This window comes from Gymnodraco acuticeps, unplaced genomic scaffold, assembly GCF_902827175.1.
Source record: "Gymnodraco acuticeps unplaced genomic scaffold, fGymAcu1.1, whole genome shotgun sequence".
Classification (NCBI taxonomy): domain Eukaryota; kingdom Metazoa; phylum Chordata; class Actinopteri; order Perciformes; family Bathydraconidae; genus Gymnodraco; species Gymnodraco acuticeps.
Window position 1 is genome coordinate 1,555,537 of NW_022989947.1, and position 285,262 is coordinate 1,840,798.

Here is a 285,262-nt window from a genome sequence, read left to right on the forward strand (position 1 = left end):
ATAAATAAAAATATTGACTGTACAACAGTCTGTAATACTTCTAATGCCCAGTTACAACACTTTATCACCTGCAGAAAGCCAGTGACAAGGCAGCTGTGGACCGCCTCTTCGAAGGCCTGGACGCAAACAAGGACAACAGTGTGGACTTCAAGGAGTTTATCCACATGGTCACCTGCCTCACTGTGATGTGCCACGGACACTTTGCCAAAAAATAAGGATCCAAGTGTCCTCTGAGGGCCAGCATAAAGACGTGCCTTCCTGTGAGAGAGATGACAATATGCTAAAATGCCATGAAGTCACAAAACATGATATTGTAATGCACAATGAAATAAAGGTTTTTCTTTGAAACACATGATCGTGCTCTTTGTGTTTTACTGCATGTGTGGGGGGGAATTATAATAGGTACTATATTGTATTGTTGCAGAGACAAGTCAGTGTAGACTGAGTAAGCTCATGGTATAGTGATACTTGCCCAAACACTTGAAGTGGTTAGGTTTTGTTGACACTAAGCTTTTCTGCCTTAAAATCTTAGCGCTGGATTAACTTCAGAAAAGGAACGAAATAATGGCAGGTTATGACAGGAAGGATGTCACTGATGCTGCTATTATCATAGAGGTAGAGCGCATTTACCAAAGCACTCTATTTAAAGCAAGACTTCCTTTTCGAGCAATACATAACAGTCTTCCTATGACTGATGAAGTGTTAATAATGTAACACAGTGAGTTGCCACAAGTTGTTTTCAATTAGAAATCAGCACCTCGGTTTCACATGACTGCCTGTCCCAGTTTAGATCAACTACCAATATCATTTGAAATAAAGTCAGTTTTAAAACCGTGTCACAGGACAACAAATCAGTGTGATGAAAATAAGAGAGAGGGGAGGGGAGTAGAAAACCTTAGGAACCATTGATAAGTAGATTTTTTTATTATTATTATTGTTTCAAAATCCTTTAGATAAAAGGGCTTAAATACTTCGATAGATAGATCTTCGCTTTGTAAGACTGCATTTGTGAATGGGGGGCTTACCTGTGTTTTTGTCCTGAATGCATTTATTTTATAAATAAAGTAACCCAGAACCCCAACAAGCCACCACAAGGGGAGAAGGAGTGGTTGAAGATATGATGTATGTATCATGACAGCACCTGCAAGACTAAGTCTCACTCTCCAATCTTCTTGAATTGATGCAAAACCACTTTGGTGAGAAAACATCCAAACAATGTTGTTTTGATTGTTTTGATTAACTGGTCTGGTCAGAGGTTTTCTAATAGTAAGTCATTTTGAATGCAACAACTTAAATGGAATGTTTGTGTTTTTATTTGTATGAAATACAGCTTCAAAATTACTAGGTGATCCATGCTTATTTATTTGTTTGCCGTAACGACAGCTGTGTTAAGATAGGGCCTCTGCTCTAAATTCTGTATGCCGTATGTCCAAAGCTAAGTCATAAAAAAACCTTTCTTCCAGAGTTCCTACTGTACTTCCTGGAGCCAGCCACCCTTGTAAAGGAAACAACGTGTTATGACTTAATGAACAATGTTGGTTGCCCTCTCTGGGTGTGTTCAGTAGTATGTTTGGATAGAGAAACTTCAGATTTGGTGATGACAGTAGGGCACATCTCTGTGTCCATGCTATTGTCATTTGTCAATTCTCCGGCCAAAACAGTCAATAAGCCTTCAGTGTCTGACATCACTCAAGTCTCTGCATCCTTGTTTTTTCCGGTTAATTCTCAGAAATCAATTTACACTTGAACCTCTGCAACCATCACCCCTATTGTTCAGAAATGTGGTCTTAGCCGACATCCCAATAAACGACCAATGCCACACTCTATGTTATAGTGTGCATCATAGAAAGTGAAAAGACCCATCATTTGCCTCTAGATGGAGTCATAGCAGCAGTTAAGAAACTTCAGTTAGTCATCAGAAGACATATAGGAAAAATATTAGTCCAACCTGACCTGAACCCATGCCATTATACCATGCAACCAACACTGAGTAATGAGGAAAAATGATATTTGCCGCTTTTTAACCCCTTATTCTTTATGTCCTTATAAACCAGCTAGCATGTCGGAAGTACGCTTGCAAGAAGAGGGACAATCACACCCTGAGTAAGGCTGTGCTGAAGGAGATACTTCAGAATGAACTTGGAGATCTGCTGGGGGTAAGTGACCTCTGACCTCTCTGTATCTCCGTTCTGCACAACCAACAGGATGCATGGCCTTCTTTTACATGTATGCTCTGTGGTGCATTTGGAGAGGATGATGAATGCTTTTAAGTTGTGCACATGCCCAGTGACAACACGTTTCACACCTGCAGAAAGCCAATGACAAGGCAGCTGTGGACAGCATTTCCAAGGAACTGGAACTGGACACAAACCAGGATAACAGTGTGGACTTCAGCGAGTTTACCAACATGCTCAGCTGCCTCATTGTGATGTGCCACAAGATTAGGGATCCAAGCACCACTTCGGAACCAGCATAAAGAGCTGCCTTCCTGTTAAAGAGACCATTGTTCTAAGAAGGAATAATATATTAGTTATGTATGCTAAAATCCCATCAAGTAACAAAAAATATTTTTTTTCTTGGATAATGTGAGCTTAGTCCGCTTATGATACTGGTGGTACTTGCCTAAAACATTGGTTAGGTTTAATTAAAAGCTTTATATGTACATTATTACATTTGTTTTGTCAAACACTCCAATATATTTATATAATGATTTTTATTATTTTTGCTAATTGAGGTTATCCATGCAAAACAGACAATCAGTATTATAAATCAAATATTTGTATATAAGGCCAGCAGTGCACCGTGGCTCAATGGTAGGCACTTGCACCTCACAGATCTGCATGTCTTCCTGTGATATCCCCAGTTCCCTAGATATGCACATTTGATGGACTGGGAGTTCTAAATTGCCTTTAGGTGTGATTATGAATGCAGTTGTCTGAATGTGTTAGCCCTGTGACAGGTTTCAGACCTGACCTGGTTACCCTCCCTCTCACCCTGGGCATGTCAGAATAGGCCACCTTGATGCAAGGATATACTGTAGAAATAAGTTGAGTGGATGAAAGCATCCAGCTAAATATGGAATTCTTCATGAATTAATGCTCAGTAAGTTATATTGTGAACATTAAATACTTATCTGCATCTTATCTTATCTGACTACATCAGTACATGTTTTGGTTAGTATTTTTCAAGTGCAAGTATACAAATAACATTCATCCCTGGTGGCATTGGTACTCTTCAAAACGATATTCCAGCATTGATTTAAAATATTTTATTTTAGTGTACATGTTTGTTCTTTCAGCTTCTTCAATCAACGTACATTTTTTTTACTCCAGTCCATTAATTAGGTTACATGTGACTCAGTATATTTAACACTAATATTATTTTAACGGCATGCATTCTGGCCATAATGAGTAGTCATGTGCCTTAAGGGTTTATAACCTGACGTTTTAATTCCAAACAAGACAGCAGCAGGTGACTTCACAGATTACTTCTCCCTCTCTGTTTTTTTTCTTTTTTAAACTGTGTCACAAGACAGCAACTCAGTTTGTGTGTGTGTGTGTGTGTGTGTGTGTGTGTGTGTGTGTGTGTGTGTGTGTGTGTGTGTGTGTGTGTGTGTGTGTGTGTGTGTGTGTGTGTGTGTGTGTGTGTGTGTGTGTGTGTGTTTGTTTGTGTGTGAGATAAGATACAATGATAAATAGCTGCTTTATAATAGCAGTTAAAGAAACAGATTGAATAGTAAAAGCATAGCGAAATGGATTTTCAAATAAATTATTGTTCAAATATTTAAATACAACTATTTTGATACAGTTATGTTGTTTTTTTAGTTGCTTACTTTGGCTTTTTCTTGTTAATTCACTGAGAGAGTTCAGTCGAATTTTTTCAAAAAATAAATAAAAGATTCTTCTGGATAGAATTTTTTACAGTTTAATAAAATCTGTAAATACATTTCTCATATTATCACTTAACAAATACTGAATGTATAATAGTGAAGTGATGAGTAACTAAGTATTTGAAAGATGAGACGGTCCAGACTTCCAGTGACGCTGGCAGCAGGTCACGTTGTGAGGCCGTGTCTCGTGACGCCACCGAGGGGCGGGTTATCAACAACAGAGTCGGTCTGTGAAGCTAACTGAGGGAGAGGGCTCGAGTGTTGTTTTGAATTTACGATAAGACACCGACTGGAAAGGGGGGCTAGGGCCTGTGGATAAGATGGCGGATGTAGGAGACGATGAAACTCAGTCGGTTCTCCCTGCGGCATCCCGTAACGGTCCGGCCGTCGGTTCGTCTGCGGGCACCGCGGGCCAGAGCGCAGCTACCATCACGGTAACGTCCGGTCCGCGGACCGTGAGGATCGTTAAGTCCGAGTCCGGCTACGGCTTCAACGTCCGCGGTCAAGTCAGCGAAGGAGGACAGCTCCGTAGCATCAACGGGGAACTGTACGCTCCTCTGCAGCATGTCAGCGCCGTCCTGCCCGGAGGTGCGGCAGACCGAGCCGGGATAGCGAAGGGTGACAGGATCCTGGAGGTGTAAGTCAGCCTCTCCTGTTCAATGTATCCAGGTAGTTAGCATGTAAAGCTAGCTACCCAGTTTAGCCCGTGATGGTCCAGTTTCAAACAGTTAACATTAGCTGTCTTCTGGTTAAAGAACACCCATCTGTAATGACAACAAAAGTAAATGTTTACCTCGCTAACTAGTTATTTGTCCACTTTAAGAGTGTACGCACATAACGTTTGGTGATGTAGCTGCACCAAGCTAACGCTAGTGAGTTAAACAGCGAACCTGCTTACATAAGTTGGACTACAGGCTGTGCATGTTGATTAGCTTTAGCTAGCTGGAGAGCCAGGTAGCTAACGTCTTGTTTAGCTTGCCCTTTGCGCAGTGACTGCTTAAGCGTTGTTATGGACGGAAATTAAATGAGTTTTGTTGACATTGTAATGTCATATGCATAATAGTAGAGGTGTGTATGATGTTGACCCGGTTGCAAGACAGTGGATGGCAGTGTTTTCCATCAAATGTAACATCATACTGTGTGTGCGATACTATCCCTATGTTGTTTATATGGCACAGTTTAAGGGGCTTCCTGTGTTTGCCCCTTATCTATATCGGTGTACTTGATTGTCACTTGTTTTGTCTGACACTTTCTGTCAGACCAGGAGGAGTCAGGGTCACATTTTGTTGTCAGCTTTTCTCTAGAGGAGTCTAGCCTATCATTTAAATAATGTACTACTGATACTTAAAGTTATTTACAATACAAATTAAGATAAAGGATGTCCCCCCAGAGCCTCCTGTATTTTCAATTTTGCAAGCAGGTAGATATCTTAATTTAATATTAAGAATGTCTCCATGATGAGTTAACCAAACTATCAACAATTGTCCCACTATGGTTGTAAAAACATTGGTCCTAAAAAGGGTTGATTTAAAAAAGAGCTTCAAAGGAACTTAATGTTTGTCTTAAACAATGACATTAGTACTTTTATATGTTTCGTAGAAGTCCTTGTTTATGGGTGACCGAGCGTAACTTAAAGATTCGAACAGTGCAAACATGGTAATGTCTTTAACATGTTTACACACTTGACCATATGTTGCTTACAAAAAGGGAGAAGAGAAACAGAAAACAAGGAACACTCTGCTTCTACTTGCTGAGGCATCACAAATGTTTCACTCAACCTGTTTTTACTCCATTTAACTGTGAAATCTCTCTTTGGTCACATGACAGGACTTGCACTTATCATGTGACTTATTAACCAGCTTGACTATTTTTCATAAACTCAGAAGAATCATATGTCAGCATTTTTACTTTATAGTTTTATGAACAAGGAAAAAGAACAATGCTGCTTTACAGGTGACCATCAGGGAAGTGGTCGTTTTTTGGACCCTAATGACTTTATACTTTACTATATAAAATATACATTTAAATTATTTCAAAATGATGCTTGTTTTTTAAAGTTTTAAACTTTTTATATATGTATATTGTCAGTGTTGCAGTTCTAATGGACTAAATATTCAGTCAAATCATATTCACTGTACTTTCACTAAGCCTAATTCAATTCCAATTCCTCTTTCTGGCAGACAGTGCCTTGCTTCGGTTTCATCTCACAAGAGGATGATGGGATCTGAGTGATGTTGAAAACAAAACATCTCTCCCTGTCTTCACCTTTTTGTCCCCTCCTACCACTGATGTTGCTGTCCAGTTGAACAACTCAAGAGGAATGCTGCTATGTCTCTATCTCTGGAGACATGGAATATATAGTGAAACGACCTATGCTAGCACTCTCGTTTGCACCCTCCTCTCCTGTGTTTGCCCGCTGTTCCTCATAGGAAGATTAGCAGAGACACCTGATGCCGGTGCCATCTGGCCTCTGTAAAGCCAACAGCACAGGTGTCTCACAGCACCACAGGAGAAGGAGACATTGGAGCTGACCCTGTTACCCAGCACTCCCAACATTGTGTTTATCAATGGAGTCAAAATGCCCTTTCACTGACATTACTACACACCAAAATAGGAAAATTAACAGGATGGAAAGTTGCAGCATTGGTCAGATATTATATTGAGGCACTGAGCTTATTAAGTGGATTAGTTATTTGCTGCAACATGACAAAACCAAAATAAACAGGACGACTCACAACTCAGTGTTCACACAATGACTTGAGCGGACGACTTTAGCCTTGTTATATTTATCTTATATTCAAATATTAAACGTTATGTCCCAAATGTTATGTGTGGTTGTGAAGCTGACCGTTGAGCGGCCCAGACCAAGCAAGGAGGTAGAGGCAGAACGTCCAAAAATATAACCCGACGTGGGCATTTATTAAAATCCTGGGCACAAAGTTCACAGCCTCAATCTTGTTGTTCTCCTTCCACCCATCCTGCAGCCACAAAGATCTCAAAAACACTACCAGCCTCCCAACAGACAGGGAAACAGAGCCTAAATACACACACTAATCAGCACAACAAGACACAGGTGAGGGGGGGAGGAGACAACACAGGACACCAGGTGCACACAATTACCCAGCCTGAAGCAGTCAGTCCACTGTGACGAAGGTAACTTCGTCACAGTGGTATAGAAAATGGTCTTGTATATCAATACTTTTCAAGGTAAGGTATCACATTTAGAGATTCCATTATGGTGAAAACACTAGCCCTAATTTAAAGTATTGGAATTTGAATCAGGAGGGAAAAAGTTCAATCTTTACAACATTACATTATGATTTCGACAAAAGATTCATTATAAATATTAAAAAGTTTCTACCCTACACACATTTCGCACCATAGCATGATGGTAAAGATCCAGTCAATCCTCATGCTGGTTAGTACTGAATTATTGATCGGTTGTGCTGTCATCTGCCATGTTACATACATTGATCATGTGAAACGATGGGGAAAGATGGTTTGCTAACTTTTCTAACTTCCTCTCTGTTTCTCCCTGTCTTCCTTCTCTTGCTCTCACTTCACCTCCAGTAATGGGGTGAGCGTGGAAGGTGCCACCCATAAGCAGGTGGTGGATCTGATCCGTGCGGGGGAGAAGGAGCTGGTCCTGGCCGTTCTGTCTGTCCCAGCTCAGGAGGCTGATGGACTGGAAGGAGGAGAGGAGGTCCAAATCAACTACGACTACAGTGACAAGCAGGCAGTGCCTATATCTGTTCCCACATACAAACATGTAGAGCAGCACTCGGAGAGATTTGTGGTGAGTTCTCATCGACAAATTACCGTACCCTTTTATTCTACCCTAAAAAACTGTTTTTTTCCTATGGTGCTATAGAAAACACTTGATGTTAGTGATTGTAAACATCTGTCTGTTCTGTCTTTTATAGGTGTACAACGTGTACATGTCAGGTAGACAGCTGTGTTCAAAGCGCTACCGGGAGTTTGCCATCCTGCATCAGAACCTAAAGAGGGAGTTTTCCAACTACAACTTCCCAAAGATTCCTGGTAAATGGCCCTTCTCCCTGTCTGAACAGCAGCTGGATGCACGCCGTAGAGGCCTGGAGGAATATCTCGAGCGAGGTAGGCTGATATAAAAGGTCACTATTGTATTAACCTGTTTTTGTGCTGATTTTTACAACATGGGCATTGACAAAACCTTTCATTTACCAATCCATTTGTTTTTCAATAATAATTAATTATCCCTCCGTTCTTTCAAGAACAGGCAAAATCCATAATTTGCATACAAAGATAATGAATACATAATTTAATATAACCTGTGGAAATCATGTAGGCGAAGAAAATAGGCCAAGCACAAGCTGCGATCAGTTTTCCGCCGACACAGAAAATACTGTACAGCTGAACACAGGATATAGACTAATTGACATTTAGCTTCCTTTGTTTATGTAATTGACTTAACCTTAGCCTTGTTCTCTCCCTCTGGCTCTCTATTTGACTCTAGTTTGCTCTGTGCGGGTGATCGGGGAGAGTGACATCATGCAGGAGTTTCTCTCTGAATCAGATGAGGTATGCGTCTCATCTATTCATTTGATATGAATGTGATAGTTTAAGTTGTTCTATTGAACTTTGAGTTCTCTTTTAAAACTTTCCTGGATGTTTATCTTTTGTTTTGTAAGCCAGTTCATATGCATAGCACTACATTAGCTTGATTATTACACTGTGCTTTTCAAAGAGGAGTCTTTAGTTTAGGCTATCTATCAGATTGTTTGGTTAAGGGTGTTCAATCTGATTTGCCAAGTCTGTTTTTGAGCCCACTCAGTGGAATTTCTTTGCGCAATTGAAACTAAGCTCTTCTTCTTTTAATGAAAAAATGTGGCATTTTGCCAAAAATAAGCATCAGCCGTTATGGCAATTAAGTTAAATTGCTTAAGAGTAGCTATCTGGCCATCATCTCTGCCAGCAGTTCAAAGTTTAAACCGTAGAGCCAAAATAATTACACGGTTAATGGCATTGCCTTTCTGGCGTTTTAAGGAATGACAGCATTTGAGACAAATGTGACTAGATATGGCCCTCGGAGAGCGTAGAGCTCCGCCAACGCCAATGGTGCATTCACATGCTCCTTGGTCATGTTCCAAAAAATGGGATAAACCATGGGAACTACAAAGTCAAATGTTTTGTATATTATTGCTCAAAGCATTTTAAACAACACGTTGATATCTGTTTTTGAGTTGTTCACAGGAATTGTTCCAATGAAGGAACTTTTTTTGCCATTATTCCAGGGTTGCATGAATGCAGCACAAATGTCCTATCTCTTAATGTTAACAAAAGTGAAAAATAATTTGTGTATCCACCCCATGCTTTGGATCCTCTCCAAAATGTAACGGGTTCTTCCTTCGCCCATGCAACACCCTTCCACCAAACCTTCTTCTGTAATCATAACACAGACAATCTGAGCTGTAAACACAACATCCTTGGTGGAATTCACGGCACACATACTTGTGGTTGCACACATGAGTTAATGCAACTCTTCAGCTGTTCTTATTATGTGTTGATTTGCCTTGCAGAACTACAATGGAGTGACGGATGTGGAGCTGCGGATAGCTCTGCCAGACAACACCACCATCTCTGTCAGAGTCCGCAAGAACAGCACCACAGACCAGGTGTACCAGGTGAGAAATACACGTCTGCTGCCATGATGCTCTCACACAATTACCCTTCATCTGAACTGGCCTTGCTCTCAGTTCTTAGCTAGAAGTGATCCAAAGTCAAATAATGTCTACTTGTATTGAAGATAATCCCTAGGTGTAGAATGTACATTTTCATAATACAATTTTTTTTAAAAATATATAAAAATAAAAAAAATAAAAAAACGTAGACACACTAAGAATTGAGCTTTCATAGTGCAATAGTATTTCTCAAACAATGTTTTTCTAACTTAACTGACTCTGTTCTTCCTGTAGGCGTTAGTGATGAAGGTTGGAATGGACAGCATTATGGCAAGCTACTTTGCCCTTTTTGAAGTCATCAACCACTCCTTTGGTAAGAACTGCTTGTATTTGATGTTTATGAGTGTTTTTCCAGAGATATTAATTGTTTTCTAGATAAAAACCTGTATCATCACAATGGTGAGTTTAGCTAAATGGGCCTAGCGTTGTGTAGAGTTTAAGACTGTACGTTTAGGCAAGACATTTTGTAAAGGATAAAATGACATTTTAACTAATGACTAATCAGACCCTTTTCCTTTTTTCTCATCTTCTCCTCTTTCTTCCCCTTCTTTATGTTATTTGTTGCAGTGCGGAAGCTGGCACCAAATGAGTTTCCCCACAAGCTTTATGTGCAGAATTACACGTCGGCAGTGCCGGGGACTTGCCTGGCGCTCCGAAAATGGTTGTTCAGCTTCCAGGAGGAGGAGTTGCTAAGAGACAACCCGCTGGCACTGCACTACTGCTTTCACCAGGTAATAACAATAATTCAATCCCAAATGCCATGAACTCAGCACAAAATTCAGTACCCGTTCTTTATTTCCTTCGCTTATATACGAGTTGAAACTGTTACAACTTGTTGGCGGTTTCAGCCGTTTTTTGGTCATGGAAAGTTACTGTGTTATTCCACCCTTTGTTTTTAACTACTTGACTACAGTGTAGTGTACTACGTCGGTTATCTGTTTAGTGAATTAATCCTACTGTTGAATTTCAAGAAACCAGATGCAATGATACTTTACATTGGGGCACAACTTTTCAAAAATGTGACATTTTGAAATTTGGACAAAAAAATGATAATCTTCTAATGCAAATTGTCAAAAAATAACCGCAGCAGTTTGCAGGCTGTCTGCTAACCATTAAAGGTCACTTCCTGAAGCATTTAAAGCATGTGAGGTGTAGCAGTCACCCATTACAGTGATTTCTACTAGTAGAGCAACAAGTCAGCAAAACATTGATTTGAACCTCAAAATGAGCTCTTAAAAGCCCCATTTTATTTCTCTTTAGGCAGCCCTATATTTGATAGATAATAATTGTCATGCAGTGACCTTGAATAATATACATTGTTATATCTCTTCCCTTCACCCCACCCTGTGTCTGTCTAGGCATTGGAAGATGTGAAGAAGGGATTCATAAAAACAGAGGACAAGTCCTACCAGCTGCAGAAACTGGCCGAGCAGCGCAAGATGGCCACGGTCAGTCCCACAGACCACTCTTTGTTCGGAGGGGGGGGATTGGGATGACTACACTTGTTGCCTGCTGACCAGAGCCACCACCATAACGTTACCACATAGAAATGGACTGGAAATCAGATCGCTTTCACACTTCAGGACTCAGCTCTATGTGGTGTAAAAAGAGATAAAGCCATTGAGTTAATACTGACATTTGGTGAATATTAACTAAGGCAGGGTTTCCCACACATAGACCTTAGTAACGTCCATCAAAGGATATTACGCGACCCATTTAGGTTTCATTTAGTTATTATCCGTCCGCGAGCACGACGCCATCTGCGATCGATGAACTAGTGGACAATGATCCCTCACCCTACCTCTCCTGTACCTGTTCGCTCTGCTATCGCGTGAAGGGTCGGCTTTATGCGCTCCGCAGGAACCCCACCGCGAGGCTCCGGCGAACAGTTCATGAGCGTGTTCCACTAGCATCCCCCCCCGTTCTCGGCTACCACCACAAGTATATTTCAGTTCTGTGGGAAACACTGTAAGGGGGGCTTTAATTGTCACCTAGCCGTATCTGACATATAATATTTGTCTGTTTACAAATAGAAAATTCATACTTATAGGTAAAGTCAGTTTTCAAAGCTGAACAGTTTGCCTTTTTGCATCCGACCATAGAATCTGTCCACTCACTGTTCCAGTATTGCATCATGTAACTCATTTCCCATTGACTGAAATACCTCTTTGCTCATATTATGTTCTCTCAACTTCCATCTAAAAATTGCTACTAACTCTGTTCACATCCCTGCTTTTTAACTGGGGTTTGACAGAAGAAGATGTACATCTAACCTTATTTAGATGGCCATAACCTGGTGGCGCGTTTCCACTGCAGCGGGTAGCTCGCTTTAAGCGTGCCGAGCCGTGCGGGCCCGTTTTTGGTTGCGCTTCCACTTGGCCTAGTTTTGGCCCGGGGCTACTTTTTCACCTTTTTTCTGGCCCGACTAAATGGTGGTTCTAGGGCCAGGAATAACCAGGCTGAGTCGGGCTGAGTATGCTAAACTAGAGAGAGAATCGCTGGCAAGGGGGCTACAACTACAACAAGATGAACATATTCTTTCACACACACATACGGGTATTGGGCCGAGGGCGACACCGTACTTCCGGTATCTGCCATTTTACACGAGGTGCAAGCAGGCCAAGGGTTTAGCCGTACACCTTCTAGGTGTTGCTAAGCTTCCTGTACTGAATATCATAGTCTATTGCCTTAATCAATATCTAGTCAACTCTAAAATACCACATATATGCAATGGCATGATAATATTATTGTGACAAGTGGGGTATTCACCTGGTGTTTCCAGAAGATAGACGTAGATGCTGCCAAAATCGACGAAGGCCACTTTCGAGGGCAGGCAGGCAGTCTATCGACAACCCACACAGCTCTAGTTTACGCTGGTAACGACCTAGAGCACACCCCTCAAGTCCAGTGATGTAATCCGAAGACATGCAGCGATTTCTTCGGTCGTTAATTCAGAAAAAAAACCTAGTGCGCTCTGCCTTGCTACGTTAGCTAGCTGTTTATATTTGCACTTCCAGGATATTTGCACCTCCAGGAAAATGGCGTATTTATATATATATATATATATGGCGCGCGTTGCATTGTGGGTAGCTCGTGTGTGAAAGAATTTGACCGTGATTTAATTGTAATACACGTTTCTAAATGATGCCGAAGTAACAACATACTGATACCGGTTAGTAAAAACCATGAATTAATGCTTTGACAAGTCTGCAGACAGACGGCAGGCGAAAAACCCTTTTAAAATGCGTGTTTTCTAAATGGAGCTTGGCTAAGCTAACGTTATATATGCTCCGACCGTCCACACTCACAACAACGGCCTATACAGACATAAATAAACCAGCGACTGTATTCGCCATGACACAGACAGTCTGTGGTTTGTACTTGTTTAACTTTTGTCTAGTTTCTGAACAGATATGAAGAGCTGTGAGCTCCGAGTGCTAAGAGCTAACGGCTGTGTTGTTTTTTGGGGCGCTCATTGAAGATGACGTCACGGCTCCGCCTACACTGCGTTACTATAGTAACTACCCCAGTTCCTAAACTCTAATGGAAGCGCAGTATTAAAGTGAGCCGGGCCTAATAAGGCCTAACCAAACCGAGCGAGGCCTGCAGTGGAAACGCGCCATTACAGTATTAGTGATGGATGTGTTTGCTCTTTAATTCTCTGATAGTACCTGAGTCTGTTGCGGACATGTGAGGGCTATAACGAGGTGGCGTTCCCTCACTGCTCCTGTGACTCCAGGAGGAAGGGACATGTCATCACAGCCATCAGCATCCATCACTTCAAGCTGCACGCCTGCACCGAGGACGGCACGCTGGAGGTGAGTGTTCGTCTTAAGGACTTGAGAACCTGAAAATGATTCTGATGTGCCCTCTTTACCCTTACAAATATCATGTGTATATCAATTACTGTCTCCCTGTTACAGTACATTATTGGGAAAAAAAATGTATTTGTAACATGCCACCGGCATTTTTAGCGAAACAAACAATGGAGACACATCTTGATGATGGGGGCCACGTTTAATAAAAGCTACACTTTTTCAAACAACCTTTTACAAACCATTTAGTACATTTCATAAAGACTTTTTCCTTTTTTGATGCTTCGTTCAATGCAAGGCATGCAATAAATACAACGTTTTCTTGCAGTTTAATGTTACATGCTGGAAGTAATTGATGTACAAATAGAAATATTTAAAAGGTCAAGTGTTAATTAAAAAAATCCTAGATATTGAATTGTGAATGAAACCAATTCAAGCCGAACATCTGTATGCCTGTCTATGCTCTGATCTTACCTGCTGTGAACTCTCTCCCTCAGAACCAGGTGATAGCTTTTGAATGGGCCGAGATGCAGCGCTGGGATACTGATGAGGAGGGGATGGCTTTCTGCTTTGAATACGCCAGAGGAGAGAAGAAACCTCGCTGGGTCAAGATCTTCACTCCATACGTGAGTGTGCACACATCGTCACTGCTATTAAACACGCTTTGAAGGTTTTTTTGTTATTGTTTGTTTATTCATTTTGTGAAAGTAACATGTTGTTATTCATAAAAGAGTCAAACTCCATGTAATAACTGCAGCGGTACAAAACAAACACTTGTCTCTGTTACTTTACAGGCTGATTGTGTTGTATTTAAAGCTTGCCTCTAATTCGGTTTGCTTCTTTCTCCTAGTTTAACTACATGCACGAATGCTTTGAGCGAGTCTTTTGTGAGCTGAAGTGGAGGAAACAGGTAAGGACCACTCCTTTCCTCTTTCATTGTGGGAAGTACAGGACTCCATGCCAAGTTTGAAGTTCTAAACTTAGCTTATTTCTACCTTTTTTTTTCTTCACAGATACAATAGATGTTTTCCTCAGGCTTCTGTTCAAAATTATTCATTTATTGTGTATGATTTCTTTGCCTTCAGGTTGAGGAAGAGGCATCCGACAAAGACAACAAAAACTGCAGCAACAATGGTGAGTATTATTTTTCCTCAATAGAAAAGTGAATACCTTTGTAAGAACTGCACCAACTGAAGGGTAAAAGGTTAGATGTTGTGAAGGGCAAATTATAAAGAAATATGTATTCCGATGTGCTGCTGAGTAGTGCTGTGAATGACAGCACACACCAAGCACCATGAAATATGCAACAATTCCTGACAAACATTTCAAAGAGCAAGGACAGGGAGAGCATTTTAAGTATTTGTCCTTCTTTTTTCTATATGTTAAAATATGTGAACATTAAACTAGCTTATAAGATACTGTAGTTCAGTGACATTGAATTACCCCTGGCCCTAAAAAGCTGCCCTCTGAAACGCTTGGGTTTTAGTATCACACTTGTGCTGCTCCTATTTTATTATAAGGAACAAAGGGTAACTACAAAGTGGAGAAAGGGCTGCTTTTTATAGACTATTCACCAAAGCTTCACAATGTACTTAACTAAAGAGAGAGTAGAGTCTTCTCCAGTGCAAGTAAATTACTAGCACACAGTGAAACAAGCATTCAGAACAGATGCATTAATACACATGTGACATGCTATCAGGGCCATCTCCTTGAGACCCAAGCATTAGAGGGAAGTTGAAACTATTTGTCGCGTGTCAGATGGCACAAGACCAGCAGAAATATGTGGACAGACGCAAGCAAGGCACGAGGAGGAATGACCTTTGGAGTTACAGGAACAAAGACAGATAACGATCAGCTGAGGACTGAGAAAACTTGAAGGATGAGGACAACTTGTGGAATGAAAATCCCTTATTTAAAGCACAGTTGAAGTTCAGGGAGCGTTCTTAGGGACAGTTGCAGAGACAGTGGCTGATGTATTTTCACAAGTCACATGGCATGCGCCCATCATTCAGCCTTGTTCCCTGAACCGTCTCTCTGTTCTAGAGTATCTGCCTCCTCTGGAGACGCAGCAGAAGGGATGGCGCCACCTAGGGGGAGAGATCGCAACTTCCTAAAAAATCATTTGTCATCACTCGAACTAGAACTGGTCCACTTGCATCTTCACAGCCACCCCAGAGAGCGCCCATCGAAAAACACAGAACTGAGTGACAGACTGAGGCGATCCATGCCCCGAAAAACAAACTGGAAGTGACCGACTTTGGGAAAATTGGAATAGCCACACATAACCGACCCCAGGGATACACACAGCAAGAAGAGCAATGAAGGAAAATAAACAAAAGCCAACTTCCATGTCATTTACTTGATCTACGTAGCGTGTCTGTTGATTTCCTCCATGCTTCTGCCCTGTGATGTTTGAGGACTCAAGCAAATTCTCGCCACCTGGTTGAGCTGTAACACATGCAAACGGTTTGGGACTGGGCAGGGTCCGCACAGCGCTGCGGCACCACTCACGCAGAGGCAGCACCTCAATGAATCGCCATTTCACAAAGGAGCTGACGTGTGATATGATTGTCCAAATCGATCGGCTCGGACCGATCCACCGAGACCCTCGGCTTCTGAACCAAGCTGAATATATGAATGATGAGATGCAGGAAAAGGGGGGTTTCACTTCTTTAGCAGGTAGTGATAAATAAATAAATAAATAAAGCAAATTAATGCTTTTCACCGATGATGGACATTAACACAAAAATAATGTTATCTCTGTAAGGTCAGAATATTCTTTGTCAGAAAACGTTGTCGACTAACTGAAATAGTATGTTGGGGGGGTTCATAATTATGTATATGTTTAACAATCTTAGTTTTGACAAAATATAGATTAATATAAAAGCTCTAATAATTGGTTTCTTGATCTAACATGAGGAAACACTAACTAAACAGCATACTGCTCTAACAAATCTCTTTTTCACATTTTGTTCTGGCCTAACGTACCCTACCCAGAGAAATACGTCTGTTGGCAGTCTGCCATTATTGTCAGTATGTGTATTTATCACCCTCGCAAGTGTTTTATTGTGGTGATTTTGCAGAGCTTGTAAGTTGAGGAAGAGTCCTTCTCTGTGCAGAGATGATCTCTTGGAAAACAAGGTTGGCGGGCCAAAATGTTTTTGAAATGGCACAGGTTCTGACCCACAGATTGTGAAAATGAAAACAGGACAGGAGAGTGTCGTCTCTTGAGCTGCAGTTTTCTGAACAGGCAGCAGAGAGCAGCAGTGTAAGACAGATTTAGTTCTAAGCTTTGAGCAGATATAGAAATCTTCTTAAAGAGTGATCCCTCGGGCACTGTAACTCACCCAAAGGTATCACTCCTCTGCAGCTTGTCCATTAACCACGTCAGGAGGACAGATGGTGTGTGTGCGAGTGTGTGTGTGTGTGTGTGTTGTACAGAGAGTAGATGGTGCATAAAGTTGTGCAACTGCAACCACAACCATTAGAAGACATAGCAATGCAAGCAGCTGTCTGCCTCCTACTGCACCTGCATTGGTACAGTATTAGTTGTGTGTAAATGCACATGACATGATTATATGACACACAACACAGATTGTTTTGCGTTTCAGAGCAGCATTTCACAAAAAATATAACCTTTTTTTTTTTCTTATCGCAGATGTTCAGTTTAACAAAAAAAACATGTCTCACTTTAAATGTGTATAAAGAAGGTTTACACGCTGAAAAACAAATCTGAATGGAAACTGTGTGCTGAAAATGTATTGATTTCACCTGAAAGCAATAGAGTTTGTTTATCCCCTTAATGCTTAGTAGTTTTTCTTGGCTCATTCAATACCGACTCATTCTTAAGATTCACTGTCTGGCAACAACCACAAACCTGAAGTGGAGACTGATGTTTATTTTTTATTCACACTGACATTTAGAGCATAAGTTCAAGTTTCACTGGGGTTAAAAATATTTATATTTTGTTGTCAGGTTTAGCTTAGCTTTCCGTTCAATAAACGTGTTAATTCACATCATCATTTTAGTCAGCTACCTTGGAGCATGCTGTGTGAGTGTGAGTGTGTGTGTGTGCGTATGTCCTCTATGTTTATCATTGACATTGCTGATAAGCTTTTAGGCTCTGATTGGACGTGTCTGACAAGCTGTCGGTGAAAGAGCCAGAAAATAAAGATGGTGTTTTGTATCTGTATGACAGCAGAGACGCCAGACAGATGGAGACAAATAGGAGGCGTCTCCTATTGTTTAGCTAACATTTACAGCCACTCACGCACACACGCGACTCCCTGCTACTCTGCGTTTATGTTTTGACAACATTTTGTAACAAGGAAAGATAGTTTGTTATTTATCATCTAGTTGTTGCCTCTGAGGACAGGCATCAGTTATACACAGCTTAAGGCAATATGTGTATGTTTTACAAGCACAGCACAGATAGCTGAATTGTAAAATAAATTGCAATGGATGGTCATTCTGACAGCCAGTAATAGCCAATTTAGAGATGGGTGACATAAGAATTGGAGTTATTCAACCATGAGGGGGATTATGTTTCCCTTTGAGAGACGTAGGAGGAGAGGCAGATAGAGCTGGTGTGACTGTGTTGGCTTTTCTGTCCTTCGGCTCGTTCTTGTGTCCAGGTTGGTCTCCCGTCATCACAGGAGGATGTGGTTGCCGTGGCAGCACCACGTTGGCTCAACACAGTGCAGCCTCTGTTCCTTTTATTCCTCTCAGCCAACTCAATCACTCCTTCCAATAATGTATTCAAAGCAGTGTTTTTTGTGTTTGATGTTTGTTCCCTGTCCCTGTGGCTCATGCTGCTGTGAATATGCTTTTAGAAAGCTGCTGTTCTTTTTTCTGTGTTTCGGTTTGTCTCGTCTGCGCCAGGTGCCATCTTCCGCTCAGTCACAGACAGGTGTGTGTACTGCCGTCGTCCGTTTCCGGTGGAATAAATGTCATTGTAACAGTGTTTAGGTGAGAGCAGAGAGACGACAGGAATGTTAAGAAGCACGTCTTTGTGTGGTTGGCCCGTGTTTGTGAGTCAGTGTAAGCTGTGCTGTGGGCTACCTGTGTTTGTGTTTGAGATGCTGGACAGCCTTGACTTGTAAGTGACTTATTATTCACAAAAAGATGATAGAATCCCCCGCAGGACATAGCAGATAACGAATGTTGGATGGTACAGCAAACATGGTGGAATCAGGCTGAAAAGTTTGTGTTCGTCAAAACCGCTCCTTTGTAAAATGCTGTCGCTACGGTAACACATCTGTTTCTAGAATCGTGTGCCAAATCAGCGCTGATTTCCATCACATCAGCGGCAGATATTTTGTATGCTCTTTTGAATTCTACAGCATTTCAGACACAGTCCAGTGTTTGAACCGGCATTTATGAGGCGGCCCAGTCGGTCGCTTTCCTTTGACACTGTTGCTTCAGTCGGAGCCGCTATGTTTAGTCTTCATCAGCGCTTTTGTGCAGGTTTGATGTTTATCGACCTCTGAATAACGCATCCGACTTGGAGGCCATTAGCTGCTGGCTCTTCCATTTCGGATCCTATCATGAAAGGTGGATGTAAGTGCAGTTTTAAAAAGTGTTAGCCTTTGTGTAACTAATTTGTGTCCATTGCTTTGAAACACAGGGGTTTTCCATCGCAAGTAGGCAGTGACATGAATTAAAAATCTAAGCCTTGTTTGTCTGTCTACAGCATAACCTGTAAATAGTTGTTTTAAGAAGAAAGAGAAAATCTCTTGGACAAAATGCACTTTTGTTTCTCCAACGCAAAACTTTTATTTATTTAAACAGAAATTAGAAAGATTGGGGAAATTATAGTGTACAACGCTGGAGCCACCGTTGATCATTAGTTGTGTGCGTGGGGAACAGCTGAGTGGAGGATTATCTAACTACACACGAAAGCTGTTTAAATCACAGGCAGCGTCTAAAAAAATCCTGATGCAGAACTAGCCTACAAAATGGACATTTTATATCTTAAAAAAAACACATGAAGGTTTACTAACCAATATAAGAAAAAGGAAAAACGGTTTGAAAATGTTGTGTAGAGTAATAAATTGTAACAATATTTTAAATAAAGTTATATATTGGGAAACAAAGCTGTCGGTCTGAACTTATTTACACTCTCAAGAACATAAAACCATGGACTCATTTTGTTTTATGTTGGCAGTAATCTGAATTAGCTCCAGGGGTTTTTAACAGCTGTTAAATGATGAAGCACTCAGGTTGTGGTTATCAATGTATGGACTCCTTTCCTTACTGTGGGACAACGCCAATGTCAAGACATGTATTCCGATAAAGACAAAGCGATAAAGCAACAGGATCGCTCATCTGGGACTAATTACTTCCTGAAAGAAAGACGCATCTAATATCTCTACATTTGAATTGGTCAAAAATGTAACAGCCATGCTGAACAAATTGCTTTTGATGAATGTCTCTTTTGCGAGCTGCCAAGCCAGGTGATGGCAGTCTCATTCAGTCTCGAGGTTCATTTTAACCGCCTCACATTTAAATGAGTAATTTGTTCATGTGTGGGAGGCATTTATGCAAATGTATTTTATGTTTTGTCGCTTGTGGTAAATGCTAAGTTCAAAGCTGAATTATAAGTCTATATGTGACAGAATGAGGTGTTTAAGCAACTTTTGTTTTTCTTAACGCTTCAAACAGCATTGTACAGCCTGCTGGGAGAGAGGTGACAAGGAACAGATGTAACGGTTTGCTGGCAGGAATAATGTCCCCTCATCCCCATTTCTGCAGCTTAAAGGGGTTTGAGATACATTTTAGAGAACGTCACTACTTTTTTGGAGCCGAACAAATGACAGAACAGACCACAGACTGTCTGATTAGAAGTTACTTCATTTATGAACAGCCATGCTTTGTGGCAGTGCTTCATAGCATACTATCCAGTCTTTAACAATGCAAATGTCCCGTCTGAAAATGCCCTCAGGTCTGCAGGAAAGGGAACATTGCTGTACAGTATAACGGGTCCCATGGTAGGGAGCACGGCATAAAAGGGCCACAGCACATTATTCTATCAGGGCAACGGGTACGCTGACATGTTCATGGTGACATGCTGTACAGATCTTCACATCGGTCACTGTGGGAAACTGAGGTGAGGCTTTCATTCAAAACAAAAATACAGAGACTCTTAATGCACCCAGTGGAACCAAGCCCATAAAAACCCGTGTGCATTCATTGGCACTGCCGAGGTGAAAGTACTCATCTCATTAAGGCTGTCTCACGTGGGCACTATATGCTGACTGCAGCCTGCCAGCCTCACCACCTGCCCTCACTTTCCATTTTTCTGATGCCAAAGTCGGAGGGAAGGTATATTTTGAACCATACTTCCATACTCATCTATCAGGTGTGACTATTGACATATTGTTAATCTGTTTTAGTACTATAAACTTATACTAAGTAGCCTTTTGCATGTAGCTAACAGGAGCAAATGTGCTGTGTTTTTTTTCTTAATATGGAATATATATGGCAGGGGTGTCCAAACTGCGGCCCGGGTGCCAAATGTGGCCCGCGGACCATTTTGAATCGGCCCTCAGCAAATTCAAAAGTATAATGAAATATGGCCCACAAATTAAACATCTGCTATTGTACTTCTTAAATATATATATTCAAATATATAACAGTATTCATGTGTTATTAAGCCCAATGTTCAAATGTTTGTAGCCTTTATTTATCCAGGTAAAAAATCCCATTGAGATCAACGATCTCTGTCAAGCCCTTGGGTATATTTGCAGTTTCCCCGCTTGAAAGGGATGGTACAGTCCATAGGAGGTTTTCACTGGGTTTCACTCGTACAATGACCACAACTTTGTTTCTTTTGAGTTCTTCTTTACTTTCGTTTTTGTCGTTGCAGTACAGCTTATGTAGTAAGGTTGTAAGGTAACAAATCTTAAATAAAAAATAATTACTGTAATGCACATCAAATAATAAATGCAAAAATACATGCTTTACATATACTTAACACTTGTGAATATTGTTTTTACTTTCTTAGTGTATTTTTATGAATTATGTTTTTAAACAGTTAACTTATGCAGTCTCATTAAAAATGCAAATATAATAGACTGAATTTTTAGCAGTATGCAAACCGTTTTTATCAATCTACATATCTCAATAAACAAAACACACTCGTTTTTAAATCAACAATCATGTTGCTTTAGCTTGAGGACATCAAACAAACAAATGACACTGAACTAGAACGCACGTTCTAACGTGCGCCATGAACGGCAAGTTGTATGACTCTTAACTAAACACACAGTTCGTCTCTCACCGGCCGCTTCTCCAGCTTGTTATGGCTGCACCAGTGCTGCTTCTTTGACGTTTCTTCTGCTGGTTCGTTGCTGCTGGACGCACGCTTTTTAGTTTGTCCCTTTCCAGCTTTGATTACTGCCCTTCTTTCAGGTGCGTTGCTTTTAAAGGTGCAGAGACGCTGATTAGCAATTAGGGAATGATTTCAGACAGCTGCCACTCTGTCAATCAGCCCGACTTTTTAACCCCTTGATCTCCTGTGAGGATTTTCCAAGTTGACTTCACAATCTCTTTTACAAGGGAGACCTGCCGCACATTGGTTACACATGTAACAGAAAAAAAAGGACACATACAACATAATGACAGGGGTACAATTGTACCTTATTCAAGACAGGTACCAGGAGTATCAAATATCATTTAATCAAGCTGTGCTTTAAAATTATGCAGGGGAACCAAAATGCTCATTTTCAAAGTGTTCCAAGCTAGAGGAGCTGCGCACATAAATGCTTTAGTGCCTAAAACAGTCCTAGCACTTGGTACATGTAATAAAAACACATCCTGGGATCTTTGGCAATAGCTACTTGCGACTCTCTGTGATATCAGTGAGCAGATGTAAGGTGGTAGTTTACCCAGCATGGCTTTGTATATGAACATGTACCAATGACTGAGTCTCCGAACAGTAAGTGATGGCAGACTTGCCTTGGCATACAGGGTACAGTGATGAGTAAGTGCTTTACAGTTTGTAACAAATCTCAGCGCACTGTGATAGGTGGTATCTAACTTGATCAGGTAATGGGCAGGTGCATTCATATAGATCAAATCACCGTATAGTCCAGCACAGGTAAAAAGGTCACAGAGCCTTTTCCTGGCCTCAAGTGAGAAACAGGACTTGTTTCTGAAAAAGAAACCTAGCTTCACCCTCAGCTTTCTAAGCAGATTAATGACCTGAGGTTTAAAATAGAGGCAATCATCAAGCCAGATGCCAAGGTATTTATAACAGGTAACCACTTCAAGTACTTTTCCTTGTGTAGTAACAATATCCAAAGTGGTCTCCGGTAAATACATTCGAGAACATTTTCTAACAAATCTTAGTTGTAAAAAAGCCCAATGACATTTCATTACAACCTTGAAATATACCCTTCATATTTCCTCTTATAAGCAATCTGAGCCTCCTGTTGTAAGGAATGAGCTGCCAACACAATAAATGAAACTACGTGACAAAAGTTTTCAAAACCGTTTCTAGTCTTCGACATTTCCAGACAAGTGGCTACTGAAATCAATCTTGCTGCTGTCTGTGCAATGTACTCGGCGCGATTTGGCGGTCTTTTTTTTTTGCTTACTTTAACATCATTTTTCATGGTGGGGCTAAGCCATTTCTTGGTATGGCTGTAGCTTACCCCAGCCATCGGGACGTTCGGGACGAATCCCCATGGGCCGGTACCGAAGTGGGCCGGTCGAATAAGTCACTAGCACCTCCCCCGTTGACAGTTTACTAGCGGTACCAAAGTGGGCCAGTTGGATAAGTCACTAGCACCCCCCCGTTGACAAACACCTCAAGGTTCTTGAATGGTCATCTTGGCTTGGCTCTGGTCACCCTGATGGACTGCTTGGACGCTTATTCAAGGATATACTGAGTACCATTATGTCAAGTCTTTCATTTATGTCTGAGAAAAGCTTTTATGTTTAAATATGTGTATCAGTCATACTAAATAGTAATTATTTTGAGTCCTGATTTTCTTCATGTGTGAATAAAATGTTTTGCTTGGTTCTGTTGCATCTTACTTTGCATTTCTTGTGAAAAATGTGTATTAGGTCAGCGTGAATGTTATAACTCATTCATAAATGGGAATGGGTTTTATACTTTACAATAAGGCTCCCTTTTCGCAGTTATAAATGTTAGTAACTCATTCATAGATGGTCATAAGAGATGCCAAGAAACATCAAGATGGAAGGGGGGAATCAACTCAGTGAGCAACAGATACCAAGGATGCTGGCTGATGAAGAAGACGAAGTAAGCTAAGTAGCCAATATAAGGCTTAGCAGTACAGATATATGTGAGCTCACTATTTGGCAAGCAACCGGTCACAGTTGCCCTGTTTATCTCATGTCTTATAAAAGCTTATTAATGATTTATAAAGTGTTCACAAGCTAATCAATAAGTGAATTACAAACTATTCGTATAAGAGTAGTCTTATTGTAAAGTGGTACCGATTTGTCTAACTTATGAGGCAATATACCTCTAGTGAGCAGCCCAGCCCTTCGTATATTTTTCTGTATGTGGCCCTCGGTGAAAAAAGTTTGGACACCTTTTGATATAGGGTAACAGTAAGCTTTTATTTTAGGATTTGCAGTTCAAAATATGTAAAACTTCTAGGTTAAAACCGATATACTAGAGTATTTATTTGTTATGCTTCTTTATACTAACATTCCTTCTCACAGCAAGACACTGCCCGAATAGGGGTTTTAATCTTGATGCTATTTCCACCTACTAATGGTACTGTTGTATTTACGCTTGAGGGGCATTTTTAAATAGTCTTCAAACCAACAATTACTTTAATTTTTGTATCAACCGATTAGATGTTTGGTCTATAAAATGGAATGGAATTGTGAAAAATGTCTATCCTTGTTTTCAATGCCCAATATTCCATCCCGTGTCTTGAATTGTCCACAATCAAAGGTATTACATTTTCTGACAGAGAACAGTAAACATACAGAAAATATTCACATGTAAAAACCTGGAATCCTGACTTTGTTTTTCTCAAAAATGTAGTCAAATCAATTAATTGAGTTGATATATTTAATACTTGACCACTGATTGATTCGTCTTTGCAGCTCTGTTTTGAATGTAAGACTTTTTGTTGTTATCAAATATATTAACGCTTTGGTGTTGCTACATTTAGTGGAAAAATACCTCTTCATTTTTGAACCTTCAAGATGTCTATAGTAAGTCAAAAGATAAACTTTAAAGAAGAACTATAGAAATAAATTTCATAAACCCAGCTGATTGAATCAATCCTTACCGGCATCATTTAATCTGTTTTAGTTAGTGAACAGTCTAAAGTGAGAGCAGAGAATCAAGACCTAAGAAACATCAACAGGCAATGGTTGAATATTGTTGCCGTGTAGCCCACTACACGGCAACAATATTCAACCATTGCCTGTGAAAAAAAAAAGGTGATCCCTTTTCTCATTAATTTAGTACTTCTACTGAATAGTCGACTTTTTGCCCCTGCCATATCCTTAGAGTGGCTGCTTATCTGGTTGTAGCACCTAAGGGAAAATCCACTAAATATGCATCTGTGTTGAGATTTAGTGAAAACTGTGTGTCTGCAGCATGACTCAAGACTCTCATAAACTGTCGGATTTATTTTTACTTGCTTGTTTATTTCTCATCCAAGCTGCTTTTTTCACCTCCTCAGGATAGGAATATCTGACATCTCAAATAGTGTTATATAACACACTTGTATAATTATGTCATGTATAATTAAAAGGCTTAACAGCTTCAAGTCTTGACTCCTAACGCCCTTTATGGAAGGCTGTCCTGGATTGTCCCTGTTTGTTTTTGTCCATTGAGTTGCACTGCATTGCAACATAAGGCAACTAAGGACGAGTGAGTTGTGGAAGATAAATATGTCCCACAAACTTTAGTTGTGTGTCATGAAATTGATATGACCATTTATGCATAATATTAGTTTCTGGAGTTGCATCAAATTACAGCACTTTTGCATCACCATAAAGCACAAAACATAAGCTTCTATCAGTTTTGAATTAACACGCTTTTGATATGATTTATTGTACCTCTATAATTGTGAGGGAAATAAACAGAATAAAAATAAAATAACAAGCCTCCTTATAAGACTCCGTGATTATTCCAGTCTGATTGCATTTTATCTGGAGTTTCCTCACATTAAAAGCATAACATAGCAGCTCAACCATGACTTTGCTCACTCTTTTTCCCTCATTTCAATTAGGCACCATTACAGGGGCTCACAATTTTGCACAGTATTTTACTCAGTTCTACTCACCCTGTGAAAACAATTGTTTTCTTATCCTTTATCATTCTTTTTTTCATCATCCTTTGAGTCAACCCAATTATAATGAATCAAAATAGAATATAACTTTAAAGAAATTAATGATCAGATGAGTTAGTTCATAATTCACTGTGCAAGCGATGTAGATAAAACTGTATTGATTTGTTATGAAAGAGAGTAAAGAACCACAGTAACTGAATATATGCCTTTGCCAATGCTTTCCGGTCCCTGAGTACACATCTGTTTTAAGGAACCTCATGAATGAATGTATGTGTTGTTATTCAGAGTTTAAAAGTAGTCGTTTTGTCGCCACTCGTACCATAGGGAGTCACAGCCACCATTGACATATTGTTTAAGAGGTCGGTGTTCCTGAGGTCGGACACCTCGTCTCCACTTAACTTCGCGACGGCCCGGCTGGTTATACAGCGGTCTGTAAAGTGAGTCAATGTGGCTTGGCAGGATTAATCAAGCCTAACGACACATCTGTAGGTAGGCTCGCTGGGAGGAGTGAGCATCCATCACCGTCTGGACCATCTCTCCCTCTCTCTCTCTCTGCTTCTCGTCAGCTGTATCGACCCACACTTTGGGCCCTTGGTAATTAAAAGGCATTGATCGGCCTCAGCCGCAAGATGTCGGGGAGCTTCCTTGCAGCAGAGTGCGTGGGGACCCTCGGACAGAACAGGTGTGCATGCACAGGGGTGGGTGCACCTGAATGTGTTGTTCAACATGCCTGCTGTTAAAGTGTTGTGCAAGTGTTTAATGCAGGTCATGATCAATGTGTTTGTATGCATGTGATTGCTTTGTTTTGGTCTGTGTCTATACGTATTGCAAGTTAATTTGTATACTTGGCAGTTATGGCATCTTTTTAGCTTTTATATCGCCACCCTGTGTACACAATAATAGATCTGTATGAGGCCCAAATGTGCCTCCAGTGAGATTCAGTTAAATTACCCATCTGGTATCATATCTGAGGGCTGGGAGAAAGCTTTAGGCCAGCCTGCTCTTATTACATTTGAATTGTGGGGAGAGAAAAAGAAAAACAACTAATTGATTCTATGCATACTCAGACCCCGAGGCTCATCTTTCCCATGGACACACATACAACACGCACAATCTTCACACACTCTTCTTTTATTCCATCTGAGTGAACACAGTAAATCTAAGGATTGCTAGCGCTGCACATTTTTCGACCTCGGAGAGAAAAAGAGTCAGCCCTTCGCCTTGGCGGGGCTAAAGAAGGGCAGCACACTATAAATACACCTCTGACTGTCTGGCTCACTGACTGAGTGACACACTGAGGACCACACACATTCCCCACACTTGATTGACATATGGTTGCATGAAAATATGTCTCTAATTTCTGTTTATTTCTGCAGTATATGTTTTCCCTTGGTGTGATATACTGCAGTGGCCTTTCATTTGATGCATGTGACTGAGTTACGCTTGTCTGAGCTCCCATCTCTGCTGCCTCTGTCCCTCATAAATCCGATGAATTACCTAGTATGCCCCCCTCTTTCCTCCATTAACCCTCCCTTCCTCTGCCTCCCCATCTCATCCCTCCCCCCTTCCTCTCTCCTTCCTGAACGAGTGATCAATTAAGGTCCTGTCCAGCTCTCACAGTGCGTCAGCACTTTCTCTCCCCCTGCTATCCCCTCTCTCTGTCATTTTTCTCTTCTTTTTGGGTGTTGGGCCAGCCACTGTCAAATCAGAGAGACGGGGAATAGACCAAAGGTGGTAGAAAAATGAGACAATCCTTTATTTTCAGGGTGATAAAATGTTCTGTACAGATGTGAGTGTTTAGTTGTCAGTATGTGCTGGAAGGACAACATCCTTCTACAAACCTCCCGGCAAGAAGTTTACTTTTTGACTGCTACGAAACCTTACGAGAGAGGAGACAGAAAATGACGAAAAAAAATATAAAGAATTGTACAACACTCTCTACCCTGTATGTAGCAGTTCAGAGTGAAATAATACATATGCAAATTCACTAGTGATAATAGTGTATCAGGAATGTAGGTAACTCATTAAGACTATTGGATTTATGTGTTAAAGCAAACCTAGAGAGATTTCTTAAAGAAGAATCTGCAGATATTGTACATTTAACTAATTGTCATAAAATCCCATGAAAATACCAAAACCTACGGCACAATTATTCTCTTAACAAGTGCTGACTGTGTGACCGAAGCATAATATAGCTTTTCCTAAGACCTCCATTGTTTTTATCACTTTAATGAGCCACATTGTTGTACTGGGTAAAATTATACTTTATTTCAATGAAAATGGCCACTGTAGTGAATTACCATCCTACACACACAAAAACTCGCTAAATCACCGATGTGTATTAATCCACTGCTGGAAATAGTCCAACAGTTTGACGACTATACTTGTGACATTTTTCTAAGTTTTTCTGCATTGTAAACATTTAAGGTTGAGGATCTGTCCCATGGCCGTGTAGGGAAGCTTTGAGAGGCTGAATTTATTGTAGGTTTAAGTTGTTTTATGGGATTTTTGGAATATATGAAAAATATACAGTAAGTTCGGTCTTCTCTTCAAAGGCTTGTTTTTTGAGGAAATGTAGTTATCGGGCAAAAAAAGAAAAAGCTTAGCTTACTTTGCTAATTTCAGGGCATGTGTTTCAAAACGTACACAAATGTAGAGAAACATAAATTATTGGTAAAACATTTGTTTTCAGTTATGTTATTTAAAGGGTTTTTAGGCTGGGGACCTTCATGTGCATGACACAATATACCACTATTGATACAGAACAAATACAGAAAAATCCTACAGTTGAAAATGTTTTCCTGACAATTCTATATTTATTTTCAGTGGCTGTGCACAATAGCTATCCACATGAAAACTAATATTAAAGAGAGAGCTACACTCTCTTAGAGTTAGTTGAACATTGATAGACTCAGCAATTACCTGTGCTGAATTGCACGGAGAAGAGTTGTTAAATGTACACTTTCAGCTGGATCTATTTCGCTTTAAGCTTCATTTTTGAATGACTCATCCTTCTCTTATAATATTGGGCTGTGTCCAAACTCACTCTCTTATTAACTCGTGCCACACATACTTCACTTCAGCTTAAGGTCAATATAGTTAAACAAGAATGATTTTGGACAAAGCTTCAGCGAGTACAAAGAATGGAGATATGAGGTTTGTCATTTGACTAATTGCTCTGTTCATTGTAATTTTGTAATACAACTTGTATTACTTTGGTCAGGTTGGACAGTCATCCTTGGACATCTTTAACATTCAACCTACTGTTTGTACATCCATGAATTATAGTCCACCTTCCATTCAGCAAACATTAATACTACTTGCAGACAACACAATTCCCCTCAAACCTAAACTAATTAAATACATATTTAGTTTGTTGGTATCCACATTTCTACAGATGCTCTGTAGCTGAAGGCCATTCTTTGAAATCAAACCTGTTAATCAACTTTACTGAAATTAATCGAAGTAAAATTCCCATCTGTTTCATTCTGGGTAGATATGAATCACTCATGAATCTGAAAATCATTGAAGGGTTCAGACAGAAATGTGATTGGATGTTGCTTCTCCGTACACATTTGAGGGTTTTTGCATGATCTTAACCCTTTCTTGGGCCTCTCGTGTTCTTTTAAAGACCTGACCGCCCATTGCAGTTATGAAACGTTTAATTTGAAATCCAATAAGATCCGTTCGGTTACTGCCTCATGAGTTCTTATTGGCTCAAGCCTCCACCGCGGTGCAGCTACTGGGCATTGCGCTGCTGATGACCGGTTAATTCAGTTTCCCGGTCGTGATAAGCACTGCACGCTGTGCCCGCTGCTGAGGGGCTTTTGATCTCTGCTGATTGTTGCAGATTGGCAATCGTCTCAAAGAGATAAGGCCTTGGAAATTTAAAGTAGTTTTCAAGCAGAGAGGGGACTTCATACTTTAAAAGCTTATTAGTCCTAAAGATTATCTCAAGGTCTTTCAATTTGACGGTCATTAAATGGATGTGATTGAATAGATAAGGTCCTCTTCTGTTCCTCTCTGCTTACTGATCTTCCATCAACTTTTGTATATCCAGGCATCACGCTGTTTACTCCGCCTAACTCTGCCACAAGAGATGAAGTCTAGTTACTCACTCTTTTCTAGTCTGTAAAAATATTTCTCGTCTCCCCCAGCCCTCTCCGCCTCACATCACTTTAAATGATGCAGTCCGTTCTCAAAAAGTGGTAGTGAAGAACTGTCTTCCCTCTTTAAGAAAACAGCCCAATGTCTGTCTTATTTATCCATCTCTATATATCTGCCTGTCGCTTTTCCCTCTTACTCTTTAAATCTCTCCAGTGCTTTAAGAGCTTTCTCGCTTGAGGTTGCATTGGACTGATCTTGTTCTTTATTTCTTTTTTTGACTCATTTGTTCCCCTTATTTTGTGGGAAAATACTTTGAATTAACAAAAAGAATGAATTTCACCTTGTCAAGAATCTGATAAAGCACTGCTCACCCTAAACATATACTCTGTATTCCCTTCCTTATCTGTTTTCTTCTTATATTTCAGTTACAAAACAGTATTGTATTGCAAAGAACACCATTTTTTTTATTTCTATTTTCGAGTTCCTTGCAATCACAAATCACAGAGCCTACAGTCCGCGGGAAATTGTATTTCCTTGGATCCGGGCCCACTCCATTCTTCAGCCTATATTTAATTTCCCTCATCCTTTCCTTCACGCTTCTCTTCATTTTTTTCCTTTTTGCTTTCATACAAAGTCTTTTGAAACAGCAGTCGCAAAGTTCGGAGCAGACATGAGGATAGAGATGGTGCAAATGATGTTGAAAATGCTGAACGCCACCAAACACAAACGATCAATCACAGCGCCTGCAAATTTCCACTGGTCTGCAACGCTCTCGGTTTCGTCCTGCTCCCGGAAATGGTCTGCCATGTAACGCACCTCCTCCAAGATGGCCTGTAACTGTGGGTCTCCTATACCTGCATTCAAGCAACCTCCGGTTCCACCTCCAAAGCCCCCCCCACTGGACACTGTGCTGGGGCAGCCTACAGTATCCATGTTGGGGGTAGGAGGTGGTGGGGAGCTGCAGAACTGAGACGGGAGGTGAGGGGGCGGGCTTCCTGCTACACGTGTAGGCCCTGCAGACATGTTATTTCTCTGGAGAGGCTCTGAGAGAATTGAAGGGTCCTCCATGCTCTGGTAGCCCATGTAAAGAAGGTTCCCGTTGTTGTTGGCACTGGTTTGGGCATGAAGGTGAGGATGCCCCGCGTGGAGGGGCCCTGTGTGCAGAGAAGACAGGTTCTGTGGGTGCAGCGGATGCAGGGTGGGGTCTTGTGGATTTGTGATGCTCCCAGTCTGCGAGCCCGAGGAACAGCGCCGTAAGTGGGGGGCACACGGGGGCCGTTCTGGGTCATCGTTCTCTCCTGGTCGCTTCATACGCAAGAACCATGCTACCCACTGCAGCAAGACCAGCTGCACCTGTAGAGAGAAGAAGAGAGAAACTAAAGCCTCTTTCACACGTGCACTGCAACCATGAAATTAGACATTACTCGTAGGGGCTTTATGTCGTAATGCAAATGTTTGGATGGAAAACACTCACCAAATCTCTAACTAGAGAGAGAATGAGATTTGGAAACGTCTGAACGTAAGGGCCAATGCTAAAATTGTCATAAAAATGAATTGAACAACAAAAGATGCAGTTGTCCAAATTATAAAACTGGCAATGTGCCCCCGGTGTAATCCGACTCAATGCATGCCTCCTACACGTTCTCCCTCGGTGCCAACCCTTGCCTGAAGCTAACTGAGTACACGTGTGACACGGACAATCCTCTGTTGTGTTCTACATGTGTGAAAAGGAAAACTACGGACAGTGATTTTCCTGGTGTCCACTGCATATGAGAAAACGGCTAAAAACATTTAAAGATGAGAGTGGTGGACAGCTAGTAGAAGAGTCAAAGAGCACAAAAGCATTAAAGAAGGTAAAAGAAAACATTAAAAAAGCTATGAGAGTAACTAAGCATTGAAAACCACCTACACGAGTTCAGATGGGTGAACAGCCTCATTTGTCTTGGATTGATGGTCGGTGCTGTTTCCCCCTTGCATCTTGTTTCATAATGCAGTAGTGCTTGTATAAGTAGAAGTATCAAATCCTCGCTAGGTCTCCCAGTTAAAGTGGGGCAACGAAGATTTTTAGCTTAAAATATATTTCCTGCAAGACGATACTTACAAAGACAGCATTCAATTTAAAGGGGGGAATTATTGAGATTCACTGTCAGATAGCAGTGCACTGCGCCTTCGATAATGTCTCAATAGACTGCAGCATACATTTAAAGCAAGATAAGCTTCTCGCGAGTTGGTACGAATGTAAAGCTTGTGTTCTACTTGTTTCCTCTTTTCTCCTCTTACAAATCCTGAAACAAAACTCCCTTCTAAACAGACTGCATGTCCCCTAAAAGGGCATATTGGCCCAACAGCGTCCAGATGGGTGGTTGGTATCTAATGGGAAGCTAATGTCCAGATGACTGCTCAATTACTTTCCACCTAGTGTGTTTACTGGCCAGGTAACAGTCCCTGTTGCCTCTGATGTTTTTGTCCGCAATTGCAATTATGAACTGTGCTGGTTCGATGCACTCATCTGAACCACATCAATTAGCTTGTTAATTGGCCGACAGAATGCCTGAAAAGGCCATCCATCAACCTAATGTCCTTCCATCTGTCGATATATGCGGCATCTGCACTCTCATGCAACAAAGCTTTTTGTAGATGTATTGACAAATGTAGACCTGTCAACTTTGATATGCCAATCAATATGCCTTCCTATATTTAATTTGATTAGTATTACAGAGAATGTATATTATTTTGGTAACCAGCCATTTGCTAATCATTTAAATGAAGCCTACCATGTTTTCACGTTTTCTCCACGATTGACATTTTTATGTGCGCATTAGAACAAAAACTTTTGTTAATAAAAAAAGGCTTCATGCATTTTTAATCATTAATCATAAGGAGTGAGAGAAAAATTCAAATAACATCCACCCACATACAGTATCTAAAGCACTTTGAAACACACTCCTGTTGAAGTCTGTTGTAAGGCATTTGATGATCACGCTCAGGCAGTCTGACACCGCGATGAGTCACAGCCCGAAGAAGTCGGGAAATTAGTGGAGAGCGGAAACTGGCAGAAGGGAACAGGTAGCACTGACGGATGGATGAAATGTTGCTGAAAATAGCAGCGCATGATACGAATTATGATGGGAAATTGAGATTAATAATATGAATATATCTTATCTGAAATGGGAGACCTCCGCGACCCGACCACGGATAAGCGGGAGAAGATGGATGGATGGATGGATGGAAATGGGAGACAACAATTTATAGTGCTTAACCAGCTGGAAAGCATGATGTATAAGTAATAATGCACTTGAGGTTATGATAAAGCTCACCCATTTTGGCATGTTTCCTCCATTTGGATCATGGTGATGATACTGCAGAACGACAACAGTGGCCATGACGGACATCCCAACGATGATCATTATACTGGCAAAGTACTGACCTGGGCAGAGTAGAAACAGAAATATGACGTAATTTTATAGTAGGTTCTGAATTTGCACACAGACCAGTGAAGGTCTCTTTGTTTCAGGCTATATTTAAAATACCCTTTCATGTTTAATTCACTCGCTTATTATAAGTCGCTTTGGATCAATGAAAATAAAATGAATTGTAACAATACAATAATAATCAATTCCCTATTTCATTCAAAAAGACACATCCTTTGTTTAATTCCTTCAGGCCAATTTGGGACCTGATACCGACACGACTTGCTAGAAGCCACATAGTGTTTGTAAAATCAACAAACAGATGCACTGCATCAGGTTAGTTAATGAAAAGATCTGTGCTGAAAGCAGCATCCTGATGATAATGACTTATTTTTTCCAAAGTTTTTAATGACCAGGATTTGTGTCTTTAGGCAATGACAGACACATCTGTGTCTGGCTGCAGCCAGTTCTCTTAATATAATACCCAGCATGCGTGCCTGCAATCAATTTAGACTATAACTTTTTTTAAGGCAAGCAGATGGCAAAATAAATTCTGTTGGCTTTTACTTTGTACCACTGTGTAGGACAGATTTTAAAGACCTCTGTGACAAACCCAGGATTTTAAGCTATTCTAGCAGGTGTAGCTCTATAAATGACAAGGTTGGTTTGTTCAGACTAACAACTATCTTATGGATTGCCAAGGAAATGATATACAGTCATTGGTGTTCCTCAGGGCCAAGAAGATAAATATCGATGACTTTAATGATCCCCTGATCTTTTTTGTCGTGCCTCCACAATGTTGACGTTTGTGGTTTTGAGTGTAATGTCAAGTCAAAGTCCCAATTCGTCCAGCATTTTTGTTTATATATATGGTTTACAGCACTAACTAATCCCCATAAGCCGTAGCTCTGTATTTTGTGCTGGATAATGCTTGATATCATGCTAGTACACAAACCACTAGTGTTCAACCAGGAGCTAGTTCCTACTGTACACCACAACAAATCACTACTGTAAAAAATGAACACTCAAGGCCAGATATTGATTGCCGCTGTCAGATGGAAACTTGCTGTATCTTAAAGGAGTAAAACATCTTGATTTCATATTGACGATCGCTCAAAGTAATTGTAGCCTTAGTGCAGGTTTTAATTTGGTTTCATAATTACAGTTAAACAACATGCTCATTAAAGACCATGAGAACCACTTGGGAACATATAGACACACATAAAACTGTCTTTTACGTACCTATGAGAGGAACAGAGTCCGATGTAGCTGGCATGATCTCTGCCACTAGCAACATGAAAACAGTAAGCGACAGCAGAACGGTGATACCTGCAGAAAGAAAGATAGATAGACATAAGAACCTTATGCTTTACCCACATTTTCATAAGCCATCAATGGTGGTACTTTCTTTTGAGACCTACATTTTGTGTGTGCGTAGTTTGTTGATTAATTATCATAATCCGGATGAGATCACATTCAATTTATTTAAATGACCAGCAATTGCTCATACTGTACATTATTTTTGACATGCTCTACCTCTACAGCAAAAAGCACTTCTGCACAGCAAATGTGTCCAAACTCCATCTGCGTGCACACAAACACACACAACTCACACACTCCTGCCCTTGAACTCATCTCCATCTCAATTTCTCCTCGCTATCTGTCTCATTTATCCGACCGACTACATTTAAGGAGTGCTTTGTTGGCATAAATGTCTCCATACAGAAGCATTCAATTAAACTCATGCTGAGAGATAAATATATAAATGTCCTTAAATGATAATATAATATAATGCCTAATTTCTCAGAAATGACACTTATTCTTTTTAAGAGCATGGTCCTCTCACCATAAAGACCCCAGCCACTTGGTCCCGTGTCTCCTCCATCATCCCGAGTGTCAGAGTATTTTCCAGTAAGGCAGTGTGTAAGCTCTCTTCCTCTAATCAATTCACTAGCCTTAATTACACCAATAGGTTAATTGGCCGTGTGTGTAAGGCTTGGCATTATTTTCTGCAGAGAAATGCTGCGTAATGCATCCTGTATTGAGGTTAAAGATAATGCTTTGACAATGCTGCCCGACGTCCTTCTGTGTTCCACACACCCAAGGTCTAAAATATATCCCCACAAAAATGGATCAGCTTGACATAAAAATAATCAAGACTTTTCTGTTGATCGCCTATACAATTAATCGTCTTCTACTTTCAATGCAAGACCATACAATCTGTAGTCTCTTTTTTCGTTGACTGATGATGTGAAAATCATCCATCTTGTGCTCCATGTTGAAACGGATATTCAAATGTATTTGCAGATGCTGTTCAATGGCGCCACCGCATCCTCTCTCTCTGCCAGCCTATTATATTGAGGATGGGTTGTCTCCCACCTTTACCTCCTCATCAATCGTCCCCCTCTCTTTTGTGCTGTCCTGTCTCATCCTTTTCAAATTCTTCCCCTGTCTGCGCTCCCTCTTCACTTCCTTCCCACTCCCATCTGTCTCTGTTCCTCCTCCTCGCATTTCTCATCTTTCTATTTCATCCTGTTATACCTCTACTCTCGCAGCTTCACCCTCTCTCACTTTGCCCCTTTCATCCCACCCCAAAGTCTTCTGCACCAATGCTTCATTGTTTTGCCTTTAGTCTAAGAACATTTTGAAAGCTAGGTTTTTTTGGCCATCTTGCTTTACTGTATATACTTGACCGTTCACACCTTGGAGCATAGGGAACCATATAGGAGATTTGATTCAAACTCTTCATGGTTGGATGTTGAATATTGGGAGTGTTGGTGCGTTTTTCAGCTGAGTAATCCATCAAAATTAAAAAACTCTTCGTTTCATTCACCTCCCCAAACGTGTGAAGGTGACTGAGGTTGTTTCACCTCCCTTGTATTCAATTGAAGAACTGCATTTCCCCTCAGGGATAATAAAGGTCATCTTAATCCTTATCCTAATTAGTCCTGTGATGTATGCACTGAATCACTCTAGATATGAAGATATAATGGACTCACATTGAAGGTCAAACTGGTCTGCACCTAGTTCGTTCCCAAAGTTATATATATATATATATATATATATATATAAGTGATATTCTGAACAATCTGTGCTGTTGTATTTGCTGTAAAGTGTCTCTACTGTAGGCTATTTTTATTATATGTACAGCACTTTGGCTCGAACAAAAATCGTTTATAAATGTGCTATATAAATAAAACTTGATTTGATTTGATTTGAAAGTTAAAACCCGAGGCGTAAAACAACAACTCCTCTTGTATCCAGCTTCTTGCTCTACTTTTGTCAACGTATTTCCTCCATCATGCACTTTTTATCCACTCACCCAGTGAGATCTTCTCCCCAGAGTCGGCTGGCAGCACAAAGATCAACAGGGTCATTGAAGACAGCAACACACAGGGGATGAGCAGGTTCAGGGCGTAGTACAGGGTCCTCCGACGTATTGTCACAACAAATGTCACATCGGGGTAAGGCTCCTTACAACAGTCATAGAAGGCCTCGCTTCTGGTGCCAGGAACCCCTGAAGAGCAGTCAAGGACAGAGAGGAATGGACCACTGCTCTGTGGCTGGATGTTTTATGAGGATGCAATGCAAATGTATCACCCTACTCACCAATTAAGTCCCACTCTCCATTGGGCATGTAGCCTGAGATGTCAGCATCGTTCATCTGGAGGTCCAGCAGCCAGCCGTCATACGTCCAGGAGCCAAACTTCAGCTCACACTTCTGGATGTCAAAAGGGAACCAGCGGACGTCCACGTTGCATGTGCTCATAAAGATTCCTTTAGAGGGTTAAAGCACTGCAATCAATTCACTAAATTACAGCAACATTTACCCCTGCCGTTTCCTGTACAGAGGTGACTATTATCCGGTGGACCACTTGTGTTTTGCTGAAATCCTGCACTGAATATCAAGGATTTTCATTCATTCTTTTCATATCCAGCCAGCACTAGGACTGAACTCAACCATGCTGCATTTTCATAAAGAACTGCTGAAGGATCTGCTGCATCACAACCAAGAGGATGCATGGATTCTTATTAACATTGGTCATGTCTACCAACAATACACTGAAGAAGTTAAAGCAATGACTAGATTAAAAACAACCTCTCATCAAAGAAATGTCTACCAAAAAAAGCAAGCAGTGTTTTCACCAGCAGTGTTTCAGATATTTAGCTCTGCAAACACACACTGTCACTGCCTGCACACACAGCTGTTAGCAAAGCTTCGGCGGAAGGAGAACACATCAACAGTGACACTGAGAAATGAGACTGTGCGCTTCCTAATCAGATTACCAATTCAATTATGCAAAATAAATGCCCCCAAATGCATATGTGTAGGCACACGCAAGCACAAAATCCTAAAGGTGCACTTGCTCGTTAGTTTCCACCCCCAAAGGAAGATCCTCGCAGTGGTCGCTGGCAAACGATGGCCCTTAAATGAATTACTGAAATAAAAGGATAAAGCCCGGTTCAAACATTCAGACGCAGGCAGAACCAAAATGCCAATGAAGCCTTACAGCGCTCAAAGACATTCGTTATGAGGCTGACATGCAAATCAGACTTCAGAGTGGAATCAAAGCAGACTTTGGAGAGCAGAGGTTAGCAGGTAGAGGGCTGGCTTCAAAGCAGAGGTTGCTATATATATTTATATACCCTCCAATCCAGCAACTGACACCAAGCTTTTGCCTTTGCTTCATGGGGATGATATCTGTGTGATTACTACCGTTATGAACTCTGAAGGCACTAAACCCATAATCACACTGATCAGGTCAAAGTTGTTCTGTGGGCTTGTGAGTTTTGTACCATGCCTCTCACAGATATCCAGTAACCTTGAAGCAATGCTCACACATGACTCATGAGACACCTGGGTTTTTCTGCAGCTTGGAATAATCTCCCTCAGCAAGGCTCCCAAAATAAATTTCTGTCATTCTGAAAATCGCTTCCCAAGAAGGCATTAAGGCCCCGGAAACAAGATTTTCCCTTTGCCAATGTCACACAATCAAGATATGAGCTAAAACCCTGTTATGCCCTATCTCCTGTTATACCATTACACCCAACCATAACACCGTTACCTCTGCAGCTGTGAGAGGTTTTTCTCTGCAAGTGATTGTGTGCAGTAGACACCTGAGATCCTCCGCCTTTGAATTATTCACTGTGTGTCAAGCTCCTGTTCCATGCCAGCCACCCACAGAGCTGTTGCCTTTATATTTCCTGATAACACCAGCCCACAAAATACCTCAGGACTTGCAACCAGGCTTGTGTGCGGGAGTTGAAATAGCTGGTTTGCTGCCTATTATTTTTCCATTTCCATCATGTAGTAAAGCCCTCTCCATATTCCACCAATGTAGACATGTCTTTTTATCCATTCCCTAATTGGCTGTGATCCAAATCGCAGCATTACGGAGCTGTATTTACATTCAGCAGCAGCCTGTTAATAAACATGGCCGCTGAATACAATAGATAGTGCGTATCTCTCTGAGATGTCCTCAGAACTTTTACATCAGAAGGCCATTTCAACCCCCTCTAAACCTTGGGATTCAATCTCAGCCCGTTGTAATCTGGTGTATAAAGAAAAAGACAGAGAAAAGACCTGTGGAAACCCAGGGGAGGTGCTTCTTTCACACTTGCACTGGTCTTGCGTTTGTGTGAAAACAGGAAAATGGAGGAAGCAAGCATATTCTATTTATAGGCGGTATTCACAACACTGGGAATGTGTAACCAGTGAGTAACCAGGGATGCTGTTTATACTTGTGAAATATTGATGTGAAATGTACAAACAGGGGAGACAAGCGAAAATTGCTGCTGCTGTATCGAAGGGAGACGAGGAAGGGATGAGGAATAGCGAGAGCAGGAATGAATAAATAAAGGGGAGGGACTCACCTGGAGGCAGATACTCTGCGTAGCCGCTGGAGTTCACCAGAACATTGGTCTTAAAGGTGGAGTCAAAGTCATCATCTGCACTGAGGAAGGGCAGGGGAGGAAGTGACACTACTTGTTGAAATACAATGTGTATGTGTGAGAGGTGTGTTTATGCGTGTTTTACCTGTTGTAGAGCAGGATGTCCGGTGTCCACACCTGGTCTGTGGTGAAGCGCAGGTTTTTCACTCCGGGATGTTCACTCTGGTTCCACTGGAGATAATGGTCGAACCAACTCTTAAACACAGACACACACACACAAATACAGTCTGTATCCCAGTGGACGACAGTACAGGCAAACCTCTCCATTGCATTTACCATTAGTTTAAATGTAACATAATTCATATCAATCATAGAAATACCTCAAATATTGGAAGCTAAACTTTCATATCCAAGTCGAGTCTCAAGTCATTTCTTTTCCGTCTTGTTATAAGTCATCAAAACAGTATTTTATTGTTTAAAAACCATGTAAACCTTTAATAGCTGCAAATTCATTCTCTTATTTCTCGGGGGTCCTTACCATCCGTAGCCACATGTTAGAGGTGAGCACTTGATTCTTCTCATCCTGCAAAACATTTTTAAAAAATGTGTTTTCTCAAAGATTATTTGCATTAATCATGAGGCAAATAGTAGTACACCTTTTAGCATCCTTATAAAGATTACAGAAAGGTTACCTGCATAAATAACTCTGTAATTCATTAATGACATTTTAATATTACAGTTTATGGCATATACTGCCTTACTTGGTTTCAAATTATGATTTTAATTCTCCCTTTTTGGGCTAATTATCGGTATTGAATAACACAACAAAACTAAAGGCTGCAAATGATTCTTGACCTTATGTCTAAGAAGCTTCATCATGCAGAGGAACATTTTATATTTTTAAATGATTGGATGATGTTCGTGAGGCTAGACACCTACCACATCCATGATCTGTATCATGCTGAGGGAGAAGATAACGGTGAGCGGGTGGGAGTCGTTGCCCACCGGCCGCTCCATCCGGTTGTAGTCCTTCAGGAGGTTCTTTAGCAGATTCCTCTGGTGAGGACCCTGCACCGACACTGCAGAGGACAAAAAGATCATTTAAATATGTGAAAACAAGCCGCACTCTACACCATAAAGATCCCCTGTAGGTGATGTTTAGGTCACCGATACGTAACAGTCTTATTAACAGAATTAGTGAGTATTTCCTGTGAAGTGAATTAATAAAAAATGACACCAATCTTCATGAAAACCTTATAAATGCATCGCTCAGGAAGCAAATCAGACTTTTGGGTGGGAGTACATTCAGGCAATCAGGGGCGGATCTACCGGGGTGGCATGGGGTGGCAACTGCCACCCTAAACAATAGCCTTGCCATCCCAGCTGCCACCCCAGTTGGCATCTTTGTTTTGAAAGAAAAGTTGTGGCTCATCGGACATTTATGAGAGAACATCTCTCATGTCCGAGTGCAAGTGAATGCAGCACAATACGCGAGTCTTGTAACCCCTCCCCCGGCCCTGGCGCGAGAGTGGAAATATGATTGGTGGCGAATTCACTTGAACGGGGGGACGGTGCAAAACGAGAAGTCTTTCGGACCCAAGCACTGAAGGAATGAGGTAGTTGCGGTCTACAATGACAGAGAAGAGAATGTCAAGTTTGGCTGTACTCAGCATTGAATCAAAACGCACTACAGCTGTTGATCTTAATACGTTTGTGAGGCGTTTTGCTGAACAAAATAGTAATCGCCGCATTCAGCTGTAATAGACATGCCAACTTGATGCTCTGCTCACGGATGACTCGATGAGAATAACAAACTGTTAAGATAATGACCTTGTATGCGTGTATATCTTTTTTTCTTTGTGGGGGTCTGCCCCCAAAAAACAGTTTTAAGTCCTGAAAAAGTAAAATAAGACGGTGTGTAAAACTACACTGCCCAGCCAACAGAAAGTAACCACTTTGATTTAACTAGGCCAGTAGGTAAGGGCTTTCCACTGGATAATAACTGCAGCGATGTATATGTTTTAGCTGAATACACGTTTTTTAACCCTAACTGATGCAGTTAGTCACTTCTTTAATGTTTGTTCTTTCTGATGTAAAGTCAAGGTTGTAACTGTATATCAATAATGATATAATTAGTTAATTAGTATAATAGTTAGTTTTTCAAATTTGAAGGAGGGTGAGCAAGCATCTTGATGAACATTCATCATTAACTCCTCCAAAAAATATAGTTTATTCAATAATAAATGAATATGTGAATCATAACAGTTCTTCACTATATCTGTAAAGCTTCTTTGAGCACCTGTAAAAACGCTAACAAATGAAATCTATTATTATTATTATTTATTAACAGTGATTGACAGCTGATAGGAATAATATGATTGTTAATAGTATCATATTCATTCAGACAAACATCAATGAGACAGTTAATTAATGTACTTATTGCAACAGTCTTCATAGATTTGGTACCCCTGCTGGTCTAAGAGTGATTTCATTTCATTTCAAACCTTTATTTATCCAGATAAATCCCATTGAGATCATTGAACTCTTTTACAAGGGAGACCTGCTCAAGTAGGTTCCACATGAAACATAAAAACATTAACAGAACAACAAAAGGACAAACTCATTCAGTTATTGTTCAATTAAAATTCATTAAATGATGTCTGCCACCTTATACTGTATATGTATATGTACGGCTTTACTGATGTGCCACAATAATATCACCTATGTCATTGAGTTAAAATATTATTATTGTGGCTTTCCAAGTTAACATTGATTGTAGGGGTGTAACGGTTCACAAACATTTCGGTTCGGTACGTACCTCGGTTTTTAGGTCACGGTTCGGTTCGGTTCGGTACGTTTTCGGTACAGCAGAAAAAATTATCACAAAACATAAACTATTTTTTGGGTTTTTTAAATTATTATTAAACTGTGAATAATGTATTCACTCAAATAAATACAAAATATAATAAAATAAACATTAAGGTGCAGCATTTCGATGAACTGAAATAATCTGTATTTGAACTGTACTGTACCTAAACAGCCAGCTTGACATTAGGACTTTCTTGTCATTGTATTTTCATGTTGTTCTAAAGAAAGATGAACTTGTCCACATTGCTTGCTGAAAGGGCAGATCTGCTGGCACTAACAATGTCTCCTGCTGTGGAGAACACCCTCTCTAGGCACAGAGGTAGCAGATACAGCCAGGTAGCGCTTTGCTACCATGGCAACATAAGGATATTTGGCGTTTGTAATAGCTTTGGCTCGGTCTGAACTATTTGCGAGTGGGTGGAGGCTTAAATGCCAGTGGGAGTTGGGTTTGCACTTCAGTCTTTTGGTACCGGGGATATTCACGTTCGGGTGATGCCTTTTCAAATGAGTGTGCAAGTTTGATGTATTGCCAGCCGCGTAACAAATTGTAGTTGAACAATGCCGACTAACAGCTTTGGTTCGGTCCACCTGTCTTTGTCCGTCATCCTTGTACGTAACTGCGAAACCAAAATGTTCCCAAACCGGAGACTTCAATGATGCTGGAGGATTTTCGAGCTCAACTTTATCTGCGTTCGCCATTTCGACAGTTCCTCAAATTACTGACTACATTTGAACGCATCCCTGTGACCAGCTCTCATAGTATGCCTCTCGTCCAATGAAATGACTTGGTCGCTCTATGATATATAACTGAGATTACTTCCAGAAAGTTTTTCATGTTCTCAATTTTTTACGTTTAACGCTATATTCGTTCAGTACACACGTGTACCGAACCGAAGGGCCCGTACCGAATAATTTCAGTACGGGTACGTGTACCGTTACACCCCTAATTGATTGATATGATTGCGATTTAAATCAGCATATACTTCTGCCAGGGGATGCCACCCCTCAAAATCTCCTGCCACTCCATGAATATTTGTCTAGATCCGCCCCTGCAGGCAATGAATTCAAATTGATGAAAACATGTTGCTGATCTAATCAGAAAATGTAGCCCTTAGGAGCTGAACCTCCTCATCTTTAAATAACCAACGAACAAGGCTACAAATAAAAGTCTTAGAGGAAAAAGAGAGAAAAAGCTTTAAAGGATGAAATTAGCAGAAATAAAAAACTGATCTACAACCATCTTCCTCCATTCGTCACACTTATCTCCACTTTTAAGTTTTTCTAATCAAATCTGGAGGAGAAGTCCAGCCTTTTCGTTAGATTGAATTATTTAGCAGTATTACAAAAATTATAATACAGAATAAAATCGGCAAACAGAAGAAATATTTGAGAAAGCGTGGAGAACAGTCAGCAAATAACAATCTAAGTAAAGTCGGAAACCTCATCAGCGCATGATTGGCACAAATAACTAGGCTAGTTTGAAATGATACAAATACCATGTGAACTAGAGATATTAATGGACTGATTGAATGAATGGAGGGTAAGCAGACTGTACTGTCAACCAAAAATGTGCAGACCAAATTCAAATGTATGTCGCATCACTAAAGCTTCTTCTATCTTTCCCATAGGTGAGCCATCATAACACATTTAGACTCCATCCAAACTCACATCTCATTTAATATCCTTGCTGAGATCAAGAGGTGTCTACCATTTATATTATGCTGAAGTGCAGGGAATCATATTGAAATTGTGTTCAAAACAGCTAGGACTTCTCCAGTCGGTGCAATAGTGGAGCAATTATAAAAATGGGGTCTCGGGTTGGAGGATTTCACTCAGTCCGTTTTTATGACCTCAATAAACAGCAAAGCAGATGCAGAACACACTGTATGTGGGACACTGTCCAACAGTGTAAGATGTCTTTTGTTCCAGGCTTGAATGCTTATTTATGGGAATTGTCAGGGTTTAAGGGTCTTTTGTGTCCCAGGGAAGCGTTGGCAGACATGTTCCCACACTAATGGTATTGAAAGATGGTGTCATCGAAGCAAAGTGATGGAAAAGCCCTGAAGCTTTCCTTAAATCTTAAAATTCAGTGTGCAGCAGTGCAGTCTGAAACGTGTGCCTTGTCTGTCCTCTTGTTGGACTTTCTGGTAGTAAATATTCTTCTTGAAAACACAGACAAACAGAATAGCTCTGCTGGTCCTTCTGCCTATAGGGAAAGTTCACCCTCTCAGCTCTGCCATCAGCTGACAGCTTTTATATTCTCTCCTGCTGCTCCGAGCCCCGTCAGCTTGGCTGCAACACGGCGTCTAACACAACAGTGGAGGCTAAATGGAAGAGTCGATCTATACATACAATTCCATTGATCTATGACCTGTTTTCCATATGGGGAAAACCCCTTGGTATACATGCAGATCTGGCCAGGAGAGGCATGTGGAATGGGAGGAGAAAAGCAATAAAAGGTTATGACTGCTCAGGTTCTTCTACACACTGTTTCTGTCACCAGCCTCTGTGCACAGCATCAATCTACCTGTCTAAACGTCTCAAACAGAAGGGTCCAACCCATAGGTCAACCCAGCACATATATCCAGAAAGAAACAACCAGTAATCCCAGAGATGTAAACAAGAAAGCAAACAGGTGAGCCAGATTCTCACTTTTCTTCTCCCGGAGTCTTTTTTTTTTTTACTTTGAATTCGTATTCATAGATCAGGCATCAACAGAATTGACACCATACATACATTCCCTCTAGAATCCCCCCTTTCGGACTAAAGTGCCGCGGCTGCAGTTGAGATTCCTGGAAACTGAACGAAAGACAGAGCGAGAGGCGATCGGGCTCACCGTGGATCAAAGCAAAGAATCCAGAGAGGAGCAGAGCCACCGAGTGCCACATCCCGGAGGTGAGGAGCAGGAGGAAAGAGGAGGATGAAGAGGAGACGCTCCGGATGCTGAAGGAGGAGGAGGAGGAGGAGGAGGAGGAGGAGGAGGGGAGGGAGGGAGGAGAGCTTTAGGAAGCTGCTGGAAATCCCCCGGTCTGCATCCAGTCAGCATCAGAGGGAAGGAGTGTGAGCGTGTGCTGGAAGAGCGGGGAGTTGAGAGAGGGGGGAGGAGGAAGAGGAGGAGGAGATGGTGGCTGTGGGCTCTCTCCCTGTCTCCCTGGGAGGTGGGACTAAAATGGAGCGCACAAGAGAACAATATGTCAGGGGTGGGGGGTTTAAAGGGGGTTGAATATATAGCAGGAGGTGGAGGAGGGAGATGCTTTTTTCTTATTGGTCTCTCACCATGAGTTGACCTTTTTCAAGACATTCGAACAGGATGATGCTTAAAACCATTTAAAACACTAATGGAGAATGAATTGATAAAGTGTGGTAAATAAGGGAACAGTGGAAAGTTGAGCACAAAAAACAGACACGCTTTACATTTTTGTTTTTGGGAAAGAATCACCTCTGGGTGTTGTGTCTCTATTCCTCTTTTGTCCATGTAAAGCAGACAATTGTACAAAGTGAACCAATGTGTTATACTCATTTTGTATACTTTCATTCCCTTTTCATATCTCCTAATGTGCCTTAGGGGTGGATGAAATATGGCAGCTTAGTTACACATTATAACCCACCCCAGTGGTTACGGTCACGCACTACTAGACTGGAACAGTGTGTGTCTGTAAGTTTGTATTTCAAAGTGTGTGTGTGTGTGTGTGTGTGTGTGTGTGTGTGTGTGAGCTGCCCCCATTCAGTGGGGGGTGAGTTTTGAATCATAAGGGAGATGGACTCCAGTTTAATTGCGAAAGTGCTGGGCTCTGCAGGAGGGCATCGGGAATGTGCATAAACTCTACTTCTCATTTGTCCTCACGAAATGCTGATGCAAGGGCAGAGGCAGCGAGAAACCAAAGACTGGGAGAGAGGGAGGAAGGCGGGGGCGGGGGCAAGAGAGGAGGAAGAAAGAGTTTGACTGTATAATAGATTACCCTATTACTTCTTCTGCCCTTCAGAATTACCCCTCTCCAAGGAAGCCTGTCACACATCCAGAGCGCTCCCGAGCCTCAGATTCATGCTCGGCCGCACACACAGGATGGAGAGTGGCCCTCTGAGGCGAAGAGAAGGATGGTTAAGTCACCGGTTGAAGCCACGAAGGCTGCATCAAGCGTGGAGTGAGGACGTACAATGTGTCACGAGAAGAGATCCTTATGCTGCTGCCTAAATGTGTGCAAAATGGACTTTGAGTTCATCTCATGAAAGCAAAGGAAAAAAATCCCCAATGCTGTATGCGCCAAGCACCACTGTGACACTGTGCCAAAACCAAAATTCATTAGGCTTCATAAAAAAACAGATTGGATGCACTAAGGTGTGGGTGACATCTGGTGGTTTGTTTCCCAACTGCATGCTGGATGGAGCTCAGCAACGCTGGCAGGAGGAGTTAGGTGATGGTGTTAATTAACGAGGAATAGACAGCGCTGAATAAAACGACAAGAAGATGCCAACGCTGTAAAGACACTAATCAGGACACAAAACTCATTATAATTACAGATGAATTAAAACACTGAGCAAGGTGTGGATTAAAGCCATTTCAATGAAGATAAAGAGGGAGAGAATGAGGATTGGGAACACAATGTGCGACCCCTCTCTGCATATTTGCTGTCCTTTTAATTTATTTTTGCTGATTGTGATTCTAATTGCACGGCAGTGGAGACAGCCATCTCTCTGACCCGGCATGAGCTCATCCCTCTCTGTGCTAAGTGCTGAATGCCGTCCCTGACAATGCAGCCATCAGGGCTGCTGTGCTGTGTGTTTTTAATTACTCTTCTGATTGGATTAGGCCCTCTCCTGCGCTGACACGTCCCCTCCACCTAATAGGGTGCTATCGACAGAACCTGCACATACATCCACTGGCCTGTGACATCTGATTTGTGTGGCCTTTTTGTCTTAAAGGGAGTTGAGTTGATGAAGTTCTCCTAATGGACAATTACGTTCTGCTTCTGCAAGTCCTGAAACCAAAAGGAGGCTGAAACGTTTACCTTAACCCCATGTTGAATTGCAAATCATGATCTATGTTCTTGGAGATACCAAAAAAACAACTCTACTGTGACGTTTGGTCCGAAATGTTGGTGATTTATGCTAGTAGAGACTAAGCCTCAAGACGTTAGCTCTCATAACAACATATGTCTAACAAATTATTATCCTTTTATTTCTATATAGTTTGTATGCTGATTCTACTTTCTCTCTTTGAGCATTTCAACGCATATCTAAATGATGAGAATAATATGATATGTGGAACAGGCTTGGCAGACAGATAAGAGCGTAGCACCGATTCTCTTACCTAACTCTTAGCAAATATGCCTATTTCCCAAAACGTCATACTATTCCTTCCACACTAATCGTCACTTTTGACCTTTAAAACATAAACATTATAACTGCTGTTTACATAATGGGACTTATCTTTTGACCAATGTGTCCGAACAGGTCAGACTGAAGCAATTAATATCCTGACCAGGAGATGAAACTGGCGCGCTCTAAAGATTCAGGGCATGAATCAGATGTGCCATTTACCAGCCAGAGCAATTAGTGGACTCAAAATATCTAATTTCACTTTCTTCGCAGCCAAAGGATGATTTGCAATTGGAGGGACTAATTGAAAACCTGCTGGCTACCGGCCACAGAAGCAAGAGGAATTGACATACTTAGCTACCAGCTACAGCGGCCAGGATTTACAAGCCCTTGGCTGGAGACTTTAATTAATGTGAAGGCTTGCAGATGTGCATATATCCTCTCAGCGTCTTGTTATTAAAAGGACTTAATTTAAGAATGTTCGTAGACTTTATCACCACAGCAGAGTGAGTGTGAATTCAGCAGACTAAACAGTCATATTTTAGGATCTAGTTCTCTGCAAGGATGTGAGATATGGTCTCTGTTTACCAAATGCTATCCGCAAGGGTTTGTCGTGTTGGCAGTCATGCACTGAGGCACCGACAGCTGGGAGCTCACTGCCTGCAGAATATCAAAACAACATTGAAAATGCAAGAAGCGATGAGCAGGTCCTCAAACATCCATGCACATTGGGGGTGCTGGTGGGACGACGGATGGCGCTGCAGTGTCAAATTACCCTCCAATTAAATGTATTGTATCAATGGGACAATCAAATGACCCGTTTTGATCGTCCATTCAAATGACTTGATAAAATGGGTCAATCAAATGTCTCTAACCTATGAACCAATAATACAATCACTGCATACATTTCTGTAGTACTTAGTTAAATACAAACAAACAAGACTGATAGATGAAATAGATGTATTACTTGATAAATAAGACCAAAGCTGTTTTCAATATTGCTGAAAATGGCCACAACAACATGGCAGGGTGTTCCAGGAAATATAAATATTTGATTACTTTTCATCATTAAGATTTGACAATATTTGAAGTTGATTGGACAAAATCTGTAGGAGAAAATTCTCGATATCTGACTTCCAGATGGTTTACGCCTCAAACTTTACGGCACTCCTCCGTATAACATACATAAACCCACCAGCTTTCATTACCAAGTTTAATTTCATTTGAAAGCAACTTTAGGCCCACAAAAATGTGATTCATTGGAGAGATAGGAAACAGAATAATAATCGTTCCTTCACATTTTAATACGATCCTCCAGACATTGTTTGTGCGAGGAATCTAAAAATCCAGACAGCAGCATCTGGCTAAAGCAGAAAGATTCTGTTTTACATCTGCAGGGAAGGCAGACTGTCTGCTTACAAACATGTTCTTGCTCTCCCACCTCTGCTGTCATATCCCCCCCACCACCCTCCTTCAGCCTCTATCCATCTTTAAATACATGTTGTCTTCAGATTAAATAATGCCTTGCTTCATCCTGCTACTATCCGGATGCACTCCTCCGCCCACCCCTTTGCTCCTTAGGTCTTACCGTTTAGAGGGAGCTCTATTATCTGCAGACCCATCTGTCACCAGGATTTATATAAATAAATGATGCTGAATGTCATTGTTATGACTTTAATACTCCAGCCTGCTCTGTACATATTGTTCGCTTAAGGGGTGACATATTTGATATTTCATAAGCTCATAAGTATCAGATCTATGTCAGACTTGATTAAACCGCAATAATAATCTGCTGATTTTTTTTTTTTTAAAGATTATATTTATTTGAAATAAAACACACACAAAAGTCTATAACAACCCCATGCAATCCTCCCACAATAACAATTGAGGCAATTATTGAAATAACAAATGAAAAGTGATTTAATGGCTTTTCTTTAAGACTGTGAGAGCAGATTTCTGACACCGACCCGGGGCACCCATTTATTTATAAGCTGATTTCCACACCCACACACATAGGGAGGAGGAAATCTGCCAATCCCGGCAAAAAGAAACGGACAGAGGACGTTTCTTTGCCTTTGCTCCATGCAACATCTGCAACTCAGAGTCTTTGCTGTCATTAAGCCCCACCAGCTTTAGGGTAGATTCCCTGATGGTGGACAAACGTACCAGCAAGGGAATAAATGCTTCACAATGTAATGGATATCCATGGGTATTTACCTACTATGTCGTCATATGCAGGACGAATTCGTAACCTCAGCTTGGATCTCTGGGAGGGGCTCCGTGATGCTGAAGCTGCTAATGGATTGCTGGAAAGTTCATGCATTCAGAGCTGGGACATTTGGAATACTGATATCTGATCCCGCCGGAGCGCCTTGGTGTTGAAGCTCGATTTGTTTTCATCCTTCAACTTTACATTTTGAACATCCGCCTTTAAAGGTGGTGTTTTTGAGTCCAACTGGATTTTACACGTAGGACTCAGACAGATGTGACCTACAGAACCGTAAGAAGATTTAACACTCAAATACTTTCCAGAAAAAACAGTTTCGCAGACTGGAAAACCTGACTAGAAAAGGTAGGAATAAAAAAAAGTATTATAACATTTTTTAGCAAACTCTCCAATACATTTTGTGTCTAGAACTCTATTGATCTGTGTTTTGAAACAAATATTTATAAATAATTCATTTACAAATACAAAATAATACAATTAAGAATATATATTATCATGAGCCATTAAGGTTTGGCATACTACGACAAAGCTGCTAATGAGTGAAACATGTGAGTAGCTGTAGTTTTCCTTCCACCTGCTGTTTAAAATGTTAAACCTCTCTACCTACTTTGTTCAAACTCTTCTTTGGTGAATCGTCACCTGTAGGCCCTCTCACCATGGAGCACTCCCCCTCTATGCACCTGTCAGCGGTGGATGGACAGGACATGGAGGACCAGCGGCCCCTCCTCCCCAACAGGGTGCTTCCCCCCCCTCAGGCCTGCTCTCCTCAGTGTGGGATACACCACACAGTCCAACCGTCAGCTGATCACACCGTGTGGCTGGACAGAACCCAGGCCATGGCCACCACTCCGTTGTACAACGGCCGTCTTTATGTGACCTCTTCACCTCGCGCCAACAAGAAGGGACAGAAAGGCAAAGAGAAGAAATGTCAGAAAAAGTCACCAGGAACTAAACAGACCCCAGCTCACAAGGAGTGTAATAATCAGTGCAAAGCCAACAACTCAGAAGCTCAGAGACTCCTGGAGAAAGTCACCTCTTTCTCCAACGTCCCATGTTCATTACCCCTTCAGAGCCCCCGCAGACCACACTTATGGTCTTATGTAGAGAGCAGAGGGCGTCGCTCCTCGGGCAGCGTTTCCTTGGAGATGCACGACCGCCAGACTCTCCCAGAGATCATCATCACCAGCAAAGATGACGACTTTGAGCTGCAAAATGAGACGTTCCAGCATGGCCAGGAGCCAACTGAGGGCAGAGGCCTGCTGCCAGGAGCAGAGGGTCCCGCTCCGGACCCCGAAACCAGTTTCCCAGACCAGCCCAAAGCACAAGGAGGAGAGCAAAGACGACTCGTACTGGAAGACCCACAACATCGGCTGGCGGCTGGTGCACCGGAGGGCTCTGTTCCTGAGGAGGCAGAGGCTGAACGACTGCGCGCTGGCAGTGGGGCTGTTCGGGATGTTGCTCATGGTGATGGAGACAGAGCTCTCCTGGAGCATCTACAGCAAGGTCAGGAAAACAGGAAATCCTCACTAAGACCCTGAGAAATCCTTTAATAAATACAAATGTAAAAGTCGAAAACAAATCAAAAATCACACTGCACAAGTGTAGTCAACATCTCTTCTGAAAACAGATCAGTTTAATCAATTTTTTTCTTAAAAAAAGAAAAAAAGAAAAACCTCCAGATTTTGTTTTGTTCTGTATCACAATTCTGAGTATGAGAATTGATCTCTTAACAACTGCAGGAAAATGCACACTGTGCCATAAAATCATGTTGTGGATAATCTAAATGTATGTTAGATTAAAAGGTTACAGAGGATCAGTGAGGCCATTTCATAGATTGAGTTTTGTAAAGACAGCTTGACAATGATGTTGTGTGTGTGTGTGTGTGTGTGTGTGTGTGTGTGTGTGTGTGTGTGTGTGTGTGTGTGTGTGTGTGTGTGTGTGTGTGGTGTGTGTGTGTGTGTGTGTGTGTGTGTGTGTGTGCGTGTGCGTGTGCGTGTGCGTGTGCGTGTGCGTGTGTGTGTGTGTGTGTGTGTCTTTCACAGAGCTCCATCTACTCGCTCGCACTTAAGTCCATCATCAGTTTGTCTACGATCATCCTGCTGGGCCTCATCATAGCGTATCACTGCTGTGAGATACAGGTAACTTGTTGATTCTTAATTTTGCATCAGGTTTTTTTTCTTCAAACTTTCTCACATTTAAAGGTGGGGTATGTCATTTTGGAGAAACCAGCTCGAGTGCGCTAGAATTTGAAAGTACACAACCGGAAAAAATCTGCCCCTTCCTTCAGACTTCCTTACAGAGCCCCTCCTCCAACACACACGAACGCGCACATGACCAATGAGGGCACGTGATAAGTCTGTGCACAGATGGAAGGCTGTCAGGCAGGTAGGCCATCCAGTTATTTTAGCCGGGCCGGCTCAGATGATTGGTCGTGCTTTTTACAGTACTACGGCTTCCACAGATGAATTAATTTATGTACTTTATTGTCAAAGCATTTAATATATTCATTGCTATCGGGATGTTAGGAGCATTCCATGGAATATAACAAAAAGTGTTTCTGAAATAAATGACATACCCCACCTTTAAATGATTATTTTAAAAACTCTGTGGCACAATGCTCCTACAGATTGTTCTTCTTAGATAGTCATTTCTCGCTGTACTAAAACCGGTCCAATTGAAAGGAACTAAAGTTTCCCAACCTTTAAGTCTGGTGGCCTTATAACATCTTTTAATAATCCACCTATGCCCTCAATCTCAGCAAACCAGGAAGTTATTTCTCATACTCACGCTGTTCCATCTGAATGACTTGAATGCTATATTTTACAAAGAGAAAGCAAAAATTACCATTATGAGTTAGAAACGTTTTGTAACTCAAAATGGTGAAGTTTTAAAAGAGCAGAATAACCTTAAGTGACATTAATCTAAATTGATTTTATTTCAACATGCAGTTCCCTCTTGAACTCTGTATTGATATAATTTCTACATATGCACTTCCTGTGACGAGTCCCCAGACTAAGATGTGTCAAATCAGTGAAGTTCCCATGTAATCGTTGTAGGGGCGAAAAAAAGGTCTTCCATAGAATATTGGTTTGTCACATACAGATGGAAAACCTAAGCCTGTTGCACTAAATGTGTGATAAAAAAACAAAACAACAGAATTATCATCACAAAAACAAATCTGCTTCCACTGTTTCTAATCCCCCAGCTGTTCACCTGTGACCCCACTATCTAGGTCACATGACCACGGTGAAGGCACACATCAAGATTGGCTACAGCCGTCTCTTTTGTCCAGTTTAATCTTGGTTCACTTTAATTGACTCTTCCCACCTCTCCGGTAGCTCTATGTTCACGACATTGGTGCAGAGGATTGGTGGATTGCCCTGACGACTGACCGTGTGGCTCTGGTAGCCCTGGAGCTGTCGGTGGTGGTCATTCATCCCTATCCAGTGGGGCTGATGGCATACTTCCAGCAGACCTTCCAGCACACCCCCGCCCGCCTGTCGCTGTCGGAGACGGAGCTGGAGATCATCCTGGCTCTGCCCATGTTCCTCAGGCTCTACCTGCTGGGCCGCGCCATGATGCTGCACAGCCGCCTCTTCACTGACACCGCATCCCGCAGCATTGGAGCGCTCAATAAGGTGAGAGGTCGCCCCGCAGGATCTGGATTCAGCTGAGTATTGTACTTTAAAGGTCACCTATTATGCAAAATCCACTTTTTCATGTATTTTATACATAAACATGTGTCCCCCTCTGTGTAAAGAGATTCTGAACGTTTCAGGAAAAAAGATTTGCTCACTTTTTGTCCTGATCCATTTCTATAAAAACCTGTCTGAAAATGAGCTGATCAGGTTTTGGTCACTTTATGATGTCATAACGTTTTTTTGGCTTGTGTAACCATTAGCCAATCACCAACCAAGGTAACACCCGCCCACCTTATCACCTGAATCTCCTCCTAGAGCACCATTATGTTCTTTTTAACCAAATCTCTCTCAGAGGGGCGTGGGGAGGGGCTCCTTATTTTCATCTAAAGTAAGAGACAGAGAATCAGCACTTTTGAAACAGGGCTGAAACAGAGGGGATTATGGGATGCTGCAATGATCTGTTTGGTATTTTGAGCCAAACACTTCAGAGACATGTTTTGTATATATCTGAGACTTATAATATATTGATGAAAAACAGTATAATAGGGGACCTTTAAAATCAACTTTCTCATGATTGTACAAACTGGTAAACTAAGGCATTTGATACATGGCATGTTAAAGTTTATATGTTGGACAGTGCTTACGGCTGTGCTTCCTCTTTGAACATCTCATCTGCTGCAAATCTGTTTATGTCTTATGTCCAGGTGGGCCGAGGGTTCTGTAGAGGTGTGCCAATTGAGGTGTGGCTATCACAGTTTCGCTCCCATGAATCCCAGTGGTTCCACATGCTGGTTTATGTCCCTCACTGGCTCTCCTTTGCTTGTCTGCTCTCTTTTCCACAGTTGGTTGTATGCACCCGGCTAATCCCTTCCCCTATAAATGCTATTTAAGAGTGATGAAAATGACCTCTGTCTCCTCACCGCAATGCCAAACCTACCATCCATGTATCAAGCCAGATTGAGAACAAGTGTTCTTATCCCTCATCTCCTCTGTATTATATAATCATAATCTGACAGGTGCTATCCTAAATAGTCTGGCTAAGTAGGCCCCTATTTTCAAAATCGTGACGCAAATGCATCCCGTCTGTGATCTTTAGATACACTTCAACACCCGGTTTGTGGGGAAAACACTGATGACAACCTACCCCGGGACGGTGCTGATGATATTCAGCGTGTCTCTGTGGATCGTGGCAGCGTGGGGCTTACATGTCTGTGAGAGGTGAGTGATGATATATGCTGAGTCTGTCTGTAGGTGCTGAAGGCCTTCATATTTCATTACCATCAAATATAAGCAGATATAGCACACACAGTATTACTTAAATGTTTGTACTGCAGCCAACAAATCAACGTTTCACTCTGCCGTATTTTATGTTTACTGGCTGGATGACACTGACAAGATCAAATGTCTCCTGATGTTGTTGTTTTTTTCATAATATAACGGTTTTTTCCAAAGATGTAAAACAAAGGGAAGAAAACTGACAATAATATAGGAAAAAACGTTGTAATGTGGTGGGCATTAGCACATGGCAACAATCAAGGAATTAATCAAATGTATATCCACTTAAAGGTCACCTATTATGCTAAATCCACTTTTGTATGTCTTTTATACATAAATATGTGTCACAGAATCAGCACTTTTGAAACAGAGCTGAAACCGAGGGGTTTATGGGATGCTACAATGCATGATCCGTTTGGTATTTCAAGCAAAACCCTTCAGAGACATGTATTGTTTATATCTGAGACCTATAATATATTGTTCGAAAAGAGCATAATAGGGGACCTTTAAGCTTTCTCAGAATTGTTCTATAATAGATCATTGTTAATACAACACAATGTTGTTGATGTTTAATCATCACAGCATCTTTTCACATGCAACAATTTTCATCATATGTTCCTTCTTACATTATCAGCGTAGGAAAACGTTTGAGCTTCTTTCCAACATAATCAACCAGAAATATCTCCAGGGGCCTCTACTACGAAGCTGGTTCAACCTAACCTGGATATGTTTGAGTTAGCCGGTTGGCCTAATCCAAAACATACGCGCTCTCGCTAAACTGTACTACGACGCTGGTTATCAAGTGGATCGCTCAAGCCAGCCATTTCCTATCTAGTTAGGTGCGCGTTCACATGAAAGGGGTGGTATCTGGAGCATTCGACCAATCACAAACATGGAGAAGCGTACTGACAGCGCAGCGTCATACATCCTGAATGAAAAGTCAACTATAATACTAGTCAAAAATGAAGAAGTTAAACTTTAAACATTCATGACTTAAACACTTTATCCAGGATAAAAGCCACATAGTCTGCACCTGCAAGGTGAATACAGCTGGCAAAAGAAAAAGCGTTTGAATGCGTACATTAACAGGTTTAAGACACGATCTGACTTTAATTACATTTGTCTCGAGTGTTTCGTCAACTTAATGTGTTGCTTAAAATAATACTTCTGCATACAGTAGGCCTATGTGACACTGTGAGTGTTGCACGGCCAGATACGGCTCAGCTGACTCAGATAAGAAAATATATGATAGGCCTACATTATGAAGTGATATGCCGCGGACTGTACTTAATGTTACTTTGATCCGGTTACTTATGTTGTGGCAGATATTTAAGTAAGCTTTCTTAACGCTAATGTTATAATAGTCAGATTGCTCTGAAGATGGGAGGTGATATTCTATTAATGTTCACGTTCACACAGTCGGTGATTTTTGCCGGCCGTCTTTCCTGCGACGGCAGCTTTTCTGCATTTCCTTTCTCCTGTAATACGACTTGATCGCTTTAAACTCCGCACACTGAGCTCTGATTGGTCAGCAGGCGGTGCTTTCACTGAGTTGAGCTCTTAGCCTGCAACCTAACCTGGTCCCGACCAGGTTAGCCGCACAGCATAAGTTACCATGGAGATCTAGCCTGCTAAAAAGAGAACCAGCTTCGTAGGACCGGAAAGCCGGAGTTTTCCCTGAATTTAGCCGCTAAGCGAAAATCCTGCTTCGTAGTACCCCCTGATGTTGACTGGATAATAAATATTGGTTTGTGTATCTGTTGTGGGTACAGGCAAACAATCCTCAGTGATGTAAAGGTGGAGCAGTCATTCATTATTCAGCTACAGCAGTCAGATAATCAGCATCAGAAAATGACTCAATTAAGCCATGGAAGATTTTATAACATTAATGATATAATATTCTTGTTATTCCTAAAGACATCACAACTACAGGGACCTGAGCAGCAACTACATGGAGGCTCTGTGGATGGTCTCCGTCACCTTCTTGTCCATCGGTTATGGAGACGTGGTGCCTCACACATACTGCGGTCGCAGCATCTGCCTCCTCACTGGGATCATGGTGAGCGGACAGTTTCTCCTATAATAAGTGAAAGGCAGATTCTGACACATCATTATATTAACTGTGTGATGCTCACAGGGAGCCGGCTGCACGGTGCTGGTGGTGGCTGTGGTCGCCAGGAAGCTGGAGCTGACCAGAGCGGAGAAACATGTCCACAACTTCATGATGGACTCCCACATCTCCAAGAGGGTAAACAGTGCAGCTTTGTTTTACTGTCATGTAATGAAATAATCCCACTAGTGAGTGAGATTCTGCAACACACATTTTTTGTTGTCTTGTAAAAGTTTAGTTTGCAGTTTTCTCTTCGCACACCAGATAGCACATTTAAACTTATTTTACAACATTCAGAACTTTGTGTGCACTGTTAACAATATTCTATTTATTTCCCTTTTATTGACATCCAAATATCCCTTGAGCAAGTAAAAAGCTGTGAGTGGTGTGAAATTAGTTTAATTTGCTTCAGTATGAATCAATACAAATTGTTTACAGCATGGAAATGATTACAAAACGCCTAAAACCATCGTGGAAAAATAGAATAATAATCTCTCCCAACAGGCAGGTTTATGTTTTACTTGTGAGGTGAACAGGGGCCTATACTACGAATCTAGTTCAACCTAACCTGGATATGTTTGAGTTAGCCGGTTGGCCTAATCCAAAACATACGCGCTCTCGCTAAACTGTACTACGACGCGGGTTATCAAGTGGATCGCTCAAGCCAGCCGTTTCCTATCTAGTTAGGTGCGCGTTCACATGAAAGGGGTGGTATTTGGAGCATTCGACCAATCAGAAACATGGAGAAGCGTACTGACAGCGCAGCGTCATACTTCCTGAATGAAAAGTGAACTTTAATACTAGTCAAAAATGAAGAAGTTAAACTTTAAACATCCATGACTTAAACACTTTATCCAGGATAAAAGCCACATAGTCTGCACCTGCAAGGTGATTACAGCTGGCAAAAGAAAAAGTGTTTGAATGCGTACATTAACAGGTTTATGATATCACTGCCCGTCCAAGACACGATCTGACTTTAATTACATTTGTCTCGAGTGTTTCGTCAGCTTAATGTGTTGCTTAAAATAATACTTCTGCATACAGTATGTGACACTGTGAGTGTTGCACGGCCAGATACGGCTCAGCTGACTCAGATAAGGAGATATGATACATTATGAAGTGATATGCCGCGGACTGTACTTAATGTTACTCTGATCCGGTTACTTAGGCCTATGTTGTGGCAGATATTTAAGTAAGCTTTCTTAACGCTAATGTTATAATAGTCAGATTGCTCTGAAGATGGGAGGTGATATTCTATTAATGTTCACGTTCACACAGTCGGTGATTTTTGCCAGCCGTCTTTCCTGCGACGGCAGCTTTTCTGTATTTCCTTTCTCCTGTAATATGACTTGATCGCTTTAAACTCCGCACACTGAGCTCTGATTGGTCAGCAGGCGGTGCTTTCACTGAGTTGAGCTCTTAGCCTGCAACCTAACCTGGTCCCGACCAGGTTAGCCGCTTAGCATAAGTTACCATGGAGATCTAGCCTGCTAAAAAGAGAACCAGCTTCGTAGGACCGGAAAGCCGGAGTTTTCCCTGAATTTAGCCGGCTAAGCGAAAATCCTGCTTCGTAGTATACCCCCCAGGTTTGAATGTGCATCTGATTTAAAGACGTTATGTTGGTGTTGTTTAGCATACAGTAAATAACAGCACTTTCAGGTCCTGTGCATTAACATAAAATAACTCCTGAGTGATTTTCTACATCCTTTCACAAGATAAAAATTGCCGCAGCAAATGTGCTGAGAGAGACTTGGCTCATCTACAAACACACTAAGCTGTCAAGAGAAAGAGACCAGTCCAGAGTCCGCGTGCACCAGAGGAAGCTGCTGCTGGCCATCCACCAGTAAGACTCTCTCCGTCTCTGAGACCTGCCTTTGCACTTTATCTCCCACTTGCTATATGTTTGGTAATAATTATAGAAACTTGTATATATTTGTATCAATACATTACATTGGTGCCTTTATTTTACTATGAAATGCCATTAGTTTTATTCTGATGAACAGAACGTATAAAAGTGCCATAAAAATGTCATAGATAGATTATGGTATAGTATTTTGTTTAACAAAGGTAATGCAAAAAAAGTCACACTTTATTATCCCACTGAGGATTATTAAACAAAGTCATAGTATGTCATAAATATTAGTCGTTAATGTAAAAATAATGAAAAGGTATTTAATAATAATTTCATAGAAAGCCATTGTATAATATTTTCAAAAAGTAAAAGCATATAGTTTGTGTGTAATATAAACATAAAATTACATTTCTTCAAAAGTTATACTTAAGTATGCCATAGATATTTCATAGAATAGTCATGGTCCTTAGAGAAAAGCTAAGGAAAGTATTTTTAAAAAGCCATTAAAAAACATAGTATACTATACCATAAAGTAACAGTCCATTAAAAAAGTAATATTCAAAAAGTGATTAATTGCATGTTTTTCTAATATCCGAGTTGACGATTATTCAGAAATCAATCTACTCATAAAGCTATTTCTAATGATATGATTAGCTGGATATGATGATAGTAAAAAACTCTTAAGATAAGATAATAAGATAATTCTATTATAAAATAAGTATTGTTTAACTGTCCTTATTGCACCTAAATCTGAATATGCGTGTGTCCAGGCTGCGGCGAGTGAAGGTAGAGAAGAGGATTCTTGCAGATCAGGGAAACACACTTGTGGATCTGAGCAAGGTGAGAGAGGCAAGTGAACGTATCGTCTTTCAAAGTAGCATCTATTATTCGCCTGACGCCTTTTCTTTCTCTTCTCGGACATCTACCCTGATGCAGATGCAAACAGTGATGTATGACATGCTGGAGGAGGTGCAGGGCTGCAGGGCGGAGCTGGACACACACATCCACAGCCTGGAGAAGAACGTGGAGGAGCTGAGGGAGGGCTTCAGGAGCCTGATGCCGCTCCTGTCCAGGACCCTGTCAACGCAGAACTCCTCCATCCGCCACCTGCTCAGGGAGAGGGAGGTGAAGGTGGAGACTGATACGGCTGAGGCGAGCGAAGAGAGCTAGAGGCTGGGGGAGGGGATGAGGAGGAAGAAAGAGGCTCCTGGAGGAGTTATTGGCCCACAGCTAACATGATCATGTTGGGACATTTTTCTTACATGGTGTCAAATGTGTGAATAACAAAGTTGAGTTTGTACAGAAGTATGTACAATTGTAGTTAAATAAGTAGCACCGTTTCTATAGCAGTAAAACCATTCGGTTGGACATTGACAATCACTCCAGATCAAGCTGCATTTTACCAAGTTGTCGGTTGTCAGAGGACGGTTTGCTCAGACCCTCGCAATGTATCAAAGGGCTTCACTTAGGGACCATAACAAATGTGTTTGAATGACAAAAAAACAACAACCTTCAACTAAAGGTAACCAGAAGGGGTAAATACTGATTAACTTCCTGATTTAGGAGCATTTCTGCACCACCCCTTTACCTCCTTGTTCATTTTTTAATATGCAAAAATATTAAATATATAATAAACGTGTCTATCGATTTTAATAGTTCTTCATTCCGATAGCTTCCATGCAATGTGACCCACAACTCCAAATCAATGCAACATTACTTGACAGAGTACACTCCTCACCACACAACACCCGAGTGCTTGGAAGTCATTTGAAAAAAAGAAAGAAAAAGAAAATGTAAAAAAAAAACCTGGAATAATGTGAATACAAAAAAAAGTGAAATTCTAAAAAAGGATGTGTCCTACTTGTCAGTGTAGTGATGCAACTGGGCATTGACCTGGTGCCACTGGCTCATGACATGGAGGCCATTGAAGAGAAACAACTATTTTCCATAAAGAAACTGCTGACTTTGCACAAACAATTCATAAACCATAGAAACCATTCATTTAGCCAAAACAATATTTTATTAAGAGAGACAGGGTTGGAGGGTGGAGTAACAGCAAAAACCTATCGTTCGACATGAACAGTGGAAAACCTCTGCTGTCCAGTCTGTCTCCAGGTCTGGTTCAGATCAGATCGTTGAGTGGTGCTGATATCAACCGGTCCATCCCCTCCTCTCCCCTTCAGCTCAGAGAGCAGCTAGTGCTGCTTCCTCCTGAATGAGCACCCTGCGAGAGGAGACAAAGAGGGTGAGACAAAAGAGAAGCTGTACAGTACAGGAATAACACAGTCATCGTTTTCACATCATGTGACTGATAAGGTTGTCCCCACTCCCCAGTGAGGAGCGATACTGGCTGATGCTACACCAGCTCAAAGAGGAAGCTTTGACAGCAGGACTGACAACAGTCTAGAGCTGAGGATGAATTCATCAAGTTAACCGCCAAACATTTTGAAACGTATCCGTTAGATTTATCTTTATACCTTGATGTAGACTGCAATTAGTGCATTGATGGAAACAAATATTCACAGCCATTTTGATAACCGAATAATTGTCAAGAATGCAGAAAAAAAAAAAGCTGTTTCCAGTTTCAAAGAGATTTCCAGCTTTTAATAATCTGATAATATTTTTGGCTTTTTAATTATTAAAACATTTGAGTCATCTTTGTTATATATTATAGACTTAAAGCTTAATTGAAAAATATCTGTTAGCCCAACACTGCAGTAGCTAAAAGGTCGCTATGTGTTCTCAGCCTTCGAAAGGAGGGAGCCAGTGGTCTAGCTCAGCCCTTCTGCAAACCGAGGTTGATCTGGCACTGGAATGAGATTGGAAGACCACGGTAAGGGAAGTCCAGTCACTTGGCAGTGCGTCAAAGAAGCTTCAAAATGTGTCCAATAAAAGCACAATTCATATCAATATCCCCTATTCAGGGCCTGAAGAGCCAGCCAAATGTCAACCTCAAAACTGTTAGAAATGTTGCCACTCATACAGCTGAGTTACAAGTTATAGCAATTTCCATCATGAGCAACAAGCTATAAACACTTGATTGCCCATCCTTCACAGTATCAGCATCTGAATCAAATAGTAAATAACTCCTGTCACATGATAACATCAATAAATGAATACTGCACAAGCTGGTGATTATACATTTTGAGTTCCTAGAGGACATATATAGTACTTCAGCAAACTAACAAATGTATGAGATATTGCTCTGCACAAAAATAAACATATTTACATCTCCTTAAAAACAAATGTTTTTTTAATTAACGTCCGAAAATGCAGGTAAATATTATATATAATATTATTGTGTAGGATGTTAATATTGCAAGTACTGACCCTCTGTGAGACGTGCTTTGCCTCCAGTGGGCTGACACAGGACTGTGGAGCAACCAACACACAGCACGACTGTCTGAGCATGGCTGAACACAGTCGTGATCTTGTAGCAACCTGGAAGAAAACAGACAGGTATTTTACTTCAAAACAAAGGCATGTTGACACATATTGACAATGCAGAAGCGGTGCTAGTCTGCTGAGGTGAATCTGCATGGAGAAAACTGTACCTGGACATTTCACATCCATGAAGTAAGAGTTGGGACTCTGTACAAGACGTTTCTTCTTGTGCGTCCTCTTCTCCTCCTCAGGGGATGGATGCAACAAGTCTTTTGCGAGCTAAATTGATAAGAAAGAGGGGAACATGAATGAAGGTTAATGGTTTGTCAATGTAAATTATTATTGTAGATAAAATAATTTCTCAGCTGAAAAGATAAACAATCTGCATTTAAATATACTCCTTTCCTGAAATAACACCTGATAACTTTAACATTAGCGGTGTTTTGTGCTGCTATACAGGCTAAGCTATGTAGGCTGCTCGGCTGGCCTACATTACTTGGATTACTATAGGCTACGTAATCACATAAATCGCGGGGTTTTCTCCATAAACGTAGGATCAATGTTACATTTATTAAGTCAACACTCTAACAACAAAGTGGGAGGATATTGCGGCTGTTAGTGTTAATCTGTCAGGGTTATACGCCCGCTCAGACCCTCCGTAGAACTGGCTCCATGTTTGCGATGTGTGCGCAGCCATCTTGTTTCACAATGCGCTCGCAATGCGCTCAAATGTGGATAAGTATTTGAGTAATTCTGGGACCAAAATACAACGAAACCCTCTGGAATCGACACTAGTCGAATCGCTAACTATTTACGTTAACATTGAGCCGTGTGGTTGCTCTCCAACACTCCATTAAATGGTATAAATGTCATTGTACACCGCCCTGTGGATACTCACTGGCATGTTGGCGAGGAAATAGCCGCTGCCGAAAAGGAGGCATTACCGGAAGCGACGGGTTGATATCGATGGTTCACTTTGAGCAGAAGCCGGATGTGACGAAGTTCTGAGCACGAAGCGGCCATATTGGTGAGGTCCAAACTCCAACCTGTTCATTATACATCCATGTGTTCACTCCGTTCTTATAATACATCCATGGTTCACTCCTATTCGTATACTACATTTAATGTAGATATGTATATATTTATCTATACAATGTAGTACATTGTATAGATAAAAATATATACTTTAGTTGATCGCATTGAAAATAATTATTTAACACTTTACATGAAACAATAATTACGAATATAACGAACATATCTGAAGGAGCAAATTTTATTTGTAAAAAAAAAAAAAAGTGGGTATAAGAAGTCACAGGTAAATAAGTACAATTTTAAAGTTATTGACTTTATTAGAGTATTTACATTTAAGCTACTGTATAATTGTTACTTCACTACATTCATAAGTTGTAACTGTGTATTTATACTGCTACTTTTACTTAAGTAAAACATCTGAGTACTTCATCCACCACTGGTGTTAAAGCACTTGTATTAAAACACACAATAAACATACAACTTGCAACAATGTATTTTTTCTTTGAGGGCCCCCCTGGTGGCAGCGGACAAACATTTTTGTAGGTATCAGATATTTAACTGAATAACCACACTAGGTTCTGGGGGTTTCAACACCTCTTTACAATATACAATATACCAACAAGCCTATATGTGTATCTAAAGTTCTGGTTCAATGTATTTATTTGTGCAGGTAATTTAACTATCCCTTCAGAGATTAACTCCAATGTAAAATATGGGGGATGGTATTAATACTGTAGTTCTATGAAAAATATATATCTCTTCTGTTCAAATGTAGGGCTCTCAGCAGCCTATAGTAAATGTTCTCTCTTCTTATTAGTATGAAATTGCCTGTGTTTTGCCGTTTATTTACTGTAGTTCAACCGTGAAACCCCGTAAAAACACAAAAAGCAAGTTTCATATGGAAAAGACAGTAACTTTGACACCAACACCCTTAAAACACCAGCCACATTTAAAATAAATTGGGGCAGTCTGGGGTAGATAAATCAGCAAGTGTTGTAACGCAGGCTGATAACTGTGAGATATAAAAGCAATACTTATTTAATTGAAGTACTTGATACTCTGCTGTTCTCAGTTTTTGTCCTTGGTGTACATTTGAGTGTGAGCAAAACAAAGCAGTAAAACTGGTCTGTAAACAGGGTGTTGATTAGAGTCCTGTGCAAAGCATCTGGATTTTAATGTTCCACAAGATTGCTACTGTTATTACATCCATTTGTTCACCTCACAGCAGAGGACACAGTGTTTTTATTGTTATTTAGCAAATAAAGAGTGTATATAAAGGTATGTTGGATGAGAATGCCCGCTGTTCCTCCTCTTCTGTCTGCTCAGAGCTGTGTTATGCTGTGAGTGTCATCAGTTCTTTTATCTTCACATAACACTCACAATCTGCTGGGAAGCGGTTTCTCTGAAAGACGGATCAGAAATCATTATACAAAATCGCTTCAAAAAACACTGTCTATTCCATAGAGCATGGTGGTGGTTGTGTATTAAATGCAAGTCATTGACACACCGAGAGAAAAAGCTAATATGTTGTCTATTGAAAGAATCAAGCAAACTATATTATGATTCTTCAATAGAAGGACTATAAAACAAGGCACTCGTTCGGGGACAAAAACAATTATGTATTTTTGTTAAATTACAACAATTGTGTTTTGAAAAAAACAGATCACAGAATTATCATTTACATTACAACACTGATTTCTAAGCATGTTAAACCAACTCAAAGTACACAAATGTAAGTACAGGAGTTATACATACATATCCTACCTCAAATGCCTTAACCGCTTAGATTCACACACACACACACACACACACACACACACACACACACACACACACACACACACACACACACACACACACACACACACACTATTGGCTTGAGACTCTCACCTGCAGACAGAGACGCAGCAGGCCTCCTCCCTCACCCTGCTTCTCTAAAGATTTCAGGAATAAAGGCAGCGATTTCTCTGTAATTCTGTTTCCTACAAAAAAAAACACACACACACACACACACACACACACACACACACACACACACACACACACACACACACACACACACACACACACACACACACACACACACACACACCGTGACATTTTATTAAAATCTCAATGTTACTTTTCATAATTAATTTTCCTCAGAGCCCCACAGAAGTAGCTGCCATTTAACGACTAGCAAGTACGATACCTTTGCTAACATTATTTCTTTAAAAATGTACAATAAAGAAGGCAAAATATTATATATAATAGGGGGATATTAAACGGTGATTTTTATTAGATCAAATGTTAATATCATGTTATTATTACAAAAATTATAAAATAGTCAAAATAATCCAGCGCCTCTTAAAAAAAAACGTCTGTTAATGGCTTGGTTTTAATTGTAAGGTTATTGTTGCTATTGTCTTTGTATGCTTCCATACAATACAAAGTTAAAATGCATTTTTTACAATTGTTTTGAGATGTATATATATATATATTGTATAATTATTTTGACACTGTACATGTTTTGATATTGTGTTTTGATATTGTGAATGCCTTCAAACAAAACTATAAAAGAGTTTTTGTGAAAGACACATTTGAAACTCCCCCTCTCCTGGTATCTTTGATGTACATGTTGCTCCACAGTGACTGACCTGCCAGGTTCAGGGAGGAGAGAGTGGTGTTTCCAGGCAGAATGATCTCCCCGTCCCTGTGCTGCACCGACTGATCCAGCAGGGGGTTCTCCACCTCCTCACACTCTACCTGCTGCTGCTGCTGGAGGAGAGAGACAGGAGTTAACAAGTGCATGACAACACAGTGTTAGCTTAACAGAAAATTACGCCAAACCTTATTCAGGGCAGTATTTGATTTATCCTGCAGGGAAAAAATAAAAACAATAGCACTGAATTTTCAAAACTACTGTTTGTGTGTATATCCTCATGGTTGCTTGTATGCAGATTCAGAAAGCATGTCTCTGGTACCTCCTGTGCAGCGAGTTGCTTCTCTTTGCCACTCTGCTTGGCACCTTTACTTTGAGACACCTTCGCATCAGAAGCTGGGAGAGATTTAAAGAGACAGCAGTGAAAAGATAAGCCGTCAGGAAAATAAAATACGTTTTTGATTATCTGAGACGGAGGCCGTTACATTTCTTGTGAGACGCCTTGTCCTCTTTTTTGGATGCTTCCTGCAAGTTAAAAGATCTCAAGATTACTAGTCACATTTTATGGATATTAGTTGCACCATATATTACTTTTTGCAGTCTGTTATACACAGTTTATTGGCGTGTTACCTTTTTTTTGCCTTTGCTCAGTGAACTGGCTACCAAGGGAAGTTGCTCTGCAGGCTGCTCACATGACTGCAAAAATAAACTTCAATGTATGTTTGTTTTGAATGAACTTGCACTTCTATGCTTGTGAGAACCTTTTAAAAACATTTGAAACAAGAACATGATGAGTAATGTTTGTCAGTCCTTACTTATCTTTACAGGACACTTTGATACTTAACATTTATTTTATGTGTTTGGCATTAATGTTAGACATTTCTTCACTTACAGTCTGAGTTCTCTCCAGAAGCATCTTTCTCCTATCCACAACTTCTTCATGAGTGAGAGGGAACTCGACCAGTATCTGAAAACAGGTGGTTAAGGAGTGCCAGTTAATGAAATTACATTATTCATTTGAAAACCACTGAATTAACGTGTTGTGTCCCAGGTTAAAATCCAACATGTAAATGGATACCTCTGCCAGATGAGCCGCTCCTGAGTCTCCAATCTGATTGTTGGACAGTGAGAGAACCAACAAAGCTCGATTGAACCGCAGGCCCTGAGAGACAAACAGGAAGACAACACCTCAGCCATCATGAAGGAACTGGTTAAATATGAAGTAATGTCTGGTTTATACCTGTGCGATATGTGTAGCGCCTGCATCTCCTATAGCATTGAAGGCCAGGTTGAGTGACACAAGGTTCTTGTTAGCAGATCTGGTTGTTGAGAGAGCCGACCCAATCAGACGAGCGCCCTCATCTCCTATCCGGTTATTTCTCAGGGACAAGTGGGTGAGGCTGGACCAAAGAAACACACAACGTGAGACCAGGCATGTTGGTGCTACTATGTGTGTTTGTAAATGCAGATATACGTTTTTGTATATATTGGCAATGTTCCGAACTACAATGTGAGGAATGCATCGATCCGATACTAATAGGCCTACATAGTATATATGGTATAATGCCGATATCTACCTTAATAGCGGGATCAATAGCGGGTTATAAAAGGGTCTGATAACATGTGTATCAGAATCAATATTATATAATTAGTCCCGCAGCAGGGAAATGTACAGTATACAATGTACAGTGAGCAAAGGTGGCATAGCAAGTAATCAGCACATTGATCGACCGCATAGCTGAAGGAGCTTCATTCAAAAGGTTTAGACTTTTAATGGAATTTCTGTTGATTTTAAATATATTTTTACCAGGTTGTTGGTGCATAATTTATCATTTTAATAATAAATAACAATTCACTTCATCCATATCCATCTTTATATTTCTATAAAGGCAATGTTTGAGCCAAGCCTGGTGTTGCCTTGAACATAAAAGAATCTTCCACACAGTGAGGCGATGAAATAATAATGAATGATGAAACACTAGGATTGCATCAATAGCCGGTATTTGGTATGGGATTCAGGATTGAAAGTATCAGATCAGTGCTTGTCTTATGTATCTGCTTGGTAACTCACACACTGTCTTCACAGAGGAGAAGGTGGTAGCTCTGTTCTGGAAGATGGTTTCCCTCCAGTGTCACATCCCTAATTTGAAACAGGAAGTGTCAGTAACCCTCAGTGTCTGACTGGTAATGTTAAACATACTTTGTTGTCATTTTCTCTGCAGCTCTACAACATTCCTCTCTACAGAAGTCCCACAGAGTGATTGACAGCAGAATCCGCTCACCTGAGGTTGGAGCACAGTGATATTGTGTTCACGAGAGAGATTACCATTGGATCTGTCAGCCCCGCCTGCCAAAAGCTGCCACACAGAGGACAAGATTACACAAACAAAAACAGTGACAGCTGTAACCCTGCTCCCTGTATTAAGAGTGCGCTCATTACTCACTGAAGGCTCTGCAGCTTGCTCAGGGAGAGGAGCATCTTCTGTAGCACTCTGGCAATACGCTCATCCACCTTCCACCCTGTGTGTATTACACACAGATTATATTGTGTGTTCTCCAAAATTAAGCAGTATATAATGGAACATAAATAAGTTATTATTATTATATTTGTACTGTATATCACTGATTTAGAGATTGTTTTTTAAAAGCTATGATACATAATAAAAAATAATAATATTGTAAAAATAAATAAATGAAGTTAAATGTGGTTGGAAGCTTAGGGGAAAGTTAAGAAAAAGGAAAGGACACAATATATTAATTAATTTAGATGCAAATCTAAGATTCAATCTCATTCTTACCAGAAACCTTCAGGTACTTGGCACGGAGGGGGTCTTCCTCCTCCAGCTCCACCTGGAGGCACGGCTTGGACCAGCACGGTTCAGCATTGGACTCCAACTGACTGTCCTCTGAAGAGAATATTTAATTTAATGTTGACATTTAACTAGTGAGCTGAAACTGAGATTATAAAAAAAGACAATACGTGTTCATTTTGACATCCCATAATGATCAGTGAAGTGCTTTTTCCAGTGTAACTACATTTTTAGATTATATATGGGTGGTATTTCTTGATTGCTAATTTAAGGGTCTGTTCAAAACTTAGATCATGTTCAAAGGACAGTCAACGAGAAACATTGACGGACTTTGAAACAATGGTCCCTTGGGCACAGACATGCAAGAGGTTATGGACATTGTTGTTTCTATTTTTCTCTTTGTTTTTTACTCTTAGTCTGAATTGTAGTCATTGCAGTCATTTTGAGTCTCATTGTTTTGTGTCTCTTGTGGTTGTGTTGTCCCTTGAATAGTCTGTTTGTTTCCCTATCCAGCAGTGTTATGTTCCTTTGTGGTCCTTTTAAGTATCAGTTTTAGTGACATACAGTATGTCGGGTGAAGGCAAGGGATCCAAAACATGTTGGGGCCCATGTGCCTGTGCCTGTTAGGCCTGTTCAGTAATACTGATTTGAATTAATACAGAGTAATATTTGTTGATTTAAATAACATCGATTCACATTTGTTAAAGACATTAGATGTACTGTAGTGATCAAACATTCCTGCAATTGAAAGGAAATATTAACACTTGATTTATGCAAGGTACAACCTAATAGTAGTATTAGTATGCATTTGCCAGGCGTTTAAATCAGGTTTACCTTTGTCCCCTCCTTCAGTGTCAGTAGGGGAGGATGGGGGCTTCGTGCTGACAGCTGGGATATCCTTCATGTCCAGAAGAGTACAAAGACAATGGAAGTCCACCTCCACATGGCCCGAGCACTGATATTCATCTATGGGTGAGAAGGTTTAAAGCACTGACCACGCAACTCTCAACCAGTTAATAAAACAGTCTGATACTTACCAAAGGTCTGAGTAGGCAGTTTTTCAATTGGAGTTGCACCTAAAAACAACAGAAAGTTCATAGTTTACATCGCTTTCTCATTTTTAATGAAGCACGTTGTTACCTCAGCAGATATAAAATGCTTGTGATTAAGAGTGTGCCTTATAATAAGATTCAGCAAACGTTTCATTATAGTAGCCTTTGCCTTTTGATACTGCAGGAGTCAATTCTGCTGCTCACACTTTTGTTAGTACATAAGAAACTTTCAATTCTGGACCTTAACATGCATTTTTTTATTTTATTGACCGTATTTTCAGTTTTAGTTCCTTTTCAGATCAGTTTTTCATATATTGCCTGTCCAGTTAAAACTGAAATGTTTCTTCTGAAAGTTTCTGTAAAAGCTGTTTAATCCCAAGATTTCAAAATGAAATCCCAAACTTTAGGTTAAATATAATAATAATAATACATTACATTTATAAAGCGCTTTTCCTGGTGCTCAAAGCGCTTAATAGGTAGCCTAATGAAATTACAAATGTATACACATTATAGTACTATAGGCTACTATGATTATATCATCATTAAAAACGTAGGCAGATTCATAATATTCAAGAGTTGCCTCATTGACAGAAGGAGCTGGAAACGTTGATGAAAGCTGTTCTAACCTGTAGTTTTCTCGTCCTCAGCATTGGCCTTGTCTGGTTTCTCTTTTTGTCTCTTTCTCGACATTGCTGTGTTTTATTGTCAGAATATAGTTACATCGTCAGATAACGTCGCTGTACTGCTATCAGCTAGCTAATGAACGCCTGGGCGTCATTGGTGTTACCACGGTAACCAACTCGACCTGTTGGATTTCTCGCGAGATTTAAAGCGAGGTATTAGAGCTTTTTCTAAGCGTTCGTATTTAGAACAAATTCATCACGGATGTCCTCTATTTATCTCTAACGTCGTCTTACAATGATAATATGACGAGAGTTTAATATACATTTAGGTACCATAACAGTGAGAGAGTCAACTGGTCCATCAGCCAAGAGACTAATCTAATCTGTATAAAATACTTTTGACTGCAGTCGAAATAATATATTATGATTAATACTTTTCTATTGTTTGTTTAATTTAGCAGAGCCCAGTCTTTTGGCAAGGCTTATTGTCTTTATCCTTTAAATAAGATACATTGCATGTCATTAATTCCATTAAAACCTCATTTAAGGATACAATTATAGTACATTTCTTCTCAATATCACATCAGTAATAAACAAAACACTGAAGATTATTAAATCTAGTTTTATATTTCCACATTAACACGTTTTTTCTTTCTCAACATACTACTGTTTTGAATGACTTATTTGATTTATTTTAATATAACATTTTTACTACTTTTAACATCTCAACTTTTGTAAATGACTTGTTTGAACAATGTTGAAAACAATAATTTAGTTTGAGTGATTCCTATAGTCATAATAAATAAGGAATATATGAGCAAAGACAACATAAAGTATGTTCACAATAATGTAGTGCTTTTTATTAAAAAAACAAACAAAAAAACAAATATAAAACAAAAGTAAAAACCAACAGCATTTTTCATGACTTAAGAATCATAATTACAAACTTTTAAACGAGTGGAAGAAGTTTTTTGACAAACTGTACACATCACAAAATGTCCGCCAGTCTGCCATTTACAATGCTTGCATCTTATTTTGTGATTATCTAAAAATAACTAAACAAATCACACAAAACGCACAAATACAAGAACAAGCATCATATATGACCGCTATCACAAAACGGAACCATTTCCTATTTGAAAGTAAAACAAAAAATAATAACATGATATCGGGCTGACAGCTTTACTTTTGTTTCCGTCACCGTTTTAAAAATATCATAACATTTTTATGTTGGTTTGTTTTTTTAGTGTTCAACACTTTGCAGCAAAATACAAGGAGTACGCTCTCCTTAAAAAGTAATATTATTAACAATATTCAGTGACAAAGGTGTCTTTGCTGATTCACTGTCCCGATGCCTTCTGTGTCCGATGACATTCTTCCCGCTCATGCAGTACATAGTTGAATTTCATTTATAGGCAACGAAAAGTCAGCTTCCTCTTTTTAGTCGTCAGGACAGTTACTGTGAGGTTTCTGGATATTAAAAAAAATCATTTTCCTCCAAGCTTAAGTGTCTTCATTATAGTAATACAAACGGAAGAAAAGTATAATATTATCATTAATATAATAATCATAATACATTTAGGGCTGTGTCCTGTACAGTACAATAATAAACAAAATCCGCTTTTCAAGATATTGCTTTTGGAGACACTCTTCAATGTAAAGTGTGTATATTTACAGAACTTGGCACTGTACAGCTTCCTGTCCCCCCCCCCCCCCTCTCTTCTGTCAGTTAACCGCACTGGGACATTGCAGGTTGTCCCTTTCTAGCAGAGGCATTAGGGGGGGAAAGAAATCTCATCAAATATCACAATTTCTTTTTTAAACATTCTCCATGGCAACAAGGAACATAGTCTATTAAAGACAAAAAAAGATCTTAAGTCCCTTCCCCTCCCAATATACATTATACACCGCCCCACCCGTCTTACAGAATATAAGAAAATATGACCATCACGATACATTTTATGTTAAGTATTGTTTTCCATAGTTTTCTTAAAACTGTTAATTGCCATCGAGCCCTTATTTTTTTTTCTTTTGTTTTTAAAAAGGTATATCTTCAAGAAATCTGGCAGATTACAGACACACAGTGAGTGTATACGCACGCACTCGCACACAAGGCAGTCGGAGAGCACGGCTGTGTAAGGCGTTACAGTTGAAGCCGGTGTCTCCCCGAAACGCCTGATTTAGTTAAGCTGGTGAATTATGTTACTTCAAAAAGAGTGAAGCTGACTGCCTCGCGAGAAAATTAAAGATTAAAATTAAAAACCTCAACAAGACACTTTGACCGACAAAAGCGCACACTCAATGCTCCCCCCCCTCCCTTTGCTCTAAAACACACCTCTCCTCTGTTCCTAAATGAGTTACTACAGTATAACAGGAAAAAGATAATAGACTTTTGAACGCGCTTGTTTTTCAGACTGCATCATCCAATGCTGTGATAGTGTTAGTCTGTTTTCATTATAGATACATTACACTGAGCTTCGCAAAATCCATGGTACCAAAAGTGCAGTTCACCACCCTCGTTCTCTTTCTCATGAGCAGCATCTGAGCACACTGCTCAATTTACATTTCTCCTATGCCATTCTGCCCCGCGGTGCTGATCTTCTCTCATCTGTAGAATTTGTCATTGCAGCTAGGTCCCACTAGGGGGAACAATTCTCCAGCATTCACATCCCCACTGACTCAAACCATCCATTCATCCCTATTCAGTACCACTTGTCTCATTTCTGATGCTTGATAGGGGCACTCATCTGTCTGTAATATGCAATGCATGTAAGTGCATGGGTTGTTTCTCCCATGTTTATATTTTTAAAAAACAGGTTTTGCATCATACTACTTAAATAAGCAAGAAGTCTGGGTCAGCTCTCTCTTCGTGCTCCTTTAGAACTCTTGAAAAGCTGAAGTTGCCACGGAGTCAGCAGCGCCTCCAAACCCCCCCCGGCCTCTCGGAGTTGAGAGGACAGTCTTGGAAGAGGTAGACTGGAGGACGCCCACAGGGATGCATTGTGGTCCTTAATGGTCGAACCAACAATGCTGCATTTCCCTTTCTCGCTGTCTCTCCATGTTCTGCCCCTCGCTCACAACAGTGAAAGGCAGAGTGCTTGACAGGCACGTAGCAATGTTATTTTCTGTACACGAAATCCCCGAATCCGAGCGTCCGTCGCCGCATCCGCCGCCCCGCGCCCTCCTCCAGGAGATAACTGATATCTATGGCTGTTGGAAGAACAAAAAGAGGGAGGGGATTAAGAGCTTGGAGAGAAATAGCTGACATAGGGTTTTAAAGCAATGCTAAGAGTAGGCAATTGGTGTCGATTCTATTACTGATGCATTAAGCTTCAAAGTGCAAAATAAAGTGGAAGACAGAAATGGCCTCCAAAAAGGTTTGTCACCCTCTAAATGAAACAACTTAAGTCTTTTGAAGTCTTGGTATGTTCTTTTGTTGTTGTTCTTACTATTAAATCACAAATTCAAAGTGAAACCTGTTATGTCCTTTGTCAAGCTTTATCAGAAAGAGCTTATTCAGCATTTTCCTGCAGTTGCTTTATGTGAGGCTGCTGCAGGATCAGAGTCCGATCAAACGGAGGGCTTTTTGAAATAGTTTTCAATAAATGTGACAGGCTTTCACTCGCTGCTTTTGCGTTGCTAAGTGCCTTGCGTTTTTCCACTCTGTGTGTTGGGTTTTTGCAAGAGCTCCCTGAATGAGTGTTACAAGTTAGCCTTTAATTAAACGCTTTCAGCAGATTGAAGCAAAGAAACACCAGACTGAAACACTGCATGGGAGCATGGGACTTGGACGAAGCAGCTGATCGGAAAACGGAGGTGGCCATCTGTTAGATGATAACTGAAAAGAGTTTAACAAAAATATGAACAACAGCTAAGTCCGTGCTGCTTCGTCCTCATCCCCCACTCCCGATCATGGACCGTTTATTTGAACATGAACCTTAAATAATCAGTTGACCTACCCCCCTCCTTTGATCCCGCTTCCTCACCATTCTTGCTGGGAGTTTTGTGCAGCAGGTCCAGCAGGATTTTATTGAGCCGATCCCTCTGGGCCTCCCTCCTGCCCAGCACCGGGTGGTGCAGCGGGGAGGAGGCAGAGGACGACGGCATTTCGATCATCTCCCCTATCCTCTCTGCAGAATTGTCCTCCAAATCCTTGCGCTCTTCAGACACCTGCCCTTCCTCTTCTTCCTCGTCGTCGTCGTCTTCATCATCTTCATCTTCGTCTTCGTCGCCCTCCCCCTGCCGTTCCGCTCCCCTGGGCTTGGCTGAAAGAGCTTCAGCGTCTTCTGGATTCAGGTCCGTGTCGTCCTCCTCCCCCCCTCTCCCCTCCTCAGCCTCGGGGGGGAAGTCTTCTCCCCGGTCGCAGGAAGAGCCGTCGTCCTCGCAGCCTCCGGGGCCTTTGGGTTGTTCGCTCTTCCACGCAGAGCGGCCCCCGGCCCTCTTGTAGTTGTCAGGAACGTAGTGAGGCTGCAAAAATGTCGGAATAAGAATTATTAATCATGGCTTGATTGAGATGACTGGTTTCAGATGGTTAGGTTAAAAACAGAGCGGTATTGGCCATTTTTATTTAAGTCTCTGTTACAATGACCTGAGAAACCTGAACAAACGAGAGCATGCTGTCCATGAAGGAAAAACTAACAAAACTAAACAGAACTTAGGAAATCCCCTGAAAAGCTTTACAGTGTAACTGAACTGCTGTTAGTATTGAAAGTTGCATGTAATGCTATAACCTCTTCTCAAGTCTGTTATTATTACAATTCAGAATTGGAATAATTAGCCACAAAAATGTACATTCCTACACTCAACAGTCCCCATATATTTTGATGTGATTATATGAAAACCTCTAGTCTCTCTCGTTTGTTTCTGGTTGGCTCCACCTCTGCCTGCCCTAAACACTGAGCAAGAGGAGGTGAGGAGGAAGAGGAAACTGTGCCTCGGGCTGTAATGTTATCTCCACTCTTAAAATATCTTTCAGTGTTTATAAATCAGTAACAAATCCCAGCAGCCCACCCTGCCCAGACCCCGCCACTCTCACCGAGAAGTCCCTCTTGGGCGCCAGTCGCTTGGGGAAGTGGTTGAAGGCATATGGCTTGGTGCAAACTGGGTAGCGGTTGCGATGGATTTTGTAGAACAGGTGAGCCGACTTGTCCAAGCGGTAATCACAGATGTACACGTCCTGCTCTTTCACGTTCTTCGGCCGTCCTGTAGGAAGGAACACACTTTGGATTAGCCAGGAACCGTTGTAGTTTACGTCAAACCACCATACTCAGGGACAGTTTCATTCCACAATAAGACTGCTAAACGCCTGAGCACTTTTAAGTGCCTCCATAACCCACATTATTTTAACCCACATTATTTTAAATACATTTTCATTGTATTTCACTGTACAATATTTAACCTTACATGATGTTTCTTTCAACTGCACAGTTTTATTCAAATGTATCGTACGCCGTTTCATTTGCACAATTTTTATCTTCATCTTTGTATTATTATTATGGTTATTTCGTTGTCTTATGTCCTTTATATAATACGTTGCATTGTTGGAGGAGCTCGGGACCTACGGTTTTCATTAATATAACTACACTGTAGCTACTGTGCACATGATTATAAAACCCTTGAATCTTGAATCTAGTTTGTCATTAGAAAATATTTGTACATTTGTCAGCGTTAAGCCTCAAGTCGCTCTGCAGCCGGACTCCTTCCTGTCCCACAGATTTGAAACAAAAAGGCATGGGGATTCAGCATTAAGCCACTGAGTCTCTGGAACAGTCCGCCTGAGGATCTGAGGGACCCCCCCCCTTTTCCTTTTTCTGAAGAAAACCTTTCAGCGGAGGGCAAAAGAGACTTTATTTTTGAATGCCTCTTCAAATGAAATTGAAGACCAGCTTTAAAATAACCAAAATTGAAGAAGAAAAAACACACAGTAAAACTTTAAAGACTATAAAGAACCTTTATAGCCTAACTTTTAACTAAGGTGCCTTGTTGATTTAATTTGTGTCCGTTTTTCATCATTGTCTTTTATAATATTTCTATGTTTGCTCTGTGAAGCACTTTTGACTGCATGATTGTATGAAAGGTGCTATATAAATAAAGTTAAGCTGAGCTGAGTGAGCCATAATGGGATTGTTGTTGAAGTCATGCTTCATATTCATACTCACACACTTTGCACCCGATACAGATAGGATATTGTTTACAGTTCACAGAGCTTTACTGGAGTAACAAGGAAACCTAAGCGGTAGTTGTTGAAAGAACTCCATTCATATGTGAGTTCACACACGTGTTTCCCCTCACCTTTGCAGTAAGTGTAGAGATCGAGGACACAGCAGGTCGCCACCACTGACTCCAGGGGGACGATCTCGTAGAGCGGCATGCGGAACAACTCGTTCTGGTAGAAGCGGCGTGATGGAGAATGATGCGTCTCGTGAGGTCGGAAGTAGTGGTGGCCAAAGGCAAACCTCTCACCCCTTAAGAGTGTGAGTAGAAACAGAAAATACAAATTAAAATGATGTAGTACAACTTGATCAGAACAATAATAATCCACCAGTATCTGACTGTTCTCACTGGAAGGTAACTACAATATATCACGATAGTCGTTGAATACTACAATCTGATTTACTTACTTTTCGTTCTTCCAGAGTTTCTCGATTCGGAATATGTCGAGTTTGTCTCGGTTCACGTGAGACAACAGACGGTAGGACTGTCTGACCGGCTGTCCCTCAGGTGTGCGTCTGCTGTCTCTCATCAGATACGCACAGTCACCTGCACACAAGACACTGACAGGTTACTTGTCTGCAAAGGTAAAAGTGACTCCTTGGTACAAAGGTCAGCTGATAGGCTGAGTATAACATCTCAGTGCAATAACACTATTACCAAATGTGAGGGTTTGAACGGCAAAGAAATGACCTAGAAATCATCAGATTTACTTCAAACTTGTGAAGCAATTCATGGCCACTTTAAACAAAAACCGTTGAAATAATAAAATGATTTAGAATTGCCTTGACTAAATTACTGGACTGCCATTGGTTTCAAACTATTCAAATGATCTACAGGTTTCTTGAATGGGCCAAGAAATGCATCAGTGTGCGAGAAAAGGAAGAAAACCCTGCGGGCTAGAAAACATTTACATTAACATCGCAGGGTTTAAAATATGAAATGCATTAAACACGTTTGTTAGACCTGAAGTATACACACAAGGCATTTGGGTGAGTAACACTCAATGTAAACATCACGTAGGTTGTTTACAAGAAAACTTCACAGGGCACCTGAAACAGGATGCATTGCAGACATTTGTGGAGCGGCTGCTGCAACACTACACTACAACTATAAACAATTAAAAGGCCTGACAAGTGGTGCATGTGCGCCACAGAGATCAGCCATAACAAGAGGCCGATGTTTCCTTCTATTCATATTCTTCATGGGAGTAGTGTGTACACTAAAATGGGTCATTAAGCACTTTTCTTTTTAAACTAGCAATACAGAGAAAATGACCTAATGCCTGCCAAATTTGCTGTTTTAGCCAAACTGGACATTATGACCATGGAAGGAAATGTGCCGGACTTTACCAGATCCTTGTGGTAAGCGTTATTTAATCGGCCACATAAACACTCATGTCAGGCGGTCCTGAAGTATACTTTCACACAAACGACTGGAGGTCAGCAGCAACCTTTAATGGGACTCTAAAAGTACAGAGACTGGACCTTTCCAGGCTTTTGTTAGCTCAAGACTTCTGGTTTCTCTACCTTGATGTAGCAGCAGTTCATCTCGAAGGAGGCAGATGTAGTAGACAGAGCCGGCCTGGGCGTAGCTGGGCTGGGGTATCATGGGAACTTCCTGTGACAACAATAAGGCATATGGGTGAGGACAGATGAGAGAGGTTCTATAATTTAGGCCCAGATAGGGACAGCAATCATGGCTGTTTGGAGGGGGGAGCGACGTACCGTGTCTACAGGTCGAGGTTCACACTGCTCACACAGGTAGTGCTCCACCTCAGTCTCCAGCCTCATGCAGTCAAAGTGTTGCCACACCTGGAGTGAGAGAAACAACGGTTGGATCACAGGAAAGCACAAGATAGATAGTTGAATTAATAACTCCCCAGCTGGTGTTAAAAGTGCCTCACTCAAGAATCACAGTGATGTTCTGATTCTGTATTACTAACACAGATAAAAACATTTGTAACTCCACACAGATCTGAAACTGTGGTAGTTTCAATCAATATGTGCAACCCTCCATGTGAAATAGAAATAGCAGAGAAGACACACAGGAGGACTGAGTGCACACTCTGCTTTGGAAAATCTATTTGACAAAGCACTCCTTAGTTAGGGGAAGTCTCAAGAGAAAGCGCTCACTGAAAACAGGTGTAACCTATCAGCCGGTGACACAAAAAGATATGATGGGCAATCCATCTTCCTTTCAGCTAGTGTAAATAACGATTTCCAACCCACTTGCGCTTCTTACCATGCACTTTTCACACTGGATCATGAGGCCCTCGTCCTTGTACATTCCGCAGATGCAGCGGATGATGTCGTCGTCCTTGTCGTGGGACCCCGACCCTCCGTGGTCACGCTCCAGCGAGTCCGAGCTGTCGGCCTCGCTGGCGGTCTCGCCCACGATCTCATCGATCTGCACGGCGGCTTCATGGCGAGCGCTGAAGTAGGCTTTCCGCAGCCGACACACGTCCCGGCCCACAGACGACTTCTTCCCGTAATATTTCTGATGGGGGGGGAAAAAGAGACGAGTGATAAATGCAGCTGCTTTCTTTTATTTTTGTGGCAAAACAATACATTTGCAGGAAATAATGATTACATCCGTTTATTTTTGACACAAAGCATTCACTACCAGCTTAAAGATATGACATACATCATATGTAAAAAGGCAGAAGAATCCACATTTTACCCTAAAAATCAAACCCTTCTTTTCCAGTCACTCATACAAGACTTTCAGCTGATCCGCCTGCAGGCCTACAGCAATTTCTCGCAGAACAAAGGTCATTGACACAGACGGATGCATTCAAAACTGTCTTTGCAGCTGCCAACATTTCAAAGACAATGCTTCACGCCACAGCTTTCAATTCAACAATAAACCACATTCCCCTCACGCTTTTCTCAATCTGGCAAACAGGGTCTTGGGACCAAAGGGGAATCTAATTTAGACTACCACTTCAGATTTCTCCGACTGGAAGAGTAAGCTCCTCTGAGAGGTTTCAAGTGGCACTTGTTTAAACTGCTCAGCTATACAGATGTAAATCAAACAGGCCTGCAGCGTGTGCGCAGAGCATCAGCAGTCATGAAGCTATATCCCACTCGGGAGGTGTTAGTGTGTGAGACAGGAAGAATGGGTTACAGCTGCACACGAACAGACTGAACGTTCATTTTGATGAGGCTTTTTCAAATCGGTTGTACTCCGAAATCTGGTATCAACTCGAGAGTCTCAAATGGTTTTGTGATAAGAGTTATTGAGAGATGAATTGACTGATACGGCAGCAGCCTTCATGCAATCATAATACCGATCCTTTTCATGATTGTTGACACCAATCCGACAGATTGAAGACAGAGAAGATCCACAACATGGATTAAGTGTTTAGTTTGATAGATCCTTTTCAAATGGCAGTGGGTTTATCCCTCAGCATCAGGGTGTTTTTACTGTACATTTCTTATGGGAATTTAAACCTGAGCTTTGAAGTGAGAAACCAGGGACTGAATGTAGTTCCTGAAAGACAGTTGGAAGTGTAAAATAATTCCTGCTTTGAGGGAACAGTTTTTGAAGGTTCAGAAACGATTGAGTTGCTGCTTTAATGGCTCAAAGGCAAAGGCACTGTGGATGCCAGATACCATGAAGCACTTGGTGTTCAGTTTTATTGATCAAATGTATCTTTAAGTACTCACATACTGTATGAATGTAACCGAAAAACATTGAAGGGGATCATAATGTCGGCACACCTGCCTACCTCAGCATTGCGGAACACTTTGAGCATGTCTGTGTCGAACGCTTCAACCGTCTTGTAATGGCCGGTGAGGATTTGCTTCTCGATGGTGCTCAGGTCCAGAGGGTCGGACACCTTCTCATAGTACTGGCTGTTCCTGATGGCACAAAAAAAAGAGGGATATGTCTGTATTCATTTACAAAAAACATTTAAAACTGGATTGGTCTGAGAGAGATAGGCAGCCGGTTGTGCCATCATATCAGTGTCATGTTTTTATATTTATACTATTTATAGACATCATAACAAGCCTGCTAAATGAACACACATGCTGCATGGTGGTTTAATGTTGTGCACACAGTGGCTTAAACAGTAACGACACAGGCCGCTGATAGTATTAGTACCATGTAGCCGAAGAGACATAATGAGCTGTTATTGTTTTGATACAGATACTATCAGTAGCGGACAAGAATCAAAGCACAGGCTGTCACGGCTGAAATGGGAGGCAAAAGATTCAAACTGTTACTCTATGTGGGTGCTACAAACTGACAGAGCGGATAACAGAGTAACACTAGTGTCTGGAAAACAGTTATGAAGGAAAAAGTCCGCACACACTTACCTCTTCCTAGATGGGAGGTTCACCAGCGGAGCAGCAAGTGTCTGACCGGCTGAATCTGAGGGAGAAAGAAGGATAACATTCCTCAACTATGTTTTATATTATTGGTTTTTCACTAGTAAAGTCCTTTTGAAATGAAGAGTCTCTTTTTAAGGAAGACCTGGCCAAGACAAGCAGCAGCATGAATGAAAGACATATAATTGCCAACAGAAAACACAAAGAAAATCTGTTTTCTTCAGTGTCAAGTCTTTCTGGAATAAACAATACACAGAAGCACTTTTTACAATTTCAACATTGGCATTTAGGACATCATATCTTTATTTAAATATTAGAACTGCTGAAAGGGGTGGTTTAGAGGCCTCAGATTCGTCTAGAGGTCAGACTAATAAGAATAGTTTATAGGAAAGGACAAAGATGTTGTTCAGCAAATGCTTACACAAGCACCAGTGTGGTCACATGCTCTATATTTCTCCTTAATCACTTACCCTTGTAGCTGGTGATCATGTCACAAATCTCCTTGAAGATGTGTGCGAGGCGAGCCGTGCGTGTGACCTCTGTGTTCTCCTCAGCGGCGGCCAGTCTCCGCGTTCGTACCGAGCGAGACGTCTGAAGGGCTGAGAACTGCGTCAGGAACACGTCTAGAAACAGGGCACAAACGTTATTAATGTATTCGTTATTACATTGCATATGGCTTAAGGTTCAGTTCCATGCTCAGAAAGGATGCAACTGAGCCCCTAAACTTAACTCACCTGACTTAATATTACCGTCGTCCCGGATGACGGCTCCCCAGCGCGTATACAAAGACAAGCTGCCGGAGTCTCTATCTCTCTCGCCCTCTTTCTTCAGCAGCTCCTGTTTCTCCCTCATCTTCTCCCAGTTCCTCAGGAGAAACACTCGGTGCTTCAGCACAAAGTTCCTGATGAGTGAGGGAGAGAGGACAGAAGTGTGAGAACACTGTCTGTGAGTGCAAGCATCAACTCACACCTCACACGTTAGAGCTTAAATACACCGTTAACCATTCTGTTAAGGAACTAATGAGACTAGAAGCATACACAGCAGTCCTTTTGGTTATTGAAGTTGCAAACTAACTACAATAAATGAAATGTAACCAAATGGTTGTTTTATTCTCATAGATTGCATTACATTTCTGATTAAGAATGCAAATATTTGTGAGCATATTGTCTACTTTCAGTGAAATTCATAACTCTGAATATATACCAAATATAACCAAAATAATAAAGTTACATTCAGAAAGTTTTGCTTATGTATTGTTGTTTTTGTGCTTACCGCTCCCTGTTGGACATGGGCTTCATGAGATGAGGGTAAAACTTGCTGCTGTCACTCGACTCTTCCTCCTGAGGATAAAAAGAAGTTTTATGAAGACCAATCTTAGCTCAATCTTACGCTGTGTGTAATTCTGGTTTTATTTCAAATTCAATACAATTTGAGAACTTCTTTGAATGATTCATCCTCATAACCATGATACTGTACATTTGTGTTCATAACTTTCAACCTTAATACAAAAGTTTCTTTACTGAGTTTCTTTTTTTAGACACCTGGCTCCCCAAGAGCCCCTCTGAGACCCACACACACATCCACGCCCTACATCGACACTGCACCTGATTTTAAAACACTGCAACACTTTTATCAAGTTTCACCTTCAGCACCATAACAAAAGGATATAGTTTCAATTAAAGACAAGTCTAAGCACAGCATTATAGCATTTTATCATGTAGGTAAAAAAAAAACATGCTTTCTCTAGAAATACAAATGAAGTTGTCTTTGCTAATCTCTATTAGAAGTAATTAACACACATTCTCAGTATTTTTATTGACATTGATCACTCACTCGTTTTTTGAGCTGGTGTTTGGACTTCCTCTTCTCCTTGAGTCGGCCCAGCCGCCGCGTCCCTCCCGCCTTTGGGGGCAGGCCGTTGATTCGCTGGCTCTTCCCTCCGATGATGCCCCGACAGCTCTCTGAGCCACACTCGCACACTTGCTGTAGAATGCCCCAAAAAAAGAGTTATAATGAGTACTGCAATGAAATATGAAAAGTGTGTTCTATTAGCTGCTCAAAGATGGCCGCTGGTGTTTTACCTGCTCTTCTGTATTGAAGGAATGGAAGTTGTAATCATAGGTGAGCTCAGTGCCGTGAGGGATCTCCTTCAGAGCAAAGAGACCGATTCTGTAAACGCCATTCACCGACCTGACAGAGAGAAGAAGAAGCAATGAGTTGGTGCTGCGTGGATACACATGATGAATTTCATCGGTAACCATAAAGCATGAGGGGATTTGTTCAATTAAGACGTAAAATGTCTGAGTGGTTTAAATCACTGGATCTATCTAAAACACCTGCAAATGGCTGCATGTTCAAATTGTACGAGCTGCTCAATAGTTATGTTATTTTGGCTGGTTAGAGAAGCAAATCTAGCAGGCACATACATATTTTACTATGTTTAGAAAAGTAATTTATTGATGACATTATATAGAAGTAAATATATTGATAAGTAATAAAAATGAAATGACTTTCTAGCACATTCCCCGGTGTTAATAAACAACAGGAACCAGAACAAATTCAATTCATCTTTAAAAACTAAAGAAATGGAAATCTAATAGTTTTCAGGTTAATCCTTTTTTGTCTAGGGAGAAAATTACAAAGTCTAAAAAAGGAGGGTTCAGCTTTTAGAAGTTTAACCAATGTTGACCAGGCCCAGTTAGAACTAATTAAATCAGAGCATTTTAAAATCAGGACAAAGGGAGAAGAGGACTGGCCAGGTTTTTATTTGCTCGATTTGGCAACACCTCATACTCCCTTATTTCCCCCTTCTCCAAACCAAAGCAGCGCTCCCTCCAGCTTTTCGCTATTCTTCTAAGAATAAAGCAGGCTATTCTGTTCGCCAGCCACTTGATAATTTATTCCTTCTATGGGGTAAAAAGCTGGTTCAGCGCATTGTCTTCAGACACTACAGCTGTATCTAAGGCCCGGCTCCATGTAATCTCTCTTCTGTCACAAGATGGATGACTCGTCAGGCTTTGTGCTGAAAATCCTCCATCCTTGTGGAGTCTTTTATTTCAGCCCAGCCACTCTACAGTACACACAGTGTCCTAGATGAGTCCTATGCTGTAGGGCAGAGAGTACAGTTGTATTCTGGCTCCCTGGAGGTTGTTAGCTGTCACATTCTAACCATTTTAACTGTCCTGACACATGTTGCAGACATTTAACATAATGGTTAAATACAAAGAAAAAGTAGGTCTCACTGATAAAAGTCAGGCACAGAAAAAGCCTGCCAAACCACGTCTCCTATTGCAGGGTATGTAGCCGTGTTGAGAGAACAATCCCTGAGGAAACCAGTGAATTGTTTTGGCATAGTACAAGGTATTTAAGCCATTTAGGTCTCTGAACACTGGCAAAGACTCACTGAGGTGATCTCATCAGATTATCCCCACGCAACCACAATAATAAGGCTGGGGTTTCAAGTCAGAGCTTTGTCATTTAAAGCGCACCTGCTACACGCGTCTATCAGAGCTTGTATAAGATACCCAAACAAGGGCAACCCAATACTGGCAAACATGCACTACTTATCTGTATCTCAAGTAAAGTGGTTCAATTGCTAACCTTAATGAATGCACACAACTTCAGACATTGTCTAAATATAGAATTGCTTCCACATAGAGGGGATCTAACACAACTATAAACCCTCACAATGATTTATAGCTACAAGATTCATTACAACTCAAGGTAACCTATACAGAAACCACTATTTGATATTATGTGCGAAGAGTCGACTTCAGATAAAATATCCATAGCGTTTCGTCCCCTTCTGGTACTTTCCCTCCATTTGCCTCATACAGACTGAGTAAGAAATTACCCAGCTCACACAAATCACCAGGCACACAAACAAATAGCAATTAACTGAAACTATTTAGGTAATAGGCTGGTATTTTCCAGTTCGTTAACCGTAAGTGGCGGAAGCATTTAGAAAAAGAAATGCTGAATTATCAAGCTGGAACGTTTTCCAATCAGCTTTCTCACTCTACTCTCACAACTGAGCAGGACTCGGCTTCACTTGTTTATCACTCCCTCTTGAATATACTGTGTGTGACTGTTGATGTCCCTCACAGTCCTTAAACACTCCCTGTGGAGTTTTAGGACCCCTACTAAAGCCACAGAGCTGTTTTTTGAGTTGACAGGTAACACAACAAGATACGCTGATATAAGCCAACAAAGATAGGGAAGAAGAGGATAATAAACATGGGTGTAAACAACGCTGGAATTTAAAAAAGCACAATGTTTAATACCTGGCCTTGAACTCCAAAGATATAGGGCTGCATGTCACCTCTACTATTATTAGATACTAAACTATTCAAATGCAAAGGTCAAAGGATGTATTACTTCCACGTTCTCTGGACTCAGGGCAGCACGATTGGTATTACAAGACAGGACAGGCTGGAGCTAATCAGTCAGCATGCTAATTTCAATAGATATATCTCTGCAACACAATCCATAGATGTCTTTGAATATACACATTCTGTTCAAATGTATTTGCCCGCTACAGCGTACATATCTGCTCTGTAAAGTACATACCATGTCTGGCTCAATTATCTGTCCTCAACTTGGACATGCCCATTCTTTAAAGGGTTTAGTCAAAAATGTGCTTTGGTGAGAGAACCCAAAAGCAACAAAAGGAGATCAGGAGGGAACTGGTTTAAATCTGCCACGACACCTACCACTTCTGCATCTCACAGTTGGGCTCACAGCTGTGGTTGATGAAGCGCGCCTCATTGCCCATTCTGTAGCTGTCAATCACCATGCCGCTATCCAGGTTCAGACAGTACTGGCCACTGTGGGCGAAGTACTGCTCCATCATACGGCTCCTAAAATATGGTGGGAGAGAAAATAAAAAAAAAGAGGTTTGAATTGATTTCCATGGCAGGATAAATAACGTCCTGAACATAGAGAAGAAACAGACAGAATTTATTGTAGACTACGTGACAAGATTGTCTCACCTAAACTCTTGTTCGCTAACCACCTCTCCCAGGTACTCGATGATAAACTGTCCAGAGCAAAGTGACTCCTTGGTGCGGATGCCCCAGCCCTTGCCTTCAGCCCGGAATCGCTCCAGACACTGAACCCAGTCGTGTCTCTGGATGTGCTGGTTGTCACACTGATCATTAGAGGGACAGGTGCTGGGAGAGCACTCAGCAAAACTCATCCTGGGGGAAAAGGCAGTGAAATGAGGCTGACTCTTAATACCCTGTTTACTTTCTTTTATCGAACAAACAATGTCTCAACAACACTCTCCAACACATATTGACTTTCTTCATCAAATAGTGGCCGCTATATGCTTTGATGTATTTTCTTACCTATTCAGACAATCATCCAGACAGGCTTTATCATTAATGTTCTCACGCGGCTTACAGTTGCATGTTGTTGTTTCATAACCAGAGAGAGGCTTCACATCCACATAGACATCTGTGACATAAATGGGGGATTATCATTATACATTTACAGCTATTGACTCTCAGGAATTTGTATTAATATTAACATTTTATGCACGAAAACAATGCATATAATGGATAACACAAAAGTGAAAGTAACAAACTCAATAAAACAAAGAAATGCAAGCACATAAATCAATTGAGGTTAAATAATACATTCTGTCCGAATCACTGGATAAACTCTGGGTACTCACTTGATCTGATCTTTTTATAAAGGGGGACATCCGGCCTTTTGTAAAGCTGAAATAGAAAAACAAAGAGGGTTCAGAGACAGAAAGCAACATGTAGGTGGGCCCTCACTGGGCCTGTACGTTTTGAAACTACTTATCAGTAATTGACAGTGAGCATGGGAAACCCCTAAAAACACCAAACATGACACGATGTGATTTATCACCTGATCGTGTTTCCACAGCCATAAGATGTCGTAAGGCAACTGGAAATCAATGCGCTTCTGTCTCAGGTACTTCCCTGTAAAAACAAAGCAGGGCAAATTTGAGAGGAAGAACTGAACTTGAAACATAAAAGAAAAGGGAAGCAATGATTGACCAAACATACAAGGGGTGTAACAATTCTTAAAGTCCATAGTTTGGTTCAGGCGAAAATGTTGGCGTCACAGTCACTTTAGTAGATTATCTTATTTATAATTTATAAATTAAATGATCTAAATGAACCACAAAAGATGCGTTTTCGGTCTCTGCTTGAAACCGTTACACCCCTAACAGCTAAGCGAATCACATTTATAATCAAAACCGGTATGAAAATGAGACTCTTGGGGTTTTTCACCTATCATAGCTGTAAATACAGGCGTGTGCTGACTGTAAAGGCGAGGGTCCTGTTCCTAGAAGCAGGTTTACTGAGTAATCTGTATAGTTTTGATTAGTAAGCCCAGAAGCCCTTGGTGACTAAAGTAGAAAGAGCTGTTAGGGCTTTTAGTCAGCAAAACTGTTAATGAATCAAACATCATGAAGAGCCAATGTTTTACCTCTGCTCATAGAAACAAAACTGATGAATAGAGGAGGCACTGTTAGGACATCTTCCAGTGGTAAAGTAGGTCTAGCGATATGGCAAAAGATCTAATATCTCAATAGCAATATACTGTACATCTTGGTATATAACGCTTTCTGGCAATTCAATAAATACACAGCAGCACTACAAACATCCCCACATTCAAATAAATGGAGAATTTATTTGGAAAAATCTCAATTGTTTCTTTACTACTCCTAAGATAAAAAGCAAACAAACATTCTGGAGGCAATGTGGCCAAACAGATGCAAATCATGCATCAATCTTTTGGATTAGCCCCAAAATAGGCCATTCTGGAAAAGAGTGAATTCAGTATTAAATGAGGTTTTAATAATAATAATATTTTATTTTTTTCTATAGCGCTTTTCTTGAACCCAAAGACGCTTTACATTTGGGAGGGAGGGTAGACAAACAAAACAAAAACAAAGACAAAACCAAAAAGAAACAAAACAAAACAGAAAAGCAGTCAGGAGGAAGTTGATTGAGAGGGGGGGGGGGGGGGCGCTTATGGATACAGAGTTGAAGAGGTGGGTTTTGAGGCGGGACTGGAACAGGGTGAGGGACTCAGACTCACGGAGGTATTTGGGGAGGGAGTTCCAGAGCTTCGGGGCTGCCACAGAGAAGGCTCTGTCCCCGAAGCTCCGGAGTTTGACCTTGGGGATGGAAAGCAAACCGGCTGAGGTGGATCTGAGGGACCGGGGTGGTTGGTAGAGGATGAGGAGGTCAGTGAGGTAGGGGGGGGGCAGATGGTGGAGGGCTTTGAAAGTGATATTTAGGATATTTAAACTCCAATAAGTGTTCCATTGAGTTATATTGTGTTCCATGGGCAATATAACTGAAGTGGTTTTGAAGTAGGGTAATGACTTGGTCAAAATCCTACTCACAGCTGGCAGGAAGGCCATTACAAGAAACGGGCCTGATGCAGAACCAGCCAGACATAGACAATGTTAGGTAGTGTATAAGAAATATATAGGATAGAGGACTTAGGACTTATTCTTGTGAAGATAAATAAACAGAAATTGAATTGAACATGGATTAGGTAAAGCACCGCATAATTTAATTTACATTAACGCAAATTATTGTTGTTTGTTTATTTAATATAAAGTAAAATACTAAAGTTATTTAAAAAGCAACATGACTGACACAATCAAACTTTTAAAAGGCACCCGAAAATAGAATATCTTTGACTTGTCAGGTATATTAAAAAACAGACTCACCAACATGTATTGGAGGCGGAAACAATCCATAGTCATGTTCTCCAGGTATGTATTCCAGCTTCTCTTTCTTTAGCTGCAGGAGCTGACTCCGGGGGCTGCATGGTTTGGAACAGAAATGTTAAAAAAAAGTTTGACTTAAGTTAAACTGGTGCATTGACATGTAAAATAAACATCAGAAGATTTAGGATTTCTTAGAAACTCACTCTTCGGACTTGTACACATCCGAGTAAAGTCCCGCCTTCTGAAACTTCTTCTTTGGAGGTCTGGCTGGTCTCTTCTCCCGTTGGGTGATAATAGGTGCGGGCGGAGCTTGTTCCTCGGGGACGGGCGCTGGGGGTTCTGGGGAGCAGTGGCCATCTGGCTTGCTTTCCGTTGAGCTAAAATGGAACCATGACAAGGTTTCAAGTGGCGACTGGATTTCATATATTTTGCCTTTCGTACACTCAGTGTAAATCTGTGTCAGTACTAGGTAGGGCTGCTCAATTAATCGTATTTGAATCGCAAATTACGATTTTGGCTTGCAACGATTATGAAAACAACATAATCGAAGTAAAATGATTTTTTATACTTAAGATTCAGGGTAATCAACTGTTAAAAACATACTGTTCACATTTATTTTTTCAATAAATGGATGTTTTCAAAGTAAATGGATAATCGTTTTTAATAATCGTGATATCAATTATTGACCCAAATAAACGAGATTATGATTTTTGCCATAATCGAGCCCCTAGTACTAGGATTGAAAACCTGCATACCCACGAAATTGCTGGAGTTCTTCCTGAGTAAGCCAGCTTCTTTCTGTCCCAGCTTTGGACCTCGCCGCCAGATTGCCCAGGTTCTCCTCTCTATCTGGCAACCGCTCCTCAGGCTCTTCTACCTCCCCGTCCTCCTCTTCTTCCTCGTCTTCCTCATCCTCTCCTCCGTCCCACTGTGTCTTCTTCTGACTTTTCCTGCACTGGCCCTGGACTACTGACTCAATAGCCTCTGTCACAGTGTCCTCCTCCCACGCTCGCCCCCCCACTGGCCGCTCTGCCCCTCTGTCCCTTTGCCGGATCGGATTCAACTCGACCACCGGTGGGGGGGATGGTGGCGGGGATGGTAAGGGGTATTTCCTAGGACGTCCGGGGCCCCTCTTCTTCACCACGTTGTTTCCTGTACGAGCTTGTCTCTGCAGCTTCTTGGCACGCAGGATTTTGTTGACGTGGTGCAGGCTGTGTTTGGATGGCTGTGGTCGATAGGAGTGGTGGGGCAGGGAGGCATCCAGACAAAAGTCCTGAGAGGGGGAGAGGCAGGAGGAGGAGGAGGCAGAGCTGTGCGAGTGAAAAAGTGAAGGTTGGTGATGGTGCTGCTGCCGGTGGTGCATGGATCCTTCGGGCCCTTCAGGTGGCGAGAGGGCAATGCCTCTTGACTGGATACCTGATGACCCTAGTCAAAGAAAAAGAGAAGATAATCACTGCATATGTATTATGAATAATGTGTAACGCAGAAAGACATGACAATGCCTTGGCCTGTAATCATGATTGGTTATTGCAGGTTGAATATTAAAAGCAGTAACAGTAATAACGAAACAGCCTTTTATTATTATTGAAATTTCAAAAACATTTGGATGGAAACCTCACACCTGCTCTTTAATGCTGCAACTTATCCTCTTACAGTCCTTTTATCCCCCTTACTCTCACTCTCAACTAATACTCCTCAGTCAGCGTGCATCTATCTACCTCCATCATCTCCTCTAACACCGTCCCATGGCCTACTCTCCCATTCCAGTCTGCGACCGCTGGTTGACCCTAAATCCTGAGCTCTAATCCAGGATTACCCTGGCGTGGTTTGAACTGCACCATTCAGCCTCACTGGGTACTTTACAGCTAGGAAAGAGACAATATAAAATGTTCATGTTATGGCTTTCTTTGCAAAGTAATTGAAATTGCTATATACTCATTATAACCATCAACACATGCTTTCAACTATTAAAAAATGACACTAAAACATAGTGAAATTACTTTTTGTTTATAACTTTTTTTTTGCATTTCAGATACAACTAAACATAAGGTCCCCCTATATAATTAAAAATACATAAATTAAACAAACAAATCAATGAAAAGTTATAAAAAATGTGCCTGTGTCTTTCATATAAGATCATTTCAGATTGTTTTGTAATGAGGCTCTATTTTTCCCTTCTCTACCAAGATAGCAGGCAAGATGGCTTTTTCAAGTTACTTGTGAGAATATTGATAGTTGGATACAATCAACCAGCTTTTATTGCAATCTGCAGTAAAATCCTTAATGGTCCCATCCCTCCTAAACGGATCTTGCTTACTAACATGCATATAAACACGAACACCCATACATACATTGTGGGCTTTTGGTGAATACATGATAAATATAGCATGTTAACAAAACACTCCACCCCTTTTGCTCTGTCTGGAATGCTATATCAATTGTGGCCAACTGCGGCCATCCACACTCACAGAGGAGCCAGTTTAAGTCATTACGCATGCTTTTTTTGTTGCCAAGCCTGTAACCACTATAAGAGCTACCAAATGTCAGACAGTGTATGCACAGGGGATGTCGAGAGAGCTTTTCTCTTACTGTAATAACTGGCCTGATCCACTTAGTATTTTCTTTGTACAGATGGGAGGGCTGTAGATCCAGAGCAGATCATTATCTAGTGCCGTTTGATCTAACCACGGCTGAAGTTTGGTTGGTTTCAACTGTAACCACTACGCAACTCCTCAGTAGTATGATGGATTTTCGGAAGATACACAGGCTTCACTGAGCCGAGATCAAGCAAGATCTGAATGCCCGCTTGCTGTGCCATATGGCAATGTCTAATGGCTCATCAGACTTCAGCCGCAGGATTCTTGATACAACTGCATGCACAGAACTAGTTTTGGAAAACAAATTTGGTGCAAAATTGACTCCAATAACCCTAAACAATGGCAAATGTAATTTGCCGTGAGCAAAAGCGTATGACCTCTATAGGATGCAATGCATCCCATACTAGAATATCCAAGAACAAATGAAAGCAAATAGCTCCCTGCTGCTTTTCTTAGTGCATCTTACACAGCCTTTTCTTAATTCAAAATTAACAATGCAGATGCTGCGGTTACTTATAATATTTAATTCCATCATGAAATGCCCTAATGTAGGCAGCACATTAATAAAGATGCAACTGAATTCAGTACAAATTAGACTTACCCAAGTCTCTCCTTTCTGCTGACGTCGAGCGGTCCTTCCTTATTGGTCGGTCCACGCGGGAGAAGCTCGAGCTCTCTGTGACTGCCTCAGTCTTTCTGCACTTGCCCCCCTTCAGTGTAGTGCGGGTGAGAGCAGAGGCAAAAAGATTAGTAAGGTTTGGAGAATCATGGGATCCAGGCTCTAAATCCACTGCTGGGCTGAGAGGCTCCTCATTCTCACTGTCTGAGCAGCCTGCGGGGTCTTCAGGCTGTCCTTCTGAGAAGGGACCCTGGCCAGGTGACACTTGACTTCGTGAAAGCTTAGAGTAGTCTGCCTTAGAGCTGCCCCCCATCCTGAACCAGGACTCTACTGGATGGTGACCTTTTGAGCTGCTACCCAGTGCGAGCCTTGAGGGGCCGAGACAGGACATGGGGCTCTCTTTGCGCTTGTACCTTTCTGCAGATGAGGATGAGGAAGAAGAAGGGGAGTTGGCGGATGTAGAAGCAGCTTGCTTGCTGGCACTGGTGCTGGCTGTGTCCCGTCCAAAGCGGCATCGTTGTAAAGACTCCGCCATTCCTAAACTGCCAACTCGCTCTGCTTTCCCTGATGCTCCGCTGTCAGAAATCCCTGCAGTAGCCCGGCTCCCTGATCCTCCTCTCGCTGCCTCCTCTCTGTCCTCTTCCGCACAGCGCTCTCTGTGCTTGTGTCTGTGTTTGTGTTTGTGGTGCCAGTTGAAGGAAAGCTCAGAGGACATGGGTGGGTACAGGACAGGGGACCTTCCTCCTCCCAGGTACTCCTGCCTAAGCAGCTTGTGTTTTTTCTTGTGAAATTTAGAGGGGTTAAGTAGGAGATGTGACGGGTGGTGATGATGCATGTAAGATGTGGGGGGAGGAGGGGGGAAAGAGGGTGAGTGGTGAGAGTGGTGGGAGGGGGCTGTGTGTGGTGACTGGTGGTGTGGGTGGGGATACAGAGCACTAGCTGGAGGAAAGCCTCTGTAATAGCCCAAACCCAGAGGCCCAGAGGAGTAGGGAACGCTGTAGGAGGGGTGGTAGAAGCCCCCGCTGGAGAGTGGGAATCCAAGCCCAGGTAAAAATGGAACATCAGACATGGACTCCCTCATTTTGGGAGGCCGCCCCCTTTTCTTCTTCATGTCTGGTTTACGAACATAGTGCAATGGGTCGCAATGAGAGTATGCAGGATGGGAGTAAAAGCTCCCAAAGTTAACCCTGAAGATTGTAGGCAGGATGTCCCTGTGAACATAATGATGAGGTGGAGGGCCGCCTGTGCCTCCTAACCCACCAGGCCTGCTCCCCACTCCAGGCCCTCTACTTGTTCCTGCTGCCATGCCTATTCCACTGCCGAGCCGGTGTCCTGTGGTACGGTGTGCTATCCGTATTTCACTAATTCTCACAACAATCTCATCCAGCTCAGCAAGAAAGTCTGGGTCTTGCCGCCGGGAGCGCAGCTGCAAGTACTTCTTCTTGCGTTTCCTTTTCTGTCTCTTTAGCTTATCGTAGCCGGGACACCGTGGGGTGCGGCGTTTGCACTTGTGCTTATGTTTCTCCTTGTGTCCTATTAAGGAGGAGGCTGGAGCTGCTGGGTGAGGTCTCCTGGGATCGGGTGATGTCCCCACCCCGTGTGGTGATGGAGAGGGAGAGGGACGGTCCAAAAGCACAGCGGAGTGTCGCCGCCTGCCTCTGGAATTAAGGCCCACCCCTGGACCCACAGCTGAACCGATGACCCCCGGCATTAATAACTTACTGCCCATCCCGTGTGGCATCCCAATACCACCCAAGCCACCTGCTTTCTCACCCCGGTCAGAGGTGCTGTTATTGTCCGTTCCTATACCACTGTCACTGGGCACGGTCTCCTCACTATGTGACTCACTGACTGGTGACGGAGTGGCTTCTTTTAGTTCAGTGAGGGGGGCAGGGGAGGTAGGATGGAGCGGCCTGGGAGGGGAAAGCTTAGGATAATGGTAGTGCTGCCTGTAATGGTTGTGGTGGTGGTGATGGTATCCGCGGTAAGATGCCTTTTTCTGTGAAGCTACTGTGGACATAGATGATGAGGAGCCCAACCCTGGGTTGCGTGGATTAGGGGCCGAAAAGGTTGGGGGAGGGAAGGAGAATGTGTTGTGGCTATGATGGGAGTTAGAATAGTGAGAGTGACTGGCAAAGTGCACAGAACCGGGCTCCACAAAGCTGGCATCGCTGATGGGACTGTGGCCCCCACTAGACTGTGAGAGGGAGGGGGAGGGGAAGACTTGTGAATGATGGTGATGGAGAGGGGAAGTGGTGTTCGGGGATAAGAAGGGTTCTGGTGGTGGTGTTGAAGCTGTAGCGTTATACCCCGATTTTGGCTTACGGCCTCTCCTCTTACCCATGTATATTGTACCCTTTTTACTGACATTAATTTGTGGCCCTAGTTTCCCCCCAAAAGAAGCAGCAAGGGAGGACAATGATTGGGTTGTAGCTTCCACAGAACCAACAACCGTACTGGGTTTAGGCGAGTCTTCTGGTCTTGGGCCTAACAAGATTTGACTGAGAATACGTTTCCGTTTCATACTTTTCATTTTGTTGATCTTGCCTATAATAGTTTTCATGATTAGCTGCCCATTTCCTTTGCTCCGGAACCGTTTTTCTCCAATTTCCCCGGCCTCTGGAGCCAACGTTGGAGGCTGACCCTCCTGGGGTAAGGTAGGGGGAAGGCGCTTTGGGCGTCCACGTTTTCTAGGCATAGGTTTAGGGGGGTTAAGGTCCACCTCTGGGTGAAGCACAGGGGGATCCTGCTCTTCTTTGGACTTCAGTAAAGATGAAAAGACCTTGGAGGGGGCCAGCTTGTTAGGAAGGCAACCACGGGCCGGAGCATCAAGCCTTGGCATTTTGGACTTCGGCCTTCCTCTTTTCTTTGCCAGTGGTGCAAAGAGCTGTGACCCTTGACTTTGTGGCACAGGATTTGGTTTGACCTTATTTGGGTTCGGAGGCCTGCCCACGGGTCTCTTAACCGGCGGTAACGGCATTTCCAAGCTTAAAGATAAAGGCAAGTTGGTTTGGCTCTCTTCAAAGGGACTGTCGTGGCCTGCTATTCCTTCATGCATCCCACTCATTAAACGGCCCCAGCGGGGTTTCCTTCCCCTGCGTTTTTTAAGGGGTTTGTTGTCCTGCTCCGCTGAAGAGTCTATGGATGAATCTGGAGAATCATCTCTCAGAGGTGTTAGTGGGCTTTCATCACCATCTGGCTCTGGTGAAGAAGACGCCCTATGTCTTACAGCCTCAGGGGGGCTAATAGTCCGACCGGGTCGGCTACTATCCCGATTGGGACTGCGCTTACTTGGACTAGAGCTCTTCTCAACTCTCAGTGACTGATTACTAGGCCCCCTGTCCTTCCCTTCTGGCTTTCCTGTTCCTGTTGCAGGAGGGCAGTTGGTTAAGTCTCTGGGGCTGTCACTGTCCTGTTCTCTCTCACTGGCACTGCTTTCCTCTGCCAAGGCAGGACTCTCTCGTGCATGGTGTCCTTGTGAAATAACAGGGGAGCCCAGGTGACTCACTGCACTCAACGTCCTTTGCTCAGCTGAAGTGCTGGAAGAGGATGAAATGGGACAAGCTGGCGAAGACGTGTTATGGGGTTGGCCGTGAGCCGGGCGTGACTGTGACTTAGAAATGCTACTGTTGATGTTGTCGTTGTTACTGTCCGTTGACATAGCCGACAGGCGGTTATTCCCATACGCGAGTGCTGGACTGTTGCTGCGACTACTGCTGTTGCTGATGCTGTTACCGCTGCTGCTACTAGCTTTCCCAGCCCCTTCTGTCTCGTCTGTCCTCAAAGGTGTCAGGGAGGGTGAATTGTCCATACCATTGTCTTTGTTCCTAGAACCATAGGGCCGACCAGGTGGCCGTGACACAGGAGGTGGTGGGGAAAGATGTAACATTCTTGAATATGTGTTCCTATTGGCCATAGCCCTGTCTCGTTGCTTTGCTGTCGGGGCCATAAAGCCTGAGCTGGGGAGAGGAGGAGCGGGGTCAATCTTTGTGGGTTTAGCTGGCTTAGGGGTCTTTGATGGTGGGCAAGTTGCTATGAGTTGAGCTAACTTCTCAGTGACTGTGGGGCCTCCCCAATTTGGAACACCCTTTTCCTTGTCTCGCTGATTTTCAGTGCTGAAGTTGTATTGAGGAGGTTTGACAGCTTCAGGTTCTTTTGATGGAGAAGGTGAAGATGTCCGAGGGTTGGGTTGGGGAATTGGTGTTTTCTTCCCAGAGGGATGGGTTTTGCTGTCCGATGGAGGGCGGTGAAGGTTAAGGGGTCTCTCAGATGTGGTGGTGGCTGCTTTTGTGTCTGGCTTTGTGTCAGACTTGCCATCAGTCTTTGGTGAACCCTGCACAAAAACAAAGAAGAGACGACAAGTTATAAAATAACTAGAACAAATAGTAGGTAACTGGGAAGAAATATTTAATAATGACATTTTTTAAATAGACTGTATTGATGTACATATATCGGTTTTTTTTCTCGAAACACTGGAACACATTTTCAAGTCATATGCTGGTACCCAAAAACTAAATTTGAGGTGCCATAAATTGAAGGCTGCTATAGTGAACTGCTATTACTGAACCTAACACATCTGACCTTTACCTAGGAGTACCATCTATTAATCAGAAATAGATTTCTATAGTATTGCAATTAATTGATAAGATTTTCTGTCTGCAGCTCCCTGGGCATGCCCAGGGGGGAAGTTACGGCCCGTCCACACAGCGGCGTGCGTTGACGCTTGCCGGCGGGCGTGTCTGACACTCGACCAACAACCAATCACATGAATCTCCTGCCCCTGACACACAAGCAGCGGTTTGATTGGCTAGAGCTTGTACTGGCATATGATTCGATTGGCTGACGCTTCTGCCGAGGCGTCAAAAATTGAACATTGCTCAACTTTTGAAGCGAGCAACGCCAGCAACGCTCCGCTTCCCAAAATGCAGTTCGGCTAAAAGTGACGTCACCCCATTCAAAGTGAATGGGCAGAAGCGTTGGAAGCTTCAACGCACGCCGCTGTGTGGACGGGCCGTTATAGACTCAACTCAATAACACTTATCAGGGTCAGATTGGGGACAGAGTGGGACAGACAGAGAGGGGGTCATGCAGGGGAGGGGGGGGGAGGGTATGGCCGTGCAGAGACACAGACGGAGGGACAGTGGGGGCAGTGGCATGATAAATAGGGACAGGCCAACAGAGAAAACAAAGAAAACTAAAGAACAATTTATGCTCCACTCTTTATCTGTGCACCAACATGGTAATTACTACGGTAAACTTTTTGTGGACCACTGACCTAATCAAGACTGACTTATAACACTTTAAGGAAGTAAGGTAAATGTACAAATAATAACTATACTACATTGTATTGATACTAGCAACCAAGTATCTGACGTTCTTTCACTGAAATAATAAAACATGTTTTATTTTACATAGCCAGCAGGAGGACTTTTATTTTTATTTTGTATTTTGTTTAAGAGTTCTTTTTTTTTATTTAACAGTTTCTGAAATGGTGCAAATCTTTTTTGTTCAAGTTGCATTGTTTAAAATACCACTTCATTAGTTTAAAAATGTTTTCTTTCAGTTATGTTGAACTATGTATAACAGAGTCTTCCTGACTATCCAATTTGAAGACAGATGTTGAAAAAGTTTATCTCAAATTTGCAATCCAAGTTATCTCAATACTGAGCGTTACGGTAAAAAGTAATTACAATTACACAAGAAGCCTCTGGTGATAACTGGTGATAACTACATATAATGACAATGTTCTCCCGCCTTACCCTTTTTGTCGGAGCGCTCCCATTCACTTGAGAGGCAGACAGGGTGGTAGTGCTGGTGGGGGGAGGAGCAGGAGGTGGTGGCGTGGGAACTTTAGCAGAGGGGGTTGAAGAAGAGGAGGCTGGTTTGTTGACACTTGGACTCTTTTCCTTATCTTTTCCCCTGCCACTTGAAGGACTCTGGTTCTGAACTCCTGCCCCATCACCTGTAGCGGCTGCACGGTTTCCACGAGCACCGCCTCCCCCGCGACCCGTGTGCCTCACAGTGGCCTTGAATGCTGGTCGGCACACATAATTCTCCAGGATCTTAGGGGGCTTCTTCATGCGTTTTGCTTGAAGGCCGATCTTAAGTTTGACATTGCCCTCGGACAGGCTGCTCTCTTTGATGGAGAAATGGGACTGGTCACCCCCGGCGCCTCCTGGCCCACTCGCTCCTGCCCCTCCAGGACCAGGAGCGGCGGTGACAGCTCCCTCCTTCTCCCTGTCTCTTTTCTTCTCATCCTCCTCTTCATTCTTTCCACCCCCTCCCTCCTTTTCTCGCTCCCCCGAGGAAACACCTGAGAGAAGAGGGGGTGGCGTTGTAGTTCCCATCTGATTTTTCGGATCCATCACAACTTTACAGGGTGTGCAGGTTAACTAGGGAGGGGATGTTGTCGATACCAGGTAGAGTTTTTGTTGGGGGTTGGGATAAGGGGTTAAGGGGGAAAGGGGGGAGGGGATAACGTTGAAGGTGAAGCTCTCCTTCTTCTGAAGTGGCTTTTCTTCCTTCCTCGGCTGTCCAGCCCTCTTTCTCCGTCCTTCAACTGTCAGGGTAAACATAGGTATAGCAGATAGAGAGAGAAGAAAAGGGAGGGTGAAAAAAATCACATTAGTCATCGGCACAACAACACAGGACATCAACCACACAGTAAATTAAATTCAAGTAGCTTTGAAACATTGACAGCTTTAAACTGTGCCCAGCAACCGAGAAGTATAAAATGTCTTAAAATGAATGATATTGGAAACGTAGACAGAGGGCAAACAGTTTTATCATCTATTTGGTTAGAGGGTGTCCTTCATCCTGTCTAGGTCAGTTTTTATGAAGTGTACGTCCACAGCGCCTATAACATTCTGTGACCTATTTACAAAGCTGAAGCTTTCCTACCTGAAATATTTAACTTTAGGCTCAAGGACTGAATTGTCCACAAAGCCCTTAATGTCCAAAGTCAATAGTTTATTCCACAGTGCTGCCACATCCTTATGAGGTGTTACAGGATAAGATGCCAACTGAGCAATCCCTTAAAGTCCCTCATTAGTTGGAGTGAACTGGGTGCCTGTGATGGTGGCAAAGTGCTCATACCAAATGTTAGCACAGCAGCAGCAGAGAGAAGCATGTTCCTTAATTGTGCTCCATGGAGGACAGTCCGATTCAATGAAGTTGTCTACAGCTCCCCGTGGCCACTGAGTGATTTAATGCGGATTCGCCCCCAAGCAGGTGCTTTCTCCGGGTGAAGTCATTTGGAGGCAATTCAGAACTGTGACCTCAGCACATTGAGCCCTCTGGGACTAGACAGAGGATCCGGCCGCCTTTCCCAGCCCTCGCCAGCAGCAACTGAGAGTGAGTGATAGAGCGTCAATGTGCCGGCGGTTTCTCTGCGCCTTACATTAGTGGAGAGCACTAAAGGAGCCACTTAATGGAGCCAAAGGAAAGTCATACAAGTCGACACATCACTAAAGTGTCAGAGCAGAAGACAAAAAAACTGCCCTACAAAGAGTCTTAGACAATGTTTGTTTTTGATGATGACAGTGGAAAACAGTAGTAGAGTTGATGTTTTTTTGTTGGACCACACAGTTAACTCTACCCGATTTTTGGAGACTGGCCTGTATTTCCCCCCCACGCCCTCTTTTCTGTGTTTACTTCAATTACTCACTCCATTTCGCCTCAAAACTGTGCAGACTCCCCCTCACTACACATACCACACTCAGATCACACCTCCCTCTTTTCTCTAACACTCCATCAATCTCTGTGTCCTTTCACAGTTTTCTTTAAGCTTTTCGGTCCTCTTCCTTCTTTATTTTTGCAAACTTGAAAGCAGTAGTAGCAGCACACAAACTAACAAAGTCAATGTGCTCTTTCTTTAATAAAAAACACATTTCACTCACCAACCCCCCTAACTCTATTCCCGGTGTCTTTCTCCAACAGAATGACAAATGCTCTCCTCATTCTTTTATACTAAGCGCTTGCAGTGATACTAGCTGCTTCCGCTGCCTGACAGCAGCTATGCCAAAAATAAGCCACTGTAGTACCTTACTCTATAAGAGGCTACTGACACAAGTCTAGAGAATAGTCGCCCGGGGGAGTAAAAACATTCCTCTCACCTCTAACAAGCCAAACCAGATATATTTACTGGCAGTTGTTCTCCTGTAAATGATCCGACACTGGCTGAACCGTTTTTCTCATTTGTGATTGATAAGCCGTAACACTGAAGCATATCATTATCATGTTTGGGAGGTATAGTATTTAAGTAGAAGTTAATACTACACTGCACTGCAGGCATACCAAGTTTATAGTCATAGCGCAAAACACCCGAATGACAGAACTACTCGTTTTAAAGACGGAAATCAGTCATGCCTGTATGTTGTCTGCTTTACCTTCACAGCAATAACCAGAAGTTTAAGTAAAACGACTGGCATATAAAACAAAAGTCAGAAATTAAAATGAAAAATAGGAGAATCAATAATCAATATCAGGCCTTCAACCTTAAGAAATAGCAGAGCAGGCAGGAACGTAGTAAACAACTTCCCGCGCCCCCTCCCATTTATTTCCTCCCCTTACTCCCTCCCTCCTTTCACTCCCTCACTTTTGCACACGTTGTTCATAACTGCTGATTTCCCTTTGGCCATGGCAATAGTAGCCAACGCCACCCACCCCCCACATCATCAACATGAGGACTGGCGTCTGCCCTCAGAGCTCCGTGTCATATCCAGGGCTTTTACTCCATCTGTATAAAACCGATACAGATCCATGATCAGGGGGGAAAGCAGCCACATTTCTTAACTAGTAACATTAGTTTATATCCTAAAACAGCCGAAGTGCTCTAACATAAATCCATCACACCGTGGCTTTAAACTAAGGATCTGTAAACCTCGAATATTGCAGTAGAGGATGCAATAAATCGGACCGGAGTGACAGGTGTCAATCAGAGCAACACCCAGCAAGTCGGAAGAAGTTCCTTCAGTTATTTAGTCCTTACGAATACTCTACATAACATTAATTAATTAGACTTTCCCTCATGTTGCGCAGAAAACGTGGCTGTCCTGAAGCCAAATCTGCTTTCGGTTTCCTGTACAGTCAACACTAACTCGTGAATGTGCGACCGCATCACCCTTAATGTACTCATATTCACTCAGCACATCCATTCCCGTTTAGTCATACGCATAATTACTGTCAATCGAAAGGAAATCCGGCCTCAGAGACTCTGCAAGCCGTTAAGGTGACACTGCAATGCATGCAGTTGGGAATTAATTCACTTGTGCTTAAACATTCAAATCGGTGAAGGGAATGTTAACTCTAACAGTGAGCAATCTGATTCTTAAACCATTAAACTATAAATCAGCATGTCTATTCATATGCCAGATGATTTTCACTCACCTTTGTAATTGTCCGGAAACGGTGTTCACATTATTTGGCTCTGTGTCCTCCCTTCGCGTGTATCAACGTGGGGGCCACATATTTTATCTTCCAAGAGCTGAATGGCCAAAAACCAAAACATGAAAAACGTCAGATTTGAACTATGATCAATGCAATATATCTAACGCAAGCACCATGAGCTAAAGCTAACCTGAGGGGAGTATTTTGTCCCAAGTATTTAAGCTAGAACAACACAGCACGTTTTGTCTTTTTAAACGTGCCAAATAGGTTATAACAAGATAATAATCTTGAACACAGCCACAAATCAAATCAGAAATCAAAGCGCAGAGCGGTTGGCCACAAACAAAAAAGAGATATTGTTAACCTTGCCACCTCCAAAACCCAAAGTTGCGATGGGTTAAACTGAGTGTCACCATGTAAAGCATCCCCCCACAATATTAATTTCCATGATATTAAAGATAATAGCAGACAGGACGGTGACGTAATGAGGATATCGTGGTTACTCGGCGCTAATTATAACCCATACATTGTGCAAGGTTTGTGTTTATTTTGTAACAAGCTAGTAGCTACAATCCGTCCAATAATAGACAGTCTGTGCACTGGCAGCGGCTAACTAGCCATCTATCAGCAGCCTGTTTGAAGGCGATTTAGGCATATTCCGCCCAGCACAGCTTTAATTTACACTGTGTGTAAACTGCAAATCAGTAGCAAACGCCTACAGCATTCAAGCAATTAAGTGTATAGCGAGTGAATATGACACAGCCCCGGACAAGTGATGCACATAATCTCTCATCTCCGTCACATTCTCGTCGGCACTCGTGTTACTACATCCCAGCTACGACGGCTAACGATGCACTAGCATGTCAGCTAAGACAGAAAAACCTCCAGACGTGTATTCAAACACAAACGCACACTTAAATCGATAGAAAAACACACGTAAAAAATGCGGGGAGTTAAATTCCAGTGATTAGAAAATAATAGATGCAGCGCAGTGTAGGTTATTAAAAAAACACTAACTGTCAACAAAATGGCGGCTTGCGTTGAATCAACAGAGACCCGAAATGGATCTTCTTCTATTCCTTCTTCCTCGTTGTTAAAATCCTTGTTCCTTACAGCGACTGGTATCCGTAATAAACTCCCGAGATGCTCCAAAATCCTGTCCGACACACCGTTAGCTGGGCCTGGATGTGTCAGCACGGGCATCTCTCGTTAATCGGGCCTCCATGTCTACTCAGCCCGTATCGCTACTGTGTCAGTACAACACGGGCATTCTCAGTCCCGGAGAGGAGGGAGGGAGGGAATCAGGGAGGAGGAGGACGGGCGGAGGGGAGGAGAAGAGAGCAAATGTCGGTCGTCGTTCGCGGTTGCTGCGGTCCCTGGTCATTGACAAAAAATGTCTGTTTTTATGATTATTTCACTTTTTTGTTGGTTGCACGGAGCGCTGTGTTTTGTGCCAATTGCTGGAATGCAACAGTCAACTGTCAAAGTGGCGGCGCCGAGTGTCAACATAATGTTGTATGTAGTACAGGAGGGAGCACTTCAGCCTATAAATAAATCAGCTCCAGAAGGATGTTAGTTGTTCTGTTCTGTCGGGCTGAAATGATCAATCAACTAATTGATCAGGTTATATAATATGTTATAGGCCTACATATTGGTAAACATGTGTAGGCCTATAAGCTAAATGTTTCAATTTGTGGTTTTGGGATAGGCTATGTGCATTTTCCATTTTTTTGCTTATTTATAAACAAGCTTTAATCATCAATCAGTCACAAAATAGAAACAATTATAACTGAAAATGATCAATAGTTTTGGTGCGATGGTTTTTTCAGACTTATTGATAAGATTATAAAATGTGAGAAAGTGGTAAAAAAAAAAAGAAAATAAATGCCCATCACAATTGACACACGACTTCAACTTTTAAACTTTTGTTTAGTTGACTTTCAAAAAGTAAAATGTATTATCATACAAATCAAAGAAAACTACCAAATCCAAAGCTGTGTTCATAATTTATCTTATTAAAATGACTATTAATCATCCAAATTGGTCAGTACACAGATATAAGTCTGTATTATGGCTATGACTTGTTCATAAAGCTGATTTAAGAGAACACAGTATCATACTGTGCATTAGGTCAGGGCTGTTGAAACCCTAGGATTTAATATACAGACAATAGTTATTTACAGGGCAAAAAGCTGCCAATTAGTAACCGTGTTGGTTTTTAGTTCAGAGGACGAGGACCATAAAAGTATGAACAGACCACTTTAAGGCAGGTGTGTATTTCTGTGGGATGAGTGACATTGTTGAATTTTCTACATTCAATTTAAACAGTTCTGCAAATATGTTTCCATTCCAGAAAACATAAGAAAGAATAATTAAACTTTATGAAGGAGCAGGTATCTGTTTCACTATAGTTGATTGTGGTTTATTGTGCATGGGTCTTGGTTCTACTTTTATTTCCTCATGTTGCTGTAAGTTAATTGAAGTAATTCTGATTGTCAGACCATCTATTTATATTGTTTATTTATGTTTTGGCAGGCAAAAAAAAGATTACATATTTTCCCTGCTACTTTTAAGTAATTGAATGTGTTAGAGTTGTGTTTTGATTGTAAAATACTTTTATTTTATTGTGCACTGTCAAGAGTGGATAACATGCCTCAAAATATTGTCAGAAATTGAAAAAAGTTAAAGTGCAGGGGGTGGAAATCACAGAATTCTATGGAAATATTAATATAGAAAGATCAACACTGAATCAAAATGGGTGGAAAAATAAAAGAACCTGCATAATTTAAGCAAGAACTCATCCAAAGGGCCTTGATGCAAAAGTGTCACTTCATAACTATTTTCATAATTTTGACAACTGGCAGCTCAGCTGTGTTTAGTTCATTATTTAAAAGTAATTCATAAAACCACAACTCTAATGGTGCACATCTCTGACATATTCTGAGGCAGATACTGTATGTTGTCCACTCTTGACAGTGCACAATAAAATAAAAGTATTCTACAATCTACACATTCAATTACTTAAAAGTAGCAGGGAAAATACGTAATCTTTTTTTTGCCTGCCTTTTTACTCAAAACATAAATAAACAATAGAAATAGATGGTCTGACAATCAGGAAACTGCACTGCTCAGGACAGGAAGGCACTCCAGCGTGTGATAAAAACTGCACAGTACATCTCAGGAGCAGCCTTCCCCTCACTTCAGGACATTTACACCAGGAGAACACACAACATCATCAGGGACAGTACACACCCCCAGCACAGACTCTTTACTCTCCTGCCATCAGGCAGGCGCTACAGGAGTCTGAAATCCAGGACCACGAGACTGACAAACAGTTTCTACCCACAGGCCATCAGGCTGATGAACATGCTACCCCCCCCCATTTGTTTTTTTCTAAGTATTTATTTATTTTTATATTCCTGTATTTTACTTGCGTAGGGTGCACTAGCAAAGTAAGATTTTCATTGTACGGTGTAACTGTCTGTTTACTGTGCACATGACGATAAATATCTTGAATCTTGAACCAGTGTAGAGGACACATCATCTCCTCTCCACACCTGCACACTGCACATATTGTAAGTCCAACATTTTTTGAAGAAAACATCAAATCCCTTAGCAGAGATCATTGAAGTGAAAGCTGCAAGTAATGACTGTTGCATTTGATTTTTAATTGAAAGGCAGTCGGTTTGCTGGGAAAGGTCTCAGTTGAAAATAGGTCTCTTGAAAACATCAAATGAAGTCAATATTAGCTTGGCCCATTTCTCAGATGGCCTGCTTCTCTTGTTGCTCCGTCCTGATGGAGCGTGCTTCTGGGGGTTCTGATGTGGGGGGGAGGCTGTTGTCGACACCGTCAAGGCTTTTTCTGCACACTGGGCAGGTATCATGCTGTGAGGGAGAGGAAAGAACATATAAGCAAAAGTCAGACCAGAGAAATCCTTTGGTATCAAAAATGCTTCTGTGTTGTCATCACAGCACTGAAGACAGGATGTGTGACACACTCTTAAAACCTCCATGGCAAATCTAACCAGGCTTCAAACCCCCACTGACCACATCCACTCATCGCCCTTACCAGCTCCAGCCAAGGCACTATACATTCACTGTGGAAGAAATGGAGGCAGGGAAGCTTCCTGACAGACTCCCCTGATGTATACTCCTCCCTACAAACTGGACACTCCAGTCTGCAGTCTGGGAGAGAAAAACAGAAACACATAGAGAGTAGAAACAAAAAACCCAGTCAATGTTTTTGGGATGATTCATAACTACTCAAATGTGCAAGACAGGCCTGTATTTGCTATAATGTTTAATTGTAATTTCTCTGTAACAAAGTTTGATGATGTTTGAATACATATTTAGAAGCTCAAACAATTCTACAAAAACACACAAATTAGCACAACACAACATGAAAAAGAGCCGGACTATACAAAACTTGATTACGCTCTACCTGCCATATTTATATTACTTTTCTTTATATTTCTGTTTCTTTGTTCATTTAAATGTACTTCCAACTTGATTATTTGAATAAGTGAAGCTATATTATTAATATAATTTAGTCTAATTGAGCATCCAGGACAGTAAAACATTATTAACATTAACTAGGAATGGGAAGAGAAGGAAGAGGTAAAGAAAAAAGATGAAGGAAACAAAGGATAGGAGGTAAGGAAATGGAAGGAGGATCGAAGGAAAGAATGCAAGGAAAGCCTCAAATAAAAGGAAAGTAGGAGGAAGGAAAGGAAATAAATGAAAAGATAGAGGAAGTAAGAAGAGTTGGGAAGAGGAAATAAATGGTGGGAGGAAAGAAGTAGAGGTAACTATAGAAGGAGGGAAGGACAAATAGAAGGGTCGGGAAAAGAAGTGAAGGAAATGAGAGACAGGAGGGGGCAAAGAGGCAATTGACAAGATGGACAAGAGAGGACAGATTAGAGGTGAAACAAGTGAAGGAAAGATATCAAGGGAAATTAATTATATGAGGAAACAAAGGTAAGGCAGGAAGAGATAGGGGAAGAAAGGAGGAGAAAATGAGATGAGAGGAATGAGGGAAAAAAGATATGAGAATGAAAGAGAGGTGTGCGTGCTAGGATTGCTACCTGTCTGTTCTTGAGAGATGCAAACTGTCGGCAGTGATGAGATCATCTCCTTTTCTGCAGGGGGCGGACCTGTGCTCTCCAACTGTCCCAACAACTAGGTGAGTGGGAGAAGAAACAAAGAGAATGGATATATACGAGGAGACATGAGGGGCAGAGAGGGGAAACAGAGTCCACACAAAAGAATCGGATAAAAAAAGAACAGTTTGTATCTTGATGGTTACAGAATTTGAGGGGTTTGTGTTTTATGTTAAAGGTTAATGGAGAGGGAAGGAGAACAAGAAGGGAACCATGCTTGAACTGAACAAAAAGGTTAGAAATCCCTTCCCCTACTATGACTGACCTCTGTTATGACAGCGTCAAGACCTCCTTGACCCCACGCATAATCTCCAGGGTTTGAGTGCAACTGTAGCATGCTAGATCTAAAGAGACAAGCATAAGGAGATCAAGAGAGAAGGGGGAGGGAGAGAGGTTATCACACAATGTTAGAGAAAATCCAAAGTAAATTATGTGAATCGAACATTTAAAAAGCAGTTACAGGGCAGCTGGTGCAGCACCGGGGTTTCCGTTGCTGGAAAAAAGGTCGGTCAAGAACTGTTGCACAATCCTTGAAAGGGCACAAACAGAAAGCAGATGTTTGCTTTGGGTTGCTTTCACAACACATATTTTATTCAGCTTCAATTCACGCCACGCCTTTATGATTTGCCCAGGATGCATGCAGCTGTTCTCCTCTGTCAAATGTTATACACAATAGATAAAGTATTGGAGCCTAAAGTGTTTGATCACTTTTTGAAGCGAAGCAATTCCATATGAGGATCTGTACACAATGAAAAACTGTCTGGAAATTGTATAAAACCTTCAGGTGCTCTGATTTATTTGTTAACACAGAGGATTGACAATAAAGTTGACGTTGACTTTGATTTTTAATAAAAAAGGTATGAATGAATAGATGTGCCAAACCACAGTGACATTCTACATCTCATCTTGTATGTAACCAAGACATCAAAAGAGAGAAATAACTGTCAAACGTAAAAGCATACTTGAAGATTTTTTAAAAGTCAGAGTTCAGCACATGGTGTTTTTTCTGTATACCGTGTCCACACACCCTTCCACTGCTGGCCTTTGGTCTGGCCTGGGCGACCTCTCCTCTTCAGACGGGAAGGGAGACTCTGGTTCTGCGGCCTCAGCAGCAATTGGCGTCACTGGGGAGGGACAGCTCTGACCTGACGATGCCTGCTCGCTGTCATCTGGGTCCGACTCTGAGGAGGGCGGATTGGACAGCAGAGCAGACCGCTCCATGAACAGCAGCTGCCATAACTTGGAGGAACAGAGCCAAGAAATGTGTCACACAAAGCCTTAGAGAAAGAGGAGTGTCCATGTTAACTAAGTGAAATATGTGAGGACATACCTCTGAAAACAACGAGTTTGAGTCTTCACTGGACACTGGTGAACTATTCTGCAGGAGACTAAACAGCAAAATAATAATACATTTTAAAATCAGTGATGCAAAAATGACTGGCACTGGCACTAACTAGTGACCATCATGCATTTTAAATTAATACTTGGTAACATGATTCAAAACCTTTTTATCAAGCAGAGTAAACTTTAAGAACAGTGAATGTATATATCAAGACCGAGCTGTACCTGGAGTCTTCTGACACCTCCTCAATGAAGTCAGAGTCACATCTGGGACAGACAAAATCCTCGAAGAGAAAATATGTATACAAGTAAATGTTGATACTCATATTTATGTGTCAACATATCACATAATTCCAAGTCATTATGATTGACCATACTTTGTTGTATCGGGCATAGCCCGAAAAGGCACATTGTTATTGCAAAGTCTCTGTATTCATGATCCTGGCTTGGGACGTGCCACATATCATCTCTATGCCAAAAAGTCATTAATCATTCATTTATAGCATACAAATTCATGTGCATAGGGGTCACCATAAACGTTTGGCCATTTAGGCATATAAACACAAACACACGTGCGTAATTGTGCCATCTGTGCAACACATGCACTCAATAGAGATTTCCTCCGACTTAATAAATCAAATAAATCTCCAACTAAATCAGTCCAAGCAAAGTTGTGTCTCTCAGACGGGTTTTAGTGAGACAAAAGGGGACAAAACAAATCGGGTGCAGGGGTTAAAGGCACCACCTATTTGCGGCTCTGTGGCATGTAACAGTGAGGGGGAAGCGCTCCTGGTGCATGTGGAAACTCCCAGACAGCCCCTCCTACTCGCTCTCGCAGTTGACAGAAGACAACTGGACACAGAGAGTTGCCAACAGTGGTGCTGCTAAATATGGCAACGTGAATCACCAGATTTCACTCCCTCTCTCTCTAATGTAAGATCCTGGCGCATGCTTTACGCACATAAACAACCACCAACAGGCTGTCATGTGTGTACTTTTGTTATTCCAATCATACAAATTGTGATGGTAACAAATATATCAGTAAATTGAACAAGTCTAAAAGAGAAAGAGCTTTTAAAATGTTAATCCGTCCCTCGATGGCCGCGTGAATGATCCCCACCAGAAACCTTGGAATAAAGACACTCTTCAAAGTGACTCACCGGGAGTTTGGGCTTTGTTTCACTTTTACAGCAGTGACAGAAAAAACGGTGTTGTGGTGTCTCCGCAGCCTCCGCCATCTTCACGGTAACGCGAGGTGCCTGACGTCAGTGTGGAAGCCCATACAAGTCCCACTCACGGCTGTCCGACGGGTCACTGAGGGTCCCTGTCAGAAGCGCGGCTGCAGATGGCACATTAACATCTTTACCGAGCAGCCAGCACACATTGTCATGTTTATCAAAGAAATATTTGCAAAAGATAAAAATATTCATCTGGCTTAGTAAATCGGGCTTACCTTTGTTCTGCAACGATGCCCAAACAAGCCAAGAGCTTTAAGAGCAACACGTTGTTGTATCACGGGTGCAGTTTCCTTAAAGTGTGTTGGGTGTCGCCAGAGAATAACAAATGGTGTAGTTGAATGTGTTCTCTTCTTAAAAGCAACACATGGGTTAAACTTTTTTAAATGTAACTGACTTTTACTGCTACTACTAACAAGCAGTCTCCTAGCAAAGCAAATTCAGTGACACATGTCAGTTAAGGTGTGAGCTAATATGCTAAACTTGCTTAAAAAGGTCTGTTTGACCGATTGAAAACATAAATACAATATCAAAAAGCCTGTGACCAAAGATTTTCATCGTCATAACTACACTGTAGCTATGTACATGACTACTAATAATAAAAGCCTTGAACCTTGAAGTTTATTAGGGTCAAGCATAAGGGGGGGAATGAGAGTAGGAAAAGCATAATTTGTTATTTCAGAATAATGTGAACATGTCGAGAATAAAGGGAAAATGTTGTTGAAAAGTAGAACTCTGTGCCAGCTGCCAGGCATACAACAAATATGTTGCTATATATTTCGAGAAAAAAACATCAACATTTGGAATGTTGATGTGCGCACATTACTTAACTTTATTCTCAACATTAGCCTACAACTTTGATCTCCAAATGCAAAATAAATAAAATGTCTTGCTATTCTGGTTTATTCCCCTTATGCCTGACCCCAATCGGCCTACTGGCATATAATCCTGTTTATAATTTATAATGTAAATTAGACAAGGCAATAATAACTTATGGTAGTGTATGTTATGAGTACGCATGACAATATATTTTTATTAAAACCAAGACAGTAACATGTAATAATAATCGTTAAACCACAAGCAGCACCAACAGAACAGTAACAGATATTTTTTAAACCAAAACAACACAAGTTCATCATCTTTCCAGTATGACAGGATTTGGCAAACAGGTAAATAGGCATTCTTATTTGGAATAATAACAAAACATGTTAATTTACACTTAAGCAACAGAGAAATTAGTTGTTAGAATGGCATCATATCAGTGTTCAGCTCCAACTCAAACATGGCTCCTTCTAAACACAATGTACATCCAGGTCATTTAAAATGGCAACTATCCAGGCTTACACTGTCCTACATGGCACACAGCTGGTCCTTCCATAAGAAAGCATGTTCCCTGCATTTACGTTTCATACAGCTTCAGCCTTTATTTTTTTTCACATTTCGTAACATCTTTCCGTTCCAACAATCAACACAATCTGATTTGTTGACTCCTAGTTTGGCAATGTAGCTAACTTGTCCTGTACACCCTTTGAACTTAGAGAACCCCACCTGTCTCATGCATGAGCCCTGAAGTCCAGATGCTCAGGGGTAATTATACAGACCAATTCTAATCACCTGTGGGGAAATAAATACCAAAAAGATCCTCTATCGAGCTGAGAGGGCTCTCCTTCTCACCCTCCCAGCCCCTCTCGTGCCTCTCTATCGAGGTGCGTTGAAGGCCCCCTGGGCAGCGCTGGTTGCAGCTGTGGTGGCGGCCTGGCGTACCGCCTGATTGGACATGACACCGGTGGCGAACTCGGCTTGGGCCTTCTGGAAGCTGGCATCGGTCTGCCTGTACTGACTGTGGATCTAAAGAGGGGAAGAGCAATAGCACGCTGACACCCGATACATGAAGCAATTCATCCTCATATCATGCACATTGCGAGGCGGAAAATGATCCGCAGAACCTGATATGGAGGCTATTCTTCAGACTGTTTGTTTTCTGCTGCATGACAGGTGGACCACCTGGGCACAATGGGTGCAAGTATTTCCAGAGAGATAGATAGTGCAAATTGTCTAACAGTAGTTTGTAGCCTGATGAAAGCATTTATTATTTAAGTATTTTTTTACCTAGACCTACTTGTCCTTCCGCTTATTAATTTGTAGTAATTTACATTAATAAATATATTATAATTGTGCTGCATTTATGTTTAAAAAATATGGATTTCAAATTTTGCATTTATCAAATCTAATTTCCATTTTTTCCCTAGAATTTACCACACAGAATGAGTGCTCAATAAAACATTTCGCAAGGTTTTTAATTGTAAGCTTTTGCATGTAATTGATAAGTAGTGAGCATACGACAGGATAAATAAGACTTGTATTATATTAAACAAGTTGTGTGTGAGTTTTCAAATCTGTACTTAGTGTCAAAAGTAAAAACCTACATTTGTGTCACTACCCGTTTATTTTCACTCCATGTAAAATGTGTTATATTCTGTTTTCACCTTCTGCAGCATGACGACCCCCATGGCGGTTTGGGCAGTGAAGCAGACGGCATTCATCATCATGATCGCACCAACGGGGACACTGGTCTTTAGAGCAGCCAGGCTCACGATCCATCCGCTGAGGAGAAGAGACAGTGAGACAGAGAAATTAACAGAGGACAGAAACTGAAAGGAGCCATGTGTCTGTTCAACACAGAAATGCTTAAGTATACCTGAAACCCCATCCAGGGATACCAATAGTCATGATGACGTTGGTGACCACTTGGGCGAAGAAAATGAAGAAGAAGACAAAGAAATTGAAGGAGCTGTCACTCCTAGAGGACAAAAATCACAGAAAGAGAAGTGAAACATAGAGCTTGTTTTAATATTTAAAAGGATTTTGACACAAAAATAAGGGTCCTATGACTCCTATCTGTGATGCAACAAAGAATATTTGTTTCTTAACTGAACGAAAATTAAAGTGATTCCATTAGAATGAATTGCCATTTTAAATGAATTTAAAATACTTTGGTCAGGGTAATCACCAGACATTGTTGTTTTATGAGGTATTACAGTTGATATTCCTGGGTTGTGAACTGACAACACAAGACATTCGAAAACATTACCTAGGATTTTGTGAAACTTGGATTCACATTTTATTATAATTTTACAGACCGAATTATTAATTTAAAAAAAAAATGTGGGGGCTACGCCATAATCTGCATTGGGCAAGCTTGTTTTTTATTTTGTTGGGCTTTTTCATGGGGATGGTGGTACACACCTGAATGCTTTGTACATGGGTCTGTACCAACAGACGAATGAGCATGGGGCAAAGAGGAGGGCCCAAAGGATGGCTAGTCCCAAGCCAACTCCCCCCGAGGAGTCCACACAGAACATGGCCAGGGAGGAGACCAGGTTGAAGAGCAGTGTGCAAGTGCCGACTGGACCATGAAGAAAAAAGCAGAAAAAGGACACAGAAGGATAAATGAGAATAGCTGAATGAACGGGGGGATCTCTTTGTTGCTTCGTGACAGCGCTGTGGACTTCAAAGAACACAAATCAAACACACCTCAGCTCCCTTTGAAGAAAGAGCCAACCTGTCAGGACATTGGCTGATGCAAATTATGACATAATGTATTACTTTTCTTTGCCTGCTGCTGGGTTTAGAAGTGGCTTTTTCAGTTTTCCTTTGGTCCAGGCTCAAGACTCAAGATTTATGTTCAATATTAGGTTTTATGCTCGGCCAATTCCTATCGTATTCGGTCACTTTCTGCCTCAACCCTCTCACTCCCCCTCTGTTTTCCATTTTAAAAATCAGTATTAATGTTCATTTTAAAATATGTTCTTGTTTACAAAAGCACACACATCCAGATAATAAAAGTCCTCAATCTGGCAGTGAAGTGTCAGATTTCTTGAACAAACATTCCCGCTCCGACCTCAGACAGCGCAGGAGGAGTCACACAGGCTTGAGTCGGTTCTAGCTTTTTCTGAAGTGATTCTCTCATTTATAAAATCACCCCCTTCAACTGATGCATCTTCACAATTCAGATGAGTATGGCAAAATTAATTAACTTCACCTGTTGATTATCTTGCTTAATATGTGATAATATGCATACATGTCTGAAGCGGGGTTTCCGTTAGCCGGTAATTACCGTTTTTTAGCTGGTAAAATGTATTAAAAAACGGTAAATTCAAAACCTGCCAGTCAACATGTCCGGTAATAATTAGGGATGCTCCGATCGATTGCCGCCGGTCATTATCGGCCAATATTAACTCTTAATAGTTTGATCGGTGCTCTCTATTAAGGCCGATCAGGAGAGCTGGATCTGATCGATATGGACATAAACGCGAGTGAAGTATAACCGGACGCGAGAGAGAGATCAGATCAGCTGCTGAGTCTGACGGAGACACGCAGCTCTGCATGATCACCTGAAGCCCCGCCCGCTGTTTAGCGAGCTGCTTGAGAAACTGACGGGCTGTCAGGAGAGAGAGGGAGAGGGAGAGGGAAAAAGAGAGGCTCCCTTTCTCCCGTGTTATTATTCAAAGTTAATGTAAACTTTTGAATAATGTACTTCATCTACTATAAGTAGTTTGTTTGAATGTAATAATTATGTTGTTTGGGGAAGCGTATCATTTATTGAAAAATTAATAACTTTTCGATCTGTTACGATTATAAACTGAAGCAATATAAAAATGAGCCCCATTAACTGAGTTTTAAACATCAGCATATCCGGTCATAGTCCGGTAATTACCTGCTAACGGAAACTCTGCTACACCATTCTTATTATTATTATTGAAACATGACCGGTAAGTTTAGAATTTGTCCGGTAAAATAAATTATTTCCGGACACTTGACCGGCAAGAAAAAATCCTAGCGGAAACCCTGGTCTGGAGCTGAAATCTGAAACCCAGGTTTAAAATTAAAGGTACATTTTTTTTGAAACATTAAATTCTGAGGTTTTTACAGAGGAAATTGGCATAGCTCTTTTTTTATGAACTCCATAAATCTGAAAATACGGTCAAAAGCCATAAAAACAACTTTAGAATATGGAGGAAGTGAAACTGGAAGTTTTTGTGTATGTAGTAAATGCTGCTGAAGTGGAGATGTGTGGGTCAGTTTGAAAAAAACTGATTAAAAAAAGATTATACACTTGCAAGACATAACAAGTGAATAGGTAGTTGATAACTTCAAATGTATGTTTAGATATGTATATGAGACATTATTTAATGTTAACTTAAGTTGAATTAAGGAGCAAATACTAAATGTGTATTTTGGGTGTTTTCATTCCGCTCGTCGGAAGAAGAGGCAAAATTGCTCAAACTCTCAAGATTGACCGGTGCATCAAAAAAGAATGATTTGACAAGTGTCTTTCCTAAAGTGTCAGCAGGTGAATATTTACATTTTTCACTTCAATCACACACCCTATTTATTAATACTGCCCCAGATATGCACCGTAAGTAACTTTATCACACTGATGCTGATAATTCACACAACAGTGCAGAGCAAAAGTTGGAGGAACTCACACATCCAGAAGTAGTACATGATGGTGACGGTGCGCTGGAAGCGCTGCATGATCTCCACATTGATGTCCTGGTAGAAGCAGGGGCCCACAGGGCAGAACGATGGCAGCGGGGGCCAGTTATTCTGACGGGCTGATGAAGACAACAGTGGGAAATCATCAATCAAGGCAATTTCTTTTTAACTCCCTAAATCAATTACACATTTAGGTATCTTAAGCATTGGTTTCCCGCCTCCCTCTCTTACTGGCTCCGGGTCCCAGGGCGTGTGACTCGAGCTCCCGCTCTCTCCTCTCCAGCTCCCGAGCTTTCTTCTCCAGCTCCTCCTGCTTCCTCAGCAGCTCTGCTGTGGTCGCGTTCACTGCCGTCTAACATAGTAAGACATAAAGTAGAAGATGAATTAGAACTGCATATCAAATTTCAAAGAGAGAGGTTGTGCAAGTAATAAATAATAAAAAGGATTGTGTTAACGATCTGTTATTATAAGAGATTCAGATGGCCATTCATATATAACACTGAGCCTTTTTTTCTCACCAAGGACTCCCATTGAGATTAAGAATCTATTATTTTATGTAAAACAAGGCCAAGAAGTGCAGCGGCATTTATAACCACACAAAAATACTTCAGGAAACATAAAAAGGAAACAACTGTCTGTGTCTCTTCTCGGCAGCATGTGTACCTGGGAGGTGTAGGAGCCATAGTTGCGAGGCTCAGTGGGCGTCGTCCTGCTGGGGGGAGTCTGAGCCGGCACAGGTGGAGCAGAGGGAGAGGTAGCTTCATACGGAGGTGGAGGCTGGAGAAAGACAGACATCATACATCAGTGTGACCTCATCCTGTATGCACCAACTTCAACACTTAAAAAGGGCTGGGCAATATATTAATATTATATATCAATATGAGATGGGATATTGTCTTGGATTTTGTGTATGTACATTTCTGAGCTTGAATCAAATGTTCTACTTCTTCCATCATCACATTTCTCCTTTACATTTAATGAAAACAACAATAGTAAACCCTACAATTTTGCACAGGAATTTGGTAAATAAATATTGGGATATTTATTTGTATCACAATGCCCAGCCCAGAGATGGAGTACTCGAGTCCTGGACTCGGACTCGAGTGCCGATTTTCGGGACTCGTGACCCGACTCGGACTCGCGCACTGATTGACGCGACTCAGACTTGGACTCGTGAATTCTCGCGTACCCTGACTTGGACTCGGACTCGTGAATTTTCTCCCCCACGATGACTCGGACTTGACTTGTACATTGACGCTCTGACTTGGACTCGAGCAAGTTTTCTCTGGAGTCTGATGTCCTCTATCCTGGCGTGTGCACCTGTGAGGCGAGTTCACGGACTGGGCCCGCTATTCCAGTCTAGAGATGTCTAGTAGTAGTAGTGTCTATAGAGACACACCCCGCATCGTGCTGTATGCTTTCACACATTCTGCTTCCACATTGGAAAAGAGCAGCGCAAAATGCTCGTTATGTGGAAACAATATTGAAGAGAAGGCTCCGTAAGGATCGAGTTCAGACATATAGGCTGTCTTGAACACTATCATCAGAGTAACGTGATCTAATCAATAAATAAAGATTCAGCCGATAACACGAAAGCGCATGGCTACTTAACATGCAGAATGACATCATTTTGCATGCTAAGTAGCCATGTACTTTCTGGGGCTAAATCTTTACCAGTAAACCGATTTAACTGGTAAAAGTTCCTTCAAAATAAGAGTACAGATCTTATTACTATCAAAATAAAAGTGCAAAACGAAAACTTTACAATAGGAAAATATTGGCATACAAATATAATCACTTCTCTAAAAGGTAACTCATTTTAAATATAGTTAGACATATTAAAAAAATAAAATAAAATAAAAATAGTAAATTTACAATAATAATATTAATATTACTCATAAGCTTTATATTTGTATAGCACCTATTACAAGAATTGTAGCCAAACTTGCTTCACAGCAGTTCAATAGACAGATTAGTATAACATGACAGGATGAAAGTAATGTAGAGGAGCAGCTACATTTCAACACATATATCCACGAAGAATAATACATGAAGACTTGTGACTCGGACTTGACTTGGACTCTTCTTAGGTGACTCGGACTTGGACTCGGACTCGAACATAGGTAATGATGACTCGGACTCGACTCGGACACTCATTGGGTGACTTGGACTCGGACACAGGTAATGATGACTTGGACTCGGACTCGGACACAGGTAATGATGACTTGGACTTGGACACAGGTAATGATGACTTGGACTCGGACTCGGACACAGGTAATGATGACTTGGACTCGGACTCGGACACAGGTAATGATGACTTGGACTCGGACTCGGACACAGGTAATGATGACTTGGACTCGGACACTCCTTGGGTGACTCGTACTTGGACTCGACTACGACTCTCCCTTGGTGACTCGGACTTGGACTCGGACTCGAAGTGTGGTGACTCGAGAGTCGTGAATTGGTGACTTGACTACAACACTGGCCCAGCCTTACACTTAAACCTTTTTTTTCAAACAAAAACTAAACTGCAGCTGTGTAACAACAATATGGCCACAGAGGAGTTGAAATACAGAGTTTGAAATGTATCTATTTATTGGTATCCGATTGAGACATTCATGTCTACAACAATATATGAAGCTTTCAATAACAGATTTGCAAAGACTAGTTCAGCTTCAAGTACAAATGTAGTTCTTGTTGATTCAGTATTTGCCAATATCAACAGCTGTCAGGAAGTACACATGAACCCAAGCTGTTTCCTAGAAGCAGCAAAGATATTCAATTCTAGAATCATGTATATCGCAAAGCAAGTGTATATTTCAGCTACTCTGTTTATAGCAATAGGTCTTTGATGAACATATTACAACATCAAGTGTCCTCATTAAAGGTTCATTGAGCAGGATCTTTCTAAAGGAAACAGTGTAAAGACTTAAACTGAAACTACCCCTCTCAATCATCACTTGTATGAATTTCTCCAGCCTTACTGTGTCTTAGCTAGTTTGGGTTATTCTTATAAAGAAAATGCATGTCAGTAGAGCGCACCATTTAAGCTCAAGGTCTGCTGGCATTGAATGAGGGCGTTACGGTGGTATAATTTCCCAATTTAGTATAGACTGGCTGCAAAAAACCAAACTGCAAGCATCTGCGATTTGTTCAGGGAGACAAATAGAAGGAATGAAGTAAGTGAAACTAAATTGCAATTTCAAAACTGAAAGCGTGCCGATAGACACAGTAAACACATTAGACATCTGAATAGAAAAAGTATAAGTATGGGATTGAAGATTTAATAAATTGCAATTCATTCACATTAACTAATTGCCTTTCTTCATCTTGCTGCTAAATGTGGGATCATTTAATTTAACTTGCACATTACCTTGAAGTAAATGTGGAGCCAGTTTCTGTTTCTCAATTTTTTTTGTCACAAATCTGAAATTAACTGAATGAAGATGTGTTTGATGATGATTGTCAACATCATATATATGTTTTCTGTTTATATAGCACATTTGCTTTACATCAAACCTGAACAATACATTTAATTTTATCAGACGGAAAACAATAAAATCAATAGAAAACAATCAAATAAACACCAAAATAATGGAAAAACGGGTTAAATAAACGGGCAATAGCATTTTGTTTCCCTAATGTACCCTTCACACTTTGTATACTGTACAGTTTATGCCCTCACAGAAGAAAACAAGGCGGGACAAGCCCTGGCATGACACGAAAGGAAGCTGTTGTGTTGTATATTATCTATACAGTACACTATCAGCAATTATCCCTCATTATCTCACAGATAATACAACATATTACTCACCCCAGGCCCAGTAGTGTTATCAAACGGGTTGTAAAGGTCCAGTGTGGCATAACCCGTGTTGCTGCTGTGTTGAGTCACTGCAGGGTCCTAGAAGATCAAAACAAATGGTTTATGGGTTAATTAGCACATAAATAAATGTGACTTGGCCTACTGGAACATTCATCCAAATTCGACAAACCTGAGCGGCTTCTATTGATGTGTTCATCGTTAATAATATGAGCTACAAGTGGGCAAAGCTTGAAAGGAGGGCGGAAAGGCCGAGGCAAAAAGGGACACACGTCACATGAGCAACAACACGCCTGCTATTAGACAGAGCCAACATCAGGGACTTCTGCACATCACACAATTAAAACACTGCACCGAGGCAGGATATTACATTATATTCATATTTCATTTCACCCACCTGGAAAGGGTTGGGGTCCTCCATTGGCTCTGGAAAGCTTGTGTATTTTGACATATCGATGGCTTGGTGTTATGGAAAGGGGAGCTAATGTCAATTAGCCACCGCTCGCTGCTAACTGTGAGTCTCTTCCAGCAGATAAAAAAGATGCGCTTGGTTCTTTTGTTAATCGAGAGGAAGGGCGGTGTTAGTCGGTGTATCCAGTCAACTAGCTACCCGCCCCTCCGGTGGTCATCTCTCCACAGTTTTGGGAACAGGTGAACACGGTAACGGACAAGTTGAACGCTGTGTTCCCCGGTGTGTGACTCCTCTCTAGTCCCGGCTGCCAGGATCCGGATCACAGCAGAGCAGATGCTTTCTCCCACAAGAAAAACAGCCGAGGAACCGGAAGTAACCAGCACAAGTCTGGCGGTCATGTGACTGCTGCTGCGGCAGACAAGCACGTGAGAGCAGTTGGGCCGCACATTTTATTGAATAAAATCCCCAAAAGATCTCTCGATGCATAATAACATTTATTAATAACAATCATATAACAATCATCTTTTTATAGCTCACATATTTATTTATTCTACAATAAACAGTATGTTTTCCTGTATCATTCATCAAAGATAGCAGAAAAACATGCATTATGTACAAAGGAGGGGACTTTGACAGAGGATTACTCACAAAGTACTTCATTTTATTTCTGGTATAAGTCAAACCAGCGCCATATAGAGAGAACAACTCTGTTATGGCTCTGAGTCAAACTAGTACCGACTCCAACAGTGTCAGTTTTCTTAAGAACTTGTGGTAAAATATATTTGTAGGCTATCACTCGTCAAATATAGCAGGAAAAAAATGAAGAGCAGCTGATTTGAATAAACAAACCAGTAGGGCCTGGCTCATTTCGTGGCATCTGCAGGCAGTGGCAAGTCCTTCCGGCATATGCCACAGAGGCCGCGACTCTGTGGTAGCTGTGGCAAGTACTTCCGGCATATGCCACAGAGGCCGCTACTCTGTGGTAGCTGTGGCAAGTACTTCAAACAAACTCGAGAGACGGCTGAGTGACCGCAGTGCAGAATCGGTGTATAGTTTAAATCTCCTAACAATGTTGTCCATTTTAGACATAGGCTTATTATATTTACAGCCCTTAATAACATCAATTTTCTGGGCTCAATATGTGTCTTGGCCGTTTTCGTTGTGATCGCTAAATTCCCCTTGTTTATAATAATCACCGTTCCTTCAACAGGATAGGCATACTGTAGTGATTCAAAGTGTGATTTTAGCAAACGAGTGCTTTTGTTTTGAAATCACTTCCATGAGTTTCGCCCCGCCCCTCGCTGACCATTTAGTAAGGTAAAAAGCAAAAACCTGGCAAAAACCAAAAACGCCTCTCAGACGCTCTTCCGTTTACGTGTTTAATAAAGAAAAACAAATGGACGGTAGATACACGGATTCAATCACGTTAGGCTATGTATAATTTGTGGTATAATTTATATAAAACAATGGTAAGGACGTTCCTTTTTGTCTTTAATTACATAACATATACGTTTTTAATTACATTTCCTTTTTTAAATTAATTCCAAATTAAACAAACATATATAGTATAAATAAGCCAGGATTTGAAGGAACAACTCAACTTTAAAACAATTACTTCATGCTTTGCAGTTTTAAAAAGATAATTGCCTCCTCTTCCAGTAGATGTCAGTCTTGTGTATTGAAGGAATAATCCCCCCTACTTCTCCGGTCTCAGCCCATGGTGTTTCTCATGAAGAATGAGGGACTTTAAACCACAGGTAAGTAGGTGTTTTTCAAGTGCAGCCAAAATAAACGTTTATCCTTTTATTTTGACACATTCACTACAACATGTAATTGAAGTTAATCTTGAAGCATTGTTGCTTCAATACATCTTATTTTCTTTCAGGCTTGTACAAAGGTTGTACTATTTGTACTGCTCATATATGACCCTTTCAGTCACCTTTTGAGCAGCAGTAGAAAGGATTACACCTATAGTTTATACTCACTTCATGGCCTAATGCACAATCCAGCCTGGTCTCTTTCCCTTTTCTTCTCCTAGAAGTTTAATGGGGTCACATGGGTGAGGGCCTTCCATAGAGGCAGTCATATGTCAGGCTTTGTCTTTGTTTTTGTTTTGTTTGTCTACCCTCCCTCCCAAATGTAAAGCGTCTTTGGGTTCAAGAAAAGCGCTATAGAAATAAATATATTATTATATGATTTCTATACATACACATAGGTCAGATTGTCACGCACATAAACAGTTCTCACACGGTCCTGTCTAATGTAGATCAGTTGTTGCCGGGATCGCCTTAAGGGGTCACAAGATAACAGTTTTGCATCCGGTATTCTTTAATTTCTCATTTAGGTGGCTTAAAGTTTGGAAAAATCATCTTACTCAATACTGTGTGTTACATCTAAAAGTAAAAAAGCATAGCCCTCACACATACAACTTGAAAGAAGGGTTCCAAAGATTACAGATGTTTACTTTTAAGAAGTCAAGTAGTGATGAAATGATCTTTAGCTGAACTTTTGTGAGGTCTGCTTGAACCTGCTCACACATTTCATTCATCCTCATGCCCCGGGTCTGACAGTTGACTCCTGTGACTCATCATTTCCTTTAATTGCCGTTTCATGATTGGTCCAGATGGATCTGATTAAAATGTTGGACTCCGGGAGCCTCCCTGTCCTAAAACCGCAGCATTCTTCAGCCAATGGAGCAACGAAAGGCTCCATGATGTCACTGCCAGAGGAATGAACTGGCTAACGGTTGTATGTGGAAAGTGACCCGGCTAACAAGGTGTGGTCTGGGTGTTGTAGACCGCTCCTAGCTATAACAACCAAAAGTCAAAGGGATAATTCAGACAGAATTATGCATCTTGTGTATTTGGATGTGTTTGTGTGTGCAATGCCAATTTTCTTATTTAGCAAGGAACTTTCCATCTCCTCTAGAGTGCAGTTAAAGCGCTGCGGTTTTGATAAGTTCTTACACTATAACATGGGTTTTAACTGAGGCTATTGAAAACATACTTTCTGCCTGGAAGACATGAAAGTGTAAGCCATGCATTCTTTCTATCCGCAGACACACTCTGGAAAGTACTAAACTCAAATACAGTTTAGAGATACTGTACAGTACTTGTGCATTTTTGTTTTCCGTTACTTGTTTACACCCCTGCATTTGTTTGACATTGTTCGATACAAGTTATTTTACAGATTAAGATTTTACAAATAAAAACATATATCATCAGTGGTCAGCATAACCATAGTTCGGACCCTCTTGAAAAAAAGCTGGCCAGAGACAACTTCTGACTGGTTTTATCTTAATAAATATAAAATATGTTTAATATTGCATAAAATAGTAAATATTCGAGAAAAGGTCAAACTATCAAACAATTTGGTGTAGTTTTGAGCTTTTTTTTCCTACCCTGCACAATTAATCATTGTATGGCCCTTCAGATTTACCTTGTGATCCTTAAGGGGCCCAACCCCTAGGTTTGGAACCACTGGATATATTGACCTTAATGTGTGTAAAGTAGTTAAAACCAGCTAAACCTCAACTTGCTACAAGGATGCACAATGCAGCAGTGTTGACAATCTCATAATGAAATAATATCAAGTGATTTTAGGCATGTTTTGCTGATAATACAGAACTTTGGTGTTGGTACTCTAACACGAGTAAATGTACCCAGAGAGATTATTGAGAACATTCATCCAACCTGCTGCTTGCTTGAAACTGTATATAAACTGGAAATCACTTCTGAGAGGCGCTTGAGTTCACACTGTTTAAAACACCTGAAAAAGCCATCAGTGCCTGATTGAACGGTTACAGCACTCTCATCAGGAAGTGCCTGAGAAACCCTGAAGGTCCATTCATAACATTGAGGTTCAGTCTGTCACATGCTGAACCACGCAGTTGAGTTTTGGTTGAGTAAACAAAAGATTTGAAGGACTCTACTGTTAAATACTACATATGTCTAAACATGTTAAGCCTGTTTGCGTAATATGTTGCATTCATAATGTTAAAAAGGTTTTTTTGAGAGGGAGCAGCTGGAAATCTTCTTGGACAGTGTAAGAGAAAGCCACGTAACACTTTGTACCTGAGTGCAAAGCCAAAGCAAAAAGAGTGGGGGATTTTTTTATTGAGCTCATTCTGTAAGTAGGTGCAGCTGGAGAGGGGGAAATAGAAAGCATAACCTCTCTGGATGCTTTGAAATAACTTTCTCATGACATCTTTCTCTTTCCAACTCTCACTGTCCTTCCCACTCCCTGTTTCCTTCTGGTCTTAGCCAAATGTCCCTGAAAGCAAAGTTTACAAAATATAAATTGTGTAAGCGGGAGTTTTTAGTCTAATTGAATACATACTGTAGTGAGCTATGATGACATAAGAGCACACAGGGGACAAGGTATTGGACTGGGAATGGAAAGATGGAGGGGGAAAGGGTGGGGATTATCTGGAGAGTATGAATGGCAGGCAATGATGTAAAGTGATATGCAGATGGACGACAAGGGAATGGGAGGAGGCGACATAAAGAACGAGTGTTTGAAAAGGAATCTATAAAACAGTTTATTAACATGTTGAAAAGGATTTAAACACAGCTTTCAGAAAAGGAATGTGTGACGTTTATATAAGATACAGAAACAGTTCAGCTGTAGGGGTTACAAAAGCAACTACTGTGCCAACATACATTCATGTAAACTGAAGCCTTTTCTACACAGTGCACTGTTTGAGATCAACATAAGACTGGCTGAGAGAATGAAGGAGAAAACAAGGCGAGTAAATGTAAACCATGCATGAGGCACAAAACAGGAGTATTGCATGTCGGTCTTGAAAATATTTCCTCATTCCCTCTCATAAACTCTGGTGCAGACAACATCCCCTGCAGTCATTGTCTGAAAGAAAACAGCAACAAAAGGAAATGGTTTTCACTTTTCTCATAGGGAACACATTATGAACTAGTTATAAGTTGAATCTCATGAAAAAAGCAGGACAAAAAAAAAGGTTGTTCTTATTTATGTCTTATAGATGATCTATAAAAGTTCTCAACCAGTGTTTTGTTTTGTAAAGCTAATTGATTATCATTTGAATGTCTTACATTCTATCTATAAGGTCATGTATCGGTGCTTTATACACAATAATTACCAGAAATACGTACCAGTATCAGTTCTCCATCGTTGGTTACCTCTCGAGTCCACGACGTCTTGGGCCCATCGCCTTTCTGTAAAGTCTGCTCACAGCTAATTTTGCTGTCTGTTTCCCACTTAGGCAAACTCTGCAAGGATTCAAAGAACGCAGAATATAAATCATTCAAGTGCCTATAAAGTCATAAAAGTTGCTTTTCTTTCATTATAACTGGAGCTTAGCGTGCCTATTTCTACATATCAGACATTTTTTTGGCCTGTCAGGAATTTGTCCTTCACCAATCACTTGGAAAAAGTTTGATGAAGAACAGATCCATGTGCTATCACCAGGGCTGACTCTAGAGTTGCACCAAAATGATTTCCATATGTTTCTTCTGCGCATAGCTTGCCAAATGCTGGTATGCATGCATTGATATTATTCAGGAATGTGTACCGTGCAGGGACGTCCATCCACTGTGGCCTCATTGAAGGACTGGCCCACGGTGAAGGAGACGTGGGTGGTGCGGACGCTGGTGGAAGTCTTGATGGACAGACTGTCATCCTGCTGGGTGATTTCCACTGCCGGGCTGGAGGCCGCTGTCACCGCAATCTTCCTCAGGAGCATATTCACACCTGGTCACACACAAAATGGAAATAAATCCTGTTAGTTGCGAAAACATCACCTATATTGGTTTGTGTTGAGTGCAAAGAATGTAAAGTGGATATGAGTGGTTTTGTAGGTGATAGCCCAAATAACAAAACTGCCGGCAGATTTTAGGTTTTTACTCTGATTTCTCAACTGAAGTAAAGCATGCAAAAGATTATCTTGCACTATTTTATCCCACTCTGTTTCTTCTTGCACTATTTTATTGTTTTTTACATTTGTTGAATTGTTTTTTGTCTTATATATATTTATGTTGCATTGTTCGAGGAGCATGGGACTTAATATTTGCATTGCCATATCTACAGTGACAATAAAGCCTTTGAATCTTTGAAAGCAATCTTTAAATCATCAAAACTAATCTTTCACCAACTTTTTAGGTTATTTCTCTAAGGTAATGCAGCTGCGAGCAAGGAATTTTGCTTGCTTGGCGGACCTTGAAACTATGACATCTGATATTTGAAAGCCTCACAACAGCAATAACCAAATGAATTGTACTATTTTCACAACAACTGCGTTTGCTTATTATTCTCAGTTTGCTTTTCCCACAACAAAGGTTATGAAAACAATGCTTTTTGGCAGTCATAAAGTTGTCATAGCAATCTGTCACATACATTACACCATAATGATAAGACTGATGAAAAGAGAATATGGCAGTGAACTGTTCATTGTGTTTCCTAGTTTCAAGTCTCTGCACGCTGACTTTTATTTGCTCTACTAAATTAACTTAAAGGTCCCATGTCATGCTTTTCCGGTTATTACCCGTCCCCTTGTGTGTTATGAAGGCTTTTTTTCATTCGCGATGTCTCACTGTCTCGCAGACCCCATGCAGCAAGCAGGAAAATAACCCAGCTCACACTGTCCGCTCCTCGCAGCAGCGAGCCGCGCTACGTCCTGCCAACACGGCACCCAGACCCCACGCAACATTCTCATCTGTTTGTCCTTACTGGTGTCATTTTCTGGTTGCTAATGCTAACGCCATTATAACAGTGGGCGAGCTGACCAATCAGAGCACAGTGGGCTCATAGGGAGGGGGGGGGGGGGGGGCAGGAGCTCCAACAAGCCGGTTAGGACAGAGTGAATACACATAGGCCAACTTTACAGAGATGCTGTATGAGAAACCAATGTGAGTTTGGAAAATTGTACAATATAAATCTATTCTAGCATACCTCAACAATGGAATTATGATCAGTAGAAATGACCATGACATGGGACCTTTAAATCAGGGAAATGAAGATACGTTTTTGTGATATTTAGAAAATGGCTGCCAGTAAAGCATATGAGTTGTTTTTAATGGATTACAAAATGCAATACCACTGGTATGGTCTTTTAACCATTCATTACTGTGACATTGTTAAAAACTTCAACACAATATCAAAATTTGGCAACTACCAATTCAACTAAAAACTCAAATGAAGCTGGATTCATTTGAACCCTTATCACAAACTGAAAGTGATGCAAATTTGTGTCTTTAGTTCTCTCTCTTTGTGGAGCTTTTGCATCTCTTTGTTTTCTGTGTATTTCATATTTTCAATATTTTTGCAAATGTGTGTGTTTTTCTACCTGCTTTGTATCTGTTGTACTTTTTGTGTCTATTTGTGACCGATTTTCATTTTGTTTGGTGTCTGTTTATAGTAGTTTCATGAATCTTTGTGGTGGTTTTGGACATTTTGTGGTCATTTTGTGTCTCTTTGTACTCGTACGTGTCTCTGTTGTAGTCTCGCGTCTCTATGAGATTTTATTGAGTCATTTTCTTTCTCTTTGTTGCCTTTTTCAATAAGAAGCTGCAGTAAGGTGAGCAGCAAGGGCCCCCCTGCCAGTTGATTCAAAGAGCCGCTCTGGCCCTGGTGCGCTAGCCCCTTGGGATCTTGAGCGTGGTAGGGCCGTTCTCTAATTTATCCATGTGTTGGTGCTGGATTGGAAGAGATGTGATGTTTTAGGAATGTAAAAAAAATGTAAACGTCCGTCCGTTGATGGTTAGGTTTTTGAAATGATCAATGTGAACTGGAATGCCACATAAAGCTCAAGGCTACCCCACAAATTTGATTTAGTAAAGACCATATTTGCTCATGGGGTGGTACTCGAGGCGGCAATACATATACACACACACAGCCTTAGATTGGGTCAGGGAGGCCCAAGGCAGTGAAGGAAAGTCAGTCTCAGATCCGGCTGGCTGCTGGGGCCCATGTTGAGGCTTAGTTCCGTTTACACTGGCTCTAATTACAACCGCATGAGGAGGACTCTGCTTCAGATGAGTCTAATCTAGCATTCCTCCACAGGCTATTTGTCTTCAGATTTTTAATGGATGCCACTGGTTGGCCCTGGCCTGACCTCTCCATCTCCTGCACTCTCTCATAACTGCCATCCATACTGTCTCATATAGCTTAACATGACCAATATTCCCATAATCACATGTAAGGAGGGCTGAAGCAAACCAGTTTAACCACAGAGAGACACTTTAGACCACTTTGGTTCTCCAGTTGACCTCCTGTTAGCAAAGTGGATTTCCAGGAGATAATGCCACTGACAGCAAGATTGACAGGTCTTTGTGGAGGAGATGCTTCCCTTTCCCTTTTGCATTTTAACAAAGGAGCAGAATGGTTGATGATAAACTGGATAACAATATGATGCCTGACTCTAAACTGGCATCAAATTTACATTTAGCCTGTAAAGCATTTTCAACTAAAGGTGGAAAACAAGGGGATGCAACCCTGTGGCGAATAGTAACTCAGTACATTTACTCAAATACTGTACCTGACGAAAAGTTGAGTTACTTATTTTCAGTTGATTACTTAAAGTTCTGGCTACCTCACACTTATTTCTTGACTTCAAATCAGAGGCAATATTGTATGTTTTACTTGACTACATTTGTTGTTGACAATTTGATTTACAGATGAATTACCCAAAATACAAGGAACACATATTGTATCATGTTTTGCTGACTTTGTTGATCCCTCTGTGAAATTCACAAGCTAATCTGCAGTTTATAGGCAAAATATATAGCCTACCAATGCTTTACCAGCTGCAACATTAAAGTGATGAAAACATGAATTAATCATTAATCATATCCATTAATAACATATTTATTTCTAAAACGGGCCTTTATGGTATCTTTTAAATAATTCTGTACTTTTCCTTTACAACGTTGACTGGAAGACTCCAAATTGTATTTTTAGTAGGCTTAGTAGGCTAGACCTCTACAGAGAAAGATTTTTACTTGGCATTTTTTAAGCAAATTAAATAAAAGATATGCGTGTATAGGCAGTAGAACATGCTTTAAATGCATTTCTTACCCAGAGCTTTCAAAAGTTCTTCAAACTGTTGTGAAGTCTTCATTTTCCATTTTCCTGAGAAATCTATTTTCTTCTCCGTTTCCATTATGTTTGCAGATTGGACGCCGATAGTGTCTGCAGACTCTCCGGTTCTCTGTCTGTGTGTCTGACTGTCCCCTCGGTTAACCGGGTAGTAGAGCAGTCTCCGCTGTCTGCATCTGCGCTGCACTGATTGGCTGACAGCTCTCCTGGATCTGATGCTGGTCCAGCCAATGCAGAGGCCGGGGACAGGGAGGGACTTTCCCCCTGGTCCTGAGTCAACCCTCCACTCCTGTCAGCATGGTGAAATATTTGGATACCAGCTGGAAAATGCACTTCCAGTAAGTCCTTTGATGTTGATGAGCAGCCAGGCCCCGACATTAAGTGTTAATTGATTTTTTTCTCTGGGTGATGCCAAGTGAATTGTCCCAGTGATTTGAGAAATAAGAGGTAATACAACCTAAATAACTTGGCAATTCAATACAAAACGATGACACTTTTCACTCTCATCTTAAGACATGTGTTAAGATATCAGATCTGGAATGTGAAATCAGATATCAGGGTTAATTAATTGTTTTCAGAATGGGGGGGTTGCAAAGCTGGTAATGAAAGAGCAAAAAGATAAGAGTTACAGCTGAAGGCATCTATCCAGGAAGGTACCATCAGCATATTTTCGGAATTAAAACTTTTAAGAGAGACACATCAGTCTAGTTTATTCATTGTTGGCTAATTGTAGAGTACACGCTCATTTCCCAACACTACTGCTTTATCTGAATTGAGTTACATCTCAGGTCTAAATGTTAAGTTTGTAAACAAACAGAGACCTAAGACACTGTTTACATTCTCATTGAGGTGAAACGGATCCCTCCTCTATTACTCTCAAATTACAATTCACATTGGCATTTAAAATACATTTTTTTAAATGAATACAAATGATTTCAAAACAAGAAAAAGTGTGTTAAATTAAATGTTGTAAAACCAAAATAAATGTCTTCTGTCAAATACAGCACAGTCATTTATCTAGTCAATATACACCCACAAAAGTGCAAATACAATACTGTTAGTCCAACAGAAACTGTAATGTTATGCTAGCAACACATTAGCTTCAGGCAGCTATGACAATGCTAGCTTGGTTAGCACAAAATACCTTAAATAGTCAAAAAGTGCTGTGAGAAGTGGAGTCTGACAGATAGTAGTACAACAAGGGCATGCTAAAGGTGGATAAAGAGGCTAAGTCACAACAATAGAAGGTATTTGTATTCCTGTATGTGTGACCAAAATGGTGGATGTAACAATTTCAACTAAACTGTGCCAGTTGCTAGCAACATAATATCAAACAAAAAATTCCCCAGCGCAACGTTTTAATTAAACCAACCCATTTAAAAACATCTGAAAAAATAGCTGTACGGTCAGTTGTTCGAAGGCCGAAACACAGGATATCAATGCTTTTGTTAGTTGCCACTTATCTATAATATTCCCTTTCAAAGCAGGTGTCGTCATCATCACTTGATAACGTCTCTCCAAACTAGAGAAAGTCTCTATCAACCAAGGACAAAGATGTTAGGCAGGTTGTGCCTGGAATGAATAACTTGGCCTTGCACACTGCCAAAACATAGAAACAAATGTATTAAATTGAGGTGAAGAAGAAGTGTGCTCATGTGCACAAATTATTAAATCAATGTCTCAAATGTTGTAACTGTTTATGGCCATGTCTGATTTAGGTAAATTAGAAAAAATAAGTACATTTTTCAAATGTTCCCCTCAAGTACTATTGATGTAATAGCACCCCATGTGTACAACAAGTAATTGTCAGAGCCTTTATGTGCAAACTTAATTTTCCATAGTGAGTCTCTCTCTGTTCTTTCTTACTCCAACGCATGCGCTCAAACCTATGGCTCAAACACTGCCAAGAATATTTCATCAGGTGTGGATCAGAAGAGATACCTCTGGAAACATGATGCAGGGCATTCATCCAACAAAAGGAGGCATGATGTTATCAGCGCAGGATTGTCTCAAGCATTCCTCCCCGTGGCACCATCCAGATACTGTCCCCTATTACAGCAACACAGGGATTAACCTCACCAGGTATTTTATACAGAGGGGGAATCTAAAAGCACTTTTGAATGCAAAGTAGGCATACCATCCAGGGCATTATTAACCACTGGCTGGCCTCAGACTGGCAATACACAGAGGACAACAGCAGCTCATGGCTGGGAAGAAGAAGAGGAGAATGGCCCTGGTGAAAGAATAACACTGGACACTGCTGTCCCTGTTGCTATGACAACTGGTATAGTTTCATAATCTGTGATTCCCCTGAAAGCAATCTCCCTTTATAAAAACTATGATAACTTCCGTGGCTCCCTGTGCTTTGGGGAGGGAACATTACCTCAGCATTCATACATGGTGACTACCATTATTGCCCCCCCATCTCTAAAACAACAATATTAAATTATATTTCAATGTATAGTATAGAACCTACCAACACAATGTAATATTATGGTATTTAGGAAATTATGAAGTTTAGTATAAATACACTGAATAATTGAGCTGATGTTCATATACAGCAATTATACATATAGACATACATACATACAAACATAAATTATATGTTCAAGAAATAACATGTAACATGTAGAGGAAACTCATATGTAAACTCCAAACTACTGTTTGTGTAATTATAATTCATTAATAATTAATAAATTATGTTACGTATATTCATTGTTCTATTTTTTTAGTTTTGTTTCCTTTGTATATGTATTGTTGGGCAAATACATCTGGAGTATTCGACAAAAAAATAACAATGACAGGTAAACTCCCATGGTAAACTTCAACAAATGACAAAGGTCATTCATGAACATGGGTAAAGCGTCCCCTAGCGTTGATTTAGGGTAAAGACTGTTTATCTTGGGCTTTCTTGGATACGGAACCTTTGTTTGTGCATGTTTCCAGTCGGTTTGGATTCATACAAGCACCGGATTCATAATGTCGAGGCACCTTCGTTTCATTTCGCGGACAGTGATGGTCCAAGACATCAACGTTGAACAGGCGTACAAGACTTTAACCAGGTCAGGTTCATGCTTTTAATATGAAACATTTTTTAAAGACAACTGTTATCTATTGGACGACAAGCTAATGTTAGCTAAGTTAACGTTAGCCTTCCGCTCAATGTCACAGAGCTGCGCCTGCGCATTCGTTTTAAGGAGAGCAAATATTGTTTACACGCTTTTAGATGTTTTTAGGGATTTTGTGAGTTAGACAAAGAGGTAATGAGGATAACGTCAACACTTCATTAAAGGTGTTTCAAGTCTAGAGCATGTTAATCACCATACTAGCAATGTATGACATTGTGTCGTACTATATCATGGCCAAGAAATTCGACTGAGCATAATAGCAATCTCACATTGAAACTGAAGTTTAAAATATCAAATTCCTCCATGAGTTGTTTAATAAACACATCTGATAGGTAAAGTTTAAATAATCAATTAAAATTAAAATTAAAATTCATGGAAAGTATTGGTCGATGAAAGCAGTCTCGATGCTGTCCTAGCTTTGATTATGTTCTTTAAAAATAAATGTGTAAACATTACCTATGAGAAAATTATAAATCCATTGAACGTTTTCTATGCACTACTTTTACATTTCAGTTGAATGGGCTGACTGAGTCTTTAGTATTAGCTATTAACATTTACCTGTTGGGAATGCAACCCCAAGTGTCAGCTCTTCACATGTTTTCTCTACATACCCCAGGCTTCTGACTCGGGACGGCATTATTGAAACAGTGAAGCGCAAGCGGTACTGCGAGAAGCCCTGCCAAGAGCGTCAGCGGAGGAGCTTTGAGACCTGCAGGCGGATCTACTCAACAGAAATGGGCAGGAAAATTACCTTCATCTCCAGGAAAAACCGAGAGGATCCCTGGCTTGGCTGCTAGTGAAATGGAGTATGATGAAACATGACATTTTCTATGGACCTGTTGAGATAGGGCCAGCAATGTGGAAAACCCCATCAAGATCATGTCCCTTGCTTCTAAATGGACTTTGGTAATACTGATGACTGTATTTCATTGTTCAACAGTAAAAGGAATACGATGTGTATATGTGCATTTATTGTCAAGTCAACTTTGGATTTTTGTTTTTCATTTTCTCCACAAAAAATGTGACATTAAAAATTGCATTGCTTGTATTCACTTTTGGTTGTGATGAGCAGATTAATGACAACTTGTTTGAAGACATTTTGTATCTTGAATCTTCCCACATAACCTTGCTATTGAAAAAGCTCATAAACATTGGACCATTTACCATAAAACCTTTTGGTGAACAAGAATTTCTCAGCTAAACTTATATTTAAAAAAAGTCCTCTTATAAGTAAAAAAACCAAGATTTTCAGTTTTACATGATGTAAAATAGAGAAAGGCAGGAAATCATCATGTCATATGTTAAAGAGTGAAAGAAGTGCTTTCTGACATTTCTGCATGAAAAATGATAATTAACAATTATTATCAAAATAGTTGGCTATATATTTTTTAGCTGACTTACTTGATGAAGCTCTGCATACCAGTATACCTTGCAAGTTGGATGTGACTTAATCGGCTGGATGAACTCAACCAATGCGGGTTAGTTTTTGTGTGGGGCTCGGTCAGCAGTGTTGCCTGCTGTTAATTAATTTAAGGTCACGACTGCACAGTATGGTGTTATACCCGCAGAGGAAGTCGACCACCTCCCATAAACTTCATTAAGTGAGCAATATTGGCCACACAAATCTGTCAGACCCCGAGCTTTAGCCACAGGTGGCTGTAATGTTTGCTCTAGTTTTCATAACACAGGGGAAGTTAAACATTTGCAGCATGTTCATTTGTTTCAGAGGTTGATGTCCTGTTGAATGTTAGTCAATGGGTGTCCTTGTGAGGAGTCTGAGTACTGAAGTTAGCTTTTAGATAAAAACAGTTAAATGAATATTTCATGCTGTCTACTCTATTAATATAAATCTGTAATCCGTAAGTGTTTTATATCAGCCAAGGGGAGCACATAAGGTGTTGGGTCTGTGTTACTCCTGCTGTCTTTATAACCAACACATCCTCACTCCCAGGTCGGCCTATGATGACGTTATGTCAAGTCCTGTGTCGGCTTTTTCCAACGCCAGGGGGGGGCCTTAGCGTCCATTTTCAACGCAAGAGGGGGGCCCTTAGCGTCCATTTTCAGCTTTCCGGGATGTCCATATGCTTCTATGGACGCTCATGGAAGCACGGCATTCGTTTGTGTCGACTGCCCTTAAAGGCAATGTGAGCGTCCATTCTCATTGGATAACGGAGAATTGTACACCCGGAAGTAAGTATTCCCCTTACTGTCGATTGAGTTTACAGTGATATCTGCACTACTCATCGACTAAAAAACACCAGATTATCCTTGTTAATTACACAACATTGATTGGTTTAAATTGTGTGCAATGCTTTTGTATTTTTCCCCTTCGATTCGGAGAAACAAATATTTTTTCGGAGTAAAGGATGGCAGAAGACACTACACTACCCAGAATCCCCAGCTATCATTTGGACTACACCATGTGCTCTGTTTGATGTCACGTGATCTTCAAATTTCTCCCTGCAGAAAAAAAAAACATGGCCGAACTTCGTTTTATTCTCGGTGGAAAATGCCTATTTTAGAGTTAGTTTGGCCATTAAAATGCGTTTTGATGTAATTTGATGCGAGAAATATGAGTTGTTATTTCAGATTATGTGTGCAGTGGATGTACATGATCTTTAGTTTGCTAGTTATTACGAAGATTACTTCAGGAAATTGCGTCCATAACGTTTTCATTATTACCAAGGTGGTTGCTAGGGACGCTGCTATCGATATTATTTCTGTTATGTTGTGTAACTGTTTAATGGTGTTATCTTTATTGCTACCCCCTTCCCCGTCAATGTATAGTGTTGGTCCACAGCGCAAACATATTAGTTTAACAAAATCCGCATCTAAAGATACGTTATTTTCCCCTGTGCAATTCCAGTCTCACATCTCAGAGCACATCGTCATTAACAAATACCGGAAATAGACCGAAAACATTTAAAAAAATTAAAAAATAATACTTTATTCCGAGTGTGCTTGCTTTTCTCTTTGAAAGTCATCACATACCGGCATTGTAATACACGGTTCGGCTGCATTAAACATTACATATCTGCCGTAGTTCTGTATTTATAGAGCCCTGATGAGAAGACTTCTAGACAAACATGAGGAACTGAAAACGTGACGTGGATCATAAATATATCAGCCATTAAACAACATCTTACATTTCTTTTCACACAATACGTTTCCTTGCAGTATCAACACTAATTCGGCTGACTTTTATATTTGATCCAATTGGTAGATAGGCTGTATTTACACCATAAAGGTGCACAGCTGATATAAAGGGACACCTAGTGGTTAAAGCATGTTATTGAATTTCATTATTTTTATTATTAGATATTAATAGGATCCCTATAAAGTATATTCATTACTCGTTATTCTCTACTAATAGTTAATTAAAGACTGTATATAATGACTATTTTGCACATCCCTTTCAAGATTTTCTAAGGTTTATTGACATATCATATAGGCCCACACAACTATGGTGTAGTTATGCATTGAATGAAAAACTTGTGTCGCAGGTTCCTCAATAGTGCATTACAAGACATCTATCAATATTTGTGCATACCTCCAGCAATGTTAACTATGTTGAAGCACTTATTTTAACTGATATTATACATAATGTATTATACTCTTATAAGATGTATGTAGATATTTCATCTCCGGCCTTGTCAGGTATTGAACAATCAATAAATAAAGAACACAGAATTGTTGAATATAAAACACAGAATTTGTGTGATTATACTAAATGATTTACAAATAAACACCACTGCATATTTAACTGTTACACATGCTGATGTAACGCAAATGTTCCAACTTGGGATCAATAAAGTATATCTTATCTTAAGCTGATCGATGGCTACTGCCATATTTGCAAAATGTGCCTCTGAACCTTGACAAGTGCATGTTTCAGGCTTATCAATTAATGTAATGTAATGTTATCAATTAACAACAGGGGTCACAAACATAAGACCAGCTGTTAAATAAAGCTCTTCTGACCTTAGCTGGCATAATGCTGCCCATTATGGGCACAAGCAATTTTCACCTATTTATTAATTATATGTTTTAAATGTGAGTGTTTCCTATCCCCTAAACCTCCAGGGATGTACACAGTTTAATACTGGCAACTTCTTATTATGGGAAATACGAAAACGTCTTTTAAAACTACAACTCCCAGTAGAGACGTGCCATAGATAGAGAACATGTTGCGAAACAGAATAGCCAGCATGTGTAGTTCTGGGGACGGGGTGGGGGAGGGGGGGGACGCGGTGGTCCCGTTCAAATCCAGTTTTGGACAGTCTGCCGTTCGAGGCTTGGCGTAACCCTCGGAGCACACTCTCCAATCACAGAGCTTGAGGACTATCACGGGGTTTGTCAAACAGAGCACATGGTGTAGTCCAAACGATAGCTGGGGATTCTGGGTAGTGTAGTGTCTTCTGCCATCCTTTACTCCGAAAAAATATTTGTTTCTCCGAATCGAAGGGGAAAAATACAAAAGCATTGCACACAATTTAAACCAATCAATGTTGTGTAATTAACAAGGATAATCTGGTGTTTTTTAGTCGATGAGTAGTGCAGATATCACTGTAAAATCAATCGACAGTAAGGGGAATACTTACTTCCGGGTGTACAATTCTCCGTTATCCAATGAGCATGGACGCTCACATTGCCTTTAAGGGCAGCCGACACAAACGAATGCCGTGCTTCCATGAGCGTCCATAGAAGCATATGGACATCCCGGAAAGCTGAAAATGGACGCTAAGGGCCCCCCCTTGCGTTGAAAATGGACGCTAAGGCCCCCCCTTGCGTTGGAAAAAGCCGACACAGGACTTGACATAACGTCAACATAGGCCGACCTGGGAATGAGGATGTGTTGTTATAACAAACAGGTTGGGCATTATTGTGATTGTGAAACTTGCAAATGTTTTTTTTGGCCCTTTCCCAAGTTTCGCATTCAAAAACACTGACACTTTCCTATCACTGGAACAGAACAAACAACATGTGGGCAGAAGGAAAGCACATCACTGCTTTAAATACCTTTTTTGACCGCTACCTGTACAGTACACTCAAAAACCTGATCACACCTGATTAGAAACACGGCCAGCAATTCTCTGTCCTCCCTGAACATATCCAACAGCAACAGTATTACACTTTAATGTTGTCTAATTTCAAATGTCTAATTAATATGAGACTCGGCTTTTAGAGATGGCCACAATCCATGACCACTCATAAATGTGCCTTGTGTGAAAAGCCAATTTTAACTTATTATCTCCACCAATGCAAAATAGTGTACCTTCATAATGAGTTAGGAATTATTTTCTTATTCTTAATTATTTTCAATATCATCAACCAAACTTGCATGTACTTTTTTGCAGCATAAAGACCTGTCAGTATTTGCCACTATTGTTTGTACTTCCTCTTTCACCTGATAGCTGTTTGTTCTGATCATATCTATACAAATATCTGTTTTGCAATCAAAACATCTTGGAACAAAATGTCCTTAAGCTAAATGTAGGAACATGAATCCTGCCTGTTTTCATAGATCTCCTGATAAAAAAAGAACACACAATCTAAGGAACATCTTCGATCTGCCGATACTGTACTGTATAATCACCCATTGTGAGAATGCTTGGAAACGGATTTGTCTTGGGAGCTCTGGGCAACTTGTATTAAGTAATTTGTGTAGCAATTACAATTCAATATGGTTTAAACTATAAATGTATTTCATACCAGTCTCGTCAGTGGGTTGACTGCCTTGCCAGTACCTGTTACTTGTTCCCTGAACAAATAAAACTAATTATCATTTGACATTATGATCATCATGACCATATGGCTGTTGTTTTGTAAGCAACCTTGGTAGCTATTAAAGTATTTGCCTCAGGCTCCTGCAGGTAACAGCATTTTATTTTTGTATCCAACAAAAAGGTATTTATTCTTTGGCAAATTGCAATGGTAATATGTAAGGCTGTGTCCCAAGCTATCTTTCCTCTGATAGGCCTATGATGCATCATCTCATAAACGTCTCGGAGGTCGCATTTGGCTTAATTTGCTGAAGGGTTGTGCACTACTCCTTAAATGTACAGCCATAAATGCGCTTAAAACAATATGCGTTGATCTTCTGCTGGAATTTCTTAATGACGTTACTTTCTTTGATTTTGATATACTTTATTAATCCCCGTGGGGAAATTGTTTCTCTGCATTTGACCCATCCTGTGTTAGGAGCAGTGTGTTTTGAACGGCGCCCGGGGAACAGTGTAGGGAACGGTGCCTTGCTCAGGGACACCTCGGTAGCACTTGGTCTTGCCGGGACTTGAACTGGTGACCTTCCAGTCTTCCAAGCCAAGTCCCTATCGACTTCGCCACCACCGCCCCATCATTTAATCAAAAATCAAAATCAAATGCGCTTAAAACAATATGCGTTGATTTTCTGCTGGAATTTCTTAATGACTTTACTTTTATGATCATTTGGGATAATGTGGACGGATTTTAAAGGGCTTCCTTGCCATAGAAGTATTGTTGAATTGTACAAATTAATGTGTCTTTTGACCACTAAAATTGTTTTATAATTTCATGTTTATTTACACCTTAGGATTTGTGTTCACATATCTAGCTTGTCTTACAATCAGTGGGTATTTTTTTGAGAAATAAAAAACAACTTTACATGAAAGTAGACACAAACATATTCACAATCAGTTTTAATGTGCAGTGTTTTATTGTGTTGCTCTCAAAATACAGCCAGACCAATAGCAGCGAAAAGAGTAACAGCAAAAGACTATTGGTAGGCTACTAATAAAAAATAACAAAATTGTAAAACGAGTGAGGTCAATAATATGAAAAACCCCAATCAGAATGACATGATCATGCAGTTAATTCTAACATAAGTATTGTAACTTAACCGCTAAGCAGGCCAAATGCTTTTGATTTGCATACTAAAATGTCGTGCACATGCTGTATCTGCCGCGTGCTGGCTTGTTTATCTCGATTTCACCAGCAGCCACACCACCAACACGTGCGGCAGAGCAAGGTGCGTCGGCATCTACGCATATACCAGCCAATCAGCGCTGCGGATGCTGCTGATAGGTCAACCTTTGTAGCCAATGAGGGACAAGCGCGAGTCCCCTTCAGCCAATCGCGGCTCACTGCATGCACTGCACGTGTAGCGTCCGTGTTTTGCTCCGTGGGTACATTTTCTAACAGGTTCGGGTATCTGATAAAGTAGACGACACAGGAACAGAGAGTAGAAGAAGGAGCAGGGTCTAAACTGTATCTACGCATCTATCTCTACGAAGGTTACATCTGTAAGGAGTGTCATTGTTTAACTTGGACAAAATAGTTAAACGTGCCTTCTCTCGCGGAGCTGTATTATTTTTACCGATTTTCTGAATCAACTTCTGCTCCAACCTTAAGGTAATACTTTTCTCCATACAACTGTTTTACAGAACGTAGGCTACTTTGTTTGTCAAAATCCATTCTTAAATTGTTAGTTCAAATATGATACGTAGTCACTTTATTTGTCATTAAAAAAAAATCAGAATCGACGCACTTTCATACATTGTGATATATAGGATAGGTAGCCTTAATGAACAATATCAAGTTTCTTAATAGTTAAGGATGTAAAGGTCATATTTTATATTTGTGTGTGCTTGTTGTTTGACTTAAACTAAGAAATAGTGTGTAACCAGCAACCACGTTATACTTATGTTGTCTTAAATTATCAAATTAAATGTCATGAAAAACATTCTGAAAACAAGACTTAATCTCAAACCATATTTGAGGCTATAGGTGTGTTATTGATGTTGAAGTTTCATGAGGTAATCAGTGGAGGTAAGCATCTGTTCCCAGATGACAAGTGTCCTGAACCGTGGTGTACGTGCACAGACACGGACGCTCGCCTCTTTTTTTTTTAAATTACAGTGAATACCAGAATCTCATGGTGAAACTGCAAAAGTGGAAACGCTTAGTCCTACAGTAGCCCATCCTTAGTCTGCCTTCTTTCTATATGGAAATGATATGATATGATAACAAAAGGTATCGTTTGCCTTGTTCTCATCTCGATTATATTCTACTGAGACTTGGTGAACACATCACAGCTATTGGCAACAAACACCATTTCTAATTGGTGATGCGTGATCATAGACTGTATAGTGCGTGATACTGCCAAAAGGTACATCAATACAATGTTTAATGTATTCTAAAAAGAAGAAATATGAAGATATTTTTTGACCTTTCATTTAGACAGTAGCACGGGATGGACATTTCTTTAAAAAAAAAAAATGTAATATTTTTTTTTACTGGAAGACATCAACATATTTCGTTTAGTACAAAGTTAACTAATAATGTAATACTGTAACCCTATTTGATTTAGCCCAGTCCCAGAATTTGAACTGAATGAGTTGTATTTTGACATTATTATCTTTCTGTGTCCACAGATGAATTCCTTGGGTAGTTCTTCCAAATGGCCATCTTATGACTCGCTGTCCTCCAACTCGAGTATGCTCTTCAGTGAGAGTGAGCAGACTGACGATGAAGCAGATGTCTTCTCAGAGGGAGAAGGGGACAGTAGAGGAAACAAGTCCCTCTCAGGGGATGAAAGAATCACACGCTGCCCTGAAAAAACTAAGCATCCCGTCTCTTCTCCTGCTGATGCCACGTTAGGCTCATCTCCTGCAACACCAGGGGACCTGGCCTTCGCTCAGAAAGTGAGAACCCGCCAAAAGATTCTAATATTTGTTATAAGTGGGTTTTTTATTAACTTAATTAGTAAAGCTAATCTTTCTTCTTATTCTTCCAGGTTAGAGATTTGCGGAGGTTTATCTGTCCTTTGGTTGAGCTTCTGCACGGACTGAAAACTGGAAGATTTGACAAAGGTATGTGTTTGTGCAATATTCAACTTTATGACCATCACCTCCAAAGTTGTATTGTTATTACAGTGCCATACATGTTTTGACATTTGGATTTACTTTTTTTTTTATTGTTGCAGGTCTATCAAGTTTCCAGCAGAGTGTTGCAATAGACAGGTTGCAGAGAATACTTGGGATTCTGCAGAGGCCAGAAATGGGGTAAGACTAGCTGCAAGCCTAATATTATCATCGTAATAATCGGGACACTGGCATGCTCATACATAAAGAGTCCTGTCATTAATGCTTGTCCCTGAACTATTTTTGTCCTGCAGTGAGAAATACCTACAAAACCTGCTGCAGATAGAGATGATGCTCAAAATATGGTTCCCTCGGGTGGAATTTCAGTCCAAAGTAATACCGAGCCATACACCCACGCCCACGTTCCGACCACACTGGAGACAGAATCAGCTCCACATGCCCGTTAAGGTGAGCGTCATATTAGATGTCACCTTTGCTACCTATGAAAGTGCATGGTCCACATGACCCTGAGATGTTAAAATGTCGAAACTAAACTTTTGACACAATGTTTTGTTTGGAACCAACAAGCATCCATTTGAAATATATATTATAACAACACTGATAAAACTAGATGAAAAGAGAATGAAAACAATATTATTTTAAAGATTTGGTGAATGATATAAGACACTTAAAGATAATATTCAGCAGAGAATGCAAAGACTGCGAGCTTTAACTAAGTCTTTCTTGGTTTAATAGCTGTCAAAATTCAGTTGATAAGAATGGTTTCTTAAATCTGGTGAAGGTGAAATGATCTGTAGTTTTCCTTTGAGACCTTGGTTTATTATGGTTCTTATTTTTGGTGTTTCTTTTCTGTTCCAGAAGAGAAAGCTGAGCTGGTCAGACCCCGAAGACTGCAGCAAAATCCCAACCAAGCGCACGCACAATCAACATGAGAGCTGCTTGGCTGCGACCCCACTTAACACCGCTTCCACTTGTCTTCCTGGATCACCCAAAAAACAGAGAAGTCCAGAGGACAAAACCCAAACACCAGCTGAGGAACACACGGGTACATTCAACAGTTGCACTTTAAGCAGAAGAGGGGTAAATGAGAGTCAAGGGCAGTCTGAGGTTTCTCTGCCCTCTTGTGAAAGCCTTGCTACACAAGACAGCTCCGTGTCCTCAAGTGACATCTTGACCACAGCTGACTCCACTTCGCTGGCCTGAGCTGACCTTGCTGCCACATGGAGGTGCAACTGAATGCTTGCCATAGGGCGGACTTAATTACATAAGGATTAAGTTTGGCACAGTGCCAGTCCTTTTTGGCTGTAAGGCATGTAAACGGAAGAGGAGGAATAGAAATGCAAAGAGACACTTATTAACCACTGAATGTCCAGTGCAATTTTGGATTGAATGCACTCTAATCTCTAATCCAAGCAAATGTGTATCGTCTGTCTGTAAAGAGTATCATTTTTGCAGTCATTTACCTTTGAGAATATGTAGGAAATGCTTTAAACACTGGTTAAAAACAGGAATAATATATCAACAATTTAAATATATTAATAAAGAATTTAGGATGGTTAAAAATATAATTTGCCAGCTTATTGAATGTAACGTGTTGGTGCAAAGACATGTAGCCGCTGCAAAACAACGTGCCAAACCAAACCATTTTGCATCATCATATCATATCGCACCTTACTTCACCACTTTATTTATGAGCTGTTAACACACATACATTTGTATTTCTTTGTAAATATAAATAGATGATGGTAACAGATTCAAATGTTGCTGAGGAAATATCAAAACCTAATTGATCGATAATAAATACTTAATACTACTCGTAATTAGTTTTGTCAAAAATATGTTTTATTACATGAATTTTAAGCCATCTTTTGCATTACTATGAAGCAAACATATTGTATTTGATTCTCTGTACATTTGGAATAAATGTAATTGCATCTTGGATGATACAGAGGAAATGTACACCTTTCATCAAAGAGTTGCACATATATTTATACAACAAAAGAACTTCCATTCCTGAACTCTTTCTTTGTTTGAAAGCATTCAGCCATTTTCACCATATTATAAATCAGATATCGTTCATGTTGAATGGTGTTTCATCTCTGGTGGTTTGACACCAGTCAGCCTTACTTATATGACAGACATAAACCTAACAATACATTTGCCTGAAATATCATTATCAATCATACAAAGAGTCACTATCTTATGTATCAAATGTGGTGCTGTGTAAATGCAAAGATTCTTTTCTGAGTGATGTTATTTAAAATGTTGTGGAGAGTTGTAGTCTAGTGTTAGGATCTTTTATTTTTTCAAAATAGAAAAACTAAAAGAAGAGTAAAAATGTATTTCTCAATTGTACATCTTCAAGTTTTCTTTGTCGTGGGTATTTCTTTGTTTTTTTTAATGGAATTACTTTATTGATGATTGATTGATAAATGCACATATTTTTATATATTAAATTAATGATGTCCATCAAAATTCAGTGTCTGTTGATTTTCTGGAATTAAAAACACATGTTGGATGAAAAAAAGGTGTCTTGCTTTAATATTGATTCATTATTTGCCAGCTGTTGTGTTGGCAGGTGTTAGTATTTTTTTATTTCCTTTTTCTTATAGTGCATGACTTAGAGGCAAATTGAATCGAACACTTAATAATTCATTTTTCAAATTGATCAGTTCATTGATTTGTTCTAATTAAACACTTAAAGTCTATTATTATTTTTGGTAGAGCACACTGAAAACTTTGAAACAGTATCTTGCAAATAAAGATGTATACATATGATAAATTAACACTTATACAGTAAAATGCATTGGAAATGAGTTCCCCATATATGCACAATTTTCAGTAAACCAAAATGATAAAAAAAATCATTAAAAAAGAACACATCTGCTTGAGCTAAAACGCGTATTAATCACGAACTATTCTCTCTTTTAACAACTACAGTAAATTAAGACCCCACACAGAAAACATACGTATTTTATGACATAAATTACGCACAAATGAATTCTTACTAACTTGTCTATCACACAGCCATGGATGCAGCAGGTGGCGCTATCAGTTATTACCTTCCGTAGCACTGGGTGGCGCCATAATGATGTCGTGTTTGCGGAAGTGTCCTTCATCCCTCCACCAGCGAGGAGTAAACAGTGCTCTAGGATGTCTCAATGCGCTAAGTTTTACCTTTAAATATTAGGTTTGATAAACTACTAGCGCTCATACACAGACACACAGGGATAAGTAATATACTAAGACATCTATGAAAACAGCATACCGAGCATTTAGTGTTTTATAACATTTTAAAAGCAGCTAAGAGTGTACTGAAAGGGATGTTTGTGCTACGTTAAGATAGCATGCTAAGCTAAGTGCTAGCCCCGGCTAACGTCAGTTTGCCTTTTGGAATGGTAGTGAGCAGCGCGAGCTCCTCCGGACATGGCAGCGGGCGCACGAGCCTCTTCTGGCGGCTCTTTCGAGTCCACGATGGGGAAAAGGTTTCAGAGCGTGTCCAACACCATGGACTCAATACAGGGACTGTCAACGTGGTGCATCGACAACAAGAAGTACCACAGCCTGATTGTGCGGCACTGGATGAAGTGTTTGAAGAAATGTGAGTACCTTTACTATGTTGTGACGTCACAGTGATGTTATTGTGTTGTTGTTCATATTATTGTTGACAACATTGCTATGGAAACGTTCATCAGCGGTGGAAGAAGTACTCGGATCTTATACTTGAGGTGAAGTAGATGTACCAGAGTGTAGGAGTACTCTGTCAAAGTCCTGCAATCAAAATGTTCAAAAGTATAAGCATCAGAATAAACTTAAAGATCAATGGTAAAAGTACTCATTCTGCAGATTGACCGATTTCAGAATAATATGACATGTTTTTATTATGATTGAGGCATTAAAGTGTTATCAAAGATGCAGCTAATTGTAATTAGCTTGTATGCTGCAGAGTAGCTTGTGAATTTACTCCAGGTGTAACTTAAGTCTTATTTAAGTGTTGATTTGACATCAGTGATAAATTAGCCAGTTGGATACAATAAGACAAATACGTGTGCAGAATGACCTGTGTGCTCAAATCATTTGCACACGTTTCACAAATTATTATTTCAGTTTTTTTACTGTGCTCCTTTATATATGTTTCCTAATCATAGACTTAAACTCACTTTTCTTAGATAGTATTTTTATTTGGTTTAATGATCACCTCTTTTGAAAAAGTATTGAAAAATTGCTTTGTAGGGAACTGACTCATGATTTCATGGCTTACTCAATTTTATTAATCTTAACAAAACATTTGCTGTACATGAGCGTGCAATCCTCTTCTTTTTGCTCTCTTTTAACTGATGATATATTAGTTGGGCTGGGCACAACTAAAATAACTTGAAAACCTTCTTTTGATGTTTGATTTACGTTACAGTCGCAGAGGGACTGATAGATTTAGCAAATGCATGGTGAACCTGTAAATACGCTCAGTTTCACTAATCCACTCAAATGCAAAGACTGAAGTATAAAAATGCACTTTCTGTTATTTCAGCGGGGGGATATATGATGACACATGGCACTGCACTAAAGGTTATTTGCAACATTAGAAACACTCAAATGTTTTTATTTATCAATGATGCATAAGAATAATGGTAAATCTGGGAAGTAAAGCAAAAAATAGCTTAAAATATTTCTGCTTTAGGCACATGATACAAATTTACATTTACAAATGTCTTACCAAATCCTATTTTTTACAGAATAAGTAATGAAAATTGTTCAAAAAATGTTCTTTAAATACTTTTTCAGGAGCCAGAAAAGATGTATGCTATATGAAAATACTGCATTGAAAACCCTGACATCATAGCAGAATACCGATATACAGGGTCTCCATCTTTGTCTTTAGTGATGAAGATTGAAGATTTTCAAGAATCCAGGCTTTATTTCCACGTGCACAGTTAGCTAGTAGCTACAGTGTAGGTATGGCAGTGAAGTCCTGAGGCAATCGTCTGTACTCCGTCTGTGTTTCTGCTTGGGTTAGTTGCTTTGTCTCTGTGACGCTCCAGCTTTGTGTGCTTCCTAATTTGATGCTTGCTGGCCTAGGTGATGTAGTTGTGTATCTGATTGAGCATATGTCAAAGATGTATTTGATGAGTCTTTGCTAATATATTAGACAGTATGTGACTTTACACCTTGAGTTTTCTGCACGAGTGAGTCTTTCACAAATTGGATTCAAAAGGCTGGGTGTATTCATTGTTCATTGTTTGAGTTCTCTTAAAGATTTTCAGAAGATAATTGAAAAAGTCAAGACTGAGATGTTAACAAGTCTGAAAAAGACCAAGTTACAGGTTTTAGTTATTTAAATCACGTCAACTATGTTGCCTTTGTCTCTGGGAAATTGTTATAGCCTTTTTTGTGATGTTTTTACAGTAAACAATTGTAAAACAAACATAGATAATGAACATACCGTATATGTAAGGTGCACCAATATACAAAATATAACCACACACATTATTTAAAATAGTTCGGTAATCTGTGCTTCCTTTTGACTTCCTCTGTGCTGTTGGATAGAAGATTTGTTTAAAAAAAAAATGTATCAGGAGACTGTCAGCTCATGTACTATCCAGTAGTATTTTTGTATTTACTAATGTATTTTGCCTCTTGCAGAAGTAGTCAAAATACACTGTCAGACAACTGTATACCTGTACCGCTTCCTATTTTTAAACAAGGGGGATTTCTCTGGTTTCTTTCTATCATAAAAACAATTGTTGTTTTAAAAAAATAAATGGGACACTTTCATTTACTGTGATTTATAAAAGGGCATTTCATTTTGTTTCACTATTCCAATGTTCCAAACCATTCTATCATTTTCACACCCACAATCAATGGCTTCAGATGAGCTATTTCTGTTTTGACTACGTGTATGCCTGAGTTGGCTGTTTGGCTGCAGATGTACTCCTACAAACCTGTCTATAGAGATTTGGCCTTCTGTTATTTTTGTCTGTCCTTCTCTCAGCTTGCTGTTTTTGGGCGTGTTTTGAAATGTGTGTCAGAAAGTTCAAATGTTGTTTAACGGAGAACAGTCTAACATACGTCTCTGCTTTTGGTTTACCGAGTACATCACACATTTAAACTACAACATGTTTGTGTAGCATGTAACTGTCATTTTTACTTGCAATACTTATTGATGATGTTTTTAATAAAATAAGTGACACTGTGGGTAGATGAGTAACTTTATATATTTGATGGTTTGCAACAGCTTTTATACATTATATTTTGTAGTTAAAAAGCTGTAACTGCTGAGTTTGTGCTTTGAGGAGGACATTGTGTTTTTCTCTGTATCCTCTCATGATGCATTTAAGCAAGTCAATGGAAACTTTGTTGGTGGCAAATTGCCTTTTAGCGTAAACGCATGGGCTGTGATTTCAAAGATATGACCCCCCCCCCCCCGGTCACAGTTAATGTTTAGAAGGGCCCTGATCAAAATGTATTTATTTCAAACGAGATAGTTTTCGCATAGATCTTGTTATGTACTAATAAATGTATCTGTTGCACAAATTGCATGGTATTAAAGTGGAGTTATTCAGCATTTAAATGGCTTGTCATTATTCATTTGAATACCATTTCAAAGTAATCTAAGTTGACACAGAATACTCTGTACGATTCTTAATTTTAATTAAATGGTTTATGCGATTGACAATTGTGTGTGATTCTTAATTTTCAGGCAATGAAAGAAACGGTGTTCTGGGAAAATGTTTAGTGAGTCAGTAAAGTTTAAATAAAACAATTTGGTGTCCTAACAGAACTTGGGTATCATGCTTGCACTGGTTTAACATGTGAAATCACATTGAATCCTATGTGCAAACAGACAGAACTAATACAATCCTGAAATCCCCAACAAATCTTCACAAATTTAGAAATTCTTTAAAAGAAGTTATTTTTTGCTCCTACTAACTAACTAACTAACTAACTAACATTATGTGTCTCTCTCCTCTCAACAGCCGACACCTCACAGAGGCTCAACCTTTTTTACGTCGCTAACGATGTCATTCAGAACTGTAAAAGGAAAAATGCCATCGTTTACCGTACGGCGTTCGCTGAGATGCTCCCTGAAGCCTTCTTGCTGGTCAAGTAAGTCGTTTTTAGAGATGGGGTTCATCAATTATTATATCTTTTTATTTTATTCTGTATGCCAGACAGTCCTGATGTAATGTACAGATTATTAGATGCAATAATATTGAATACGTCTTTTTTATGTTGTTCTTAGCTTCTACTCCTTCTTTTCTACCTCATCGTGTCTTCCCCTTTTGTTTCTCACTTTGTTTTTCAGCTTTGTCCTCGTTTGTTGTTTCATTCGTTCAAAGAAAAGCCTCACATATAAAACACAAATGTCATTAAAACAACACAACATAAATCTCTGCGCTCCCTCATAGTTATTCTGTCCTTCTTTCTCTAGCACTGAAGGTGACCCAAAGGTGTTAAAAGCTGTGGAGAGGATCCTTTCCATCTGGGAGGAGAGGGGGGTGTATGCAGGGACCCTCATCACTGAGCTCAGGAGCAACTTAGTCAAAGAGGAGTCCCCTCCCGAGACCCCCGTGGAGCAAAAAAGTAAATGCCTAATTCAGCTTTTTAATTTGTTTTATTAAAACAAAAAAACCTGACCACAGTGCCAATCTTGCATTTGATTTAATTTAAAATTCTAGTTAGATCTTGACTCACATTTGATTTGTATACACATGATTTCCCTCCACTTTGGTCACATTATGTTAAAATAATGCTAAATAACGTTTTTCACACCTAACTGTTTTTATTTTTACAATTTTTTTTTTACGGATTTTTTTTATGAATACAAATGTATCCTTTCCTGTTGCACCACTGGGGGGTACCGCTTTTCATTTTGTAATGAATGCAAATATGCAAGAACATGCATTTTTAACATGTATATTATATTCTGTTATCCAAATACTGAATTTAATGTAATATCTAATTTTTCTTCTTTTCTTTTTTTTAAAGCTCCAGTCGAGTCTAAAGCAGATCTACAGTCCAAGATTGTTGCTGAGTTTGTGGTGAGCAAGACATTCAAGTTTTAAACCAACCTAAACTGGAACATTGTTATTTAACAGTAATGCTTGTATCTGATGGTCTGACACTGCCTGCTCTCTCTGCTTTAGCCCCAGGCTCTGTTTGACGATCTGTCCAAGTACAAGAAGTCTCTGGAGGAGTTAGACCTGAGAGAGAAACAGCTGGCAGCGATGAGAGTCGACATCTGCAGTTCTGATGCCCTCAAGAGACTCAAAGGTGCCAGCTCTACTAATCTTTTACTCTTGTACCGCCTGTCCTCCTACAACACACGCCCTTGGTTTGCATTCCCTTAAAAATCACCCTTACATTCTTGATTTTTACAGATAAGGCAGGAGGAAAGAAATTCTCCAAGGACTTTGAGGAAGGAAGTGCGCAACTGCAAGACTTTGTCAAGTTCTTTGACCAACAAATCAAAGTAGGGCCTCCTCTCATGCAGTCCCTCAGCAACGCAGATATCTTCTACGAGATGCAGTACAAGGAGGTCAAGATTGTTGCTAATGTGAGTGACAGTGAGTTTGGTGTCAGATATCACGACCCTTGCTTCCCACCTACAACTAAGTTTACATGCTTGCAGTTTAGAAACATTGATTTCATTCAAATTATCTTAGCATTATTTGTTAGTCCATTTTAGTTTGGCTTTTCATTCATTGAAACTCTATTACTTCTCCTCTCAAGGCCTACCAGACGTTCGCCAACCGGGTGTCCCACCTGAAGCGTAAACTGGACTCCCTGAAGGCCAACCTGCCAGACATGGACGAGTCTCCCATCCCCTCACCTTCCGCAGACGCTCCCTCTCCAACGGGCTCAGAGTCCCCTTTTCACGACCTGGAGATGGCCCGCCCCGATCCAGATCTTGACGGCTGTGCGATGGAGGATGAAGCCGACGCGCCGGCCCCGAGCCCGCTGTCCTCCCCGGGAGGATCCCCAAAACAAATGGAGACCGTCGGGCAGAGTGACAACCGTGAGGTGGAGGACATGGAGCTCTCTGACGAAGAAATGGACAGCGGCGGCATTATAGGTAAGGAGTGGGCTGCTGATGAGGGACTTAATGACTGACTGCTCACTTTAAATGTAACATCTATGAATGCCTCTGGCAGCGATATGCAGGAAATGTGTTAAAGAAATAGACAAGTGAAGTCACTGAATCATGCAGAGATCCCACAAAGAAAAAAGCTCCTGTCACAGCTTTCATATGTCAGCGGAGACCATCCAAGAATGTCTTCTTCCAGCCAATTTGCCTACGACACTTTTCCCACCCGTAGAGCCATCTAATTAAAATTAGACACATTGTTACAGATGTCTCAGACTTTTCTGCATTTTTTTACCACTTTTATTTATGTCTAGGTAAATGTCCAGGCTGTATGTGCTATGTTTATACCAAACTAAACTCTGATAGGTTGGATGTTATTTTCTCCAGTATATACATGCACTTAAAGTTTATAGATTTATTTATTTTGTATTAGAATTAGGAGGGATGAAACCCTCTTTAATGGTCACACATGCAGAGCACACAGCACACAGTGAAATTGGTTCTCTGCATTTAACCCATCCTAGTACCAGGAGTCTAGTACTAGGAGCAGTGGGCAGCTATTGCACAGCGCCCAGGGAGCAATTGGAGTGAGGGGGGATGTCCGGTGCCTTGCTCAAGGGCACCACGGCAGGGCAGGAGGTGAACTGGGACCTCTCCAAGTAGCAGTCCACACTCCATATTTTAGGTCTGGTCGTGGACTTGAACCGGCGACCCTACAGCTCCCAGTCCATGCCCCTACTGACTGAGCCACTGCCGGACATTATATAAGCCTTTTGCAGAGATGTTATTGTTATACTGGTTCTTGTGTGATATTAACCGTTTGATTGTGCTTTCAATTATCCACTCATACTGAGCTGGAACTGGATATGAACTATTTATTGACATTTTGAACAAAATAATGGAGAAATGTATTGAGTACATAGTCAGCTGATTGAGGTTTCTTTTATAAGACCTACATTATTTCAACATTTTATGTAATATCTATAGACTGTGTAATACTATTTTTCCTTCTAAATTATGCGAGATAAGAACTGTCCTTCTTTAACTTGGTTTCTATACTTAATCAAATGTTTTTATTAAAACTTGTTAGATGCATAACCTGTGTAATACATTTTTATTTTTCACAAATAACTGGACTACGTTCCCATAAATGAACTGCGCTTTAAAAAAACAGCAAAGACAAACTTGATTGTGTTGCCTATTTAGAAAATAACATGAGATAATTGTCCTTTTTTATTATATGTAGTGCATATCTGATCGCATCAAAACTCTCTCTCTCCCTCTCTGCTGTATCTCTCTCTTCAGTTGAGGACCAGATTGAAAGCCCCATCCAACCAAAGGTGTCCTCTTTAAAAGCAGAGGCAGCAGTGGCACCAGAGCAGCCTGTCACACAGGTCCCGCCCCCTGCACTTACTCCTGCACTTACTCCTCCTGCACGTAATCCAGCAGTTACTCCTCCAGCAGTTACTCCTCCAGCAGTTACTCCTCCAGCAGTTACTCCTCCAGCAGTTACTCCTCCAGCAGTTACTCCTCCTACAGTTACTCCTCCTGCAGCAGCTCCTCCTGTAGCAGCTCCTCCTGTAACAGCGCCTCCTGTAGCATCGGCTCCTGTAGCCGCGACTCCTGTAGTGCCTCGTGCAGCAGTGGAAAGTGTGGACCTGGGTAAAATTGGCTCCATCCTCAACAGTTTGAATGCAGTCATGAAGAACACAGGTGAGTGCTGGTGGCTACTGAAACACTATTTGAAAACTGTAAAAGAAAAGTAAAATGGTGATCAAATGTAACACAAAGTAAAGATGCAATGATTGATTGGCCACTTTCCAAAGCGATTGTCACCAGTCTGGTGACATAATACTGGTACTGCTACATACACACAATGTCGTCAGTGTGGGAGTTCTTCAGTGTGAGTGAAGAAGAAATAAAGCTTGCACTTTGTTACTCCTGCAAGCCCATACATAATAAGTCATTGTGGAACAACATGAACACAGCTGGCCACAAGTCAGCATCAGCTGCCATACGTAGTGAAAAATGAAGGAAATGGAACAAAATTGTAATAAATGCATCTCTAAGACATAGTATGTGTGGTGTATCAAATATTTTCTTTCTTTATTAAAAATATGTTACCAAAATCCTATTATTATATTTAAGGGATTTTGCGGTTAAAACACCTTGTATCTCTCTCTGTGTTATAGGGCCATTAGTGGAGAGTCCTCCTGCAGCCTCCCCTGCTGCCTCCTCATTGAAGAGTCCACCAGCGGCCCCTGTGGCCCCCCATGAAGCCAGCTCTCTGGTGAACCTCCTCTCTAAGGTGGACATGAGTTCTGCAGACATCCTGGGCGCTCTCTCCAAAGTCCAGGGTAGAGGCAGCCTCGGGGGTGAGAAAAAGGAGTCCTTGTTTAGTCTGAAAATAAAAACATATTTTATTTGATATCACACATTCAAAGAGGTATGTTTGCTTAAAGGGCATTTCTGTATTCTTCTCTCTTCACTCAGGTATCTCTTCTCTTCTGAGCAGCCCACATGTTTCTTCAGTCTCGTCCAGTACAGGAAAAATCCCTCCGTCATCCACATCCGCGTCAGCAGCACTCTCTCAGAGCCCGTCTCTCCCGCCTGTTGCACCTGTGCCTTCTTCACACAGCGCCACTGAAAGGCTGAGTCTGAGTTCCCAAGCCTCGCCCAAGACTTCAAATGCAGCATCTGCTCTGGTCCAGGCTCTCCATCGGGACATGGATCTGACTACAGAGAAATCACCGGCCTTGTCCTCGGATAGCTTAGAGTCTAAAATCCACAGCTTCCTGCAGGGGAACCCGGCTTTCAATGCGTTTGGCATTAGTCTTCCCACAAAGCCTGTGGCAGCAGCGGACAACCTCAGCCCCGTAACTGGGACAGACAACCAGGGCGGGACCCCAGTGCGGGATGAGGGCGGCAGCACCCCAACTCAAGATGAAATAATGGACGAGCCTGTGGTGGTCCCGTTCACCTCCAAGACAAATCAGTCATCGATTGGAGATACGGTTACCATGGCTCCTGTAGCATACCAGAACAGCAGTCAGCACAACAATCCCCCACAGCAGGCCCGCCTGCAGCCTGGGGGGGGCCCTCAGAACGGGCAGGCATACCAGCCGTACCCTTACGGCCAACACAACGTTTCGGAGCATGGCATGGCCGCCCCCGATGCTCACTACCAGCAGATGTCTGCACAAACAGGAGGGCCGGGGCCTGGAGTAAGACCCCCAGGTGGTGTCGGTAGCACACAGACAATGAAAGGCTTTCAGGGGGGGAGTGAAAGCGGTTGGTATGGGGACAGTTACCAAGGGGGGAACTCTCAGCAACCCAGAGGCTACAATGTGACGGGGCCTGGAGAACACAACTCCTCTGGACTTTATCCGTACCAAACAGAGACATTTCGGGAACCTCAACAGTTGGCCCCCCAGCAGGGCGCCGCCACGGCCCCTGGTTACTTCAGAGGTACCCTCCCTCCTGTCCCAATGCTCCCTCCCCCTCCTCGAGTTTTAGACGCCCCTCCTTCTGGGAACAGCAGTATGATGATGCCACCAGAGCAGCAGCAACCGGGGCCCGGCGTTGGAACGGGGGAGGCAATCGGGCCCCGAGGCGACAGTGTCATCAGCGGGATGATCGTCCACGACCATCAACACAAATCCATGTTCCATCCTGATGATTCGCCCTATGAACTCGACAGACCTCACCCTCACCCTAAAGACTTCCATCCTCACTCTGAAGACTTCCATCCTCACCCTGAAGGCTTCCATCCTCACCCTGAAGACTTCCATCCTCACCTAGACAGACCCCTTCCTTCTCACCCGGAGGATTTCCCCCCTCACCCAGACGACCTGGGTTACCAAGATGACCCCCGCCATCATGATCATTATGATGCCCATTTCTTTCAAGAAGACAATTTCCCCCACCCAGAAGATCCTTATCACAGGCCAGGTAACCCTCCGCAGCACTACCCCAGAGTTCGAGGGCCCCCCGCTCCCCCTCTCTCGGCCTCAGAGGACCCTTACTACCAGGGCCACAGCCCCCGTCCTCCGCACTTCGCTCCCAGGAGACCACCTCCACCACATCATCTTGAAATTCGTCATCCTGGACCACGGCCTCCACATCGGCCTCCTCACCCAGCACACCACCCACACCCCAGAGGACCCCCACATGCAGCATTTCCTCGGTTCCAGGGCCCCGGTCCAAGGTTAAGGGGCAAACGTCCTGGTCCAAGAGGAGGCGGACATCCTGGTCCAATGTTCCCCCCGAAAAGACCCTTTCAACCCCCACGGTACTGAGTGGGCATGAAGCTCTGAGCTCACTGGATGTCATGAAGGCAGGGTCAGAGTTCCACACCTGTGAACATCTAGGTGGATGAAAGAGCAGAGGTGGTCACCAGGAATGAATTCAGCTGATACCAGAAGAGGGGCGAAGAATAAAGCAGGAGAACAAGAGACACCAGGAGGCTCTGAGGGGGCTGCTGAGCGGAAGAGTGAAGACAGAAGATGAAAGAAAATAAGAGGTGGATATATATATATATATAATTCACTTTTTGTGTTTTTTCCTCCAGTATGAAGCATTGCATTAAATGTGGATTAGAGCGTCATTTGAGTGTGTGCATGGTATGCGTGTGTGCATGCGCTCAAGTGTAGGTTAACTCATACCGGACGTTGAACTCGACGATAATTATTTTTGCTAAAAGAGAAACAAAAGAATGTAGTTGGTGCAATGTTTCTGCTGTTATATCGTTTTTTCAGTGAGCAGTTTTGACTGCTTCTCTTCAAATCAGCAGTTTCAAGTAGCTTTTGGTAAAAAACTCAATTTAAATTAAATCCCTTTGGGTCTGAAATATGTTATAGAATTTATGTTCCTTCTGCGATTCTCGTTCGCATATTTTAGGCAAAACATTTTTGCATTGTTTCTACACCGAATGTTATATATTTGTGAAGCGATGCTTTCTCCACCTGTGCGTGAGATACCTGCGGCGATAGCTTTAGGTTTCGGAGAGCGGCACACTACTCAAAGGAGGAGAGAGCTGTGAGTTTCTTTCTGCCTCCGACGCAGAAGTGCATTTTTGGAGGGGATGAAGAAAATCGTCTTCAGTTTCGTTTTACTTGTACTGACTAATAAAAATCTGAGTTTGAAAAATGTGTGTTGTTTTTATCCTTTGATCCTTAGACTGTTGCACCACTGCCCCTATTAGTCATCGTCTGTACGCAGCACCGGAGTGTGTCAGTGCTTTTTGTAGAATTACTCATTACTATTTTGAGACTCATGGGGAATAAGATTATAGGGAAGGGTTTGATCCACTGTTAGTTTTCTATTATGTCTTAAAAAGGTTGCTGTTACCATGCAATATTATTCCAGAGAGGTAAAAGTAATCATTCAAGGACTACAAATCTGCCTAACTTGCATCCAAATGGTAACACGTCGATCATAAGGCATTTCCTTCAAATGCTGCCATTTTGTAAAGAAAAGTTAACATTACCATAGGTTGAAAAAAAAGTCTGCTCTAGTTAAATAATTCAATATTATTTAAAAAAAAACTTTAAACATTGTCCACACCGAGGTTACTTTAACCTGTGTGAACTTGCTTTCGTAGTATTTTCTCCACAAAGTTTGCTTTTTTAGATTAGTGGATGATTAGGGAAATGTGCCTAAGACTGTTGTTTTCAGTGGACTCTATTAAGCTTAAATTATTCTCCACTGATTACAGGGCTTATACATTGATTCTGTTATTTCTTATGTCTGTTATTCTTAAACCTGTTGCGTTTTGTTATTTTCAATTGTTCTTTATCTTTGAAAATATGAATCTGCTTTTCTAGTGGGAACTCAACCAAATCTGATAACATGAGATTTGTTGAGCCTTAAAGCTTTCTATTTGGTTTGAAATCCTTCCCTCTATCTGCCCTGGGGGTGTAATGGACACATCTCCAGTCGAGGCTTCATTGTTTCCCTTATGGAACACGTGTTTGTTTCCCTCAGTGCACAGTAGAGGGCTTTCTGTTTCTGCCTCTTTAAGGTAACCCTTCAGTGGGAGAAGTTTGCAAGCCAAAGTGATCATCAGTAAGATGGATTAGGCAATTACCTAACAGGCATTAAAGTCCTACTTGGTTAATTCATTTGCAAAAATAATCAAATGTTAATTGGATATTTTGGACTTGAACACCTTACTTCGTTGTTGGATAATTAATCACTCACTTAATTGATGCTCTTAGAATAAATCAATTCGTATGAAATTTATCAAAATAGAATTTTTAGACTATCCAAGCTCTTTTAACTGTGCTTAGTCACGATTTAAGAAAAAGAAATCACATATGTTACATTTTATATTATCTGAATTTCGATGTGTTGAAAAATAAATGGTTAACTCGTACTCAAACGAGACGCGGAAGTTTCACATTTCACCGTTAATTGCTCTAACTACGTGATTCATTATTTTGGGTGAGATTGACCTTTATTAGGACCTGCTCTCCAATCATTATAGCCTTTGTTCAGGGAAATTAGGATCGATGTTTTACAAAACACTCGTGCAACTGTGCAGCACACGGTGAGACAATTATAAAAAACGAACTAAAAGCTGATTTGAACACATTTTTTGATTTTGTGCGTGATAAAGTAGTGCGGATTTATTTTACAGAAACTATTATTACGAGGCAGGAGTCGGGACGAAGTAATCAGTCATATAATAAAACGTTACTGATAATAAGTAGTGCTGTAAATGTGGGTGAACCGTCGCCAGATGTCAGTAGACCTTTCCAGGATCACTTTCACTTTATCAGCCTGCTTCGTGAGACGAATGGCAGCCATTGTAAAAAAAAAAATCTAGATGTTTTTATACTTTTTCACTGAGATTGATGAAATCGTTTATTGTTCTCCACGTGCTGAAATATGCCATGATAATTCAGATGTGTGTTTAATAATGTATCCTGAGATGGAAATAATGTTTACTTCCTTAGACAAATCTAATTTCCCTTGATTTCTAACCTATTTCCTTTTCCTTCCCTCCCTCCTGCTGTCGTCCCCCTCAGGGATCCAGAGCCACACTTTGATGTGTCTGATGTGATGGGAACCTTATCCACATGTTAACTGATGATGAAGAGGAGTAGGGGGTTTGATGTTGTGGTGGCTCTCCTCTTTGAATCCTGCACAGCTCCTGGCTCTTCTGTTCTATCATGAATGCTGTGCAGCATGTGAGAGATGTGAGTGAGCCTCCAGTTTAATACATCAGACACTAGCAGGAAATCAAATCAATACAAAGGTGAGGGGAAATAAAATGTTGAAATTGTCTCTGTTTTTCTTTGTGTTCAGGGGGAATCTCAGGAGAGCTGGGAGGATGAACAGAGAGGCCCATGTGGGTAAGTACATTCAGAGTTATTGGATACTTCTTAAACTATATATATTGTGTCACTCATACACACAACATCTCAATGAGTTCCACTACATCAAGGGATTTATACACCTGCAATATGTAGAAATTGTCATTGAATGCACATTGTTATGAAATAAAGATCTATTGTTCCTTCTTTAAAATAAAACAAGTTTGTGTTGTCTGTTTATTCTCACAATTAGCAGCTGTTTTATGTCCTTTCAGAACCATTTCTCTCAAAATGTTGAAAAAGCAAAAAAATATTTTGCGGGAAATTTTTGGAATGAGATAATTCATGTGTTTGAAGTATTTCCTTTGAAAAGGTTTAGTCCTGTAATGTGCCTTACTCTTTTGTTTCAAAATACAGGTTGAAGAACTACCTTGCTGCACTAACACTTTTTCTATTTAACAAGTACAAGTTTTTAGGACACCAAAAAAGTAATGGATGCTGTGTTAGAGATTGAACTGCCCAACAATTAATAAAGATAAGCTGCACCTCAACCATGACACAACATGCTACCAACACATTATCTATATATTACTTTCACCAATTCCACAGCACGAAATGCCACTTAATAAAAATCCCATAATAAACAATCTTTTGCCATGTCTTCTACCTAGTGCAACATATTCACGACCACTGTCCACGCTTGTATGCAGCTTGTCACCAGATGTCGTTGTTGGTTACACTCTTAAAAAAATTACATCCATTGTGAAAGTGACACTAAAACTCATTCAAATGTTCTCGTGGCGCAGCTTTCCTATATAAACATTAATGCATGTTCGGTTGGCTGCCCGCACGGTATAGGCTTATATTGGGGTTGAAGGGCAGAAGACAGGATTTAGTGACTGATAGCAGATGGCGGTGTTAACATTAGAGACAAGCCGAGGAGATACTCCCCTGTTGTAAATAAAGGATTTAACGATTCAATCCTGGATCAGGGGTTTGCTGTGTTTTTCTAAATAAACACGTTTAATATTGCGGAAGCCACGCAGAACCAAATCGTGACTCCTTTGAAGTGTCATCGTGTGCGCAAGTGGGGTGTGTGCAGCCTCCTGCGTGTCATCTGGGCTCATTGTTTACATGCTGTCGAGATTTCACTCAGGGCGTGTGTGTGCGTTCTTGCTATGTAAAACCACGGTCCCAGCTTTTAAGAGCTCACTAATTGATTTAATGTTTGTTTTTTTCAATAGGAGAGGAAATATTGTAGACTCTCAGGATAACGTGTCACGAATGGAGTTAGACCCATTTCAGCACCAGGGCCAGCTCCACGGCGAGAACAAAAGGCGGATTTGCATCTCCTGATGTCAGGGACCGTCTGCTTTTTTAGTGTCTACAATAAAAACGAAAAATATGATAAATCCCTCAGAGAAAAAATCCTCATGACTTCTTAACAGCCCTATCTTTAAGCCTCTTCAAATGTGATTACCTAAAGTCTAACATTATCCAACTTAAACCATATCCTAGCTTTATGACTTCATCCAAAATGCTTTTAAGGCTTTGTTTTAGTTTGCTTCTTTGTATTAGCAGGTTTAGTTCTTGTTAAACTCTAGCCGTGCATCCATTCGCTATTACTGAACTTTACAGACTTAATATAAGATGTCACCCTGGAAAACATTTTGGATTTCCAAAGGAATTTTTTGAATATATATATATATATATATATATATATATATATATATATATTAAATAAGTTCACCTCAACTGAGTTGGAAAAGTTGAATGCAAAAGGCCACAAAGTGCTATGCAAAACAGATGTGTCGCAAAACTTTGACAATAATTAGCCATCCACAAATGTAATTAAAATTAAGATGGGCATGCTACAAGGTAGGAGTGGGACACATTTTTATTAAACAACACCATTTGTTTTGGATATCAAGGTATCAACAGATAGAAAAACAATGCATACCCATCTGACATGACTATGTTGATATAATAGTTATCATTTGAGTAATTTAATGCCAAAAATAGCTTGTTAAATTAATATGGGGTTGTTTTCTATGTCATGATATTAAATAGAACCACTTACCCCCCTACTCTTTTTTTTCAAGATAATGTTTTGCCTTGTTTTTATATTATAGCCAAAGATAGACAGGGAAGGGAAAGGAGAAAGAGAGAATAACATGCATCAAAGGGTGAGTACATGTCCTTGCACTACCATTTTAGCCAATAACAGATGGTTCCCATTCTAATAGCCTATAGCATAAGATATAATAAGTTAACATACATTAGTTGATACCTATAGTCAACATTAGGGTATTTAGTCAGGGTTATGACATAAATAAATACCAATAAATAGATAAAACATCTTTAAATATAGTGCATTTGTATTATTATGAGGTAGCTACAGTATATCATTTATAATAATCTTGTATTTGAAGACATTATTGTCCATTCAAGAAAATGTGTTTTGGATTAGGGCACCACAAAAAAGAGAAACAGTGCACAATATTGAAGTCTGATGGAGAAAAAATACACAAGTCAGTAATTACAGAACCTAACCTTATAACGGATACATGCAAATTAAGAATGACATGGCAGGCATGACTGTATTTCATGTGTTCTCATTACCTCCGGCTGACACGGGGCTGGTAATTTTGCGACGGTCCCTGGCGGCAGACATCACGGCTCGTTCAGCCCGGGGGGAGGAGGGATGAAGCTGAGATGGACAGGGAGGAGGGAGACACCGGCTTACGACGTCAAATAAGTACACACACACATACACACACACACACACTCACACAGCGAGCGGGAGAGGAGAGGACAGCCGACCGGACTGCCAATTCCCCACGGTCTACTGAAGGGAGCCTCAATTCATCATTCACAACACTCTTGATTCAGCAGAGACGGACATTTGTTTATTTTTACGTCAGATTTATTTGGAAGGGGGAAAACACACGGAGCATCTGGAAAAAGACGCTCATGCCGAATAAAGGACCGTCGCTGGATGTTACTTGTGTTGTTATAAGGGGGGTAGGCCTAACTTGTTACAGGATTCAAAGACGCTCGTACAGACAAATGAACTGAATTATTGAGATTCAATAACTAAATAACAGCGGGGGGACGAAGAAAGACATCCACGGATCACGCCGAGTCTTTGCCACGAACAGCACCACAGGTATGATTTTTATTTCTTTAAACTCTTTGTTGTTTTTCGTTTTGAGTAAAATGTGTAAAATCATGTTCGGGTCATTGTTGTTGTAACCCGTGTCTCGACAAAGAGAGCGCAGGTCTCCAGCTGTGATGACAGACACTGTCATGTTTCTCTTGGGGCTTATAGGCGGCCTAGACCGAATATCAGTGCACTGTGTACTATTATTTACTACGATACCACATGTATTTATATTCATGGCTATGTCAGGCAAACATAGCTCTTTACCATCAATCATGATTATTGATCCCTAATGTCCATCTACTTCCAAGAATATGAAATTTATGAGATTATAATTTCATTTTCTGTTATTTAGATGCTTTTATTTTGTATTTAATGCCAACAACAAACAAAGTTGCTTCAGCTGGTCAAATAGTATCAAAAACGATGTGTAGTTGCAATAAATGACTACATAAATTATACTTACAATTTAAAAATCATAGTTAACAGAGAGAGTATAGAGTCTTTATGTAATTTAGTGAGATGTTAACCCATTTACATGATTATCTCAGACTATAATATAATGTTATGTTTTCATTGTGATAATAATGTTTAAAACTCCCAAAATGTATTAGCACATTTGGACTACAGGGTGTAGAAATTGTTATTACAGCCCCCCCCCCCCCCCCCCCCCCCATTTCCACTGAAAGCTCCCATCTGCACCTCCATCCCCGGCCTCCTGTTTGCACCTCCTGTGCAGTGTGAATTTAAGCCCGCAGGCTCCTGTCTGCTCCTCCTGACCGCCTCTCCTGCTGTGTGTGTGTGTGTTTTTTTATTCCTCCCTAGACTTCTCAATGAAGGAGCCTGACGCAATTAAGCTCTTCATCGGGCAAATCCCCCGAAACCTGGAGGAGAAGGACCTGAAGCCCATCTTCGAGCAGTTTGGAAAGATCTATGAGTTGACGGTGATAAAGGACAAATACACAGGGATGCACAAAGGTGAGGGATAAAGGGCCAATTACTCACAATCGACACAATCTTTGGGGTGAATATACTGCTTATTTAGTCTAATCATATAGTGATGAGGCATGTTTTTGAAATATCTGTCATATGTCCTCAGGTTTTTACTCTCAGTAAATATCAGAGGTTAAAGCTATTCACTTAGACATTGTCCCTCTGGGGCATTTGTAATGACCCCTCTGAGGCCAAACCGGATGTTAAGCACCATTGATCTATAAAAGAAAGCTTAGTTGGTTAAAAGTTTGATACATCACGTTTCACAGACTGACTATTAAATAAATATTTTAGATATTACATGTCTTAAATGTTTAATCTTTTAGACATGGACTGACTAAAGTATTGATCAGCCGGGACTTCTTTTTTTTTAATGAGGCAATGATTCACACTAAATTCTTTCAACTGTGTTCGGCCTAATTTCATCTACCACAGAAAACCTTTTTATTTTGAAATGTTATATCATTTTAGTTAATAATACATCAGTCTTATAAAGTGATTCCCAGAGTTTTCTAAAAATACTTTACAGACTAGGAGAAAGAAAACAAGAGGTAGCTCTTTTATAAAGACCAAACACACATTAAGAATAAAATGTTATTATATTTCTACAAACCCAAACCTTGAGTGTCGAGAGCAGTTTGCAGTTCAGTGTGACTGAACAACTTTTACATTATTGGTCAAAACACTTTTCCGCCTGAGTCACTCTTCAACATATACACACACTGGGGAGCTAACGAACTCTGTAACAACAATTGAAATGTGTAAACATTGTTGAGCACGGTGTAAAACACACAGGAGATAATGGCCCCTCTGATGCTGGGAGGTTTCCGTTCACGCCTACCTCTGGATGCTACAATTAAAAACTGCAGGAGAAAAAAAAGCTATTATTTTAGACGGTTAAATAAAAAATGTTGCACAGTGCTCTCTATTTTCTTTCTTTAAATTCTTATGAAGCAAGTGGTGTAAGATCAATCTTAATAAAAGTATTTTGTCGGTGCATAATGAGCCTCACATGGTGATTTCAGGCTATCTGTTTGAGAGAGTGTCACCACTACTGCTACTGCACATCACATGGTGAACAAGTAGAGCCTCAACACACTCAAAATCCTACGTGACAGATGGGCTGAAGCTGGTCAAAGTGATCTACGCTGAACAATGATCCTTACTGTCGTTTCTAATGCAAATCTCAGTGCAGAAAACAAAGGCCTTTATAAATCCACATAAACCATCTATCATTTGGGAGACGTATAGGCCAGGTGCTATGAGCCTTCTTACACCTATAACACCTATTCTGCATTCATTTACATATTCATGATTTGTCTGAGCCCTAAAGGTTAATGAAGGCCTTTCTCTATTATGTGGTGCTGCATACATTTGGCCTCACCAGCATGATATTAAATAACCATTAGGACTGCTCTTGTCTGAATAGTCTCCAGGTATTATTATTTAATAATCCCATAGATCTCCAATGCTACTGGGAGAGCTACTTTACCAAATGTAAATGTTTGTTGCTATTTAAATGTAGTTTCATGCAACTTTAAATACATCTTTAATAATGATGGCCTCATTTAAGGAAGGAGGATTTTTTTCCGAAAACACATGTTGACCTAGAACTGTTGTTAAGATAAATCCAAAGCACATATATCAACTGGCAGATTAATAATAGGACAATAAACTTCAGCAGCATGTTTGTGCCTGCAGGCATTCAGGGCGAATGGCCAATTCAGATTTAACTTACAATAACATTGCACTGCCTAATCTAGATATATATAGCATATGAATCTGACGTAAAAAATACATGGATTATTCTCTCTGATCTTCTTACACTTTGTCTTTGTTTCCAGGATGTGCCTTCCTGACATATTGTGCACGTGAGTCCGCCCTCAAAGCCCAGAATGCACTGCACGAGCAGAAGACACTACCCGGGGTGAGTGTCTTTTTGAGATCCTCACATTGTGTTTAAATATATTTATATTTCTATACACAAAGGGAATCAGAACAACTGGCATGCTAGGCTATCTGAGCGCACCACACAGACACAGACGGACCCACAGTGACACGAGAAAATTAATCGAGTTTGACATGCAAGCCTGACTTCCCCCTTTAGCTGATATGCTCCAATAAAGGTCAGAGGCTGCTCTCTCTCTTATGTTTCATATGTGATGCATCCAGACATATCCATCCAGTTGAGGCATGAGTCATCTCGCAACATGTCACGGGTCGAAAGAGACAGGCTCGCTGCTGAAGTGACTTTGCCAGCTCTTATTCTCTCTGATGTTTCTCTTCCTTTCTGTGTCTCCGTCTTTCTCTCTCCCCCTCCTCCCCCTCCCCCACTGACTTCTTTCCATCCATCTCTCCCTCTGAATTCTAATCAAAGTTAAACCTAGCTTTATTAGCATAGCCAGGCAGCAGGTGTGCTGCCAAATGACATTTCCAGAGCTAAATATGACATGACAGCCACGTCTCTATAATAACCGACTATATGGGAGACAAGGCGACAAGGCAAGGAATTACTGAGACAGAGTGTGCTCCCAGACTCGCTGCTGCTTCCTCTTTTACTAACAAGGCTTCCCCCCTGTTTCCTTTTGGTTATTTTTGTTGAAATTATTCACTTCTTTTTCTTTTTTTCCATGCCCCAATTACAGATCATGACCATAGTCTTTTGAGGAAAGAAGCAGGTGAACAGTGTAGGGCTGCATTTTAAGATTATTTTCAGTACCGATTAATTATTCATTCTGTTTGGTAAAGTGGTCAAGTTGTTTGTTTTTGACCTAAGAACAGTCCCAAAGATGATTAATTTAGCAAAATTCAAATATTCACATAGCTGGAAATAGGAACCAGATAAAGAAAGGAAAGATTGGTTAGTCACAGGAAATGTATCTGCAACTGTGTTGATTAATCGTTTGAGTATCTTTAAAGCAAAAATGCCAGTGTGAGCTGCCTTCTTTATTTCACTTGTGATGCTTAACTTATTATATATGGGTTTTAGGCTGTTTGCTGGAAACAAATCATTATAACTAACCAACACAATTAATCGATCATCCCTAAAGTAAAAATAAAGCATCAACCCTCATATTTTGAGATGCCAGTTAAAATGATAGTCCACATTTTTCCGTGCTAAGTTAACGATTACTCAGGAACGAAAATCGAAAATTGACTTATTGATTATCTTAGCAGAACATTGTTTGAGGGAAAAGGCTGGTATTGGGGTGGCAACAAAAGAGATCCTATTGTTAGCGTGACAGTAGCGTGACCTTCCTGACCTCTCACATGGGATCAGCGAGGGCCAATGTCTCGCGGCTAAAGCCCTGTCCCCCCTGTGTTTCCACCCTGCGGCTCTCCTCCTCACAACCTCTTACCTCTAAGCCGTGTGGAACAAGCTAAACCCTCCTGTGCTCTCTCAATCCTTCCCTGCCCTCCCCCCTCCGATGCCAAAAGAGGGAGAGAAGAAAAAGACGAAAACCATATTATTAGCTCCACACACTCCCACATGCACAAGAACGACTCGCTACCAGCTGTGGTGTAATTGTCATCTAATTGCACCTGCACTGGCGAAGAATAATTAACTTTGGCATCTCGTGGTCAGAGCGATACAAAAGAAATAACATGAAAGCAATTATTACTGAGGGGAGAACGCTGGAATAAAAAGCACACCTGAATAAAAGAGAAAGCTGAAAGATGTCATTAACACTCGGCACATTTCTCCTCTCGGGAAACTAAGAGTCATTCTTAAGGCTTTTTTTTTTTTAATCCTTACTGTTTTACTGATTTTCCTTCTCTCTGTGAACAATGGGAAGGAAGAAAGAAAAAGAAAGAAGGAAGTCAGGCAGGGCGAGCAGATGGTTGTTTCGGAGTGGCACCTGGCCTTGTGTTTAATTTCAGGTGAGAGAGTCCGTCCCTAAGTGGGAGGGGGAGGAAGAGTGTCAAAAGCACATTCAGCTGAAAGCGACGAAAGAAAGTGAGAGAATAGTGGAGTTGGAAAAGGGAGAGAAAAAAATGCGGAGCAATAAAACAGATTCACTCAGAGGGAGGACGTGGAGGACGTGGAGGACGAAGGTACTCACGTTGAATCCTACTTGGACATCTTGTACTCTTGTCCCCTCTGTTTGTATCGCCTTATCTCTGCGTCAGCTGTCGAGAGCTCGTAGAGACAATAACATCCCATTATATCAGATTAAAAAGAAGCCATTTTACAAGCAATTTTGTACATTTCAAAATATAAATCAAATCAATAACTTAAATCATTCAGCTTATTGCCATTAAAGGGCATTAAACAAAGATGCATCAGTACTAAGTGTTCAAGTTAAACATCTTTTATTGGTTTCAGTTTTTTTAGTTAATGTCTTCTGTTTTGTCTGCTATGACACTTAACATATTTAGTTTTTTGGACTGATGACAATTTTAAGATAGCAAAATCATAAATTGAGATAATCAGTCGGTTTGACAAAAAGTAAAACACTTATGAATTATTAGTATTACTTATTTGATTTCTTAAAGATTCAAATAATGATACTGCTCTGTCTGTCTGAATATTCAGCGAGCGGCATGCTAACCTAGCTTAGCATAAAGACTGTTAACAGGAAGCTTTGCAAAATACTCCTACCAGAACCTCAACAGCTTCATAATGAACACGCTCATATTTAAACATATTTATCTTTTTAGAACATCTTGTTTGTCTAAGAGCCAGGCTAGCTGTTCCCCCTGTTTCCAGTCTTTGTGTTTAGCTAAGCTAACAGGCTGCAGCATTATATTTAGCGTACACACATGGAAGAGGTAACCATCTTCCAATCTAACTCAGGGCAAGAAAGCAAATTAGCATATTTTCCAAAATTCTCCTTTAATCCGTTTGGAAAAATATTATCAGTTGCAGCCCTAAAGCTCATATCTGCTTCAGTAGATAAACCAGTCTCACGGCATTTCGTGTTATAGTCACGAAATTAATTGAATCTATTGATTCGTGTTCACCAACACGATTTTCACAGTGTGGTTCATAAAAACATTTTCGTACTCAATATCTTACCCTAAACCTAAACCTAACCCTTTTATTTTAAACACTATAATGTCGGAGTTTTTTTGCCGTCCACGAGGAAAATAAATGGGGCTCAGAGCCTCAGAATACTGAAATCTGTATTTCTTTTAATCTTTTTTTCCTTCTAATTTGTTATTATTTGGCGCAGGCACGAAACATACTACCAATAGAAATACATTGCTTCTAAAATCGTTCTGTGTCAGAATACTGACTTTTTTAAAATCTCTTTTTCCTTCTAATTTGTTATTATTTACAGAGCTTTTAAAATCGTTCTGTGTGACACGAAAAAAATGGGGAAATCCTGTTGGTGAACACGAATCAATAGATTCATCTCGTGACTATAACACGAAATGCCGTGAGACTGTGTTGCAATACACAATATTTCGCCCTTCATCAACACCACTTGAATTAATATTTGCGACAATGCCTCCCCGTTACATTTTAAACACAATAAGTATTTAATAGTGTGACTGTGCCCGAGTGAGAAAGTAGCTGTTTGGTGTGTATTTGCATGTTCAGTGGGGGAAGGGAGGGCAGGTGTTCGCACTAACACGGTTTAATGAAGGGTGTGTGTGCTTTTGTGCGCGGCTGTGTGTAAATGTCTGTTTGCTTTTGTGTGCATTTGTTTCCATGGAGAGTACACATCCGTAAAGATATGGATGGATGGAAGTTGTTGGGTTTATTATAGGCTGCTCTCAGGTTTCTTCATTCATTATCTGACCTGTGTGTGTGTGTGTGTGTGTGTGTGTGTGTGTGTGTGTGTGTGTGTGTGTGTGTGTGTGTGTGTGTGTGTGTGTGTGTGTGTGTGTGTGTGTGTGTGTGTGTGTGTGTGTGTGTGTGTGTGTGTGTGTGTGTGTGTGTGTGTGTGTGTGTGTGTGTGTGTGTGTGTGTGTGTGTGTGTGTGTGTGTGTGTGTGTGTGTGTGTGTGTGTGTGTGTGTGTGTGTGTGTGTGTGTGTGTGTGTGTGTGTGTGTGTGTGTGTGTGTGTGTGAGTAAAACCTGAGCTGCAAGGCCTTCTGTGTTTAAGCTGCCCGTACGAGAGGAAAGAGCCCTCTTTGAGTGGAACATCTGACTAAGCCTGACATTTACTCAGCCATAAGGACTCAGACGGAGCAGACAGAGGGGTTTTATCAATAGTCTGAAATAAATGCATATGCTAAGTATAGCCCAGGCTTTGTACGCAGGATATGAGATGGGAAGTTGTAGTGCCAGAACACTGTGGCCTTAATGTGAGCAAACGTTCTCTGGCATGAACAGTTGCATGGTTATGTCTCTTATACAACCGTAATCGTTTATTCATTCTTTCTTTTCAGATAAATGACATTTCATGTGTGACTAGGCAAACAACCACAAAGTAGACGCACTAAGGTTCACTAAGGACCTTAAACATGCTGTGATGATGTGAACACGAGCATGTTACTTCATGTATCTGACAACAAGCAGATAAAGCACTGGCTCCATATGTAGCTCCGTCCTGATGTCAGTGAGTTACGGCCGTGATGATGATGATAGCAATTAGTGTGCCTCGGAGCGAATGTGTTCACGTGATGAATCTATCTGGAGTTAAGTGTGCATTCATGCGTCCAATCATTTACATATGCATGCATATCAATGCGCGGGGGGGCACGATGCAGGACAGGCGGCGCTGACTGACAACAACAAAAGGGCCCGTCCTCTGTACGTCACTCTGGGGCAACTTTAATGATGAATGCAGATTGGATTTATAGAGGTGGTAAATGGGTGTGAATTAGAGAGAAATTGGATAAATGAAGGAGGGAGGGATGGATAGGTGGGGGGGAAAATAAGAGAGGGTGGGGGGAGGGGAGGAAGAGATGAATGAAAGTTTGAGATAATGAACAGTGGGTGGCAGTAAGCGTGGAGGGGGTTTGAGGTGCATTGAGGCAGTGTGTTTATCAGCTTAAATACAGACATCTGTTACTGAGAAATAGTGTGTTTTGGGGGGTGTGTGTGTGTGTGTGTGTGTGTGTGTGTGTGTGTGTGTGTGTGTGTGTGTGTGCATGCATGCGTGGTAGGCAAACACACACAGAAGTGTCTGATGTCACAAAACTCATCTCTTTGAACTACATATACGCTGGACTACGGCGGAGTTACAGTGTAAACCATGCCCGAATTAAAAAAGTAGGACATGGACCCTATCTGTACACAAACACATGCACACACCCCCCTCCCACACACACACACACACACACACAGAAATCTGTCTGCCGTGATTCCGTTCTTTTCCCCTTCTGCTCCACTGATTCGAGTCAAACAACATTTGACATGAATATTTAACAGTCAGAAGAGACAAAACAATTGAGAGGCAACTTTGGTGTTTTTAGAAATGTACTCTTTGATATTCAGTCTCTCCTTTGAATGGTTTTTTGTTGGCTGTCTGACGAAAAAAAGGCTGAATGTCAGCTTCCAGAGCTGTCAGCTTTGCCCTGATGCTGGACACACTAGTGAAGCCTGTAGAAGGAGAGGAGTCAGCGCCGGGGAGCAGCTTTGACACTGAAGACTGGATCATTGATTCAATATTATTGAACTGTACAAGCGTTGTGCTGTCAGTCTCTTTGTGTTTGATTGATTTAGTGCCTGGCTGTATTTAAGAGAAGGTAGACTTTCTCTCTGCTTGCCTTGACACATTAACAGACTCAGATTTTCATTTGTATTTGTATCCCTGCCTCTCTCGCTTTGCTACAACTCTTTGTTGTCCGTTTTTTTGTTCCCTTCTTTTTTTCCGCCTTTTGATATACCAATTTCCACCTGTGCACGCTCCTTTCCCTCGGGTGAATTCATAAGTGCGTCCCAGCGTATAAGTGCATTTGCGCTGAGGAGGTGGATGGAGTAGCGAGGGAGAAAGAAAAAAAAGCAGCAGAGACGAGAGAGGAGCAGGGAGGGGAGGGGCGGGGGGAGGAGGGAGGTGGCAGGTTGATTACGGTCGCAGGTCTCGTTGCCTGGAGACGGCCGGGACGAGGGATGCCAGGTTGCTAGGCGACCGGCACGATGCAATGACCAGTGCTGTGTGATGGAGCGGAGGGGAGGCAAAGACGGAAAATTGTCTTTGTGCACCCCCCCCTCTCTCCCTCCCCATCTCCTCGCCTCCAACTCCCCGCTGTAAATGTTTCTTGAAAGAGCAGGGGAGATGGTCTCTGCTGATATATTTACCATTCAGCTTGGCGGCTTTTCAGCAGAATGGATCGGAAATTCAAGAGAAAAACAGGCAACAGAAAATGTGTCACCCTTTTTACAGAAGCGTGCTTTAGACTTAACGACACGTGGCTGCGTTGAGCTGAGAGGCACGAGATTATCATCTGCTCCGCTGGTCGTAATAGAGAAAAACATCATCATCAATATGCTTTACTCACTCCAAATGTAAACAATCCTCTCTACACAAAACACAGATGCATTTACATGGGAGCGAGCCACTCCCTGGTGCCTCTGGACGTTATTGGGGATCATTCATAATGGCAAAGGGGTCGAGCTGTGATTTGATTGGATAATCTATGGATTTAATATCTCATAATCCTAGCAAAATCCCCTGCGGCATCACAGAGCGAAAAAAGATTAATGTGTGTAGATGTTGCTGTGAGCGACAGGAGCAGACAGTGGGAGCAATGAATGTGTGTTTAGTCGGAGGATGATTGTATATAATATCTGTGTGTTTAGAGGGGGGAAGCAAATCAAAAAGCAAAAACAGACAGGTAAAATGTGGTTGTTGATCAGGCATGTTTTTGCCTGTGCACAGTGTGGGACCGTTTTTGTAAAGAAGCCTAAGAGAGAAAGGGAAGGAGGGGGGAGCAACAGGGGGAGGAGGGGAGGAGGGGAGTGAGAGGAAATTACTGTAAAGTGTACGTTAGTGGTTTAGGCTTAAAGGCAGATATGTTTCTCCCTGCTTCTGCCTCTGCTGTCGAGGCAGCGCCAACATGCAACAGGCTCGAGCGCTCCCTCCGTCATCCTTTTCTTTCTTTTTCTGTTCGGTGTCTTTCATTTTTCCTCTCCTCCTTGTCTCCCTCCCTCCCTCTCACATCTAATCCCTCTATCTCTCGACCTAGAAGCACCCTTTGTCCTCCTCATTTGTTTTTCGCCGGTCTCTCTCCGCACGTCATTCAGGACAACCTTGTTTACCTGATGTAGGGTTCTTCTGATCACCGGGGTTGTCATGACGATGGCCATGCGAGTGCGGTCTCCGTCAGAGAAGTGGGGCCTGGTTGCCGTGCCGATCTGGAGTGGCTCAGCCTCGATGGCCTCCACTTCTCACTGTTTTCCCTCTTGTAGATTATAATTCCCGTCTCCTGAGCCATCTGCTGCGCCTCTCCTTATCTCTGTTTGTCTTCCTGCACTGCAATATGGGCCACAGCATTTCCTACCAACATCATTTAAACATGCTATCCATCAAAGACATCACATTTAAGGACTGCCATCAGGTCTTAGCATCATTCCTTAATGCAGCTGTATGTGTGATTTTGAAGTGAGCAGAAAACAGACATGTGCTGTAGGGATATGGTGGAGTAATGGCGCCCAAAGCAGAGAATAACGTGATCCCATGTTGTCCTTACATATGACTCACACTCCTAGGGTGTGTTGTAATCACATGGCATGACGTGATGGTGGTGGTGGTAAGTATGGTGTTAAATTCACATGTCGCCACCACAGAAACAATTCAGGTCAAGTCAATGAAACCGGCTTTGACTCTCTTCGCCCTCCCCACCTATTTAACGAGACTGAAAGAGTGACCTCCTACACATCATTGTGAAAGCAACAGTTCAGTTTGAAGCGTTCAGCTGTAAGCAGCCTTCAAGATTTTCCTCTAAAGAATTATTATTCTGTAATTTACCAGCACTTCAATTTACAGCACTGTCAAACTTCAGCTATCTAAATGACCTTATGTTTCTGATAGCTGTTAGCAGGATAGAAAGATGCACCAGTTGAAATTCATTTTTTTACACATTTAAAAAAATAGTCATATTATTTATTTCTCAATAATGTGAAGGTGTACATATTAACCTGTGAAAAAGCTTTATATTTAAAAAATACACTCAGTTCAACATTTTTCCCATAAGACATGTAACGCAGCTTTAAATGAAGAGGATCAAATGATTTCAATAAATGTGGCCAAGAGTTGGCCTGATTAAATAATACAGAAAGAGATTCAAACAATGCAAGAGAAAAGTAAGAATATGTTATATATCTATATTTACAGTAAATCTTAAAGATGCGATTACAAACTGTATTTCAATAGGCAGCAAAAGAGAGAACAGAACATTTATCATTTATAATAACATAAGCCATATTGTTATAATAATATTGAAAAGTTCATAAGCATGTTGGGAAAGAAAGATATCTTGAGTGCAAATTAAACTACAATTTGATCAAATTGACTCTTAACTAAACGAGGAGCGGGCGCCCACAGTAATTCGAATGATTGGAGGATGGTTTTGAGATTTGCTCCTCCTCGTTCTCTATCATCCTCTTAATTGGTGCGATCAATTGGAGGCTCTCGGTGGAGGGGCCTCAGCAGCAGGTGGTATTTCAGCCGGTGTTTGGGACGGGGGCGGTCACGATGTTTGTGCATTCGGGTCCCGGCGGCGGGGCGCGACCGTGGCGAGGATCGATAGTGTCTCCTGGTGACCGATCACCGCGGATCAATCAGTGACACAGGATCAGTGACTGGCTGAAATGTCACCAGCTCCATAATTAAGACCTTCATTAAGCTAGAGTTAACAGAGTGTCACTCAGTTGCTCTCACCCCAACTCCTCACCGACATCACCCTCCCTCCTCCTCCTCCTCCTCCTCCTCCCATCCACACACATCCCCCACCATATGCTCCTTCCCTTCCTCTCAATCCCACCCATCTTTCTCTCTTTGGCCCCCTCTTGTTCGCTCTTTTCTTTATTTCACTCAATACCTATTTTCACCCTGTTCTATACATTCATACGTTGAAGCACTGATGTGCGCACAATTCCCAAAAGAGGGAAGGATAATAATTGTGGAGTAACATAGAGAACGAGATGGCATTTCAGCAGCTTGTCTTTTGATGAATTATGAAAAGGTCACCTAATCCCCCCCTGCGTCGTGTGTGTCCCCTTTTTTTCGTTGTCATTCTTTCATTCTTTGTTTTTCCCCCCACATTTTATTCTTTCATTTCTAACCCCGATCTCTGTCTCTCTGTGAGGCTCAGAGTCTTTCGCTATTCTGATGCTGCGTTCTCCTGTAATCCAGATTAGCTGGCGAGTGTTCTTAATCTTATCACTTCCCCAATCCTGCGTGGGTGTGTGCTTTTCCTGGTTCTGTGTGATAGGGGGAGAGGGAACGATAGACGGCAGGATTAGAGCAGATTCTGAGAAAGACTCTGAGAGAGAGAGACTGTGTGACGCTGTGAGTGTAACATCACACACTGGTGTCAGCCGTCAGCTGCTGGAGTAGAGCTGGAAACAAATTAATGAGGGATCGCAGAAGGCTGGAGCTCTGTTCAAATTCACTAACATGTATACATACACGCATCACGTCATATTAAATAGCTATTCTACATGGGTTACATGGATGTCATCCGGCACTTTACATGCCAGTAGTGGCCACATCGTTATTTAGGTTTCTCTTATCCTTCATGTTTTCTTGTGTCAATAATCACTACCTTTTTCCTGTATTAAAACTGACAGAGCCACATGACCTCTGTCTTTACAGATGAACCGCCCAATCCAAGTGAAGCCTGCAGACAGCGAGAGCAGAGGGGGTAAGAAACACCTGTCCTCCTGCTGAAACACCCCTACCCTGTACACAACAAACAATGTCTATCATTATAAGTACTTTTAGTCTTCAATTCACAATTTTTTTGTGGCAAAAAGTCAGCTTTATTAATTTTTAGAGGAGCTCTTAATAGTGTGACAACATATTAAAAAGACAATATCAGTTGTTGATCAAGGATTTTATTACCAACAACCAATTGCATATGCACTACAACAACAACAACAACAACAACAACAACAACAACAACAACAACAACAACAACAACGATTCAAGTGATTCAATATCCACTTACAGATTCAATTTCCTGTTAAAATAAATATTTTGTTGGGGTCAAACTACACTTATACATTACACACTGTGCACAATCTCAACAGCTTCAAAGCTGCATGTTTAAATTGCAACAAGTGTGAGACACTGCTGCATCTGACTTGATAAAAACCAATGAAGGTCCTTCTTCCCCAATCAATCAGTCCCCTAATCACATTTCATTTCCTAATCTATTTCAACATTTGTGAGCACACTGTTATACATTTGAACTGTTTCAAAAGGCTTAAAGCCTCACATGTTTGTGTATTTTCTCAGTTAAAACAACAACATAATAGCATACCATTGTTTAATGGCAGCTTTGGTTTCAGCAAGCTAAACCAATCCATTTGAAAACATGGGTCACAGCAGGCACTCCATCACACAGGAGAAAAAGCACAGGTGTAAATAATAGTGCATGATGTCTGCCTCAGATAATTGAATAGAACAGAGCCATTGTTAATGTTATTAGTAACACCTGAGTTTTTCCTAGTATGACCATTCAAAATGCCTGCCGCGAGAAAGGCCTATTGAACACAACACTATTCAACATTCACCTTTGTTTGTGGTTTATTATTCTGAGAAACATACTTTTAAGAGGACTTTGGTTCCCTTTAATTTCACTATTGTATGATAGTGAGCTTGCAGATACTTGAATTTAGCTATATAGGTAATCCATCACAGTTATCGCATAATGGTCGGTTTTATTTGTTGCTTTAGACTTACATGTCGGCAATGTTTTACAAGAGAAAGGACTGAACAAATATTTATTTTTTAAATACAGCTTGTAAATATAATGCTTCAAGGCAGCTAGCTCTCAAAACCAGCACAATGACGCACCATACAGGCTCATTTTACTAATCAAATTACGTTTTCAACCAGAATCTCATGTAATAATGTAATAAAACAACAGACCACGACATGCTCATGACTGATTCTGTGCCTCAAGCTTTAGGTCTTGTGACAGACAGTTGATATTCATTGGAAAGAAAAGGCAACGTGCTTTTAGAGAAAAAGAAAGGTTGTGACCTATAAAACCTGGCATGCTTTTCAGGATTGTGTGCTCTGCAACGTGCCTGTGATTTGTAGTAAATGTGCAAAAACGTGCAGAAAGGCTGGTCTGATCCTTCACAGACGGAGCAGCTTCTCTGACAACACAGAGGGTGACAAACATTTGAGTCATGGCCAGATGCCGTTTGCTCTCTGTGATGTTCATGTGACTGCACCCTGGTGGCGCTGAGAAGCATAGCAGGCGGATCCCTCCTGCTTTGTAGCCGTTATCACACTGTTGTCCTTTATTATTCATGTAAGGTGACATGGCTCCTCTCCCTTTCTCACTGCCTGCCTCACCTCTCCCATAACACATCTGCTTCCACTTCTGCCCTCTGTAACCACACTCACATTATCCGCACATTTTCCTCTTTTCTCTCTCCCATCTCTGCGATCTCCTTCCCCTTAGAAGACAGGAAGCTGTTTGTGGGCATGCTGGGAAAGCAGCAGACGGACACCGATGTGAAGAAGATGTTTGAGCCGTTCGGCAGCATAGAGGAGTGCACGGTGCTCCGCGGGCCGGACGGCACCAGCAAAGGTAACCTCCTGGCTGAGGGTTGTGGACATGCAGAAACACAAAATACAAAGTTCCTAAAGAATCTTTAAAAAACTCAGTATTCAAATGTATTAAAAATGTATTTAATCTATCTTTCAATATCTTGAAAATGCTTTAAAATAAAATAGTAGTATTTTATGAATTCCTTTTTCTGACACTGATATTTAAAGCCTTAATATTATTGACTTTTTTTAAATATATATTTCAACGAAGGCCTCCTGCATATCAGGATAGCAGAACCGACATCGCTCATAATTTGGATGTTCTGCTCTAGTGTCGCATTCTCGTCAAAATGTGGAGTACACAAACAGTACAGTAAAATAAGTCCTGTTTTATAACACAATACAAATTCTGCCAAATGTGTCCCTAATTGACATGTTTTTTACTTCAATTTTTGTTATTGTTACTCTTGTCTTGAATTGAATCAGAAATGGCATTGAATACGTCTTTATTCTAACTTGTCTTAAACTGTGAAATCCCTGTAAACGATCAAAACAAACATAAAACACAAATAATGGGTATGGGAAAATGAAGTGATAAAACGCTAACATTTAGAATAATATATTTATATCTATGAAAACATTAAAGATTGCTTTGCCTCTGTTAAAATATAGGCTTATGTAAAAGTAAGACATTACATATTATAGACATTTTATATTTGTATTCAAATCTTATTCAAATTAGCCAGAGTGATTCAAATCGGTTTTTAAAAGCTTTATCATCCACTATTTACCAACACTTGAACTCTTCACTATATTGACTCTGTGTTTGTATGTGTATCCAGCCCTGAGAATTAAGCCTTCAGCACATTCCCAGTCCTGTGAATGCAAATTAATAATGTCACTAACAACAAAGCTAATGATACTTGCCATGTAAATCAAAGTCCAGCGACAGTTGCTACAGATGCTATATTTTTCTGCGTTTGTTGCTTGAGGCATGACTAATGGTGCAATAGGTTTTATGGGTCATGGCTAATGATCCGTTTGGTGGTTTACGGACTGTGATTGATGAAGCAATGAATGTTTTGTGGACCATGTTTAATGATGCCACGGTAACTGATGAAGCGCTGGATGTAAGACGGCTCCTAATGTATTTTTAAAGGGAAGTAGTTTCTGTATACTGTGTGTGTGTGTGTGTGTGTGTGTGTGTGTGTGTGTGTGTGTGTGTGTGTGTGTGTGTGTGGTGTGTGTGTGTGTGTGTGTGTGTGTGTGTGTGTGTGTGTGTGTGTGTGTGTGTGTGTGTGTGTGTGTGTGTGTGTGTGTGTGTGTGTGTGTGTGTGTGTGTGTGTGTGTGTGTGTGTGTGTGTGTGTGTGTGTGTGTGTGTGCGCGTGTGTCAGTCTGTCTGTGTGAGGCCATGTTTAATGGTGTGTCATTTCATGTAGGGTGTGCATTTGTAAAGTACCAGAGCAACGCAGAGGCCCAGGCCGCCATCAACACTCTGCATGGGAGTCGTACTTTACCAGTGAGTCCCACACACACACACACACACACACACACACACACACACACACACACACACACACACACACACACACACACACACACACAAAGAAACACGTGGTCACACCCATACTCAAATACAGTACACACTTTTAGATGCTCCAAATCCAGTCATACGGCCACTCAACGTGGTGACTCAGCTGATAGTCACCACTTCTCCTTTCTGTCCCCCTCCTACAAACACGCCATAGAGGACAAATCTGTTTGAAATCAGGTTTTGTTTTTTCTGCTGTAGGTCAGTGTGTTTTATAAATATACAGTCTATAGTTGTGGTGCAGGTTGCCTAAATTAGACTGCTGCGATAAGGAGTCGACTCATCAGAACATCAAAAAAGAAAATTCATCTAAAACTATATTGAAACTCAATAAATCATTAAAGTAATTTTTCATGGAAAATGCGGTTTCAAGGCTCTCGAGTATGGCATTTGTTATGACATAATGTTTTCTTACCATTACCTGCAATGGTATATATATATACACATAGTGTATATATTCATACAATTTTAGGTGTATTTGTTTATTTTGAAGACAGTTCAGAATTGATAAAGAAAGGAAAACAATGACAAATGGTCAACTTAAACCAGGGACGTTGTGATTAAATGATCTCGGATTCTGAAACAACGAGAGTTATGTTGAAGCGTTTTTAATTCCCATTTCCCCCGCAGGGTGCCTCGTCCAGCCTGGTGGTGAAGTTTGCTGATTCAGAGAAGGAGCGAGGGCTGCGGCGGATGCAGCAGGTGGCCTCTCAGCTGGGGGTCATCAGCCCCATGACCCTGCACCTCGGGGCCTACAACGCCTACACACAGGCCGTGAGTTACACACACAGACGCACACAAATGCATTAAAGACACAATTCTTAAGAAAACACAAACTCTACTTCTTTTGACCTAACAATGTTGCTAAAAGGTCAATATCATTTTAGAAACTATTATAACTAAATGAAATACGGAGTATAGTTTATGTTTATATTTATTGTGCCTATGGAGTTATGGAGTTTATTTTTTGGAGACAAAATAAAGTGTGCTGTGCGAAAAAAGAATACAATTATCTTTATTTTAACTTATTTACTCTTACTTTACTGAGCTTTAGAGCGATATATGAAGATATAATCTTTTCTATTTTACCTAAGCAGAAGCACTGCAGTAAAAGCTGATGTGACCGAAAAGGAAATAAATATTTGTCTTGAAATCTGCTCAATGATCAGTCTAGCTAACCTTACTCAGCTTGTTCCATGAGATTTAATAAAAGAGTTTGAATATCATTAAAGTTGATGTTTAACTGGAAGAATTGCAATTTAAAATGTAAAGCCACATTACGTCTCTTGTTGTTAATTGACCGTTTACTGCAAATGGTTCCAGATTTGGCTCATTTACAGCTGTTTACTCTGTGATACTTAAAGAGGCCTGACAATATCTTTAATGGATGTGTTAATTTACAGCAGTGAGTGTCATTCTACTCTTTAGTAAAACGTTAAACTAAAACATAAAATAGATTTCTGAAAAAAGTGCAGGTAAAGTTAAAACAGGCAGGATTTAATATAATCATGTCCCCCCTTACAGCCTGGACACAGAGCACACTACATTATGTTAAAACCAATTATAAATAGATTTGGCCACAATCACTGATTATAAAGGTCATGGAACAGGTCTGCAAAAACAGAGCGAGGACAGTTTGTCTGTGTGTGTGAAGTTGCAGCGTGCAGAGACGTGTCTTTCAAATTTCCTCCTGTTTCAGGCTGAGACATGAGGCATTGCTATTATATAAACATGCTTAATGTTTATGATTAGTTCACAATGGAAATCTGAAAAATATGTGTCGGTCTTAGTGCTGCATGACATATATTGTGTTTTCTACGATATAATTTGCCATATAATGTAAATGCAGGAGTGTTCACTTATCTAAAATCAATGACTTAATGTTGGATGTTGAGCCTTTTCACAATTTGGTGCATGTTTACCATATTTGAATAACTTTATCGTGGGGGAAATTCCGTTTGCTCCATTTTAGAATGACGTAAAATAAAAGGTGTATATGGGTCAAAACAAGATCAAATAATAGAAATGTCTTTATATAAAGTTAAGGTTAAAGTCTCCTGGTGTTGTTTCTCTATTTTACAAGCCTGAGGTTACATTCAGGGAACACTCACAGTCTTAAAAACAGATCCCTCTAAACATAATCTTTGCTCTTTTCTAAATACAGAATATCCAGACTCCCTCTCTCCCCTCCTATCAATCACCCTCCCCCCTCTCCCTCCTCCAGTTGATGCAGCAGCAGGCCCTGGTGGCTCAGTCGGCCTACCTCTCTCCTGTTGCCACGGTGGCGGCGGTTCAGATGCAGCAGCTCGCCGCCCTCAACCCCAACAGCATCATCGCCACGCCGATCTCATCCATCACCCCCTCCTCAGGTAATGAGAGGCAGAGACGTCTGGCCCCGGCCGGCCCCTGATTAGATTTCCTCTTGAAATATGAGGACAGATACACAAGGAGAGGTGGACCTCAAAGGACAAAATAACAAACATCTATTTCGTAGTTTCTTTCTCAATCTGTCAATATGTTATCTTTCAGAAAAGACATGAAATTGTGAGTGAGTCAGGCTACTTCCATCCTGAAAGCATTAGTGCTCAATTCATCTGAACATTTTGTATTAAATAATATCACAATATGAATATGCTCAGCAGTGTTCCTCCTTCGAGGTCAACAGGCTTCATAAAGTGATGAATCACTGATTTTTCAATCACTTTAACAAATCGTAAATTCAAAATAGAAACAATCAAAGTGTGCCTTGTTGTAGTTCAAGGTGTCCTGTTCCCAGTTTTACAGATGCCTCTTTATATGGGGGTCTATGGGAAAAATACCTTTCGTGCTGCGAAGGGATTTTGTCTCCAATGTCACAAAGTAAGTAAATAAACTGAGTGGCGGTGACGTATCCTGGTCTTATAATACATCCATTAATCAGATATCACTATTCAGTGAGGTCACATTGCAATAATCAGACCTGTATAAGATATAGTTTATTTTCAACGAAAGTATGAAAGTGACCCAATGGCCAATTTTGCCTGCAGTATGAACATAGCTTTAGTACCTGAGTCCTGAAAGTCCTTGGTCTGTTGAGTTTGAAAAACAACCCCTCACTCCTCGATTTAGAATAATATAAAATTGACATAAACAGCAACTTTAAACTAATTAAACTGTAAACAGCAATGTCCAGACATTAATGTCCCCCCTAGGATGACCTGTAATAACTTTGGTGATCCCTAAGCTAATTAATCTCGTGCCATGACCAAATACCAGCAAATAGGGTCAGCCTTAGCTGTAATTTGTGTTTATTGCTCATCAGCAGTTGTGATAATGGTCACTGTGTTGAGTTGTAGCAACTCATTTTCTGTGTGTCTTTGTGCATTACTGCCACCTGTAGATCAGGGGAATATTGTGAAACTGTTGACAGGAGTGTTTATCCCTTGCGTGCATCATTAAAAAACGAAATGCTCCATAGCACTACTATAGGTCACTCACTCCACAGGGTCCCTGTAACATCAGCAGATTAGCATTGTCATTGTGAGTATTTAGTATGCTGATGCTAGCATGTAGCTCAAATTACCGCTGTGCCAAAGGGCAGCCTGCGTGACAAAGCTGCTCGCCTGGCTGTGAGCTCTTGTTGGAGCACATTGTTGTTATTTATATGTAAACATTCTATGTATAATTTCATATGGGTATTTTTCATAGGGCTTGAGAAAAGGCACCGCCTCAACCTCCCTTAGATTACTTTCAAAAAATTGCTCAATGCCAGGATGGCTAATTGTTTATGATTATTTTATTTCAACTCATCCAACAATTGAACAAAGGAAGCCTTAAATTGCTGTTTGGCATACCCTTGACTAAGATTAAGGTATTTATTAGTTGATCCCCATGACAACTATATCTCTAAACTGTAATTTTTACCAAATCCCACACAGGCTATTCTATTTGATCTCCTTTCATTTGTTCAGTGCTTTTATTCAAAGGCCCCTTCCAGACTAAAAGAATAAATCATCCAAAATGGAAATCAAGTAGTTTCATGTTGATTGGGAAGTTTAATAATTCACTCGTCCTTATCTCCTCTAGGTCATGCTTTAAATACTGCTTTAATGCCGTAGAGTTTTTGTTAGGATAAAAATAAATGGCTGACATGTCTGCAGGTGCCAGCACTCCACCCTCCATGGCCGGCACACCGGTTCCTGCTCTGCCTCCCCCCCTCACCGTGAACAGCTACGCCTCTTTGCCAGCTCCACCCAACGGCCATTCAGCAACTGAAGCCCTGTACACCAACGGGGTCCATGCTTACCAAGGTAGAGCCACCACATCCTTCACAGCAGAGAGTAAAGACTAACATGTAGTCTTCCTCCACAGATTCACAGGCTTACTGTTGTGCACCCACAAGGATCTAATCAAGAGGACATTTAATTTAAGCACTAAATGTTATTTGAAGCTCTAATTGTTATCTGGAGCATGCTGATGTGCCCCACATAGCATTCAGGATTATTTTGTTGTGTGCATAAAGCAGCTGGTGATGATGTGTTTTTTTTCTGCCACAGCTCAGAGTCCGGTGCTGGACCCTATGCAGCAAGCTTACACCGGCATGCAGCACTACACAGGTGAGCCTCACTGTCACTCTGGGAAACATGTGTCCCAGATAGGTAGTGACACGTGATGCTTTATACTTGTCGAACTGCTGCCACACAAAAGAAAGCTGCATAAACCGCGTCAAGTGGAAACACAAGAAAATATATGTAATACATCAAATTTGACCACTCCATCCTTTTTGGTTTTAGTTCTTAGAAATGACCTTCAGCTTTGTTTTTAATCCACGACTTCAAGTACATTTTCATCTACACAACAGACATGCTGGAGACTTGAAGTGTGCAGAGAAAAATGCAGACAACACTAAATATTAGAAAACACTGGGTGGATGTGTGAAAGCAACATTGGGTTGTGAATTACCAAATACATTTCTGGTGTTATATCTAGGCAATCTGATAAGAGACTGCTAAATGTGGAGTGATGATTGGTTTTGTTAGAGGTATTTGAATAAGAAATACTCATTGAGAATTCAAAAATCTGAATTTATAGTAAATGGGACAAATTGTCTGCTTATAAAACCCTTTATATATACACCAAGAGAGCCATTAACTAAAGAGAGGGACATTTTGAGTGATGTTGTGTACATATTTGTTACCACGCATGTTTCTCCTGTGGTTACTTAATGAAAAACAACCTCCAAGTTCCATGTGACCAGAATGCTAAACATTGTTATGTAACATAATGGGATGCAGCTACATTACCTTTATACTCTCGACTTAACAACACTGCATATGTAAAGTACAAATGTACATCCACAGTAAAAACATGCACATATATTACACAGTTTAAACTCGCAGCTCTATGGAATGAGTCACACACCACAAAATAAATGCAAAGCTTCTCCCGGTTTTAGCAGACCAGTAGGTGGGAATGCAGCTCTGTCCAGTGGCGGTTCTACAGGGTGGCACGGGGTGGCAGCTGCCACCTCAGAAAAATGCCTTGCCACCCCAGCTGCCACCCCAGTTGGCAGCTTTGTTTTGAAAGAAAAGTTGTGGCTCATCGGACATTTATGAGAGAAAATCTCTAATGTCCGAGTGCAAGTGAATTTAGCACAATACGCAAGCCTTGTAACCCCTCCCCCGGCCCTGGCGCGAGCCTGGAAATATGATTGGCGGCGATTTCATTTGAACAGGGGGACAGCGCAAAACGAGAAGCATTTCGGATCCAAGTAGACGCAAGGAATGAGGTATTTGCAGTCTACAATGACAGAGAAGAGCCTGTCAAGTTTGGCTGTAAGGCAAGGCAAGCTTATTTATATAGCACTTTTCTGTACGCGACAATTCAAAGTGCTTTACAAAACAAATTAAAAGACTTTTTAGGAATAGGCTACATACAGTAAAAACACATATATAATGGCATTTTACAACAGGCATTACAAAGCAAAGATAATAAAATAATTAAAATAAACACCACAGGTATACAATACATGTTTAAAAGGCATACTGTAGTGTGAATGCAGCTCAATTAAAAGCAGCCAAAGAGATGTGTTTTTAGTCTCGATTTAAAAATAGTAAGCGTTTCTGCGGACGTGCATGATTTAGGTAGTTTGTTCCAGAGTGTCGGGGGATAATAGCTACATTTAGCTATTATGCCCCGACACTCTGCCTCTCCATGTTTTGTTGTTACCCGTCCCAGAAGACCTGAGGCACCTTGATGGCTCGTAATTATGTAGGAGTTCAACAATATACTTTGGTCCTAAACCATGTAATGATTTAAAAACTAGCAATAGTACTTTAAAATCAATTCTTTGGCCGACTGGAAGCCAATGTAAAGATTTCAGAACCGGACTGATGTGATCCACTCTTTTAATGTTAGTGAGTCGTGCAGCAGCGTTCTGAATCAGCTGCAGCTTTCTGATGGATTTTTTTGTCAGCCCTGTGAATACACTATTGCAGTAGTCGAGTCTACTAAAGATAAAAGCATGGACAAGCTTTTTATAAGTCCTGTTGTGACATTAGTTTTTTAATCCTCGATATGTTCTTCAGGCTGTACTCAGAATTGAATCAAAAGGACTTTCCACTGGATAATAACTGCAGTGATGTATATGTTTTAGCTGAATACATGTTTTGTAACCCTAACTGATGCAGTTAGTCACTTCTTTAATGTTTGTTCTTTCTGATGTAAAGTCAAGGTTGTAACTGTTTGCAATGAAGTTGTGGGGTGCTGAACTGTTCCTTTGATTTATGATAGTAATTACTTGTCTTTCAAATTTGAAGGAGGGTGAGCAAGCATCTTGAGGAACATTCATCATTATCTCCTCCAGAAAATATAGTTTATTTAATAATAACACTGAATATGTGAATCATAAAAGGGATTGACAGCTGATAGGAATTATATGATTGTTAATATTATCATATTCATACAGACACACATCGATGAGACAGTTAATTAATGTACTTATTGCAGCAGTCTGCATATATTTGGTACCCCTGCTGGTCTAAGAGTGAAACCAACTCATTCAGTTATTGTTCAGTTAAAATTCATTAAATGATGTCTGCCACCATATATTTATATGTAAGGCTTTACTGATGTGCCACAATAATGTCACCTAATGTTATTGAGTTAAAATAAATATTGTGGCTTTCCAAGTTAACATTAATTGATATGACTGCGATTACATCAGCATATACTTCTGCCAGGGGATGCCACCCCTGAAATTCTCCTGCCACCCTCTTGCCACCTCATGAATATTGGTCTAGATCCGCCCCTGGCTCTGTCAGATGTTGTTTTGAGGAAAAAGTGATTAGTGTGCGGTGTCTCTCCTGCCTCTCCTCTCCTCTGTTCTCTGCTCACCTGTTCCTCCTCCCATCAGCCACCTACCCCGCTGCCTACAGCCTGGTGGGACAGCCGTTCCCCCACCAGCCCACCCTGTTGGCCCAGCAGCCGCAGCAACCGCAGCAGCTGCAGCAGCTGCAGCAGCGAGAAGGTAAAGTCACTGAGATAATCGTATCTTAGAGGAACAGTCCTGTGGTTTTCAATGTTTCAGCCCATTTACCACAAACCACACACGCTTTACATAACAGATACCACTATACAGACACTGCTGCTGTAAAACTAGATATATGTTAGTTTGTATGCACTTCTGATATGGAAAATGCATTAGCTGACTTATAAAATATATAATTGATCTAAACTACAAAGTTTGCATTCATCTTGGTCCAACGAATGGCTGAAACTAATGATTATTCCCATTTTTGTGCAATCCAGTCATCTTTTGCATATTTTATTATTGGTTAGTTTCTAAAAATGTGTAAAAATGTCACAAATAACAGTATTCTCAAATTAGTTTTGTTTTATTTGACCAAGCATTAAAGAAAACACCAAATTATTCAATGTACACTATATAGAAATGAGAAATAACAACACATTCTCATATTTAAAAGCTAACAGGTTAGTGCCGTCCTTTAGATGTTTATGCAGGCATTCCAGCAGAAACCACTCGGAGACTACAACATGTACAAAACTGTGCCGCCCGGATACTCACAAAAACACGCAAATCAGAGCACATCACCCCCATCCTTCACTCACTCCACTGGCTCCCTGTAACACACCGGATCAACTACAAAGCCCTCATAATGGTCTTCAACTCCATCAGCCACACTGGCCCCACCTACCAACAGGAACTGCTAACCAGAAAACATTCCCATACCTCACGCACACTCAGGTCAGACAGCTCCAATCTCCTGGCTGTTCCGCGGACAAAACTGGTCACCATGGGAAACCGTGCTTTCTCCTCCCTGGGTCCACGTCTGTGGAATCAGCTTCCAGAGTACGGACCTCGGCATCACTCTCAGTTTTTAGGAAATGCCTCAATACCCACCTGTTCCACACCGCATTTTACTGACTGCCCTTTACTTTATTTATTTATTTTTAAACCTTTTATGTTCTTAACCTTTTATTTTTTATATTGCCATATTTTATCCAATATGCTCCTTTATATATCTTTTAACTTATTTTTCCTTATAGATTTGTGAAGCACCTTGAGATGACGTTGTCTTTAAAGTGTGCTATATAAATCAAATGTATTGTTATTATTATTATTATGATTATGAACTACATAGACAAGATAGTGATATCAATCTGACTATCAGCAAGAAAACATATAAATGCATTTCACAAAATGTTGTACAATAACTGCTTATGTTTTAAATATGAATCAATTATTCTCACTGTATATTGTTGTCATGCTCATTTCCATTCATATGATATAAAAGAGATTTTTTTTTTTTTAAACCTAACCCTTATTATTCAAACTAAAATAAATAATAAAGTCAATAAATGAAATTTGACAAAGATGAGAAACAATACATATATGTGTTATACTGAATAAAAGAGACATAAACAATTGACATAACAAATATAAGCATAAATCAGACTCAGGAGTCTAGGACTTTACCACTAACAATAACTGCTCTAACTATAACTGATCCACACTGATCTCCTAACCTTGTCATCTCTGTGTCGTCTCGTCTCTATTTGTGTCCAGGTCCAGAGGGATGCAACATCTTCATCTACCACCTGCCGCAGGAGTTCACCGACTCTGAGATCCTGCAGATGTTCCTGCCCTTCGGAAACGTCATCTCTGCAAAGGTCTTTGTGGACCGTGCCACCAACCAGAGTAAATGCTTTGGTGAGCCAATGTGATGGCTGTTGTGGCCTTTTAAAGACCAGTTTCACCATACAGTAAATGTCATATTAGCTTTTTCCCCATTTAATTGAATTAAATGTACTTAGTTTGAGCATTAAAACAAACAAATGTATATTTAAAAAGCAGAACAACAAAACCATATATAACGGTGAACATATACAACAGGTTTTCAAGAACTTATAGGACAAATAAATTACATTTCATGTCCAAAATGGAGCAGTAAGATGCAACATGCTTATCTAGTTTTCCCCCTATTCCATTATATATCAATCAATCAATCAATCACATAAACCAAGTCAAAACAACATTTAGATGTAGTCATCCTTTTCATGTAATCATTTGAGTCATTTACATTTTTCCTTCTTTTTAAACTGTTTGATATTTTTACTTTGTTTGATAAATGATGCTATTGATAGACGTTTCATTCTTTCATTCTTCCTCTTCAGGTTTTGTAAGTTTTGACAACCCCTCCAGTGCCCAGACTGCCATCCAGGCTATGAACGGCTTCCAGATCGGCATGAAGAGACTGAAGGTGCAGCTGAAGAGGCCCAAGGATGCCAACAGGCCTTACTGAAGGAGGTGAGTTATTGTCTATTGACACACTTGAGGCGACGGGGAGGGATTGACAGACAGCTGAAATGTGTGTGGAAGTTAAAGAGACAGAGGATATAATTGGGGGGCTCAGCTCTTAAACGGCTGTCTTTCATGTGGAAATGAAGAAGTCAATAACCCTACCGTAGATTAACTTTAATGAGGCGGCAGCTCTCATCAGTTTGAAATACATTGTGTAAAAGCGTCTGCTTCTTTTGTTGCTCAGCATGTAGGACACTTTGATTGAGGAGCTGATTTTTTTACTTGGGTTCAAATGTTTTTGCCTAACCAGTGTTCTGTCGCAGGGTTAAATGCCAACTACTGTTCGTCATTAATTTTTTGTTTTTACTTTTCATTTATTGTTTTTGTGCTGTGCCATATGCCATTTTTCCTGAACAAAACCATCACACCACTCTCAAGACTGTCCTGTCCATACATATATCGTGGAGACGTGCGTCGCTATGGCTACGGTTGCCTAGCAACCGCTAAAACCTCCCCCCCTCTTCCTTCTCACTGCGTTGTAAGTTAATTGGCCTGTGTTGGTTGCTGTGGCGATATTGCCTGTGATGGTTGCCATTAGCAATTTTTTATTTTGGGCCGTTGCCTTGATTCACCATGCTCAAACTGCATGGCGGGTTACTGTGGCGACCATGAACTGTGTTTGGTGCGTTGTGAGTTTCCTCTTATTATTTTGTCCTGGTTTTATTCCTTGCAAACACTGATCAATAACTGTCACTTTACCTTAGCATCTGTAAGCAACTGATGATCATGACATGCGTTTTTTTTTCTCTAAAAGCTTCAATGCTAAGAGCTAAATCAACCTGCTGTCCATCAAATATGGATACATACAATTGATTTCCTTTCTTTTGTTTTCTGATTAGTTGACTTTTTGTCTGTCATGATTATCATTCTTACACATTCCCTTTGTTTAGTTGGTTGGTGTGGTAGTTTTCGGTGAGTGTGGGGTTTTTGTTTGGTTGTAACTCAATTCCAAGTGACTTTGTGCCTGAACTTTGTTTGGTTTCGTGAGACTGGAAATGTACTGATCGTGCCCCTGTAAATGGATTACCACATGGTATTTGTGCGTGTATGTTAAGCAACAAGAAGGTGCGTGCATTTATATTTGTGAGTATTTTGTATTGATTAGATGTGGAAAATTGTTCATGTGTAAGTGACTGTGTGTGTGGGTGTGTGTGTGCAGTGTGTGTGTGTTGTACCACAGAGACACTAACCTTACTTTAGAAGGTTTTGGGTAAAGCTGTTTGGTTCCTGTGACACGTGCTGCTGGCTGAGGAACTGCATTCCTCTGTAGGAATTCTGGGTTTCCAAAAACATTATAATATTAATAAACGTTATAAGAGCTAACACAAATAAGACCTCATGGTATTCAAATATACATAAAACATTTTTGACTTGGCACATAAAATGTTAATTAATCACAGGGTATCTGTAGGTCAATGAACAAGTTTGAAAATGTAAACTGAAATGAAATCCTGAATAATACAAAAATAAATCCTAGCAGATTATTTATATTATTCTGCTTCTGGTATATAACATTTCTAAACTATCTCTAATTTCTTTACAACTCTGTAACATTTTACAAAAACCAATACCCCTTTACAAATATGGAAGTTTTGTAAGCTATATGTGTTATTATTTGTAATGGCTGCATTATATGCCTGATAAGAATAGCCTAGATTTCCTGTCATTTGTTTGTTCATATACTCTGCCACGTTAATATCTTTGGAAATGGTACCCTGTATCTCGAATCAGAAATAAAATGTAGAGTAAATAAGGCAAGTTTGAACAAAGTTTGAGGGTTTGTAATGAATGCTTGTTAAGAGTTTTTAAATGTAGTCAATAATAATAAAGGACAGTAATTCACATTTACTGCTCCGACATTTCTTTAGCTGCAGATGCCCTGTTCGCACAACTAATTAAATGCTGGATGATTGGATTTAACTATCCTCTGTGAGAAACTGCAGTTTAGTGATTGACCTGGTTCTGAATATCATTCGACTAAATGTAACAACTTTTCCCAAGAGTTTTCGTAAAAACAATGGAGCGTTATAGTCATCCCCACCAGAATTCCTACTATGCATGTTCTGAATTAATTTGCCTGCCAAAAGAGATGACAAACTACTCTCTAAGAACGTGCATACACTTGCAGCAGTGTGACTGTCACTATTAGAGTTGCATGGACACTAGTTGATTACTGACACTCCCCTGAGGCATCAGTGCAAGCAGTGTGTATTGCAGACACCACTCCACTTCCAAAGTCCTACATGTGTGTGGGTGTGTGTTCGATGATGATTTGTGAGATTTTTGTTTTCTAATTCTCTTCTTTTTCTTCTTCTTTTCTCTCTTCTCTTCCTCTTTACCTGCAGGTAAAACCTAAGAGTTCAATCAAGAAAACCACTTGGGATGTCCCAGCCTTTTTTGGTTGTTTGACCAACCGTATAGCACAGGAGCAACACTTCATGAAAGCAGTATCACGTGTATGCGCTAACAAAAACAACAGCAGTAATATCGGCGACAGAATAAATCTACAGAAACCGCATCCTCAATATCAGAAGTGCTCCAGATTTCCTATCATTCCACAGCTGGATTCATTTATATTATGTACATACTCTATTGTCGGCAACAAGATCTACATGTTAAGAAAAAGCATATCATGATGTTATTCTTCTGAACAGGGTTCTACTGTATAGTGTGATTTGTGGTCCATGGCGTTAACAGAAGGCCAGTCTACAGTCGGAGGCAAAAGTAAATACTATTCTGTATGATTACCATTGGTAATATTGTTATGTAGATTTAGTTTTATTATTTATACGTACATTTAAAAAAACAAGGGGGAGATTACACAGGAAGAGATTTGGATTTCCTCACTGTATATACCTTGATTTAAAAATGGAGTTTAAAGACTTCACAAGTTAAGATTCTCTGCTGCCACTACTTTTAAAATTATCAAAGCGGAAGGAATGGCTGGGAATTTTTCTATCTTGATTTTTTACGTTTAATTTATTTGGTAATCAATTTGGTGAGGTTGGATGGGTGGAGATGTGACAATTTCTTTTTTCATTTAAGAAAAAAAAAGAGGATTCTTGTGGTCTTCAAGACAATGAACACACTTATTATAGAGTTTTTAATTACATAAATGTACCTATGGAAGTAAAAAAAAAAAACATAATGTTTCTTTATTTATTCTCTACAATCGCTGTTTTAAAACATATGTCTTTAAAAGAAAATAAAGTACAATTTAGAAGAAAAAAATGTGAGTCTGCTTAACTGTCTGCTTCTTGACGTGTTATTTACCAAAAGTTGGCATCTTTTCTGGGTGTAAAGATTCAAAAAATGTATTTTTTTGTTTATTTTTGCTTGAAAATACGTCAGAATACTAAGGTTGTATCAGTGTTAGATCAGTAATGAGATATCCAGGGGAGTGTGCTGCTCTCTATAGGCCTGAAGAAGAATTGAGGAAAGTTCCAAAGAACATCTGGCCTCCAGTGTTGGACTGAATTTAACTAACGCTTTACAGGAAGGAAATACTAAATATATTGTAGTGTTTTTATTGTTGCTGCTTTTGAATTCATTCATACAAGTAATTTGTAAATGCAAGCCTGTAGACAGTGTCCACTATAATTGCACAGTCATGTTAGGTCATTGATAATCCCACGTCAGCCATGATTTATTAATGACATGCATAAATATCTAGGTCAGGTAAGAAGAGGATGGAAAATGCTGAGGTGTGTGTGTAACCACAGCTGGGGTATGAAGTGAGGACGACTGCCACAGCTTTTTGGGTTCGGTCAGATGAGTCCAAACCGGTCCAAACACGCCTTGTCCTCCTCCGGCATGCCTGGGAGTATGAACTGTGATTAGTGCCACTAACAGACAGCAGAATGAGGGATAACATCTGTTCTGTTTACCTTGTAGCTGCAATCTAAGGAGAAACCCTCCTGCAAAAAGACTGTAACTTGAGGATACTATAAGTTATAATGTGAAATATTAGTAACTAATACTTAGTAAGTAAATAATCTGACAGTTTTAGGAACACATTAATGTGTGGGTAAGACACTCTTTGGATATCACCACACAACAAAGTACATGTGTGCAATAAGAAGGAGAAAAATGTTACTACACAATGGTTGGAAAATGTCACATGTGTATTTTTATTTAATGATGTCCATCACGTGGAAATCGACCTTCAAGACATCATAAAGGTGTGGATGAAAAAAATAACAACAATATGTAGAGCAGGCTGAATAAAGTTGTACAAGCTGCACGTGCACACAGCACAAGCCTGCCTCACAGCCTTGAATCAATTCTGACTTATGACATTTTTTTTATTTTGCATATATTCTGATGGGCAAGTCTTTTTTTGCCTTTGTTGAAAGCAGTAATTAATTAGTCCATGTAAATGAATGTTAATTTGGTCTGGGCTGGAGTCCTAAAAAAAGCACATGCTTGTTTTGACATCAAGAGCTCCTATCTCAAAAATGCCCCAGAGGGCTGTAAAATCTGGAGAAAAAATGTACTTGGCCCAACTTGAGCGTGGGTAAGAGTGCCTTGCCTGTTTCAACTTGCCTTAACAAAGAGAAAACTACTGTTAGAACACAAGAGGTTTTAAACTAGTCTAATAAGGAATAATTCACAGATAATTCACACTTAATCTAATTTATTTGGTGTATTTCAATGAATTATTTCAGCACCCATGCTGTACTTGAGTTAATCATGCGGTGACACTAAAATAAATGTATGGATTAAAGGGTGTTTAGGTTGCAACATGAAGTGAGTGTCTGATTCTACCAGCAAAGGCCAAACGTTTAAGTACTATCTGCAAATATATGAACACCATACAACATTATGACTTGATATGTATACTAAATACTTTACTCTATCAACTGGATAACATGCCCATTTTTGTAAATAAACCACAATAATATACTAATATTTTAAAAAGCACACATTATTCTTTGAAGGGTTCACCATAAAATGTATACTTTTTTAAACCTTCTTTGTGTTTAAAAGTTTACGAGTCCTAAGATACAAATTCAGTGAAATTGGAGTTCATTATTATTTTTGCCTTTATGTATGTACATTTTTAACTCTCGATTTTGATAATATGATTAATTTTACACAATGGTCTTTCAAGTCCAAAAAGTATCCTAATGCATTCAATTTTAAATATATGCATCCCTGCATTGCAATTATTAGATTTAGTTTTGTTTCGGGAGAAATATAGATTAGTTTGATGATTGTGTAAAATGTGCTTTCAACTACTTTAACCTGATCGGTTATCAGTGGGGTAGCCTACAGTAGGCTACATCCACTGACTGTACTAATGTACAATTTTGAAGTAGGCCTAGGCTACTTTACTGGAGTATTTTTTGCTGCTTTGTACTTCTACCCCAATACAAAAGGTAAATAGTGTACTTTTACTCCACAACATTCATTTGATACCTTTAGTTACTTCGCAGATTTGAATTAATGATGTGAAATTGAATCAATACTTAAATAACAGCTGGACTTTTACTTGTAACAGGGTATCCCAACACTGGTAGTTCTACTTTTACCTAAGTACAGGATCTGAGTACTTCTTCTACCGTTATCAGTGGCACTAGCCACTCCTCATACAGAGCAGAGGCTCACGTCTTAAATAGCCAGCATCGCCCCTCCCCCTCCTGACATACTACCATAATATCCACTATAACTCACCAATGCAAGTACCCGGCTAAACGGAAAACAAGCCTGAGCACACCATACTACTTTTATCCGACGCAAAAGTGAAAAGATAAACATTTTGGTCATCGTTCGGCCACCTTAAAAATCACGACCACAAGACAAGAGTTTGGGCAGAAAGTGCGACACAGTTTTTTTTTTAGGATAATGTGGCAAATCTCAGGTTAGAGGGAGAGGTAAAAAAAAAAAGAGGCGGATTGAAGCTCATCAAAGACCAAACAAGTCGTTTTTGATGGCGAGATCTACATGAAATCCTCTCGCTACAACAGGACCAGAGGACGTGCAGCAGCTGCGGTAGAGAGGAGACATTTTAAGACTCATTACCTGCCTGATACAACCGGAAAGGTAAGTTAGCGGCACCGTTAGCTAACATTTCCTTATGGACAGTTGAAGTTATACAACTCGATCTACTTTAAAGCTCCAAACCAAAGACTTCTGACAGGCACACAGTGGGTTGCTATCTTTGAGACAGAATCAGGAGATTCATCCACCCGGGGAGGTTTTATTTGAAGTTTGTTCGGAGTATTCGCATCAAACTTTAGGCTCTTCCGTTACCTGAAGCCCTCACGCATTCAGCCGTTAAAGGGACCTTCTCATATAAAAGTGTAGCTAACAGGCCTCCGCTTGTCGGGGATGTTTGTTTAGGAACAGTCTGATAACCGAAGGTCGTAAAAGCCTCCAATGCTAAACGACAAAGCACAAAGTCTACACCTGACGAAATGCAGAGTTTCTGTTAAACGTCATTAATCTCGTTTGTGGTGTGAATCATGAATGCGCAGGAAAAGTTTTCTAACGTAAACTGTCACTTAGAATAGTCTCCCTTGCCTTCTCTTATTACACGGGTGAAAGAAAGTGAAAATTACATGTAACGGTGTGTAGAAAGTATAACATTTGAGTAAGCTAGATACGTGTTGGTAAACTTGAGCAGAGCTCCATCAGGTTATCCGTCCCGCTATGTCCGGGAGACTCCCCGCTTGCGCCATGCATCCAGCGTACCCTGCCACTCCCTGCGAGGGTTTACGCAAACAGCGTAGAGAGCTGTGCCACTGACACAAGCTGCTCAACTTTAAATAATAACACTTGTCTTTTCAAAATAAAGTTACTAGGGACTTTTACATGAGGGAATACAATTGCAAGACAAACAATAATTAAAAATGCAAAAATTAAAAAACATTAGAGAAAAGGGAGTTAAACATGAAAAAGTTAAATAAAACAATGTAAGATAATATAAAACTTCAGAGAATTGTTTTGTATAGAAATATATTTTAATAAGTTACCTAACGGATATATTTGGAATCATACAACAAACCTTGTGAAAACACTTAATTTTCATTTTTTAAGGAGTTTATAGAGGATAAGGATCTTGCCAGTCTTTTCTCCTCAGGCCGGTTGTTTAGAGAGTGAGGCAACCGCCCTGAAGTTAAAACCCCTGAATACAGAGGCCTCCAGCTCTACTTCACACAGAGAGACATTGACTGTCTCACATTGTTTGAGTTATTTGATATGAGTCAGTCTATTGTGTCCCTAAGGCAATTCAAATCAGTCTTATCTGCTAATTCTCCAAGGAATTTACAGCTAAAACATTGTCAAACAGCCTCTGTCCTCTTAGGTTTTTATTCAAGAAAAAAACCCCATAAAAATCCCTTTTTTTAAAGGGGCGTTCCCCCGATTTCTACACATGCAGTTCAGTTAACTCCTCATCAGGAGAAAGCTTTTTGTACTGTTTTCTAATGTCTTCTGACCGGTACCTCTTCAAAGAGCTTTCCGAAGTCATTCTTATTTTTGAGTCATTTTTTGAACATTAAGAAACTTGCATTGTTTACATCCGCGTCTAATCCAAAATACGGTTCGCTGGTTCATTTTTGCATATCTTGGGGAATTACCACCACCTGTATTCAAATGAAGTGGTATTAACATCACCTCATGCTCAAAATGACTCCTAGTACCTAATGTCAGGAAACTGGGGGGGTGTCAAGTTTATAAAAAAGCATTTAGGATGCAGAAGGGGCCCTATAAAAGATACTATTGAGTCGATTTATGGGAAGTGTAGGATCCGGTGTATTTTGGAACTTGACCCATACTAGTCACATTGCACAGCCACTGAATGCTCGTAAAATCCGCAATCATTTTGACAGTAGAAAAGATGATTCAGATAAAAAATGTTTGATTGACAGGTGGTTCTTCCAATCAGATGCAAAGTTTTTTTTTTTTTTTTTAAAGTGCCTGCCCTTTTTTCAAACAGTTCACAATGACCGCTTCTAAAAGCATTCTGTGTAACAAACATCTGCTGCGTAAGGAAACATAATGGGGACTTTTACATTGGTCTCAATCAACTTACTGGAAGTGTAATACCAAACTAATCACATGGATCAGAGGAGATGTGTATGTGAATTCTCTAGCTTCGTGGCAATTGATGATACTGTAGTAGATGATATTGTAATGCCAGAGCACAGCTGCTTGTAATAAAATAAAAAGTGAAAAATATTCACACACCGTAAGCACATGCTGGCTTCATTCGGAAAAGAATAAATGGAGTCGAGAATCTGCTGGTCTTACTTGTTGACATTTCATACTGTCTGGCTGATACGTAAACATATCTTGGCTAACAAAATGAAATGCAAAGTTTACTTTGGCCCGCAGCAGTTGCAACCTGGTATTCTGCCAGCTATTGATCTTCCTCTGCTGGTTAACTCTTGAGGGAATCCTACACACGCAGGCAGACTCTAAACTAGTATCTGGTATGTTTGAAGTAGTATTTACACCAGGTGTATCTCAGTGACAGTTTGGTGGAGTAAAAAAAGTGTTGTCAGAGTTGAAGGAGGACATGAGAGGGGACAGGCCCACACTGATAAACTCTAAAATAAGGGATGTGTTATTTCACTGCTGTTGTTTAAAGGTGATGAGATCCTGTTGATGTGAAACTCCTCTGCTAACAAAGGCAGCCTGCTTGAGTTACTGTGCATTCATTCTGAGCTTTTAAACGGGTCAAAGTCCAGCCACACACACCGTCTTTATTAAGGGATCTGGCAGGAAAAATGTGACAACCTGAATGTCCCTCCTTAAATGATTAGCCTCAGGAAGATGACTCCAGAAACATAGGTAGAACAGTAATCTGATGATTAGATTTAATATCAGATGATCCCACATTGTAAAAGTTATATTGTGGACAAACAATCTATGATAACGACACTCATGTCACCTCAGGTCATTGAGCTTCAGAAGCTTTTGCCGTTTCTGCACTCTAATAACAAAGCAGCATTAATGTCTGTGAGGCTGCACTTAAGCACTGAGGGGCTTTGAACTGAATGATAACGTTTGCTAATTAGAAAAACACCCAAAGTACAGATTGAGACCTCTGAGGACGTCTGGGGGGTATACTACGAAGCAGGATTTTCGCTTAGCGGCTAAATTCAGGGAAAACTCCGGCTTTCTGGTCCTACGAAGCTGGTTCTCTTTTTAGCAGGCTAGATCTCCATGGTAACTTATGCTAAGCGGCTAACCTGGTCGGGACCAGGTTAGGTTGCAGGCTAAGAGCTCAACTCAGTGAAAGCACTGCCTGCTGACCAATCAGAGCTCAGTGTGCGGAGTTTTAAAGCGATCAAGTCATATTACAGGAGAAAGGAAATACAGAAAAGCTGCCGTCGCAGGAAAGACGGCCGGCAAAAATCACCGACTGTGTGAACGTGAACATTAATAGAATATCACCTCCCATCTTCAGAGCAATCTGACTATTATAACATTAGCGTTAAGAAAGCTTACTTAAATATCTGCCACAACATAAGTAACCGGATCAGAGTAACATCAAGTACAGTCCGCGGCATATCACTTCATAATGTATCATATATTTTCTTATCTGAGTCAGCTGAGCCGTGTCTGGCCGTGCAACACTCACAGTGTCACATACTGTATGCAGAAGTATTATTTTAAGCAACACATTAAGTTGACGAAACACTCGAGACAAATGTAATTAAAGTCAGATCGTGTCTTGGACGGGCAGTGATATCATAAACCTGTTAATGTACGCATTCAAACACTTTTTCTGTTCCCAGCTGTATTCACCTTGCAGGTGCAACTATGTGACTTTTATCCTGGATAAAGTGTTTAAGTCATGGATGTTTAAAGTTGAACTTCTTCATTTTTGACTAGTATTAAAGTTCACTTTTCATTCAGGAAGTATGACGCTGCGCTGTCAGTATGCTTCTCCATGTTTGTGATTGGTCGAATGCTCCAAATACCACCCCTTTTATGTGGACGCGCACGTAACTAGATAGGAAACGGCTGGCTTGAGCGATCCACTTGATAACCAGCGTCGTAGGACCGTTTAGCGAGAGTGCGTATGTTTTGGATTAGGCCAACCGGCTAACTCAAACATATCCAGGTTAGGTTGAACCAGCTTCGTAGTACAGGCCCCTGGAGAAGGTCGGCTGATTTCCCTCACCAGATTTAAAGCTACTCACTGCTAATATACTTGAGAGAAGAAGCATTCTGTGTTCATGCTCCATATAACTGGATCAAACATCTTTATCTAACATTTTATTCACCTCATTATACTAATGTCTCCTCCGAGCCTTTTATTGCCTTGTTTGTGTAATACATTTTGTCTTGTCTTTTTTATGTCTTGTGTAAAGCACTGTTATTGCCTTCTTGTTGAAAGGGTCTATAGGAATAAGCCTGCTGTAGTTAACATCAAGATTAATGTATACATATTATAAGCGCATGGTGTGTTTCATTTAATTGTGTAATCTTCTTTTCCCAATTCAGGTACAGAATTTGGGACAAATAAATGAAACGTTATTTAATAACTAAAAAAGACAACTCTTAGGTGTTCTTTCTGTTTTGTAAAGTTCTCTTTAATGCTGAATAGTAAACGATAAAGCGTTCTTCAGAAGGGGAGCAGAGGAGGAGTGATTTCAGACATGTGTCTGGGTAAATAATGTCATGCAGCTGCAGAAATAGTTTCTCGAGGAGCAATGATCGCTGCCAACTGCAGTCTATGTAAGAGCTCCAAATGGATTCTCATAGATTGTGTGCAGAAAGCAAAATCAGCCCTTGATCATTTCTCTTCATCTGAAACAGGAAGTGGCCAGATATGGCGCTTGTTGCAGATGCAGTGAGATTAATCAATACTCGTTCCTCTCAGCATTCTGTTTCCTTTCCTTCCTCTCAGGATATGGTCACAGCTGAGAGAGTCTCCATATTTATTGAATAAAAAAAATCTAAATGAAGATCGTCAAGAAGACAAAACCTCTTTTTTATTACCGGTCTTAATTTCCTTCCACATGATACAAAAGAAACAACAATAATCCTTTTCTCTCTTTGTGTAAAACTTTAGGATGTTGTCTCGGCTGAGGGAGCAGATATGGGCCGACTGGATTTGGTTTCCTGAAGGTTACGGTTGGGCTGACCTCACGGACCACGATGGGAAAGTTTACCCTAAAACTCAGGACCTCTGGGTGACTATACCCATCGCTCTGTGCTTCCTGGTCATCAGACAGATATTTGAGAGGTGAGTGATCTCCGGCGGTGCCTATTTATGTCTTGTCCTGGTGTCATTTGCCTGTTAATTTACCTGTCTGATTTACATATCTCTTTCTGATAGTGTGAGATGATGAGTAAGCTCTGTTTTCCTCTCACCAGGACTGTAGCGACTCCTCTCGCCTCCATTTTAGGAGTAACTGACAAGAAGCGTGTTCGTGCTTCTCCAAATCCCGTCCTGGAGCCCTACTTCTGCAGCACATCAAAGAATCCCACACAGGTAATCTTCCTGGAAACATGTTGTGTGTCCTCTGGCAACAGCACAGCTTGAGCCTGATTACCAAATTCCAAGATGTTTGAGGTGTAAATGGAGGACGACAACAGGATATAAATATCATATATCTTCACACCTGAGCCTTGTGTAACCAGTTTTTATTTCATAACCCCATGCATTAGAGACGGTGTTCTTATTTCCTTGTTATGCTTTGTTTTCAGAGCTCCATAGAGGTTTTAAGTAAACAGTCGGGCTGTTCAGTTCGACAGGTCCAGAGATGGTTCAGGAGGCGGAGAAACCAGGAACGACCCTGCAAGCTCAAAAAGTTTCGCGAAGCAAGGTAGCTACACCTCTAAATCATCAAACTCAACCTTTTTTCTGCCCTTCCTTCTCATCAGTCTGTTTTTAAAAGCCTGTTTTCAATTAAAGGTAAGTGTAAGACATCATTTTCTATCCATTTTGTTTCATGATTTATTTAGGTTGGAAATTAGGATCCTTTGCACTAAAGTTACAAGGAATTAGTGTCTTCATAGTGCGCAGAGTTCATGACCTGCTTTGACAAGCACTGGACTCTTTGAAGGACCTTGCATGTTAGTTCTCAGGGGTCCGGAGATGATTAACAGCATAGAAAGCAACTCAACTACATGATAGTTATTTAATCATCAGTGTTTTGTCTTTAAACCCTGACACGCCACACCCACACAATGATTTAGCAAAACCAGGATAGGAGGATAGCAGAAAATGCTGAAAAACATATGGATCCAGGTGTTTCTACATCAGCTGTCAAGAGGAAGTATTTCATCCAATGCGATTACTTTTTGAGGTTCCAACTCAAATGATATACAAGTGGGAGTATGCACACATATCAGAACCAAAGAGGATAGGTGCTGTGTCAAGTATAAGCAGAATATGAAATGAACAGGAAACTTGCAGGGATCCAATAGCAAGTTACATTTTTTATTTTATTTCAGTTATACAGCACGTGCCTCACAAGGCCAGACAAAAATATACGTGGATAGATTTTCTTTTTAGATGAATAAGATGTAAACACAATTTAGCCACAGGAAACTGGATGAAAACAGAACCAGTCAACACAAGAGATTTATAATAATAATAATAATATATTTTATTTCTATAGCGCTTTTCTTGAACCCAAAGACGCTTATAGACGGCATTATTGATTATAGGCATTTTCGTGACATGTTCTAACAATGTCAATGTGCAGTATCAGGCTCTCATTGAGTGTTCTGCTCGTGTTATCACCGAGGTATAAAAAACAAGTGGACATTGGAGCCGTACAATGTGCAAGCTAATAATGTATCAGTTTATTTCCTTGAACTCCAGTGACACAGGTGCTGGTGATTGGAGTTAAAACAAATTGAGTTCTGTTTGTAATTTTTCTTGTAATTGAAAAAGTAAAAAAATTGATTGTGCCAAAAGCTCTGCCATTGTTTCATCCTTGTTTGTGTACCGCTGTCTGTGAATGGTGGTAACTGAATGTGATTTCTGAGACTGCTGTGCATTGTCTTACAGTTGGAGATTTACTTTTTACCTTGTTGCTTTCTTTGCTGGCCTGGCGGCCCTTATTGACGTGAGTACACTGTCAGATTGTGTTCACAGTGTTTGTTACAATTACGGGAACATTTGTCATTTTGTGAAATCGAACATGATATCTAATCCTCACTGGACACGTGTATTGTTAATGTGCTAGCAACCTTTGTTTCTTCTTTGTAAAAATAAAGCAGGATCTGTTTGCTATATGTTCATAAGAGTACATAAATGTAGGACATTTTAATAATGACATTGTAATTCTAGTGGAAGGCTTTTTGGATGTCATATTGTTTGTTTGGTGTTTGTGCCTGAGAGTGCTTGTCGTGTTGGTAAAGACACTTAAACCCTCATTAATATTGAGTATCCATCCCTCCTCAGAAACCATGGTTGTATGATATGAAGCAGGTGTGGGAAGACTTCCCGAAAATGGTACGTCAGCATAATAAACCTAACATTCCCTCTTTCTTTAAGTTTACATCAGAAAATCTTCATTTAATTCAAACGAATCTATACTCCACTGCTTGAAGTATAGAAGCTTGAAGTATAGAAGCTGTCTCGTTAATCAAATTGACGATGTTATTTTAACAGATTTTTTCTTTCTTCCTCTTTTCTTCCAGCCACTGTTGCCTTCAGAGTACTGGTACTACATGATCGAACTGGGCTTCTACCTCTCGCTGATTTTCAGCATAGCATCGGATGTCAAACGCAAGGTAAGTGAGCTGTTTCCTAAACTCAGTTATTCCCAATGTGTGCTCTTTAAAACCCTTCAGAAACCTTCCGTCAGGAGAGATCACTCAGAGTGATGAAATAAAAGAGAAGGATCCTTTGTGTCGGTAGGATATTCTGAGGTTTGGATATTGATTCCCCCCATTAAGATATCCTGACTGAATGCGTTGTATCGAGTGGAGCTGCCAGCATTCAGAACGCCATTAGACATTCAACTCATCCATTACCCTTTGTCAGTTTGGGTAAAGTGTGTGAGCAACAAACTCGAGTGTCCTCTGCGGGGGGGGGGGGATGTTGCATCAGGAGGTGAGTTAATGTGTGACCGGAGCTCTGTTGGAAATCACACCACTGAGACAACAATTGACCGTTTTCGTCTGCAGATTTAAAATGTTTTCGTGAAAAACCGCAGACCTTTGAGCCTGCCGCCTCTGTGCCAGCACCTGTTTTATAACTCCTGCCCACAAAAGCAAGGAACTAATCTCTTAAAACCAAAAGCAACCGTTTTTTTCGGACTGTTCCCGGAGGTCCCCTGTGTTGAAATCAGCCTGTGGGGATTTATTTCTTAACTTTTTGTTAAGTTCCTTTTTTTGCTTCTGCGTATGAGATTATTTCTAGAAGTATAAAGCCATACGATCTGGTGTGAGGAAAATAAATCATTTGTAAATCCAGCATCAATCAAACACACGCAGTTGATCAGTGACCGATCTTTACAGCTCAATAAATAAGTGACCTAACGGTGTTGGAATTTGTCTTGTGGTACTTTTTCCTCTAGGATTTCAAGGAGCAGATCATTCACCATGTGGCCACAATCTCCCTCATCAGTTTCTCCTGGCTAGTCAACTACATCCGGGCAGGGACTTTGATCATGTTAGTGCACGATTCCTCCGACTCTTTCATGGAGGTATGACAGCGTGCTATTGGTTTCTTTTTTCTTCTTACAGATCTCACATACTACCAACTTTAATATGACATGGATCTAAACTCATAATCTGAGATAAGTGGTGTGCAGAGAAATTCTTCTCTTAAAGAATCAACATTTGCTGCAAATACCACAAATATCCGTTTATTAAGATGTATCTTCACATAGTTTTAGCTTTATATTTAGCTGTCTCATGATCAACTTCCCCTTAAAATAAATACATATTAAACCATTATAGGTCAACACAGTACAAGAAATTGTGTAAAATCGGTGAAGACCTTTGCTAGTTTCCAAAATGAAATGACTGAAATTGAAGTCCATCTGAATGTGTTTTTATTAAGTTAAAGGGGACCTATCATGCAAAATGCACTTTTGTACGTCTTTTATACATGAATATGTGTCCCCGGTGTGTCAGGGAACTCACCAAGTGTCAGAAAACACAAACCCTCTCTCTTTTCCTCCATACCCAAATCTTCTAAAAACGGGGCTGTAATGGAGCTGATTATTATTTGAATTTTCTGACGTCAGAAAAGGGGTGCTCCGCCTATATGGGCAACTCCCACCTATCAGGGGAATGAGAGGACCGCTCGAAAGCGCTGGATACGCTGTAGTACATATGCCAGGCCTGTAAGTGGCGCTGTAGTCTGCCACAAAAGCATAATCAGCCCTTGCAAAAACAGGGCTGGAAAGAGCAAATAGAGCGAAATGAGGCATGGCTAAAATGCATGATCTGTTTGGTATTTTGAAAATAAAACTTCACAGACATGTTTTATATAGGTATGGCCCTACAATATATGTTTCAAATATAGCATGATAGGTCCCCTTTAAATTAGGGAATTTAAAGTAATTTATTACAGATGCTTCAAGGTTCAAGGCTTTATTAGTAATACGTACATAGCTACAGTGTAGTCACAGGCTCCTCCAACAGTGCAGTATCAGTCATAAGTACAGCAACATTGCCCTCTAGAGGAGAAGGAACTGAAAAAGGTGAAACTCTGATCTCTCTGTTTTTTTCCCCAGGCTGCCAAAATGTTCAACTATGCAGGTTGGAGGAACACCTGCAACATCATGTTCACCACGTTTGCTGCAGTCTTCATCTTCACCCGCCTCGTAATCCTCCCCTTCTGGTAAAGACGATGTTGCTTAATATTAACTGTAATTGAATGAGTCACTCAACATCTGAGAAATGTGTGCAACATTGACACTTTGCTCATTGTATTACTGTAGGTTTCTTTTTTAAAAGCCATAACAAAGGCTTGTATGTATTTATGGGTCCATTTTGCATTTACAAATAAAAGCAAATGGAAATGCCCTTTTTCGGAAAAATATTATTTATGCTTGGCTCAGGTGATAAAAAAAAAGGTTGCCAAGATTTCTAATTCCTCTTACAGTAAATACATCCTAATAATGATAACATTTGACACTAGTTTATTTTGAATAAATCCCGTATACACAGCATTAAATGGGTATGAAAAGAGTTTTCAACAAATGCAATATTTACTCCTCTTTAAGTAAAGTCTGCTCATATAACAGTGCCAAGCTTCTTTGAGTGGTTACCAAGTCTCTCAAATCAACCATACATTTGTGAGCTTTTTTTTTGGCTGAGAATTAAAAAGATAAACTACCGAATGATCATTGTTTTAATAAATAAATAACAGTTTCTGCCTCAACTACTGTAGATCATAATGCTATTCATGTTATTCAACAACAAGCCTCCACTCCACGTGGGAAAGTTCATACCACAACATCCCTTGTTGCATATCAACCCACCTCTCTCAAAAGAAAAAACAATAATTCATTAGGAAATAAAAACCTTAAACTATGAATCACAGCCTTTTGGAAACATTGTCATACGAGTTACAGGATGTGGGGAAACGCACTGATTAATTTGCAGAAATGTCAAGGGTTTGTTGAAATAGTAGAGCAACAATTAAAGGGAGATGCAACAACAGACACATTGTGTACAGTGCTGGCCCCTCTCAATGGGCTTTTGATGGTGAACTGTAGGTGGCTCTGACTGGACTCTCTGTTCTTCTGCGCTTTGTCCCCTCATCCAGGATCATACACACGACGTGTGTGTACCCCCCGCTGACCCTCTACCAGCCCCTTCCTCGGATTCTACTTCTTCACGGGTTAATGTTCGTGTTGCAAGCTCTGCATATCTTCTGGGCCATCCTCAATCTTGCGCATGGTCGTTAAATTCCTACCTGGCAATGTAAGAACGGCCACATCCAACTGGCCCCGTAACACTTTCACCCTCCAAGCCAGCTCTGACCAAATATTATGTCTTGTTTCACCCTATAGCACATTGTTGAGGATGAACGCAGCGATAAAAGATGAGACTGAGATCGGAAGATGAAGACGGCGGTCACGAAAAGCTTCAGAATGGCCACGCGCAGAACGGCCACGCGCAGAACGGCCACACCCCCCTCAACAATAACCACAGTAAGAAGGACTGAATGGGGACTGTGAGCGATTAGATGAGGCTGTAATGGGCCCTCACCTGAAAGCCAAAGAACGGGAGCGTGGCGTGTTGACATGGGTAACAGGCCGCAGCACACACACACACACATTACCCTCCTTTCTGGATACCTGGTAGTCCAAAGTGGACAATTTTACCTCTGTGGATTACGATAAATTAAACGGAGAGAGCGGTGGGGAAGCACACTGATCTGCTTAGCACCTAAGCAGCAGAGTGTTTCTCGTTCCACGCAGCTCATCTCCCTCTTTTGCTTTTTACTAAGATTTTGTGCTGTTGACCCTCGTTGCCACATGCCAAATCTGCCTGCTGTAGCTTTATGTTTTGTTCCTGGAAGTGATTTGAGGAGATGCCGTGGTTAGGACGAGCGTTGCCTTCCTGCACAGTTTAGTCAAAAACTCTTCCAAGTATTGCTACCCTTAAACCTGACTGATTTTTTGCTCTAAATAACCACACTGAATTCAGTGAAACTGTGAGGAGCGCTAAAGGTAAATGATGTCTTTCTACGGACCATAACCTGATTAAGTCTTTTACTGAGGTATCTGTTAATAATGAATGTGTGGTGAGTTGCAGTTCCCAGTTTGTCACTTTGGTTTTTCTAAAATATGTATTTGTTCCAATAATTTAGAACTAAATAATTGGAGGCTAAATATGTTTTTTAAACAGTCTGAAAAAAGTGCTCGACGGTGCTACATCTGCCACGTGTTGAAATGTGCCTTGTGTGGATGTTTGTCTTAAATGCTTCACCTTGTTGGGGAAGCAGAACGCACATAGATCTTTTTAAATGTTTCGTTTTGTTAATGCTTAATATCTTTCCAAGTTGTATGATTTTATTTTGCTTTGTACTATTTGTTTTTCAGTTCAGTCGACGGTTTAAATTGGGGAGCAATTTGTCTGAGTGTACCCAAACCAATCAGTAACTGTTTATGAATTCTTTATGGAGAGAAGGTGGTCGCATAGCATTTCCATTCAGTGTTGTTTTCCCATCCATCCAAAGATGCACTTTATGGTTCCCTCTAATAGATCAGCACTGACTAAATGTCTTGTAAACAAGCATGAGAGTAGTTAGTATTTCAATTCAAACCTGATTTCATTTTAGTGTATGATTTAAATGTTGTTTAATATTTATTTTCATCCACCCAAAATCTTCCTCTTTATCAGTTGTTTTTGTAAAAAAATAATAATAACTTGAATGAAATCTTAAGTAAAGAGGTATAAAAATGAAACACCAAAGTATGGTTTACATTTTGTACTATCTTGTCATTTGCAAGTGCCTTCATCATTTCAAGTGTTAATTGTAAAAAGAGTTTGTTATCCCGTCCTGTTTGGCTTTCTTCCTGCTGTCTTTGTGCCCCGTCACACCAACGCTCCGAACTGTTCCTCTGGGCCTCTAACCGACCTGCCTCAGCTCAGCGATCAGCTGCAGCTCGCTCTGAAGACCTCTGCTTCCACAGGAAGCTTTGTGATTCTGCGTTGTGCTGCTGAGATGTAAGATCATAATGACTATGATGATAAAGATAATTGTGGATAACTATTCTGTGTCTTTTTTACTTTTCATCATCAGAATCTGAAAAGATCATCTTGCATCCAAGGATTTTTCTTCTCATATTGAAATCAGGTTAACACCACACTAACACGTGTAAAGGCTCAGGCTTTGACTTGTTTTTCTCATAAGGTTCTTAAGATTACATGTTTTTAGTTGATCAACAGAAATGTAGATGATAATAACCTGACATTTAGAGGCCAGATTCTATGGTTTAGAAGATCCCCATAGGAAATAGAGATCTGCTCTTTTCTAACCAATTGATTAACTGAGAAAATAATAAATAATGAAAACAACTGTTAATTGCATCCTCTGAAAGTGTTAATTTCCCTCAATAATGAAGGAGATGCAATCTCCGCCAACTACTTGAACTCCTTGAGGGCTCTGGTGATTTCATTACCAATGTATCGGTTTGTTGTTTTTCTGATAAATAAGTAATTGTTAGGCCTTTTAAAATGTCAGGAACTCGTGAAACAGTTCTGCTCTAACAAATTCAGCTTCCGCTTGTTTTGTCTGAACGAAATTACCAATCAACAGAAAAAAGCAAAAACTCAAAGATTCATGAATAAAAACAGAACAATATTAGCATTACAATGTATTTGAAATAGCCTGTTTTCAGCATAATAAACGTTATTATATTAAATAATTATTATTGATGCATTCATGTGTTCATCACTTTAATCTTGCATCAGGTAAAAAGGGTGAGCTGTTTTAAAACCTTATATACTTGAGGGTGCTTATGTAATTGACTGATGATGTGATGAAGCTTTATATTAACCAATATTACATGATAAAGTGTTATTAATCTGAATCAGAATCTTCAAAGTAACTTCATTTATCAAATTAATGTAATGGAGTAAAAAGTACAATAGCTCCCAGTAATTATCTTGGAGAGTATAAAGTAGCAGGAAATGTGACATGATGAATCACGAATGTCTAATTTATGCTTTTGACTCGACCTAAACTAGAGATTGACTGATAAAACGGTTGATAAAACCTTATGACTATTCACACCTCAACAAAAAAATAAATCTAGTGAAGGCTCATCATTTGCTGTAATGGTCTGTGCAATATCAGACATTATCCTTGTGTGTGGTAAGTAAAGTATAGGGTTAAACTATTTTGTGATTTAGACAGTGTTGTTCTTTCTTGGGACTAAAGCTAATGATCGAGTGTATCATTCAGAGGCTGATTAATCTGGTGACACCAACATAAACACTGCTCGGAGACATCAGTCACTGAGGAAATGGAGCAAACTCAGATTGGCACGAGCACCACCCGTCAGTCATTGGTTCTGCTGGTGTAGATTAGACTATTAAAATATCAGATAGCAGAGTTGTGGTGACACTGAGCAGCAACCAGCTGGCACGCTTTTGGGATGCAAAATGTTGCCAAATCATGACTAGAATTTATTTATAATCACCTTGAAGTAAAATAGTTAGTCTTCAATCAGCTTTAAAGTTTGAGAGTGTTCATCAGCTTCTCTTACCGTCCGTCTTTCCCCTACGGTAGAGGAAACAACATTTTGGGCTGCAGCCTTAAAGGCCTTCTTGGCTAATTGCATATGTAGTGGGATCACTTTACCTCCACACTGTCCTGGTCACTGGCAGCCCCACTGTAACAATCTCCATCTAAAAGCAGCAGGGTCGATTTCCACCATGCCCCTCGAGCAACTGGCTCTGCACTTTAATTGCATCTCCTGTTTTCTGCTCTCCAGCGTCTGGACTTCCTTGACACGCCCACGCCCCCCCCCCCCCCCCCCATACCCCCCCTCACCCCCTTCTGTGTCCAGTCTTACTCCTCCTTTTTAAATCTTTGTCTTTCCTTTCCCATTTAATGTCCTCCTCCTTCCTCTGTTGCCTTTTCAGCCATGTGTAATATGAATAAGCTCAGTGTCGCCTCAGGTGCTTGAGTTATAGTGGGTGTGAAGTATTATTGGTGACAGCCATGGAGGTCGCCGTGACAGGAGAACAAAAGCTGTGGGGTGTTTGATTCACTTGTGAACTGTGTAGACCGTTATTCAATTCCTGCTTAAGTATTAATAAAGGCTTTACACGCCAGGGGGGAGGTCGCAAGGTGCAAGTGTATGCATGTGTGTATGCAGGAAGCTAATTCCTGGGCTGGTCAGTTTTCCTGTGATGGGTCACGGAGGAGAGGGGGGACAGTTAAGACTACTCGGGTAACTGATGACAGTCTTATGTAACTTTAGTCATAAGGAGACGGATGCTATGGAAGCTTTTCAAACATTTGGATGGGCAGTGGAAAGACTGCAGCAACAAACACCTGATGGGCAACACAGAATGGTAAGTTAGAAATTATATCTTTAAAATTATTTGAGTTATTTGATAATATGGGTTCTCTTTTGAAATCAAGTGTTGCTGTGTTCATAATGATTCAGACTATGTAATGTTTGTCTTTAAACAGGTTCAAGACAATATAAGTTATAACTTTGTCTTCCCATAAAGTTTTTATAACTAATCTAACAAGAGCTTATCTGTTTTGGTGAGAGTTTAAAGGCTTTGGTGTTGTTTCCCTCCTGAATATAACAAACGGGCAGAATGAATTATCAAAACTTGCAAGTAAATATCTCGGAAGCAATACAAAAACACAGTCCGAAATTAAAAGTTAAGAGCTGAAAAGATTATTTGATCAATCTAACAGTAAATCAACAAAGAAAAGCTAAAATATATAGTCTAGTCAGCTTTTACAATATGGAGCATTTCACTGTATTATGAAGTTAACGTAGACTAAATGTCTATGGACTGTTCTTTTCACAAAACAAGATATCTGAAGACAATCTTTGTTATCAAGAAGTTGTGATAGTGATTTCACAGGAAGTAAATGTACAAATGGCCCACTGTGAAAATACAAGTAAAAGTATGGCACTCTAACAAGTGTTATCAGCTAAATGGGCCCAAATTATGAAAAGTAATACTACTCATTGTGCAGTAAAATGTTCCCTGTCAGTGTTTTACTATTATGATGTTTTGGATACATATTACTGCTGCATGTTATCTTTAACTGCTGTAGATGTTCATGGCTGTTAAGTTCACTTCTTTTATATCATGTTGCCGTTTATTCTGCAGTGATGCATCATGTTCTGTATGATTATCATATTTGTGTGGCATGCTGTTCTCTGAAAACCACTCTACAAAGTAAACCTTTCTTAGAAAAACAGCCATGTTTGTGATCTGAAAGTTTGTGATCTGAAAGTTTGTGATCTGAAAGTTTGTGATCTGAAAAGTAAAGTGGAATAAGAAGTGCAATATTTACCTCTGATATGGATTGGGGTAGAAGTATAGTACTGGTTACATTCCACCACTGTTTTTATGTGCTGTCTGCAATAAAAAGCTGTAAGGTCTTTAATCTTTTTCTTTCAAGTCATCACCATCATCTCCGGAGCACATGTGCCTGTTCTTCTCCTAGAGTGCTGATGCTGCACTGAAGGATTTACCAAAGGATCATCGGTCATAGTCACCCACATGGAGAAGGCTTCTCATCCCACGCTGCCACAGTTTGAGGTGGACGTGGACCTGGGTTTCGCTGTCTTCTTCCTCTTCCTGCTGTGTTTCTTCTTGCTGGTGACAGTGGTGCGCTGTGCCCAGACTGTACTGGATCCTTACGGCTCCATATCCACCTCCACCTACCAGGAGGAGCAGATCACCTGAGGCAAACAGAGAGGGGTGAAATCAGACAGTGACAGGACTCACTGCTGTCAAAGAGCTGTGTCGAAAAATACCATGTCCTTATGACGTTGATTTGCTCCTGATACTGATCTCAGTTTATATTAAAACAATCATAGAGCAATCACAATTGTACTTACATAATATAATACAATATCTGCATGGTACTTACATTACTACATAAAAAGGACTAGAATAATATAGAAGTCTGTGACAAGGGGCCACTTGTCATGTCATTGAATACCCTGTCAATGCAGCAGCGACTACCAAATGTGTTTGTCTGAAGAGACAGGAACTATCTTCCTCAGAAGTACACCAATTCACGCAGCCATCCTGAAAATCTTACAGAACACAATGTTTATTATTTTGTACAATAACCATGTGCATGTCACCTAGCCTCTGAGTGTGTGGAATGTATTTTTGGGCAGTGGCAGACAGGGGTCACAAAACTAAACAGGGCTCCAGGTGCATGGTTTAAGCCGGCACAAGCTACTCAAGTTTCCTAACATGTCACGCAAGCTACATGACAATTTGCATTAAGATTTCACAATTTAAGAATGACGTTTTCATTTGAGTAGTCTGATTGGGGCCACTTGAAATCTTGAAGTTGCATTGCAAAACCCTGCTTTAATTTAAAGTTTAATGCAATGAACAAGAAATGCACAAGGAATATGTTTACTTAAAGGGCCCATGTCATGGCATTTCTACTGATCATAATTCCATTGTTGAGGTATACTAAAATAGATTTATACTGTGCAATTTTCCAAACTCACATTGGGTTTCTCATACAGCATCTCTGTAAAGTATGTGTATTCACCGGTATTCACTCTGCCCTAAAACGGCTTGTTTGAGCTCCTGCCCCCCCTCCCTGTGAGCCCAGTGTGCTCTGATTGGTCAGGAAGTGGCGAGGCTCGTTGCTGCGATCTGCTGCGAGGAGCGGACAGGCTTCCGGGTCGGCGATACAGCGAGAACAAGCGAAACTCATCCTGAGCACACACAAACACTCACAGCCGAAGTAAAAACAATAAGTGTGGCTTGATATTGAGTAAGAAAAAGGTTTATAACGCTGTGAGAATGGGTTTGCGGAGAGCATTTCTCCGCGATCCCAATTTAGCAGGCCGAAAAACGTTTACCCATTCAAACAGTCGTGGTAGATACCTTGTTTGTTTTAAACATCATAAATACACAAACAACAATGAACACTTACAGGTTGTGTACCCGAATCTCCCGCTGGTCCAAACAAATTAGGAACAGTCAGCATTTTTCTTCAGTGCCCTACGCTGTAGCATACCCGGTAGGGCTGCACGATATTGAAAAAAACTGACATTGCGGTTTTTTTTGTTCCCCTGCGATATATATTGCGTTTTTTTTAACCTGTTAAGCCCCAAGGTCCCGGCGGGTACTTTACTTTTTTTTCACGACACTGTGTCTCAGGGGATCTTAATATTTAAGTACCTATTAATGTGTTATACCAGATTAACGGAAATAATCTCAGCTAACTGACGATACAAACCATTCTTACCAAAACAAAACACAAGTCTCATAAGAAGCATCTAAATGACCCCTGAGCGAAAAATGCTAACGGACTTTGGCACAGAACTCAAGATAAAAGTACCCTTATTACTTATCGTAGCTGCACTTACAATATATCTGATTAAAGATGAGGTTCCACAGATTATTGAGGTATATAGTATCATCACTGAGTCATCCGAACTCGCGACAGGGGAAGCAAACACAGACATCACAACACGTACCTTTACGGAGCTTCTAGGGGAGATCGTCTCACCGTAGCTGTCAATCTGATCAAAAGACGTGTTCAATGGCATTAAAACGAGAAAAAACGTGGCTGAATCGGTTAATCCATAGGTTTTTAAACGTCTCTGTATAAAACAAGTATTTCATTTATAATCCATAATTCAATTTTTATGTAAAAATCGCAGAGCAAAAGTTAGCTGCTAATGATAGCCACCAGAGTGGCTGCTGCTTCCGGTCTTGGGTATGCGGCAGTCTAATACACACATTACCAAATAAGGAGTGAGAGTGACGCGTAGCCAAAAACGGAAGCTGCATATACTCTGGTGGCTACCATTAGCAGCTAACTTTTGTGCTCCGATTTTTACATAAAAATTGAATTATGGATTCTAAACAATTGCTTCAAAGCCACAGATACATTATTAACCTATGGATCAACCGATTCAGCCGCGTTTGTTCTCGTTTTAATGCCATTGAACACGTCTTTTGATCAGATTGACAGCTACGGTGAGACAATCTCTCGAAATTTCCCCCAAACCAAGGACGCGGCCTCGTGGAATTCCAAGTATGCTGGAGATTGGAACAGTCCTTCGGCGGCCGCGTCCTTGGTTTGGGGGAAATTTCGAGCCTGCACATGGGTAGACTTCGCGTCCTTCAAATCCCCACAATGCTTTGCGCACGGACCAATTTCCCCAAATCTGTGGCGGAAAATGTAAGGCGGGGCCTCTCATATGACAACACAGTCTCATGGCATTTCGTGTTCACCAACACGATTTTTAATCTATTGATTCGTGTTCACCAACACGATTTTCCCCTTTTTTTTCGTGTTGCACAGCACGATTTTAAAAGCAATGTATTTCTACTGGTAATGGTCATGGAAGCACGGCATTCGTTTGTGTCGGCTGCCCTTAAAGGCAATGTGAGCGTCCATTCTCATTGGATAACGGAGAATTGTACACCCGGAAGTAAGTATTCCCCTTACTGTCGATTGATTTTACAGTGATATCTGCACTACTCATCGACTAAAAAACACCAGATTATCCTTGTTAATTACACAACATTGATTTAAATTGTGTGCAATGCTTTTGTATTTTTCCCCTTCGATTCGGAGAAACAAATCTTTTTTCGGAGTAAAGGATGGCAGAAGACACTACACTACCCAGAATCCCCAGCTATCATTTGGACTACACCATGTGCTCTGTTTGACAAACCCCGTGATAGTCTTCAAGCTCTGTGATTGGATCCTTTTTGCATAATTTGCACACAACCGTGCTCTTATCGACGCTTCCATCCGTCCGTTTTTTAAAACAACATTTCCCACTGTTGTTCACTGTGGTTTGTTGTTGTCTGAAGTCATGAACGTTAGTTGGTGCTCCAGTATAATCGGTACGCCTGAAACTCATCCAGTGAGAAACGTTCCGCGGTGCAAAAATAAGTGCGATTAAAATGCGTTAATTTTTTTAACGCGTTAATTTTTGTGTAATTAATTAATCTTAATTAACGCGTTAAAGTCCCGGCCCTAATATATATATATGGAATTGTGTATATATATATATATATATATATATATATATATATATATATATATATATATATATATATATATATATATATATATATATACACACAATTCCAAAGCTGGTAAGGACTCTTTCAAATTTAGCAATAATAGTCTGAAGAAAAGGACTGATAACAGAGATTTGCTCTAATATGTATTCAGTATGATAGGCTCTGTCTTAACCCCAAATAATAAAACACAAAAGTCTTCATTCTGTCAGATGCAAAAGTCTTCATTATGTAATAAAACACAAAAGTCTTCATTCTGTCAGATGCAAAAGTCTTCATTCTGTAATAAAACACAAAAGTCTTCATTCTGTCAGATGCAAAAGTCTTCATTCTGTCAGATGCAATGCAAATCACCGTTTGTCACATGTAAAAACTCTGCAAATCACCGTTTGTCACATGTAAAAACTCGCGAATGCGCAATGCATATTTTGTCACATGTAAAAACTTGCGAATGGTTCAGACGGTCTAGATGTCAATTTTGTCCTACTTGGATTGCCGTCCGGCGTTGTCCAATATGGCGGACCATCTCGCACATGCGCACAGCAGATCGGGCAGAGCTGCAGATCGGGTAGTGACAGTCAGTACCAGATATGTTCGGGCTACCAGATATGTTCGGGTGTATTTCCGTCGCATCCGTCATCCGTCATATTCGTCATATTTTACGGCAACTCAAGAGGGCCATCACGGTCAAATTCCGAACATTTAAACATAGCCGACACTTCATTCTTTACTTTGTCCGTTATTATATGTAGAAGATTATACCTTTTCTCCGTCATGTTGTTTCCTTAGCAACAACTTCAAACAGGCATAGCCTACACTTCATTCTTTACTTTGTCCGTTATTATATGTAGAAGATATTAATTTTTTCTCCGTCATGTTGTTTCCATAGCAACAACTTCAAACAATAACAACTAACCGCTAGCCGCAAAGCTAGCATCACAGCCACTGCTCCGTTTTCGGAGACTTTGCACACGTTTTTCACAAACATTTTCACACGCTAGGAGTACTTCCACTAGCTTCGTCTTGATCTGTAGATGTGATTTGATGTGTCGTGTGTCCCCCAACTCCTCTCCAAATTTCAGATATTTAATAAAATACTCAGGGGAGTTTCCTGAATTTTCATGCCCAAAACTAAGCACTAGGCCCTGGGTAAATTAAGAGGCTGATCTCGGGCACTTTTGTCCACTTTCCCTGGTGGTCGAAACTCAAGCCAGACATCCCTGGAATCGTCTCAGAGAGTAGATGATCAGTGGGGCCTTGTTTTTACTGAATTATGTGTTTTTTTATGGAGAATTCAAATATGAGCTTATTTTTAGGATTTTCGGAGACTTTGCACACGTTTTCACAAACATTTTCACGCTAGTATATAGAGTATGGGAGTACTTCCATTCGCTTCGCCTTGATCTGTAGATGTGATTTGATGTGTCGTGTGTCTCCCAACTCCTCTCCAAAGTTCAGATACTATATAAAAATACTAAAAGGTAAATAAAACATTAAACATAATGACAAAATAACAACCTGAAATATATGTATTCTATCTACACATTTCGTAATTATCTAATCTAGTGGCCTTATAAAAGTGTTGGCTAAAGTAACGCAGAATATATATATTTTTTTAATTGTAAATAATTATAAACATTATTTATGTACACAAGTACATGGGACCCCACCATAGCACCCCACACATAACAAGCTGTCCCGAGTTCCTCCGGCTGCAGTTCCGCAGACGGCCGGTGTGTGGCAGCAGAGCGCTGGGAGCAGAGGGAGGTGAGTATATGACGGATATGACGGATGCCGGATGCGACGGAAATACACCCGAACATATCTGGTAGCCCGAACATATCTGGTACTGACACCGGGCTCGGATTTCCAAGTATGCTGGAGATTGGAACAGTAGGCTACTTCGGCGGCACTCGATGACGTAGTATGCTTGAAATAGTGGCTCTGCAGCAGCTTTACTCGCGATTGAGAAACACCCGGGGTCTCGTTCTTTTCTTTGGGAGCTGCTCTTGTAGGAAGGTAGATTATGGTACAAAATGCGAGAGCGTATATAAAACCTGATGTGAGCACTTGCAGAAAAAAAATCTGAGCTTGTGTGCATACATTTACACTTGTATAAAATATCCACGTATCTGTGAACCAAATTTGAAGTCACAGAAGAAAAAATAAAGTTTTGTAGCTTGTAGAAAAATATGAACTTAGTGATGAAATGTTCACTTATATATTTTCCATTACAACTGCAACTTGGTTAATACAACCTCTCAAATCAGTCATTACAACTTCACGAATCTGCTCTGTGGCAGTATAAATCGACGAATCTGCGGCCTTGACTTTTGCTACACTTCTTGCAATGAAAGTGTCGCAAAAGTAATTTTCACCTAGATGTGGGGGGAGGGAAGGGGCGGAGCTATCAGTTATCAATCTAAGGCTGAAGTCGAATAGTCCATTTAGCTTAGGAACCTTCCTAACGGAGTGAAATGACCCGGAAGTCCCTCAGTGGCAGCCATGATAAGTGCCGTTCGAATTCTCTCAAATGGGGGTACGCGGACCCCTAGGGGTACGTTGGGGTACTGCAGGGGGTACGTGAGATTTAAAAAATAAATAAATAAGTTAATTAAAAAAATACCATGCATGATTACTAAAATAATCTTAGTACAATAAGTTAAATAGAAAACACAATTTTATATAAAATATTCCTAGAACCTCATAAACATGTAAAATTGGTGTATTGTATTTTATAGTTTTGCATAATATATCATTTTGTTCATTGGTTTGTTAAACAGATATTACTTCAGTTGAAAAACTCCTTTGAAAAATCAGTTTACATTTTTTTTCTTTTTTCATGCATAAAATTGATTTTTAGACAGAATAAACTTTTTTCAGAATTAAGGTCCCATGGAGGTCCTCCGGAAAGGGAGGGACTTCGCCTCTCTATTTCTGGGCTGCAGGCTGCAGTCGAATAGTCCACAAATCAGCTCCTAAATTCTAACCCTATCGTCTATTCCTTGACCTCTGAGAGAAACGTCAAGGGGTTAAGGGATAGTGAATGGGAGAATTCAAAAGGATTTAGGAGAAGAGACTGCTGCGGTACTTTAGAGAATCCGACTGCACTTTCACTATCCGACGTGTTTATGATGCGCCAGCGGACGTCATTTTGTGCGTCTGCTGCTGTGGGGAAACTATGGAAACTAGGGTTGCGGTTGGATAATCCAAAAATCAGCTCCTATCGTCTATTCCTTAACCTGAGTGAAACGTCACGGGGTTAAGGGATAGTCGATAGGAGAATTCAAAAGGATTTAGGAGAAGAGACTGTGGTACTTCAGAGAATCCGACTGCACTTTCACCATCCGACGTGTTTATGATGCGCCAGCGGATGTCATAAATGTGCGTCTGCTGCTGTGGGGAAACTATGGAAACTACAGTTTTCTATACAGCGGACTACAACATGGATGTTTAATAAGAACGAGGGACTACTGTAAACTCAGAGACTCTGCACCGTGCTCTGATGCTGTTGTTTTATGCTTTATGAACGTGGACAACAGAGAAACATATTCTTCATGACCAAAGTTGGAATTGAAATAAAAAAGGAAAGTGAAACTTATGCTCGTCACCCTCTCCCTCTGGTCCACATTAATACAAATTATCCCAATATGTATGATTGTATGAACTAAAGATCTTAAAATACAAATGTATTTATTATAAACGTTAGTCCTTAACATCTATCACTGTGTATATCACCATTCAAACATCTTTTAAAAGTTTAACAAACCCCAAACAGCTCAGTAGACTGTGAGATGTTGACTTTATTTGATCATTTCAGTAAAAACTAACGTTCATATTTCTCTTTTTTATTATAATACTGATGAACGTTCAAAACAAAGCACTTTGGCAACTTACCACATACGTTTTAAAATGCTTAATAAGCACCGTAACTTTCAAGATATAATTTCTCGGTCATAATCGGTTGTTTCCGTGAACGGCCGACTGTTGTGTCACGGCAAATGCTGCGGCTGCAAGGCATTGTGGGGCAGCATTTTCTCCTCTCCTTTCGGTTAGGGAGGTCCAGTGGTTCCTAAGCTAAAGGAGGTTACAAAAAAGGAAGTTTGAAACCTCCTTTCCTATCATCCAGAGCCGTATACGGCTCTGCTATCATCTAGAGATTTCGAGCGGCACTTATCATGGCTGCCACTGAGGGACTTCCGGGTCATTTCACTCCGTTAGGAAGGTTCCTAAACTAAATGGACTATTCGACTTCAGCCTCCAGTTTTCTATACAACGGACTACATGGATGTTTAATAAGAACGAGGGACTACTGTAAACTCATCTAGAGACTCTGCACCGTGCTCTGATGCTGTTGCTTTATGCTTTATGAACGTGGACAACAGAGAAGCATATTATTCATGACCAAAGTTGGAATTGAAATAAAAAAGGAAAGTTAAACTTATGCTCGTCACCCTCTCCCTCCGGTCCACATTAATACAAATGATCCCAATACGTATGATTGTATGAAAAGATCTTAAAATAAATACAAATGTATTTATTATAAACGTTAGTCCTTAACACCTATCACTGTGTACATCACCATTCAAACATCTTTTTAAAAGTTGAACAAACCCCACACGGCTCAGTGAAATGTTGACTTTATTTGATAATTTCAGTAAAAACTAACGTTCATATTTCTCTTTTTGATTATAATACTGATGATCGTTCAAAACAAAGCACTTTGGCAACTTACCACATACGTTTTAAAATGCTTAAAAAGCACCGTAACTTTCATGATATCATTTCTCGGTCATAATCGTTTGTTTCCGTGAACGGCCGACTGTTGTGTGACGGCAAATGCTGTGATAGGGAAATTGTAGTAGTGCCGTTTGGCCACCACGAATTTGTTCCTCAGAGTCCGGCGCACTTCCTGGGGGCCCGCTGCTATACAACACCACGAAGAAGAAGCAGCAGCAAATATAATCGGTAACATAACATTCTAAAATGGAGGAAGCTGGCTTGATTACGCGCATGTTTTGACTATTTCCTAGCAAAAATCGTTTTGCATATATTTGTATACACTCGTGAAACAAACAAGACGACGGTTGTGTGTCTTAAACCGGTTGTGTTTTCAGGAAGTTAACGAGGAGTGTATTCTATCGGTGCTCGGCTGAGAGCTAGCTCGAGAACAAAACAACAGGTAAGCTACGGTTTTTTGCTAGCATTGCATGTATTAAAACGAATCAATCAATGCCCAATATCACAAATGTTACATTTGTCTCAGTGGTCTTCACAGTTTGTACAGAATATCAGAGAGAGAGAGAGAGAGAGAGAGAGAGAGAGAGAGAGAGATCGACGAGAGAGAGAAGAAGAGAGAGATAGAGAGTAGATGAGAGAGAGTAGCAGAGTAGAGGATAGGAGAAGACTCTATCTAGTATGCCGACGATCTCTCTCCTCTCTCGCTCCTCTCTATCTCTCGCTCTCTCTCTCTCTCTCTCTCTCTCTCTCTCTCTCTCCTCTCGTCTTCTCTCTCTCTCTCTCTCTCTCCCGTCTGGGCTCTCTCTCTCTCTATCTCTGCCGCTCTCTCTCGTCCTCTCGTCTCTCCTCTCCGCTACTCGTTCTCGCTCTCTAGCTCTGCTCTCTTCTTCCTTCTTTCTCTTACCTCTTCTGTCCCTTCCTCTAGCTCTAACCAAAATGACTAGTCTTATTGGGTCCTGTACTTAAGTAAAAATAAAAAAAGAAGTCGAAAACTCTGCTGCAAGTGTAAATTCTGTATTGAAAATGTTACTTAAGTGAAAATACAAAAATATAAGCATCAAAGTATGATGTTTGTCAATTTAAAAGATAATTTTGTGTGTGTGTGACAAGAGCTATACTCAGAGCTCTGCTGCCTTGGCTACAATCTTTCATCGTTGCTGTTGTATGATATAGTAAGAAATAAGATATAAAATCAGTGTAAAATAAGCAGCAAGAGCAAAGCATAAAGTGGGATAAAATAATGCAGATATATATATATATATATATAGTAATCCCAACAGGCCACCTTGTTTATGGTTTGATTCAGTTTTACATTACATTTATTTGATAACTTCAGTTAACTTTGAAGATTCCGAACACTACAAAATATAATCAAGACATATTTTATCATGTATTATAGTAGAAATAGTTTGAGTAGTTTTTAGTAGAAATATCCCTTACAATAAAGGCAGTATAGTATGCCCGTATGTCATCTCCAATAAATGGCTTCAACCATCCTTTAAACTCAGGGTTTGATTCCCACTCCTTTCTGTACTTTTATGAATACAGTTTAGACTGTGACATGATGACCTACGTGGATGTTTAGCTTGTCACAGAGAGGCACACACACAGTGGACGAGGTGATTAAGTGACTGAAGCTGTCTCGACGAGGGAGAGTGTGGCTGTCTCCTCTCTGCTCTGACTGCAGCTGAGCTGCTGCGGGAGGCAACTGTGAGTCTGCGCGCCTGTCAGTACTATGGGAGGGCTGAGGGGCTCACGGCAGCTCGTTAACTGCAGAACAATACGTGAGTCTCCAAACACCAGAAAAGTCCCTAATAACACCATTACAAGTCGTTAGATCAGTCGTTAGTCGCTTTTGACAAAAAGAAGTAGCCGGAGGGTTTGGAAAGCCGCCAAATATAACGTCAAAGTCGCCAAGTTGGCAACACTGGTCTGTGTGACTTCTTAAATCGTTTGTTTACGTCCCTCACTTCCGTTTCGCTTCTGATTCACTAGCTGAACAGCCAATCAGAGTGATTGCTTGGTCCGACTGCCTGACCCGATTCAACATGTTGAATCGGCCATGCATCGGGTCAGGCAGTCCAAATAAGGCGTGTCACGGCATACGGTGAGGGGTACACCAACCTGACTACGGCGCCGCAAATGCCCGACAGCCTCTGACGGCCTCTGACTCCCAAAATCGGGTTGGTGTGTCAGGGCCTTTACTGTACTGGTTACTTTGCAGCCCGGACATTTCCCCAAAAACACATTTTAGACGAGATCGCAACACAGAAGTACCTTTCAAATCCGATCATTATTAAAACCTTCTAAATAAGTGGTCGCCAACCAGTCGATCGACCGGTCGATCGCGAGTGTGGTGCGGGTAGATCGCGGACCGTTAAAAAAAAAAAAGTAACAAAATAAATACAAATAAAATTAAAATAATAATATTTGAAAAATAGGTTTTTAGGTGTAAACCTATCATCGACGTATATTTGAGACACCTCAATAATATAATACATTAACCGTGCTTTACGTGAACCTCATCCTGACTAGGGTTGGGAACCGAAACTCGGTTCCAGATGAGAACCGATAAGAAAATGCCGGGTACCGGGTACCCGTACAAAATACACCTTTTCGGTTCTGCTTAACGGTTCCTAAACGCGGTAGACCCTGTATTCCAGCGGGTCCGTCTGTACCGCGGCGACCCGGTGGAATACAGGGCGGACCTGGAGAATCACAGAACGGCCGGTCGTCAGCGGGCCGTTGACGGCCGGCTCGGTACACTGATGGCCGGCACCGCCCTTAATTTTTTTAAACGGCATCATGTAAGTTGCGCTGACAGGCGACAGAGGTCCACAGTTGCCCCGCAGCGAGGCTCCCCCCGCCCTCCCGTAGACAGTTCACGAGCTCAGTCACTTCATAACACCAAAGATGGGTCGCGGTAAACGCTCTGAAGTGAGGCTCCACTACACTAAAAAATAAAAAGACAATTGGGCACAGTGTTAATAGCTTGCCACAGGCATAGCTCAGTTAAAATAAAGCACAGCTATTGTGCAATACATTTGTATTGCATGTATATTTTTTATTTGTAACAATTTCAGTTAAAGCTGAAAAGAATAAAGATATTTTTGTTATCTAAACGTTTGACCTCTTTCTTTTACAATTTTGGAATCGAAACGGGGAATCGATAAGAACCGGAATTGATAAGCAGAACCGGAATCGGAATCGGAATCGATAAATTTCAAACGATACCCATCCCTAATCCTGACACAAGAGAGGACGGCAGGACTGCAATTTCCCGTGTTCAGTGAATGCAACAGAGGCAAGTCACCAGACCAATCAGAGAGTTGCATGGAAATACACGTGTGCTTGTTCTAGGGCTGCACGATATTGAAAAAAACTGACATTGCGGTTTTTTGTTCCCCTGCGATTATATATTGCGGTTTTTTTAACCTGGTAAGCCCCAAGGTCCCGGTGGGTACTTTACTTTTTTTTTTTCACGACACTGTGTCTCAGGGGATCTTAATATTTAAGAACCTATTAATGTGTTATACCAGATTAACGGGAATAATCTCAGCTAACTGACGATACAAACAATTTTTACCAAAACATAACACAAGTCTCATAAGAAGCATCTAAATGACCCCTGAGCGAAAAATGCTAACGGACTTTGGCACAGAACTCAAGATAAAAGTACCCTTATTACTTATCGTAGCTGCACATACAAGATATCCGATTAAAGCTGAGGTTCCACAGATTATTTAGGTATATAGTATCATCTCTCTCCCCCGTCTGTGTGCGAGGGGGCGGGGCAGTTTACACACACACAGCTGCTACATGCAGCGGAGCACACTGCGGAGATGGCGGAGAGAACGCGCTTCGAGGTGTGGTTAAACTTTACCTGTCTCGATGTGGAGAATACTTGTTACCATAAGTGCAATAAGAGTTTAGCAGGTAAGCACGAGCAATTTGTCTAAACATTTAGCAAAAGTGCACCGCATGCAGACGGAGGAATGTACCGGGTTCGACTGTCTCTCTAGTAGCTCTGTAGCCCCATCCACGAGTAACGTTTCCACGTCAGGTGTTATGTATGCTAGCAGCAACACACGGAGTTAACTACATGATACAAACATGGGTTAATGATTAGAGGTAACTGAGTTATTTAGTTTGTTAAAATTTCAGCTATTCTGTTTACAGTCTGTCATCAGATTATTTAATACGATTTGTTAAAGGCTCAGGGCAATCTCGATGACAAAGGTCAATGTTCCCCCCCCCTGTGAGCCAGCCGCGAGCATGGTCGGCGCGTCTTTATTACGTCATCACAACAACACGTTAGGTTACCAACGTAAACCTGTTCTGACATTCGGTGATATTTTTTCGGTGCTAAAACCCTTTCGGCCAAAAGCCGAAAGGGCCTTTTTAACCATTTTCGGCCGATAATTTTCGGTGGCCGAATATTCGGTGCATCCCTAGTTATAACAAAGGTTTTCATTCACTAATTTCTGCAGCTCTGGAACAAAATCATCTTTGCTGTAAATCTTTTTTGTTGCAAGGCACAATTTCACCCATGCTTTTTTTCTTTTCAGAAAACATGTCTGACTCTCCATGTGAGTCTGTTCCCTCCACAAGTGAAAGTCCCAACAAGGAGACACAATTGAAAGACAGCTGTGACCCTCTCAGTTTAATAAAAAACGCTGTGGTGGTCTTGACCCGACTCCCTGACTATAAGATCAGCGCTCTGCGACCACCGACGCCACAGCAGTTCTACAGTGAAGACGACTCCTGCAGTAGCTCTGACTCTGATATGCTGTGGGAACAAGACGATGATTCTAGTGATTCTGATTTCTCACTCTCAAACAACAAACGGAAAACTCAAAAAAAGAACTCCAGCAGAAACGACAATGGTAATTATTGCCACCTACATAAACACATATTTTAAATGGGCCTTTTCCAGGACATTTCTCTGAAAATGCTGTGACCAGCCATTCATATCTTAAAATCCTTCTAGCTCGTTGGTTTTAATTTACACATTTTTGTTTGTCACTGTTTCAGAACAAGCCCCTATAATAGTATCATCGGCTTTTGCGCATTGCTCCACTGAAACCACCAAGGTCCGTCCTAACTTGCCAGAAAAAGAGGTCGCAGTGGGCATGATGATCCTGGCCAAGAGGAAGACGATGAAATGGCAACGGGGAAAAATAGTGGATATCGTAACAAAGGGTAAGAAATTAGATTTTCAAGGAGCGAAATGTGCTCACACATAACACCCAGGTCTTTAATAATAGAGATATGCGGATTATTTGAAGATGGCTTTTATGAAGTGCTTATCCATAGTGAGTGTAATACTTATAGTACATTACGGTTGGCACGCAGACAGGAGTACCACCACAAGAGCAAAGCAATGAACTGAACAAAACGCAAAAAAATATATAAACGCAACACTTTTGTTTTTGTTCCCATTTTTCATGAGATGAACTCAAAGATCTAAAATCAATCAATCAATCAATCAATGTTTATTTATATAGCCCAATATCACAAATGTTTCACTTGTCTCAGTGGACTTCACAGTTTGTACAGAATATCAGTATGACAATACGACACCCTCTGTCCTTAGTCACATCGTACAAGGAAAAACTTCCGGAGAAAACCCACAGTTTAAAGGGAAAAATGGGAGAAACCTCAGGGAGAGCAACAGAGGAGGGATCCCTCTCCCAGGACGGACAGATGTGCAATAGATGCCGTGTGTAAATTGAAAAGATAATACATTTGCAACATAGGTAGTCCAAATGTTTGGAAATGCATGTGTCTTTAATAAGAAGATGAATCCACGAGGATATCCATCCAGGACCACAGCCACGACTCAAGATCCAGGGCTCGCGATCCAGGACACAGGACCGCAGGATCATCCATGACTCCGGATCCCGGCGTATATAGACACCAAAAAGAAAGACATTTGGGGAAGCTGGGTTAATCGGAACATGAGAGTACACAGGTATAGACAGAGAGAAGGAAGAAGTAAGATGTCCCCCGACAAACTAAGCCTATCAGCAAAACTAGGGGCTGAATCTAATCAGCCCTAACTATAAGCTTTATCAAAAAGGAAGGTCTTAAGCGCACTCTTAAAAACGGATAGGGTGTCTGCCGCCCGAACACAAACTGGAAGCTGATTCCACAAATGTGGAGCTTGATAAGAAAAGGCTCTGGCTCCCATTGTACTTTTAGAGACTCTAGGAACAACCAACAACCCTGCATTCTTGGAACGCAATGCCCTAATAGGACAGTAGGGTATAATGAGTTCTTTAAGGTAAGATGGCGCCTGCCCATTAAGGGCTTTGTAGGCGAGAAGAAGAATTTTAAATTCTATCCTGTGTTCTTTAGGGAGCCAGTGTAAGGCAGCCAGAACAGGAGTAATGTGGTCCCTTTTCCTAACTCTGGTTAGTACACGAGCTGCAGCATTTTGAATCAGCTGAAGCAACTTGACTGACTTCTTGGAACACCCTGATAATAAAGAGTTACAATAATCCAGCCTTGAAGTAACAAATGCATGGACTAGTTTCTCTGCATCGTTTTGAGGCAAGATATGCCTGATTTTTGCAATGTTACGTAGATGGAAATAGGTGGTCCTTGAAATTGATTTTATGTGGGCGTTAAAGGATAAATCCTGATCAAATATAACACCAAGATTCCTTACAGTCTCACTGGAGGCCAAATTAATGCCATCCATAGTTAGTATATCTTTAGATAATTTGTTTCGTAGATTCTTCGGGCCAAGTACAATAAATTCAGTTTTGGTCGTGTTTAACATAAAAAAATGTAAGATCATCCACGTTTTTAAGTCCTTGAGGCAGTCTTGAATTTTATTTAGATGATTAATTTCATCAGGCTTGATTGATAAATATAGTTGAGTATCATCCACATAACAATGAAAGTTTACAGAATGATTCCTTATAATATTGCCTAACGGAAGCATATATAATGTGAACAAAATAGGTCCGAGCACTGAGCCCTGTGGCACTCCATGGCTAACTTTGGTTTGCGTGGAAGATTTATCGTTGACACGTACAAACTGAGAGCGTTCAGATAGATAGGACCTAAACCAGCCTAAAGCAGTTCCCTGTATGCCAACTAAGTGCTCTAGTCTTTGCAATAGGATATCATGGTCGATAGTATCAAATGCAGCACTGAGATCGAGCAAAACAAGAATAGAGACAAGTCCCTTGTCTGAGGCTATTAGAATGTCATTTGTGACTTTAACCAGAGCTGTCTCTGTGCTATGATGTGTTCTAAAGCCAGACTGAAAATCTTCAAATAAATCATTGTTTTTTAAGTAATCACACAGCTGTTTTGCGACTGCTTTCTCAAGAATTTTTGAGAGGAACGGAAGATTAGAAATAGGTCTATAGTTGGCTAAAACCTCTGGATCGAGGTTGTGCTTTTTAAGAAGCGGTTTTATCACTGCTACTTTGAATGATTGTGGAACATAGCCTGATAATAAAGACATATTCATAATATTTAATAAAGAAGTACTAATTAATGGAAAAACTTCCTTCAACAACTTAGTTGGAATTGGGTCTAACATGCACGTTCATGGTTTAGAAGAGAGAATCATTGAATTTAATTGTTCAAGGTTTATGGCTGAAAAGCATTCTAGTTTACTATCTAGTGTAATATTAGAACTTGCGTTTCCGGGAGCTGTTGATAACACTATACTGGTTAAAGGCAAGAGGTCATTAATTTTGTTTCTAAGAGTACATAAAATCATTACTACTGAGTGCTATGGGAATAGAAGGCTCAATCGAGCTATGGCTCTCTGTCAGCCTGGCTACACTGCTGAAAATAAATCTTGCATTATTCTTATTCTCATCTATTAATGAAGAGTAGTAGGCTGCTCTCGCTTTACGCAGTGCTTTCTTATATTCATTGAGAGTAATATGCCAAATTAAACGAGATTCTTCAAGTTTAGTGGAACGCCATATCCTTTCAAGTTGTCTCGACTTTTGCTTTATTTTGCGGGTTTCGGCATTATGCCATGGAGCTAATCTATGTTGTTTTATTTTCTTCTTTTTCAAAGGAGCAACAGAGTCTAATTTTATTCGCAGCGCATCTATAGCACTATCAACAACATGATCAATTTGGGGTGGTGTACATTTTGTATAAGTTTCCTCCCTTACATGCTATCGAGTTAAGTATTGGTGGAATCTCTTCCTTAAATTTGGCTATAGCACTAACAGATAGGTTTCTGCTGCAGGAGCTTTTGACTAATGCTTTGTAGTCTAGAAACAGTACTTCAAAAGTTACTAAGACATGGTCGGATAAAGCAGGATTATGCGGTTCGCCTAATAGTTGCTCAATTTCAATACCATAAGTCAGAACAAGGTCGAGAGTGTGATTTATATTAGTGGGTTGGTTTATTTACACTCGGACAAAAACCAACAGAATCTAATATAGAGTTAAATGCAACAGTAAGGCTATTGTTATTATCGTCAACATGAATATTAAAGTCACCTACGATAATTACTTTATCTGTTTTAAGTACCAAAGTTGATCAAAACTGAGAATTCTGATAAGAATTCTGAATAAGGACCTGGTGCACGGTACACTGTAACAAATAAGATTGGCTGCAAAGTTTTCCAGGTCGGATGCGTAAGACTAAAAACGAGGCAAAGTAGGTATAATTTAATTTTGGTTTAGTATTGATAAGTAAACTTGAGTCAAAGATTGCTGCAACTCCACCTCCTCGGCCCGTGCCTCGGGCAATATGAGTATTGATATGGCTGGGTGGAGTGGCCTCATTTATGCTGACATATTCTTCATGTCTCAACCAAGTTTCAGTGAGACAGCATATATCAATATTATAATCTGATATTAAATCATTTACCAATATTGCTTTAGATGCTAGAGATCTTATGTTTAAGAGACCACATTTAATCTTCCTGTTTTGTTGCACTGTAGTAGTTGTTACATTTACTTTTATTAGGTTATTATGTATGACACCTCTATTAGGTTTTACCTTAAATTGTCCTTGGGTAGACACACATACCGCTAATATTGGGTATTTTATTGGGTTCGGGATTCCTATGGATGACTGCCTAGGAGAGAGCGCAGAGAAGCGTGTAAGACTGCGACTCCGCCTCCTGGTCTCAACTCCAGTTTGTCATGGATTAAGTCCACAATGCCCTGAAATGTTTGCCGAAATGAGATTTGCACCTTCCAAAGTAGGATGAATGCCGTCTCTCTTAATCAGACCAGGTTTTCCCCAGAAGGCTATCCAATTATTTACGAAGCCCACATTGTTTGCTGGGCACCACCAAGACAACCAGCGCTGAAATGATGACATGCGGCTATACATGTCATCATTGATCAGATTGGGGAGGGGACCAGAGAAGATTACGGTGTCCGACATTATTTTAGCATAACTACACACTAAAACAATTTCTATATACACAAAATAACCATTTCTCTCAAATATTGTTCACAAATCTGAAAAAATCTGTGATAGTGAGCACTTCTCCTTTGCCGAGATAATCCATCCCACCTCACAGGTGTGGCATATCAAGATGCTGATTAGACAGCATGATTATTGCACAGGTGTGCCTTTGGCTGGCCACAATAAAAGGCCACTCTGAAACGTGCATTTTTGCTTTATTGGGGGGGGGTCTGAAAACCAGTCAGTATCTGGTGTGAGGGGTAGGGTTAGGGTTGGGGTTAGGGTAATGTTGTGAATCGAGTGGCCCATGGTGGTGGTGGGGTTATGGTATGGGCAGGCGTATGTTATGGACGACGAACACAGGCCACTCGATTCACAACATTACCCTAACCCTACCCCTCACACCAGATACTGACTGGTTTTCGGACCCCCCCCAGACCCCCCAATAAAGCAAAAATGCACGTTTCAGAGTGGCCTTTTATTGTGGCCAGCCTAAGGCACACCTGTGCAATAATTATGCTGTCTAATCAGCATCGTGATATGCCACACCTGTGAGGTGGGATGGATTATCTCGGCAAAGGAGAAGTGCTCACTATCACAGATTTTTTCAGATTTGTGAACAATATTTGAGAGAAATGGTTATTTTGTGTATATAGAAATTGTTTTAGATCTTTGAGTTCATCTCATGAAAAATGGGAGCAAAAACAAAAGTGTTGCATTTATATTTTTGTTCAGTGTACTTTTGTGAGTGGAGGCAGCAGCAAAATGCATTTTAGCCACCTGAAAGATCAATATCAGTTTAAATGTAGCTATATTTTTGACCGCTTTACCTGGACGTATACAGCCCTTTCCAACAGGAAGCTATAGTTGTTATCTGTGCTCTCTTGACAGCCACTAGGCTCCATTGACAAAACCATACATTTAACAAGCAGTTCGTTTTTTGTGTTATTGTGTGACTTTGGTAAATCCGAAGGGACCCTTTCAGAACACCAAAGTTACACATTAATACTAACCGATCTAGGCAGCGGTAGAGCAGAAACTCTTGTATTTTATTTGAAGAACACTGTAGACGGGGGAAACAATGACTGTAGTGATTTCATTCTTGGACTGTCTTTGTTTACAGAAGATGGGCGGTTGAAGTACAAAGTTTGTTTTGAACAGAAGGGGAGAAGCCTGGTGTCCGGCCACCACATTGCCTTTGACACCATACCCGATCTGGAGCAGCTGTATGTCGGGGCCCGTGTGGTGGTCCGGTTTCCAGATCACAAGTTCCGGCCCGGAGTTTTGTCAGAGCTCCCCAGCAGAAAGAACCGCCTGAGGTGTGTGGTTTTATACCCATGTCCATGTCCCACCACTAAGCCTGTTCCAATAATTACGTTATCAATTCATGGACATAACCTCGTATTATATTTTATCATTTTCTTTCAACTTCCAATTCTGATATCTGGATATTCATAAGAATTAGACATTTATTGCTCTGCCAAAGTAAGTAGTTGTTTAAATGAAATATAATATTGTTTAATTCTTGAACAATCTATCGTCCAACAAAAGTAGTGACATGACACGCCTACTCCTCACAGAAAATCGAAATGCTTTAGTATATGTTTGATGTTAAACCAATTTTTTCTTTTCCAGGTTCTTGGTTTTCATAGATGATCACACGCCGCTCTATCTTGGTTTACCTTCATTTCACCTGGTGTGCAGACCATGTAAGTCTTGCTGTTTTCACACTCTTTTATTCGATTTTTCTTTTATTTGGGGCAATGTGTCGTGGGAGAATAGCATCTATTAAGCACTATCAAAAGAGTACCTTGTTTATTATGCATACTGACCATCTTTTTTGGATGAAATACCAACTAGGGGTATTCTGTTTTTGGGAAAAGTTCTAAATATAAAAATATACATATTGTTTGCTTTATTTTGTAAACAAAGCATAACATAATTTGACCAATACTGATGTCCATATCAAGTACACATGGTTCCTTCACAACACTTGACTACACAAGTGCACATGCTCGTCCGATAATTAATTTAGAATGCAACAAAAGTATTGTGCAAAAACATCACAGTGAGCATATTCATTAAAAGTGACATGGCCACAGTTGCATGCATTTGAAGCATGGCTGCATAAAGAATATTGGCACCTATTGAGATGCAGTTATAACTAGCACTAACTAAACCATACGCTTCCTTAATAAGAGTGATTCATTGTTTTCCTTACAGTGGATGATATTTTAGAGGACATTCCCGACGACCCTCACAAGGCCTTCATGGCGCGGTACCTGAAGGACTGGCCGTACCCACATTTAACGCAGTTCAAGGCTGGACAGATGCTCAATGTGCAGTTAAATGGAGTCTATCAGAGGAGTGAGGTGCAGGCGGTCGACTGCAGTGTGATGCAGGTCCTATTTCAGGTCAGCACCATTCACAAAGCTGCGTTTTTTTTAACTATTGTTATTAATCGACACATATTTTTTTTATTTCTATGAAATAATGTATTTTTCTTTGTCACTGTCAGGATACTCAAGTAAGGGAGTGGATCCATCGAGGCTCCATCCGACTTCAACACATGGCTAGATTTTTGGACATAAATACAGTGGAAGAGCAAGATTATGATTCTGATTAAAAACCCAAAGACACAGGAATAATTATAATGTGGATCGGACGAGCCCCCCATTAGTTACAAGCTGGCTCCTTCTTGCAACAAAAGTTAAGGTCACAAATAACAAAATGGAAACTGAGGAGGGCTGGTTTGGTGCACGGGGCAGCGAGAGAGCAGGGGACTCATCTGCAGCGCTCTTTACCAGGCTGGAGCCACAGGGGGGCCTCATCTCTCCTGATTACAGGACCCAACATCGTCTCCAGGTTCTCTGCAAGAAAAAACTAAAACACAGCACCATACAATGGACAACCACAGGGTTGTCACAACCCTAAAAGAATAATTGCTATTATTTAATGCTGGTATATTCTACTCACGCATGGCAACTATTCTTTTAAAAAAAAAAAAATTAAAACAAATAAGTGCAAAAACGGAATAATAGTACATTTCCTTTTGTCCAGAAATGTTGCAACTCTGGTGTACTGAATGTACTATTTTGAGTACATTTTAATGTATATAATACATTAGAAAATAGCCGTTCTGCATAATAAGTGATTTTACTATTGGTTCTTTCAGTATACTTTGATGCTTATACTTTTGTATTTTCACTTAAGTAACATTTTCAATACAGAATTTATACTTGCAGCAGAGCAATGTTCAACTTTTGAAGCTTCTGAAGCTTTCGGTGGAAGCGTCAGCCAATCAAATCATATGCCAGTACAAGCTCTAGCCAATCAAACTGCTGCTTGTGTGTCAGGGGCGGGAGATTCATGTGATTGGTTGTTGGTCGAGCTTCCCACACGCCCAGCTCCAAGCTTTTTTGAAGCTGTAGTGTGGACGGGCCATAAACGTAAACGTTAGAGCTCAGCCAAGTTATTCGTTTTAATACAAGACAGTAAATGAGTTTTTGTTAATTCATTATTTGAAGCAATATTTGTTGTAACGTATTGAAAAGGTGAGATGTTCGCAGGTGTTGATAAATTCCAGCGAAATAGGGAATAACATTGTTCTTAATCCTTCAGTTGTATGATTTCTTTCTTTATTTAGGGACTTCAACAACAGTAATTCCTACGAGTCAAAATGTACATAAACTTATTCAAAATGTGTTCAACTGATTAATGTTTACATTTAAAGATAAGCATAAACACTTTTTGTCCCGATATTGTATGGGTGAAGGTACACTCTGAACAGATGAGTTTGAGGCTATGATGAAAGATTTTCTGATTTCCAATATGGAGTTTGTTACATTGTTGTTGAACCTAAACATCCAGCAGATTTTTAGAGAACCCTAGAACAGTCAGTGACTCTTTATTCATTGACATCTTTGTTATATTCTTTGTTTTGCTCATGTAGTGCTTTCATTTTCTCAACATTTTAGAAGTTGCATATGTTTTTTTGCTTTCTTTTGTTTTATTTAAAAATGTTAGGTTGAAAATATGTACATTGTATACTAGCTTGACTCAGCTTCCAATTCAGAGATTAATAAAAAATAATCTTCAACTTTGTTTTTTGTTCCCTTTGTGTGCCTGATTGTCTGACATATCACTTATTCTAGCTACTGTGCAGCTACCTCCACATATTTGCGACATATTTTATGACATTTTAAGGGAGGCAAATGTGGCTGAGTAGAAAGGCGTAACAAAATGCCAACATGCTTGACAGAAGAGCTGTAACAAAACACTCAAACAAGTAAAAAAGGAGTGGAGAGAGAAAATAAAGAGTTCTATTTAAACACTAAAAGATCATTTGCTTGTTGAAATAATCGTAAACCGCAAGAAATCTCCAACTGTATGACCAGGCGTATTAATATGGGTCTGCAAAGTGTTACGCCCCACCCTTAAAATGGCCCGATGGGGCTAACAAAATTCCACCACTGACCCAAATAGAACACGAAAGACACCTTTTAAAATCATCGAATCCATAGGATTTATTATAACCAACACATCAAATGTTTAAGTAGGCATCCTAGGATGAGAGGCAGAAACACAGCAGTCCCCACACCAGAGGCCTCTCTCTTCTAGCAGTAGCGTGGGGTGGGGAAAAATGTAGGGGAAGCCAATGTTTTTGGGTCGGGGGGGGGTGGTCAATAACGTAACCAGATGAGTGATTACAGCGCCCGGTAACATTTTACACACATTTGTATCATACAGATGCAGGACTTGTACACGCCTGTTATCTAAGCGACAGGTCCGCATGCACTCTCCAGCTGAAACTCTCTCGTCTTATTAATTAAGCATTTTCTTATTAATTTAAGCATTTTCTTATTAATTTATGCCAACCTCCCCCCACCAATGCAATACCAGCCGCTCAATGCGCAGTGCAGATTCGGTAATTAATAAATAAGAAGCATTCATTCACAAACTAAATCAGGAGACCTTTAAAGTTTTACGTTCACATCAAAGTATCAGTATGCGTTGTGTTGATAATGGACGAGACCCGCCGAGTCAGCGTAAAGTTGAGACGATCTCTGTTTAATGTCTGAATCTGATAACAGATAAAATGATCAGTTTTACATACATTTCCCTCAGTGACTCCTCTCATTGATTGGAACGTTTACAAAAAGGGAAGAGGAAACGTGAGGGACACAATATATACAAAAAGTAAAATCACAAAGAAAGGAAATGAAAGTCCTCACAACAATAAACTCCTGAGCACAGCTCTCCGACCTTGCCAGGTATTTAACATTCAATAAAATGAAGAACACAGAATACAATAATATAAAACACAGAATGTGTGTGATTATACAAAATTAAATTAAATAAACCCCACTGCATATTTACATCTGTTACACTAACACACACTGCAAGTGCAGCAACAGTCCTCGTCTCTGTAATTAGTTCAGTCCGTAGTCCAAAAGTAACACAAAAATATAAACAATCTCATCTATTCAGGTGATCGGGCCCTATATGGCATGCTATCTGCGGTGCTGATTTTCGGATAGCAGCACCCTGTGCTAATTAAACAACTGCAATAAAACAACTACTTCAGACTGAACACCTGCAGCTAAATCCAGGCAAGCAATGCACAATAACCAACAGAACCACATCAGAAATTGCACACATAGCTACACGGGCAGTTCAGGCAACAGGTATGCACAGAGAGAAAGGGGTGTGCATTTCACTCACCCTATTTGAAGAGGAAGGCCATTCTCCTGTCTTTCATGGTAGCGAAGTGGTCAATAACAATGTCATAGAACTTCCCAGCGGCCTTTAGGTCCTCCACAACAACAGAGTCAATGGATATTGTGGCTAGGTTGACAAGTCTGTCCTGTCCACACGTGTTCCTCAGATACGTTTTGATCCTTTTTAGACAGGAAAAGGAGCGCTCTGCTGATGTGCTGGTGGCTGGTATCGTGAGCATGAGCTGGAGCAGCTTGTAGACCTCGGAGAGTGTTCCCTGTAGGTCATCCTCAATAAGAAGCTGTATCAGCTCTCCTGGTGGCTTGTGAGACAACCTGTTGTTGTACAGCGTGTGCAGCTCATTCCTTAACTTCTGCTCATCAAAGAATGGATACGTGTTGATCAGCTGAGCCAGCTCACTGCTGGGAAATGCATCAGGGTTGCAGAACGATGTGAATGATGTGTGTTCCAGTATCCGAAAAAAAGTGCAGGTGCTCCATATCTGCAAATCTTTGGGTCATGTGCAACACTATGCCGTCAACAATCTGGAAGTAAAGACGCCGGAAAGACACAACCGTTTCCTCGTCTCCTTCTTGGTGCTGGTTAAACCCTTGCTCCAGGTCGTCCCAGCCGCGGGCGACGTCGTTTACGTCGGGGCACAGGATCGCCGACTGCTTTGACCGTGTCATCGTAAATGCGACTGAACTGTCTCATCTGTTCTTGTGGCTTTGAGAGCGCTGAGAGTGCTCATGATCCGATCCTGGCATTTTTTTATGTCCGCCGTCTTGCTTTGCAGAACCTGGAAGAGTGGTTCTGTGAGGCCGAAAATGGACTGAAAGACCCCGAGCAGGGAAGGTGAAGTCAAAAATCCTCAAGTTTTTGCTTCAAGGAAGCACTCTGTGCAATGGTCTCTTTGTCCCATCCCGGCTCTGTCATTATCCTGTCAAAAGCGATACAGAGCGACCCGCGTCCTTCATGGATGGCGTGTACTGCGCGGCTTTTAAAATTCCACCTCACAGCAGAACCCCCTGGTACACGCACAGCTCGATCAACTTCAGACAGTAGTGCTGATCTCTTACATGAACGTGAGAGAAAAAATTGTGGAAGGCATCGAGATTGGCAAAAAACAGTTTGGCTGCTTGGATGTTGTTTGTGCCTTGTGCTAAAACCAAATTAATTTGTGAGCATAGCAGTGGATGAATAGCGCATTGGGGCAGTGTGCTTTCACTAAAGCCTGAACGCCACCGTGCTGTCCACTCATGCAGCTTGCTCCGTCATAAGTCTGACAAATCAGTTTGTTTGTTGGGCTGTAGTTCCCGATGGCTCTCATGACAACTGATGTTACAGCTTTTGCATCTCTTTCTAAGCTGACATCAAAAAAGCCGAGGAAACGTTCACACACACTGCCTTTTTCATTCACATATCTGATTATGATAGTGAGTTGGCACTTATTGGAGATGTCTGATGTGTCATCCACTTGTACAGCAATGAAAGGAGAAATGTGTATTTCTTTATCAGTCTCATCCTGGATACAACGAGCTATATGCTCTCAATTATGTCATTTTGTATGGTGTTTGACATACCACTGAAGACTGTTGACGATCCCAAGTGCTCCGCGAGTGCAGTGTCAAACTCTGCAAATGCACGTACCAGCTCTACAAAATTGCCCCTGTTAGAGCTGCCAGCGGCCTCATTGTGTCCCCTGAATGCTTGCTCTTGACGTGCAAGGTACAGGGCAGCAATGATGAGTTTCCTCAGAATATCCCGGTTCTTTTTTACTTGTTCGTTGTGCTTCTTTGTGCTAATGGTTCTTGCTACATCCAGAGCCTCGTCAATCCTGACGCGTCCAAAAAGCTTTAATTTCACAGCACAATCTATATGATTTTTAGATTTACCGTCCCTCTCAATTGCCCGTGACAGGTTGGCAAGGTCGATGAATCCTGAAGTTGCCCAAGGATTGTTCAGGGAGCACGAACCCTTGTCAAAAAGAAGACATGGCCAGCAAAATAGACGCTGAAGTTTAGCGCTTCCAGTTAGCCACTCCGTGCGGACATAATTGTCCTCATTGAACGTCCGATTAGATCCCTTATTCCTCTGTGTACACAGCTCGAGTGTGGGCGTTGTCCTGTCATCTGCTTTAATTTTTAGTTGCTGCTGTAGCGGAAGTTTAGTGAAGTTATGCTTAATTAAGTACGCCAAATCTCCACCCTCCATAATGCTTCATTTGCTTGATCATTTCTAACGGCGGTGATGACAGTTACAGTATTCAAATTGATGTTGATGTGATTGGATGGCAGTGTCCAATCAAATCGCCAGCCGCCAGCCGCCCCTGAAGGGAAGCTAGAGGCGGCTGGCTTCCCCTGGCATGGCCCTGACCAATCACAGGTTGGCAGGGGCATCACGTGGGCCTCATCTGATTGGTTAATCCCTCAATTTTTTTTCACCAAGGGAAGCTAGATTCTGCTGGCCTCCTCTCGCAACAGTGAATGCAATCTACTGTTTCACCATGACATCTAGAGGGGCGCTGTTTCACTCTTTGTAAAATACTCAATGAGAATGGGGGAGAGACGGAGAGACGGTCCGGCAGGAACACACAGGAAAGTAGAATTACAGAAACAAAACAAAGTGTTTTTATTTATTTATTTAAGTTATAACTACAATCCGAAAAAACAGGGGAAGCCTGGCTTCCCTTGGCCTCCGGGAGAAAACGCCACTGTCTTCTAGTGAAGTTACGTATTGCGCCGAGGCTTCGGAGCGTGTGTCGAGTAATCCCGAAGCTTTTTGTGAAGCATGTATCGAGGCTTGTATCGTTTTGGGCCAGTGACGTCATCGATAACAAACGAAGCCTCGCTGCCTGTCGATACCACGTGACTGCTTCACGAAGCGATTCAGATCGGTTGAACCGTTGAACCACAACGCTCATAATACCAATGGATGTATAATAAGAACCATATTACCCCTCCTGTACCCGGGTCCGCTGGTGACACGATGGAATTAAAAGAGCTCAGACCCTCACTTATATAGAGGTCGGAACATGTCCTACGTATAAATGGATACAAGCATAAATAAATGTAGGAATAAAAACATGAATAAGTAAATGAATAAATATCGTCCAGTGTTTTCAGGGGGATTTAGTGTGTGTGCTGTGGCTCAGTTGGAAAGCAGTTGACTCACGACCGCAGGGTCCCTGGTTCAACGACTGAACAATACGTATTTGTTGTTGTTTATAAAAGCTACAGCTAAATGAGACAATGTAGTTAATAAATGTATTCTTTTATATGGTTTAGCCTTTCTCAGGCTACAACATGGTTAAGTTTATGAATATTATTAAGGAATACAAATCCCTCTTTGCAATGTTTACCAGCATCCTTAGGCTTTTCAATCACAATTGTTCAACTGGAATAAAAACAATATTGTTAACATGAAAATATGATTTTATGTTCGTTGTTTAGAGTTATTCTAAGGCTTTACTCATTGGGAACTCGGTATGAGATAGAGCACACTGTTGAGATGTCCAATCTGCCTGTTTTACACACTTTGACCAACAGGGGGTTTGTGTTCAAATGAAGCCCATGATAAAGCCTCATGAGATGAACCCTTTTGCGAACCAATTGTCTGGAAAGCTTCAAAGCTTCATAAGGCTTCATTTCGCCATCACTACTCTCTTCTGCTGCTGCACTGGAGCTTTTAAGCACTTCCTTCTCCAGGTGCACCTCGTCTGAACCTCGTTACAGCAATGCAGCACACCTGGATAGAGGAACCAAAGGGAAAGAGAAACAGGGGTTTGGTCGGATAATCCAAAAATCAGATCCTATAGTTTAACCCTATCGTCTATTCCTTGACCTGAGTGAAACGTCACGGGTTTAAGGGATAGTCGATAGGAGAATTCAAAAGGATTTAGGGTTGCGTTCAGATAATCCAAAAATCAGCTCCTAAATTCTAACCCTATCTCCTATTCCTTGACCTCTGAGTGAAACGTCACGGGGTTAAGGGATAGTGGATAGGAGAATTCAAAGGACTTAGGAGAAGAGACCGCGGTACTTTAGAGAATCCGAATGCACGTTCACTATTTTTTCACACACAGTGACGTCACGAGCTACCCACAATGCAACACGCGCCATATAAATATATATAAATGCGCCATTTTCCTGGAGGTGCTAATATCCTGGAAGTGCAAATATAAACAGCTAGCTAACTAGCCAGGCAGAGCGCAGTAGGTTTTTTTTCTGAATTAACGACCGAAGAAATCGCTGCATGTCTTCGGATTACATCTCTGGACTTGAGGGGTGTGCTTTAGGTCGTTACCAGCGTAAACTAGAGCTGTGTGGGTTGTTACAGACTGCCTGCAGATGTATGGAAAAACGAAAGTGGCCTTCGGCGATTTTGGCTGCATCTACGTCTAATTTCTGGAAACACCAGGTGAATACCCCACTTGTCACAATAATATTATCATGCCATTGCATATATGTGGTATTTTAGAGTTGACTAGATATTGATTAAGGCAATAGACTATGATATTCAGTACAGGAAGCTTAGCAACACATAGACGGTGTACGGCTGCTTGCACCTCGCGTAAAACGGCGCAGACCGGAAGTACGGTGTCGCGCTCGGCCCAATACCCGTATGTGTGTGTGAAAGAATCCGACGTGTTTATGATGCGCCAGCGGACGTCATGAATGTGTGTCTGCTGCTGTGGAGAAACTATGGAAACTACAGTTTTATATACAGCGGACTACAACATGGATGTTTAATAAGAACGAGGGACTACTGTAAACTCATCTAGAGACTCTGCACCATGCTCTGATGCTGTTGTTTTATGCTTTATGAACGTGGACAACAGAGAAACATATTCTTCATGACCAAAGTTGGAATTGAAATAAAAAATGAAAGTGAAACTTATGCTCATCACCCTCTCCCTCCGGTCCACATTAATACAAATGATCCCAATACGTATGATTGTATGAACTATGAAAATATCTTAAAATAACTATTTATTATAAACGTTAGTCCTTAACATCTATCACTGTGTATATCACATTCAAACATCTTTTAAAAGTTGAACAAACCCCACACAGCTCAGTAAACACTGTGAAATGTTGACTTTATTTGATCATTTCAGTAAAAACTAACGTTCACATTTCTCTTTTTTATTATAATACTGATGAACGTTCAAAACAAAGCACTTTGGCAACTTACCACATACGTTTTAAAATGCTTAATAAGCACCGTAACTTTCATGATATAATTTCTCGGTCATAATCGGTTGTTTCCGTGAACGGCCGACTGTTGTGTGACGGCAAATGCTGCGGCTGCAAGGCATTGTGGGGCAGCATTTCCTCCTCTCCTTTCGGTGAGGGAGGTCCAGTGGTTCCTATGCTAAAGGAGGTTATAAAGGAAGTTTGAAACCTCCTTTCCTATCATCTAGAGAATTCGAACCGATTCGAATGGCACTGCCACTGAGGGACTTCCGGGTCATTTCACTCCGTTAGGAAGGTTCCTAAGCTAAATGGACTATTCGACTTCAGCCAGGGAATACATACAGCCGTAACAAAAGTAATTTATGTTGTCAAATAAATGGAAAACATGTCTTTTTTTTCTTGTTTCCAAATTGAGGAGCAGGAGTATACAGTAAGTAAGCAAAAACAATTATAACTAAGTTGTAGTATATATTACTTAGTTATTATTGAGTATATTTACTCAAGTAATGTACTTAAGTACAATTTAGAGTACTTGTATGTATGTGTAAGTATTTTTATGGTAATATGTATACTTTTATTCACTACGAAGCAATAGCCTACTTTTTACTTATACTGAATGTATCTGCAATATTTTAGTTTAGTGACTAGTTACTTAGAAAGTTCATATTATAGGAAAAATAAATCAACTAATGACTTATGATGTACTATTATCGATTGTGATACCTGGTCGTATACAAAAGTAATTCATGTTAGCTCCACCTTCAGAAGTAAAAGTTCTTAATATGCACAGCTTGTACCTATGTATTGTATACCTTGTACCTTAGGTATATTTTGATGGTAATACTTGTACTTTTGCTTAAGTAACATTTTGAATTACATACTTTTACTTGTGGGTATTTTTAGACTGTGGTATTACTACTTTTACCCAAGTCAAAGTTCTGAGTACTTCGTCCACCACTGCAAATGATGTATATTTAACAGTATGCAGAGCTGTTTGTCAGTACGACCACCGAGAGCAGCAGTGAGCTTCCGGCCTGTTGCAGCCAGCAGTATACGCCGAAGAAGATATCGCGCGCGCTGTTGTTTTCCCAGATCTAGATGAGACATACAAAAAGGTAAGCTACGGTGTGGGATTAAAAAAAAAAAGTATCTACAAATGTGTTTGCTAAACCTTTACAAGAGAAAAGGCTTCATGGTCGAGGACTAACCGATGAGTTGGGCGGGTGTGTCGGGCGGATGTGTCGTAGGCTCTGTTATCATGTAGTATGTATCTTTAGCATTAGCAACGGCTAAAAACAATCTGAAAAATCTGTTTTTCTTACATTAAAAGTGTATTTAGCTTGTTTCTACTAAAGCAATGATATGTATGCAGACTTTAACGCCAGGTATTTTAAATGATAAATGTTGTTTTACTAAAGACAGGAAACAAAGGGAGCTGTTTTGTTCCAATACAACCCCCACCTTTCAGCACCATCTCCTGCCAAAATGTATATCATGTTTTCATTTTCTAGATACATTTTTACCTCTAGAAAATGGCAGACAATAGTAAAAATGCTCAAGTCCAAGGAGATGTGTGTTAATGTCTTGTTTTGTCAGTCCAAGACGAGTGGCGGTTCTAGACCAATTTGACTGGGGGAGGCCAAGCATTTTCTGAGGAGGGCACAATAAATGCAGGACGAAAAAGACAAAGACAGTGTGAAGTAATTGCGCATAAGAAAACAATGCAATACAGTTATTGGTATTTGTTTCATTACACATTATTATATGCTTACCTTTAGGGCTGCAACAAACGAGTAATTTGATTATCGATTAATGAAACGATTAGTCGACTATTATGCCTTGCACAATTTCTCAAACGCTCTTATTTAGCCATCGACTTTTAGATTTAGCTTGAGGTTGTTTAGGCATGTGGAAACTAACAATGAAGACAATAAAGATGAATACTTAATTCAAAAATACATATATTATTACATTAACAAAACAAAATTAACATTGCTTTTTATTTAATTAAATAAATAATATTTCACATCAAAAGAAACAATATTTTAACAAATCGTATTAAATAATGTGATAACAGAATTGTAAACAGAATAGCTGACACTTTAACAAAATAAATAACTCAGTTACCTCTAATAATCTAGTTACCGCTTTCCATGTTTGTATAATTGTGTTAACTGCGTGTGTTGCTGACTTGGAAAAGTTATTCGTGGATGGGGGGACTACAGAGCTACTAAAGACAGTCGAACCCGGTGCATCCCTCCGTCTGAATGTGGTGCACTTTTGCTAAATGTTTAGACAAATTGCTCGGGTTACCGCCCTTACATGCTAAACACTATTGGCAAAGATCGAAAATACATCATAGACGCATTTTCTTTTCTTTTTGCATGTTAGAAACGAGTTGGCGACACTAAGACTGCGATATTATTAAGCATTTTAAAACGTATGTGGTAAGTTGCCAAAGTGCTTTGTTTTGAACGTTCATCAGTATTATAATCAAAAAGAGAAATATATTTTATTTTGTCAACATTTCACAGTGTTTTCTGAGCTGTGTGGGGTTTGTTCAACTTTTAAAAGATGTTTGAATGGTGATATACACAGTGATAGATGTTAAGGACTAACGTTTATAATAAATACATTTGTATTGATTTTAAGATCTTTAGTTCATACAATCATACGTATTGGGATCATTTGTATTAATGTGGACCGGAGGGAGAGGGTGACGAGCATAAGTTTCACTTTCCTTTTTTATTTCAATTCCAACTTTGGTCATGAAGAATATGTTTCTCTGTTGTCCACGTTCATAAAGCATAAAGCAACAGCATCAGAGCACGGTGCAGAGTCTCTAGATGAGTTTACAGTAGTCCCTCGTTCTTATTAAACATCCATGTTGTAGTCCGCTGTATAGAAAACTGTAGTTTCCATAGTTTCCCCACAGCAGCAGACGCACATTCAGGACGTCCGCTGGCGCATCATAAACACGTCGGATAGTGAAAGTGCAGTCGGATTCTCTAAAGTACCGCAGTCTCTTCTCCTGAGTCCTTTTGAATTCTCCTATCCACTATCCCTTAACCCCGTGACGTTTCACTCAGAGGTCAAGGAATAGGAGATAGGGTTAGACGTTAGGAGCTGATTTTTGGATTATCCGACCGCAACCTCGGACTAAGTCTGTGCACTAACCAGGGAGGCCAAAGTCTATCCACGGTCCTCCCCTTCTAGTCTCAACCAACCATAAATGTGCGGGCAATGCCCTGAATAATAAAATGTATGTGTGCAAGAGGTTCAAGGCTTTTTCCGGAAATAGTGGTTACAGACTACGGCTCTGCTGCCTGTGATTTCTATGACCTGACGGAGTCCTTTGCCAAGTGACTACCAGTATATATTTTTGCTCTTTTATTAAATAGTTGAATTTAGAAGTTGTTTGTCTTTCCTGGAATAAACAACACAACACTACCTCATTATTTGTGACTTTTTGTGTTGCAGTGATAATGGAGGCAGATAAGCTAGAGCTCCGGAATTTGATCAAAATGATGGTGAAGAAGGACAAGCTGATCGAGTCCGATGTGTTGGAGAAATACGTCCTGATTCAAGCTCTGGTGGATCAGAAAGTAAAACGGGCTTCCGAACTCGTAAAGCTCTGCGAGTGAGTGTTACAACCAATTGCTACTTATTATTGACACCTATTTTTAAGCCGTTTTAAACATAATCAACCACAGAGGAAACCTTTTTAATCTTTGAGGCCCAAATTGGACGGATTGACAGGGGAAACAACTAAAAACTTCAGAATATGAAGGCAGCAAAAACATTTAACACATTTAAATGTGTTCTTAAAATAAAAGACCTCATATTCCAAATTGTTGTAATAAAGAGTGTTTCAAATTCATCCATCCATTCTAAAAACTGCCTATCCTGGACAGATTTTTGGGACAAAGTAATGTTTTAAAAAAATAATATTTTTTTTATTAAAAGTACTGTCCCTTCTGAGTATTTGAAGTACAGTCAATTTATGTTCTTTGCTTGATTCGTGTTGTTAATGTGTTCAGGTCTGTGTTGGCATGTGAAGCCGTTGTCAGGAATCAATACACCTTGCTGGGGTGGGAATACACAGACTCTGATTCTGAGGATAATGCAACAAGCTGTGGTAAGATGCAAATTGTTTGTTAAATGAAAACATTCATGCAGGATTTGTCTCTTTTTAATTGTGAATTGCTTCACCAATAAACTGGCTTATTTTAGTTTGTTTGACCAGTGATTTTTTAAAATACTTTGTAGGAACATCATCAACGCTGGAGAGCAGTGCAACACTTTATGGAGGAAATTCCAAAAAACCCTCCATCAGGAAAGAACTAGTGGTGGTCTTGACCAGACTTTCTGAAAATCAGATGAAAACGTTTTGTCCTCCTACGCCTCTGGATGACCACAGTGAAAATGAATCCTCCAACAACTCGGATTGTGATGAGCTGTGGGAACCAAAACAGAAGTCCGATGATTCCGATTCTTCATTCTCAAGTAACAAGACTGCTTCGAAAAGGAGAAGAAAAGGAGATCATAAGAACCAGAAACGTTTTCAAAGTCAAATCAAATCACAACATGGCAGAATTACCGTAGCTACGAGCAACGAAGGGAAGATATCAACACCCCAAGCAAGTGCCAATACCGACGATAAGAGTGCAGTAATGAACACATCAACACGACCAGCAAAACCCGAAGGTAATGGACACAAAAACATTAAAATCCCTACGACGGAGGACGTTGCGATCATTGAATAACTTTGAATGCTAATAAATTCCTTGTCATATTGATCCTGTCATGGAAAAAACATAACAAATAAATACATATTTACATAGCATGTGATTTATGTACATATTTTCAGCTGACCCTCTAACATTAGGCATGGTTGTTTTAAGGGGGAACTAATATTTTACTTTTAAAGTGAAGTATGAGATAAAGAAACACCTAAACAATGACCATTCAGTTTGCTGATCCATCTTCTTTTTGCAATTGAATTGGGTGACACTTAACTCTTATTGGCCCAATCGCAGTCACCTGAATTAATAATGCACACCATAAACATCTATTTTATAGATGGTAGATATTGAGACATAATTTATAAGATGCAACATTTATTCTCTTTTTAAAAAATGATATGGGCAACTATAAATTAACTTATGCCCTATTATGTTTCTTTTCCACTGACAGGAGCAAGCCCAGAACAGAACTGTGTTGTTCCTTGTCAAAAGTCTGAAGAAGTTACCGAGACTGCTCCCAGCGCGCCACTAGGAGCGATCAAGGTTACCATGAGTGTCCTGGCGAGAAGGAAGGCCATGAGCTGGCGTCGGGGAATAATTCTCGAGATGATGGAAAGGGGTAAGAAAAAAAGGAATCTGTCAGGCACAAAAATAAACACACACATTCTTCATTTTGACAGGTATTTGTCTTTTTCGGGGGCTTTAATCATGTTTGTCAGTGATTATGTAGTAAACATACATAACCCTTCCTAGAGGCAGGGTTAACTTGTACAGCACATTTCAGGAATTAAAAAGTGCTTTATATAAAACAAGCTCAACATATCATAATACAGGAGTACAAGAAAATGTTATGTGTAATAATAAATTAATAGGTATCTGATTTGATAAAAGGGCTTAGGCAAACGAGTAAGCCTTCAGCCATGACCCATCCCAGACACACTGGATGGTTCATAATGAGGCAGAAGATCAGAAATGTATTTAGGCACTTAACTAACCAGGGATTTATAACCAACAGTAGTATTTTTATAAAATATATATATTATACACACAATTATTTGACAGACAAAGCCAAGTAAAAGACCTCATAGTGGGAAGAGAAACGGGGTAGGCTAGCCCACTTTTAATCTTATCACAGTGTTATCTCTTTCATAAAAAGGGAGGTTAACTAACCATCCCACACGAAAACAGGAGACAGTTTCATAGATATAAAATTCAGAGGGGAAATGTACTGCAAGACCATGGTAGGAGTTCATTGCAGGGTCCCAACATTCTCAGAGTGCACAGTTCATACAAGGGTGGTTAAATGAGAATACATTTAATAAATTGCTATAACGGGCTGATTCTAAATTGTCTTAATGTGGCTGTTGAAATTCAGGTCTGAGAATACGTCAGTAGAGGGACATTTACCACATGTTAAAAACAACAGTTAAATCATGTAAAATAAAAGTATTAGAGCAGTGTAATACAAGTTTAAGCAATCCATTCTCATGTCCAGTACATATGGGAAAAGTACATGTATTAACTAAAGTATTGCTCATTAAGCCATTTCTGCAAAATCTTCAAGGCTTTTTAGGTAACCAGTATCATTCCATATCACTAAATAGTGTTTTATACAGTTTGTAAGTAGTCTCATATAACCTGTGACCAAGGCCATGTCCACACTAATACAAATAAAATTGAGTTACATTTTATCACTGAGTTGTCCCCCAAAATCAGACGGTTGGCATTGATGGCACCACATGGTCATAATCTGTCCCGAATATGTGAAAACTGGAGACAACCGACTTGTAAATTCCAGCTTAGATGTTAAAATAGTTGTAATGCTTACTGTAAGGATATAGTTGTAGGCCCATAATGAGCAGCCCAATAACAACCTAGATGAGGCGAAATGTAGATCACAAATTAGTTTTGCAGATTGCTGACATTGTCTAAAGAGGTTTTTTGCTTTTAATAAGTAATATAGAATAAATAGTATTTATAATTTTTGCTTTCTTTTTTTCGCAGACGATGGACGGATGAAATACAAGATCCAATTTGAGAGCAAGGGGAAGAGCCTCGTCTCCGGCCACCACATCGCCTTTGACTACATGCCAAAAGTGGACAGTCTGTTGGTCGGCACTCGTGTTGTGGTCAAGCATCAGACTGAAGAGGGCCAGTTCTGCCCGGGGACCCTGGCAGAACTCCCAAGCAGGAAAAACCGCATGAGGTTCGTGTGTAATGGAATACCTTCGAGGATCAAGTTAAACTTATACCCTTAAGCTACACTATTTCTCACATATCACAGGTCTTTTTTTTCCATCGTTGAAATGTGTTTCACTTTGATCCTCAATTTGTTCCCAATGACTTCATATCATTGTTAACCAGTATGTATAATTCTGGAGAAAAGGTCAACTCAGCCATTTAAAAAAAAAAAACCTTCTTTACAAAACGGAACACTTCTAAAAACAGAAGTGGCATTTATCATATTTTTTTTATGGCTGTCAAAGTTAATGCGTTAACGTCACTTCTTTAAACGCCACTCGTTTTTTTTTTATGTGCGCGTTCTGTGACCTTGGGACCGCTCCGTAGTTTGAAAGCTGCATGTTCAGCCCTGCCAGGTGGTTTTCTCGACAGGACCAAAGTAATATGTACCTATTGTCAATGGGAATTAAGTAACGACCGGAGTAGGTCAAATTTAAAAATATCACTTTCTGGCCAGGCATAGTGCTGATTCACAGAGATGCACCCCTCCGCCTCGCAAGCAGACCACTCTGGATAGTTTTTGAAGGAGCCGAGTGGACATCATAACTGGTCTAACTGCACTATAGAGGCTGAGTCCTGGTTCTGTGGTACACTCTCACAAGCACACTTTATGTATTGTTTGTTTTGTATCAGCCTGTTTTGAGATGTTGCCCCCATGTGAGGATAGACACAATTACATTGTGTGAGATTATATGTTTTACGTTTGAAGGATCCAATGATGATTTAAGCTGCTTAAAAAAAAAAACAGGGGATGTTTAGTCAACCTTGACAAGTGTTAAGTTTTAAACTACATGTATTACTATCCAATGTTATATTCAATATGCCCATCTGTTTAATGTGGGGATTCAGTTTGCCTAATTTTAGAGCATACAGCACCTTTGGGGTTATTCTGGAGAATATTTATCTTCAATAAACAGACATTTCTTATAAAGCAATCATATTTGTCCACTCCTATGTTGATAAGAATATCAAAAACATGTAAAATAAATAAGGCTAATTTAGAATAGATAAATGTACAAATAATTTGTGACTAATCGCCAGTTTACTTTGGAAAATCAATCCACAACAGCCCTATATTTCTTATGATAAAATGAGGATGCATTAGCCAAAGTATTGTGTGATGAAAATCATGTATTTGTTTTCCAGGTTCCTGGTCTTTATGGATGATCACACGCCGCTCTATGTGAACTTACCTAGCCTTCACCTGGTGTGCAGACCATGTAAGTTTGTCTCATTCATTCACATCAACAGATTTGAAGATTACGAGCACAAGTTGGTCTGATCTGAGTCCAGTTTGAGAGCCGTTTGCTGCCTCACTCTGGTTTAGACATTTTTTTTTTCGCTCTGCTCTATTCAAGTGTACCGGTAATCACCTGGGGCCTCATTTATAACGCCTTGCCTAGGATTGACGTTGCTTACGTAGGACAAAGCAAATAAATACGCACCGACACTTCCCGATTCATAAAAGACTGCGTACCGGCAAAGGACTTGCGTACGGCACATCCTACACCGGTTTCCCTTTATAAATCACAATCAACTCGAAATGCGGCGCAGCTTTTGCGGGCTTCACGTAACACTATATTTGCCTGTCAATAGTCAAAGAAACGCCCATTCATTAATTCATTTTTGACTGACTGCATGAAGAAGATCGCAGGAAATGACGACAGAACAGCTAAAAAAGACATCTCACACCGTGTCAGATTTTGGTTATTTTGGGGAGGTGGAGATAAATCATATTGTTTGGTGGATGCAGTTTGAACCAGAGTAGCAGCATGGAGGTCGGATCGTCACCAAAATAAATAAGTGGTCCGAAAAAGGTTAATGACAAAATAAATACACAGCCTTCCTCAGGCAGTGTGTTTGTACCGGGGACAGGAGACCCCCCCTTGATGAGAAATTGTAAGAAATGATCGGGGAATCCCTCCGGAGTGGAGTCATGACGACTGGATCTGAATTATGTTTTCGTATTTGGTGGTTTGTGTCCCAGCTGTTGATCAGCTGTGCGCAGCGTCTCTATATCCACCAGTTAAAGGAAATACAACTAATGTGTTGTTATATTAGCTGTACAATTTACCACATATGGTGTTCTTAGTTTCCATACCTCCTGTGTTTTATGAGCGACTTATCAAGTCTTGGCAAACGGCATAAAACACGATTAAACGTGATAGTATATAAAACCTATAGAAATGCAAAACGGCATCAGTTTAAAGTAATTCCGTCCTGTTTACCGCATCATATGAGAATACATTTCTTAACAAGAAAACATATTCGAGGGGTGATCAATAACATTTCCGTATTTATTTCTCCAAGTTATGTTTTTGTGTGCACTGAGGAGTCTCAAACAGGTGTTTGTTAAATCATTTTAAGATTGGCTTTAATCAATGTTTGAAAATGAATTCTTCATATATGATAAATGAGAGGTAACTTTCTATTTATGGTATTATTTCCACATTTCTCTCCATTCTTCCTTCTGCCAACGGTGTCGCAGTTTCTCGTCTCCCGTTTGTGCTTAGTGCGTACGCATGGGTTAGAGTTTGCGTGGAGGACCGCACGTTTTCCCGTCAAGTTAGTATTTTATAAATCGCAAACATTGCGTAGAAACTGGCGTACGCCATTTTTTTAGCGTATATCCCTTTATAAATGAGGCCCCTGAAACTGAAGCAGATAAATGGAATTCAGCCATACGCAATAATTAACCCAAAAATGTTGTCCGTTAAAAACATGTTACCTCTGGAAATATGCGAATAACAATAACTGCATAAGATTCCTGACAACAATGCATGTGCAGCAGTTATTTCTCAACAACTTACCCACTTATTTGGCATCTGTTGCCATCAGCAAGTAGGTTAGCCTGCCTTAATGCTAAACTACGGAGCAGCATTATGATACATTTAACTGATGACCCTCTATGGCAGGGGTGTCCAAACTATGGCCCGGGGGCCAAATGCGGCCTATTTTGAATCGGCCCTCAGCAAATTAAAAAAGTATAATGAATTATGGCCCACAAATTAAACATCTGCTATTGTGCTTCTTAAATATAATGTTCAAAAATATATAACAGTATTAATGTGTTAAATAAATTCAGTGAATTAAAGTTGAAACATTTTTCTAACAAATCTTAGTTCATAAGAAAAAAAGCCCAATAACACATTTACATAACAACCTTAAAATATACCCTTCATATTTCCTCTTATAAGCAATCTGAGTCTCCTGTTTTAAGGAATGAACTGCCAACACAATAAATGAAACCCTACGGAGAGCTGTGTTTTTTCATCAATATCAACCACAATTTACCTACATTTGATTGATTTTTCTAACTTAAAACTAAGAGGTAATATACCTCTAGTGAGCGGCCCAGCCCTTCGTATATTTTTCTGTATGTGGCCCTCGGTGAAAAAAGTGTGGACACCCCTGCTCTATGGAGTTAGAGCTTCAAATTTGACACCTGTCAAACATCTGTTCACGGTACCTACAACTACTCTGTCTGTTTTTCCTGTGACAGTGACGGACCCCTTGGACGATATTCCAGATGTCAGCCACAAGAGCTTCATGCAGCGGTATTTAAAGGCCTGGCCTTACCCGCCCCAGACACAGTACCGGGTTGGACAGGCTATAAATGCAGAATTAAATGGAGTAATACAGAGGTGTACGGTGCAGACGATCGACTCCAGCTTGTTTAAAGTTCTCGTTTTGGTCAGTATTTGTGAACATCTTTCTTAAAACTATTTCCAACAGTATTCTTGGTTTATTCTCCCCTGCAATATGTATTTAGATTGCTTGACTCAGTCGTTTTTGTGTCATCAATCATAGGCGGATCAACATGAGGAATGGATCTACCGAGGCTCCTCATGCTTGGAACACATCATCAAAATGAATCCATCTTCTGGAGTCGCTGGTAAATTTGTTTCTTAACCTAAATAAAATTATTCAAGTTAATCCTGAGACCTATTTTATCTCATGCATTTATATGTCTTGTATTCTCCAGAATCATCAAAGGCAGCACCCTGATGGAACATTGATGTGTAAAGAGAGCCGTGTGCTCTCAAGATGGCGGCCCCTTCATTTAGTGAAAGGTGCTCTACAAGGATACGCTGGAACGTTTTTCAATCCGCATTTAAGTTACCTTCCAGCTGGAAGGGCCGATTGAGAGCTATAAAGATTATAGTAAAGTTCCAGAAGGGCTTACAGTATTAGACATCTGATTCATTGCCCTTGACCTGGTCAATGCCCATGCTGTTCATGTGAACAATGTCTGGAGATCATTCTTCCGACATGCCCGATATATTTGATGCATATCAGAGAATGTCTGTTTTCCTGGGGAATGCGATGGGCCTTGCATATGTTTCTGAAGATTTAGACCATTTATAATAAATGTATTTTAGTTTTTGTGTGATAAGTTAATAAAAACGATATGTTCATTTCCATCAACCTTTGTAATGGCAATTTTATTATTCCAATGTCCTATATCCTTTTGCCATTACTTCACAGGAGGTTGAGTGATCCTGACGCAGACACAAACAGATGAATTTCCGGTCTTTTGCTGCAGTTTAGAATGATGTTTATTGCTTTACATACCAAGGTTTAAGTATGCAGTGTCAAAGGGTTGTGGTATGCGCATCTGCCGGCTGTCTGGCTGGTAGAATCGGTATGCTCTTCCTCCTGTGTCCTCGTCCTCTCCTGTCACCTATGACCCCTTTTATACACCCGGTGCAGCTAAACCCCGCCACTAAGTGTTCAAAGATAATATTGCACTATACATATAAATAAGGTAAACTGAGACACCAACAACACCCATAAAATGGCTCCTACACACCAATAATAAAGGAGCTATGTAAAATACAAAGTGTGTTCTATGTGTTGGTATGATTATTCAGTTTTCTTCTCCCTTATTTTAAGGGTAACCAGTCTTTGTGGTACTTATGTCTCAGCTTCCTGGCGCATACATATCTTCGTTATTGGTTATTCTGAGGTTTCTTCAGGTCAGTCCACTCTGAATGTTTTCAGATTTTTTGCATTTACGATGTCTGGGATCTCATACTGCTCTCGCTCCATGGTCTGTTTGACGGCAGCTTCCCTGACGCCATGGAGACGACCATGTCGACCTTTGATGCCGTTCATCAGCTCAAGTTCAGGTTTAAACCTATCAACGATGTCACAGGTATCCTTTTGGTGACCGCCGTCTTTTCTGGATCCAAATGTTCCTGAAACCACAACGGCTTCTCACCGATGCAGCTCCGACGTGTTGCTTTGTCTTTATTCTGTCTCTTCCTTTTTCAGTCTGATTTCTTCTCGTGCCACGTAAGCAGCTTTCCGGCTGTATGGGTGACAAACCTTCTCCGGAGCCTTCAGCATTTTGTCTGTTTGAAAACACGTGTGGGTGCTGCCGTTAGAATCTCTGCTGTCGTTGCTTCCTCTTAGGGGACCATAGAAGACCCACCCCAGTAGGGTCTTCATAGCATACGGTCCTTCTCCTTGGCTATTGACCAGCTCCCACGGTTACAATACCTATAGAATTTGTCCCGATGAGTAGGTCAATGCCAGAGTCAATTTCATGAATTTTGATGTTCTTTAAGTAAGGCCATTTTTCAAGATCTTCTTGTACAGGAATATTGTGTTTGTTAACAGACATGGTCTTGTGTGAAAACATCAGATAGTTTAAGGAAATTGTCTTTGTCCAGACTATATATTTCCAAACCTAAGATATGATGACTAGACACAATTTTTTCTTGATTGTATTGTCTTTAAGAGAATGTTAGTCCTTTGTCCTGTAAGGTTTAGCCTCATTAAACGTTCTGTGCAAAAGGTAGATGAACTTCCAGGGTCCAAAAAGGCATACGTTTGCAACACTTTGTCCCCCTTGTGGTTCTTTACTTGAACTGGGATGGAGAAAATGGGATGATCATCTCCTGCCCCAATATGACCACATATTTGAGGTGAGACAACAGTATTACCTCCAGTTGGTTTCCCATTCTATTCTGTGTGTTCTGCTTCCTTTCTTTTGCCCTTTTGTTCAATGTGGAGTATTTCAGGATGATTTTGGCTGCACACATAACATGTCAAACGACGGTGGCAGTGTTTGCTCATGTGACCTATTTTTAGGCATCCAAAACATACTCCCTTTTCCTGTGTGTTTTCTTCAGGATGTGTGGACACTGCCCCAATGAGTGACCACTTCTGCTGCAGAACAAACACAAATGTAGGGATTTGGTGGTTGATGCAGGTATCTTCAGTCCATTTATGGTTGTATTTTCTAGCACTGGTGTTCTTGGGCAGGTAACAGTTGTTTCAAAACTGCTTACTCTTGACAAGGTAGAGGTTTTGAAAGTTGTAGATGGTTTATCATCTTGGATGTTTCCAAACAGAGGATCTGACAGTATCTTCACTTGTCTCTCCATGGAGTCGACAAGGTCAGGAAATGTAGCTCGATGCCCCCGCCCTTCCTGTAGCTGACATGCTCTATTCCTCCACTTGTCTCTGAGTTTGTAGGGTAGTTTCTGAAGTATGTTTTTCACGTTTGAAACAACATTCATTTCATCCATAGGTGAGATGTTCCATTGCAACAACCTCTTAGGAACAAAGAGAAGGCTTGCAGTGCTTCCACATCGTCGGTTTTGATCATTGTCCAGGTAAATGCTTTGTTCATGTATGCAGTGGCAATCTTGTGCTCATTACCAAAGTGTTCCTCAAGCAGCTGTTTTGCCCTTTGATAGCCTTGAGCTGGAGGCAGATGTTGGCAGCTGCACACTAGGTCCTTTGGTTGTCCTCTGGTGTATTGCTCTAGGTAATGCAGGCAGTCACTTTCATCATCAGTTTTCCATTCTACTCCTCTTTCAAATGCACAGATGAAGGCTTCAAACTGCAATGGGTCACTATCATAAACAGGAATGTCTCTTGGTGGTAAAGTAGAAGTAAGATGTTGTTGAGCCAGCATAGCAGTGATGTCATTTTGCCTCTGGATTAAGTTATAGATGTCACCTTGATTACAGGTGGTGTGATGTCAACATGTCCCTGTTGTGTCTGTATATTTTGTCCGGGAATAGAGGTTTGGGCTTGATGAGGTGAGAATTCAGTTGCATGTAGATTAAATCTTGCTGTAGGGTTTCTGAAGTAAGAGTTCATCCCATCTGATGCTCTAGAGGTGTGTCTCAATCCCATGCTGAGCACATTTATCCTGGCATTTGCTGCTGCCAGTTCAGTTTGTAAATCCAATTGTTCCTTCTTTCGTTTCAACCGTTCCCCTTGTACATCAAGTTCATGTTGAATGTTCAGTGCTGCAGCCCTTTCGATTAAAGCAGCTCTTTCTGCCTGAGCTTTAATTTGAGCAGAGGATGTGTAGATGATGCATGTGGTCACCTTCTTAAACTAATGGCCTAAGTCATATTTGAAAGTTTTTCAAAAAACTGAACCGAATATGATATTAATTATTTCACACAAAGGTTATGACAATTAACGTACAAATAACACTGTCAATTGTGTAAAATAAGAGGATTAGATTACTTAGGCCAATTTACGAACATGTTGTTGTGACTAATACCTCATTCACACCAACGCAACTCCGGTTCAAGAACCGTACTAGAGCTTTTCAGGTTCCGAACCAGTTCTTCGGTTTAGCTCTGGCTCTTTTCACACCGCCCAGAGTCCGACTGGTAATGCATCGTTGCGTCATCGTTTGCGTCATGATGTAACCGTTTGCGTGCCTGCTTTATAAAGCCAAACCGCGCGGATGAAATCATTTGCATTCATTTCTTATGTCTCTATCTGCAGCTTTTCCGGAGTCATTTGTAGTTTAGTTATATTCTTATAAAAAAAGTGGACTCGTGTCAATAAAGGTTTTTTTTTTAAAACACAACTGCTTCCGAGGTCGGTCTTATTTCTTAAGGTGGACTGAACCATGAGTGTGGAGTAACGTTGTATCTTTCATTTAAATTAACTGTAACCTTCACCCAGAGGCCTCTACTACGAAGCTGGTTCAACCTAACCTGGATATGTTTGAGTTAGCCGGTTGGCCTAATCCAAAACATACGCGCTCTCGCTAAACGGTACTATGACGTGGGTTATCAAGTGGATCGCTCAAGCCAGCCGTGTCCTATCTAGTTAGGTGCGCGTTCACATAAAAGGGGTGGTATTTGGAGCATTCGACCAATCACAAACATGGAGAAGCATACTGACAGCGCAGCGTCATACTTCCTGAATGAAAAGTCAACTATAATATATATTAGACATATGAAGAAGTTAAACTTTCATGACTTAAACACTTGATCCAGGATCAAAGCCACATAGCTGCACCTGCAAGGTGAATACAGCTGGTAAAAGAAAAAGTGTTTGAATGCGTACATTAACAGGTTTATGATATCACTGCGCCGTCTAAAACACGAGTGGATCTGACTTTAATTACATTTGTCTCGAGTGTTTCGTCAACTTAATGTGTTGCTTAAAATAATACTTCTGCATACACTATGTGACACTGAGTGTTACACGGCCAGATACGGCTCAGCTGACTCAGATCAGGAGATATGATACATTATGAAGTGATATGCCACGGACTGTACTTAATGTTACTCTGATCCGGTTACTTATGTTGTGGCAGATATTAAGTAAGCTTTCTTAACGCTAATGTTATAATAGTCAGATTGCTCTGAAGATGGAGGTGATATTCTATTCATGTTCACGTTCACACAGTCGGTGATTTTTGCCGGCCGTCTTTCCTGCGACGGCAGCTTTTCTGTATTTCCTTTCTCCTGTAATAAGACTTGATCGCTTTAAACTCCGCACACTGAGCTCTGATTGGTCAGCAGGCGGTGCTTTCACTGAGTTGAGCTCTTACCCCCTGATCCCACTGGAAGTGTCTGCGCTGCGACCCTCCTCCTGCGTCCTGGCCCCTACACACGGCGGCGTGCGTTGTCGCTTGCCGGCGGGAGGGGCTGGAACTCGACCAACAACCAATCACATGAATCTCCCACCTCAGACACACAAGCACGTGGTTTGATTGGCTAGAGCTTGTACTGGCATATGATTCCATTGGCTGACGCCTCCGTCGAGGCGTCAAAAGTAGAACATTGCTCTACTTTTGCAGCGAGCACCGCGAGAGAAGCTACGCTTTGCTCCCACAATGCAGTTCCGCGAATCGTGACGTCACCCCATTCAAAGTGAATAGGCAGAAGCGTTGAAGCGGCAACGAACGCCGCCGTGTGTAGGGACCGTAACCCACCAGGCGCGTTTCAAAACGTTGCGGAAGCGGAGCGTCGTGTGTGCAGCCTCGCAGTTGTTGGATGAACATTCCACTTCCTGCCTGCGCCGCGCCGCGTCAAAAATAGGATTCATCCTATATTTTAGAAATTCCTTGCGGCGAGGAGCTTCTGGGACGCTTCGAGCCGCGGCGCAGCGTGTCTGATGGAATAGCACCCATTGACTAGAGTGGCCGCGATCGCTGAAAACGCCGCAGCGCAGACGCTCCTGGTGGGATTAGGGGGTTAGCCTGCAACCTAACCTGGTCCCGACCAGGTTAGCCGCTAAGCATAAGTTACCATGGAGATCTAGCCTGCTAAAAAGAGAACCAGCTTCATAGGACTGGAAAGCCGGAGTTTTCCCTGAATTTAGCCGGCTAAGCGAAAATCCTGCTTCGTAGTATACCCCCCAGGTATGTAACAGCTGTTCTCAAATGAACATGTGAAGTAAAGTTTAATATTTATAGTTTTATAATGAGAGGTGATCAACGTGAATGCTCAGGTTCCACCTTAACACGCAGACACGTTGCTTCACCATGAGCAGAAACCTTTATATATACAGTCAGTGGCGGCGGGTCATTAGGGGCAGGTGGGGCACAGCCCCACCTAGTGTTAGAAGAAAGTATTACAAATAATGATTACTAAAAAATAAATAAAAAAACATATAAAATATATTTTAAGGTCATGTTTAATAATCTGATTCGTCTGTACATTTCTGTTTTAGTCTGTGTTCTTCTAATTAGTGTCTAGAGTGCCGTTTTGAGCTGTTTAGAGCCATGTGGGACAAAACCCGATCCTGCCCCTCCCTCTCACAGTCTAAGTGAACGGTGATTGTAAAAACTACACTGCGCATGCTCAGAGTATTTTTCTATTTAATGTGTGTGGCAAAAAAATAATGACCGTAGGGGCATAGTGCTCCCATCCCCACCATACGTCATCTCACATAATTCAGAATTGATTGGCTGTAAGTACTCACGTGTGCAGTGCTGCAAAACGTCACGTGTAGTTTGAAGAGGAGACGAGAGAGCAGCATATAGCTAACATCACCAGCGATTAAAAGAAGTAAAAAACTGAAAGAAAATGAATGAAGTTGACCATTTACTGGAGCACACATTTGAGACACTTAGTCTCGGAGAGAAACTGGAGGTAAAGCGCCTCGGTGCCCACCATCCACCGGATTTCCAAATGGTCCAGACTGCGGGCAAAGTTAACGTGGGTTTTAACGCTGAGTGGTTTGCTAAAAAAAAAAATGGCTAACGGCGAGCATCCAGAAGAATTCCCTCTTTTGCTTTCCTTGCCTGCTTTTGGTGAAGATCAAGGTACTTGGTCGAGGACAGGTTACAAGGACTTAAAGCATCTTTCGGAGAGGACAATGAAGCATGAGAGCAGCAACAGTCATTTGGAAAATGCCGTAAAATTGGGATTACTTGGAAGGGTGAATGTTGCAGCTCAGATTGACAGCGCCTACAGACGCGGCATTGATTCTCATAATAGGAAGGTGGAAGAAAACAGGTACGTGCTTGGTCGGATCATCACCTGTATTAAACTGTGTGGGAAATGTGAGACAGCACTGCGGGGCCACAACAAGTCGGCGGAATCTCTGAATCCAGGGATATTCAGGTCAATTTTCGAGACAATGTGTGAGGGCGATTCCAGGCTTCAATGGCACTACGAAGCTCAGCTTGTTTTCAAAGGGACATCAAGCACCATACAGAATGAACTCTTGGACTGCATGTATGATGTGTACAGGGAGGAAATAGCCAAGCAAGTGGACAACACATCATTTGTTGCCGTTCAGGCCGACGAGACAAACCGATGTCTCCTGTAAATCGCAAATGGTGATTGTGCTGCGATACATTATGCCTGACCTCACAGTTACAGAGCGTTTTTTGGAGTTTGTGGAAGTAAAGGACAAAACTGGTGTAGGTCTCTCTAACAGCATCAAGGCTGTTCTGGAACCCCTGAAGCTGAAAGAAAAGCTAATCGCTCAGACCTATGACGGGGCGGCCGTCATGAGCGGTAACGTGCGCGGGGTACAGACGGTGATGAAGGAGACGTACCCAAACGCTCAGTTTGTTCACTGCTACGCCCACCAACTGAACCTGACCCTGCAGCAACTGTGTTCAGCAAGGATGAGCATCCTGAAGGTGTTTTTTGCAGATCTAACTGCTTTTTCCACTTTTTTCTCCGGTGCTTCCAAAACGTGTTTGCAGCTCTTGCAGAGGCAACACAGAGACGCATCCCACGGCCACCGGCTGTGAGATGGAACTTTAAAAGCAGAACTGTGAACGCGGTTTGGGAGACCCGAGATGCACTACTTCAGTGTATGAAGCATATACGCGCACAACCAGGATGGGATGCGGTCACCATAAGTGAGGCATACGGCCTGTCAAAGAAACTGCGGGACCGAGCATTTATGCAGCTCCTGGAGTTTTTTTCGTTGCTTATGCCAGAAGTGGATGTTCTATACAACACTCTGCAAAAACGAAGCATCGATGCACCTGGGATCAACAGCGCGCTCTGCCGTTTCAAGGAAAATGTGGCAGAAAACTGATGCATTGGCCGCCACTGCTCATGATGGAACAGACGAGCCAGGCCGACGAGTCAGCAGCACAGCGCCGGTGATGAAGGAGGCTTGTGACAGTCATCTCACAGGTGGAACAGAGGTTCTCACAGAGTGACCATTTGATCGCTGCAAAGCTTGTTGACAGCTCATTCTTCCCACAGCATGTCCTGTCATTTCCTACACCTGAGCTTGACTGCGCCGTGAAACTGTGGCCTGCGTTGGGAAACAAGGAGAAGTTGAAGTCTGAGCTGACCACGCTCTACCGCCACAGTGAGCTTCACACTGGAAACACTGCCCTGTCTCTGTTGAAATCCATTCACGAGAACAACTTAAAGGAAACGTTTGCTGAGACTGTTATTTTGGTCAAAATAATAGTGACAACTCCGATGACGACATCCGAGTCAGAGAGGAACTTTTCCACCCTCAAAAGGATAAAGACTTTCACTCGCAACACCATGGGACAGCCGCGACTTAACGCATTGGCCATGCTTTCAATTGAAAGCCAGTTGATCCAGCACTACAGGACTTCATCCCCAAAGTGATAGACACATTCTGTCAGAGGAAGGACCGCCGTGCCGCTTTTCTTTTCAAGTGAGCCTTCAGCTTTGGTAAGTTCATTTATGTCATATATTTTGTTGATCTTCTGTGTTTTGCCTCTGCTGGATCGATTGATATTGTGACCTCGATGATGAGTGTCTGTGTTTTCCTTATATTTACAGTCTATGGTGTTTTAATGCTAAAGCATTACAGTTGTTGTTATTGTTAAGAATTACTTTGTGATGGTGACCTTTACTCCATGTATGAAGGTGCATTACTATGACATCCCCACGCTGTGTACGTAAATGTATGCGCTCACAGTGTTGCTCCTGTGGTCTTCAGTATGTAATTTGACACTCCCCCTCTCTCTCTCTCTCCCCCCTCCCCCCCCTCTCTCTGTCCCCTCTCTCTCTCCCCCCCTCCCCCCCCTCTCTCTGTCCCCTCTCTCTCTCCCCCGACCTCTGTCTGCCCCCCCAGTTTTGTACACCTAGAAACGCCACTGTATACAGTCTATGGCTGAAACTCTTGTTAAGTTTCTCCATCGTTGTGTACAAACTGGATAAAACGCGGGCTTTTTGTTGTTGTTCAGGAGTTGATCTGTCTCTGCCCCTGCCCCCGCCTCGACGTAAGCGTGACGTATGTGGTGCTTTTGCCGGACAATTTTTTGGTGCTTGAAATGAACCGGATTCCGGAGCTAAGAGGCTGCTCTGCTGCGGTGTGAAGAGGAAAACCCGGTGCTTTTCAAGCTCCAGCTCTGAACCGGCCCTGAAACACAGTTGGTGTGAATGAGGTATTAGGCAATTTGAAACCCCAGACCATGGGGCTGGCACAGTAGTGCGGAATTTAAAATGCTAGAAGAGCATACATATGGCGCGTTTCCACTGCAGGCCTCGCTCGGCCTCGCTCGGTTTGGTTAGGCCCGGCTCACTTTAATGCTGCGTTTCCATTACAGTTTAGGAACTGGGGCAGTAACTATAGTAACGCAGTGTAGGCGGAGCCGTGACGTCATCTTCAATGAGAGCCCCAGAAAAACAACACAGCCGTTAGCTCTTAGCACTCGGAGCTCACAGCTCCTCATATCTGTTCAGAAACTAGACAAAAGTTAAACAAGTACAAACCACAGACTGCCTGTGTCATGGCGAATACAGTCGCTGGTTTATTTATGTCTGTATAGGCCGTTGTTGTGAGTGTGGACGGTCGGAGCACACATGGCGTTAGCTTAGCCAAGCTACATTTAGAAAACACGCATTTTAAAAGGTGTTTCTCTGCCGTCTGTCTGCAGACTTGTCAAAGCATTAATTCATGGTTTTTACTAACCGGTATCAGTATGTTGTTACTTCGGCATCATTTTGAAACGTGTATTACAATTAATTCACGGTCAAATATGTTCATCTTGTTGTAGTTGTAGCCCCCCTTGCCAGCGATTCTCTCTCTAGTTTAGCATACTCAGCCCGACTCAGCCTGGTTGTTCCTGGCCCTAGAACCACGATTTAGTCGGGCCAGAAAAAAGGTGAAAAAGTAGCCCCGGGCCAAAACTAGGCCAAGTGGAAACGCAACCAAAAACGGGCCCCGCACGGCTCGGCACGCTTAAAGCGAGCTACCCGCTGCAGTGGAAACGCGCCATTAGACTCAGAAAACAGAGGGCAGTTTGGCCCTTTGATTCAATATAGCAAACTCAAGGTACAACTTAAATCACTCTTAGCTAAATAAAACAAAGGCAAGTAAATCAAACGCTGAGGAGGCATGTGCCTCTCCTCACTACAGCTCTTCTTTGCTGTGTTTTTAAATTGTAGCTAACCCTTTTCCATTCTCTCAGTCATCTTGGTATGCGTGTGTGTCTAATTATCAAAAACTGATGACACTTTAAAGTGGACCCATCATGCTATATTTGACAAATATATTGTAGAGCCATACCTATATAAAACATGCCTGTGAAGTTTTTTTTTCAAAAATACCAAACAGATCATGCATTTTAGCCATGCCTCATTTCACTCCATTACCTCATTCACACCAACGCAACTCCGTTTCAAGCTCCATGCTAGAGCTTTTCAGGTTCAGAACCGGTTCTTCGGTTTAGCTCCGGCTCGTTTCACACCGCCCATAGTCCGACTGGTGCTGCGTCATTGCGTCATGACGTAACCGCTGTTTTTGCAAGGGCTGATTCTGTGACAGCTTTAATGCAAATGAGCTGCAGCTGACCACGCCCCCCTGCAGGAGAGGGGAGCGTCCTCTGATCAGCTGCTGGGCTCTCAGAAGAGGGGGAGAAAAAGAGATCTCCGTCCTCCGTGTTTTATTCTTATATTATACAGAGTCGTTATTCATTTGTTTTAAAGCTCAATAAATAACAAAGACCTTTGACCGGCACTTTTCTAATTTTGTCCGGAAGATTTAAACTTTAACGGACATGTTGACCGGCGAAAAAAAAATCTAACTGAAACTCTGCCGCACATTCCCCTCGTTCCTTGGAAGAGGCAGAGAGGTGGGTGTTTGTCATCTGCTTGTGGACTACCGGAGAGAATTACAGCAGGACCAAACGCTTGCCTCGGGGAGGGAGAAAAAGAGCCAGAGCGTCCACAGCGGAGAATAAATAAAAGAGAGAGGGTTGTGTTTTCTGACACTTGGTGAGTTCCCCGACACACATATTCATGTATTAAAGTGCATTTTGCATGATAGGTCCCCTTTAAGATTCGTTCCATCCTGAAGTTTGAGTTGGTAGGAAAATTATGAACTGCGATCTGGATCCCTCACCAACTTTCTTTTGCTTCATGGCAATCTTTGTGACCAAAGTCGTTATGTTCTTCCCAGACCAAACTTTCTAAAATATCCACTGCCTCAGCTCTTCTGTAATGGATTGATAGTCTCGAGTCGTGACTCGTTGACAGAACTCCGAATTGCAGGGAAGGCCCATAGCCTTTGCAGCTATTTATTTGCCATTCCTTTGAGATCTTTCTTCTTGGATTCATTTTGCTTCCATGTTTCTGGGCTGGTATTTATGTTGTTTCCTTTTGACCGTATTGTTTTCATACACATCCTCTAGATGAGGACCATAATGTTCTGAAGTTGCTGCCAGACTGTCTTCATTTTCAGGGACAGAGGACTCATCAGAGGATGGATTGTAATTTGGGTCTATGATAACATCATCATCTATGTCTTCTTCATGGTGTGGACGGGTCTGCTCGGCATCTTCAGCAACACTCTCTTCTTCAATGAAAGTGTTTAGGTTATTGTCTGCTCCATCTGATTCAGGGTGTTTCTCAATGTCGAGGAAAGCTGCTCCAGAGCCACTATTTCAAGGATACTACGTCATCGAGTCCCACGAAGGACTGTTCCAATGTCCAGGATCCTTGGAATTCTACCGAGGCCAGCGTAATTCGTTGCGGGAAATTTCGAGGATGCACATGTATCCTCCGCTGTCTTAAAATCCCCACAGTGCTTTGCGCATGGACCAATTTCCCAAATATTTGGCCGAAAATGTAAGGCAGGGCCTCTCATATGACGCACACCTGCTAGCCTGTTCCATTCTTTGTTCTCTGAATACCAGGAAGGATTCTTGCCTAGCCTCTGATGGACCTGACTTGTACCTCATTCACACCAACGCAACTCCGGTTCAAGCTCCGTGCTAGAGCCTTTCAGGTTCAGAACCGGTTCAGCTCCGGCTCTTTTCACACTGCCCAGAGTCCGACTGGTGCTGCGTCATTGCGTCATCGTTTGCGTCATGACGTAACTGTTTGCGTGCCTGCTTCATAAAGCCAAAACGAGCGGAAACCCCTCACAGCTGACACCGACAACAATGGCCGATTGTGCTCCAGCTTCCTCTGTACCTCTTCGGAAGACCAGATTCCCAGTAGGTAGCTGGTCTCTTCAGTGGACTACTGCTGCTCGTTACGTTTCTCCATCGTTGTGTACAAACTGGATAAAACGCCAGCTTTTTGTTGTTGTTCAGGAGTTGATCCCGCCCCTGCCCCTGCCCCCGCCTCGACGTAAGCGTGACGTATGTGATGCTTTTGCTCTGGCCGGACAATTTTTTGGTGCTCGAAATGAACCGGTTTCCGGAGCTAAGAGGCTGCTCCGCTGCGGTGTGAACAGGAAAACCCGGTGCTTTTCAAGCTCCAGCTCCGAACCGGCCCTGAAACACCGTTGGTGTGAATGAGGTATTGGAGGACAAGGAAGCGTCCTCGACATTGAGAAACACCCACAGTGTCTTGGCCTAGTACATGCTACTCCACCTCTTTTTCATTGGATGATTCAAGATCGGTGTCTGAAAAGTCAAGTGCATCTCCTACCAAAAAGGAGTAGGCGTACGGTCACAACTGTGTGATCATTGTGAAAAACATTTTTGTAATTGCACTGCCCAATGCATTAAAGCTATTTTGATGACTATTATTTGGCCAAATTCAGTTAAAAAAAAACATTTAATCTTTCCTAATAAGATGGAAATGTAATGTGGAAAAAGGAGACAATACTAAAATATTAAGAATTGAAACAGACAAACGCAACATTTACTTTTCCTTATTCATAATTATGCTGTAATTGTAACCGTTACTTTTGAAAGATTAGATTAGTCTTTATTGTCCCAGAGGGAAATGTGTGCATGCTTCTTGAAGCAGCCATTTTGTAAAGCTTGTCAAATGGCCTAAGTCACAAGACAATGTGACTCAGGCAATATATTTAAAAAAGATAATGGCTTGAGTCACACGCCTAATGACATAGGCCATTATACTATCAGGGTAGGAACAGCACTATCCTTTCAATAAGGATGAAGGTAATTTTACCAGAGGTGGCCAGCATCAAGAAGAGATGATTTAGGCAAAATATGACTTAGGCCATTAGTTTAAGAAGGTGACGATGTGATTAACTAGTTTTGTGTTTTGAGTGAGGGTGTGATGCTTTTGAAACACTGTCATCAGGTCCAATGTCATCTGAGCTGACACTTTGTTGTATGGCACTTCCCACAATAGAGTGTGTGATTGACTGTCCACCCTCAGATAACCACACTATTGCATCTTGTATAAATCCATCAAATATACTCATCTTTTCTTGCAGCCACTGCTTTTCCATTTCTTCTTCAGGCAGTTGAAGGTTGGTTAATGATTTGCCTTTAATTCATCACACAACTTCAACCAGTTTTAACTGTATTTCCTTTGCATTGTCTTTTGAGTTCATAAGATCTTTCCATTCACTTGTTTGTATTTGAAGTTTCTTGCTTTTTGACAGTTTACAATAAACAATTCCAATCCTTTGGCCGTGTGAATGGTAATCATTTTTTTTCTCTCACAGATTGCAGTCCAACAGCGCCCTCTTGCGACGTGACGTCAGATTTCACAGACATGATTAATGCTGTCACTTTACGTTTCGTTTTTCAGGAATTGTCCGTTAGGAGAGCGCGCTGTTTCAAACAGCTGACATTATTGCAACATTAAATCCAAGCCATTGTCCAATACAGCTTAATGTCTCCAATACAATCCACTTTTAATGCTGCACATACCAGGCCGCTTGCCAAGCCTTGACTCTTGGCGTCTTGATGAGCACAGGTGGGAACAATCTCCAGCTGATTGTGGCGTGTTGTCCAGCTGATCCGTGATGATGATGTCGGTTGTGAAGTAATCCAATTGTTTGTCCGGTGAAAACGATCCTTAATCCAATGTGATATGATTCTTATTGTCCAGCTTCACTCATAGAGTGCGATTCTACTTAATGTAATGGCAATTTCATTATTCCAATGCCCTATATCCTTTTGCCATTACTTCACAGGAGGATTTAGAGTGATCCTGACGCAGACACAAACAGATGAATTTCCGGTCTTTTGCTGCACATTATCCCTTACTTATTGCTTTACATACCAAGGTTTAAGTATACAGTGTCAAAGGGTTGTGGTATGAGCATCTGCTGGCTGGTAGAATCGGTATGCTCTTCCTCCTGTGTCCTCTCCTGTCACCTATGACCCCTTTTATACACCCGGTGCAGCTAAACCCCGCCACCAAGTGTTCAAAAAAAATAATATTGCACTATACATATAAATAAGGTAAACTGAGACACCAACAACACCCATAAAATGGCTCCTACAACTAGTGATGGCAAAATGAAGCTTTGAATGAAGCATTGAACCACTTGGACAATTGTGTCGGAAATAGGTTCATTTCTCGAAGCTTCAGTTACAGCGACCTCTCCTGGCGAAGTGCAAGGCTGCAGTGGGTTTAACGTATATTTGCCTTGAAAAATATTCGATGCACACACACACTAAGACTGAATATCATGTTCTATTTGCAATTAAAGATTGATAATTGTGTGTATTGGGTTATTGAGAAGAGACTAGAGAGTGCTGGACATTTTTTTGGGAGGAGAGGGCCTTTTATCAGTTATTAAAGTTGAAAAGCAATGATTAAAAATACATCCATTCCGGGATTTGAACCAGCTGCGCGGAGGACATCGCCGCATTCGGGCCGCCGGCTCTCCCCACTGGGCTATCTATTCCTTGAAATATTGAACTGTTTTTATATTACTGATAATTGTCTTTTTGTTCACAACTTCTCCACATTTCGAAGTGTTTCCCGAGCCAGAACGACCTATCTTTCTTCCTGGCTTGCTCTATAATGATACTACAATTCAAATGCAGTAACAACAACAACTCAACAGCAACAACGCAAACTACGACAACAACCCACACATTGCGCATTGTTTAGAGCGGTCATAAAGTGTTGAAGCACTCAAGTTTGAAACTGTTTCAACCTGTCACCTGTCAGAATCGAGACGAGGCAGTGGATTGAATCGCGTGAATGGACCGCAAACCAGTCAAGTGATTCATTCAGGAAATGAAGCAGTTGCTGCTTCGGACGTCACATGTCACGTGATTTGAAGCAGTTGCTGCTTCGGACGTCATATGTCACGTGATTTGAAGCAAGCTTCGAAGCACTGCTTCTATGAAGTCCAGGGTGGAAGCTCCGTTCGAAGCTTCAGTGTCAAACTGCCATCATACTTACAACCTTGATATAACTATTGACTAACAAAATGCAGCTTAAGGCCCTGACACACCAAGCAGTCACCAGAGGACTCGCCGACGCCGGCTGTTGCGTCGCCGTGTTTTCCTGCGTCTTGGCCATGTGTCGCACGGGAACACACCGCAAAGACTTCAGTGCGTGAGTGGCAATAACTCTCCTTACGTGTGTAGTGTGTATTCGTCATTCAAAAGAGGCAACAACCGGAAGACAGAGAAGAAGAACAGACCGTGATATAAACAAACAACAAATAGCGTGTGCGTTCCATTTTCACTCTCGTCCATCGAAAACATGTTTCGTGCGGCACTGGAGCTAGATTTGGGTTCTGCCCGATCTGTATTAATGTCATGTTGACAGGTTATCATCATGTAGGCGTTGATAAAAGTGTTAAATGTTGTACCATTATGTGCGCCCTTGCTCATTGTGTCCTGCAGTGGGCAATGTTGTCTGCAGTGCGTCCAGGACGTGACGTCACTGACTATACCTTGCACTACTACCTGTGGCCTCTCAGATGTTGTTTGGATCGAATTCAGAGCGGCAGCACAACCGCATCTCTCCTACCACGATATAAATAAATATGCATAATAAAGGCTAAAGAAAGCTGTCTACTACTGAGTTCTATTAAATATCCACCGCAACGCACTCCGCCTAACAGGTTATGGGCCCAGGAATGCCAGTCTAGAGCAACAAGGTAACAGAAGAACGAGCTGTTAGCCAAGAGAAGCTACTAGTGGGACCTGGATGAAGACGGCGCTGAGAGACTCCCGCGTAAACTGAAGACACGGTGTTTCTACAAGCCGCAACCCAATGTTTGGAGATAAGTGAACTGTATAAAGAGAAGACGTGTTAACGTGGATGCAACGTAAAAAATGGCCGGAGCAGGAACACCCCAGCAGATTTTATTCGATGGAACAGAAGATAAGTATGATCTGTGGGAGACGAGATTCCTTAGCCGTTTGCACATTTTGAAGCTAAAAGACACTATCTTGCGAGTGCCCACGGGTGAAGCCGCATTAGCTGCAGATCCAGGAAAAAATGAAGACTGTTATGCACAGTTAGTGAATGCCCTGGATGATAAGAGCCTGTCATTGATAAGACATGATGCCGCCGAGGATGGAAGGAAAGCCCTGAAATTATTGAGGGAGCACTATTCAGGAAAAAGCAAGCCAAGGATTCTAAACCTGTATACATCATTGACCACCATACAAATGGCAGACAATGAAACTGTTACTGATTACATGATAAGGGCTGAGAATATAATTGCAGCTCTACGTGATGCAGGAGAGAACATGAGTGATGGGCTGCTTGTAGCCACCATTTTGAATGGACTGCCAGATTCATTCAGGCCACTGGCTGTCCATGTAACACAGAACGAGGACGATGTTACATTTAAAGACTTCAAGAGAAGACTGAGGGTCTATGAAGAATCTGAGAAGATGAGGACGACTGGATCTATGGACAGTGTGATGAAGACTAACACAAGGCAAAGTAGACAAGGCACCAAGACACACTGGAAGAATGGAGAAGCCACTCTGACTTCAGTGACTTGTTACAAGTGTGGAGAAAAAGGACACATTAGAAGCAAGTGCACCCAGAAAGCGTGGTGCAGTCACTGCAAGAGCAACACCCACACAGAGTCCCTGTGCAGGAAAAAGGGAAAAGAAGACGGAGCCAGGAAGGTTGCAGAGGAAGAAGAGGAGGAGGACAACGGCGACGAGGATCATTGCTTCATGGCCAAGCAGGCAAACAGCGAGAGGCCATCAGCCAACGTAAAGAAGAAAGGCATCATGGTGGACGCCGGAGCGACATCCCACATAGTGAACGATATCGCCAAGTTCAAGAGCTTTGACAACACATTCCAGCCCGACACCCATTCAATCGAGCTGGCGGATGGGACCAAATGCAGCGGGATGGCACAACGCAGAGGGACGGCGCTGATCTACCTGCTAGACAACGATGGACGTCAACAAAGAGCACAGCTGCATGAGGCACTGTATATGTCGACGTATCCACATGATATCTTCTCAGTGGCAAGAGCAACAAATGGAGGAGCGACAGTCACTTTCAAGAAGGGGGACAGCCACATGATCACCAAGAGTGGTAACAACCGGTTTGACCTCCATGAAAGTGGTAATCTGTTTTACTTGCCAACTGTTCAGAAAAATGTTGATAAATGTAATGTGTGCCACGACATGCAAACTTGGCATGACATTTTGGGACATTGCAATTATGAGGATATACAAAAGTTACTGGGTGTGGTAAAAGGCATGGAGATAAGAGGCAGTGCAGTCAGGCCAGCACAGCTGTGTGAAATGTGTACAAAAGGAAAATTCACCCAGACAAGGAATAGGGAGCCAGACAGAAAGGCTACAGAACCTTTACAGCTGGTCCACACTGATTTAGCCGGTCCTATGAGAACCCCAAGCTTAGAAGGGCACAAATATGCACAGTCTTTTACAGACGACTATTCGGGTGCCATAACTGTTTATTTTCTCAAATCCAAAAGTGATGCAATACATGCTACAGAGAGGTTCTTGGCAGACTCAGCACCTTATGGAAAAGTAAAATGTTTACGTTCAGACAACGGTGGCGAATTTACTAATAGAGAATTCAAATCACTGTTAACCAAAAATAGGATTAGACATGAGACATCTGCACCCTATTCACCTCACCAAAACGGCACAGCAGAGAGAGGTTGGCGAACCCTCTATGAAATGGGCAGGTGTATGCTGTTAGACAGTAAGTTGCCAGACACACTGTGGAATTATGCTGTACAGACAGCAGCCTATGTAAGAAACAGGTGTTACAGTAATCGCACAAAGAAAACACCTTATGAGATGCTCACAGGCAAGAAGCCAGACATGTCCAAACTTCAGAAATTTGGATCTGTGTGTTTTGCCTACACACAAGAGAAGGGGAAGTTAGATTCCAGATGTGAGCAGGGCATTTTTATTGGATATGATAGGAACAGTCCAGCTTATCTTGTGTACTGTCCAGACACAGATAAGGTCCAAAAACACAGGTTGGGGAAATTCACAAACAAGACAGCCAAAGAGAAAGAAACACAGACACCTGGGTCACACATTGAATGTCAGGACAGAGAGGTAGACCCCAGGGTCCTTGACAATGAGGAAAATGTTGATGCATCAGGTCAAAGTGTTCAAGGTGATGTTTCTGTGGCTGAATGTGAACAGCCAGGCACTGAGAGTGAGGCTAGAAAGAACCCACCTAGAGCTAGGAGAAAGCCAATGCACTTACAGGATTATGAGACTGAGGATACAGTAGACCAACTGGTAACATGTGTAGACTCTTGTTATAGAGCAGTTTGTGACATACCACAACATTACCAGAAGGCCATAGGGTCAACCAAGTCACGGCAGTGGATCAATGCAATGAATGACGAAATGCAGTCACTAGAAGAGAATGACACATTCAAGATCACCCGGTTGCCTCTAGGCAAAAAGGCAGTGGGGGGTAGGTGGGTCTATACTCTCAAGTGTGATACTGCTGGGTCAGACAAGTATAAGGCAAGATTTGTTGCAAAAGGTTACAGCCAAAAACAAGGCATTGACTATGAGGAAACTTTCTCACCTACAGCTGACATGACAACTATTAGAGTTGTCATGCAAAAGGCAGTGCAGGAAGATTTAGTTTTACACCAAATGGATGTGAAAACTGCATACCTGCATGCACCCATTGATTGTGAGGTCTATTTGGAACAACCTGAAGGTTATGAGAAAAAGTCAAAAACTGGAGAAAAGTTAGTATGCAAATTACAGAAGTCCCTATATGGTCTAAAGCAGTCAGGCAGAAACTGGAATGCTCTGTTACATGCATATCTCACTGAAAATGGTTTTGAACAAAATCCTGCTGATCACTGTCAATACACAAGGGAAAAACAAAACGAAAAAGTGATTCTGATTGTATGGGTTGATGATCCTATAATTGCTGCTAACAATGAGGAGGTTGTGAAAAGTGTCAAAATGATGCTCACTGATAGGTTTAAAATGAAAGACCTGGGGAAATTAAACAATTTTCTTGGTATAGATTTTAACCAGTCAGAGGGTCACAGGAAAGGTATGTGAACAAAATCCTCTCCAGATTTGGAATGCAAGATTGTAGGGCTAGAGAAACCCCATGTGAGTCCAAACTTGAATACACAGAAAATGCTGAAAAAATGTAAGAGCCAAGGATGTATAGAGAGGCAGTAGGAAGTCTGATCTATTTGGCTACATGCACTAGACCAGATTTAAGTTTTGTGGTCAGTAAACTTTCCCAGCATTTTGCTGAACCAAGTGAAGAGCATTGGAGCACTGTGAAGCATGTGTTCAGGTATTTTAAGGGTACAACAGACCATGGATAATGCTTTAAAAAGGATGACGCAGGTAAACTGGGCCTAATAGTCCATAGTGATGCAGACTGGGCCTCAGAGGTTACAGACAGACGTAGCACCACAGGGTACTGTGCCAGTCTGAGTGAGAGAAGCTCTCTCATTTCATGGAAGAGTAGAAAACAACCAACAGTTGCACTGTCTACCTGCGAGGCAGAATACATGGCCTTAGCGTCAGCCATACAGGAGTGTACGTATTTACAACAGCTACTCAAGGGTATTGATGAGTATCAATATGGGCAAACCAAGGTTTATGATGACAACCAAGGAGCTATTGCACTTGCCAGAAATCCAGTAAATCGGCAGCGGTGCAAACATATCGATATTAAATATCACTTTATCCGAGAAACTGTGAACAGTGGGAGGATATCTTTGGAATATTGTCCTACTGACAACATGGTAGCTGACCTAATGACAACCAGCCACTAAGCTACAACTGAAAAAGTTTGCTCAGTATTTGTTTGGCACTTAAAGTGCAAGAAATGCATATATGTGCCATTGTATTTTGTTGTTTATTTTGTATTGAAGGCTAAATGGGGAGAATATTTGTTTTGTTTGTATTCTGTTATGAAAATGTACAACAATAAGCTAGGATCGAGTGGGGGTGTTAAATGTTGTACCATTATGTGCGCCCTTGCTCATTGTGTCCTGCAGAGGGCAATGTTGTCTGCAGTGCGTCCAGGACGTGACGTCACTGACTATACCTTGCACCAGAGCCATATAATAGAAGAGTTACGACAACGGAAGTCCAAAAACGGTTATCGTCACGTGGTTCATGTAGAAGAGGATCGTTCCCCGGAAGTTCATGGCGGGGCAATGTGAATGCATTGATAACAGGAGATAGAACTACGATTTTTGGTAATTATTAGTGAATAAAGGTTTTTATTTGCAATATTTATACAACAAATCGATATGTGTATGTATTTACATCAATATGTTTTAAAAAATAAAATAGAATTTGCTAATATTAAGTGATAATATTAGGATTAGTGTGAACAACTAGTTTACATGTTAGGCTAACAGTGCCTTGGTTAAAGAGCCTGTTGCTGTTTATTTATAGCTTTGAATTCTTTAAAACCAATATTATCTTCTTAAACTTGTATGGTAGTCAGGAGCATCACTTTCTAATGTTTATTGATATATTTAGAGGGAGGGGATCTAAAGTAATGCTTTAAAATTCAGATTAGATTAATTTCTACAATTTTCTTAAATTCATGGTAGTTTCAGTAACCATGGTAATTGAGGACACAAGTTATCTAAATGACTAATGTCATCTTTATGGCTTTCAGAAAGGACAGGAGACCGACAGGTGACTATCAAAGGACTAGCAGCAGCAGCATGATGATGATGTTAAATGTGTTGTTTTAGGAACATCCATTGCAAATACATGGAATTCAATAAACATTGAATAGCATATCATGCAGTTTGTCTGTGCCTTTTCCTCCGTGTTGTCCTGGTTTGCTGTGCTGCCTCCTAGTCGCCACCTTGGTTTGCTGTGCTGCCTGGGGATGCTCCAATCGCTCAGAGAAAGGAGTACAAATATACGGCTTTCCCACTGACACAGAGCGGAGGAAAAAATGGCTGGCTCAAGTCAGCAGGAGCAATTTCACGACCAACAGCAACAAATATGTGATGTAATTATATACAAACACTGCATTTGCACTTTTTCACAAAACGAAACCACACCATTGGGAAAGCTTAATGTTTTGTTTAATACAAAAAAACAGGGAAAGGCTTGAAAAACACTGAGAGATGAGACTCAGGGTGCAGGGTGAGGGTCTCAGTGCAGGAATTCAGGCTCCATTGAATCCCCCTCTGGTTCTTGTGCTGAAAGAGGGAGTAACAGACAGGAGAAAGGGTTATACACACCTATATAGCACACCTATTGGATGGGGAATTGCCTTGGGGAGATAAGGTGTGGTCTTTGTTCCCAACTGAAGTTATGGAACTTTATTATTTGTGAGTTTAACAAAGTATGACAAATGGCATCAGTAACAGATGTGATATGAATTTCTATAAAGTTGTCTCACATTCTTGGTCATATTTTATATACAGTAGGTAATGAGTGTAACATGTCCAGTAAGTATAAAGTGTTTCCTTATACTGTGTATTCAACCACTATGGAATATGTATGTGGGCAGACAAAACTGAGTTGTTCTGTGTGTGAAGTAACCTCAAGTCACTCCGCAGGCACATTTTGATGCAGACCAGTTTGTCAAGACAAAAAAGGGCAAGACTAGGCTGAGAGCAGAGGCTATACCCACCATCTTCGTGCATCGCCCTGTGGTCAAAAAGAGAAGGGCCCCTGCACCACGATTCACCCCGGGACCTGTATCTACAAAGCCCATAGCTCATGATCACAGCGATAGTGTGAAAGGTGACACAGGTATAATAAGTATGAACTCTTAGTAACAAAAGTAATATTTCTTATTTTCAAGTGGTTTAATATTTAAAATGTTCGAAAATGTACAGTGCCATGTCTTCTACTTACATTAGTCTCAAAGATTGAGGGAAGAAGGGATGAGGAGACTGAGAGAAAGGAAAGTGAGGATGAAGAAAGAGAGGACATGGCTAGTGAGGAGAGACAGGGAGGGCGGACACCACCCACTCAGCCAGCAGCCAGTCAGCATACGAGGGAACCAGCAGCCAGTCAGCATACGAGGGAACCAGCAGCCAGTCGGCATACGAGGGAGCCAGTCAGCATACGAGGGAACCAGCAGCCAGTCAAACAGATCTATTAAAACAATTAAAGAGCCAAGAAGGAATCACCAAAAAGCAAAGGCTGCACTAAGAAAAATCAGGAAGGAAAATGCAGCTCTCAAGACAACAATGAAAATTAGGGACAAGAAATATAAGAAAATATTGCTCTTCCACCTGCCAGCACCCAGCTAACATCACTGCCCCTCCACCCATAACATCACTGCCCCTCCACCTGCCAACATCACTGCCCTCCACCTGCCAGCACCCAGCCAGAGGAGCGCAAACAACAAAAACAAGCAAGGTGTCCCGTCATGTACCTGGAAGTTTGGGTTGGCAAAATGGAGTAAGAGAGGGACTTGAAAAACCTTGGTGGCTCTCTACTCATGTTGTTACAGTTGTCTTGGTTACAGCTCTCAAGTAGTTTTTTTTGCCATTTCCACATCTTTAGAAAATATGAAATAAAAAATTGAAGTGAAATCAACCTCTTCTCTGGAGAACAAACTTTGATTTCTCTGTCTTGTGAGTTTGCAGTCTTGCAGTTTTGCTCCTCCACCTGTAACATCACTGCCCCTCCACCTGCCATACAGTAGGTTACTAACAAGATTACTTATATAATACAGTGATATAATACATGTTTAGTATGCTTACTTATATAAAACAGTAGTATTAAACTTACCTTGTGTTTTCACTCTCACTTAAGTCCCTCTCCCTTTGCCATCAATCCAAAATCAGCTGAGCTGCAACATTATACAGATAGGTAATAATCAACATAATCACAAGGACACAATATGGCTCTGCTAAAAACACTCACTCACCCTAACCCTAACACGCACCAAAGTTATATTTATCTAATATTTAACTCCCTCCACCCCCGCATACAATCCCGTTTAGAAGCCCCTCTTCTCTAATTCAACAACGTTGGACCAAATAGACATTAAGAGAACGGAATTTACAATTAAAAGGCTGTTCAACAGGTGTTGCACTTGCTTCGGTATCCTAGCTTAATCTGTTATCTGTAAACGTTCCCTAAATCTACTAATTTAGGGATAATCCACTGACATCCTTTAATACACATGTTAATTTGAATCAGATGTAGGCTACTGATAATATCTGCAATATAAATCTTTAAATTTCTTCTTACCTTTAAAAGTCCGTCACGAACGGTCTATTATGCTGCAACTCTACAGCTTTGCTAGCCTTGGCGCTAACTTCCGGGGAACGATTGAGAGGCTCCACGATCCGCCATTGCTGTAAAAAAAGTGGTCCATTGGAGTGAACGGAGATGTCGTAACTCTTCTATTATATGGCTCTGCCCCAACCCATAGATCCGTGGGTGAATAATGTCAATCACCACATTACACACATCCCTTCACATTTACATTTTAATTTACATTAAAGTATTTCATGAGGCCTTCTAAAATGTTTTAAAATATAATTAGGGTTGTAGTTGAAGAGTTTGTAAATGATTGCGCAATCACTTAATCGCACAACGGCACGTCCATTAATACAGATAGGCTACAGATTTCAGTATTCTGAGCCCCTACTCTCCCCATAACTGACGGCAACAAAAGTCCTACATTATTCAATTAAAATAAAGAAGTAAAAACAATAAGTGTGGCTTGATATTGAGTAAGAAAAAGGTTGATAAACGCTGTGAGAATGGATCTTCAGGTAGCATTCGCTCGCGATCTCAAGTCGTCTACAACATACGTTTAGGGAGCTATATGCCTATGGACATCCCGGAAGGTTGAAAATGTACGCTAAGGTCCGCCCCCCCTTGCGTTGGAAAAAGCTGACACGGCCGTCCCCCTCTTGCGTTGGAAAAAGCTGACACGGCCGTCCCCCTATTGCGTTGGGAAAAGCTGACACAGGGAACTTGACATAACGTCAACATAGGCCGACCTGGGAGTGAGGATGTGTTGCGTCAGTTAGCTTAGTTTCTTCCCGTTAAGTGAGTATGACACATTCATAGTTTATTACATTTTAAGAAGCCCTGAGACACAGTTTCGTGAAAAAAAAGCCCGTTAAGTAAAAGTACTTGGTTACTGTTGTGGTGGAACATTACGGGACATAATTCACTGTTGTTATAGAGAGTGTGTTGCACCACAGACCTGTTAGGTAGCGCACCTGTGGTTTGTTAGGATTCTAGCTTGAGTAGCATGTAATGAAGTTGTTCCTACCTTTCTGTGTAAACTAATGGAAAATAAAGTGTGTAGTTCCATACTCGACACCAGGGCCGGACTGGGACAATAAGTCAGGCCGGGAATTATACACCCAGTCAGGCCACTACCAGTTTTTTGTGCCATTTTGCTGGATTTATTTGTCAATTGTTACAGCGTTGCTGCCCGTAGTGATAGCCCTCTAAATCTACTACCAAAAATAAACATATGGACATGGGTTACTATTTAAAAAAAATTGCAAATCTATTTAGGAACCTATGTGAACATATTTTAAGTGGGGGTGTACCTCAAATCCTATAGGGGGGTCCGGGGGCTCCCCCGGTAAGATTTGTTTTTAAATGTTGGACTTAAATGCATCAATCTGGTGCATTTTGAGGGGGAAATAAAGAGACTCACCCATATGAAACATAACTGTATATATTTAAATAATCATAAAATCATAAGAACATGACCATAACCAATAACATACCATATCCAATATGAAAAAACTTTGAAACTTGTTTATTTATTTGTTTTTGGTTCATTTATAGTTGTGAGTGTGTCTGTGCTCCTGAACCAGCCTCTCCTGTCTCCCTCCTCTCCCTCCTCTCCCCCTGCTCCTCTTTGAGGCAGCAGCAAAGACTAGTTTTAGCTCTCAACAAGTTTTAATAGTTTATCTTACCTTTTTTCACCTAGTTAACGTTTTTTAAATTATTATTCATGCATATTTTGCTAATCACTCCCCCTTCAAATGGAAATATGTGTTTACATAAATGGTGACCAAACCGTTTGAGACCCACTGAGATAACTTAGACTAAGTTAACTATCTAAGCACTCAGAGAGTAATTTACCTCACCTGAGCTGTAGTTATTAGTCTCTCAGTCTGACAGGAGAGGACTCTCCTCCACCTTATATCTGTTAGCGCAGCTAGCTAGCACCAGATGCTAACAACAATACACGAAACCGAGCTTGAATGACACACAGAGACCAATCGAGGGCATTAGTATGATCTGTATGAAAGTGGCCATGTCGGCAGGCCACATCATGTAGACAGGCTGTCACCCTCTGTGAGGCAGAGTCAGACCCACATTTGCGCAGCGTTGCGTTCACAATACATACATTTTTTTTAAAAATCCTTAGGCCAGCAGGCCACTTAACAGGCCAGGCCATCGGGAAACCTCCCGGTGCTCCCGATGGCCAGTCCGGGCCTGCTCGACACGCCGCCTCCGACTCACATTCATCGGCTCTTCACTGTCCACAATCTGCCTAGAAGTTGTTGTGGCACTCACAACAGGAAAGAATGAAACAGAGAGGAATCAATAAAACACAAAACACAGATAGAGTTGATCAATTATTATTTCGTTGTACAACAATCAATAATAATGAGGAAAACATTTCCTTTGCTCTCAAGCAGTGATAGTAATGCTCCCTCGAATATCAGAAACACAGGACAGATATACGTTTCCTAAATGACACACGAACATGTTCCCTAATCATGTTTAACAAACACACATTGTCAGGTCTCCTAAACTTGGACGCACCAAAATCAGAGCAACATGTAAGTTCCAGATGTCAAAAGGTCATTATCTCATTGTTTGTTTGTAGCCTTTATTTAACCAGGTGAAAGCCCCTTGAGATCAAAAGATCTCTTTTTCAAGGGTGAACTGCAGGACATTAGTTACACATGTAACATAAAAACAACAGAACAACAATAAGGATGACATACAACATAATGTACAGGGTACGGTTTACAAACTCTATTTACAGTGACAGGTACCATGAGTATCAAACAGCATGTCACCCAGCCGAGTTTTAAAATGATGCAGGGGAACCAAAGTGCTCAGTTTTAAACATGTTTGCAGACTGTTCCAATTTAGTGGAGCTGCACAACTAAAAGCTTTCTTCCCTAAGACAGTCCTAGCACTTGGCACATTTAATAAAACAACATCATGAGATCTCAGGCAATATGTACTTTCAATTCGTCGAGAGATCAGAGAGCAGATATAAAAAGGTAGTTTACCCAACATGGCTTTGTAAATGAACATGTACCAATGACTGAGTCTCCGTACAGTTAGTGAAGGCAGACCTGCCTTGGCATAGAGGGTACAGTGATGAGTAAGTGCTTTACAGTTAGTAACAAATCTCAGAGCACTGTGATAGGCGGCATCTAACTTTTCCAGGCAATGGGCAGGTGCATTCATATAGATCAAATCACCATAGTCCAGCACAGGTAAAAAGGTCACAGTGACTAGCCTTTTTCTGGCTTCAAATGAGAAACAGGACTTGTTTCTGAAAAAGAAGTCTAACCCTCAGCTTTTTAAGCAGATTAATGACCTGAAGTTTAAAAGTAAGACAATCATCAAGCCAGATAGGTATTTATAACAGGTAACCACTCCGAGTACTTGTCCTTGCATAGTAACAATATCCAAAGCAGTGTCTGTAGTCTTTTTAGCTTTAGAAAAGAGCATTACCTTGGTTTTATCAACATTTAAAAGAAGCTTGTCATGATGTCTTTAGGAGTCTTGCAGGATATGAATTATGTCGTGGACAGTCCCCATCGATGAACTGTCACATGAAACAGTAAATGGTGCAGCTTTAGCCGACATGGCTAATTTCCAGCTGTTGTCCCCGGCCAGATGGTACCCTTAAAATTATAATATATCAACAGCATTAGTTATAAGAAAATATATAAAATAAAATAAAAAGGAGGAAAGACAAGTATATACCGGTGTGAGGATAAAAGAGAACAATAAACAACACACGTTACTATATACAGTACATGTCACATCACAATCACATAACAGAAATGAGGGGCAACATCCTTGATCACAACATGTAACACAACATGTAACACTCACGCCATACTCAACACAGACTAGTGTGCATCTATATATACTTAAAGGTCACCTATCATGCTATTTTTAGGCAATAGCATAGGTCTCAGATATATAAAAATATATAAAAATACATGTCTATGAAGTATTATGCTCAAAATACCAAACAAATCACCCATTCTAGCCATGCCTCATATTCCTCTATTTCACTTCCTGTTTCAAAAGTGCTGATTTTGGGTATAAAGCTTTAAAAAAAAAAAAATTGATTAGAAAAAAAGAGGAGGAGGCTGAGCTCATGCGGGACCCGGCAGCTACGGTCTAAACTAAACACTGCCGTGATGAAATGCCATATCATGGATTATTTCTGAAACAGTATGGAGCTCAAAGGCGTTCTCTCTTTCCGGTTATACCACAAGGTGAGTTCCTTTTTATTTCCTGCTTCTTCACACACATGCTCTCCAGTATAGGTTAGCTACAAGTTTCTCAAAATTGTACTTAAGTACAGTACTTGAGTAAATGTACCTAGTATCTTCCCACCCTTGTACATGAAAATAAAAGGTTATGGAAGCCCATTTCCACAAGGAAAATAAATAGTAAGACAGGATGAAAATAAAGTCACTATACTGCCAAACCCAAATTATATTGTGTCAAATTATGAAATAAAGTGTCAAAAAAACATTTTTTTATAAAAATACAACCTGAGATATTAAGGAAGATTGTTATATGTGACTTAGTCACAAAAACTAAAACTCACCTCTTCAATCTGGCTTTTAATGTGTGATTGTTTTTGTATTATTTGACTTTAACTTTAACTATATATATTTATTTGTTGTTCCTTTCTTTTCTTTTCATCTGTAAAAGCGCTAACAAAATAAATCTATTATTATTATTAGTCAATATTAAGACAGTTATTCAAATTTCTCGAAAGTCTAAACGCTGAGTTAAGTAAAAATTGTAGGGAAGCAGGTGTAAAGATTGAGTCAAATTCTGCCTCTTTCAACTTTTTTGAAATAAATTGAATACAAAAAGCTGTAGGCCTACATCAATGTACAAAATAACGAAAAGAAGAGTAACAAAAAACGTTGTCAGCTAAACAACGTCTACCTTTGAAATGTCAAAAAAAAGGGTAGATTCATCTTTGTATCGTTAGCCTATCAGTGCTTCTCAAAGTGTGGTCCACGGACCACCGGTGGTCCGTGAGCGCCCCCTAGTGGTCCGTGAGTATATTGGTAACATTTCACATTTGAAATAAATAAATAGATTTAAATTTTCCGCACTCTCGCGGGAATATCTCCGCAATGGAGCGAGCATTCATGATATAGCCCAGCGCAACACCTTCACCACACATGTTGCCACTTGTTTATACCATTTTCACGCGATTTGTAATCTGTTCTAGAAAAACGATGTGCTTTTGGATATTTGTGGAGTTAGGTGGTCCGCGAGTGTTTTTTTATTGGTTAAGTGGTCCTTGGTATGAAAAAGTTTGAGAAACACTGCTATATCAGTGCTTCTCAAAGTGTGGTCCGCGGACCACTGGTGGTCCGTGAGCGCCCCCTAGTGGTCCGTGAGTATATTGGTAACATTTCACATATGAAATAAATACATTTATTTACGTTTTTCCGCACTCTCGCGGGAATATCTTCGCAATGGAACGAGCTTAAGTTTCACTTTCGATTGCATGATATAGCCCAGCTAAACACCTTCATCACACATGTTGCCACTTGTTTGTACCAGTTTCAGGCGATTTGTAAAAAACTATGTGTTTTTGGATATTTGTGGAGTTAGGTGGTCCGCGAGTGTTTTTGTATTGGTTAAGTGGTCCTTGGTATGAAAAAGTTTGAGAAACACTGCTATAGATAATGCTTTTCTAAAATAATAATGTTAATTGTGTGAATTTAATCTGTCGATATAATGAGAAAAGGATTACATGTCAATTTTTGTTAGTATTATGTATTTTAAAACGTTAAAAAAAAACTAAACCAACAAAAACTAAACTAAATAGTTTCCCCTTCTTAATCACAAAAAAAAACGGCATCTGTTGTTTTTATTTGGCCAGAAATTACAGTCAAGTTTATTTATAGAGCATGTTTTAAAAAAATGTAAATCTGTGACCAAATGTTTACAAAGCGATGACATAAAACAGGAATGATGAGATGGTTTCAATTCTGATTTCATATTTAAAAAAATACGCGCATGACAGAGGTTAAATTAAACTTTGAAGAACATTCCATTAAGATAGTCAAACATGTGATTGAGTTATTCTGGTATTCTGGCTGCGGGTTCAGAGTGCTGCGCTGTGTTGGTTTGTGTACATTCAGGACGGAGTTGCAGTCTCGGCGTAGGGAGGCGTAGCAGCCACCAGTCTGAACCAGAACTGTCTGTACAGCGAAGGCAGGGAAGAGCTGCTGCTCGCTTGCTAGCAACAGAGCATTGAACATCGGTGCTGGCGATAAGATAATAGAGGAAAAACTGGAACGCCAACACGGATTTCTTGTGGGACAAACGTACAGGGCTCGCTGCTAAAACGGTAAAAAAACATTTACAAGACGTTTCGTTATGTAATGTTAGCCACATAGCGACAAAACGGTTAGTACGACAGCTAGCGAAAGTATCTGTTTTGCTAGCTGATGTACGTAGCTAAGCTAAGATGGCGGTCAAAGTATTTACGTTAGCTAATGTTGCTAGCCCGGCAAGCTAGTCAGTTAGCTAGTTAGCTGGTTAAAGTTTACATCTATATTTCTCCTTTCATGTGTATGTTTTTGAAAAGTATGGAGTGACAGCACTAGATATCTCAGTGACAACAACATAACAGCGGTAACGGGTTGCTAACGCACGTCGGTATGATATCAGCTCAACGTTTAGACGCTTATAACTGTATGAATTTAACGTTACACTAATCAACTGATGAAACAGTGACGTTATTTGAATTCATTTAATTAACGACCAATTAACGTCAGTGTGTTGTTTGCCGTCGTTGTATTTACGCTTAACTGTGTTGGGTTGTTATTAGTTAAATGGGATCATGCAACAGGGTTATTAAAATGCATCCCTGCATCTGATCAGTTGACATATTCCAAGGCCTACTGTAGCACTTCGTCTAGCTGCAGGTCATTTTGCACAAATGTATAGGCTTCAGGATGCTCGTAGAAGTTGGAGTCTTAAACTCAGAGTTGGAAGAAGTACTCATATCATATCTTGTACTTAAGTATAAATACCACAGTGTAGCAATACTCTGGTACAAGTAAAAGTCCTTCATTGCTTATGTTACTTAAGTTAAAGTACAAAAGTAGCAGCATCCCTTTTTAGCATCAATATATACTTAACGTACCACAAGTGAACTACTCTTGATGCAGATTGGCCAAATGTCTAATATATATTTATATTTTTTTTATTCTAATTATTGATGCATTAATGTGTTTATCACAACTGTTAAATGTGCAGCACATTTTAATTCCTTTGTATACTGCAGGGTAGCTTGTGAATTTAAAATAATAACTACAATCTTATTTTAGCGTTGATTATATTTCACATCATTAATCCAAATCTGCAAAGGAAGTAAAGATGTTTAAAAATGCAGTGGAGTAAAAGTACACCATTTAACTCTCAATTGTACTGCGGTAGAATTAGCAAACAATGCAAATACTCAAGTAAAGTACTAGTATCTCGAAATTGTGCAGTACTTAGGAAATATACTTAAAATGTATGTTTCTATTCAAACATAACTATGGGCCTCCTAGGTAATCACATTCTTAAAAAACAAGTTTGTTTACTAAGCTGTTGACGTCAATCAACTTGTCATCTTATGTAAAAATCTTTCAGTCTGATATTCAGTTAATTTTGGATCAAATTCTTTCATTGTTCTATTCTACAACTGCCCACCTACTGACTCCCACAGTTCCCTTTACAAGTCTGGCAGTGGTCAGCTGTCCCAGTGATGCAAGCAGCTGACTAAAAACTTGAGTAAATGTATAAACAGCTGTCCTGCAACTGTTCCAAATTGAAAAGGCATCTTATGTACCAAAAATCTTAATGATGTTTGTTTTTGTCCTCATAATTCACTAGATGCCTCACACGAGACGGTACTCGTCTTCGGAACGAGACAGTCGAAGCAGCTACCAAGACCGCTACAGAGACAGAGGGCGAAGGCACCGGCACAGAAGATCACCTTCTTTCTCCTCCAGCAGTGACAGAGACCGAGATCGAGACAGAGACCGAAGGGGACGAGGACACCGACAGGAAGGAAGCTTTGTACGCTCAAGGAGGTATGTTTGTGTGTATACTGCTATTTCAAAGTACCAACTCTGCTGATCTTTTTTGGGGTCTGGTTGGTTGTCAGTTTTAGCTTTCAATGTATGTCTCTGTCCTCTGATTCAGTCGTAGCTGTGACAATCGTTCTACGGAGCAACGGCCGTTTGACAGAAGATACTGCGACGGATACAGACGCTTGGATCCGAGCCGAGACCGCGACAGAGAAAGGGAGCCACATGGAGCAGCTGAAAGTTATTACCCACGCAATTTCACCCCAAACCTGTACGACTACCGACGTGGCCGCGAGAGGGAGCGAGAACGGGAAGAGTCGTACCGACGGAAAGGCAGCAGGCGTAAGCACAAACGAAGGCGGCGTAGAACCAGGTCCTATAGCCCATCCTCCTCGGTGAGTACAGCCAGTCCTGAGGTTGTGTTTTAGCTCTCCTCATCCTCTCTCCTTCCATCTCTGTCTCTTCTTCCACTCAGCTCCTTCTGTCTCTTTCTTTCTTTAACAATTTCCGCTCCATAGCTCCTGGAGTTGGTAAGTAGTACAATCTTTATGATTTTTTTTTTTTTTGTTCTTTCAGACGGTTTTGTTTAATTTTTGTCTAGGTGGGGTTTGCATTGGCATTTCTTTTTGGGAGAGCATTTTCATTTTTATGCAATTAAGTTTTATATTAGTTCACTAATGATTAACTGCTAATTATTAATGTTCTTCCTATACACGCCCATCACAGCTTTTCCACTTTTCCTTTTGAATGCCTAGTTACACCTGGTCACACTTAGTTTGTGTCTGTGGCCCTACCTTTCATAAAACTTTATATTTTAGATTGTCAGTTATTTGTGTAAAGCCCAAATGCCTGTGGTAACAGTTGGTATGCCACTTGTGAATACAGCACAGATAGACGGAAAAAAGTGAAAATGTTCTACCAAGCAATTCAACATTTTTTATGGACATTTGAAATGTCTTAGATTTGTTAAAATGCATTTTTGTGTGGATTAATTTATACACAGATTTGTGTTAAGTAGTATAAATGTAAGTAAGCAAGGGGTTGAATTTAGTGTTAATATGTTGGGGTTATCTTTAAATATTTCCTTCTTGATTACACATATTCATTCTCATTTTATTTTCCATCTTATTTATTCTGACTTAGTTATACTTCTGTTTGAATTGGTTTTGCGTTTATGAATGGAATACAAGTTGCTTCCTTTTTGTAAGCAGCTGTGGATTAAAGGTAGAGGGAGGAGCATCATGTAATTTTTGACTTGTTCCCTTGCACTATATCCCTATCGTTATATATTTCCTTCACGTGGTGTCATGCGTGAATCGCCCCATGACCACCAAACCCACCTACTACCACCAACACCACCCTCCTCTTCCCTCCTCGTCTACCATTGCTGCGGCTGTCCCTGAATATCCCCCGTTCCCTCCGGTCGTGTCGTGACCTGCTGATGGCGGTTTGGGTGTGAAAACAGCGGAGCGACAGCCGGACGCGGGCACTGAGTGTGAGGGACGACGAGGAAGGGCACCTGATCTGTCGGAGTGGGGACGTCCTACAAGAGAGATGTACTCACTGCCACTACTCTATCGTAACCATTCTCCATATGAGTATTAAAGCATAGAGCATTTACATGACATGGGAGTGCCCGATGATGATGATGCCTTGCTAGAATGCTCTTCGCTCTAGCTGAAATAGCAGGGTGGATTGCAGGAATGTTGAAGATTTGAGAGGGACCTTAGATACCTTCTCCTTTTTGTTCTAGGATTTTAAGCTGTGGAGCATTTTTCTATGTTTCACAGGTTACTTGACTTTCCTAAACATAGAATCCCATTTGCAGCTGTTTGTCTCTGTTGCGTTTCAGATTAGAAATTAGTTACAGTTCTAAATCTGTAATTTAAGATAGCTTTTTCCACTATAAGGGGTTTCAGGGATTTTTGTTTTAGACATCTAACATGCACATCACTTACTCAGTATTGTCTTATTACAACCAGCACACACTTTACACCGTGGTCATTTTCAGGATCAAGCACAGTTTTGTAGAAACACCTAATCATTTTTCCAGTTTTACACAATACCCCACTTTCCTTTTGGGCAAAGACAGCCACATCCGGAGGATGTGCCCTTCATTTCGATGGCTTCAAATTGGTCATCAAAGAAAGGGAGCGCTTTACTCCCTTATTTTCTACACATCTCGTAGCATACAGATTGAATTTAAAAAGGGGATGGGCGCTAAGATTGATTCGCCTGTTTAAACTTTTGCATCATGTATTCCTACTTAAGTCCACATGTCTAATGCTCCTGTTCTTTCTTTCCCCGCCCTCCCTCTCCCTTCCTTTTCTCTCTGTGTTGTGTTACAGATGAGATTGTCAGCACTTTGGGGGAAGGCACCTTTGGGAGGGTGATGCAGTGCATCGACCACCGCAGGTATGTATCAGTTGACACCAAAAAGCTGGCACCTGCTCACTGTGTTTGATTTTTCTTAGACACACGTTTGAGGGGTGGGAGATTCCTGTTTTGGGTTCTTTGTTCATATCTATCCAGCTGATGAAGCTGCATTAAAAAAAAGTTCTTATGGCAAAGAGGGACTTCCCATATTCCCACCATTGAACTTGATCATTATCAGGGACTTAAGGGACTTTAAGTTCAACTTTCCCTTTAGCATCTGCTATTAAGTCAGGCCATTTGCTCAGGCATCTGCTCCCTGATTTAAGGTTGTGTTTATGTCCTCTGTAGTTGGCTTCATGCTGTTTTGTTTTGTTTCATAGGGGAGGAGCCGCTGTTGCTCTGAAAATTATCAAAAATGTGGAAAAGTACAAGGAAGCAGCTCGCCTGGAAATAAATGTTCTAGAGAAGATCAATGAAAAGGACCCTGATAACAAATTGTGAGTTTTGTTTGAATAGTGTTGTACTGTAATAAACTTCAAAGTCAAGTATCATCCTTTACCTAATTAGAGCTGGGCAACCTAGTACTGTAGTGACAATATCATTAGCTCATGTTTGATAATAAAAGCCTCACCCTTTTCTGAAAGCTTTTGACACACACACTGTGCTGAATTAGCTTCTAAAAATACTTGATTAATGGGAAGTTACCTAACCCACTGAATCACATTCTAACCTTGTGTATGTTGTTTTTCTTGCAGCCTGTGTGTACAGATGTACGACTGGTTTGACTACCACGGTCACATGTGTATCTCCTTTGAGCTGCTAGCTCTCAGCACCTTTGACTTTCTAAAGGAAAACAACTACTTACCCTACCCTATCGGTCAGGTCCGACACATGGCCTACCAACTCTGTCTCTCTGTGAAATGTAAGTTACTTTTTAATTGTCTTTAATTTAGTTAACTTACAAGATACATATTTGTGATCTAATAAGTAAAAGAAACCAATTTAGCATATTTAGTGTAGGCTATAGACGTGTAATAATAATAAGATTTAGAAGGTTTTTGTTACACAATTTGCTTTCCTTATTTTCCTTCAAACACCCTTATTCAGTGATGTGTCTTCATCAGTTGCCTACAAATTAAGGGTCTGGACTGAAAGCCTCTGTTGTCTGTAGTAACCAGCCTGCAGCCACATGAGGGCATTATAGGGCCAACTGCCAATCAGAAGAGAGTGTTCAATAACTTATTGGAAAATGATGCTGTAATGAAGATTTCCTGGATAGGTTCTTTAAAGGGGACCTATCATGCAAAATGCACTTTTGTACGTCTTTTATACATGAATATGTGTCCCCGGTGTGTCAGGGAACTCACCAAGTGTCAGAAAACACAACCCTCTCTCTTTTCCTCCATACCCAAATCTCTAAAAACAGGGGTACAACGGATCTGATAAAGACTGATACAGATTTGAAATATCTCTGACATCAGAAACGAGGAGCTCCGCCTATATGGGCAACTCTCCATCTATCAGGAGGAGACAGCCACGGCCATTGCCGTTCGAAAGTGCTGGAGACGTTGTAGTACTTATGCCAGGACTGTAGGTGGCGCTGTAGTCTGCCACAAAAGCAGCAAAGAAGACTTCTCACAGATTCAGCCCTTGCAAAAACAGGGCTAAAAAAATAGCAAATAGAGCAAAATGAGGCATGGCTAAAATGCATAATCTGTTTGGTATTTTGAAAAAACAACTTTGCAGACATGTTTTATATAGGTATGGCCCTACAATATATTATTCAAATATAGCATGATAGGTCCACTTTAAGTTGTCAAATTACCTCTTAAGTGTCTTTGAACTATTCCATGTGTTTCATAACAAGCTACTCATGTTTTTTCTCCATAGTCCTACACGACAATAAGCTGACACACACAGACCTAAAGCCTGAGAACATCCTGTTCGTCAACTCAGACTTCACCATGTCCTTCAATGTAGAAAAGGTAAGATGCAAAGGAAAGAGAGAATCTCTTTTTTTATAGACTTAAGTGGAACGTTTAAAAAACAAAAAACATCCCACTTTAAATGTCATACTGATGGTTCTGATGTGTCTATTGTTTAAACGTTGGTAAAATACACTGCTTAGAGGTCTCATGAATACAAATGTAATACCCATAGCTGCAGTTTGAAGACACACATTTTCCATAAACCACACTACTAATAAGACTGTTAAACACCTGAACTGTTGAAACAACATCCACAATATTCATCTGGCTGCTACTTAAAAACATATCTATTTATCTAGACTCTTATTGCACTATTTCACTTTTTTAAACTATTTTCTTCTTGTATTTACTATTTACTTTCACTATATTTTTCTGTTTATCTGTGTTTTGTGTTGCTCTGTTGGAGAAGCCTGTGACACAAGATTTTCATCTACATAACTACACTGTAGCTATGTTCGTTTGACAAATAAAGAACCTTGAACCAGCCAGAATTTACATAATGCGTCCTAGAAAAGTCAAGTCTCAACAATTCTGTGAACACTGTTTTCCTTCTTGCAGAAGCGAGAGGAGCGGACAGTAAAGAGCACGGCAGTTCGGGTGGTGGACTTCGGGAGCGCCACTTTTGACCACGAGCACCACAGCACCATTGTGTCCACGCGGCATTACCGCTCACCCGAGGTCATACTGGGTGAGTGCGTCAATAGGCTCTGGGCCACAAACTAATTGTAAACACTACTGCTCAGAAACTACTATTTTATTATTTAAACCTATCGCAGATCCAAATAAAATAGGGTCATGGGGAAATTAGTTTAGAGATCAACAGCTGTTTCTGCCAATTGTTGTTCCTCCTCTCATCTTTACACTTAAGATTCAGTGGCGAACCGTGTCTTTCACAACTGGAGCATCTGTAGACTAGTGCTGGGGGGGAAACGATTATTTTGAAAACGATTAATCGGGCGATTATTTGATCGATTAGTCGACTAATCTAACGATTATTTTTCTGTTGTTCAATTCATAAAAAACGTAATGTAAAACATTTTTTTTTCACGATACTGTGTCTCAGGGGATCTTAATATTTAAGAACCTATTAATGTGTTATACCAGATTAACGGAAATAATCTCAGCTAACTGACGATACAAACCATGTTTACCAAAACAAAACACAAGTCTCATAAGAAGCATCTAAATGACCCCTGAGCGAAAAAATGCTAACGGACATTGGCACAGAACTCAAGATAAAAGTACCCTTATTACTTATCGTAGCTGCACATACAATATATCCGATTAAAACTGAGACTCCACAGATTATGTAGGTATATAGTATCATCACTGAGTGATCCGGACTCGCGACAAGGGAAGCAAATACAGTCATCACAACACGTACCTTCACAGAGCTTCTCGGGAGATCGTCTCACCACCGTAATCTGATCAAAAGACGTGTTCAATGGCAATAAAATGAGAAAAAACGCGGCTGAATCGGTTAATCCATAGGTTTTTAACGTCTATGTATAAAAAAATGATTGAATTTATAATCCATAATTCCATTTTATGTAAAAATCGGAGAGCAAATGCTAGCTGCTAATGGTAGCCACCACAGCTAGCTGCTGCTTCTGCTAGGCTATGCAGCAGTCTCAGTGAGATATAAATATCTTTGTGTTTTGGACTAACTTTAAAATATTCCCATGCTTTTGAAGACCTAGGGCGAGATGTTTTCGTTTGGGGGCTTCGTGCGCAATCCTGTGAGGAGGAGGTGGTAGCCGTTTCAGTCTCCATTGTGTTTGAAGTGCGATTGCGAACTGCTTGTTGCTTCGGGTGACCCACGTGTGTGTAGCAACGCGTCAACGCGGAAATATGTCGTCGACGATATTTTGAAGTCGACGCGTCGCTACAGCACTACTGTAGACACACACACCCACTGCCCCCCCCCCCAAAAAACAAGCACAGCTCAGCATTCCTCTGTTTAAAAGCCTCTTCTAATTAAGCCCGGTTTGCATCTATCTTACATTCCTATATTATCAACAGCAACAACAATACTTCTGCCAGGGAGCAGTGGTCAATCCGATTAAACAATTAATGTAGAAATAATCACACAATTAAAGTCAATGAGCCGTTGCCTCCTAGATTGCAATCTTTTCCTGAAGCCTCATGATATTTGTTCCATGAACTGGATTTGCCCTATGTAACTGAAATGCTTTTGAGTCATTTGACCATTTTTGTGTAATGATAGCGAGCAGTTAACCAGCTTTAAGAAGACTGAACATTTACACATTTGTTTAGATGTTTTCATTAATTGGATGCATGTTTTTGTTCTTTAGAGCTGGGCTGGAGCCATCCCTGTGACGTGTGGAGCATCGGCTGTATCCTGTTTGAGTACTACCTGGGCTTCACCTTGTTTCAGGTACAATGACAGCCCACTGCTGGAACCTAACCCCTCGATTCCACCGGGTCCGTCTGCGTCGCATCACGGCTGCGCCACGGTTTTGGTCCGGCCTCCTCCCGCGTCACACCCTACCGGGCGCGTATCAG

The 285,262-nt window shown here is 40.8% G+C and overlaps 18 protein-coding genes and 1 non-coding gene across 39 annotated transcripts in view; 11 read left to right on the forward strand and 8 right to left on the reverse strand.

Moving 5' to 3' along the window:
- The window catches only part of LOC117542635 (ictacalcin-like), a 2,523-nt gene extending 2,171 nt beyond the window's left edge, over positions 1 to 352 (forward strand). The window contains exon 3 of the mRNA XM_034210423.1: positions 75 to 352. Coding sequence (XP_034066314.1) covers positions 75 to 215 — 141 coding nt within the window. The 3' untranslated portion in view covers positions 216 to 352. The remainder of the gene's footprint in view (positions 1 to 74) is intronic.
- Positions 353 to 4,087: 3,735 nt separating this feature from the next.
- Positions 4,088 to 19,515, forward strand: snx27a (sorting nexin 27a). The gene is made up of 13 exons (XM_034210350.1): positions 4,088 to 4,526; positions 7,460 to 7,685; positions 7,813 to 8,005; positions 8,385 to 8,449; positions 9,448 to 9,552; positions 9,844 to 9,922; positions 10,177 to 10,340; positions 10,968 to 11,057; positions 13,278 to 13,427; positions 13,922 to 14,050; positions 14,275 to 14,334; positions 14,510 to 14,558; positions 15,468 to 19,515. The coding sequence occupies exons 1-13, from the start codon at positions 4,210 to 4,212 to the stop codon at positions 15,536 to 15,538; spliced, it is 1,698 nt and encodes a 565-aa protein (XP_034066241.1). The 5' UTR covers positions 4,088 to 4,209; the 3' UTR covers positions 15,539 to 19,515.
- A 7,773-nt stretch (positions 19,516 to 27,288) lies between these two features.
- chrna11 (cholinergic receptor, nicotinic, alpha 11) lies at positions 27,289 to 44,879 on the reverse strand. The gene is made up of 10 exons (XM_034210471.1): positions 44,828 to 44,879; positions 40,063 to 40,202; positions 39,662 to 39,706; positions 39,269 to 39,378; positions 39,106 to 39,185; positions 36,841 to 37,008; positions 36,554 to 36,748; positions 34,474 to 34,560; positions 33,139 to 33,248; positions 27,289 to 31,174 (listed from the first exon to the last, which is right to left on the reverse strand). Exons 1-10 carry the CDS (start codon positions 44,877 to 44,879, stop codon positions 30,446 to 30,448), a joined length of 1,716 nt encoding a protein of 571 aa, XP_034066362.1. The 3' UTR covers positions 27,289 to 30,445.
- Positions 44,880 to 49,563: 4,684 nt separating this feature from the next.
- Positions 49,564 to 60,213, forward strand: LOC117542633 (small conductance calcium-activated potassium channel protein 1-like). Its single transcript, XM_034210420.1, is given in 11 exon segments — positions 49,564 to 49,879; positions 50,180 to 50,819; positions 50,821 to 51,037; positions 51,577 to 51,672; positions 52,873 to 53,172; positions 54,272 to 54,393; positions 56,368 to 56,509; positions 56,588 to 56,698; positions 58,276 to 58,403; positions 59,183 to 59,252; positions 59,349 to 60,213. Coding segments are annotated over 10 exon segments (2,049 nt in total). The 5' UTR covers positions 49,564 to 49,879; positions 50,180 to 50,190; the 3' UTR covers positions 59,583 to 60,213.
- Positions 60,214 to 60,409: 196 nt separating this feature from the next.
- On the reverse strand, positions 60,410 to 62,758 carry rps27.1 (ribosomal protein S27). The gene is made up of 4 exons (XM_034210421.1): positions 62,695 to 62,758; positions 61,967 to 62,075; positions 61,743 to 61,853; positions 60,410 to 60,636 (listed from the first exon to the last, which is right to left on the reverse strand). The coding sequence occupies exons 1-4, from the start codon at positions 62,698 to 62,700 to the stop codon at positions 60,608 to 60,610; spliced, it is 255 nt and encodes an 84-aa protein (XP_034066312.1). The 5' UTR covers positions 62,701 to 62,758; the 3' UTR covers positions 60,410 to 60,607.
- On the reverse strand, positions 61,147 to 61,276 carry LOC117542694. Its single transcript, XR_004568470.1, has one exon. It is a non-coding gene; the product is annotated as a small nucleolar RNA SNORA35 (small nucleolar RNA).
- A 1,279-nt stretch (positions 62,759 to 64,037) lies between the features above and the next one.
- Positions 64,038 to 70,095, reverse strand: lrrc71 (leucine rich repeat containing 71). Of its 3 annotated transcripts, none has more exons than XM_034210456.1 (17): positions 69,958 to 70,095; positions 69,317 to 69,355; positions 69,114 to 69,245; positions 68,268 to 68,375; positions 67,914 to 67,989; positions 67,752 to 67,826; positions 67,541 to 67,609; positions 66,710 to 66,869; positions 66,548 to 66,631; positions 66,362 to 66,436; positions 66,100 to 66,165; positions 65,955 to 65,994; positions 65,792 to 65,865; positions 65,658 to 65,684; positions 65,465 to 65,579; positions 64,719 to 64,810; positions 64,038 to 64,230 (listed from the first exon to the last, which is right to left on the reverse strand). In XM_034210456.1, the coding sequence occupies exons 1-17, from the start codon at positions 70,019 to 70,021 to the stop codon at positions 64,162 to 64,164; spliced, it is 1,365 nt and encodes a 454-aa protein (XP_034066347.1). In that variant the 5' UTR covers positions 70,022 to 70,095; the 3' UTR covers positions 64,038 to 64,161. The 3 variants fall into 3 exon arrangements, with proteins under 3 accessions (XP_034066347.1, XP_034066346.1, XP_034066344.1); XM_034210455.1 differs by having other exon boundaries at positions 65,465 to 65,582; XM_034210453.1 differs by having other exon boundaries at positions 65,465 to 65,585.
- A 693-nt stretch (positions 70,096 to 70,788) lies between these two features.
- Positions 70,789 to 102,133, reverse strand: ash1l (ash1 (absent, small, or homeotic)-like (Drosophila)). 3 transcript variants are annotated; one of them, XM_034210306.1, is made up of 27 exons: positions 101,845 to 102,133; positions 100,828 to 100,924; positions 97,200 to 97,999; positions 91,423 to 95,773; positions 88,980 to 89,649; positions 88,428 to 88,601; positions 88,225 to 88,319; positions 86,379 to 86,452; positions 86,179 to 86,224; positions 85,850 to 85,958; positions 85,493 to 85,699; positions 85,214 to 85,360; positions 82,583 to 82,691; positions 82,335 to 82,484; positions 81,774 to 81,841; positions 81,251 to 81,402; positions 80,972 to 81,124; positions 80,490 to 80,544; positions 79,898 to 80,030; positions 78,409 to 78,663; positions 77,892 to 77,978; positions 77,694 to 77,784; positions 76,575 to 76,713; positions 76,246 to 76,418; positions 74,990 to 75,156; positions 73,914 to 74,421; positions 70,789 to 73,164 (listed from the first exon to the last, which is right to left on the reverse strand). In XM_034210306.1, the coding sequence occupies exons 3-27, from the start codon at positions 97,803 to 97,805 to the stop codon at positions 73,073 to 73,075; spliced, it is 8,811 nt and encodes a 2,936-aa protein (XP_034066197.1). In that variant the 5' UTR covers positions 97,806 to 97,999; positions 100,828 to 100,924; positions 101,845 to 102,133; the 3' UTR covers positions 70,789 to 73,072. The 3 variants fall into 3 exon arrangements, with proteins under 3 accessions (XP_034066197.1, XP_034066196.1, XP_034066198.1); XM_034210305.1 differs by having other exon boundaries at positions 81,236 to 81,402; XM_034210307.1 differs by having other exon boundaries at positions 73,941 to 74,421; positions 81,236 to 81,402; positions 101,845 to 102,132.
- A 2,341-nt stretch (positions 102,134 to 104,474) lies between these two features.
- si:ch211-81a5.1 (E3 ubiquitin-protein ligase RNF115) lies at positions 104,475 to 108,832 on the reverse strand. Of its 2 annotated transcripts, XM_034210437.1 has the most exons (10): positions 108,781 to 108,831; positions 108,488 to 108,666; positions 107,553 to 107,611; positions 107,317 to 107,374; positions 107,014 to 107,225; positions 106,447 to 106,515; positions 106,252 to 106,330; positions 105,912 to 106,005; positions 104,897 to 105,012; positions 104,475 to 104,712 (listed from the first exon to the last, which is right to left on the reverse strand). In XM_034210437.1, the coding sequence occupies exons 2-10, from the start codon at positions 108,563 to 108,565 to the stop codon at positions 104,590 to 104,592; spliced, it is 888 nt and encodes a 295-aa protein (XP_034066328.1). In that variant the 5' UTR covers positions 108,566 to 108,666; positions 108,781 to 108,831; the 3' UTR covers positions 104,475 to 104,589. The 2 variants fall into 2 exon arrangements, with proteins under 2 accessions (XP_034066328.1, XP_034066329.1); XM_034210438.1 differs by lacking the exons at positions 106,252 to 106,330; positions 106,447 to 106,515 and having other exon boundaries at positions 107,001 to 107,225; positions 108,781 to 108,832.
- Positions 108,833 to 109,562: 730 nt separating this feature from the next.
- On the reverse strand, positions 109,563 to 118,676 carry scamp3 (secretory carrier membrane protein 3). The gene is made up of 9 exons (XM_034210496.1): positions 118,279 to 118,676; positions 117,876 to 117,962; positions 114,725 to 114,838; positions 114,293 to 114,413; positions 114,052 to 114,180; positions 111,809 to 111,968; positions 111,261 to 111,362; positions 111,049 to 111,166; positions 109,563 to 110,410 (listed from the first exon to the last, which is right to left on the reverse strand). Exons 1-9 carry the CDS (start codon positions 118,330 to 118,332, stop codon positions 110,261 to 110,263), a joined length of 1,035 nt encoding a protein of 344 aa, XP_034066387.1. The 5' UTR covers positions 118,333 to 118,676; the 3' UTR covers positions 109,563 to 110,260.
- Positions 118,677 to 122,822: 4,146 nt separating this feature from the next.
- On the reverse strand, positions 122,823 to 127,539 carry crabp2b (cellular retinoic acid binding protein 2, b). The gene is made up of 4 exons (XM_034210255.1): positions 127,342 to 127,539; positions 123,842 to 124,020; positions 123,423 to 123,539; positions 122,823 to 123,159 (listed from the first exon to the last, which is right to left on the reverse strand). The coding sequence occupies exons 1-4, from the start codon at positions 127,424 to 127,426 to the stop codon at positions 123,109 to 123,111; spliced, it is 432 nt and encodes a 143-aa protein (XP_034066146.1). The 5' UTR covers positions 127,427 to 127,539; the 3' UTR covers positions 122,823 to 123,108.
- A 2,739-nt stretch (positions 127,540 to 130,278) lies between these two features.
- mrps21 (mitochondrial ribosomal protein S21) lies at positions 130,279 to 131,573 on the forward strand. The gene is made up of 2 exons (XM_034210256.1): positions 130,279 to 130,424; positions 131,107 to 131,573. Exons 1-2 carry the CDS (start codon positions 130,342 to 130,344, stop codon positions 131,285 to 131,287), a joined length of 264 nt encoding a protein of 87 aa, XP_034066147.1. The 5' UTR covers positions 130,279 to 130,341; the 3' UTR covers positions 131,288 to 131,573.
- Positions 131,574 to 137,662: 6,089 nt separating this feature from the next.
- On the forward strand, positions 137,663 to 141,871 carry ciarta (circadian associated repressor of transcription a). The gene is made up of 6 exons (XM_034210272.1): positions 137,663 to 137,879; positions 138,902 to 139,171; positions 139,264 to 139,339; positions 139,453 to 139,531; positions 139,645 to 139,798; positions 140,210 to 141,871. Exons 2-6 carry the CDS (start codon positions 138,902 to 138,904, stop codon positions 140,552 to 140,554), a joined length of 924 nt encoding a protein of 307 aa, XP_034066163.1. The 5' UTR covers positions 137,663 to 137,879; the 3' UTR covers positions 140,555 to 141,871.
- Positions 141,872 to 142,473: 602 nt separating this feature from the next.
- Positions 142,474 to 155,924, forward strand: rprd2a (regulation of nuclear pre-mRNA domain containing 2a). Of its 4 annotated transcripts, XR_004568454.1 has the most exons (12): positions 142,474 to 142,952; positions 146,326 to 146,455; positions 146,781 to 146,932; positions 147,338 to 147,390; positions 147,496 to 147,622; positions 147,730 to 147,905; positions 148,082 to 148,424; positions 149,742 to 150,149; positions 150,629 to 150,811; positions 150,930 to 152,958; positions 155,468 to 155,638; positions 155,748 to 155,924. XR_004568454.1 is itself a non-coding variant. In XM_034210281.1 (11 exons), exons 1-11 carry the CDS (start codon positions 142,778 to 142,780, stop codon positions 152,732 to 152,734), a joined length of 3,522 nt encoding a protein of 1,173 aa, XP_034066172.1. In that variant the 5' UTR covers positions 142,474 to 142,777; the 3' UTR covers positions 152,735 to 153,584. The 4 variants fall into 4 exon arrangements, 3 of the variants coding, with proteins under 3 accessions (XP_034066172.1, XP_034066173.1, XP_034066171.1); XM_034210281.1 differs by lacking the exons at positions 155,468 to 155,638; positions 155,748 to 155,924 and having other exon boundaries at positions 149,742 to 149,945; positions 149,976 to 150,149; positions 150,930 to 153,584; XM_034210282.1 differs by lacking the exons at positions 155,468 to 155,638; positions 155,748 to 155,924 and having other exon boundaries at positions 149,742 to 149,885; positions 149,916 to 150,149; positions 150,930 to 153,584.
- Positions 155,925 to 157,502: 1,578 nt separating this feature from the next.
- On the forward strand, positions 157,503 to 188,210 carry celf3a (cugbp, Elav-like family member 3a). Of its 2 annotated transcripts, XR_004568455.1 has the most exons (15): positions 157,503 to 158,924; positions 159,744 to 159,896; positions 161,756 to 161,838; positions 171,625 to 171,673; positions 173,450 to 173,578; positions 174,979 to 175,058; positions 175,761 to 175,904; positions 177,295 to 177,499; positions 179,270 to 179,419; positions 179,666 to 179,725; positions 182,524 to 182,637; positions 184,198 to 184,341; positions 184,806 to 184,938; positions 185,371 to 185,470; positions 187,338 to 188,210. XR_004568455.1 is itself a non-coding variant. In XM_034210283.1 (14 exons), exons 2-13 carry the CDS (start codon positions 159,752 to 159,754, stop codon positions 184,931 to 184,933), a joined length of 1,431 nt encoding a protein of 476 aa, XP_034066174.1. In that variant the 5' UTR covers positions 157,505 to 158,924; positions 159,744 to 159,751; the 3' UTR covers positions 184,934 to 184,938; positions 187,338 to 188,210. The 2 variants fall into 2 exon arrangements, 1 of the variants encoding a protein (XP_034066174.1); XM_034210283.1 differs by lacking the exon at positions 185,371 to 185,470 and having other exon boundaries at positions 157,505 to 158,924.
- A 2,440-nt stretch (positions 188,211 to 190,650) lies between these two features.
- cers2a (ceramide synthase 2a) lies at positions 190,651 to 203,650 on the forward strand. Its single transcript, XM_034210439.1, is given in 13 exon segments — positions 190,651 to 191,037; positions 196,025 to 196,198; positions 196,330 to 196,447; positions 196,663 to 196,781; positions 197,975 to 198,032; positions 198,371 to 198,421; positions 198,610 to 198,702; positions 199,491 to 199,619; positions 200,658 to 200,764; positions 201,695 to 201,815; positions 201,817 to 201,852; positions 201,942 to 201,971; positions 201,974 to 203,650. Coding segments are annotated over 12 exon segments (1,158 nt in total). The 5' UTR covers positions 190,651 to 191,037; position 196,025; the 3' UTR covers positions 202,097 to 203,650.
- Positions 203,651 to 215,368: 11,718 nt separating this feature from the next.
- LOC117542685 (histone-lysine N-methyltransferase SETDB1-B-like) lies at positions 215,369 to 228,913 on the forward strand. Of its 9 annotated transcripts, XM_034210505.1 has the most exons (10): positions 215,393 to 215,628; positions 215,778 to 215,842; positions 216,949 to 217,110; positions 218,575 to 218,704; positions 219,969 to 220,286; positions 220,435 to 220,602; positions 225,933 to 226,128; positions 226,445 to 226,518; positions 227,033 to 227,223; positions 227,328 to 228,913. In XM_034210505.1, the coding sequence occupies exons 5-10, from the start codon at positions 219,974 to 219,976 to the stop codon at positions 227,433 to 227,435; spliced, it is 1,050 nt and encodes a 349-aa protein (XP_034066396.1). In that variant the 5' UTR covers positions 215,393 to 215,628; positions 215,778 to 215,842; positions 216,949 to 217,110; positions 218,575 to 218,704; positions 219,969 to 219,973; the 3' UTR covers positions 227,436 to 228,913. The 9 variants fall into 9 exon arrangements, with proteins under 9 accessions (XP_034066390.1, XP_034066391.1, XP_034066396.1 ...); XM_034210499.1 differs by lacking the exon at positions 218,575 to 218,704 and having other exon boundaries at positions 215,369 to 215,628; positions 216,949 to 217,184; XM_034210500.1 differs by lacking the exon at positions 218,575 to 218,704 and having other exon boundaries at positions 215,369 to 215,628; positions 216,986 to 217,184.
- A 7,775-nt stretch (positions 228,914 to 236,688) lies between these two features.
- setdb1a (SET domain bifurcated histone lysine methyltransferase 1a) lies at positions 236,689 to 247,139 on the forward strand. Of its 2 annotated transcripts, none has more exons than XM_034210467.1 (10): positions 236,689 to 236,840; positions 239,206 to 239,365; positions 239,766 to 239,863; positions 239,995 to 240,432; positions 240,922 to 241,089; positions 242,475 to 242,676; positions 243,858 to 243,931; positions 246,214 to 246,404; positions 246,522 to 246,606; positions 246,697 to 247,139. In XM_034210467.1, the coding sequence occupies exons 2-10, from the start codon at positions 239,211 to 239,213 to the stop codon at positions 246,717 to 246,719; spliced, it is 1,434 nt and encodes a 477-aa protein (XP_034066358.1). In that variant the 5' UTR covers positions 236,689 to 236,840; positions 239,206 to 239,210; the 3' UTR covers positions 246,720 to 247,139. The 2 variants fall into 2 exon arrangements, with proteins under 2 accessions (XP_034066358.1, XP_034066357.1); XM_034210466.1 differs by lacking the exon at positions 236,689 to 236,840 and adding an exon at positions 238,923 to 239,097.
- A 29,292-nt stretch (positions 247,140 to 276,431) lies between these two features.
- clk2a (CDC-like kinase 2a) overlaps positions 276,432 to 285,262 on the forward strand; it is a 12,078-nt gene continuing 3,247 nt past the window's right edge. Inside the window, exons 1-10 of one of the 3 annotated variants that reach the window (XM_034210310.1) lie at positions 276,432 to 276,640; positions 278,176 to 278,375; positions 278,488 to 278,767; positions 279,838 to 279,928; positions 280,721 to 280,787; positions 281,129 to 281,245; positions 281,504 to 281,670; positions 282,639 to 282,733; positions 283,295 to 283,424; positions 285,052 to 285,134. In XM_034210310.1, the coding sequence (XP_034066201.1) occupies positions 278,176 to 278,375; positions 278,488 to 278,767; positions 279,838 to 279,928; positions 280,721 to 280,787; positions 281,129 to 281,245; positions 281,504 to 281,670; positions 282,639 to 282,733; positions 283,295 to 283,424; positions 285,052 to 285,134 (1,230 nt within the window). In that variant the 5' untranslated portion in view covers positions 276,432 to 276,640. Of the gene's footprint in view, positions 276,641 to 278,175; positions 278,376 to 278,487; positions 278,768 to 279,837; positions 279,929 to 280,720; positions 280,788 to 281,128; positions 281,246 to 281,503; positions 281,671 to 282,638; positions 282,734 to 283,294; positions 283,425 to 285,051; positions 285,135 to 285,262 lie in introns of those variants that run through there. The other 2 variants (XM_034210311.1, XM_034210312.1) reach the window with 2 other exon arrangements.

Excerpts from the sequence above, each read along its gene's own strand:
- LOC117542685 (XM_034210499.1), top strand. The coding sequence starts at position 217,136 with ATGGGAGGGCTGAGGGGCTCACGGCAGCTCGTTAACTGCAGAACAATA. Across the intron at positions 217,185-219,968 it reads CGTTAACTGCAGAACAATAC|AAAACATGTCTGACTCTCCA; the intron begins GTGAGTCTCCAA and ends TTTTCTTTTCAG. Across the intron at positions 220,287-220,434 it reads CTCCAGCAGAAACGACAATG|AACAAGCCCCTATAATAGTA; the intron begins GTAATTATTGCC and ends TCACTGTTTCAG.
- lrrc71 (XM_034210453.1), bottom strand. The coding sequence starts at position 70,021 with ATGTCGAGAAAGAGACAAAAAGAGAAACCAGACAAGGCCAATGCTGAG. Across the intron at positions 69,356-69,957 it reads TGAGGACGAGAAAACTACAG|GTGCAACTCCAATTGAAAAA; the intron begins GTTAGAACAGCT and ends TGTTGTTTTTAG. Across the intron at positions 65,866-65,954 it reads CAAGGCGTCTCACAAGAAAT|CTTCTGATGCGAAGGTGTCT; the intron begins GTAACGGCCTCC and ends AATCTCTCCCAG.
- scamp3 (XM_034210496.1), bottom strand. The coding sequence starts at position 118,332 with ATGTCAAAATACACAAGCTTTCCAGAGCCAATGGAGGACCCCAACCCT. Across the intron at positions 111,969-114,051 it reads CATGTACTACTTCTGGATGT|TCGGCACTTGCACACTGCTC; the intron begins GTGAGTTCCTCC and ends TTCATGGTCCAG. Across the intron at positions 111,363-111,808 it reads CCCATGTACAAAGCATTCAG|GAGTGACAGCTCCTTCAATT; the intron begins GTGTGTACCACC and ends TTTGTCCTCTAG.
- si:ch211-81a5.1 (XM_034210437.1), bottom strand. The coding sequence starts at position 108,565 with ATGGCGGAGGCTGCGGAGACACCACAACACCGTTTTTTCTGTCACTGC. Across the intron at positions 107,612-108,487 it reads AAACAAAGCCCAAACTCCCG|GATTTTGTCTGTCCCAGATG; the intron begins GTGAGTCACTTT and ends TTTCTCTTCGAG. Across the intron at positions 107,375-107,552 it reads GAGGTGTCAGAAGACTCCAG|TCTCCTGCAGAATAGTTCAC; the intron begins GTACAGCTCGGT and ends TTTGCTGTTTAG.
- chrna11 (XM_034210471.1), bottom strand. The coding sequence starts at position 44,879 with ATGTGGCACTCGGTGGCTCTGCTCCTCTCTGGATTCTTTGCTTTGATC. Across the intron at positions 37,009-39,105 it reads CGCAGAGTATCTGCCTCCAG|GAATCTTTATGAGCACATGC; the intron begins GTGAGTCCCTCC and ends AACCCTCTAAAG. Across the intron at positions 34,561-36,553 it reads TGGGGAGAAGATCTCACTGG|GTATCACCGTTCTGCTGTCG; the intron begins GTGAGTGGATAA and ends TTCTTTCTGCAG.
- setdb1a (XM_034210466.1), top strand. Across the intron at positions 242,677-243,857 it reads AGCAGGAAAAACCGCATGAG|GTTCCTGGTCTTTATGGATG; the intron begins GTTCGTGTGTAA and ends TTTGTTTTCCAG. Across the intron at positions 246,607-246,696 it reads TCCATCTTCTGGAGTCGCTG|AATCATCAAAGGCAGCACCC; the intron begins GTAAATTTGTTT and ends TGTATTCTCCAG.
- crabp2b (XM_034210255.1), bottom strand. The coding sequence starts at position 127,426 with ATGGAAACGGAGAAGAAAATAGATTTCTCAGGAAAATGGAAAATGAAG. Across the intron at positions 124,021-127,341 it reads AGAACTTTTGAAAGCTCTGG|GTGTGAATATGCTCCTGAGG; the intron begins GTAAGAAATGCA and ends GTGTGTGACCAG. Across the intron at positions 123,540-123,841 it reads TGGATGGACGTCCCTGCACG|AGTTTGCCTAAGTGGGAAAC; the intron begins GTACACATTCCT and ends GAATCCTTGCAG.
- rprd2a (XM_034210280.1), top strand. The coding sequence starts at position 142,778 with ATGGCAGCGGGCGCACGAGCCTCTTCTGGCGGCTCTTTCGAGTCCACG. Across the intron at positions 146,933-147,337 it reads GACCCCCGTGGAGCAAAAAA|CTCCAGTCGAGTCTAAAGCA; the intron begins GTAAATGCCTAA and ends TTTTTTTTAAAG. Across the intron at positions 147,391-147,495 it reads AGATTGTTGCTGAGTTTGTG|CCCCAGGCTCTGTTTGACGA; the intron begins GTGAGCAAGACA and ends TCTCTGCTTTAG.
- snx27a (XM_034210350.1), top strand. The coding sequence starts at position 4,210 with ATGGCGGATGTAGGAGACGATGAAACTCAGTCGGTTCTCCCTGCGGCA. Across the intron at positions 9,553-9,843 it reads CCACAGACCAGGTGTACCAG|GCGTTAGTGATGAAGGTTGG; the intron begins GTGAGAAATACA and ends TTCTTCCTGTAG. Across the intron at positions 14,559-15,467 it reads CAAAAACTGCAGCAACAATG|AGTATCTGCCTCCTCTGGAG; the intron begins GTGAGTATTATT and ends TCTCTGTTCTAG.
- mrps21 (XM_034210256.1), top strand. The coding sequence starts at position 130,342 with ATGTCGAGGCACCTTCGTTTCATTTCGCGGACAGTGATGGTCCAAGAC. Across the intron at positions 130,425-131,106 it reads GCGTACAAGACTTTAACCAG|GCTTCTGACTCGGGACGGCA; the intron begins GTCAGGTTCATG and ends TACATACCCCAG.
- ciarta (XM_034210272.1), top strand. The coding sequence starts at position 138,902 with ATGAATTCCTTGGGTAGTTCTTCCAAATGGCCATCTTATGACTCGCTG. Across the intron at positions 139,340-139,452 it reads AACTGGAAGATTTGACAAAG|GTCTATCAAGTTTCCAGCAG; the intron begins GTATGTGTTTGT and ends TTATTGTTGCAG. Across the intron at positions 139,532-139,644 it reads CTGCAGAGGCCAGAAATGGG|TGAGAAATACCTACAAAACC; the intron begins GTAAGACTAGCT and ends TTTGTCCTGCAG.
- rps27.1 (XM_034210421.1), bottom strand. Across the intron at positions 61,854-61,966 it reads CATGGATGTGAAATGTCCAG|GTTGCTACAAGATCACGACT; the intron begins GTACAGTTTTCT and ends GTTTTCTTCCAG. Across the intron at positions 60,637-61,742 it reads CAAAGCACGTCTCACAGAGG|GGTGCTCATTCAGGAGGAAG; the intron begins GTCAGTACTTGC and ends CTCCTCTCGCAG.
- celf3a (XM_034210283.1), top strand. The coding sequence starts at position 159,752 with ATGAAGGAGCCTGACGCAATTAAGCTCTTCATCGGGCAAATCCCCCGA. Across the intron at positions 175,905-177,294 it reads ACAACGCCTACACACAGGCC|AATATCCAGACTCCCTCTCT; the intron begins GTGAGTTACACA and ends TTCTAAATACAG. Across the intron at positions 177,500-179,269 it reads ATCCATCACCCCCTCCTCAG|GTGCCAGCACTCCACCCTCC; the intron begins GTAATGAGAGGC and ends ACATGTCTGCAG.
- ash1l (XM_034210305.1), bottom strand. The coding sequence starts at position 97,805 with ATGGATCCGAAAAATCAGATGGGAACTACAACGCCACCCCCTCTTCTC. Across the intron at positions 88,602-88,979 it reads GAACTCCAGCAATTTCGTGG|CTCAACGGAAAGCAAGCCAG; the intron begins GTATGCAGGTTT and ends GTTCCATTTTAG. Across the intron at positions 85,361-85,492 it reads GTTAGCGAACAAGAGTTTAG|GAGCCGTATGATGGAGCAGT; the intron begins GTGAGACAATCT and ends ACCATATTTTAG.